The 225,876-nt window shown below is 42.2% G+C and overlaps 14 protein-coding genes and 2 long non-coding RNA genes across 21 annotated transcripts; 11 read left to right on the forward strand and 5 right to left on the reverse strand.

Annotated features, from left to right (window-relative positions):
• Window positions 1-5,397: 5,397 nt before the first annotated feature.
• Window positions 5,398-20,941, reverse strand: LOC306838535 (uncharacterized protein; the record flags this gene model as incomplete). The annotated part of the gene is made up of 4 exons (XM_079366745.1): window positions 20,654-20,941; window positions 10,318-11,367; window positions 5,930-6,093; window positions 5,398-5,586 (listed from the first exon to the last, which is right to left on the reverse strand). The coding sequence occupies exons 2-4, from the start codon at window positions 11,330-11,332 to the stop codon at window positions 5,398-5,400; spliced, it is 1,368 nt and encodes a 455-aa protein (XP_079222871.1). The 5' UTR covers window positions 11,333-11,367; window positions 20,654-20,941.
• Window positions 20,942-41,376: 20,435 nt separating this feature from the next.
• On the forward strand, window positions 41,377-63,212 carry htr1e (5-hydroxytryptamine receptor 1E). The gene is made up of 2 exons (XM_079360315.1): window positions 41,377-41,616; window positions 61,879-63,212. The coding sequence occupies exon 2, from the start codon at window positions 61,954-61,956 to the stop codon at window positions 63,085-63,087; it is 1,134 nt and encodes a 377-aa protein (XP_079216441.1). The 5' UTR covers window positions 41,377-41,616; window positions 61,879-61,953; the 3' UTR covers window positions 63,088-63,212.
• Window positions 63,213-67,931: 4,719 nt separating this feature from the next.
• On the forward strand, window positions 67,932-83,955 carry znf292b (zinc finger protein 292b). Its single transcript, XM_079346457.1, has 8 exons — window positions 67,932-68,155; window positions 73,828-73,982; window positions 74,150-74,228; window positions 74,394-74,529; window positions 74,757-74,959; window positions 75,656-75,792; window positions 76,151-76,292; window positions 77,151-83,955. The coding sequence occupies exons 1-8, from the start codon at window positions 67,991-67,993 to the stop codon at window positions 83,583-83,585; spliced, it is 7,452 nt and encodes a 2,483-aa protein (XP_079202583.1). The 5' UTR covers window positions 67,932-67,990; the 3' UTR covers window positions 83,586-83,955.
• Window positions 83,956-86,370: 2,415 nt separating this feature from the next.
• Window positions 86,371-87,571, reverse strand: gjb7 (gap junction protein beta 7). The gene has a single exon (XM_079356174.1). It carries the CDS (start codon window positions 87,465-87,467, stop codon window positions 86,679-86,681), a length of 789 nt encoding a protein of 262 aa, XP_079212300.1. The 5' UTR covers window positions 87,468-87,571; the 3' UTR covers window positions 86,371-86,678.
• A 2,863-nt stretch (window positions 87,572-90,434) lies between these two features.
• smim8 (small integral membrane protein 8) lies at window positions 90,435-91,943 on the forward strand. The gene is made up of 3 exons (XM_079355297.1): window positions 90,435-90,742; window positions 91,299-91,652; window positions 91,735-91,943. The coding sequence occupies exons 1-2, from the start codon at window positions 90,614-90,616 to the stop codon at window positions 91,455-91,457; spliced, it is 288 nt and encodes a 95-aa protein (XP_079211423.1). The 5' UTR covers window positions 90,435-90,613; the 3' UTR covers window positions 91,458-91,652; window positions 91,735-91,943.
• On the reverse strand, window positions 91,816-99,536 carry ddx51 (DEAD (Asp-Glu-Ala-Asp) box polypeptide 51). Of its 2 annotated transcripts, XM_079355273.1 has the most exons (17): window positions 99,290-99,536; window positions 97,916-98,262; window positions 97,725-97,780; window positions 97,536-97,634; window positions 97,297-97,447; window positions 96,116-96,261; window positions 95,966-96,037; window positions 95,767-95,873; window positions 95,452-95,560; window positions 95,046-95,191; window positions 94,069-94,258; window positions 93,845-93,960; window positions 93,636-93,752; window positions 92,793-92,894; window positions 92,650-92,713; window positions 92,427-92,561; window positions 91,816-91,897 (listed from the first exon to the last, which is right to left on the reverse strand). In XM_079355273.1, exons 1-17 carry the CDS (start codon window positions 99,310-99,312, stop codon window positions 91,880-91,882), a joined length of 1,998 nt encoding a protein of 665 aa, XP_079211399.1. In that variant the 5' UTR covers window positions 99,313-99,536; the 3' UTR covers window positions 91,816-91,879. The 2 variants fall into 2 exon arrangements, with proteins under 2 accessions (XP_079211399.1, XP_079211398.1); XM_079355272.1 differs by having other exon boundaries at window positions 97,536-97,780.
• A 208-nt stretch (window positions 99,537-99,744) lies between these two features.
• cenpe (centromere protein E) lies at window positions 99,745-120,043 on the forward strand. Its single transcript, XM_079366755.1, has 54 exons — window positions 99,745-99,958; window positions 100,615-100,727; window positions 100,824-100,913; window positions 100,998-101,116; window positions 101,429-101,548; window positions 101,761-101,842; window positions 102,128-102,195; window positions 102,281-102,355; window positions 102,458-102,509; window positions 102,625-102,712; window positions 102,878-103,007; window positions 103,438-103,557; window positions 103,666-103,818; window positions 103,908-104,058; window positions 104,146-104,239; window positions 104,329-104,599; window positions 104,684-104,740; window positions 105,102-105,269; window positions 105,555-105,629; window positions 106,264-106,332; window positions 106,656-106,787; window positions 107,166-107,343; window positions 107,466-107,620; window positions 107,701-107,961; window positions 108,139-108,285; window positions 108,430-108,588; window positions 108,715-108,822; window positions 108,920-109,054; window positions 109,152-109,304; window positions 109,633-109,848; window positions 109,932-110,024; window positions 110,442-110,564; window positions 110,703-110,819; window positions 111,035-111,256; window positions 111,562-111,645; window positions 111,770-111,931; window positions 112,048-112,281; window positions 112,533-112,766; window positions 113,253-113,336; window positions 113,547-113,663; window positions 113,751-113,993; window positions 114,071-114,130; window positions 114,299-114,454; window positions 114,524-114,679; window positions 114,771-114,980; window positions 115,707-115,919; window positions 116,022-116,225; window positions 116,474-116,650; window positions 117,061-117,161; window positions 117,301-117,398; window positions 117,976-118,111; window positions 118,194-118,570; window positions 118,660-118,698; window positions 119,878-120,043. Exons 1-54 carry the CDS (start codon window positions 99,903-99,905, stop codon window positions 119,955-119,957), a joined length of 7,515 nt encoding a protein of 2,504 aa, XP_079222881.1. The 5' UTR covers window positions 99,745-99,902; the 3' UTR covers window positions 119,958-120,043.
• Window positions 120,044-120,852: 809 nt separating this feature from the next.
• On the forward strand, window positions 120,853-128,135 carry rad51 (RAD51 recombinase). Of its 3 annotated transcripts, none has more exons than XM_079340084.1 (10): window positions 120,853-120,959; window positions 122,276-122,370; window positions 123,453-123,590; window positions 124,441-124,558; window positions 124,671-124,762; window positions 125,088-125,182; window positions 125,267-125,380; window positions 125,929-126,058; window positions 126,152-126,273; window positions 126,897-128,135. In XM_079340084.1, the coding sequence occupies exons 2-10, from the start codon at window positions 122,287-122,289 to the stop codon at window positions 127,018-127,020; spliced, it is 1,017 nt and encodes a 338-aa protein (XP_079196210.1). In that variant the 5' UTR covers window positions 120,853-120,959; window positions 122,276-122,286; the 3' UTR covers window positions 127,021-128,135. The 3 variants fall into 3 exon arrangements, with proteins under 3 accessions (XP_079196210.1, XP_079196211.1, XP_079196212.1); XM_079340085.1 differs by having other exon boundaries at window positions 120,959-121,033; XM_079340086.1 differs by lacking the exon at window positions 120,853-120,959 and adding an exon at window positions 121,990-122,039.
• Window positions 128,136-129,640: 1,505 nt separating this feature from the next.
• rmdn3 (regulator of microtubule dynamics 3) lies at window positions 129,641-135,473 on the reverse strand. Its single transcript, XM_079350368.1, has 12 exons — window positions 134,875-135,473; window positions 134,014-134,203; window positions 133,601-133,744; window positions 133,082-133,418; window positions 132,849-132,951; window positions 132,587-132,647; window positions 132,430-132,505; window positions 132,266-132,343; window positions 131,915-132,013; window positions 131,386-131,439; window positions 130,357-130,437; window positions 129,641-129,899 (listed from the first exon to the last, which is right to left on the reverse strand). The coding sequence occupies exons 1-12, from the start codon at window positions 135,152-135,154 to the stop codon at window positions 129,840-129,842; spliced, it is 1,563 nt and encodes a 520-aa protein (XP_079206494.1). The 5' UTR covers window positions 135,155-135,473; the 3' UTR covers window positions 129,641-129,839.
• A 4,609-nt stretch (window positions 135,474-140,082) lies between these two features.
• On the forward strand, window positions 140,083-152,667 carry LOC306833498 (uncharacterized protein KIAA1755-like; the record flags this gene model as incomplete). The annotated part of the gene is made up of 11 exons (XM_079358777.1): window positions 140,083-140,340; window positions 140,656-140,742; window positions 141,583-141,706; window positions 142,392-142,494; window positions 146,523-146,636; window positions 146,958-147,074; window positions 150,024-150,184; window positions 151,065-151,211; window positions 151,604-151,706; window positions 152,132-152,260; window positions 152,437-152,667. Exons 1-11 carry the CDS (start codon window positions 140,247-140,249, stop codon window positions 152,665-152,667), a joined length of 1,410 nt encoding a protein of 469 aa, XP_079214903.1. The 5' UTR covers window positions 140,083-140,246.
• Window positions 152,668-153,481: 814 nt separating this feature from the next.
• Window positions 153,482-163,852, forward strand: LOC306838034 (uncharacterized protein). The gene is made up of 12 exons (XM_079365970.1): window positions 153,482-153,727; window positions 153,976-154,839; window positions 155,356-155,452; window positions 155,571-155,699; window positions 156,698-157,999; window positions 158,319-158,441; window positions 158,526-158,654; window positions 159,083-159,275; window positions 159,434-159,558; window positions 159,667-159,857; window positions 161,069-161,202; window positions 161,967-163,852. The coding sequence occupies exons 1-12, from the start codon at window positions 153,717-153,719 to the stop codon at window positions 162,197-162,199; spliced, it is 3,531 nt and encodes a 1,176-aa protein (XP_079222096.1). The 5' UTR covers window positions 153,482-153,716; the 3' UTR covers window positions 162,200-163,852.
• A 324-nt stretch (window positions 163,853-164,176) lies between these two features.
• Window positions 164,177-173,580, forward strand: cfap206 (cilia and flagella associated protein 206). Of its 2 annotated transcripts, none has more exons than XM_079339943.1 (12): window positions 164,177-164,398; window positions 164,622-164,705; window positions 165,729-165,819; window positions 166,495-166,683; window positions 168,045-168,212; window positions 168,575-168,789; window positions 169,795-169,914; window positions 171,473-171,671; window positions 171,770-171,910; window positions 172,624-172,817; window positions 173,003-173,146; window positions 173,299-173,580. In XM_079339943.1, exons 1-12 carry the CDS (start codon window positions 164,291-164,293, stop codon window positions 173,521-173,523), a joined length of 1,878 nt encoding a protein of 625 aa, XP_079196069.1. In that variant the 5' UTR covers window positions 164,177-164,290; the 3' UTR covers window positions 173,524-173,580. The 2 variants fall into 2 exon arrangements, with proteins under 2 accessions (XP_079196069.1, XP_079196070.1); XM_079339944.1 differs by having other exon boundaries at window positions 164,178-164,398; window positions 168,045-168,203.
• A 699-nt stretch (window positions 173,581-174,279) lies between these two features.
• On the forward strand, window positions 174,280-178,122 carry LOC306821554 (peptidase M20 domain-containing protein 2-like). The gene is made up of 7 exons (XM_079340065.1): window positions 174,280-174,815; window positions 175,737-175,885; window positions 176,476-176,618; window positions 176,683-176,837; window positions 176,918-177,053; window positions 177,342-177,449; window positions 177,809-178,122. Exons 1-7 carry the CDS (start codon window positions 174,408-174,410, stop codon window positions 177,967-177,969), a joined length of 1,260 nt encoding a protein of 419 aa, XP_079196191.1. The 5' UTR covers window positions 174,280-174,407; the 3' UTR covers window positions 177,970-178,122.
• Window positions 178,123-186,937: 8,815 nt separating this feature from the next.
• LOC306841769 (gamma-aminobutyric acid receptor subunit rho-1-like) lies at window positions 186,938-206,567 on the reverse strand. 2 transcript variants are annotated; one of them, XM_079371732.1, is made up of 10 exons: window positions 206,384-206,567; window positions 199,104-199,154; window positions 197,488-197,594; window positions 195,902-195,969; window positions 195,593-195,816; window positions 191,084-191,166; window positions 190,743-190,883; window positions 190,509-190,661; window positions 189,053-189,249; window positions 186,938-187,979 (listed from the first exon to the last, which is right to left on the reverse strand). In XM_079371732.1, exons 1-10 carry the CDS (start codon window positions 206,485-206,487, stop codon window positions 187,692-187,694), a joined length of 1,416 nt encoding a protein of 471 aa, XP_079227858.1. In that variant the 5' UTR covers window positions 206,488-206,567; the 3' UTR covers window positions 186,938-187,691. The 2 variants fall into 2 exon arrangements, with proteins under 2 accessions (XP_079227858.1, XP_079227857.1); XM_079371731.1 differs by having other exon boundaries at window positions 190,509-190,883.
• Window positions 187,946-189,033, forward strand: LOC306841778. Its single transcript, XR_013781584.1, has 3 exons — window positions 187,946-188,413; window positions 188,514-188,758; window positions 188,947-189,033. It is a non-coding gene; the product is annotated as an uncharacterized lncRNA (long non-coding RNA).
• On the forward strand, window positions 190,550-192,851 carry LOC306841782. The gene is made up of 3 exons (XR_013781585.1): window positions 190,550-190,636; window positions 191,729-191,803; window positions 192,031-192,851. It is a non-coding gene; the product is annotated as an uncharacterized lncRNA (long non-coding RNA).
• Window positions 206,568-225,876: the final 19,309 nt, after the last annotated feature.

Raw genomic sequence — 225,876 nt, forward strand, 5'->3', positions numbered from 1 at the left:
ACAGCGTCCTCCTCTCAGTGGTTGATGCTTATTTTCATAAAACATTGTAATCAATATTCAAACTCTGCTCAGGTTGATATAAAACACATTAAATCAAGCAGAGAGGCTCGGCTTACACAAAAACATATTTAACATAAGAAAAACCTACATGTTCAAGTGTCGTTGTCGTCAGTAACAGGATGCCTCTTGATCTAATTGGACAGCGATGATTAAGTCCTGAATATGATTATGTTAATATGACACTTCATGGTATGACTGCGTTGGCAGAGATTCTACAGAAATATTAATCATTTCATCTGACATTCACCAGCGCTGATCCAATTTTGACAAATTGACAAAACAATCTCAACTTAATAAATGATGGGCCTTACATTTGAAACTTAAAACCATGAACAGCAGAGGGATGAACGCTACAAGCCAGTAAAGTCAACTGCTTATTTATATCCATCAGCTGCTCCTCTGCCATGGTTCCTGTTGACAAAGAAACTAACAATATAATGATAATAAATCAGACTGCCAACTAGCATTTTAGAGCTACGCAGACATACAAGTTGATGCTGAAGAATGTTCAAGTGAATGCAGAGGATGACAGAGGATGCTACAGCTGCGCCCATTGAGTGGAGTTCTTAAAGCTACGTACAGTATTAGTGTGAGGGGGGTCTGTAACACAGTGGGTGGTGTGTTTCCTGTAAGTCTGACCACTCAGAGAAAAGCTCAGTCTGTACAGGCAACAACCAAATTACAAACTTAACACATTGTTAGTAAATGTCACGTTTTGTAATATTTGTAGACCTCATGAATGCCTTCAGGGGTACGATACCAACTCTTAACACTATTTTTCTATTCTGAAGTACCATTAAAGCCATTACATAGTGTCAGCTTTCTGAGTTTGTTGAATAATAATTAGTTAAGTGTCGGTAAAAAGAGTGAGCTCCTTGATCCTCTTTCTGTTGAAGAAACCAGAAAACACTTGATTGACAAGCAGCTAATGTGTTACTTGATCTACACACATTCTGTTTCAAATTGTGAACTATAATTATATGAAGAGTATAATGTGAATGATGGCTTAGTAGTCTGCTTCTGCTTCCTCTGATTTTATGAAATTCAATCTGTTTCAATCTCAGAGGAACCTCGGAGGGGACAGTCATAATTACAGAGAGCTGGATGTGAACTGTTAAACCTCAGAGACTCAACACCTGCAGAGAGATGAGAACTTCTCGGCAAGAATAAATTGAGATGAACGCTAATTTTCTCTGCCGAGTCGCTGATACAGACCAGAAGGACGATGTATCTGAAAACAGCTTTTTCATTTCAGCAGAAGTTTGAAGTAGCTGAGCAGAGGTCCATGAATCCTCAAACGGTTGATTTAGACAAAACATGTCTCCCTATTTCAGCCATAAACGTACAATATGTAGCTACACCTTGATTTGAATGCTTACACTAAAATACCTCACTTTATTAAAAACTCACCTATGTTACTTTTTTGTGTACTTTCATGACTTAAAAAATTATTTTGTAGTCGTAAACTTAGGTGTCTTGTCATGGTGGCTGCCATGACAAAGCTACATGAATTGTTTATTGTTGCCATGGAAACACCAGACTAAATAAAGACCACTACATAAGGAAGAGGGAACTGGTAGTACGGTTACTGTATGTGCTTTTTTCATTTTAAACACATTCTCTTCATCAGGGTTTATGTGAGTGTGTGTGTGTGTGTGTGTGTGTGTTTTGATTGAGAGCCCCATGTGGCAGCGAAAATGTAAATACTTTAAGAACTACCATGAAGTTCTTACTGTTGCGAGGATGCGTCCAGGAAAAATTCTACTGACACTTTGAAAGATCAGTGTGCTCATTAACACCTCAGAGAAGATGGGTGTGGGTGTGGTCGCACAGAGCTGATGTGTTGTCATCATGTTGTCAGATTAGTTCTCAGGTCTGTGGTGTGAAGCAGCAGTTTATAAGAGTTTAAAACAACCCAGAAAGTCAAGGACACACAGTTAGCTGTGGACCTTTTGGTTTAATCCCCAAAGGTAAGACGATTAGAAAAGCACTTTGAAAAGGTCATTTTGACCAAAGTTTCTGCTGAGTGAGACTTCATCTGCATGAAGCTAAAAATAGAAAACTCATGCAGAGAGTGGAGAGGCAGCTGGGCTCTCTGAGGACAAGTTACTCCAGTGGACAGAGAAATGACAAGGTAATGTATTTTTCATTTCATAAGGGGGACACACAATGGCTGAATTTATAAAATATTGGGCTGACTTGTTTAAGACGCAGAACAAAAACTCACGATTTATTGTGTGAAAATGGGACGAAGCATTTACATTTGTCAATACTTACACAGACTGATGTTTCAGCCAAATCTATGTGTAATGGAGCTCGGTGTAAGTTTAGACAGGAAGACTGGTGTTCTTTCATTTATTCACCTTCCCATTCATTCTCAAACCACACCCCCTACAGCTACATCTATCTCTCTTTCTGGTGTTCAGCTGATCATGGGTGTGGATCATCCCGGATTTAACCAACCAGACTCTGCCACGAAATTTCTCAACCAATCAATCGCCTGCTGTCAAACACTAAAAACTCTCTTCCACAGTCATTCTGTTGCTTCAGGCTCACGCTGCAACCCTCCTCCGCCCCAGTCACCTCCATCCAGCTCAGCAGAGTCCAGAAACACTCCTCATCACAGCCTCCATTCCTCTTCACCACCACCAGTGTCTAGACTCCAAGGTGACATCCTATCCTGCGTCGGCTTCATTACCCCTCAGAGTACTTGAAGTCATCATGATGGAGTTTGTTCATTATCAATGAAGTCTCTCCTGATTTAATTTTAAGTTATGTCTCTCCAGAGGAGGGACTCCCTCCTACTATCATAGCCCGACATAACGTACCATCTTCGATCTTAGCAAGCACACCTCTTCCTCGCTCCAGTCAAGGAGGGTGGTCTGGTGAGAGACCTCTCTGAACTGGGATTAATTTCTTAACCTAAAGTTCTCTTTCAACATCAGCTTCTCACTTTGGGATAATGACACTCGCTTACAGGCTTACCTGAGAAGCAGCTGGAATGGGGATGTCATGTCCCTCTTCTGGGTAGCCCCTCCTTCTCCTATTGTGGGTTGTCTGTCTTTCCCTGTCTGTCTAATCCTCATGTTTCTCTTCCTGGTTGTGAGTGTGGTGGGTGTGGTTTTTTCTCCTCAGGAGGCACCAGGTGTCTCTCATCAGCAATCAACCCGGGCTGTACAAGACCAGCAGTTTTCTCTTTGACTCATCGCCAGATCGTTCCGACGACCACGTGTAGGAATTCATCCTCGACCCATGAAGTAACTTTTTGTCTTTTTGAATTAGCTTGTGGAGCTAACGTTTGTATTTTTTCTACCAGTCTCAGATTGTTTACTAATCTCTCACTGGAGCGCCACGTCACGTCTTAGACACTTCATAACCCACACTCACAGGATTACATACTTTTGTGAAAATGTGCCAGACAAGCCTGAAAAGCTTTCACCCTTTCCACAGACAGACGTGCATAAAGTGTGGCTGAAATGAATGTCATGTTTTGAATTGGGGTCAAAACACTCTCTTCCCGGTGGCGCCGATAGCGCAGCGCGCACCATGTTGCGAGGCTTTGCTCCTCGCGCGGGCGGCCCGGGTTCGCGTCCGGCCTGTGGCCACTTTCCCTCATGTCTCTCCCCACTCTCTCCCTGTTTCCGACTCTATCCGCTGTCCTATCAATAAAGGCATAAAGGCCAAAAATAAACCTTTAAAAAAAAAACACTCTCTTCCCGGTTTATTGTAAAACCCAGAGTTGCCAGATGTGATGTGAGCAGCCCAATCTGATCTTGGGAGACTGAACCGCCACAAGCCAGTCGTCTATGTATGTAGGTGCATTCCCTTTTTCCTCAGGGGTGCAATGGCTGCCTCTGTACAATTTATAAATACCTGCGGGCCCAGAAACCGTACAAACGAGAGTACCTGAAATCTGTAAGTGAAGCCAGTCATTCAGTGCATGCAGATCTAATATCGGCCGAAGACCTCCTCCCTTTTTTGGAACCAGAAAATACCTAGAATAGACACCAGGTATTTTTGCTGTTTGAACAGTTCTGACACTGTTTAACCAGAACTTTCTAAATAGCCCTCTTGTTTATCAGAGAGGCAATTTCCTCCTGCAGAACACAAGTGCAATATCCCTTCAATATTCCTTTAAAACGGAGTGGGTGTGAAAACTGTATTATTTGGTGATACTTTTTCACACCCAGTCCGTCCACCCAGTCCCAGCTGAGCTTGGTGAGCAAGTAGACCAAGGTTGTAACTAGTCTGGTCCGTTAAAAACAGGACTTCATGCTTCTTACTGATGTCCACAGACAACAAACGTAAACGCTCTTTCACAAGTCGCAGTAGCCATGTAACACTGTGAAAACGTGCGCCTGTTCGACCAGCGGTAGAATGTCATCGCAGGGAATCCTTGGGTCTTTTTACTTCTGACCCTTTTTCCGTCTGTTCCACGTACGTCTCTCCCGTCTTTTCTCCTGCTGTTCGTCACACGCACTTCCGCTTTTGGTCATGGTCACTTCCGTTACTGATTGCGTGACTCAAAGTTTGTGTGTCTATTTCTCTTAGGAAGATAAGCTCCCAATATAAAATAAACTAGGGGTGGGACTTCAACGCGTTGATTACGAGAGAACTCGGCTAAAGGATTAGGGTGCATTGCAGAAAGCTGAATTCGTGGCTCTCATAGGACCTCCGTTAGTAATTGAAATTATGTCAGTGTCACTGCGCACCTTGCTGATGTCTTAGATGGGACATGGCATCTGCAGTCTTTTGCCCTGACTGTGCAGAAGATAAAAACCAGACACTACAGTGAAAACTGCACTGAACAGTTTCTCTCCGTGGCACATCTTACAGAAAACCATCACTGTTAGCCTCGCTGAAAGTGGATTTAGTGAGAGCTTAGCAACATAAACTTACATGTCTTGTCATGGTGGCTGCCATGTTAAGTTAATGTTAAGTTAATTTTGATTAATAGTTTTAAAGCCCAGAGTTAATTGTATTAATTGTTTAAATCAAGTCCCACCCCTAAAATAAATTTAGCCCCAAACGAGCGTGCAATTATCAATCTGATCAAATATAAAAAGGCAAAATATCTCATATTTCCTGTTGTCATGGCTACAAATACACAATACGTGCTAGCGTCAGCTACATAGAGGTAGCCCAGCTGTCTTACCAGGCTGACCAGGCATGGTGGGCTGCACTTCCACAGTGCTTATGGTGCCCACAGGAGCAGTCAGGCTAGCTGCACCACCAGTAAGGTTATGCTTGCCCTCTTAGGGTGCTGTGTGAGTCTGCCAAGCTTTGCTGCTGCGCTCTTGCTGGCTTCGTGTAGGTACAGTATATGCTGAGGAAACTTTAGGGGGCCGCTGCACGCACCACCCTCAGCCGCTGGCTTTCTAGCCGATGAGGTGATTCCACATAGTCCTCATTGTCTTCGTCAGAACCGAGGCGCTTCTCTGGAGTCAGAGTCAACTTCCTTAACGTCACCTTGCTCTGCCCTCTGGCTTGCTTTGAGATCATTGAGGTCGTCTTGCCTCGCCCCGACTAGCAGTAGTGCCCAGACGTATGGCATTACCCTGGGAGCTTTCTAAAATCTCCTGATGTGGCCACATGGTTACCCCCAGCAATCCTTTGGCGTGCAACTCTGCGTCTGTGAGTTGTCAGAAAAGTGGCAGAATGTTCACAAGTAGCCTGGGGTGCCAGTGCGTCCTGAGCGTGATGCAGCCTGAGGCCATCTACACATGCAGAGTAGAAGAAGGAGACCATTGTGACCACCATTGTATTTTTATTAAAAATGAAAGTCGTCATTTTTTCAGTCTCATTTTGTACAAAAAAAATTGTGAACTTAAGTACTTGAGTGGATCTGAATACTTCTGACAGAAGTTACAGCCAGCAGAAATGCTGCCTTGAAGGAGAGCCATATGAGGTTCACATCCTCAAGGGGGTCAAAAGGGGGGTGCCGCAGAGCACTGAGGACTAGATCCAGGTCCCAAAGCGGAACTGAGGGTCCCGTCTTTTGGATTGTAAGACTCTGGGCACCCCTGAGGAAACCTAAAATTAAGAAACAGCCGTCTATAGTAAGCGCATATTCACCAAGTCAAACTGGCTTAATTGCAGCCATCATGTCGTGCAGTGGATGCTACTTGCACACTCTCTTTCTCTGTCCTTTTCTTTTTCATAATCTTCTTTTTTATGTGAGCCACTGGTACCACCATGTGGCTCCTGTCCCGGTTGTACTTGGGTTGTGCGTGAGAGACATTCCCTGTACATACAAGCTTTAGCCCATGTGTCTTAGCACAGCTCGTCTGCAACATTGCTCAAGCTCTGCCAGATAATCATCCCAAGGTGCTTGGTTGCTTCTTTTTAAAGCTTGTGATTGTTTCATTCGGCAGATTTCCAACTATTGTCATCTCAACTTAAGAAAGTTTTGACTCTGTCCGTAGTGTTTTGATGTCCAGTTGTGGGTTGTCTACAATCTTGTTGAATTGTTTGTGGGAGACACCAACTAGTTTCATAAGCAAAGTAACAAGTTAGGTATTTTCTCAGCAACTTGCCACAGAGAGCTCTCCTAAATGAGTGTCTCTTCATAGCTGACAGTCTGTGTTGTGAAACAGAAGGGTGTTTGTGATACTAGAAGGGACTCTTTCCTACTTCCTTCTGCGCAGGGCTGTAGCCATAAGGACACAGAGGTCATGTCCTCTGCATTTTTTTCCTTCAGTTTTATTTCATTGAAACCATTCATGAAAACTAATAAACACGGTCACGATGTGACCGGTCATGTATAATTATACTCTCTCTCTCTCTCTCTCTCTCTCTCTCACTCACTCACTCTCAATCACCATATCTTCAAATATGGTATGGTCATATAGCCCAAACACTTAATGTATACAGTTACTGTTAGAGCCATTTTGTATTATGTTCAGGTCATTTCCCGATTGCCACAGTAGGTGGCGTATTGGACAGCAGTAACATGGAAAGGGGATAAATAGAAGATTTGAAGTTTGAAAGAAGAGGTAATTGTTCCTCAGGTGTGTTGCTTACCGGGGAGAAGCACACAGTTTTTGACTGCCGTTTAGAGGCAAATAATTGAACCTTTTCTTTTGTTCGTTTCCTTTCATTAATAGCCAAAAGTGCGTGTAAACCGTGTCTTTATTAAGGTGGTAAATAAATACATCTAAAACAAGTCCGCAGATGTGTGATTTACAACGTGAAGCAGCCGAAGGACGACGTGTCAATTACGAATTTCCCGGTAGCAGCCCCTCACTGTGGCTTAGGTTTCTTTTCTTTTTAGTTTCAGTGAAATCAAGTCACTATACAAGTCAAAAACTGCGCTTCAGCTAGTTCGATTAGTTTGCTATCGTTCATGGAGGAAGACGCGACGCTGGATTTCCTGTTTTTGCTGTAGCTCGGAGGATGTTTACAACCGTTGCCTGGCGACGCAACGATCATCAGCTGATTCATTCATCCGGATTGCGACATGTTGGGAATTTTCAGGAGCGAATACCTGACCAACGGTTATGTTGGGTTTTATGACGTAAAATTTGATTGTCAAAATAAATTAATAATTAAGTTTATTTAATTATTAATCTAAATCAATAATTGTTATTAAACTGCGTTTAATAAACCTCGGGGCACCACCCTGTAAACAGGGAACAACCAAAATATTACCAATATCAGTCTCAAATTATTTAATTAAATACCAATATCATTAATAATTAATAATCTGTATTTAATTGAAGGTGTGAAATCCGAACACAAAGCCCTTTCACCCAGCCTAAGTCACAAAGCAAATTCACAGTGATCACAAACAACGACTTTGTAAAATATAATAGAATTTATTTAACAAAGCAACATCAAGTTAATCAATGAAACTCAATCAAACAAACAACCATTATAAACCAAACTACAAGTAACAAACAGAACAAACAAGCGTGGCACATGTGTGTGTGTGTGTGTGTGTGTGAGAGAGTGAGAGGGGGAGGGACAGACAGAGACAGACAGACAGCGATCAAAAATGGCGGCGACCACGCGTGGTCACGTGATGGCGGACACAGAACGTGATCTACGTTTCAGCAGCGTCTGGAAAGCCACAGGTCTATGTGTGTGTGTTTACCGAAAGCTGTGTGTGTAAAGGCGAGAGAGCGAGAGAAAACAACGCACCTCGACAGCTCAATCTCGGACTGGAGCTCACCACAACTCAGAGCACAGTTTACGTCGCGTACCAGAAGCTAGTGGCCGGATTTGTATCAGACGGCGTTCACACTAGTCTTTCTGATAGTGAGTCTATTACCCGGTTATGACGTGGGAGCTCACAGATAAACACCCGGGACACAGCGGCACAAATAAGGAGAACAAAAGAGATTTTACTCTGATAAAATCTAAGACACAGTGGTCAAACACCAAGCAAATATTATCACCGTTTCCCAATAATAACTCAGTTATTAAACACACTCTCTATATCTAACTGCCCAGACCTAGTTAAGCCTCACTTGTAACCGTTTGTCCATGGTTGATGAAAGGAAGAAAAGAGGTTCTGGAGCGGCCTTTCTGCAGTTGTAAGGTGATGGCGGTGCGTGTCCAGTGGGGTTGAGCAGGGCCGTCGTGTCCTCCGTCGAGCGAGGTGATCTCCGTGGGTGTCCTTTCTTTAAAGGACGGAACGAGACGTAATCCTTACAGTCTCTCTCAATACCGTTTCGATACGGGAGAAATAGAACGCTATACTTCTGAGATGCGTTCAAGTGGATGATCTAGGCTCGGAAATTAGGACGTCGGTGTGCTTCAAGGCCTTGGATCAGCTGCGCGCCAAAACCTTTAAACAAAGAGCAGCGTGCTGGAAACAGGAACAGAGTTGGGTATCCTCGGACGTCGCCAGACGACGTTTGAAAGAGAGTGAACAATGGGGCATGGCCGGCTTTATACCTCCCAGACTTCACACCTATGTGTTAGGTGTGGCAAGGCATTCTGGGAGTACCTGCAAGGCATGCTGGGATAAAGAGTCTTTTGTCGTAGTTCTCCAAACATACACAGCCTGAACTTTGCCATCCTGGCTGGACCCAACATCCCCCCTGGCCTGAAGAGCGGGATGCAGGTTATGGTCTTCAGGGCACTATGGGCCACCAGTCCACGTGCTTTGGAGATACTTGTACAAAAGTTAATTTGGCAAACAGTCCATAAATTCAAGAGGCATTTGGTCTGGGCAGGCATTGAGGCAAAGTCTGGGCAGGCTGTCTAACTATGTCTAACGCTAAACATCAAAACATAATCAGACATTAGCGAAGCTTTGCTGCTCAAGGTGCATTCTTGGACAAAACACATGAAACAAACAAACAAGAGGAAGAGAGAAAGAGAACAGTTTCATGTGTAGATGTGTGGGCTAACTCCTTGACTGGGCAGGAGAAAGCCTGTGTGTGTTTGTGGCATGTCAGTGTGTAATGTAAATGTACATGTAGGGTCTCACTACGGGTGTGAGGCCACAAAACAAAACAAAAACAACAACAACAAAAGCGTGAGTAGAGCTACTGGATTTTGAAATGGGAGCTACTCCCGCCTCCCCAATGTGGAGTCAGAACCTGGTTCTTTGTAAGGGCTGGAGGCCTGACACTGTCTTACCCCATCTATCACCCCCCTCGGAATTGTGCTAGTCATTTCACTGCCGAGACCTGCTTCCTTATGAAGCTCTTGGGAACTCTGGTTATACCTACCCTTCTGACTTAGGCTTCGGCCATCCCGAGAGTTCCTCTTGGGAACTCTGGTTATACCTACCCTTCTGTCTTAGGCTTCGGTCATCCCGAGAGTTCTGTTCAGGTCTGTCAGTGATTGACTCCTCAGGCTGGAACCTACCCTACGGCTGGCTCAACCCTTCAGCCCCCTGGCTCTGTCGTCTTCTCTGCCGGTGACGTGGTCTCTTGGACTGCTTCATAGCACGAGGCAATTCGTTGCCTTCAAGTGCTACGTCACCTTTGTGACGCTCAGGGTGTATGTGTGGGAACCTGCAGGTAGTAGGAGAGGGCCTGCTGTAATCTCTGCCTGAGGGGGCTGAGATGTCACCCCCCTTCCCATGGGGTGATTCAAACCTGTGAAGGTGTGAAAAGGTGTGACAGCTGTCAGTGTACTGGAGCGTTTTGTCAAAGGGAGGGGCTCTACAGTCAAAATCTTTCTGTTCAGGATTGACAGGGGGAACACGACTTTGTTTAGTCATTAGACTATCCTGGCTGCTCGGTTTTCTACTGAGCTTTTTCAGCAGGGGCGTTTGATTTTTTAAGGGGCTTGTTGCACGATCAGAGTCGTATCCTGACGACGTGGCTCCCTGAATTAATTCAAACGTGTCTAACACCTTCTGCTTGGCAGTTTGTCGGTGCTGACAAAGAGATTTGTTCTCTTTCGGCAGGGATTGGACCTCTGGCTGGAGTGTCTCCACTGAGGCGCTGACACTCTGTCTGGTCCGTAAACCATGAGTAACAGCCTGGTGGGAGTTGCCCGAGTCGTCTGAAGACTCATAAGTCCTCTGGTCGTCCAACATGTCTGTCTCCTTCCTCCAGGGATCTGGTTCAGTATCCCATCCCTTGTGTAGGGCTTCCTCAGCTGGCGTGGGGGCTGCGGTGCGTACCTGCTCCTCCTGAATTCCGGGTACCATGACACTTTCTTTCATTCGTCTGGCTAACCTGCAGCTTTCTTGCAGTATTTTATTCTCCTCCTGCAGGGCCTTGCATTCGACTTGCAAGGTCTTAAGTCGGTCCTGCATCCTTTTGAAGCCGTCCTTTAGGATCTGGTTATCTTCTTGCACCTGGGCGAGCTGTGCCTGGTGTCTCTTTTGCTGCAAATATGATTTGCGCTGAAAAGGGAGGAGAAGTTGGCCGAGAACATTCGAAGATGTGTACTGTGGTTTCCCTGTTAGATGAGTCATATACTCAACCGACTCATTTAATTTATCTTCGCCTGTGCTGAGGGTGGAGGTGTTCAGACTGTTGACCTTTAAAGGGACGTGGTTCAAACCTGCAACTCCAACCTGAGGGGGTGGATCGTCTGATCCACAGGGGGCCTTGGTCCCTGGCTGCTGAATGTCTTTCGCAGACATTCTGTCTTTGTTGGGGGTGATCTTGGCTCGGGGGTTGGCCTGGTCACCTACCTTTCTCAAGGTGTTCTTACAAATGTTAATGAAATAGCTGTTCAGGTTGGCAATCCCCTCTAAGGAGAGCTGCGTCAGACCAGCAACAGTTTCTTTTGGTGATGTGTGGTGGTCTGATCCAAAAGGAGTCTTAGCTCCTGGCTCACAAGAAGTCTTGGTACCCATGTTAATGTTAATGTTGATGTGGTAAAACAGAATACCTTAGTGGATTACTGTTTGTGAAGCTGCAAGATAAAAAGTGAGCAGGAGGCAATTCTGACCAACGGTTCTAAACCGGATCAGTGCAGTCTGTCCTGGCAGCTAGGTGCGAGCATTCACACCTCAAGTCCTTTTGAGGATTGGGGGAAGACACACCTCTCAGGCAGCTGGCTCTGTAACAATTTTAAAGTTACACTCCTGACTGAACAAATGGCTAACTTGTTGTCTCCAACAACAATAAGCACAAAAAAAATTATTAAACTACTCACTCATCAACACGCAACAGCACAACTAACACACAACTTGATGTTTGCTTTGCTTTAAAAATAACAAAAAGTAATCTCCCAAAGAAAAGAGAATTTCCCTTACAAGAATCACTTTAGGATTAAAAGTTTGGATCACTGTGAACAAACAATGTAACAAAGCTGGTTTATTAAGGACCTCACACGGGCTGCATCATTATGTTGGGAATTTTCAGGAGCGAATACCTGACCAACAGTTATGTTGGGTTTTGTGAAGTAAAATTTGATTGTCAAAATAAATTAATAATTAAGTTTATTTAATTATTAATCTAAATCAATAATTGTTATTAAACTGCGTTTAATAAACCTCGGGGCACCACCCTGTAAACAGGGAACAATCAAAATATTACCAATATCAGTCTCAAATTATTTAATTAAATACCAATATCATTAATAATTAATAATCCGTATTTAATTGAAGGTGTGAAATCCGAACACAAAGCCCTTTCACCCAGCCTAAGTCACAAAGCAAATTCACAGTGATCACAAACAACGACTTTTTAAGATATAATAGAATTTATTTAACAAAGCAACATCAAGTAAATCAATGAAACCCAATCAAACAAATAACCATCATAAGCCAAACTACAAGTAACAAACAAAACAAACAAGCGTGGCACATGTGTGTGTGTGTGTGTGTGTGTGTGTGTGCGTGTGAGAGAGAGAAAGAGAGAGGGGGAGGGACAGACAGACAGAGACAGATCAAAATGGCGACGACCATGAGCGGTCACGTGATGGCGGACACAGAACGTGATCTACGTTTCTGCAGCGTCTGGAAAGCCACAGATCTATGTGTGTGTGTCTACCGAAAGGTGTGTGTGTAAAGGCGAGAGAGCGAGAGAAAACAACGCACCTCGACAGCTCAATCTCGGACTGGAGCTCACCACAACTCAGAGCACAGTTTACGTCGCGTACCAGAAGCTAGTGGCCAGATTTGTATCAGACGGCGTTCACACTAGTCTTTCTGATAGTGAGTCTATTACCCGGTTATGACGTGGGAGCTCACAGATAAACACACGAGACACAGCGGCACAAATAAGGAGAACAAAAGAGATTTTACTCTGGTAAAATCTAAGACACAGTGGTCAAACACCAAGCAAATATTATCACCGTTTCCCAATAATAACTCAGTTATTAAACACACTCTCTATATCTAACTGCCCAGACCTAGTTAAGCCTCACTTGTAACCGTTTGTCCATGGTTGATGAAAGGAAGAAAAGAGGTTCTGGAGCGGCCTTTCTGCAGTTGTAAGGTGATGGCGGTGCGTGTCCAGTGGGGTTGAGCAGGGCCGTCGTGTCCTCCGTCGAGCGAGGTGATCTCCGTGGGTGTCCTTTCTTTAAAGGACGGAACGAGACGTAATCCTTACAGTCTCTCTCAATACCGTTTTGATACGGGAGAAATAGAACGCTATACTTCTGAGATGCGTTCAAGTGGATGATCTAGGCTCGGAAATTAGGACGTCGGTGTGCTTCAAGGCCTTGGATCAGCTGCGCGCCAAAACTTAAACAAAGAGCAGCGTGCTGGAAACAGGAACAGAGTTGGGTATCCTCGGACGTCGCCAGACGACGTTTGAAAGAGGCAGAACAATGAGACATGGCCGGCTTTATACCTCCCAGACTTCACACCTCTGTGTTAGGTGTGGCAAAGCATTCTGGGAGTACCTGCAAGGCATGCTGGGATAAAGAGTCTTTTGTTGTAGTTCTCCAAACATACACAGCCTGAACTTTGCCATCCTGGCTGGACCCAACAGACATCACGGCGCCCACCGTTTGTAAGGTAAAAGGTAGCGCTACCAACTGTATGGCCATACTAAATGTGTGCACACAACTTTGCGAGTGTAAATCCAATGCATTGGTCGCTAAAATAACACTGGTAAACTGAACTGTAACTTGTTGCTTTCATCTCGGAGGTGCGTTGCGGTGTGAATTAAAGACATTAAAGACATTATGGACGGTAAAACAGACGCGGCTGCTGCGCAGCCAGTGGCTGATGCAGCCTCTGTGGATGAGAGAGATGTTAATGAGATAGTAACTGTAAAAAGTAAACGGTCTATTACATTGACACACAAAGCTCTTGTTGCAAAGGTGGAAAAGTTACAAAATGTAAGAAAAGATAAATTAAGTAAGGCTAAAACCCTACGAAATGTAACTCAAGAGCTTATGCAGAGTGGTAATACAAATGAGATAAAACACATACTGGAAAAAATTGGGCTTTTGTGTGGGGAAGCTAAAGATGCTCATGTGGCTCTGTTGCCTTTAATGTCCATTGAAGAAAGGGACAAACAAGACACTTGGTTTGCTGCAAAAATGATTGTTGAAAGTGGTTTCATTTCTGAGGTTAAAAAATGGTTGGTACATGATCATGGTGGTGAAGATGATGATGTTAACCCTGATGACAGCATATCAAATGTTGCCAGTAGACATTCTCATTGGAAAAGCATAGGTAGTGGTAAAGAAAGTAACAAAAGTGGCAAATCTACAGCTTCATCCCGCCTTAAAGTGGAAGCAGAAAGGGCTGCACTTCTCGCTAGAGCTGCAGTTTTAAAGGGAAAGCATGCTCTAGAGCAGGGTTTCTTAACCATAGGGCCGCGGCCCTTCGAAGGGGCCGTGATCGTTGGCCTGCAGTATACTCTCCGACCACCAGAGGCAGTATCATCAGTTAGAAGTAGTGGAACTTTACAACGCGACACGCGCGACACTCAGCAGTATAACCACTTCCTCCACAACATCCTGTTTAGCGGCTAGTTCTCCCAGGTCTTACCTAAACGCTGCGTATGGTCGCCCTGTGCTCGGGTAAAGGTTGAACTATTTGCCGCAAGTATTCGTTGCTCTTTTGGCGGCGACATACACAATGTATCATATCAAGGTTCTGTTTTAAAAGACGATACAACGCGAATAGCTGCTGAAGCACATAGCCGCCGCCATTGTTGTTGTCGACTACTGCGCATGTCCAAATGTTTCGTCTTGCTGTCACAGCGTCTCCGTGTAAACGGGGCCTGAATCTGAATGGAAACGTAATGGAGAGGTTCTTAAAACGAAAAAATAATGACAGCAACGGGGGCAGCGCTACACAAAACAGAATGCTCTTTTTAATTTCAACAAATCTACCTAACTTCATTGAGCACCTAATTTTATTGCTTTTGTTGCTAAGTTTATATTGTGTTACTTATTTGACAAACATGCACTTAAACATGGTTTTATATGAGCAAAATTAATTAAATGATCTTAACTTGTGCAAGGTTTTATGCATAATTAGCCTATGTATAGGTTATATATTGATTAAAAAACATACAAATGAAGAACAGGATTCATTATTACAACATAGTGACACAAATAGCTATTAAATAAAAATGACCGCAAAAGTTAAATCAGAACCATTCACTCGATTGGGCCCCAGACTACCTTGCCCTGAAAATGTTGGGCCCCAAGGTCAAAAAGGTTAAGAAACCCTGCTCTAGAGGCCCAGGAAGAGCAACTGAGAAGACAAAGAGAGCAGCTCAAGATTGATGCTGAAATAGCTGCATCCACTGCAAAGTTAGCAGTTTTTCAAGCTGCCACAGAATGTTCCTGTAAATCACAAGCACCTTCTGATGGAAGGAATTCTTACTTGCAAAGGAATAAAGAACAAAACCCAAATTCAAAAGGATTTAATCCTGCAGCGAACTCATTTAAACCACACACATGGAATGCAATGCCAATGGACAGCTTCACAGTAGCCCAAAAGGATTCAAGTGGACGTAACACACACTCTGCAGAGGGAAACCCACAGCAAACCCTTGGATCCAAATATGAAACAAAATGGAAACCGGAAACATTTGGAATGAAGCAGTATGGAAACACACAACAAAGCCCCTCTCTGCCAGTCAACAATATACAGCCTGCTGTTGGGAATTTTCAGGAGCGAATACCTGACCAACTGTTATGTTGGGTTTTATGAAGTAAAATTTGATTGTCAAAATAAATTAATAATTAAGTTTATTTAATTATTAATCTAAATCAATAATTGTTATTAAACTGTGTTTAATAAACCTCGGGGCACCACCCTGTAAACAGGGAACAACCAAAATATTACCAATATCAGTCTCAAATTATTTAATTAAATACCCATATTAATAATTAATAATCTGTATTTAATTGAAGGTGTGAAATCCGAACACAAAGCCCTTTCACCCAGCCTAAGTCACAAAGCAAATTCACAGTGATCACAAACAATGACTTTGTAAAATATAATAGAATTTATTTAACAAAGCAACATCAAGTTAATCAATGAAACTCAATCAAACAAACAACCATCATAAGCCAAACTACAAGTAACAAACAGAACAAACAAGCGTGGCACATGTGTGTATGTGTGTGTGTGTGTGTGTGTGTGTGTGTGTGAGAGTGAGAGGGGGAGGGACAGACAGAGACAGACAGCGATCAAAAATGGCGGCGACCACGCGTGGTCACGTGATGGCGGACACAGAACGTGATCTACGTTTCAGCAGCGTCTGGAAAGCCACAGATCTATGTGTGTGTGTCTACCGAAAGGTGTGTGTGTAAAGGCGAGAGAGCGAGAGAAAACAACGCACCTCGACAGCTCAATCTCGGACTGGAGCTCACCACAACTCAGAGCATAGTAACTTTCACTTATCAGAAGCCAGCGGCTGGATTTGTATCAGACAGCGTTCACACTAGTCTTTCTGATAATGAGTCTATTGCCCGGTTATGACGCGGGAGCTCACAGATAAACACAGGGGGCACAGCGACACAAATAAAGGAAACAAAAAGAGATTTTACTCTAGTAAAATCTAAGACACATCGGTCAAACACCAAGCAAAATATTATCACCGTTTCACCATAATAACTCAGTTATTAAACACACTCTCTATATCTAACTGCCCAGACCTAGCTAAGCCTCACTTGTCACCGTTTCGTCTACGGTTGATGAAAGGAAGAAAAGAGGTCCTGGAGCGGCCTTCCTGCAGTTGTTAGCTGATGGCGGCGTGTGTGTCCAAAGGGGTTGAGCAGGGCCGTCGTGTCCTCCGTCGAGCGAGGTGATCTCCGTGGGTGTCCTTTCTTTAAAGGACGGAACGAGACGTAATCCTTACAATCTCTCTCTATACCGTTTTAACACGGGAGAAATAAACGATCTGCTTGGGAGATGCGTTCAAGTGGATGATCTAAGCTCGGAATTTCGGACGTCGGTGTGCTTCAAGGCCTTTGGATTAGCTGCGCGCCAAACTTAAACAAAGAGCAGCGTGCTGGAAACAGGAACAAAGTTGGGTATCTTCGGACATCGGCAGGCGACGTTTGAAAGAGGCAGAACAATGAAGCATGGCTGGCTTTATACCTCCCAGACTTCACACCTATGTGTTAGGTGTGGCAAGGCATTCTGGGAGTACCTGCAAGGCATGCTGGGATAAAGAGTCTTTTGTTGTAGTTCTCCAAACGACACAGCCTGAACTTTGTCATTTTGGCTGGACCCCAACATCCCCCCTGGCCTGAAGAGCGGGATGCAGGTCATGGTCTTCAGGGCACTATGGGCCACCAGTCCACGTGCTTTGGAGATACTTGTACAAAAGTTAATTTGGCAAACAGTCCATAAATTCAAGAGGCATTTGGTCTGGGCAGACATTGAGGCAAAGTCTGGGCAGACTGTCTAACTATGTCTAGCGCTAAACATCAAAACATAATCAGACATTAGCGAAGCATTGCTGCTCAAGGTGCATTCTTTGACAAAACACATGAAACAAACAAACAAGAGGAAGAGAGAAAGAGAACAGTTTCATGTGTAGATGTGTGGGCTAACTCCTTGACTGGGCAGGAGAAAGCCTGTGTGTGTTTGTGGCATGTCAGTGCGTAATGTACATGTACATGTAGAGTCTCACTATGGGTGTGAGGCCACAAAACAAAACAAAACAACAACAACGAAAGCGTGAGTAGAGTTACTGGATTTTGAAATGGGAGCTACTCACGCCTCCCCAATGTGGAGTCAGAACCTGGTTCTTTGTAAGGGCTGGAGGCCTGCCACTGTCTTACCCCATCTATCACCCCCCTCGGAATTGTGCTAGTCATTTCACTGCCGAGACCTGCTTCCTTATGAAGCTCTTGGGAACTCTGGTTATACCTACCCTTCTGACTTAGGCTTCGGTCATCCCGAGAGTTCCTCTTGGGAACTCTGGTTATACCTACCCTTCTGTCTTAGGCTTCGGTCATCCCGAGAGTTCTGTTCAGGTCTGTCAGTGATTGACTCCTCAGGCTGGAACCTACCCTATGGCTGGCTCAACCCTTCACCCCCCTGGCTCTGTCGTCTTCTCTGCCGGTGACGTGGTCTCTTGGACTTCTTCATAGCACGAGGCAATTTGTTGCCTTCAAGTGCTACGCCACCTCTGTGACTTTCAGGCTCAGGGCGTATGCGTGTCTCCCACACTGCCTGTGCTAACTCCTTGACCTCTTGCATACTCGGCTGATGAGTTCGGTAGTGCAGCTCAACAGTTGGCCGCACACTGCTATGCAGGTTGTACACGAAGATGGACTTGAGAGTTCCATCCTCGTCCATACCTGGAGCCCTATGTCCCTGAAAGTATGCTGACCTTAGGCGCTGGTAGTACTTTCTGGGGGCTTCATGTTCCTGGTGGAGGACTTTGAAAGCACCAACAAGTTTCTCTGCAGGGTAAACGAAGGTGGAGTATTCCTCGCACAAAACATTGCAGAGTGCAGAGTACTTTTCTCTAATCCTGGGCCGGAGGGTACTGATGAAGTCATGAACACTGTTGGAAGTTGTCTTCCAGATCAGCCTGAGTTTTTCACAGGTGGATGCATCAGGGATTTCACGGAGGAGCAGGTTGATCTCTCTAAGATAATCGACTATTTTAAAGTCTGTATTATCTGGATCAAAGCGGGTCGCATCATCCACCAGAGAATCAATGAGCTTTGTGCGCATTATTGGATATCTGGGTGAATAGGAGCCATCCGAGTCATCAGACGTGTCATAACTGCTCAGCTGTGTATCCTGTGGTGGGAACCTGCAGGTGGCAGCAGAGGGCCTGATGTACTCTCTGCCTGTGGGGGCTGAGAAGTCACCCCCCTTCCCATAGGAGCCATCCGACGTGCCATAACTGCCCAGCTGTGTATCCTGTGGTGGGAACCTGCAGGTGGCAGCAGAGGGCCTGATGTACTCTCTGCCTGTGGGGGCTGAGAAGTCACCCCCCTTCCCATAGGAGCCATCCGATGTGCCATAACTGCCCAGCTGTGTATCCTGTGGTGGGAACCTGCAGGTGGCAGCAGAGGGCCTGATGTACTCTCTGCCTGTGGGGGCTGAGAAGTCACCCCCCTTCCCATAGGAGCCATCCGAGTCATCAGACCTGTCATAACTGCTCAGCTGTGTATCCTGTGGTGGGAACCTGCAGGTGGCAGCAGAGGGCCTGATGTACTCTCTGCCTGTGGGGGCTGAGAAGTCACCCCCCTTCCCATAGGGGCCATCCGACATGCCATAACTGCCCAGCTGTGTATCCTGTGGTGGGAACCTGCAGGTGGCAGCAGAAGGCCTGATGTACTCTCTGCCTGTGGGGGCTGAGAAGTCACCCCCCTTCCCATAGGAGCCATCCGAGTCATCAGACGTGCCATAACTGCTCAGCTGTGTATCCTGTGGTGGGAACCTGCAGGTGGCAGCAGAGGGCCTGATGTACTCTCTGCCTGTGGGGGCTGAGAAGTCACCCCCCTTCCCATGGGGTGATTCAAACCTGTCAAGGTGTGAAAAAGTGTGACAACTGTCAGTGTACCGGAGCGTTTTCTCAAAGGGAGGGGCTCTACAGTCAAAGTCTTTCTGTTCAGGATTAACAGGGGGAACAAGACTTTGTTCAGTCATTAGACTATCCTGGCTGCTCGGTTTTCTACTGAGCTTTTTCAGCAGGGGCGTTTGATCTTCTAAGGGGCTTGGTGCACGATCAGAGTCATATCCTGACGACGTGGCTTGCTCTATGCTTACCTGTGCTCCCTTAATTAATTCAAAGGCGTCTAACACCTTCTGCTTGGCAGTTCGTAGGTGCTGACGAAGAGATTTGTTCTCTTCCTGCAGGGATTGGACCTCTGGCTGGAGTGTCTCCATTGAAGCACTGACACTCTGTCTGGTCCATAGACCATGAGTTACAGTCTGGTGGGAGTTGCCCGAGTCGTCTGAAGACTCATAAGTCCTCTGGTCGTCCAACATGTCTGTCTCCTTCCTCCAGGGATCTGGTTCAGTATCCCATCCCTTGTGTAGGGCTTCCTCAGCTGGCGTGGGGGCTGCGGTGCGTACCTGCTCCTCCTGAATTCCGGGTACCATGACACTTTCTTTCATTCGTCTGGCTAACCTGCAGCTTTCTTGCAGTATTTTATTCTCCTCCTGCAGGGCCTTGCATTCGACTTGCAAGGTCTTAAGTCGGTCCTGCATCCTTTTGAAGCCGTCCTTTAGGATCTGGTTATCTTCTTGCACCTGGGCGAGCTGTGCCTGGTGTCTATTTTGCTGCAAATATGATTTGCGCTGGAAAAGGAGGAGAAGTTGGCCGAGAACATTCGAAGATGTGTACTGTGGTTTCCCCGTTAGATGAGTCATATACTCAACCAATTCATTTAATTTGTCTTCGCCTGTGCTGAGGGTGGAGGAGTTCAGACTGTTGACCTTTAAAGGGACATGGTTTAAACCTGCAACTCCAACCTGAGGGGGTGGATTGTGTGATCCACAGGGGGCCTTGGTCCCTGGCTGCTGAAGGTCTTTCGCAGACATTCTGTCTTTGTTGGGGGTGATCTTGGCTCGGGGGTTGGCCTGGTCACCTACCTTTCTCAAGGTGTTCTTACAAATGCTAATTAAATAGCTGTTCAGGTTTGAAATCTCCTCTAAGGAGCGGTGTGTCAGACCAGCAACAGTTTCTTGTGGTGATGTGTGGTGGTCTGATCCAAAAGGAGTCTTAGCTCCTGGCTCACAAGAAGTCTTGGTGCCCATGTTAATGTGGTAAAAACAGAATACCTTAGTGGATTTCTGTTTGTGAAGCTGCAAGATAAAAGTCAGCAGGAGGCAATTCTGACCTACGGTTCTAAACCGGATCAGTGCAGTCTGTCCTGGCAGCTAGGTGCGAACATTCACACCTCAAGTCCTTTTGAGGATTGGGGGAAGACACGCCTCTCAGGCAGCTGGCTCTGTAACAATTTTAAAGTTACACTCCTGACTGAACAAATGGCTAACTTGTTGTCTCCAACAACAATAAGCACACAAAAATTATTAAACTACTCACTCATCAACACGCAACAGCACAACTAACACACAACTTGATGTTTACTCTGCTTAAAAAAAAACAACAACAAAAAGTAATCTCCCAAAGAAAAGAATTTCTTTTAGAAGAATCACTTTAGGATTAAAAGTTTGGATCACTGTGAACAAACAATGTAACAAAGCTGGTTTATTAAGGGCCTCACACGGGGCACCATTATGTTGGGAATTTTCAGGAGCGAATACCTGACCAACTGTTATGTTGGGTTTTATGAAGTAAAATTTGATTGTCAAAATAAATTAATAATTAAGTTTATTTAATTATTAATCTAAATCAATAATTGTTATTAAACTGTGTTTAATAAACCTCGGGGCACCACCCTGTAAACAGGGAACAACCAAAATATTACCAATATCAGTCTCAAATTATTTAATTAAATACCCATATTAATAATTAATAATCTGTATTTAATTGAAGGTGTGAAATCCGAACACAAAGCCCTTTCACCCAGCCTAAGTCACAAAGCAAATTCACAGTGATCACAAACAATGACTTTGTAAAATATAATAGAATTTATTTAACAAAGCAACATCAAGTTAATCAATGAAACTCAATCAAACAAACAACCATCATAAGCCAAACTACAAGTAACAAACAGAACAAACAAGCGTGGCACATGTGTGTATGTGTGTGTGTGTGTGTGTGTGTGTGTGTGTGAGAGTGAGAGGGGGAGGGACAGACAGAGACAGACAGCGATCAAAAATGGCGGCGACCACGCGTGGTCACGTGATGGCGGACACAGAACGTGATCTACGTTTCAGCAGCGTCTGGAAAGCCACAGATCTATGTGTGTGTGTCTACCGAAAGGTGTGTGTGTAAAGGCGAGAGAGCGAGAGAAAACAACGCACCTCGACAGCTCAATCTCGGACTGGAGCTCACCACAACTCAGAGCATAGTAACTTTCACTTATCAGAAGCCAGCGGCTGGATTTGTATCAGACAGCGTTCACACTAGTCTTTCTGATAATGAGTCTATTGCCCGGTTATGACGCGGGAGCTCACAGATAAACACAGGGGGCACAGCGACACAAATAAAGGAAACAAAAAGAGATTTTACTCTAGTAAAATCTAAGACACATCGGTCAAACACCAAGCAAAATATTATCACCGTTTCACCATAATAACTCAGTTATTAAACACACTCTCTATATCTAACTGCCCAGACCTAGCTAAGCCTCACTTGTCACCGTTTCGTCTACGGTTGATGAAAGGAAGAAAAGAGGTCCTGGAGCGGCCTTCCTGCAGTTGTTAGCTGATGGCGGCGTGTGTGTCCAAAGGGGTTGAGCAGGGCCGTCGTGTCCTCCGTCGAGCGAGGTGATCTCCGTGGGTGTCCTTTCTTTAAAGGACGGAACGAGACGTAATCCTTACAATCTCTCTCTATACCGTTTTAACACGGGAGAAATAAACGATCTGCTTGGGAGATGCGTTCAAGTGGATGATCTAAGCTCGGAATTTCGGACGTCGGTGTGCTTCAAGGCCTTTGGATTAGCTGCGCGCCAAACTTAAACAAAGAGCAGCGTGCTGGAAACAGGAACAAAGTTGGGTATCTTCGGACATCGGCAGGCGACGTTTGAAAGAGGCAGAACAATGAAGCATGGCTGGCTTTATACCTCCCAGACTTCACACCTATGTGTTAGGTGTGGCAAGGCATTCTGGGAGTACCTGCAAGGCATGCTGGGATAAAGAGTCTTTTGTTGTAGTTCTCCAAACGACACAGCCTGAACTTTGTCATTTTGGCTGGACCCCAACACTGCATCAGTGGAACAACAGCATCTATATTCTGTACCAGTACAAGGAGACCTGTGCACCATAATGCACCGACAAAATGAAATCACAGCGGCTCTGGTTCAACAACAGAACCTAATGTCCTTGCCTTCTCGGGACATTACAGCATTCGATGGTGATCCTCTTCAGTATAAAACCTTCATCAGAGCCTTTGAACATAGTGTGGAATCAAAGGCTAGCAAAGCTGACTGCCTTTATTTTTTAGAACAATTTACAAGAGGGCAGCCCAGAGAATTGGTCAGGAGTTGTCAGCACATGAGTCCTGACAGAGGTTACCAACAGGCTACTGTTGGTAACCTGCTCCACTACCACATCAAGTACTACCACTCTGAGCAGAAGCTGGACGAGCGAGGCGGAGAGCAGGAGCTGCTCAGGAGGAGGAAGTCCTTGTCTAAAGGGGGCGACATGATGCTAGACAGGGGGACTGAGGACCAGGACAGTATCTGTCACCATGACGACGGGGAGCACAGCACCATGGGAACAGAAGTGAAGAAGGAAGGAGGGAGGGAGCTGGACAGGAAGAACTTCCTGAGAGTCAAAACTCAAGAAGAAGATGAAGGGGAGGAGAGACACGGCTTTGTTATGTCAGCAGCGAGCACGGCTACCAGAAGCCACAAGCAATCATGGATGAGATAAAAGTGACCTAAAAAATATAAAAATACATAAACAAAAACGGGTTATGTTTACAAATGGTTGAGGGTTTTTTTTATTTTATTATTATTTATGGTTTGGTTCACTCTATGTGCATGTGACTTAAGTTATGGCTCTATTTGTTTACACATGAAAGTAATTGTAATGTCTGTGGTCATTCAATTAGGGGCCGGTGTGTTAGAGCCATTTTGTATTATGTTCAGGTCATTTCCCGATTGCCACAGTAGGTGGCGTATTGGACAGCAGTAACATGGAAAGGGGATAAATAGAAGATTTGAAGTTTGAAAGAAGAGGTAATTGTTCCTCAGGTGTGCTGCTTACCGGGGAGAAGCACACAGTTTTTGACTGGGAACAACCAAAATATTAGTCTCAAATTATTTAATTAAATACCAATATCATTAATAATTAATAATCTGTATTTAATTGAAGGTGTGAAATCCGAACACAAAGGTAGTGGTAAATAAATACATCTAAAACAAGTCCGCAGATGTGTGATTTACAACGTGAAGCAGCCGAAGGACGACGTGTCAATTACGAATTTCCCGGTAGCAGCCCCTCACTGTGGCTTAGGTTTCTTTTCTTTTTAGTTTCAGTGAAATCAAGTCACTATACAAGTCAAAAACTGCGCTTCAGCTAGTTCGATTAGTTTGCTATCGTTCATGGAGGAAGACGCGACGCTGGATTTCCTGTTTTTGCTGTAGCTCGGAGGATGTTTACAACCGTTGCCTGGCGACGCAACGATCATCAGCTGATTCATTCATCCGGATTGCGACATGTTGGGAATTTTCAGGAGCGAATACCTGACCAACGGTTATGTTGGGTTTTATGACGTAAAATTTGATTGTCAAAATAAATTAATAATTAAGTTTATTTAATTATTAATCTAAATCAATAATTGTTATTAAACTGCGTTTAATAAACCTCGGGGCACCACCCTGTAAACAGGGAACAACCAAAATATTAGTCTCAAATTATTTAATTAAATACCAATATCATTAATAATTAATAATCTGTATTTAATTGAAGGTGTGAAATCCGAACACAAAGGTAGTGGTAAATAAATACATCTAAAACAAGTCCGCAGATGTGTGATTTACAACGTGAAGCAGCCGAAGGACGACGTGTCAATTACGAATTTCCCGGTAGCAGCCCCTCACTGTGGCTTAGGTTTCTTTTCTTTTTAGTTTCAGTGAAATCAAGTCACTATAGTTACAGATCATCTTAGTTGTAGTTTTTTGTGAGGTAGCAACACCCCCCCCCCCCCACACACACACACACACACACACACACACACACACACACACACAAACACACACACATACTCAAATACCGTTATATTCAGTAACAATTTTATTTTTATTTACTTAACGATTACAAAGACGCACACTGAACAGTTTTGCCTGAAATAAATGTTGATGATGAGGTCAATGATGTTGACCTCAGTATTTAAAAAACCCTGGCTACGGCTTTGCATCTGCGTTTTCATTCTTGGGGAACAAATAGAATTATCTGATGTCAACTTGAACCTTAACCTCTGACAAGCTCCGCTACGCAACGTTAATCATCTGCACTAATTTTTTTTCTGCAGGTTTATGCTCCCGTGTCAATTCTGCCTCACTAGAAGTGCTAGGTGGTGTGGAAGCTCTGCAAAATCTGTCCATCTCTTTGTGTGTTTTTATCAACACCCTGTGTCTTTTCAGTGTTTTTCTCCATGATCGTCTGAACTTGCTTTGCTCCCTGGCTGATAAATCGTTGATACTTTTGAACAATCCTTCTTCCCTTCTTTTCTTATTTCTCTTTCCTTCTTTAAATAAAAATGAGTGTTTAACAGGGTCACTGTTTTTCTGTATTCTCAACATATCTTCTCCAATTTTTTTTTAATTTGGTTTGGGCATGTTGGTGTCTTGATTATTTCTTCCTGAACTCTACAATTACAGATAGAAACCAGCAGAAACCATGCTTATTTGCTTTAAATCAATGATTGAAACTATAATTCTGAAAGACAATCACTTATATTAAGACTTTGGTGAACACATTTATTTAAAAATTAAACTTCTTGCCATTCCATTTTGTCACTACCAAAACTTTATTGGTTTTTGGCAGTGAACGTTTCACTAGTGACAAAATAATGCTAAGCAAGCACATGGCTAGCAAAGACATCTTTGAAGAGTTTTTCACACAAAAAAAAAAAAGAAGAAGAGAATATGTGTTAAGTAGTCACAATTTTTAAAAATTCACGCTGATTTTCAAACTTTGGAACACATAATTAAAAAGAAATATGGTTTTAAGCTACTTACCATGCAGCCATGAGGGAGAGGGATGTAATGCCACTTCCTGGTCAAAAATGCAGGGGTGTGACTTAAGTTGCGGCTCAGCCAATTAAGCCTCTAAAACTCTTTTTTTCAGGGACAAAAAATAGGGACATGATTTTGTAAGTATTTCAACTTCTGAGATCTTTTAAATTACATCACTGAAAAAAATCTAAAAATGTTTTAAGTGGTATTTACATGAATTTAAATTTAGAGGTAAGAATTGGAGACAGCTGCTTCTCAATAAAGTACCCTATAAATGATTATTTTGTATTTATTTAGCCTATCAAATTCTCAGTTGTTTCCCTGGGTTTAAACAGATGATAATATAATCTCAGTAAAATCCATATCTGAAAAATAAATTGTTTTGTTACTTTTTTTCAGTAATGGGACTTCACTATGAACTAATTTGGTAGAATGCCTCATTACAACATGTGTTATTGTTGAGTACTTACATCATCTCAAATATTGCAGATATCAAAGCCTTTGATTTAATAGTTGTAAAGGACAGAGAAAAACATCAGGGGAATGCACTAGGATAGATCATCAGAAAACATCTTCTCTTTCTTAGGTCGGTTTCGCCCCTTCGTATTGACAGTGGTCAACTTGGAGTTTGTTTTCAGCGGAGGTGGAGAGGCGAGGGGAGTAGCAGAGCGAATCACTCGTGATTTCCCGCGAGACTCATCTTTCGTTAATGTTTTCATTGAGACCTGATTTACTGAGATCCCAAAGAGTACTAAATTGCGTGTTCACTCCAAAAGATTGCACGTTTGGTTTGTGAGCGTTTTGCGGGTAATCTACCAAGGAAATTTGTGTGAATGATAACAGGTGCAAACCTTGTGGAGGTGGTTGTGTTTCATTCAGGCTTTTGTGTGTTCTACTGGTTTACGTCACAGAGAGTTTGGATGGAAAGCAGGACGACTGCAATCGCAAAATGGGTATCAGCAAGAGAGGCAAATGAACAAACAGTATTTTCGAGTTATAGCAGATAAATCTGAATTTAACAAAAATAACATTTGGGTTATCAGAAAACTACGGCATTAAAAAGGGTCTCTCTTTTCTTCCCTTCATTTTTTTTAAATGAATTGTCATACATTGCACAGGAGGTGCAAGCTGTGGCGCTCAGGTGCACCGATTGGACTATTGTGCACCAGCGCTGTGATCGGACATAAATGTCTTTGCAAAAGGAGAGCACTAGAGAGACGTGCAACCTGAGAAAAAGGAAATGACCAGTTTAAATGTAATGTTGGTGAAAAGAGGGAAATAGGACGACATAAGTGTCAATGTTGCAATTCTATAGAACGCAGAGGCTGTGAATGTTCAGTCATAGTTAATCATGGTATTTCTTTTGTTTCACTGTTATTGAAGAAACACTTAAACGTGTCTGAGGGGAATAAACGTGATCTTTACACTTCTTTTATTGTGCTTATGTCTCCTCCTCAGTTCAGTCTGCAGTGCGTAACCCTGAGCTCCTTTCAAAGTTGTTAAATTCAGACACCGTCACAATCACCGCAATGTTTGCCTGGCTTGGTAAATCACATTGTGTGTACCAACTTAACTTCTTTGTATTTGCTCCTTCCAGTATTTTGCAAGCTGTGGCGCTCAGGCCACAGCTGGGGCAGAAACGCATCATGTTGCAGAATTCATTAAGGCACACGTACTCAATGGACAGTACGTGTTGTTTTGCTCATATGAAAGACGCAATCCTCACTGCACACTGTTAGCAGATCAGATTACGTGTTTTTCGTTGGTGGTATCAAGTTTGCACACGCAAACGTTTAGTTAATCAGGCCCTGTGTGTTTTCGGAATGAACTGTATTCATGAGTTTTTCTGAAGAAAGATAGTTTTTGTATACAGCTGAACCAGCAGGAAGAAACCCTGAGGTGAAGACAGTTATGAGCCATAGAAATAAAAAGTGAAATCCAAAGTGCATCCGTCAGCTGCTCTGGTTTCTAACTTTTCTCACCTTGATCTGTTACCTGAAGAGCCGAGGACTGGAGGTAATGACTTGATGATCAGGGAGCAGTTGTGAAGCCCGGGGAGACAACGAATGAAATCTTTATCAAGGACGTTCAGTGTGAGAGACCGCCGGGCGCTAATTAACCACAGTTCTCTGGTGCAGGAGGAACGCAGAGAGGAAAAAGGCTCACGGATGAATAAATCATACGAGGCAAATGTGAGGTTCAGAGAGGTTCAGAAGGAGCTCGTTTGAAAATCACGGGTGATCTGTGCTGCTCTCTTTGAAGGAACCTGGAGGGCAGGGCTGCCCTTCACCAGGTGGAGCTGATTAAGGATGCATATGAAAGCTCGGTGGCACGCAGCATCTTAATGGAGGTGTGTAAATAAAAGCACAGCTCTGAGAGACAGAATCTAGTGGCAGAACATTGAAAAAGAAAGCAAGTGTTACAGCAGGCATTATTCAATCTCAACACACATGCACGTTCCAATATTTCTATAGTTACAAATACTCAATAAGTAATTCTGTCTAGTTTGAAACAGACTCTCAAATCCTTGAAGTGAGGTGTTTGAAATATTGTGCCATAGCCTGTTTTGCCTTACTAGATAATCTGGCAAATCATGCTCTCCACAGATTGTTTTAACAGAGCACACTGATCTGTTTGGTCCGGCTTGTTCTGTTGGGAGAGCGTCGCAGCTTGATTAATAATCCCAGAAAGAGAGAGACAGAGCTCTGTTCCAGATGACTCTAAAAATCGTTTGTTTTTGCGCTGAGCTCTAAATGTTAAAAGGTTTTCTCTTCTGATCAACAGAATTTACAACGTTTGTAACACTCTCCCGTGCAACATGTTTAATTTGTGAGTAACTTCCCCGAGAAGTAAACAAACAATTTATTTGGTTCACTTGATGCAAGAGTTATTGACATTGTTTTCAACTCTTTTTTTTAATCGTCTTTTCTTGGTCATTATTCTGGAGTTGTTAATATATTCAACTGGTTCATAAAGGTGTTGGTGTTACAACATGTGGTCCATACGTTGGTTTTTTTTGTGTATAAGCCAATTCTTTATTGTATTCTTTTGAATTAAAGTGCTGATATTTTTATACTCAATACATCCTGAGCTTTAAAAGTGATTCATGAGCATTTCGACATTATCAAGCAAGGGAGGATAAATGTTTAAGTCTTTATTTTAATTGGCAGAAAATACCTTCAGATAAAAATGTGGGATGAGTACCTCCTGTGACTATGAAAAGTGAATGAGGATGTTTTTAAGACGATACAGTGAGGAAAGGAATACAAATTCTCGTTCTTTGAGAGTGTTCATGAAAAGCACAAGTTGACGGCTTTCAACAGCTCTTGGTTATGATGATAATGACATAGAATTACTTCGCCAGCTGTTAAAATGAGACAGTGATCTCTATTTAATCTGTGCATGCACATTACAGCTGTGGCGTTTTGAAAAAGTGAGGGTAATAATTTGACCCAGAATCCATGGCTGCTGAGGGCAGGCTGTGATTGTTTTCTGCACGGATGTGAAACAGGTTTGAGTCTCCATGGAAACGTGTCTGACAGCAGCAGGAGGCTGATAATGAGGGTCAGTTTGCTGAACACACACGGAGGGTTGATTCAGAAATCCACTGTTGTATATTTGTGTTTAAAGGACACATCAACATTTTAAAAACAGCAGCTAGTTTATTTGTGTCTGTTGTTCATAATAAAGAAATAGACTCTCCGTATTGGAGCTATTTTAAATTGAACCATGATATTTAAAAAAATATCCAGCCATTATTCACAGATCACCTTCAGACACTTTCACCTCATTAGTTTTCCACCACCTGTTTTTTTATTAAGGGCCCAGGGCCTGAGCACGTCTATCTCTCATATGTCCGTCATCGCGTCATATCATTGGACAGCAGTCATCAGAGTTCTTGTTGGTTTTATCCAGCTGACTCTGAATATTTTGAATTTCTATACAAAACACATATAATCTTTATATATATATATATATATATATATATATATATATATATACTGGAGAATAACATCACACCCACACTGGACTCCAGTATATCTCTAAAATGTTAAACTGTTAGATGTTGCACTCTCCATCATCTTGAACATTTCTGCACAGCTAGACAGCGTTGCAACATTTTTGTTTTTAGCATTTTATTGTTTTCGGTTTTATTCAAGCTCTGTGTAGACACAATTCTTGCACCTTTTTTTTTAATGTTCTGCATCACTTCAATCATTTAGATTTGGCAATTGACTTGACAGATATGGTGAGTAACTGTACCAGATTTTACACATTTTGTGTGACACAGCAGTTTTCAAATAAGGCTAGACGAGAAATGCACAGATTCTTGACAATGGCCAAAAAAAAATTAAAAATTCTACTTAAGTCGTAATTTTTTTTATGATTTTCCAGTTTTGGAATAATGAGAGATTACAATATAATGATTAAAGTGTGGATGAGCCCTGAACAATTGGACTCTTCACTAATTTACAACCGGAGCATCCACCTGGAGACAGAGCTTGACCACACACTAATGAGAAGGGGTGGAATGATCCATCCTCCATCATGCACACATTCTACAGAGGCACCATTGAGAGCATCATGTCCAGCTGCATCACCGTGTGGTACGGCGCCTGCACCGTGGCCTGCCGTAAGTCTCTGCAGCGCATCGTGAGAGTAGCTGAGAAGATCATTGGTGTCTCTCTTCCCCCCCTTCTGGACATCTACAACACACGTCTCACCCGCAAAGCCACCAGGATTGCAGGTGACCCCACCCACCCGTCTCACAGCCTCCTCAGCCTGCTGCCATCTGGGAGGAGACTGCAGAGTCTCCGTGCCCGTACCAGCAGGCTCAAGAACAGTCTTTTCCACCAGGCTGTCAGGAGACTTAACTCCCTCCCTGCTCTCCCCCCCATTCTCCCCCCCATTTGTCCCCTCAGCCCTCCTCCCACCCTCTGCCTCTCCCCCCCCCTGCACCCTGCCACAGTCAGCCCCTACTGCATCGGTCATCACCCCCCCTCCACCCCCCCGCGTGCTCCACTAATTCACGCACCCTAAAAAATTTTTTTTTTAAAAACTCTGCACAGCCATTTACTGTTTGTTTATGCTATTTGCACCTTTCAACGCACTACCTCACTTTTTAGCTTAATCTGCACTCTGTTTATATTGTTAATATTTTAATTTATCTACATACATACTACCTCATGGTGAAATACTCACAAGTGCCCTTGTCTGTCGATTGTCTGTCGTTCGTTATTTGTTGTCCAAATGTCTTTAGTTAAGTTATCTGTTTTATAGTATTGTTTTTTTTATTGCTAGTTTTTAGTGCTCTTCTTTTGCACTGCAGGTTTGCACTGGGGTTGGGGGGGATTGCAATTTCATCTGTGCTGTATGTTTAACATGGAGCATATTTGACAATAAACAACCTTGAACCTTGAACCTTGAACCTTGAATGAAAGGATAACATGCATTATGGAAAGTCACCTGGTCTGCCTTTTTTTTTTTTTTTTTCTCAAAAGAAAAATCACCTATGATAACATACCAAGGTACAGGTCCTCGATTTTACAGTTACAATTTTATTCAATTTTCATTTTTCCCCACCCCCCACGCATATCAGGATAGACCAACAAAACACACCTACAATAAAATACAAATAATAAGAATTAAAAAAAACACAGATAAAATAATAAGAATAAATAAAGATAACATATACACATATATATGCAGCACGAATGTAGACAAAGTAATGATGTAAATAAGAATAAAAGGAGAGCATGGATACAGATCTTGATCCAAGGCTAGATCTGCAAGGTCATACCAGAAAGTATAGGGCACCAAAATTCTTTGAAAAGATGACCTCGGTTGTGTTTTTCCAATGTCAATTTTTCTAATGGCAAGAATGAAGACAGCTGTTCGAGGAAGGTCTTGAAAGATGGAGGAGAATCATTCTTCCAAAATAACAGTATACATTTTTTTTGCTAAATATGTGACCAGAAAGAGTATCCTGCATTTTCTTTGATTTAACTCTAAATTATAAGTGTTGTTTAATAAGTACAGACTGCTGCTCAAATCATATTGCATGTCCAAAACTGACAGCGTAAAAGAATGGATTGAGCTCCGGTAGCTTTTTAGAAGGTTACAATCCCAAAACATATGTAAGAAAGTCCAATCCATGCATTTACATCTCTTGCAAGCTGCTGAGATGTGTTTTGATATTTTGTGCATTTTTAAAGGAGTTGAGTAAGTTTTATCGATGAATTTAAAGTTAGCTTCTTTAATTTCATTACTTGTAAATGGGAAATGGATTCTGTTGCAGATATTTAGCCATTCAACGTCTTTAAAAGTTCTGCCTATTTCCTTCTCCCATACTTTCTTTAATGGTTGGAAAGAGGAGCTGTCTGCCTGTGTCAGAATATCGTATAATGTAGAGATCTTTCCTTTTATTGAATCTGAGGACAACAAAATATTCTCCAATTCAGACAGACAAAGCCTTATTTTTTTCTCCTTAATAAGAGCATTTGTTACACTCTGGATTTGTAGGTATTTAAAGAATTGTTTATTACATGTCATATTCTAATCTTAAATCAATGAATGATTTTAGCTGCAAGTCCTGGTTCAACAGATCTTTAAAATGTCTTATACCTGAGTTTGGCCATTGACATGTATTGACCGAAGTAATTAGGTTTGGGTTTGGAAGATCGGAGAATGTGTGGAGGTTTCCTACAATCTTTCCAAGTTTGTAAAGTATTGAATAAAGAGAAATGTTTATCATAACACATTAAAGACACAATCCAGAAATAGTACTGGAGGTTGGGTAAGCCCAGACCTCCTAAAGGTTCGGGCTTCATAAGAGTCAGCAAACTGATACGGGGTTTTTTATTCCTCCAAATGAATCTCGAGAGACAGCTATTGATTGAAATATAAAATCTACCAATAAAAAACATGGAAGCATCTGGAACAGAAAAATAAATCTTGGGAGGATATTCATTTTAATTACGATCATCCTACCCAGGAGGGATAATGGTAAGGAAGCCCATTTTGCAAATTCTGATTTCACCTTAAGTGAGAGGGGAGTGTAATTTTCTTTAACTAAATAATCTAAATCTGAGGTAATAAATATACCCAAATATTTAAAGCCTTTCGGTGTCGGATTAAACCCAATAGACAACAGCATTTCTTAAGTTGGTGTTGTGTGCAGCAAACCAGCATTAGATTTGTGGAGGTTTATTTTGTATCCTGAATAGCTTCCAAATTCTTTAATTGTATTTAGAAGGTGAGGAATAGAGTTGTTGGGATCAGTGATGTCCAAAAGAATGTCGTCAGCGTATAAGGATAGTTTGTGTTCGAAGGCCTCAGCCTTAAAAACTTGAATGTTGATATTATCTCTGATGAGCGATGCCAATGGCAAAAAGTAAGGGAGACAGGGGTAATCCCTGTCTGGTCCCTCTAGTTAAGGCGAAGGGTTTTGAGCAGCAACCATTGGATAAAACTGCCGCTTTAGGGCTGTTACAAATTCTTGCACTTTTAACTCCAGAGCCGGCTGCTTATCAAAGAGGAAAATGGTGAATTAACAAATGCAGTCTTGTTGGGATTCATTACGCCCTCAGGTGGGTTTCTAATATGGAAGCATAAAAATACATTTACAAGTTTTCCAAAGAGGATTAACAATCAGAAACCTGGATTTAAAGCTTTGAGCCGTCTGTGTTTCTGTTCCTCTGAGCTCGGTCCGTCTGTGTGCTGCAGCCTCAGCCGTGTGATCGATACAGAAATAAGAGAATAATAGAGGAGGTTATTGATGTGTGGATTACCTCCGGTCTGCAGTGGGATATGTTGGAATTGATAAGCATTATTACCTATAAGCTGCCTCTCAATATAAACTCTTGTTAGTAATTTATTTATAATCTTGTGTCTGTATATGATCTTTTTTTTAACCTGAGACCTTCCACGGCCGCTTTTCTTCAGGTCTTATATGTTATTCATCAGAGTAAAGAAACCGTTACGCAGGCTTTTCCTTTAACAATGACCCGTCTGTGGGCGGCTGATGGATTATTGATTAGCAGCTTTGAGCCCTTATTGCTTCTCCACAGGGCGGCCTCATGAACCTTCCCAGAGTGCTTCAACTCTGGACTCTCACTCTCTTTCCTCTACAGCCTCTCACTTTAAAACATGTATATATCACCATGGCAACTTACACAAATGTGTGAGTGTATGTTCAGGAAGTGCTCAAACAATAGGATCGTCATTAAACGAGCTCCTGGTGGTAAAATAAAAAGAACAGAAATGTCCCTCAGTCATGATCATGATTTAAGAATTGTAAAATTTCCACATCCGGCTTTAACACTATGCTGTAAGTGATCAATACCATATTTATGTGGACACTAAAGGGCATTTTAGTGGCTAAAGAAGTTCAAAAGCCTGTCTCTAAAGTACCAATTCACCCTTTGACTCGTGATATTTTCTGGAAAATGTCAGACAGGCTGCTCCTGAAATCTCCTGACTTACCTGTTAGCACATGCACCTCACAGCGAGAGACAGAAGAGCCACAAATGCCTCTAAATTACAGTTTTGTGCTTAAACAATGTTTCTAGTAGTTTGATGTACACACAGTACCAACAAATGAAAAAAGAACCCACAGACATAAAGAGAGGCATCATGCCTATCATCCCGACGTATCAACACTAAATTCTCCTGAATACTTCCTGCTGCATTCACATGCCAGCGCTCTCCAACGAAATGTGGCCACATTACTATAGGAGACCAAAGGCCTGTTTGTCTTTCTTACTCATCAGTATGTATAGTATATTCAGTTGAAAATCTAACTGATCATGTTTTTTTTCTTTACTTTGTGCGGCACAGCAGCACGTGACACAAGGTTTCTGTTTACAATCTAACTTTATTTTACATCATGGCGGCATCAGTAAAAGTGGGGACGGAGTCTGATTTGGCATTACTTTGAATATGACCTTATATTAGGCAATAAACAACTATGTGGAGTGTATCTGAAGGGGAAAAACACAGTAATATATATATATTTTTTAAGAATCCTACACAAACCTAGCTTACCTCCCCAAGGTCAGAATGGACGCCCAGCGCCATTCCCCTGAGACAGGAACCAATCCCAGGCCACACAGTATCATACACCCACAGAATTGCAGGACACATTACTGCGACGCTTTCAACAGAGATAGCTTGTGGTTGGTAAACTCACAGGAACACCATACGTGGTCAGTATTTTTTTAATACATTATTTAAATGATGTAATGTTTGGAGTTGTTTATTACACATTTCTCTGTCTGGCCTTTTTGGGTATAAACCCTTAACCCATATCACGTAAAAAACTGAGACTAATAATTTTCACCAAATAAAAAATAAACAAAACAGCATTAAAAACTAATAAAAACACAACACAGGTTTCTGCTGTTTTTTTTAAACACCACTGATAGCCCAAACTGTTGTTTCTTTTCAAAGCTGATTTTCTGATTTCTCTCCAATGTCCTTTAAACTATCACTCAGGAAAGTGGTACACTGTACCCAAGTTTACTTCCGGTAAGAGTGACCTTGCGCTCAGATCAGCAAAGATACTCTCTAATGCAGCACAACATGTGGACAATGAGTGGGTTTGAGTTTTGTGTCAGTTGTTTCTGTTTCTCCTCCACGTCTCCTGATGTACTGGCCTGTCTCCTGGTAGCGCCTCCATGCTCTGGACACTACGCTGACAGACACAGCAAACTTTCCTGCCACAGCTCACATTGATGAGCCATCCTGGATGAGCTGCTCTACCTGAGCCACTTGTGTCGGCTGTAGACTCCGTCTCATGCTACCACGAGAGTGAAAGCACCGCTAGCATTCAAAAGTGACCAAAACATCAGCCAGAAAGCATCAGAACTGGGGCCACCACCTGCAGAACCACTCCTTTATTGGTGTCTTGCTAATTGCCTATAATTTCCACCTGTTGTCTATTCCATTTGCACAACAGCATGTGAAAATGATGGTCAATCAGTGTTGTTTCCTAAGTGGACTAAGTGGTCTGATTTCACATAAGTGTGATTGACTTAGAATTAAATTGTTTAAGTGTTTTTGAGCAGTGTGTGTTTGTGTATATATATATATATATATATATATATATATATATATATATATATATATATATATAAAACTTATATATATATAACTTGCACACAAAAATAAGACAGCACTGTTGCTGCACATTTGAAGAACTGACTGAAAATCATCTGAATTTTAGAGAAAAAAACAGAAACACTGACACAGTGTTAAGCTCATGTTGCTCTTTAGCTTGAGGACCCCTCTGTGAAATCAGATTTCTGGAAATTATTCACAGACTTACATCCACAGGCTCTCGATGAGGACGATATTCTCCTGCAGCGCTGCTCTGAGGCCTGGCAGCAGAAAGTGATGCTGTTTTAGATTTCTCAGTTTAAAGGTCTTTGTGTGAAAAATAGAGGAGCATCTTTTATCCCACGCTTCCCACTTGCACAGTCCGTGTTATTCCGCCGCCACATGCTGCAGATCGCTTCAGTTCTCCTCTCTGTAAAGGTCACATCTGCTTTTTATTATTTCAAAGATATACTCAGCTTTTCATGACCTGCAGCGCTCTCATGGGAGAAGAAGAGTCCACTCACTGTTAGTAACATGTCAAACATTTAATTTTGATTTCTGGGATATATTTGCTTTGAGATTTTTCATTTATTAAAAGTCTGTTTCCCAGTTTTCTTGTCTATTCAGTAGAACAGTGAGTTCATTGGTCCATGTGTCTGATCTTCGATCTTCTCATCTTCTTTGGTCGATGTTTACACCGCACTTTATTCATTTTTTTTTTTTTTTAATTTTCAGCACGTTTTCATTCACTTTGTCTTTCTGTGCCTTTGTTTTCTTGTTTGTGTTCTTAGTGTCTCTCTAATGTGTTATGAGCTTTTTATTGCTATGTAGTGTACACTTGTGTTTGTAAGAGTGTGTTTGGGACCCACTTGAAAACAAGGTGACACACCTCGAGGTGTTTATCCTGTTTTAATAAATTAAAGATTAAAAACTACAGTGGCCAAGAGGTGCAAGCACTCAGCAAAGACTAATACGACTTAACATAACAAAAAATATGCAGCTAATTCAGAAACTCAGAAAATTCAAAATGGCTGCAACTGCATCATCATCAAAAGCTTTATGAAAACATAATTGAAACGAAGTCAGAAACACACATTCAGAAAATGGAATGGACAAACGCTGAAAACCTTTTCAATAAAGGTCCTCCAGGGCTGTAGGAGGCGCTCTTTGGGAGAGTTTATTATCATCTAGAGAGAGTGAGGGCCAGTGTCGCCAGATGTATGATAACTATCATATGTGTCATAATATTGTCCTTTGTATGACGTATACGAGCAATGACTGCCGAAAATGCTGAATGTACGATAATTTTAACATTTCAATGTCACCTCAACGAAACAATGTTTGGGATATAAGAGCATCTTATCACATCAGCAGTAACACGCCCTCCGCTCTGCTGCCAGGCACTAGCTGCCAATCAAATCAAACCTGATGCCCTGTAACAGCCCCGGCCCGTTTCGCCAGACCGACTGTAGGAAGTCACAACACCTTGCTACTAACTTTGCTACACACATAGTTAAATCATATAGACTCTAATAGTGTGTGCCTTGGTTCCTTCATTTATTTCATCAATATGGTGTGCAAGGCAATGTTTTTTGTGGAATTTAAAACCTTTTTCCATATGTACGATAGTTTAGGGTAAAATGCGATCATTTTAAATTTGCAGGAGGGGGGCGCTGGTGGCACAGTGGTCAGCGTGCGAGTCCACAGGCTACAGTCCTAAATGCGGGCGGCCCGGGCTCAAACCCAGCCTGTGGCTCCCCACGTCAATCCCCACTCTCACTCCCTGATTTCCATCTCTGTCCACTTTCCTATCTCTCCAATAAAAACCCAAAAATAAATCTTTTAAAAAAAATAAATGTGCAGGACAATATTGTTGTATTTTCCATCTGACAACACTTGTGAGGGAGACCAGGCACTGAAATGTTTCTAGATTGTTGCTACGCTGCATTTTTGAACAACAGACAATAATTGTCAATAATACAACAAATATAAGAAGTACAGTATGGATTTTGACTCCGGAGGTCAGATAGCTGAGCGGGGTTTCTCTTTCAGCCCCGAGGTGCCTTGACCAATAGTGCTTTCTGTGGGAGATCTGTCTCTGCATTGTTCATGGATTTCATGTCAATCCAGTTGTTTCTGCTTTTTCGCAGCACTTTTAAGCCACTCTATTTTGAACCTACGTTTGAACCTGTTGGCCTCTGCGTAGCTGTAGCTACAGTATATCTATATCTGTTAAGGAGGGCTCTTAATTAAGAAAGTGTCTGCGCCTCTCTGACACACATACTTCCTCACGTTCATAGCTCCTCTCTTAATGCAAAGCTTCCTCGTTTCACAGTTTCATACTGAAAAGATTAGATGTGTCAACAGCTGCACAGCTTTATATCCTGATAAAATGCCTGTAAATCTTTCCTTAGAGTTCGATTAGGATGTGAACAGAGGCAAGGCAGGTTTATTTATATAGTGCTGTTCAGACACAAGGCATTTCACAGTGCTTTACAGACATCAAAACAGGAATACATTCAAACAAAGCTTAAGGAAAGAATGTAACAGAAATAAAAAAAATAACAGAGCAAAAGAAAGATTGTACGACATTACATCAACAGAGGCAAGAAATCAAAATTCATCCACCTAGTCAGAAGTTTTGTTGGGCGTCATCAAAGATCCTTTTCAACGATATTTGTGAGAATCAACAGAGAGCAGCTGAAGTACAACAAATATTCGTGACAACATTTTGTTTTCTATTTTAATAACCGAGTTGGCTTTGAATGCGTATGAGACGTGTGTGTAACATTTGTTGGAATCAGTGGAAACAGATCGGCGGCTCTCGGAGCTGCTCGGCGTCCTGCTGGGATCCTGCTCTGAGGGTGTTGATGAGTTTCTGCAGCCTCCTCCGACTTTACACACAACACGCTCATTAAAGATCATCAGACCCATTCAAATTAGACACACATTAAACCTGATCATGTGTCTGCTGTTCATATTACAGAGAAACTAAAAATAACGTCATCTTCTCGGTTCAGTGCAGTCGAACAGACAATGTGAAAACTTTAAAAAAGCTTCTGATGGAAACTGTGTTCAACAGGAAAAGGGCTGTATCAGGGATTTCTAATCTATTTATTGATTTGATATATTTAATAAAATACATGAGTCATTAACATTAACGTTTTATGGACTTATCAGTTAAGTAAATGTGTTTTTTTGTTTGTTTGTTTTTTCACTAAAAATCAAACAAATACACCTGGAAAGATTTGAGTTTTTGTATAGTGAAATACTCCAATATGGATGACTGTTCTGTCTCTAAATAAAGGCACAAAAAGCCCCCCAAAAAAACGCAGCTAAATGCGTTTTAGCTGCATGTCAACAGGCAAGCTGGCAACTGCTTGGTGCCGCAGGCCGGCAGGGATCTCTGAGGCTGACAAACTTTAAAACACCTCAGTGGCTCAAACTGTACACATTTTGCAATGACCTTAGGAAACCTACCTAAGGGGGCCCCATCTGACAACATTCAATGTGCTGTGCTACTGTTGAATGTGAATGAATATAAGAGAAAGAAAGACAGCAGGGCATTGGTTAGAGGCGCAGACAAGGATGATAATAATAATTAAATACATTTCTTTTTTATCGTGGTTTTTTGGTCTTACAGTTTTTAATCTTCTGGTTTTTAATTTGAAAATTGAACTAATTTGAACTTTGAAAAAAAAAGGTTTATATCATTTTTTTGTTGGGGATAATTTATAAAAACTGAAAAACATGCCTAAATGGTTTCTGGATCAAAATAAATAAATAAATAAAATAGGTACAGAAGCGAAATAAGATTTACACAACTGAAGTTTTAAAACATATTTCTGCTGTCAGAGTGAACTACGGTTACAAACCAAGGCGTGAAGTATGAAGACGGGACAACTGGGGGGATCAGCTGCTGACTGCTGTGTTTAGGGTTAATTGTAGTGAGGGGGTTTAAGGATGATTGTTACAGAAACCTAAACAGGAGAACATATGTGTATGAATGTTTGCAATGTTTCTGAACTGCAGGAAGCAGGTCTGTCAAAGCTTTGTTACGGCGGTCAAGGCTCGCGCTTTGGTGAAAAATGATTCTGAGATTCTTGGCGGTAGGTTTGATACTTCATTGATGACCAATAAACTGATCAGCTTCTGTGGAGAAGGTGTCTGGTCCAATAAACATGTTTTAGTGTTTTCAAAGAGGGAGGACATCTATGGACATCCACTGTCTCCTCTCCCTGTTTCTCTGAGCTTGGTCGTTATTATTCTTCAGAGAAATTTACTGTGACTGTCTGAAACGAGACAGTCGAACAGAGATGATAAGTAGCTGCTGAAAAGGAAGCAGGGACATTAAGTAAGATCAAGTGATCATTACATGTGCATATACAAATGCATTGGATAAACAAGATGAATGAAGCAGAAAGTTCAACCAGCACATTAATCTAGAATAAAGATGTACTGACTGAAGTTTGCAGCTTTATCTCTGGAGCCAAAGAAGCACTCTGAGAACAAACACAGAGAGATTTAAAACACACCAGACCTTTTGTTTGCACAGACAATTCATTCTGGAGTCTGACATGTTTCACTTTTGCCTCTTTGTTTGTTGAATGTATTTTGTTGATGCTGCATCTCTGATCTTGGAGTTTAACAGGAACAGGACAAAAACTTCACATCAGAAGTTTAAGAGTGATTACTGTCAATTTCAGCTGGTCCCATTTTTATTATATAGGTGTGGAGGACTGGTTCAAACACAATTTTAATTGCTAAATCTCTTTAGCCTGTGGCATTAAAACAGGCTGAAATGGCTCTGAATAATCCCTGTGGAAAAACGTCTTTCATGAAAGTATGTCTACAGAAAGTTCTGTTTTTTACCTGTGACAGTCCGGTCCTGGCGTCTCTTGGCTGTTTATCAAGTGGCAACTACACTGTTGAAAATTGAGGTCAATGTTCACTCCTAGTCCAACAACCCTACCAATAAGAATCAGTCTCACACTCTTTTAGTGGCTGTGATCAGCTCGGGCAGAACGACGCTTGAGACGGTTACCCCACCCTAAGTCTCACTCTGCCCTGCAGTCAGTTCATTCTTCCAGACCAGCCAACCGACAACATCCTCCTCCATCATAATCATGACTTTAGCATATATTCATCTGTCTGATCATGCATACGACCTATGATTAAATATCTATAACGTATGGTTATGGGGTGGTCCTTGCTAGTGAATGCATGTTTAAGTCCATTCACTATTTACCATAACAATGACAATGTAACCATCCAAGAAGCACATGAATGCAGCATCAGTCCCCCCCCCCCCCCCCCCCCCCCCCCCCCCCCCCAACACCCCTGGGTGCCCTGGTAACCTTAATGAAGTGTTCTCAAAACTGTATAAACTGCCTCCTGTTGGCTCTGCCAAGACAAAAAATATGTAACTGCAATCACGACTATATTATTTAATCAACTAACTCATCACATGAGAGAGAGTCGTGTTTTTAAATCAAAATGTCATCGCAGGCTGTCTACGCTGTGCGAACGAGTCATCATTGGAACATTTCCGGCAGCGCTTGAACGCAGCAAAGTACAGACAGTGCGTGCAGGAGGAGGAGAGACGATCAGAGGAGACACGGACTGAGCAGGAAACGTGAAGTTCTCATGTTTGTCTCAGAAACAAGCTGCGGAATGAAGGAAGATGGATTAACGCACGCGGAGAGGTGATGAGTCTGTGCGTCACGTGAAGAAAAAACGCTGCACATTTGCGCATCAGGAGCGACAGAGACAAAACATTTAGTTCAGATGTTTATCATGAACAGGATGGATGGAGCAGAAATAAAAGCATGAAGGGTGAGTGAACTCAACTTGTAGCTGTGGGTTTGTCTGTTTTAGTGTGATGTGCGTGTGTTTCCACAGGTGCTCTCTCCTCTTCAGTTTGTCAGCATTCATCCTGATGCTACTCCAACTGTAATTCATTAAAACAGTCTGATACTATCAATCCATGCTGCAGCTGCATCCTCAACATCAGGTGATGTTCGGCTGTCGGAGGATAAAAACAGAAGATATAGTTGTGTATTCTTAATGAACAGCAGAGGCGGATAACATGTGACAAAGTGTTTCATAGTAGCTGCTTTTTATGAATGATTTCATTCAAAATGTTTATGACAAATCACAGAAACGATCATGTTTGAAAAGCTTGGGAGAAAATGTTAGCAATGGTGAATTCACTTGTTTAGTTCACTTGTTTAGGAATTTAAATAAAAAGGTTAATCAAACATTAATGAAGGTCAGGAACAAAAAAAGATGAATGAAATGAATGATCAGTCAAGGAACATGCCTTTCTGTATCAAACATTATTTAACAGCTAAGAATTCAAATGGTTATCACAGCATCAACATTTTAACCAACATTTTGAGAAAAATAAATTATGTTGATCCCTGCAAACAGAATTAGAAGTATTAAGTACCTCAAATTGAGTAATTTTTGCTCTCAATTATCAAAAGTTGCAGGAAACCTCCTACATACGCTCTAAATTGCACAAAATCATTGGCAGTGCTGTTTTCATGCAATTTGGGCAGTGTGTAGGAGTTTGCCTGCAATTTTGATGGATTGGTTCCTCTCCCACGCACCTGTCCAATGAAACATGTTTTGATGCTTTTTAATTCTAGATTGTTTCATTTTAAAACATGCGGTAATAAACAAGTAAAACTCAAGTGACAACCTTAAACAAAATAGAAGTCCGAACGACAGAAAAGGGTAATTTCTAGTTTTTAATCGTCATACCAATATCATAAAAATCTCCTGCACACTGTCTTAATTGCACAACTAAATTGTCAACCTTTTAAGTGCAACACTGTTTGCTCTCAATCTTGAAGTCAGTTTTCGGTTTCATATCCAACTATCTTTTCTTTTTGCGCTTCTGCACTTTCAGATACTTTCGATCATTGAAATATTAGAGATGGTTTCATTTGAACATGTGTATGGAATAGAAGTATAAATCTTTTATTAACATTTGGGTTTGAGATTGTTGCTTGGACAAAAGAAGAGAATCAAAGTTATAACTCTTTAACAATAATTTATTCTACTTCTCTTTCCCTGTGTTGGAATTAATACACGTATATATAAAGTATTTATTTTTCTTGTATGAACACCATTTCAAAGAGCTTTGAAGAATCTATTAAAAATACATTTTGATATTTAAGACTCAACTGACAGCATCAAACAGGAGCTCAGAGACAAAAGAGGGATTCTGGTACCCATCGCTGTCAGAGTTTGAAAAAGATCTTGAAATGATTGGAGGCTCTACGATACCTGGCTGCCTACTCGTGTGCATCCTGTACTCACTGCTGAAGAGCGGGTTTATTTCTTAACATCGACCGATATTAGCGTATCCATCTGTATCATCTAATAACTGCAGACATGTGCTGATATCTTAGATTTATTCACCAGTAAAACAGCATTTCATTTCAGTATCATTGTATTACACCAGCAGTTCTCTTCTGGCTGTCACCAGCAGAGTGTGCTGTAAGGATTACAACAAGCATTATCACTCTGCAGGGTGTCGAGCGGTGATCTTCCTACACCTGCAGTTACTGTGTAGTTGACCATCTTGTTTATTTCATATAGCTTCCACACGTGTTTGATCACTGCCTTTGAGGAACCAACACAATAAATATGTATATCTATATCTGCTGATATCCGTCAGGCTCCAGTCCTGCAGTGAAATCTCATTAAATCTCTTATCATCAAATGAGACTTTAGGAAACAAACATGGACGACAACGGGAAGGAAGACCGTGCAGTAGTTTTAGAAATATGAAAAAAAAAGTCCAATAAATAAATGAAAAACCTCTGGATGGAGTCGTGGCGATGGCGTGAAGATAGGTCATACATGTTACAGAGCGTGACTTTGCCCAAGATTGTGGGAAGGGAAGGATCTTGCTTGATTTTCTTGTTGTGTGTACCTAACTCAAGCAAAGTCCTGATTATTTCACAGCTCTTAAGATGCTCTTGTCAGATGTTCCTGCAGTGTGAAGTGTGTTAAGAGAGATCTTAATCTACTCAGAAGAATGAAATCAAATTGGATATCCTGTGGGTTTAAAGGGAACCTTGAGGACATTGATGAAACGCACTCTGTGGATACCACTTCAATGAAACAAGGGCAGATTGTGAAGTAAGCTGACTGACATGTAAAGCTTCATGACTTCATTAAAATACAATCAATGCCCTTTCTTCCTGTCACGTTCTTTTATCATGAAGTCCCTTTCAACTGCAACAGCAGTGGCGTGTTTAGAGTCAGGACTGTGTTTGTTGCTGAATGAATCTGTACATGTGTGATGTGCTTTTTTGGTCTTTTTCGTTTCTCTCCACACAATATAGGAACAAAACTGTTTGGTTGTTCCATCTTTCTGCAGCTGAACACAGCAGCTCCTTTACAAGAAAATCTGTTGGACTTGAAAGTATGGAGGACTATTTTCTGTCGAGTGATTCACCAAGAGTGATGTGTCGGTTTTATTCTGAGGAAGGTGAAGCTGTGATGAGCTGACTCAGTCCTGTCTGTCTGTGTTTCATGTCAGACTGAAGTCCAGGAGGTGAGAAGTGAAGCTGAATGGTCATCCTCTGAATGTGCTGCGAGAAGCGGCTCAAGTGGAGAGTGGGTGCACTGACTCATTGTGTGTGTGTGTGTGTGTGTGTGTGTGTGTGTGAGTGTGTGTGTGTGCAGGAGATAGAAAAGTAGAGCCTTGATAGTTAGATGAGGCTTCTTAGGTTTGTTTGATTCTTTATTTACTAATTATCTTTGCTTATTTAACCCTTCAAGTCAGGCATCAGTGGATCTGTTTCCCTCGGAGACCGTCCTCTCAGATTTCCGACTGTCTTTGACAAAACTCCAAAAGTCTTTTTTCTCTATTTGAAATTTGCGGAGGAGGTGGATGCATGGGTAGAAAACATTTGAGACTGTGGTTTATCACGATCTTCATCTGTTTTTGACTCTGACGTCTTTAAACCGTTTTTCAATATCATTCCATAACTTTACCAAATCAGCAACTTTATTACCCCAAGCCGTGAGGTTTCTTCAGCCTTAAAGGGGAGTTCCTAACATCTTTGAAGCTGGGCTTGCTTTATGATGTGATGAACCTCTACATAGGGATTGTTCCTTGCAGAACGGTCGTGTCTCGTTCAATCAGTAAGTTCAGGTCCCCTTATGCTGGCTGCACACTGTGATATCCAAATAGTGCGAGGCCAAAGACTTCTTCACCTGATGTTTAACTTTATAAATTCTCTGAATACACGCACTACTGGACTATTCAGCCAGACTGCAAGACACCTGTTGTTTCTAATTTCACACAGACAAGATCTCACAGAAACTTGGGTAATCATGCAAGACTTCAGAAGAGAAACAAATATATTGAGGACGATTGACTTCATCAGGAGGCATGTCCTTATGAGACATTATACAGCCACTCTTGTTGTGACACAAGCTACATTTCTTTTTCAATATTTCACTTTACTCGGGGCAAAGTTGTGTTCATGTCTGTTGGCTGATAACATCCGGTTGGTGATGCTTCCTTTTGGGTACTCCATCGATGGCAGCCTGATATGGAATCAATACAAGCCTTAAGTGACTTGCATCATTGGTTTTTCTTCACCTGCTCCCTGCTGATCTAACTATTTTTTGTTTTTGTTATGATGGACATTTTGATCATACAACTTCACACCAGTTTCCCTTTTTGGCCATCTTGGTTTTCAAATGTCTTCCTGAATGTTGCCACTTCGTCTAATTATTATTATTATTATTATTATTATTATTATTATTATTATTATTATTATTATTATTATTCAACTTCTTCATCTTCTCCTTACTGTTTGACAGAACACATTTTTGAGAACCCAGGTGCAGAACACATGGACTGAGAAATTGGTGCATTGAAGAACACGTATATTGAATTAAGCCATGAGCAAAGCACAGCAGGTGATTTGGAAGCCAGGTCACAAAAGCTGAAGCTAGAGAGAAAGAGAGAGCACCATCTAAACTGCACAAATACCAGTGGCATGGTGTGGGGTTAATTTTTAAGGAAGCCAAGTGTGACAACGCCTCTATTCTACATGCACTTTTCAGGGGGTCCACAATAAGATGTTGCTGCTTTAGAAGGAAATGTTTTGCAACCAAACATCATAAAAACACTGTAGTATACAAACCATACAGCATAAGAACACTGTAGTATACAAACCATACATCATAAGAACACTGTAGTATACATGCTAGGCCAGTAGTTGGCGATGTGACTTTGTTACACACAATTATAGTTTTACACACCCTAGCGTTGGGGAGTTTGGTGCCTTGTTAAAGGGAACCATGGCAGTACTTAGAAAGTGGCCTGGTACCTCTCCAGCTACCAAACCAACTTCCATATTTTGGTTCCCCAACACAGGTTCCTACAGACTGACACCGCTACTTTACACGGCCCATTGTTGTGTAAACATACCTCACTTCACGACAATTGTAGTACCATCACACGTCGTCCTCAGAGCATGGAGAAGGGCAGAACATTATAAATAGTAGCAACAGCACAGAAGAATCAACTAAGCTGTTTTATAAAGTGTTTTATTGAAACGATAGCATCAGCCTGAGGAACTTGAGAAGTCTTTATCTTGGCTTCTGGGAGAAAACACCACTGACAAATACTTTGGCAACGATTTGTTAAAAATCATTGCCAAAGTGTTCGTCCAATGTAGACAGTGTGCAGGAGCTTGCCTGCATTTTTTGGTTATCAAAAACAAGCAATGGCCCCAAATCAGGATTTTGATTTTGTTTTCTTGGTATTGAACCAGGAAACAGTATATTCCATTTTTTCTAGATTAGTGTCAATGTTTAACATCCTGGTATCGTGACAACTCTACTTTCTGCCACCACTAAAGTATGAGGACTGCAGCAGTCTTCTCCATGAAATAAACTGACTCTTTACCTGATTTTAGCACCATACGTCCTCTTTGTGGACAATAAAAGCAAGTCTGTCTTGCCGTGTTGCAAGGACCTGTTCGAGGTGTTAGGGTTGAAAGAACAAAGAAGATGTGGGACAGGGAGAGACAGGACAGACAGGGGACAAAGACGAGGCAGGTGAAAATGACTCCTGCTCAGATAAGCTGAGTGAGTCTTTCTATAAATGGATGTAAAGTCACACACATTCAGCCTCCATTATACTTGCAGGTTTCACATCTCTGTAGCAGCCTGCGATCTGATCATATGAACTCCCTTTTCATTTACAGAACTGTGAATTCTTCATACATGACATGACATGACAGCGTGTGAATTTTGTCCCGTCAAAGATTTAGGCGCTCCATCCTCTCTGTCCTTGCCTTTGTTCCTCCAGGGCTTACAGAACAGCAGATATTATGGAAATGTGACGGGGAGACTGGAATATAAATCAGATAATGTGATAATCAGTCTTGATCCCCTCAGACTCTCACATTATTCATTTCAAAACATTTATTCAGCTCTTCAAGAGACGTCGTTATGTCATTAATGGGCCATCTAACAAAGAGTGTCATGGAGACTGTCTGAAAAGAGAGTTTGGTTCTAAATACTCAATAAAGACAACGGTTAAGCTTTGTATGCTGACAGTTTACTTTTGTACCCCTGCCTCAGTGTCCCCACACTACTCCTTTCAGCCATTTGGAGTAATACATTATCGAGGACAAACATGTAACGCCACAATTACATGGGGGGGGGAGAAGTCAATTCATGTATTCTAGGGGCATTTTGTCTTTCTTAGATGTTGGGAATTAAGAGCTTGACACGGGGACAGAGAAACTTTTTAGTCAGGAAATCTGAGACGATGTTTCAATGTGCTCGCTAATCTCACAGAACTTCAAAAAACATCTTTGTGAAGGATATTTTTTGTTCGGGTGGTTTTCTCAGAGATATTTTAAACTAGTCAGAGAAGGTGTGAGAGACAGGAAAAATGCAAGAAACCTGCTCAAGAGCCTTGAGACTGGCCAGGGTCACAACACACACGTTAACATGGAAAGATTTGGAGGTCCGTCTTGCAAAGGGGCTAACAATTGATAAACAAGAGATGACGCTAGCTGAGGCAGAGAGAAACAGGTGGCGTGATGTTCTGACAAGATTAGTTGTGATTATCCAGTCTTTAGCTGAAAGAAACATGGCTTTAAGGGGTAGCACAGAAACTTTAAACAAGCCAGACAATGGACATTTTTTGAAAGAGGTTGAACTCATGGCAAAGTTTGACCCTGCGTGCTGCAAAAACATTACAAAAGATAGTGGAGGACATAAAAACATCAAAGTGTTTCTCCATTATTTTGGATTGCACCCCTGAACTGAGTCATAAAGAACAGCTCTCTGTTATTTTGAGGACTGTGTCCCTTGAAAACATCCCAGAAGTGAAAGAACATTTCTTGGGGTTTCTTGTAGCAGAGGAATCCCCAGGGGAAAGTTTGTAAAAACTCATCCTTGAGAGACTGGAGGAACTAAACTTTTTAAGGCCTGCAGAGGACAGTCTTATGACAACGGTGCCAACATGAAGGGAAAAAACAAAGTTCAGTTCAGTGTTCAGGCCAGGTTCCTTCAACAGAATTCAACAGCCTTTTATGTTCCCTGTGGTGCCCACACTTTACATCTCGTATTAGCCAATGCTGCTGAGAGCTTAACAGATGCCATTGGCTATTTTGGACACCTAACCAAACTATTCAAACTCTTCGCAGCGTCATCTCATAGATGGGACATTCTCATGAGACACGTTAAAACCACTCTCAAGTCTTGGTCAGAGACTAGGTGGGAAAGCCGTATCAAAAGTGTCGAGGCAGTAAGATACCAGGCTGCTCAAATCAGAGAGGCACTGCTTGAGGTGAGAGAAAGTGCATCAGATCCTGTGGTGAACGTTGAGGTGCAGTCTTTGGCTGAAGAGATTTCCTCATACCGCTTTTCGATCTGCACTGTCATATGGTATGACATTCTCGACACAGTCCAGCATGTGAGCAAGCTAATGCAGTCACTCTCCATGCAGCTAGATGTGGCTGTCGACTTGCTGAAGAAAACAAAAGGTACTCTGACTAAGTACAGAATCACTGGATTTTCTGATGCCAAAACAGCTGCAAAAGAGATCTGTGAGGAGATGAATGTGGAGGCCATGCTCAAACAAAAGCAGCTCAGAAACACAAAGAAGCACTTTGCATATGAATCTCTAGATGAGCCTATCAATGATGCCCATAAAAAAAATGAAAACCACATTTTGTATGTGTCTCTCTTCTCTTGAGGAGAGATTTCAGAACTTGGGAAACACTGAGCATCGCCCTAACCTAAGACTAACAACCTGAGATTGATGGCAAAGAACTGGCTGTGGAAATGCAACATTTTCCAAATTTACCATCAAAACAGATGACAACCATGGACCTCTTCTCTTGACCTTCCTGCATGAGAAGCAGCTGACTGAAATACCCACATTTATGGGTGGCTCTGAGAATCTCTGCCACACTTCCTGTGACAGTGCCTGCTGCTGAAAGGAGTTTCTCAAAACTAAATCTCTACCAGAGATTAACTATGGCACAAGAACATCTGACCGGACTTTCTGTCATTAGTGTCAATGTTATTGTCTCCCAACAGCTGACTTGTGCTGATATCATCAATGACTTTGCTGCAAGAAATGCAAGAAGAGTAAGATTTTAGAAAGGGTAAGCCTTACAGTTTAAGGCTGTAGGACAGTGTTACATTAGTTAGGCAATAAAGTTCATAATATAATTCAGGTTTAGTGCGCAATAATCCAATTTTTTTTTTTTTGTGTGTGTGGGGTGTTACACATGTCAATTATATTTCTGTGTGCAGGACATGTAGGTTTTTGTAAAAAAAAAAAAAAAAAATAGCTAGATTTCTGTATTTTTTTTTCTTCCAATTTTTGATTTTTGTACATCATTGTAGTTTGGTTGTGAAAGTATAATATGTGACATTTTGTGACATGTATTTATTTAATCGTAATTTAGTCTATGATAAATATAAGTGTTATAGTTTTTTTAATGTTTACAGGCATTCTTTAATTTTGGAATTGTGTTGTAAATGTAAAGCTGTATTTCAGTTTTCTTTAAGTGTGTAAAAAATGCTATTTGTGGCGTAATTGGCTCCAATACATGGGGCACCAGATGAAATTGTCCGGCTCTGCAAAAAGGCAATGTCTAACACACCAAAAACATGCAGGAAGTTAAATGCGCAGCTCACTGTGCTGAAAAGCAAACAGTGTCTCGCTGTGCCAATCCACACACAGTTAGAGGGGGCCAAAACAACATCTGCTTAGAGTTGGTAGTAACTGCGCCAAATAAAAAATATATATATTTAATGGGGATTTTTTAGTCTTTGTAGGATAGGACATTTATAAGAGATGTCACACAAACTTGAGACGATCTGGAGACATTTCACACAAGGACACACAAGTTGCATTTGCTTACTCGATTCAGGGATGAAGTTTAGTGTAGCATTTCATTTTATTTTATATTTTTCAAGTTTTTAATTTATTTCTTAATTTATTTGAAAGCTTCCTCCCTAAACAGAGCAAGCAGGGACAACTTCAAAATACACCTCCTCCATGTTAATAGTACTGTCCAAGTAATCTTTACAGACCATTAAACAGATACTTCTTATGAAGTCTTACAGAGGGGGAATTGTTTTTCTGATTCCTGGAAAGTTTGAGCGTGATGCCTCTTATAAACACTGCAGCGCAGTTACCACCAACTCTCAGCAGACGTACATGAGTTCATTCTAACTGTTAGCATTGGTGTTTCTGAATTAGAAGCTTTTTGCAATTAGGTTGATTTGCATAGCAAAGGTGCAGTGAGTTCAGAGACGCTGTTTGCTCTACATCGTAGTTAGAAGAACATTTTACCCCCTGCATTTGTTTTTGGAATAAGACGCTGTCCTTTTGAGTCTTTTGCACAGGTTTAGCTAGCAGAAAAGCTATTGGGAATCAGGCCTGGAAATAACCTGCTTCTGAAATGTTCTTGATGTGGTTGTTCACATATGCACTGCACAAAGGAATTATTTCCCTTTCAGACTTTCTCCTTAGGCAAGATGTGACGTTAAAATAATCCAATGCTTGGGAAGCTCTGAGATCGTATCCTTTACGTGCAGAAAGTCTATGCATCATGTAACAGTCCCAGGAGATAAACATCACCCTCCCGCTCACTTGAGGTGAATTCTCTGCTGCGTTTTCATATCAGCTCGCTGCGAGAAAAAAAAAAAGATTCAGTCAGGAGCCGCTCTGGGAAAAGTCAATGTAAAAAATGCGGCTGTTTGCATTCACACATGCAACTTTGCACCAAATGTAATCAGGACTTTCTCAGTTTTTTTCTGTAATAGTGAGAGCCCTATATATTTACTGGCTGTTCAGCTTTAATCTCTCTGTGTATAAACAGAAGCACAGTGTTCCTGGGTTGCAGTGAGTAATGTTTTGTTACCTACAGACTTTTTTATTTCTGTCTTTGCAATCAAGGACAACAAATCAATAGCGTACTCAATCTTTGCAGGGCAGTACCAAACACAGAGATGTAAACAGACAAAAGATAGCTATAGCAATTTAATTTAGATCTGGTGCCCCATATTGCAGATAAACTCAATGTTTTTTACATTGAGATTAAAAACAAAATCAAAACACAGCACACAAAAACATCATTAATCTTATTAATGACTGTTTCCACAGTCATTAATAAGATACAGAGATCTAATCAATGAAGTCATACACACCAGAAAGCACACATCAGTTTCCACAAAAGCATACATACACACACACACAAACACACACACACACACACACACACACACACACATACACATACACACACACACGTAAAAAAAATAGCTATTAATGCAGCCCTGATGGCCTTGCATGCTGCCTGCCATCCTGAAAAACAGCAAAACAACCCTTTGGTTCCTCCCCTGATTCACTCTGTTTACTGAACTCCCCGTTTCCTGTGCTTCTCTAATGATGTCAAAACAGCAGACACACAGACTCAGCAGTTAACAAATCAACAAAGTGGATTAAGCAGCAGGTACACTGTTTTGTGTCGAGGTTCGTGGTCCACAGTAATCTCATTATAGAATCGACAAGGTTGATTACGATCTGCAGCTCCGGGAGTGCAAGGAACAAATCAGACTTCAAGTGCTTTTTCACGAGTTTTCATCTAATTTGAGATTAATTTTCTTACCAAATGATTATATTTTTATTAGTTGATTCATGTAACAACTTGCAAGACTAATTATTTGAAGAGTAAAGATTAGATTTCTTTTGAGGGATGCAGCAATCAACTCAACTCGTGAAACGCATCCTGAGTTTCTACAGTTTTCTCAGTTCTATTAAAAAGAAATTTAACTCAATTCATCAATAAATGATTTTTATATTTCAGCTCTTTGACAATGAAAATAAAAAATATCCTTTTCGACATGACGATTTTTGCATCACATGAAGAAAACTTTCAAGCAAAGAAAAACATTTTTTTCTCGTCTCAGGGCAAAATGAGGGTTGGATTCACGACCATTCAACACTACTACCATGTTTCTAATGATACACAGCTTCATGTAAATGGGTGAAGTATCCCATTAAAGCTACAAACACAGAACACAGCCTGTTCTGATCAGGGCTGAAATAGAGGGGTTTGTAGACATGATCACATACAGGATCAGATTGAAGAAACTTAAACATGTTTTGGCAAGCTCTGAGTCTGATGGGTTGAATAATATAACTGTCCCTAAAGCTGAATCTATCAACAGACTGGAAAATACTAATGCAGCATAATCACGGCCGTGGTTCTATTCTGACAGATACACCGAGACGCTGTGCAGGCTGAGAAAATAGACGTTTATTGATTGGAGGTAGAGCCCTTATATACAGTACAACAGATGCCACAAATTCCTTCCCACTTTAGATACTTCTGTACATGGCATGCAGAAACACATGACCTTTACTCTTTGAATGTCATTCCTATATTTGAGGAACACTTCATCTTATACTGTCACTGAGGCAGAATATTATACTTTCATGATACCTCGTGTGTCTCTCCCAATATGGTCATGTCTTCTCTAAATAGATCATGGTCTGCTCACAGCAAAGTTTTCTCTACAAGATATATCCAAACTGAACGTATCAACAGAAATTCGTACTATCAGAGTCTTATTTAAAATTGTTGAAAAGGAGGATAATATTTGACCTTTAATGTTATTGGTGTTCTCAGCTTCTCGACCTTTAACATGCTGCATCATGATCACTGTAATATTTTGATACCTATTTTTATCTGTTTTCTGCTCAACTCACGTCTACTCTCCAGCTTTGAAACTGGTCGTTTTCTAAACTACAAAATCTTTATCTACACTCTTCTGTACAAGTAATGTTCAAGTAATAAAAGACAGAATGTAAAAGACTAAATAAGATAATAGTGCAGTGGTAAGTAGTGCAATAGGATGAGGAAGTAAACATGAGGTAGTTATCTTTTACAGTATTTTCATTATAGTGTGTGTAGATGATCATTTAAATTAGATAATATATGTACACTCACTTTGACAGTTGAGTTCAGAGTTATTTCACAGCAGCAGGTCTGACACTCTGTGACTGTTCAGTGTTCATCAGAGAGACAGCCTGAAGAAGAAACTGTTCTTATGACGGGATGTTTGATGTACACATCTGAAACGCCTGACGGAGGGGAGGAGCTTAAACAGTTTGTGTCCGAGGTGTGAGGGGTCTGCAGTGATGCTACCTGCCCGCTTCCTGACCCTGGACCGGTGTAAGTCCTGGATGGGGGGAAGGTCGACACCGATGATCTTTCCTGCAGTCCTGATCGTTTGTTGCAGTTTGGTTGCAGATCCAATCCAGACAGTGATGGAGGTGCACAGAACAGACTGAATGATGGAAGTTTGAAACATGATCAGCCGCTCCTGGTCATGTTTTACACCGCCATTTAGTCTGTTCTTCAGCTACCTCCTCTGCTGGTTAGTAAAAAACGTGTTGTCTCATCGACTTCGTTAACACCCTTTCTAGATTCATTTATTCTAATCACTAACAAGAGTATGTGTCTATCAGTGTTGGGCTGTACAAGCAACTGAAATGATTCAGAGCTTGAGAGCATGATTGAAGTGCAGAGAAAAAAAATCACTACGTGCAGCCTTCTATATTGTTATGTAACCATGACAGCAGCTGTGTAGAATGACTTCATGTTGTCATGAAGAATGAGACCTCATGCATCAATAAGATTACCTGTGGTCACAAAGGTTGAATGAAACACAATAGTTCATGCTGGGACACACAAGTAACAGGATGCTGCAGGATATTTGTCTGGAGACATTGTACTGTCATGGTTTTCAATTTGCAGAAATAATTAGTTGGGTCTCTGTCTGAAATCCTCCTACACTTTATTGTTTTATTATCATGGACGAGGCGGTTTAGCTGCAGCCTGTTCTTTGGATGAACTCGGTCATTGTTATCTCGGCACACAATGTGTGTATAATATTAAATTATAATATTAAAGTTTTATTCAGAGGAACTTCTGTTATTTATTTATATATTTTTTCATTGTACCATCTCAGAGTCTGTAAAAATGAGACACAGTTTAATGATACATATGACTGAATTTTTGTTATTCAATCTGCTTCTGGATAAGGAGAAGTGTTCCACTTTCAATAAGCCCTTATCCTGATTTTGATAAATCTGCTTTCACTACATGGACAACACACGTCTGCATCTTAACCAGTTTGTTTAAGATAGCAGGCAGAGCCTCAGACAGCGACAAGAACGTCTTACTTCTGGAGCGATGAAGGAAGAGAGTTTTGTCTTTTAGTAATGAAATAATTAGATACAGGTGAAAGTTTAGATGTAAGACAGAATAAAACAATAAGTCACAGTGGGATATAAATAACCAGGTTTCTCTGTGTGCATGTAAACATCATATCCAATATGATCAAAACAGGATAAGGCTCATAACAGGGATAACCCAGTCAACCTAAACACACTCAGAGGGAGTCGGACCTCACTTTCAAAAAGGCATTACTCACTGATATGTTTAGTTAGGATTTATTTGATAGCTGCTGTATTAATGATTGAATTGCCATATATAGACTTTATCAATATTTTGCGTAAATCCATGTATCTGTTAATCAAGCACACTGATTGATGTTCATTATGGATTTTTCAGTTTGACATTTAAGCAGGAGCTGAAGCAGAATGAAACGGTAACAGTGAACGAGCAAAACAGAGCTGTTGATTCTCTAAATGCAGAATCAACGATGCAGCTTGTGTTGTGTCTGCATCTCGACTAATTTAGAGGAGCAACAGTCGAGATCAGCAGGAGGCCGAGATTTATGCTTCTGAGTAATAAAACCTTTTACTGCTGGCTCACACATGCAGCTTCCTGCTCGGTGTCATGTCTTCCTCTAAACAGCTGTGAGGGAGGGTGCAGATGTTCCAGCGCTCTGAGGGGTGTGTTGTTGTTTGATTCAAGATGAGGCGAGACAGCAGGGAGCAACACCACATTCACAAGTTCTTATCATGAAGACAACATGAATATGAAAGAAATGAAAGCATCTTCTGCACTTACTTCATGACAAAGAAAGCGAGAGTAAGACAACCTGGAAAATGTTGGATCTAATTAACCTGTTACAGTATGACACTTTCTTCAAAATGTAAAGACGCGGATATTTCGAGAACTTCATTGTTTTAGCAATTTAAGATATTTTTTTCAGAAAAGCACTGGCCGTGTGCTCGGGAGTGTTTGCATGAAGCATTTTCTCGCTAAAGAACAGCGCTGCACATCTCTATGATAACAGTCTGTTGACAACAGATGCTGTAGGACCGACACTGCTCAGTTCATTTTTACTGCTTGATTTATATTTGAGATCATTTTTTTACCCGATCAGACATGGAGCCAAAAAAGATGCGGGTACAAGACACTATCCGTAGGCAGCAAAAATAATTCATACATTTTGAAAAGAGCACTAGTGTTGTCAAGATTTTCAGCTAGAGCGCTTGAAAGGGGCAAAAAAGGCAGAGCGCTCGGAAGAAAATAGGCTGGCAGTCAGAACAGCTTCAGGATGTCTGGAGCTGGAACGCTAGCTCTGGGCCTAATGAGCTCCAACTCACCTCTCTTCACCTGGATCACAGCCTGACACATTGTGCTTTCGCCAGCACCCCGCCACGGTCCTCCCAGGAGTCAAATGGAACGCACCCCGTTTTAAACCACACTGTAAGACTACACTCGTATTAACCAAGCAAGAATAAACTGAAAATATTTCTGTTTTATACGCTGATTCTCCAAACATCAGAAACGATGAAAGCCAAAGAGAGACGTGTATATTTACGCACATTTAATGTCTCCATTAATTAATTTTTAAAATCTCACACATGGGATTGGACAGATCTTTTATTGACTGTTGTTCCATGCAGATTTATGTATCCAAGATGGCACACATGATGCATACATGAGCACATTATGGTGGATAGACATGGTCACAAATCTGCTTTGTTCTCGGTCACACTTTCAGATAAGCATTGAAAGTTGCGCAGCTGAAGCATTCCCTCTTTGAAAGGTGTTAAAGATAGTATGTGGTGTGCGCTGCACATATCTAAGGGAGGGGCGCAGTGCAGGGGGGGGAAGTGGGCAAATCAACTGGAGCTGAAGAGTCTCCTTATATAGGCTGTATAATAACTGCTTTATATACACTAGGCTGATTGTGTGATGAAATGAAACTTATCATCATACGATCGTTTAATCTGTTTGAATCTGTCGCTGTCTTTTTCCCTATTCTGTATGTCATTTCATCTCTCCATCACTCTCCGTGTTTCATATGAAGTGACAGACTTAATAATCCCCCTTTACTTTCTCATCAGCCTTCATTTATCCTCGTTCTTTCAATAAAACATTTATCGTGGTCACTTCAGGGCAGAGCTGTGAATTCAGACGTTACTGAATATCAGAGATGGAATCTGGCTTCTTAAAGGTCAGCGTCGTCCGTCTGCGTTGGGCCGAATCGTGCCCCGATGCTTGAATCGCAGGCGTGTCTGAATGTCGACACTTTTATGATGATGCAAAATCTCCCCAGCAATCTCCGCTCTGAAAGGTCGTCCGTTCTCCAGGTGAGCTGACAGCTGAGTAATGGCCCTCACTGGCAGGCTGGTCGGGCGTGAGCAGACGCTCTGAGAATGATTTAGAGCTGAGGTCCCCGAAGTATCGCTCTGAATTTACCGTCGCTGTAAAAGCCGGTGTGTTATCAGAGCCTGAATAACAACATCTGCTGCTCTGTCACCTGAAGCCATTACTTCATTTTACTTCACGAGAAGCTTTGAGTTTAAACAACTGTGGAGGTATTTCAAGAATGAATAGATCTTTCACTGAGAAAATATGAAATATAGTCTGTGTTCTTGGAGAAATCTATGAAGCAACATCAAGTTAAACTGCTGATGATCTCAGTCTAAAAGGATTTAATCAAACCTCAGGACTTGGTAAATTTACACTGTCAGAGCTGATTAGCTGTTTGACAGCTGTGACTTATTCAGGGATTGATTGGAGTGACATGTTTCTATTTTTGTATACCTAACAGGCAGGGAAGTAGAAAAAAATAACTGCCTGATTGACCATCATGTTCGCTGCAGATTAACACTGCCAATGTGCCCAGTTCTTGGCCCAAACTGTCTGTTGGCCAAGTACCTCAACTGTCTCAGATAGTTCTCTGTCTCAAAATCCTTCTCTGTGTTTCTTACAGAAAGTTTCTCTCTCATCGTGTCTGGCTGGATTGAACCACATTTAGGATTTAAACTTGAACATTTAATTCCAGAAGGTCTCATGATGAAAAGAAGAAATTTATTGTAGAAAGTCATTGGTTTGTGTCCTAGTAGGAGCAGAGGGGGATCATGGGAAATCCTTTGGGATCCTGTTTGAGTGTCCTTGAAGGCATCATGAGACTCCACTGTCACTGCCTTTAAATACGTGAGTCTCACCCTCATTTTTCATGAGTGCGTCTCCAAGAGAAGAGTTACTCACCCTGATCGAGGTCGGCCCTGTGGTGATATTTATGTTCAAAGGACTTGTTGCCTTTGAACTAAAAATGCCAACTTTTTGTCCCAATACAGAAAACACAAGTTTACAGATACATTTTCAGATGGGACCTTGATATATTTTGTGAGAAAGAGTGAATTTAGTGTGACTTTTTAGTGTGTCTTTTCTTCACCCTGCAGCAGGGGAACAATTCCTGCTACTGCCAGCATCATATTGGATATGCTTCCTTTCTTTAATGAAATGTCTTTGCTAACTGTGTTGCACTTTGTTGTGTCATTATTTTTTCTTTAGAGAATCTTGAAAACTTTGTATTGCTCCTCGTGGCCCACCATGATGCTCTTCTCTCAAACTTGTGACCTAGCCTGCTGCAGCACGAATAACATACATTTCTGAAACAGCAGTAGCCTTATAAGCCCCGTTTCCTCACAGCAGTCAGGTACGGATTGGTACAGTTTGTTACGCTTTGGTTAAGCCCGATCTCGTTTGTGTTTCCACAGCCACCTGTGCCCTATTTGGTTGGTAGTGTGTAAGCCAGATGACGATAGCCGCTACGTAAATAGCATCACGATAGCAGCTAACCGCTAACTAATAAATTCAACAAAGGAGAAAAACGCTGCACAAATGAAACCAACGCTGAAAGACATCCAGCAGTTTATCTCCTCTATCACTGACATGTGACTCTTTATTACAAGAACTCAATCCAGCTTTGTTTCAGAGAAGACTGTGTGCCGCGAGGAGAAATACAGACGGAAACAATCAGCTGTGTTACAGTCAATGGTTTAAACACGGCGGAGTTTTGTTCTTTCAACCAATCAACGAACTGCAGTGTTTAGCTCCACCTTTTCGGGTCGGCTTCACATTCTTGGGACGGTACAGACGGTTATTTGGGAATCTTTCCCCGGATTAGTCTATGGAAACGCCGCAAAATGCGCGCCGTACCGAGACGAACCGAGCCGGACCGGTCGGTGGAAACGGAGCTATAGATAAATGTCAGAAACGTACAACAGGTCCTTGATACCCAACCTGAAGTGTGTTACAAAAATAATGGTACTTCAGCTTCCTCCCACAGTGCAAAGACAAACTGGTTCGGTATACATTGCTGGTGCTAAATTGACCATAGGTGGGACTGTGAGCGTGGATGGTTGTATGTTTTGTGTCAAAACCTAAGATAGAGGACGATCAGTGAGAGCTGTCACTCTCGCCCAGTGACAGCTGGAGTCACCTTCAGTCACATGCAGCCCTGAACGTGATAAGTGGTTTAGTTCTCAGAAGGATGGATGGACAAAAAACATTGTGTTAGATCTGAAAAAACCATTTTAAATCACACATAAATCTGACAATGGATGCACTTTCATTTGAGTGGATTATACTGCATCTGTCAAAGCTGTCAGATATATGTCTGTGAAAGCTAATAGGAAACCTTTTTTAGTCACTTAGATTCCAAAACATGTCAAAGTATGACTCGGGTGTAGAAATACAGGAATTTACCTTTGACTTATGTTTAAACTAATTGCAAAGATAGCCAGAAGCTCTGTAGTAATGTTACAGGACTTGTAATGATATTATTTGCTTTAAAAAGATATTTTTAATAATAGTTTGTCGTGAAGAGTAAATGTTTCTAGTTTCTCCGAGGTGGGGGATTCAGACTCAGGCCTTCTCGTCTTTCCCTCAGGATGTGAAGAATCTGTAGCTCAAGTTGTCACAGTGTATCAGCTGTGTCTGTGTCAGGACAGAGGTCATCACCCCGCCTCCGGAGGAATGGTCCCTCCACTGATTCGACATCAATCATGATTCACTCGAGGTTTAAGTCAGAGCATTGCAAAGAATTATTATTTAATCTCTCTGATGAGGCTGAGAGGACACAGGGAGAAGTGTCACATAAATTTCATTTTCAGAGTTCATTCAGTTTTTACTGTTTATCATGCATCATTTAAGTGCACAATTAGTCATCTAAATGGTTAAACGTCATCAGCCTCACTAATTGGCACCAGAATTACAAGTCAGTACAACTAGTCATCAAAATCGTTATTAATGTAGGCTTTCAATGTCAAATGTTGTGTCTAAGCTGTAACACAACTGCCAGCCACAGTGAGAAAATAACATAGCTAATAATGGCAGTAACTGCACAAGATATGCTTCCACTGAACTCCAAATAACTAGTTTCATTGACAAACATTTATAGAAAGGAGACAAACACAAATATCCAATGTCAAGACAGCTCCTCGTGAACCTGAAAGAAAGAGGCTCACGTTTCTAAAAGTCAGTATTGGTGTTTGGAAAAATAACAAGCTATTTTTAGCAGGATTCAACCGTGACTTTAACTTAACCGCAAAAGAAGAAGAAGGAACTCATGATGGATCGAAGAGTCCTCCGTGTATGTGTGTGTGTGTGTGTGTTTGTATTTCTATATTTATTGCAAATACGTCAATGCACTACTTTTAATGTTCAGCACTTTGTACTACATTTCACATGTATGAAAAGTGCTATATAAATAAATAAAGTTGATTAAGAACCACTGCTGTACACATTGTTAAATGTTCCTAATTTCTTCCCACAGGTATTTCAATATACAGGTTTGTCTTCAAGGATGCATGAAGCCGAGGAGCAGGGGCGAGTCTAGACTTTTGTCACTGTAGTGGCCCGACTGTGGGACTTATAGAGTGGCCTGAAATGTGCATGCAAACGTTTTGGTCCTGATCTGTGCACTTTAAGGTGAAGCCAAGTAATCTCGTTGTACAATTTGTATAATGACAAAAAAGGCGGAAAATGGGGAAAGCAGACTGTGATGTCATGGCGTTCGATGAGCCCTGCGTTGATGTGTGCTGTACTTTGGTCGGCTTTACAATATTTCTGTGTGCACAAAATTACTCTTATTAAAATCAAGTTTGCTAAAGTCTTGTATGGATCCTTCATAATTCCTGACCTGAACATCACACACACTTCACATCACCGGATTTCTCCATTAATACGGCCACAAGAGGCGTCCACATGAATACTTTCTTTTCTTTTTTTTGTCTGTTTCAGTTTTCTCGCCTGTAGTTGTGCTTTAACGTCGACAGTCCCTTCAGTTAATAACGGTCATACATGAACACAGCACACTTGTGATATAAAGTAACAAAAAAATTTCTCAAGGCATCAGATGAACGCAGCCATCAGCCTTCAGCCTCCTCCGCTCAGAGGAACAACAGAGGAGGAGGAGGAGGAGGGGAGAGCTTTGAGACTCAGCCTGTGTCTATAATGACACAAATCTTGCAACGAACTGACAACAGACTCCTCCACATAACTGTCCTGTTGATTTGTTCTCTGAAAGATAAATCACTGATGACACTTGTTGGAGAGAAATTTAATTTTCTTACACAAGCAACAAAACCTCCATTATTAAAAGAGAGGAAAGTTTACTGTTCATTCAATGATTTAGACTTCAGTTAAACATCCAGATTATTAGAGGTTGGCTTGTTGCAGTCAGTGAGTGGGACAGAGACAGAGTGCCTGTACGTCAAACTTAGCGAGCTAGTTATCTGATTTGTATGGAGGTTGTTTACTGAGAGCAGCAGCATGTACAAGTCCAACAGCAGACAAGAACTTTTGGAGACTGGATCTCTCACTCGATTCAGTTAACCCTCTTTGTCCTCTTTGTCGGGTTTTGAGTGAGCTCCCCTTCTAAACCAGAATACCCGGGGGTTTCCTTCATTTCAGGGTATCAAGGTTTGAACTATACCTGCTTTCTGAAATAGGCTTCTAGAGTCCAATGTAATGGAACAACATTTCAATTTTAAATCTAAGATTTTATTATTTGTTTTTCTTCATTTTGCGTCTTTGGAAAAAGGTTCAACCAATTATTGGTTTTAGCTTATTCATAAACTCCATGAATATTAATATTTAATATTTATTTTAATCTGACTTTTATCTTAGAGATACGTTTGGTTTGGAACCGTTAACATCACTGTTATAGCAAAACCATCTAAACAAACCATCGTACATTTTAGTAGGCTGAATATAGAAACTCCCCCGTACTCACTGGCTGCACCTTGGACTAATCACTCTTTCTCTAATGTTTTATTTTCTGTTTTGTTTTTTTCAGACTGACCTTTGACCCTTGAGAGAAAGCCATCATCCTGGCACTGACTCCAGGGAGGGAGGGGCCAGCCCAGGTCACATGATGGACACGGACTCAGAGGGAATCACCTCCGGGCCGAACATCACAAACTGCTCTGGTCCCCCTGCTGACACCCTGCAGGCCGAGCGGTTTACAGATGGGATGGCAGCGGTGGTCTTTGTTCTCTGCCTCCTCACCTTCCTCACTGCGCTCATCAACGGCGCCGTTATCCTTGCCATCTGCACCACCAAGAAGCTCCACCTTCCCGCCAACTACCTCATCTGCTCGCTGGCCGTCACCGACTTCCTGGTGGCGCTCCTGGTGATGCCCATCAGCATCCTTTACATCAGCATGGAGAAGTGGTCGCTGGGTCAGGTGGTGTGTGACATGTGGTTGAGTTTGGACATGACATGCTGCACCTGCTCCATCCTGCACCTGTGTGTCATCGCCCTGGATCGATATTGGGCCATCACTAAAGCCATCGAGTACGCTCGCAAGAGGTCGGCCCGCCGCGCCGCAGTCATGGTGGGAACCGTCTGGATCATCTCCATCTTCATCTCCATCCCTCCTCTATTCTGGAGGCAGAGGCCAAACACGGGCCGCATCCAGCAGTGCATCATCGAGCACGACCATCTGGGGTACACCATCTACTCCACCTTAGGGGCGTTTTACATCCCCATGATCGTCATTCTCATCCTCTACTACAGGATTTACAATGCTGCCAAAACTCTGTACCAGAAACGCGGCTCCTCTCGGCACTTGAGCAGCCGCAGCATGGGCAGCCAGAACTCTGTGAACCACTTCAGGGTCTCACACACGTTTTGCGTGTCAGATCTGTCCAACTCAGACCCCACAATCGCTTCTGAAAAACTCAACTCCAACATCCGCGTCCCGTCCTTTGAGACGGACGTAGAAGGGCAGGAGGAGAAGAACCAGATCTGCACAACGCGAGAGAGAAAAGCAGCTCGGATCTTGGGCCTCATCCTCGGGGCCTTCATCGTCTGCTGGCTGCCGTTCTTCTTGAAGGAGCTGATGGTGGGTCTGAAGGTGTTGGAGCCATCTCCGCGTCTCTCAGACATCCTCACTTGGCTCGGTTACATCAACTCACTCGTCAACCCGCTGCTATACACCAGCTTCAACGACGACTTCAAGCTGGCCTTTAAAAAGCTGCTCAGAAGGAAAGAGCAGGCATAGTGCTCAAACATCACTGGGACTGTATTCATGTTTGACTGACTGTATCCTAGCAGTGCACACTCATTTCTTTACTACTGAAAAAGTGACATCTCAGAAAACAATGTATTCCCTGTTTTTATCAATAAAGGAATTATTTATAACAACCGCTCATCGGCATATGGATTAATTCATCTGTTTCCTCTTGTTCTGTGTGTGATAATGAATCAGTAAAGGCTGTCTTCCAGGGGCGAGTTCAGACTGTTCACACTGAAGGCCTGCTTGGAGTGGCCTGAAGTACAGACAAAGTAGTTAAAATAAATTACTCACAGTTTCTGTGTCCTCTATTCCCTACTGCTACTACTATCTACTGTTACTACAAACATTTAAACAGTGTCAGTAACAGATTTTACATTTCTGAACTTATTTTGTGGTTTAACCCTTTAAAGCATGACATAGAAACGGATTTGTTTATGTTAACAATTTTTAATATACATAACTTTGAGGTTGTTACAAAAGTGCCCAATAGTGGACTTCATGCAATGCAACACATAAATATAGTTTGTTTCATGTCCACTGCGATGGAGGGATTTAGAGTTCTTGGTTTGAGTTAAAAAGTTTTACTTTCTTTCAGTTTTGAAGTCTCTGTATTTTTTACAGGAAAAAAAAACTTTCTGATCTGGATCTTCTCAGCAAAAAGACCTATAGCTCATTCAGCTTCCAAACAACTCGTCATTTGGTGCCATTTTGCCTTCCTTAAATATAACAATGTTTTGTGCCCAAGAGTGAAATGTGTGCTAAAATTAGAAACCTAAATGGTCGTAAACCTGGATGTGAACTGCAACTGAAAGGGTTGAAAAAAGGAAAACAGCTCTAAAACGGGAAACACCCAGAACAGATCACGACCGACATATCTCTACAGAAGTTACAGTATCTCAAGAAGCCAAATCTGACAATGGTATTATATTGGTGTCAAATTGACAAAGGATTCTTATCAAACTATCCACCAACAGGGGTTTTGTAAAGGATCCCTCCAGAGATCAACTTTACAGAGGAAGATGTTTTTCGAACAGCTTTTGAGTCACTTTCTACAAAGACACCAGACAACATTTACAAAACCAGTGATTTCATTTTCAGAACATGGGAGCTGCTGACGAACGGATTCTTCATCTGTAAGTTATTTATGTTATACGCACATTAACAACACTAGTCACACAAAACCAAAGTATTCTCACCTACAGGTTGTTAAACTAGGCAGCAAGATAGGAAGAAAATGTGCAGCTCTAAACTGACAACCCAGAACACTCTTAATTTAGACAACATATTACTGCTCAATAACCTCGGTTCACGAGTTTAGCACTCTGCACTTCATTTAACTTGCTACAGAAATCCCTTATTTAAATCACGTGTTGCTTTCATGTGTTTTTATGTGCAGTCCTGTATGCTGTGTTTTTATGTTGTCGGTACAAGACAAATTCCTCTAAATAAAGGTTTCATTCATTCATTGTTCACGCTCTATTTTCTGTCACCCAATAGGCTAAATAACAAAGAGTTCACTTGGACATTCAACATCACTAATTATGAGGTGGACTGAAACAACACAAAAAAGGCACATGTGCTCTGAATGAATGTGTTACATTATGTCTGCATACATGTTTTAGCCCGTGAGATGAAGAGTTCAGCTTGTTCTGCTGCCCCCAAGTGGCCGAAAAAATAAAATAAACACTACTTCAGGGAGAAACATTAGATCAATTTGCTATCTGTTGGATTTGTTTTGTTTCTGTGGAACTGAAAGTAATTGATCAAAGACAAAAATACATTACAAAACATTATGTGAATATAGTCCATTAAAACTATAATGTTGAGCATGAAATATTTTAATGCTAAGAAGTTATTCCATGGTTCATGTTTTAGGTGTAACCTGTTAAGTGCTGAAGATCATCGACATTGATAGGTGATATAGGAATCAGCTTTATTGATCAAGTATGCTCACCCCAAAAGAATAGGACTTGAACTGTGCAAAAGTAAAAAAAAAAAAAAATTGATAATGACACACTTAATACACAAAGACTAATGTGTACAAGACTAAAAACAAGATGAGGCCTAATGAAGAGGAAGATTACACTTCATGGATTTTATTCAGACAGACTCACCTTTAATTTATCAAGTAATGTTTCTGTTCAACAAAAAGAAAGTATGACATGCATGTTTGCTTGGTTAATAACAAAATTGCTGTGCTTTCACCCTCTTTATGGACGTCTTTTTTGGGGTGAGGGGATTCACCTGCGACTGATTGGTGCAGCCAGCACAAGTGTGCATGTAGCGCCTCCTTGAGCTCAGGAAGTCAAGGCAGACATAAATAATCTCAACAGTCCAAAAGAGGAAAAATGATAGCTATTAATAAATTATGAATATAATATAAATTGTAAAAAAATAGATTACCTGCTGTGTATTGTACTGTTCACAACATTATCAGCCACCATCCATATCAGACTTTTGATTGAAGTCTGAGAATAAACTCACCAGCTCCGGAATCTCGCTATCTCGCCTCCTTCTTTCGACTTCCACAGTTTGCTTATTTCTTAAGAATAAGTCATACAAAAAAAACCCGTTTTGTTTGTTTGCTTGCTTGCTGAGTGCATGTACATTCCAACTCTATTATATTCTTATAGATAAAGTATTATGGGGAGTGAGGCCCAATGCATTAAGTTTAACGTCAGACTTTTATCTTAAGCGTTATGATTTATATCATATAAGAGCTTTAAAATTTAATACATAAAACATGAAAAGTCTAGATTAGATTAAAGATTTATGGTCATTTGTTTAGGCAAAGGATGGTACAGAAATGTTTGTGCATTTCTCCTTAAAAAAGTTAAAGTATAAACAGAAGAACAACATGAGAGAGTAGAAACAATGAAAATAAATAAACTGTAAATACAACTAAGAACAAAATAAACTATAAACTTTAAAATAAATAATAAATAATAAATAAAGGGAGACATGATAAAGTTGTATACATGTTTAGATTCTGAAGTCCTGCATCTGAGATGAGCATAGTTTGTATCTGTGTGCACCAGAGACTGTAAATAAAAAAAATCAATAAGCTTCCCTCCAATAGAGAGCCTGTCCTGTCCACTCTTAGATAGTGGATATACTTCTTAATCTTGTTTCAGATTATTATATACTGTATGTTAGGAAGGGGGGACAGTGGTTGTTTATTGTTCACTGTAACAAATGTCTTGTGTCCTGCATGTCTTGTATACTGCTACTGGATGCCTTGAATTTCCCTCGGGATCAATAAAGTATCTATACAGTCTAGTGTGCACAGTTTTACAGTTAAAACGAACACATATTACAAATATACTGTGTAAAGATATAAGCAGATATACAAAAAGGAACACAAATGATGAACAATGAGAAACAGACTTATGTCAATTATAATATAAAACAAAGTTAAGCAGGGGCAACATAACAATAGAGGTGCATTCATTAGTTTACACTTAAAACATAAAATACAAATTTGGTGTTTTACTATTGGCTACTGTAGTTTCTCAAGTCCTTGACGATGATGTGTAGATGATGAAGAAATATCTGCTGACACTGACTTGCTTGTAATGTAAGAAATGTATTTACAAAGTCAAGAAACAGCATCAATCCAGGTCAGCCATGGTACCTGGGAGAGTCACCAGCCAATTGTGATCCCTCTCGAACAAAGAAAGACACTAGTATTTATACAGCATTGGTCAAAGCAACAGCATGTACGTCCTTATTTGGACTTAAGTCAACAAATGTTATCCTCCTTGTGTTTACTCCTGTTTTAGACCCAAATGTTATCCTACTCAGTCTTAAGTAATGACCCCTAATAAACCACTTCATTGTCTTTGTTCATAATTGTTCATATTACATTGTGTTGCATGTATAATACACTTCATATTACATGTATAATACACTTCACTACTTTTTGTTTTGGCTAGAGTATCTTTTTAATGTAGTCTATTTGGTCCATCAGGACCAAAACCTCTCACCACAAGACCAGTTTCTTCCCCTCAGCTGGCAGCCTCATGGACAATGTCCCTGCCCTCCCCCCACCTAACACACACCCTATCAGCCCCACAGTCAGGAAACCTCAGTCATGTGAAGGCTCAAACTGTTTCTTTATGTGTTACATTAACACTCACTGGACTTTAAATTTATTTTCTCTCATGCACCCTTTATACATGTTGTGTTGTTTATAACATTTTGTGTTTTTTTATTATTCTTTATATTTTACATTTTTACATTATATTTTATATATTGTTAATTACTTCTCACATATTTTTTTAAGTAGGCTACTTGCTGTTTTTGCACCAATACACCGAGACAAATTCCTCGTATATGTAAATGTAGTCAAAATATACGCAGGCATGGACAGGCCATCGGGCGTACCGGGCAGTGCCCGGTGGGCCGATGTACATTTTGGGCCGGATGGGGCTGTCATGGTTAAATTATAACAGTATATTATTATTTATCGACCGTGAAACACGGCCCATTGGTTGTTTGTCTTGAGGGACATTGGTCTAGTCCAATGGAATCTCTCAGCCCTCTTCGGCCCCGCCTCCGGGAAAGGTTATCAAAGTTTGCCATGAAGTTATCTGACCGGAGTTGGCGTGAAGTAGGTGGGAGTGAATGTGAATTGAAACGGAGGATCAACAACAAACGTGCAAGGGGGGCGCAGAGAAGCTAAGACAAAAAAAGGCTTCAAGTGGACGCAGCAAAATGTGCCCAAATCAGTCATATATTTGCATTTTAGTTATACTACACGGAAAGTTCTGGGCTTTTAAATTTCCAGCAGCCCCGATGGGACAGTTGTAACATCACTACGTAAACATCGCTTTGCGCTACATACGTCATCACGCAGTAGTTGTACGCGCCGGAGCAGGGTGTGAAGATGGCGGACGAGGAGGCCGAGCAGGACCGCAGTCCTGAGAACCGAATCACTGAAACCATCAGGGAATTGAGACAAAGGTTACAAGAACTGCAGGAAGTGGTCGTCCGGGAAGGTACCGACTCCCCGGTCCAGTCCTCCTCTGAGTTCTGCCAGGAGTTCTGCAGGGTGAGTGATTTTATCCACACAGTCAACCGAGCTAACATTAGCCTGCTAGTCTGTAATCATAACGGTTCGTTGTGTCTCCTGGGTAATCCGGGAAATAAATTATTACAAACCCGAGCTGTACTTCTGTGGGGTAGGTGTTTGCATTTACTGACTGGCCCCTTTGCAGAATACGAGCAAAAGTCAGGAGTTTAACTTTAGAAAACCAGTGAAAACAACCCATAAAAGCTAGTGTTACCATGGTTAGCTCATGAAGCGTTAGCAGTCTGACCGTCTCTCAGCTGTCGTCATAAAATCAATTAGCACGTTGTTCTCTTTTGTATCATAGATTAAATGCACTTTAAACAAAACGGGGCTGTTATAATTCACGTGATAGTTATGCTCAGTATCGTAGTTACATGTAAAAACAAGAGTAGCTGCAGTTAGCTTGACGTTAGCTTTTAGTCCTGTCTGTTTGGCTGCACGCGCGTGCACGTGAGAGGAAATTTCGCTGATTGTCTCGCGGGGCTCACTTAGACCTCAGGTGAAACAAAAGGATCAGTCTCTGCCATTAAAAGCACGGTTACTTCAGAGGGTAGGGTCATGTTTGTCAATGTGTTTTATACGTGTCGATACCACGTGCGTGTTTACTCGTACAGGTTCGTGCTGAGCGATTAATTGCGATAAATTGTCCCTGTAATATGAGCTTTCTCATTAAATACTGTTCAGAGTGCAAAGGACCTGAGGGGCAATACAAAACCTTTTATTCTCCCCCCCCCCCCCCCCCCCCAAGCTACATCACAAACCTGTGATTGGCTCCGAGCACAGGGTCCAAGATGTTCGATTAAACAGGAACACTTTACTGTGGCAACAATGACTGTCATTTGCAAGTTTCCCCCCCTCCTGTTTATAATTGATTTATATTTTATTGAGGGCCAGAGTTGGCCCCTGGGCTGCCAGCGGAGTAGGCCTGATGTAAGATATTGACAGAACTGAATAATATCTTTTGACATGAAGGAAACATGCAAAGTTTTAGTGCTGGCCTCTGTGACAACAACACAGCAGATAGTTTTGATTCCCAACCAGAGTGGTCTGTATTTGTTTTGTCCGAATGTGAGCCCAGTCATCACTGCAAACCAGTGAGTGCTGAAGAGATGGAAGTGGGCAAGAAAACTTGTTTAGATTTAACTGATTCTACCCAACCTCTTTGTTTCGAAAAGCAACACAGAGCTGGCTAAACGCTGAAGCTTCCACGTCAGTGACATGGTTTAGCTGGGTGCGCTTCATCTCTAGGGAGGAGACGGCTCTCTCCAGTATTTGTTTTCATCGTACTTTTCGGTTGTGTAAGGCTGATGTTTAATTACCACAAGCAAGTAAGACAGTGCTCCTTTGTGTTTGAGCGGTAGACAGAAGAACATAGAAGCAGCTAAATGGTATCAATTACACTTCTGACATTCTTTATAGTTAAAGTTTGATTGCCACAGCTAATAGGTGTATATTAAGATGTACAACTACTAAAATAAACAATAGCTACTGTGATCGAGGGCCATACACTATTGAGCTCCCGATGAGCAACCTTCGGACGGGAACAGAGTGCAGACCTTTCTCTTTGTTTTCTGCAGTTCATATTTTTTTTCCCGCCTGTACTTGTTTGCAGTTTGTTTGAATGTGTGGACAGCACACTACTCTTTATCTCCTTTTAAAGCTCCTGTGAACAAAACAGTGACATATTTTATTGTTCTGTCATTTGTTGACATTCAGAGTTCTTCCCCATTTTTGCTCCTCTGAAACACCACACAGAGGTTTTCAACTATCATCTCATTTTCCCATTCCTTACAACCGTACAGAAACATCCTCATTGTTTATATTTAGATAGCGCAGTTAGTTTGAGGAGCATCCTGATGATAAGTTAAAAGATATCAGATAGTTGATTTGTTAAACATTCAAATCTTGTTTATTTCCATCCACTGAAGCTTTCTTTCACATGTTTTCAGGTTGTAGTCTTCGATGAGATTAGGCCGATTTACATTAAGATGTCAACACTTGGAGTGAGTGTAAAGCAGTTTCCCTCTGACAATAAAAAGTCTTAAACACAAGGAAATTGGCTGCAGAGTAACATGTAGCAGACTCTACATTTCAAACAGACGTGGGAATTAAATAATAAAAGGCTTCACAGTCAGTGTCTCGAGTGTTACAAAGAGGAGAGCCTGTGAGGCACGTTGACTGAGCCTGTAGGAGCTCGAGGTTTAAGTTCCCTTCACTGTTTATGGTTGAAGAGGTTTCATAGAGTGAGCTGTGTTGTGTAATTAAGTTAAACACCTATTAAAGCATGGAAAATGTAAGATGTTTTTTTTTCTTAATTGACGATAACAAGACTTCTCTTTAACTTTTGTCTTGTTAGGTTTTTTTGTGCTTTGTGAGTTTTTGGGCCCATTTATAACCCTAAGCCTTTTTTTCTTAGGAGACATCGACTTCTGTCAGGCAGCTCACAAAAAGGGTGTGTGTAGCAGTGTTTATTTGACATTCAGTTAATAATTCAGACATATTGGGTTGTTGATGCTGTATGATAAATCTGTCAATTTGGAGTTAAAATGGCCGAAGTATAAGACAGCAAGTATACAACAGCTTTCGTTGCTCTACCTGATCAACGTTGTTAAAACGGTTTTGTTTTAGAGCCTGTCTTAAAAACAACTTTAACCACACTTGCTTCAGCCTTCTGCTCCTGACACCTAAAAGAACAATGCCAAAGTTTTCTATTTAATCTACAGATAGACTTGTGTCTCACAGTTTTTATAGCAGCAGGCATCGACTTTATTATTACATTAAATCGATGTGACAAAAGACTGTGGTCTGTTTAGGTTTGTAATGCTTAGTTTGAAGAGAAAGATTGTTCTAGACAGAGACAAATGAGGATCAGAGGAACAAGAAAGGGACAACGGTTAGGAAATGTGGACATAAGCGATGGTTTGACTGAAGCTGCCTCACTGGATCTTCTGTATCCACTGACAAACATTACTGAGAGTAAAACCACTGTCATCTGGTTAAACATCATCACCCTCTCTAGTCGGAACCTGAATGGCTGATGGGTTTACCAACTATCTCTTTTTTGGTCAAATGTTGTGCTAAACTGTACTGCAGGCACCCACCACTAGCTGGCGCTGTGGCTCCATTTAGTGGTCCTAATCTCCTCGCTCTACAACCCGGATGTAAACGAGCACAGTTTACATATAGCATGTTGTAGAAGATCTATTAAGGCATATCGACTGCAGCAATGAGTAGCTACATTGAGCATGTGGATGTGAATCTGTAGGACTGAATTACACCGTTCACCTACAGACAGTTTTGAATAGCTTGTGCTCAATAATGTCTCCTGAGATTAGACGTGAAGCACAACGTTGAAGTGGGGGATGAAGTAACAGAATAGGAAGCTGTCCCATGCAGACAGACCTACAGGGAATAATCTTCAACACCACGTGCCGATAGATTGAGGTTAATTCTCCTGATTATTTCCTGCTACGTTTTCACATCAGCTCGTCCAGACTTTTTGTGAAAGAAAAAAAAATCCCAGGGGGGCTAAAGGAGATACTCCGTGTGAAGTTGGAGTGAAAAATGTGGCTGTATGCGTTCACACATGCAGCTTCCTCCTGCGAGTATCAGGAGGTTTTCATGAGTTTTGTGAGAGTTGTTCTGAAAGTCTTTCATTCAAAGTATTGTGTCCTCTCAGGATTTCCACGTAGATGGATTTTGGACAATCTGCACAGTTTGGATATAGTTTGAATTTAAACTAGTATTATATCAAAGTAAAAAATAATCTATTGTGACAACCGCAGTCTTATCCCAAAGAATAAACTGCGAGTGCCTCGATGTTAGAAATATTTTTAAATAACTGCTGTATGTTGCAGCAGCTTTGCGAAAGTTTAAACGTACACTAGTTTGAACGTAAGTTCTAGCCTACGACGGGGTTTACGCTGTATCTTAAATGTAGGTGTTGCACCAGCTGACATAGTTCCAACGTACGTCTAAGTTAGAACTTAAATCTTATACCTAGTAGATGTAAAGTCCGCCGTAAAATCTGGTAGTCATGGCGCATCGTTTTGAGAGGTGGGATAATTTAGAGGATGAGGAAGATCAGAGGGTTTTAAAGAGAACTACGCGACACTTTGTGTTCACTAACGTTTGTTTAAGAAGATTTTCTAACAAGTGATTAAAATGTCAGTTTAAAAATGTCTGCATTTTTTACTGTGTGTAATGTGGTTACAGTTTGCTTATTGATTACTAATATCTGAGTTTGGTGTGTTGCAGTTAATGGGTTTGCCACTCGATGTCACTGTTGTTATATTAAACTAGCTTTAGATAGGCTAATGGTTATGTGCTTCATTAATCAACATGATGATGTTTCACGTTTTGTTGCTGTTTCCACAGCAACGAAAACGTTGATTGGCTGCAGGAAGTAAAAACTTCATATCTGCAACAATGTTTTGGTTAGTTTGGACGTCACGCTCTAACTAGCTAAGATGTACCATACATCTCCGCGGTGCAACCAAACAATGACAGAACTGAAGTTAGAACGCGTCTAGTTTGAACTCAGAGTTTAGTGGGGACTTTACACCACAACTTACGCACAGCTGGTGCAACGGGCCACTGGATTACAAAACCATGGTTTACTAACACATCCTTTTTACAGAGATGCTTCATCTGTGTTTCTTCCTGAGTGTTTACGAGTATTAAACAGTTGAGGGAGTAGCTGTGTTGGAAGATTATGAGGATAAAATGTAGACGACTCAGAGCAGAGTGAGTTTTCTGTCCCTCCTTCATGTACTGCAGCCTGAAATCAAACATGACGACAAGGATATTATCAGTTATTGATTTTTATTTTACAGTAAAAGCAAATTCAGATGAAATAACAGCATGGACTGGGTATACATCATGGGCGTGGCCTCTGTGATGCGACTGATGGTTATCTCAACTTAGTTTCCTAACTTTAAGACTGTTGACGATGGATGGTGCTGCAGAGCGTTGGAGAAGTTCAGTCTCTATATTCATTTTTATAGATCCTCATTTTTCACATAAACTGCTTTATTAACTTTTGTTTCTGTTTTCATTACCCTCGTGGTTAGTGAAATTGATTGTTCATCGATGCATCGTGATGCAAACGTGAACGATTGTTGCATCTATGGAGGGACAGGACGCTGAGCATCAAGTGAGCTCAACCTGTCGCCCACAAACCAAATTAAGTTAAGAGGGTAAGCAAAAGTGATGGAGGCTTTCACAGGGATTTGTGACGGGAAACAGCGTGAATTGAACCCCAGTCCTGTGCTTGCTGACTTTATGAGCTGGCTGGGGCTTGTAGTTGAAGTTGCGGCTGTAAACAGTCGATTTCCAACAGCGTCATCAAGAATGACCTCAAAGTGGAGCTCCTCTAAAGCTGCGTTCGTTCAATGACACTCATTCGGTTCCCGATGTGTTTGTCACAATAAAAGTGTAGTTCTACTGCTTTTAATGTGAAACATTCATTTCAGGAGGCTCACCGTTTTCAGTCGTAGTATGTGCAGTAATATATCAGATGGAATGGTGAGACCAGTGAAGATGCACAGCTCTACTTCCTGTCCTTACTGGTGTTTTGAATAATCTCATCTACACAAGGACATTCCTGTGACCTTTATGCTCATCCTGTTCGACTGCCTCTCTTTCCGTAGACGCTGTTAGAGTACGCAGGCCGATGGAGGACAGAAGAAGAGCCTTTACCGCTGGTGGAAGTGTACATAGTCGCCCTCCAGAGTTACGCGCAGGCCTCGCAGCATCTTTCCCTGCAGTGTGAAAGTGTTCCTCTTGTGGTGGAGAGACTCTCGCTGTAAGTATGACAACACAAACCAGTGATGGGCTGAAGACTAGAATTAGCCCCTGTAATACACAATCATTCAATCCTCCTGAACAATCACATGTACAGCCTCCTGTCTTCCGGTACGGACACAGATCAGTGTGTTGTTTTCGCTGATTGTCTTTTTTTCCTTTCTGCAGGAGTTTTGTGGAGCTGTTGCTCTCACTAAAGGAGGATGTTCCCGATGTTTTATGGACGGAGTTTAAATCCTGTGTGCAGGTACAGCACAAGTTTCTTAATTCTTTTAAAGATATTTATTATCATGAAACTTCAGAACAAGCAGCCCCCCCCCCCCCCCCCCCCCCCCCGAAATTGGTTTAAAGCAGCTTTAGTCTCGTGACTCTTACATTGCATCTCTGAGCGACGGTGTTTTCCTGTTTGCAGTTTTCTTCCAGTAAGCTGCAGGAGAATGGGATCACTCAGCTCTCCCTGCTGTCTGCTCTCGGCCAGTATGATGGAGTTTGGACTAACAGAGTCTTGCAAGGCCTCCTGTCCAATGAGAAGCTGTCAACAGAACAAGGTGAGTTCCTTCTGTGAACATTTTTTTCATCATTAGTAAGGATGCTATTCACTGAAGTGAAGAGTTATTTGATCCAGATCCAGGATTTTTATTAAGTGACAGTGATATGACGGTCTCCTCTGAGAGAGGACATTCACAAAGACGAGTGTCTTTGGTCTTAAGGCTATTGCCTACACAAAGCTCTTTACTCGGCACATAAAAACAGTGTTGTTTTGAATGTTCTTCAGTTGAGGAGTTCCTGATGCAGGAGGGAGTGATGCTGTCGGAGATGAGAGTGAAACAGCTGATGAAGGGAAACCAGTCGGAGAAAGCTGCACTATTGGCCAAGACGTGCTCGGAGTGTGCTGCCTTCCAGGGGAGCGGCTCTTTCAAGCAGATGTACCTCGTCTGCCTCTGTGCTACCTCAGATCAGGATCGCCTGATGGAAGTGGTGAGTGCAGCTCCACGCCACAGCCGAGATCAGCTTCAAGAAGAATCTGTCGCCAACAAAAGAAAACCTTTGTCAGAGGTTCACAAAGAAGGGAATATAACCTACCTGAGTTTGCATTATATTTTTTAAAACTTGCAAGCATCTCAAATGTGAGACCGTTTAATGTTTATTGATTTTTTTTTCTTTTCTTTTCTTTTTTTTAATCTTTTGAAGTGGCCTTTTTTATCCTGTCAAAAGCAGAACATTTTTCTTTGCATTACGGACGTTCGATGATTTGTCTGCGTAAAACAAACAGGTTTGCTAGGATCTCCCAAAAGAGGACTCAGGCTTACTACAGCAGCATCAAGCTAAATAAAGAGATGGTGCTTTGATTTCATTGAAATAAATAGGTTTAATTGATGCCCAAAAACAAACATTATGCTGCAGATTGGTTTGGAATCTCAATTCATGCTTTGATGGGTCCTTCTGAAAAAGCTTGTTTTTCTCAAATCCACTGAGTCCTTTCTGTCCTGTAGTAAGTTGCTCAACCACAAGATGGCATACTATTCCTTCAATAAACTTGCCAGTATAAAGGGCCTTCATAGTGTCTCTTAATGCTTTGAGATGATAGCATCTGAAAGCTGATGAGTGTGTCCTTTGCACTTGTTGATATCCTTTCATAGTGAAACATGTTCTTACTGAGCTTTACTCCTGCAGCTTTCAAAGGAGGACTGTCGTGACGCATTAGAGATGATCTGCAACCTGGAGTCAGAAGGAGACGAGACGGCCGCTTTCAGTTTATGTTCAGCCTTCCTGACTCGACAGCTACTGCAAGCAGATACATACTGTGCCTGGTAAGGAAACAAAACGGCCTTCCTTTCATTGTTGTGTAGAAGGAAACGAGTAATGTTGTCCAATGCTATGTACATCTGAGAGCAAGTACAACACAAGCAAAGGTCCAGAAAAGAGGAAAGTGTTTCTCACAATGAATCACTAAAATAGTAACATTAGGGCCCCCACGCTGAAATGTTTGAGAACCTCTGTATTGGTCTAAATAAACCAACAGCATTTAAAAAACATGAAAAGAAACTTTTTGTTGATTCACACTACTACTGGATAGTGCGTATAGCGTTGAGTAGTGACTAGTTGATGTGAGCTAGAATAGGGGAATCTTTGTCCACTGATCGTATTGGATTTCTTCACATGAAACAGGGAGCTCACTCTGTTCTGGAGCAAGCTGCTGAAGCGGTTGGAACCATCAGAGCAGGCCTTCCTCGACAAATGCCGCCGGATGTCCTTACTGTCCAAGACCGTGTACCACATCCTGTTCCTCATCAAGGTCATCCAATCAGAGGTCAGTAAATGGTCAGCTGCTCAGGTATTGAATCAGGGCCATTTAAAAATAAAAGGCAGCAAATATGTTTTTTAAATTTCTCAATTTCCTGATCTCATCAAATTATTAAATCTGTGATAGATTCAACAGAACGTAATGCTTCCTCAGTTAAATGGACTGTATACACTATTTGTCATTTTGACCGGTGAATCTTTTCATCTACCCGCCACCTTGGCCGGCGAGTCAAAAAGTCAATTTCGGACCCTGTATTGAATACATGTGGTAGAAGAGAACTTACAATCCCTTTTTAAACCCTCGACTTTCATTATATTACACACAACGTTTTTAAAGGTTTTTAAGTGTAAAATCGCAAAACTTAAATGTTTAAAGCATGGAGGCCGTGTATTAAGAAATTGAATGATTCTGAACGTGTGCCCACTCAGCTCCCTACCTTTGCTGATGACTGCAGAGAAACACATTTGTTTATTTTTTTTACCTAAAACTGAAATAATAAATGATTTTGACCTTTTTAATCAGAAACTTACCCCTGCAGTTTAAACCTTCTTAGTTTAAACTTGAAACACTGAGGATTCATTCTGACTCTCTGTAAAGTTTACAGCCTGCCTTGCTGCCTTCCATTATCCTCCTGTACAATCGAGAGTTGAACCACCAAAGTGCAAACTGTGGGCTAATAAAATACAGGATGAGATCTTTGACCTTTAGGGGCAACCTTGCATGTTTCGGTGACTTTGTTTTTCAAACAGTGGATACATTTTGATTATTTAGTTTAACATTCAACTAAGAAGATAGTTCTCACTCTCACTGAGTAGTTTGTTGTGTGTTTAACAGCTAAATTATTCTGCTTTATTTCTTTTATAGATGGACAGCATAGGACTGCCAGTCTGCATAGAAATGTGCATTAGGGCTCTGCGGATGGCCTCAGATGACGGAAGCCCCAAGGCCACTGTGTGTAAAACTATTTCCTGTTTGCTACCCACTGACCTGGAGGTGAAGCGTGCCTGCCAGCTGACAGAGTTCCTCTTGGAGCCCACAGTGGACTCGTACTACGCTGTGGAGACTCTTTACAATGAACCAGATCAAAAACTAGAGGAGGAGAACATGCCCGTCTCCAACTCTCTACGCTGCGAGCTCTTGTTGGTTTTTAAAACCCAGTGGCCTTTTGACCCTGAGTTCTGGGACTGGAAAACACTGAAGCGTAATTGTTTGGCACTGATGGGTGAAGAAGCTTCCATAGTGTCGTCCATTGATTTACTAAATGATACTGAGGATCCAGAAGAAGAAGAGGAAGACTTCTTCAATCAGGAGGGGTTCAATAATCTTCCCGACCACTTACTAAGTGGCACCTATGACCTTGGGGATACGACAGACAGGAAACAAAAAAATAGAGAGATGAAGAAACTGAGAGACAAAGGATTTGTATCTGCACGGTTTAGGAACTGGCAGGCATACATGCAGTACTGTGTGCTGTGTGACAAAGAGTTTCTGGGCCACCGGATTGTCCGCCATGCACAGACTCATTTTAGCGAAGGAGTGTACAGCTGCCCGATATGTGCTGAAACCTTTACCTCAAAAGACACGATGGTTCCTCATGTGGCGTCACACGTGAAGCAGTCGTGTAACGAAAGGTTGAGTTCAATTAAAACGAACAAAAGAGTGGCCGATCCTAGAACTGTCACGGCAGGGTTTAATGCAAAGAGAGAAAACGGACTTAATGCAAAAGCTGATTCTCAAAGAAAAAATGGCGGTTTGCTGCATAAAGTCAAGATGTGTGAGGCTCAGTCTAACAGGGAAAGCAGTGATGACAATGTGTGCCCCGTTGGAGACTGCAGAAGAAGCTACAAATTTTTCAAAAACCTTGTTGCTCATGTGAAAGGCCACGGAGACAACGAGGAGGCAAAGATTTTTCTCGAGATGCAGAGTAAAAAGGTTATTTGCCAGTACTGCCGCCGCTACTTTATCAATGTCACCCATTTAAATGATCATTTGCAGGTTCACTGTGGTGTGAAGCCTTACATCTGTATACAGCTGAACTGCAAGGCCAGCTTCGTGTCCAACACTGAACTCATGGTACACAAGAAAACACACAGTACTTTTAGGGTTAGATGCATATTTCCAAATTGTGGTAAGATTTTCAATGAGCCCTTTAAACTCTACGACCATGAGGCACAGCATTATAAAACATTTACTTGTAGAGTTGCGGATTGTGGAAAGGTTTTTCACACACAGCAGCAGCTGGATGCACACAAGGAAGGGCACGCTCCTAAAAAAGAGGAATGTCCATCTCCTGAACACATGCCTCAGAAGAAAAAGCCATGCACTTCTCTCATTGAACAAATGCTCGCTAATCATACTCCCATTACCCAAGGAAACTGGAACACTGAAAGGGCTGTTCCTGAACATGAGGGGCCATTGTCTTTGGAGAGTTTGCTGAAATCTTCAGCGCCTGTGGAAACATCAGGCCAATACAACGTTAACCATGAACAACAGAGTCCACCTTTCCCAACCAATCATGCTCAGAGTTTACATCATTCTGTCATTCAGCCCGTGCTTCACAACCCGTCCAATACTATTGAAAATGGAGAAAGTTCTGGTGGTCCTTCTTTGGATTGTATGAGACCAGCTCCACAGAATCATCCAGAACCTCCATTTAAAGCCAATAGAGGTAACCTGTCCCATAACTTGAAGGCAGATGTCTTACAAGGCAAGCCACAAATTTTCCACAACACTGTAAATTCTGCACCAGTGAGTTACAACTCCAGCAGCATCTTAGCAACAACAGGGCAGCAGGGGCTGATGTGTGCTAACAACCTATCAACGGCGCCCCAGCTCCAGAACTCTGCTATGCCAGTGATGTCCCGACCACTCCCACCGACAGTCGTCCCGCAGCCCCTTACTGGAAACAGGCCAGAGACCTCGGTGACCTCCTCCACCAGCACAGGTACACCTCCAGGACTGAAGGAGCGATTCCACTGTGCATTCGAAACCTGCACCAGGCACTACAGCTCTCAGAGAAGTGTTGGTAAGCACATGAAAGCGCTTCACCCAGATTTCTATGAACAGTGGAAAGTCAATCGAACAAAAATCAAGACAACCTTCGCTCCAGTCAAACATATCAGGCCAGTCGTCTCACCGCAGAACCAGCAGTTGAACCAAGGCCAAGTCCCTTCAGTTCAGAGGCAAAATGTTATCCAATCACTTCCTTTCTCAAATGTAGGTACAAGCATGAAGTACCCACCTTTACATTCCCTTCCATCATCTGCCCACAACCAGAATGCTTCCCTACTGATGCAGAATGTTTTAAATCCAATAGTTCTTTCTCAGCTTGGACATGAAACTAATCCAATACCTGCACAGCCCCAAGTGCCAAGTAGTCAAAACTGGCCTTCAGCTCCTGGAAGGGGACAAATTCAAAACTGTGGCTCTTCCCAAGTCTATCCATCCAATATGCAAGTGATGCCACAAGTCATTTCTTCAAGTGCCACTTTGCCACTCAGTGTACCATCTTGCTCTGTGACAACTCACCAACCAGGAAAGCCTTTGCAGCCGCCGGCTGCGGAAAATGGGAGCCAGTCAGTTATGCCCTTATACACAGACAGTGCAAACCAAGTGTCACAACAACCGTTGCAATCATCAATGATGCAAAGCAGCATAGTTTCCAGTTCCAGGGCACCAGATAAGTCAAAGTGCAAAGATAAATCCGTGCAAAGCCAGCAGTCTCATTTTGCTTCTCTGGCCAGTGCAAGCCAAAATGCCAGTAACAATCAACCTCAGAATGGCCCAGATGTGGCTCAGAAAACCCCTGAAAACCCAAAGAAAGTCAAAAGAAGTGCACGAACAAAATGGCCAGCTATTCTTAAGGATGGCAAGTTTGTTTGTTGCAGGTGTTTTAGAGGATTTGATAACCCCAAGTCCCTTGGAGGCCATTTGTCAAGGGGTACCAGCTGTAAACCATACCAAGAGTCGGAGTTAAACTCTGAGCTACCAGCATCATTTCTTGGCCTTCTCAATTCAGAGCAAACAGTTGATAATACACAGCCACAGCTGCCTTATAATTCTGGCCCTGCTTTACAAGAGAAGCCCCATCAAGCAGTTGCCAATGGATCAACAGTCCCAAACAATTACCCCACTCCAAATTATGCACAGGATAATTTGCCCCCATATGGTAATGAGGAGTCAAACGATGACCTTCTGAAGCAAATTATGACCAATTCCAACATGTCCGAACTTTGTGTGCCCACACCTGCTACAATTCCTTTGCTCCAAAACCCTTATGGAGTGTCTGAACGTTTACCAGGAAGTTCAGTCATACAGCATACAGAAAATATCCAGCCGAAGCGATTGGATAACTCGTACAGTTCAGCCCCTTATCCTCAGGCAAGTGATGCATTTGCCAGGAGTGAATTCCCTGACCCGCTTCTTTCTCAAATTCTCACAGAAAGTCCGGGAAGTCTTCCAACAAACCGCAACGAAGGCTTTAACTCTGGGACTTGCACTCAGACACCAAATAGAAATTTAAACCCAGTGATGCAACCACCAGCTAGCCAGCTTAGCCCAGCAACAACAAGTGGCACACAGGCAGAAACGCAAAGAAAGAAAACAGAGCAAGACATTAAAAAGAGACTGAGGGAGCAGATTTTGGCAGGCGACCTTCAGCGTAGGAACAGTATTTTTCATTCAAGCATCCCTGACCCTAATGCCAATTCAAAGTCTTTTGTACCCATGTTTAGCCCCTCTAGTAATTCTGGTCTTTATTCCCATGCTGCAAAGAGTGACTGGTCAGTTATTCAAGAAAACTCCAAAATCACCCAAGGGACCTCTGGCACAATTGAACAACTGCTGAAGACACAGAGCTTTACTGGTTTCAGAGAGTCCTGCAGCATGAAGCAGGAGGTAGTGTCCCCCACCAGGGTCACGGTCAGTGACGCAGATCTCGAGCCCACACTATTGTCTGTCTGCCAGCAGCAGCTGATGGCAGAAATTCAAAGTGCATTTGAAAGGCTTAACTTAGTCAGAGAAATGTCTGATCAAATGTCAGCTTCAACAAAACCACTTAGCAACAATACAAACAGCCAGACATCACCTGTGAAGGTAGAAATCCCTTGCCCAACGTCACCAAACATTGTTAAGCCTTTTGCTTGTGAGAACTGCCAATTTAGTACACTGTCAGGTGAAGCTCTTTGGAAACACCTCTCGAAAGTTCATGGCTACACACTTGAGATGGTGAATGTTGTCAAAAAAAGGTATGGTGAATATGCTCCCTACAAGTGTGAAAAATGTAGCAAAAGATTCACTCGTAACTCAAACCTTCGCACTCACTACCACTCAATACACAAACTATCAGGCAAGGAGATTGAAGAATTGGATTTGAAGCGCAGAGAGGCCAGGACTGCTGCTCTTAATAACTGGCGTCTCAGTAAAAACCAAGCTGGAACAACTCAATCCCTGCATGCTCCATCCACACAAGTGGCACAGTCTATACATCCCGCTCAATCCATGAATGCTGCTCAGTCAATGAAGGCTCCTCCACCATTACCGGAAATCAAAACACCCGTGCATTCACTCCAAGTGGCAGAAAAAAGAAACTGCCCATCACAGCCCTCGACCAGCATCAAGCAGTCGATGGTTAAACCAGTCCTAGATGTTCCCAAGAAGAAGAAAAAGAAGCCAAAGTCTGGCGACGCAAAGAGTCCGTACAGACCTTACCGTTGTGTCCATCAGGGCTGTGTGGCGGCCTTCACCATCCAGCAAAATCTGATCCTCCACTACAGGGCTGTTCACCAGTCTGCTCTTTCCGCGTTGGAGGTCAACAAGGACCTGGACCAGAGTGAGGAACTGGATGAAAACATGGACCAGGACGAGGACGAGCTCCAGCCAGCGATCCCCCGAATCTCCGAATTGAGATGCCACGTCAAAGACTGCTCCCGTGTGTTCCAAGAAGTCCCCAGCCTTTTGCAGCACTACTTTCAGCTGCATGAATTCAGTGTGGAAAGAGTCAGCAACATCTTGTCTGGCGTGAAGCTTGGCCGATTTGCGTGTGGTCACCAAGGATGCCCAGTATCCTTCACTTCTTTCTGGCGGTACATAGGGCACGTCAAAGACCACCATAAAGATATGAAGCTAACCAAACCAGAACAATTAAATAATATGTTCAAGTGTGAAATCGAAGGTTGTGACCTCGCATATGCCACAAAGTCAAACATGCTCAGGCATCTCATGAAAAAGCACAACGACTTTTACCAGCATAAACTGAAGAATCAACACATGAAGGAAGACAGGATGAAACCCAAGACCAAGACGCTGCTTTACCAAATCACAAAGACGAGTAATGGAAAGGAAAACATTGAGACTAATAAAAAGATCCTACAGAGGGCACGGGATGCCAAGAAATTGCCCAAATCAAAAAGCAGTCACTGGACTAAATATGGGAAACCGTCCTTGAAATCTAAAATTGAGGCATCTGCAATGTGCACCAAGAAATTCCCCTTACAGTACCCCTGTATGATCAAAGGTTGTGATGCGGTCTTGAAATCGGAGCGAAACATTATCAAACATTACATGGGACACGGACTGTCAGAAAAGTATCTGGAACTGCAAAGAAGTCATTTTATATTCTGCAAGAAGTTCGCAAAGCACAAGTATCACCCCATCAGGAGTGACGACTCCAAATCTGACAACACCTCTGAAGTGTCTGACAACGAAGTGACCGCAGACGCCCAGGAACTGGGAGAAAATGGATACGCAAAGCCCATCCTACGACGAAGGGCCCCGGCAGGAATCCCAACTGTGTTTGACAACAAAATCTGCAACGAGGAAAGCTCGGACGGCTCTTTGGTGGTCAAACGTAAACGTGGGCGCCCTCGAAAACTGGTCGGGAAAATAGTCAAGCGCAAGAAAATCCCACGTATGAAAAAGGTTGCCGTGATGTACAGCAGGGATGATGAGTCGGACTCGTCCTCCCCTGCAGTCGCACAGGAGGAGACAGCTGAGCGGAGTGGCTCACTGTCCACTTTTAAACCCATGGGATTTGAAATGTCCTTCTTACATTTCCTCAGTCAGTCAAAAAAATGTGAAGTTCCTTTGACCCGGGCAGTTGTCGATCCAGAAACGTGCACAAGGATTCTAAGTCCAAGCAGCAAAGATACTTGTGTGAAGTTCAGCAACCGTGCTAAAATTAAATCACTGAATAGGGTTAAGATAGTGATTAACAAGGCCTTTAAAAGCATCTCTGAACGCATGTTGAAACAGCTGCAGGACATGCAGCCCAAAGTCATGTTGAAAAACATCAATGACTAGTTTGTTTTTTTGGATGGACACTGCAAACACTCGGTTCCCTTCATAATGGTTTTTACACATCCATTGATCACAAAAGAATACTGTAATATAGCCTGTACATTTTTTTATAGAACAGTGTATATAGCATGTTTTTATTTATGGGATCCGAAGTTGTGAAGTTTTTGGGGGGTTTTTTCTGAAAATTGAAACGTGACATCAGTCCTGGTATCTTAATCATCCCTGTGGGAAAAAGGACTTTGAAACAGATATATTGTTGGATGTAGTTTGTGATCTGAAGATGTCAATTGTAGTGCATTTGTGTGTACATAGTTTGAAATCCCCCACTGCCACCAGCAGTCTTACTATTAAACGATCCGCTTTTCTACAACCACTTTGACTCGTGATTTGTGGCTTCTTTGGATTACACCGACGTGTTGAGAAATAATTTTAAGGGATTGAACTTGGAACTGAGAAGAAGTGAGCTGAGAAGTTTTGTTTTTGTAATTAAAAGCAAATTGTATGAAATTATTTTCTTTGCCTTTAAAAGTCTTACAGGCTGAGATGCTAATTTAGCAAATCATAGAAATCCAAAAAAAGCCTTTTCCCAGAGAGCACCAAAGAGTTTGAATGGCTTCCGTCGTCAAATCAGCACCTCTATGAGTAAGCAGCTTAAACTAAAGGATTGTAATTGTTTGCTTTAAAGATATGAAAACAAATAATTGTAGCTCTGTGTTCTTGTTCAATTTCGCCCACAAACCACCACTGACATAAGATCACTAAGTAAGTTTTCTCATATTTTCTTCTTCATAGAAAAAGCTATAGTTTGGTTTTCTTTACACCCCAGGTGAGGGAAGAGGAACAAAGAGTTTTATTGTGCCTCACAGCAAAAGTCAACGTGGACACTGAAACTACAGTGCTCAAACATAAAGGGAACACTAAAATAACACATCCTAGATCTGAACGAGGGAAGTACCCATATTAAATACTTTGTTCTTTACATAGTTGAATGTGCTGAAAACAAAATCACACAAAAATGATCAATGGAAATCAAATGTATTAACCAATAGAGGTCTGGATTTGAAGTAACACTTAAAATTAAAGTGAAAAACACTACAGGCAGATCCAACTTTGTAATGTCCTTAAAACAAAATGAGGGTCATGATTGTATCACATATTAACACTTCTTGTATAAAACAAGAAATTTAATTTCTAATAAGTCCAATAGTTATTTTAATCAAAGACAAATTAAAATGGAATGACTATAAAAATACTTTAATGGAAGTTTGCATAATGAAAGCAGCTATGTGGGTTTCTGCTGCTCTGTACACACGTGTGTGTTGGTCTAAGTTTTGTGTCCACTCACTGCCTCGTGTTCTGCTTATAGTCTGTCATACTGGTAGTTTCTGAATAAAATCACTGGAGGAGTTGTAGGTTGTTGTGTTCTGTAGTGTTGGTGCATTGTGTTGCCAGTGTTAGGATAGGCCTGTTCGTGCAGCTTGTTATATGCCTTTAACCACCTCCACGAGACAGCGGGGGTCCCCGGTCTCTGCAGCCTTGTTTTGGGTATGCGAGCGAAAAGATTTGACTTTCAAATGGACGGCCATCTGTCTCAACTGCTCTGGAGAAGGGTTGATAAAAGGAGATCTTGCTGGGTTCTTTTAGAGAATTTTCCTTCAATGAAACATCTAAGTTTTAATGCTCTTAAAAGTACTGACGGTGTCCTCCTCCTGAACCCTGACTGGTAGATGAGTCCAAAGGAGAGGGTCCTGTAAACTGAAGACTCTAGCTCCCATTAGTACAGTGACTGCAGGAACCCAGAGCAGGCCTGCATTGTGGAGCGTAATGTTCTAGAGGATTACAGCACTTACAGCTCTTTTAGATAAGATGGTGCCTGACCATGAAGAGCTTTGTTTGAGAAGAAAGATTTAAAGATTTCATCGGGCGTCACCTCGTGTTTCTTTTCATGGTGCCAGAGTCTTTCTTCATTGTTTTCGATAAGGAAAGCAAACTGCATCTTGAAGATTAAAACCTTAACACCCAGCATCTTTTTTTTTTTTTTTTATGAGGCAGGTCCGAGCGCTCCATGATGACAATTCTTCTAATTTTCCAAAAGGTGTTCTTTCAAGCTATAGAGTATAACCCTTTTTTTCTGCCTCCTTCGAAACAAGTCTCGTACCCACATCCTTTTAGCTCCATGTCTCAAATAAAACTCATGCAGTAAAAATCCAACGGAGCATTGCCGGTCTTACAAAAGCTTCATATAGAGCCTGATATAGGAAGGATGCTGTTTCTCTTCCTAGAGATCTGACTAAAGGTCCTGTACTACTTTTAAAGACTTAAGATACAACAAGCAGCCAAGTACTGAAGTTTAGAATAAAGAGCAGATTTAGTTCAAGTGTTATTAAACCAATAATTTATTATATATTTGGGTTTTTTAAAAGAAAAAAAAATGTATACAATAGCTTTGGGAACAGTATAAATCATATATCATACACACTTTCACAATTCTAAACTAAATATTTCAATGGTTATTGGGGATACACGTTAAAAAATAGACGTCTTCTTTACATGCATACACATACTAAAAAGTGACAGTGTCACTTTCCCACTCAAAGAAACCAATCAGGGCGACCAAATGTCTGGGAGGAAAATCCTTTATATCCTTTTCAATGATGAGATGTAATAAGCTAAGAGTCACGTTTGTAACTCATTGTTGTGCCTTTCCCCTGGGCTGCTGTTACAGTTGGTCAAATGTAGTCCTGAAAAGCTGCCCTTTAAAAACAAAGGGCCTTAAACTCGTAACATTTTGCTCTGAGAAAAATAGTTACAGGAAATAAAGTTTTATTTTTTATGTTTTGTTTAATTAAAAGAGATGTCAGAAAAAGCTGTCAAATGAAGCTTTTTCCACACCTCTACTAGTGTTAGTAAACTATTTAGAAAACACAGCCCTAGTCTGCTTACTGTAAAAAATATACATATAAAAATATACATGCAGCGGACGATTTCTTAAGCACAGGTTTTGAATAGAGACAGTTTAGAGTATCGTCCATGTTGTATTTTTAGATAATCAAAGCGCTCTCTGTGGTTTCACTCTGAGGTGGAAACACGAGCTCTTCAGGACTGGACTGTCTGGTTTTCAGCCGTGTGCGTCTGCTGTGTGATGCTGTCCTCTGTGTTTACCGTGGTTTCAGCAGACACAAACTTGTTGACAATGGAAACAGGTGGCCGGCTGTAAAGTGACGCTTTCTCCTCCACGGGGACGTATCTCCTGGTGAAACATTTCCACGCCCGCTTCCACGCAATATACATGAGCTCCACGAAGTTCAGCACGATGCACAGGATGGAGGTGCAGCCCATGATGTAGAGGAAGATCTTCTTCTCTGTAGCTTTGGCGATGAAGCAGTCCACCGTGTTGGGGCAGGGATCCTCGCTGCACTGGAGCATGATGGGAACCTCAAAGCCGTTGTACAGGAAGTAGAAGGCGAGCAGAGATCCCACCTCGAAGGCCGTCTTGAAGAACAGGCTGAGGATGTAGGTGAGGAACAAGCCTCCATCCATGCTCCCTTTGTCTTTGTACAGCTTCTTTTTGTATTTGGCCTCCCGGTGCTCTCTGTAGGCCACGTGCAGCGCCACCAGCAGGGACGGCGTGGACACCATGATGAGCTGCAGGGCCCACAGACGAATCTGAGAGATGGGGAAGAAGTGGTCGAAGCAGGCGTTGTCACAGCCGGGCTGACGGGTGTTACACAAAAAATCCTTCTGCTCATCCTTCCACACCTGCTCAGCCGCCGCCACGTACACCAGGATCCTGAAGAGGAAGACCACCGAGAGCCAGATCCGACCAATCACAGTCGAGTATTTGTTGACCCCGCTGAGGACGTTCTCCAGGAAACCCCAGTTCATCTTCCTCTCGGTCTCCTGTCAGGTCACAAACACAGTCAGGTGTTACATTTTCAGGACCAATGACATCCTTTATACACGTCAACAAACTCAAAACCCCTCTAACCACTGACTTCCACTCACTGCATTTCTTTAGACAAAGTTACTTTTAGGTACTTGATACTTTTTGAATAGTTCTTAAGTTATCATAACTACGTAGATGATACAGATCTATATTATAGTCGACCATGGCCCCGTACACGCACGGGGTGAATGCATCAAACAAATCAGTGAGAGGATGTGTCAACATTTTTTCAAGTTGAACAAAGACAAAAATGAGGTTGTTTGTTTTTGCAGACTAAGAGTCATCACGCAGCTTTAGTCAGTCAAAATTAAAAAACCACAGACCAGACATGAGCTCTGGGTGTAGTGATGGACTCAGATCTTAATTTTATAAACCACAATTAAGACAATTACAAAGTCAGCCTCCTGTCACCTGAAGAACATATCAAGAACAGATAAGTTATTTCCCCGCAGGACCTGGAAAAACTTGTTCATGCATTTCTCTTTAGTCGACTTGATTACTGTAACAGTGTCTTCACAGGTCTGACTAAAACATGAGTCAGACTGCAGCTGATCCAGAACGCTGCTGCTAGAGTCCTCACCAAAACCAAGAACCTGGATCACACCAGTCCAGTTCTGAGGTCTTTACACTGGCTGCCAGTCAGTCAGAGGATAGATTTTAAAATCCTGCTGCTGGTTTATAAAGTGCTGAATGGTTTAGTGCCAAAATACATTGATGACCTTATTAGGTCTAAGACATCTGGTTTAGACACAGGTCACCTGGTACAGGTCTGCTGTCTGTTCCAAGAGTCAGAACCAAACATGGGGAATCAGCGTTCAGCTTCTATGCTTCGTATATCTGGAACAAACTCCCAGAAAACTGCAGGTCTGCTGAAACTGTCTCTTTGAATCAAGGTTAAAGACTCATCATTAAATGACTGAACAACATTTATTTTAATATGATTTTAGATTTTAACTCAGCACAGTAACTTTTACTCTTCTTTTTACTTTTAATTATTTTCAAATGTTTTCTTTTTATAGTTTAATTTATTGGATTGCACAGCTAAAGAGTGTGCAGCAAAATCGCTTGGCCATCTGCGCTCCCTTACATGTCCTCTTTTAATGTGTTCTCTCTGCTCTTTGTCATGATGCTTTTGATGCATTGTGTGAAGACAACCACATTGTTTTAAATCGAAAAATATGAGAGCAGCATTTTACATCATTATCCAGTTTTACTCCATGAACTGAAATGCACGTTTGTTGTACAGTCTATGATCGTCCTCATTAGATCTGAAAACACAAACAACCTCCGTACACAGAGGAGAACCTCTGAGCAATAACTGAAGCGAACACGAAACACGAAGAGAAGCACAACCCAAACTGTCCTCTGCTTTGTTCAAATCACCAAAACATTTACACAACCTTTCTTTTCTCTAACATGGCAAATGTGAAACATTTTACATCATGTCCCCATCATGTCCCCAGTGTCTTCTGTCGTGTAACTTTTGTGACTATAATCAAAGTGTTGCAGTGTTACAAACACTGTTCATCTGACGGTCACTTCATTGTTAAGTCAAATGTAAAGGCAGAGCTCATCTCTACAGGAGCCTGTGGGACCAAAGTTATGATGTGTGCTTTTATCTAACATCATCAAATCTCTCCTCATCAAGCCTAAAATTGATCTGAAGATTACAGTTTATTTCTTTAGTGAGATAGAAACTGACCTTCAATGCCTCCGAGATGTGTCCTCTGTGCAGGCTGACAGCAGGTGGAGCCGGGCAGTGCTGTGTGTGTCTGCCTGTGTGTGCTCTGCTTTCTACACCTGCGGGCTGGCAGCCACACCTTACAGTACCACACTCATAACAAGCATCTCTTCTTTGTGCGATGAACCGGCTCCAGCAAACTTTCTGTTTTGTTTTCAAAAATGTTACTGTCATTTATCAGAAGTCGCATGGAATGGAAACTTCCCCCAGATCACCTGTTAAACATGCATGAAGGGAGCTGTGTGTGTGTGTGTGTGTGTGTGTGTGTGTGTGTGTGTGTGTGTGTGTGTGTGTGTAGTCGATGTTTACACACAGACAACATCACCATGGAGCTGTCTAATGCAAATAAAACGTGCAGCCGGTCCTGTTTGAGGCTCAGTGTGGGGGAGGAGGACAAAGTGATTGTTTTAGTTCCTGCTTCTCCCCCCTGGACTGAACTCACACAGGTAGCTGTGATGAGAGTCAGGTAACATTACTCTGACCATGATAAATAATAAAGGAAGTAACCTCGGGCCTCTGTCTCCTGTTCGTCACACCTTTGAGAACATTCTTTACACCAAATACACCTATAGTACCTGCTGAGTCCTCACTGTATTCCCTTTATTATTTGATTCAAACAACATCGCTTTGCGCTGCAAGAAAAGGAAACTTCATGTTATTTTGTAGTGAAAGTTAATTTATAAAAAAAAATAGAAACTCTTCACACAGATCAGTGCACCTTGAAATGAGCTCACATTATCATAGACACACTTATGATTGGTATCTGAATGTTGTGTCCAACAAACACTCACTTTATAGCCAAATAAAAAAACCCACTTTGTCAATTGACTGTTATACGCCTATATCCTCCAGCTATAAGATGTGTGATTCTTAAAAACACTGGGAGACAAAATCACATGAGAAATAGTTTGAATACAGCCAATAAGACTTTACTTTTAATAACCACTGAATACTCATGTGCCCATTTAAAAAAAGACTGATTTATGACATAGATACCATAGAAAAAACATTCTGGTGCCTCACATGTATATGAGAAGTTATATTAGTACATTTATTTCATTATATTTATTATTAAGGGATGGGCTCCTATTAGAAATGATCAGCTCTCCTCATGTCAAACCTGCTCTTCTTCTGATCTCTAATAGTGGGGTTTCCCGCTCATGACCACATGGGGCGCTGTTACGTTTCAAATCGTTTCTTGCTCTTCTTCTGCTGTCGTTGTACCCGTCTTTGACTTTGAAATATGGCTGCCTCTACAGATACAGCGTAACATTAGCACACACGTCTTGAATGTTTATGTTTTGAATTCTTATCTCATATTCTTCTGAAAAGACCGACCGAGACATGTCAGAAAAAGAGGCCGTCAACGGGAAGGAGGCTCCCGGAGAGAAAGGCTTCAGGACCCCCGGGCTGAGAGGCGCTAATACAACCACAATGTTCAGAGCTGTGAATCCTGAACTCTTCATTAAACCTGTACGACACACACACGGTGACCATTATTTAACGTAGCAGCATGGATGACGTTTCAGGCGGTCTGGTGTTACGGTTAAAAGTGTATCTGTGTTACTTGGTGGCATTCAGTCCATGGTTGTCATAGTTACAGGAGACAGATGACGGAAAGTGTCCTAACAAACACCGTTTATTTTACTTTTCTACTAATGTCTAACGTATTCATCTGATCAATGATTAATGTAAATCTAACACGTAACATCCACACATTCTCCTTGTGGTCACCAGTTATCATGAACCCTGTGTACTGTACTGTAACATGTATAGTTAATTAAGTTAACTATAAGTTAACTTAATTAACTTATAACTAGCTTATAAGTTAGTTTAAGTGTCAACGTAGCCTCAATGTTTTTATGCTGCCACGTGTCTGGAGAGCCTGCAGCAAAGTGTGACCTGTGGTGGACAATAACAAATATTCAACTTCAGGCTTCTTTAGGATGGGTGAACTTTTACAGCGCTTTGAAAAGTACCAAACATCAGGATAACAGATGAATATTTTCACTGTGTGATTGTCCTGCAGAATAAACCGGTGATGGTGTTTGGACTGGTGTCAATCACGCTGTGTGTGGGATACCTGGGCTACATGCACGCCATGAAGGAGAATGACCAGCAGCTGTACGAGGCCGTGGACAGCGAAGGAGAGAAATACATGAGGAGGAAGACTTCTAAATGGGACTAAGGATATAAGACACTGAGCTGTGTGTGTGTGAGTGTGAGAGAGAGAGAGAGTGTGTGTGTGTGTGAGAGAGTGAGTGAGTGTGTATTAAAATGAAATGAAACCTGACTGGATTAAATCAAGGACCCCTGTGGATCTGTCTTTTCATACTTTCTTTGTCCTGTTGAGGGATATACTGTAGCTGCTGGGTTTGTTCTAGTCTTTACAGTTATCCGCATGTTATCACAACAGTTGTGTATAATTGTGCAAATTGTGAAAAGCCGACCATGAAACCTAACAGATGCCGAATGCAGTGATTTTAGCTTCTTATCACATGTTGAAAACTTGTGCTTTGGACTCCACACTCACCACACTCAGACATTTATGTTTTTATTAGACAACATAAAAAATACATCAGCTCACAGGAGAGTGTCCGAGTCGCTCTGTTATTTGGCTTTCTCGTCCTGCAGAAAGAAACAAAAAGTGAAAAATTAAAGTGGCTTCACACTTTTCAAGAGTTTTTTCTTTCAGCTGCTTGAAATACAGTATTTATTGAAGCTAATTTCTATCAGTCATAGATATAAAGATCCTGAAGTGAGTTAGAGTCCAAATAAAGCCTTTTAGGTTACGTCCAACCCAGCGTACTCTGTCAGACTGAAGCGTTTACAACAGGAAACAATGATTTGTGTGCCCTGTACAGCGTGATTGTGAGGCTGACAGCAAACACTTTACTAGTTTGATCAGTAGGGCATTAAAGTCCTATAAGTAAAGTTACTTCAATCAGTTTGTTGCCCTGAATTATCTCATGGCGTGTGTGACAGCGTAGGATGCAGCTCTGATGTATACAAACAACGCCATGAAACCAATACAAATGAAAATATTTTAAACCCTCTGATTCTATTCTAATAAAAGACATGCAGACATGTGCATCACCCTTTAAACTGAGGGTGTTCAGTGTATTTTAACCATGACTAAATGGTAACTTAAACCTACCTTGATAACATCAGCGAGTTCCTGCAGTGTTTGTTCATATCGGGCTTCCATACTCTTCAGGCTCTGTGGTTTCACAATCTGCTTCTGAGTCCCAGGACTTCCTGCTTCCTGGACCATCTGAAGGAAGTTTTTCTCCTGAGCAGGAAAATAAAAAAACACCTTGTTAGAAACCTGCTGTTAAAATGTCTGTCCTGCATTTAAAAACACAAGAGACGTGTTTCACCTGAACTCCGAGCAGGAAGGTGAAGGCTAGGCCGACTTTTCCAGCTCGAGCTGTTCTCCCGATCCTGCACAATGACACAAACCATGTCTGAATCACTGAGCATGGAGAATGACCTTTAATAACACCTTGGCTGATGGGCTCACCTGTGAATGTAGGTCCTGATGTACTGAGGTGCGTCGTAGTTCACCACACATTTCACCCCGTTGATGTCGATGCCTCTGGCGGCTGCGTCTGTGCTGATCAACCTGTAGGAGACGCTTGGTCATTTACAGATTTCAACTTGGCCTCAACAATATCCAAGGTGTGAATATAGATCATAAAGGAAACTGAATCAATAATTGAAAGTTTAAATCTTTAAAAATTTAAAAAAAAAGAAATTCCAGGGAGCCTTTTATAAAATCTGGCCAGTGACTTTTGGCTAACTCTGGTTTATTTACAGAAATGTTTTTATCCCTGTAAAATAAAAAAATGAATCAAATAACTCAGTATTCCAGTGGGTGTGTGTTTATGGTTATGTGTTTGCTACCATTTCCTGAGTCTGCTCCTCCCTCCCCCCCCGTGTCACAGGGGGATGGATTTAAGGATTTTGTACGTGGCCTTGAGCTACTTGAAGTACACGATTCTAGACTGTGAAAAAAACCATCTCTGACAGAGTTGTAAAATTTTATGAAACCACCACAGACAACATTAGGGAAATTATACGTGGAGAAAAAAATGGCTACCTGTAATATTGGAGTGCCCTCTATTGTGCAAAATGTGTAACATGTAGGTATTGGAAACTGTCAGTATACACAAATTAAATAATAAGATTACATTTGAGCATACAAATGTGCATGTACCATCCAAAATGACAAATTAGAAAGAATGACATTCAATTGGGATTGTCAATGAAGATTGTACAGTCCTTATTTCAAACTACTCGCTGTGATCACAGACAGAGAGGTGAGCATTTGTGGATCTTCTCATAAGTTAGTGGACACACTCACAGTTGGATCTTTCCTTGTTCAAACTCCTTCAGCGTCTTCTTCCTCTCACCAGGAGACAGTCTGGAGGAAAACTCCGCAGCCTGAACTCCCCCAAAGAGCTGCACCAGCAGGAAGAGTCTGAGGAGAAGAAAAAAAAAAACAGCAGTGAAAGAAACCAAATCTAAAAAATGACCCGGACATGGTCTTCCTGGTTGTTTGCGTTCTCCGACCTGTGTGCGGTCTCTCTGGAGTTGGTGAAGCAGAGGATGGGGCTCAGCTTCATGCGCAGGATGAAGTGGAGGATGAGGAGAGGCTTTTTGCTTAATGTACAGGGAACATAATACTCCTGCAGGCACAGAGGAAACGAGCGTTAGAGCAGTGACTCAAGTCTTCCGCTGTCTGCACCTCCATGTGCGGCTGCACGCTGCTCACGAGGATAAAGGCGGTCTCTTACCGTCAGACCCTGGGGGAAGTCGAAGCGGTCTTGTTTCTGGTTGGGGGCGGTCGGTGTGGACGGGGTCCGGCTGTGAATGGAGCTGAAGAGTCGGGGCTGATGGAGGCCGAGCTGCTGCAGCTTCTCTGGGTTCTGTGTGAGCGTGGCTGAAAACAGCAGCTTCTGCAGCGGCATCTGAGGCGGAGACAGACTGAGAGGACAAACAGAGGAGAAGAAAAAAAACCTCACTAGATCTGATTCTACAGTTTGAGGGTTGCTGCTCTGCAACAGAGTTTTAGTAATCAGACCTTCTCTCATATCCAGAACGTGGGTATAATGACTATTACGTCACAAAAGTTTTGGGATTGCTCGAATAAAATGCAGCTGTAAAGGCTGCAGCTAAGTTCTTCAAATCAGACTGGGCTGATTAATACTCAGGAGATTTTGTTTATGACAGCAGAGTTCAAACTTTGAAACGATACCAGTAAAAATATCAAACTGTACTGATACCACGGTGCTAGGCACACAGTATTGTTCTTGTTTTGATTACATGGACTTGTAAGCACGCTGACTGAATAAACATCTGGTGCCAAAATGTTGACAATGTAATTGCACATATTAGTGCAATTAAGACACAGCTCTCTTATTATTATTCCCTTGCTGCGATGATCTGACGTTTTCTAAAAGCTTTGATAGTTTGAAGTAACATCATCAAAATAAAAGACTGTATCTTTTAAAACAGGATGTTACCTCTCAGTCGATCCTGAGAGGTGGGTTTAAATGCTGACTGACTGGTAATACTCATTCTTATTCCTCTATCATTCAACCACATCTGGTTGAATGAGGTAAAAAGAGTGTAATGAACACGAAGTGGTCTGAAAAAAACCCAAAAAAAAACACATGAAAAAGTGCTCTCTCTCGCTCTCTCTCTCTCTTGCTCGCTCTCGCTCTCTCTCTCTCTCTCTCTCTCTAGTCTCCATGTGGAAACACAGACTCACCTGGCTGCTGTCACATGTGCCGGCTCGGTCCGTCTGAAGATGGACGAGGCTTCTGCTCCACTTCCTGATCTGAACACCGCCTTAGCCACCTGACTGAGCCACGACTGGTGCATGCTGTCAATCATCCTGTCGGCCTCATCGATGATCTACAGCAAGAGAGAGAGACAAAACTGACTTTAAATTCATGTGACTGCAGCCTGCTGCTTTTTGCCAATGTATTCACCTTGATATAACGCATTATTTTAGCCTTCAAAAACGATCTATTTAATTGGACAGTTGCTCAGATCTATTTAATTGGACAGTTGCTCAAGAAAGGATTTAAACAATCAAACAATTCAGGAAAAAGAAATCCTGCACACACTGTCCAAATTGCACAAATATGTTGTCAATGTTCTGATGAGCTCACCAGAAATCTGAGGTGTTCCAGGTTGAATCCTGAATTCTTGTTGATGTGATCGACCAGTCGACCTGGAGTGGCCACGACGATGTCGGCTAAACTGCGTCTTGTGCCGCTTCTGAAAGGAAATCACACACACACACACACACACAAACAAATATTCAGGTGTAAAACCTCAAAAAGACTACAAGAAAACAGAAAAGTAATTTCCAAATTGGACCTAATAAGGATTCCTCAAGTGAAAACTGAGGGACGGTAGTTTTTGACACTTCTGCACTGGCTTCATTTAGCAGCACTGGAGGGCGACGCCTGCTCTGAACTCACCGGAGCTCTGAGAGCGACGCCTGCTCTGCAGCAAACGTCTTCTGACCGGCCAACATCACCACCTTCAGGCTGGTTCCCTCAGCGTACGACGTGAACACTTTACAAACCTGCACAGAAAAATCAGAAGCATCTTCACTCTGCAGAGTCAAAAGATTACCGGAAGATGCCATTCAGTCTTTTATTTTGGAAATGTTCTGACCTGCTGAGCCAACTCTTTGGTCGGCAACACAGCCAGAGCCCGGACTTCACGCACCACCCGCTCCATCAGCACCTGAAAACACCTTGATTTAATCTGTGTCACTTTACACTCACACACACACATGCAGTGTGTTCATTATTCACGACTCACCTGTATGACAGGTATGACAAACGCCAAAGTCTTGCCACTTCCTGTTGGTGCAGAAACACAAAGATCTCTGGGTTTGTAGCCTCCTCGTCCAATCAGAAACCCCGTCTGTGCGCTCTCCAAGATGGCTGGGATAACTTCTGCTTGCACTGTGAGACGATCAAAGGATTTAAAATGTTTATGTCATTATCACAAATACACTCCATCTCCACACATGCAACTTCTTCTAATAATGAAGGGCTCATAATAGATGTTACATGTAATATTTCAACAAAGTTGTTATGCAAATTTATAATAGGAACTCAGGATGGGACAAAATATCAATGTCTCAATATTGTCAACCTAACTCGTGTGATCATGGTGCCAAAATATCGTTATTTCAAGGGGACATATCATCTCCCTTTTTTCACCTTTTCAAACAGTCCCGCTGTGCTCTAAATGAAGCATTTGTGCTGTGCTTTGGTCCAAATATAACATGAATCAAGCAGCAGAGGAGGTTTGAGACGCTGTAGAAACCAGCTCTCACAGAACGTTCTGTTTTGGTGTGTGTGTCTCTTTAAATGTAGGGAACCTCCCCTAAGTTTTCTCTTTAGACATCACTCCTTTGTAGAGACAATAAAAATGGCGGACCTGCACAAAAGTTTTGCTCTTGGCTGCAGGTGGAGTCCATAGGTGGAGAATACAGGGAGGGGATTTCCTTTCCAGAATCCAACTTGTGATGTCACAAACTGAGAACATTTGAAACAGAGCATTTTTCTCTGTGTTGTAAGACCACAAAAAACATGACTGGATGGATTGTTTTCAAATTCTGTGGGTCGATGTACCCAAATAAATGTTCAAGAACACTGTAAAAGGGGATTTTTTAATAATACGTCCCCTTTAAAAGGCAAATATTCTCATTATACTGCTTATAGTGGACTCTGTTGATTCTTCCACGTGGTTCTTTTTACATCATGTCTTACCACTAGCCCCCTCCTGTCTGACTGGGACAATATCCCGCTGTGAGATGAATTTATGAACAACAACCAGATCAGAAGGGTGACCTCTGAAAAATCTAGATATTTTCAAAAGTGAATGTGTGAAATTTACTTTTTCGTATTGTGAGTTACTCTGTGTTTCCCACCCAAAGAGGAAGTTAATTAACCTGCTCTTTAATACACATAGTAGTCAGCCTGGGTCATTACCCGGGAAAAGTTGCTGAATTCCATTCGTTTGCATTTTCTTCAGCAGCTGAGCAGAAAGTCCTGGGACGTCAGAGATGGAGACCAGGTTACTTTTAATGTCTCTGTGAATGTAGTCAGGCTGAGCGAGCCACTGAGGGAGGACTCTGTGCACCTGGGAACACAAACACACAAACATTACACACAGTCTGAGGATCAACTTTAATACTGCGTCCTTCAGCACCATCAGCAGATCACTGTACCTTCTGAACAGGTTTGTTCTCAAATCCTCCCAAAACTTTGAACGCACTCGCAGCAGTTTCTTTTTGTGTCTCTGCTTCCTCTTTTTCTCCTGCAGTCACCTCCGGCTCATCTTTTTCTCCTGCAGTCACCTCCGGCTCATCTTTTTCTCCTGCAGTCACCTCCGGCTCATCTTTTTCTGCTGCAGTCACCTCCGGCTCATCTTTTTCTGCTGCAGTCACGTCCACTACACCTTCGACAGAACCACCTAAAACCCAAAGACAGACACACTGAATCATCTCAGATATATTTATCATGTGGGTAATATACGGGTTATGGAACAGAGCATAACAATATGACAAACTGTATATTGTTTTTGACTTTTTTAAGGACGCGCACACACCTGACTCTTCCTTCTTTTTCTCCTGTTTTTCTTTTGCATCTTTCTTCTTCTTTTTCTTCTTTCGTTTTTCTTCGACAGGCTCATCCTGCTTATCAGACTTTGAGGCAAACACAGTCACTTCTTCTGATGTCCTCTTTCTTTTCTTCTGTTCAGGCTCTTGGTTGCTCTCCCTGTCAGCTTTTCTTTTCTTTCTGACGTCTGTGTGTTGTGTCTGTTCTTCAGGTTCACTCCTCTGTTTTGTGAAACTTTGTCTCTGCTTCTCTTTAGCCTTCTGCTTCAGTTTAGCCAGCAGCGCCTCGGACCGAGACTCCTTCGAAACGCTCCCATCATCCTCCTCTCCTAGATACCTGCAGGCCACCCGGCAGAAAAACAAGACACCTTAAAGACCCTGCAGTCGTCTTCTCCCATTCAAATCCCAGCAGCTTTTAAATATTCTATCGTTCACTTTCACAGAGGGCTGAGTGATGCGGATCAAAAGTCCTCTGTCGAAATGTTGTAACTAAACGGCGATACCAGATATATAGATACATGTTTCGATATTTCTTCTGTGAAGAGTGAACAAAAATTAACTTATTTCATTGGTTTTCCAAACAATAGGAAACAAACATTCAGCCTGACTTCAACTTGACAACATTTGGCAACTCTGACTTGAAAAACAGGCTCCTAATGCAGGCATGGTTACAGCTAAGAAATTAATATTACTTAACTGGAAGTCGAAAACAACATGTTTTAAAAGGAGGCTCAATGAAATGCTTCCCATTGCTATCATATGCATTTTGACTGATTCCCACCCATATGTCTGTTTTTTGTTTTGTTGTTTGCTTTCTACCCAGGGCTGTTTTTAAAAGAGGGACACTCTCTTTTTGCTTTCGCTTTAGACATTGTGTTGCTGTGTGCCCCTCGCCTCTCTTTCTTTCTGTCCTTTTGTTTATTACTGTGGGCTGTTCTTGTCAATCTTGTGTCTGTGTGCGTGTGTGTGTGTGTGTGTATTGTATAAAAAGTTATGAATAAAGTATTTAATAGGCATTAAGATGGAAAGTTAAGACAAACTCAACAACAGTTTTAGTTTTAAAATGATCGACACCGAGACCTCTGAGTTCACAAAAGAGAGGTTTAAATCTTTTATCTTTAAGCTTTATTCTTAAAGATAAAAGTTTTCTCCCCTCTCCATGTAAACCCCCTGTAACTCTCTTGTTGTATAACCCTCCACTCTTTAGTTTCTTAAAGTTAAATGACTTTCTAATCCTGTTTTTTAAAAGGTGCTACATAAACACATTTCTATTGAATCTATTTCGTGGGTCATGCAGTCATGTAACAATGTGACAAAACTGAAATAAGTGAACAACGACAGGAGAAAGTTAAAAAGCATCCTACCTGTTCACAACAAACAGAGACATTTCCTCTTGGTTAATCTTCCTAGTTAATGTTTTAAATGATCCTCTGTGAACATGAGATCTGATTAACACTGTCTAGCTTTGTCAGCAGCTGTTTATTCTACATAACACTGCGATCATAAGACTCTACTTATAATTCACAACAAATATCTTCTCAGTCTCATATGTTTTCCACATTGTATATTCAGCGCGGGTTGATGACGTAACTGAATCCGGTCGCGGTCAAGGCGTCACAATTTTGGCGCAACCAGGCTATCTTTTTTTTTTTCTTGTCGACGTTAGCTGCGAAACAATTATCGAAGGAATAACGTGGAGTTAACGTTTTGTTCACTACATGTTTCAAATTACCAAAAAAGCTATATTAAAAATAAAATGTACTGCTGGAGTACTCAGCTCGCCCCACCCGATTAGCTCCGTCCTTCCGGTGAAGTCGACCAATCAGAATACAAAGGTCACATTTGAAAAGTTTGGCGCAGGTCATTCGTCGTACGGTCGCCGCTTTAGACCGTTTTTAAGCTGTGTTTGATACGGATGGAAATGTGTGAAAGAGCTTTTCAACTTTATATTTAGGGGTTAAGAAATAAAAAAATAAAATGACGGAGGAGTCGGCGGTGAAGGTTTGTGTTCGAGTCCGTCCACTAATAGAGAGGTAAGTCGACCTTTTTGTTTCTCCTGACGTCTGTTCCCTTGGTTACCTCTTTTAGTGCATTAATGTTAATTAGGAATTTTCTAGTTAATTAAATACACTTTCATCTTTTAAAATGTCGAGTATGTGTGTTCAGTAATTTGGTTTTATTATTGAGTTACCAATAAGAATGGTATGGCAATAGTCTCTCTGTTTTTCTTTTCTAACTAGCAAAGATAAAGCTTTAACGTCAAATATTTCATTTTTGATCACCTATAAATACAATAATCAGATTTTTTTTTTATTAAAATGAATAAAGTGTATTATCGTTATTAAAAACCGAAAGGGCGACACATATAGTCTTCAGTTAAAGGCTGTTAACAGGCTTGTGCAGTTTAGCGCCTTTTTATGAATTATTTTTTACTAAAGCTTCTTAATAATTCAGTACAGAGAGATTTTAGATAAAGACACGTAAATTCTGTCAGAAAAAACATTGCATTTTGTAGGTCAATGCATGAGTTGTATTGAGGTCGGGCAATGCAGCCACTGACACCTCATTTTCCATAGGTTGATCTTTTACTGGGATTTGATTATTGAGCTACGCTACCTCACCCCTAAATGGTGTTTAAAAAAGCCCTTAAAGTATAATAACATGATGCGTGTGCGTGTCTTTGTTTCAGGGAAGAAAATGCGGCTTCAGAGAGCACAGAGCCCCTCCAGCTGTTTTGGAAAGCCGACAAGAAATCTATTCAGCAAATTGATGATGGGAATTCAACAAAGAGCTTCATTTTTGGTACTTATTTTTGCACCTTGATGTGTTTGATTTATTTTGTTGATTTTTCTCTGTCGATCAAAGTCCCAGTAAAAGACTGTCCTCCTCTGTTCACAGATCGAGTGTTTACTGCTGATGAAACAACCAATCAGCTCTACCATAACATTGCAAAGCCTCTGGTTGTTTCCACTGTTAACGGATACAATGGTGAGTCATGTATACGGGGAGTAATTTACATGTTCTTCCTCTTACTGTAGCTGCATGGTGTTCATGTATTCTCTGTGACTTCAGGAACCATATTTGCTTACGGGCAGACGTCTTCAGGGAAGACTTTCACCATGATGGGGAGTAAGGGCACTCCTGGTGTGATCCCTCTGGCTGTGGAAGACGTCTTTCAAACCATTAAAAATGTAAGAATCACATGCTAAAACTTTTTTTAGATACAATACATTCCCAGGAAAAGAAATCTAACGCTGTTAATCCACTTAAATGCCACAGCAGCCAAAATCGAACATGTAGATGTCTTAGGCACCCAGACTCGAAGTCTCATAAGTATTTGTGTTATTAAGCAAGTGCTATCGATGGTTTTTGTTTAAAATATGGCTTTTGAAAGTTTCTGAACTTCCTGGTACGATCACTCATTCAAATAAGAGACCCTTGGTATGAAAAAACAACTTTGGTGATGTTAATTTTAACAGAGCACTTTTCTCTTTTCCCCAAAGTGTCCAAAGCAGGAGTTCCTGCTGCGAGTTTCTTACATGGAGATCTACAACGAAACGGTGTCAGATCTGCTGGTGGACAGCTGGAAGAGGAAACCTCTGGAAGTCAGAGAGACGCTGAACGTACGTCAAAGTGCAGCATGTTTTGGCTGATCCAAGTCAGTCCATTGTATAATGCAAGATGCATAGAACCAATCATTTGTCACACTTTTCAAATAAAGCTATCACATATAAAGTAAAAACACTTGAAGTCTAGCTCTCCTAAACAGATTTACTTCCTTTTTCATATATGTGAATAAATATATGTATATTATTTTTTTGCCTTCACTCTGCAGAAAAACATCTATGTGGCCGATCTGACTGAAGAACTGGTGACATCTCCTGCACAAGCTCTGGCCTGGATCAGGAAAGGAGAAAGTAAGATTAGAGTTTATTGTAAACACAACAGCACCCACACGGTATGTTTACATGCAGTCAGAAAAAGTAGATTTAATCAGTAAGTCTGACTGAAACAGAACACTAGAGGCTGAACGATGCTTTGACAGAAAAGCAAATTATTCAATGTGACTCTTTAGGTTTCACAGACTGAACACAAGCAGTACATTGAATTTTTAGAAAGTCCACAAAGAGAAGCTAAGATATGGCTCATCCAGACAACGCACATAGAATTCAGCTCATTTTGTGCCTGCTTTCCCTCTGCAGAGAACCGTCACTACGGAAAGACGAAGATGAACCAGCGCAGCAGCCGCTCCCACACCATTTTCAGGATGGTAAGTAACTCCACATTACTCAGGAACTTGAAGGATTCTGGGAAAATCTAGATCTCTGCTTATTTACTGATTGATTTATTTTTAGATCCTGGAAAGCCGAGAAAGGAGCGACCCTGTGTCTGGGGAAAACGCGGATGGGGCCATTATTGTGTCTCATTTGGTGAGCTCGATGCGTAATTTAGATTTTTCTCTTCATCTTTGGATGCCTGTTGTTTTTGCTGAAGTTATTCATTCGGCGTCTGTGTGCTGCTTCATCTCGTAGAATTTAGTAGATCTGGCTGGATCTGAACGAGCGAGTCAAACAGGAGCTGAAGGTAAGCTGGTACAAAGTCACAGATAGTTTAGAGAGTCTCGAGCTCAGACCGTGACAGACATCGACTGGATGGGGTGTATACAGAGTTTTAGTGATCATCTTTTCTGACGTCTTAGGCACTCGCTTTAAAGAGGGCTGCAACATCAACCGCAGTCTGTTCACACTCGGCCAGGTGATCAAGAAGCTGACTGATGAAAGCCAGAAGTGAGTGAAGAGCAAAGAATGTAAAAATGTTCACATTTGTTTTTTGGAAGTCTGGATGTTTGTTTCTTTGTCTGGGTCTTATTTTCTCTATATTTTGAGCTCAAAGTAAATAATTGGCACATTAAACATGACTTTCGGGTGCTCAATGCTGTTCTCTTTCTTCAGAGGATTCACTAACTACAGAGACAGTAAGCTGACCCGCATCCTGCAGAACTCGTTGGGTGGAAACGCCAAAACGGTCATCATCTGCACCATAACTCCTGTCACTCTGGATGAGACTCTCAGCACGCTGCAGGTGGGAGAAACCTTCGTTCAACCCCACACCAACACTTTAATAAGCTAATATCATGTTTGGATGTACATTTCTAATTGTTTCTCCTTTTGCCAGTTCTTGTTTTCACAAAATAAACCCAAAGCAATCTAGAAGTTAACTTAAGACAGACGGACCTGCATAAACATCAATGTAGTGTATTTATGGGAAGACAAGAGGGCTTGACTAGTGTCAGTATTTGTGAATGCTTGGGTGTTTTTTGTTCAAGTTGATCATCATTACAGAGACTGTCGTTTTAAAACGCACATCAAAACCAAAGTGTGCAAAACTTTGACAACCTTGTCTATAATTCCTCTGTGGAGAGTCTGCGGAGGCCGAGGGGAGTCGTGTACTTGTTTAGTTCTCTGAGCGCGATCTGACGGGAAGTTGGTAACGGGTGCTTCATTTGTACCAGTTTGCCAGCACTGCAAAGAAGATGAAGAATGACCCTCATGTGACGGAGGTGTCCGATGACGGCGCTCTGCTCAAAAGGTACCGCAACGAAATCGTAGACCTGAAGCGCCGACTCAACGAGGCAAGTCCGATCCTTCAGTTGTTTTATTTATTTATTTTTGCTCATTTCTTGTGTCGTCACTCTACGAGGCAGGCTGCTAACTTGTGCATGACACCTCCTTGTCTGCAGGTTTCTTCGGTCACACAGACCACAGCCACAGAGAGGGAGGTTCTCTCCCAGCTGCTCCAAGAGAAAGATCAGCTGCAGAGAGAACAAGAGGACCGGATCAGGAACCTGACCCAGCTGCTCGTCACCAGCACCAATCAGATCTCTGCTCCAAAGGTAAATGTGACAAAGAGCAAGCTGGGGTTATCTCATATCTTTGTCTTCATCAGCATGTTATGAGGACTTTTTTTTCGTTTCTTTTCTAGTTGCCTAAACGCAGAGTTACGTGGGGAGGGAAGATGCTCCGGCTCGCTCATCCGTCTCAGTCTGAAGGAGGCATGTCTGAGCTCAGCTTTGCAGAACCTTTTTCCAGGAAGAGGAAAGCAGACCGCTCCTACATGAGCGATTTGACCGGAGGTACGGAAGAGCTCACCCAATTTGAATACATGACTTGGCTGCGCTGTTAGGTGGCTAATGGAATGAACACGTGTGACCTCTTCACAGACGATGATGATTTTCATTGGGAGATTCCTGAAGAGCTTTCAGAAGACATGGAGATAAATCAGAGCTCTGTGACTGTTCGGAGCTTTGGAGACAGGTGAATGCCTCTCTTACAAGTTTTCATTTTGTTCTGTATGCCAACACATCATTAATCCTGTGTATTGGATCTTCTTCTTTTTTTTCCAGTCCCAAAGACTTGGTTTCTCCGGACCGGATGCGGGAGCTTTCGGGCAAAGTGTCTGACCTGGAGCTGCAGCTGGAGATGGAGATTCAGCAGAAAGAGGAAGCCATGACGAAGGCGGAGACATCTGACGGCAGAGTGTCTGCGCTGGAGCTGCAGCTGCAGAGCGAGAGGCAGGAGGCTCGGGAGAAGGTGGACATGCTGGATTCGAGAGTGGCGGAGCTGGAGAGGCAGCTGGAGGAGCAGAGCCTCAGTCCGAGTGACTCAAACGATCAGGTGAGCCGAGTTTGCCACAGACCTTTTAGACGCGCGTCACTGTTTTAGTTGTTTGCCGTTTCAAGCTCAAACCGTGTTTTCCAGATGAGACGAGAGTTCGCAGACACCGTCCAGCTGTGTGAACAACTGGTGACAGAGAAGGTAATCCTTTTTAAAGGAGTGATGTGACTCTGGCTTATATCACAACACTGAGGATACTGGGAAAGAAGGCTGCAAAAATAATCCCAGTTTTATTGTTATTGCAATATGAGCGTTCTCAGTAATTTATTCTTTGTTCTGCATTTATTCCGTAAGACTTACATCACTTATTTTCCGTAAAAAAAAAAAAAAGTAATGTGAACAGTTTAACCTGTGGGTTTATCCACCATGCTGTCTGTTGTTTTAATGCAATCAGATGAAGTTTAAAAAAGCCGTCAGCTCCCCTTACATTAAAACCCTGTTGATGTAAAAACCCTTATTGTCTCCATGACTTCATGTGAAGCTTGTAGCTGTTTGTCTGCAGGACGTGATGGCTGCAGAGCTGGAGTACCTGAAGCAGGAGCTGGGGATGTTCATCGAGCAGACTGAGAGTCTGGAGGCTGAGAAAGCTGCGATGTGGAAGGAGCTGGAGGAGAGAAGAGAGACTGACGAGTTCAAGAGTCTGGAGGAGGAGTTCAGGAAGGAGCAGGAGGTGAGTTTGAGGAGCTGTTTGAAGCGGCAAACAGTCGGATTCGTTGCTTCGACTCCTGCCGAAGTTTCTCCTGCCGAACCCCGAGTATATTAATCTGTCTCCGGAGAAGTTCTCCTGAAATGATGTGGATGTTTTCAGGAGTGTACAGTATATGTCAAAAAAACGGCTTTTAGATTCCACCTCGCTGATACGACACAAATCCATTGAACAGATGAGCTTTCTTTTTATGAAACTATTCCTTTGATTAAAATGTTCCTGGTCTTTGTCTTGTTTGTGCTCTTACAGAACGAGCAGCAGAATGAAATCTCCATCTTAAAGGAGGCGCTCCAAACCTCTGAACTGCAGTGTCAGGAGCTGCAGGTGAGGTGACACGCCGACACAAAGTACAATCAAATCTGTTTGGAACGCAGCCCTCTCCTCCTTTACTCCACAACATCTGTTTTTATTTGACTTAACAAAAAAATCTGACTTCAGAGAGAGGACTCATCAATAACAAGAGTAAAACTCCCCTCTTCACCCACCAGGTGACGTGTAGCTACAAGAATTATAAGGTCATCGTGTCGGGGAGAGTTTATCACCACTATATGAAAAACACCGTTTTTATATGTACTGTATATTTTCTTCTTATCTCACTTTACTTCTTGATTGTCCTTTTAGTGTTCAAAATATTAGTGTGAAGGTACCGAGCATTTATTTGTGTTGTAAAAATGAATGAATAATCCAGCAGCCCTACGAGGTCACACGTAGTCGTCCTGACACAAGTCCATCCATGAAAACGGCCTCAAACTCGACGAGGCTGGACAGTCTCACCATGAGACGCGTGAACGCAGTCAGAACCGTCTCGCCTTCAAATGAACTTCAACTCGTTTTAACATCTTCAGTAGAGACAAAACCCCTCTGCCATTTCATCGTATTGATTTAAAGATGTTCATTTTCCCTGTGACGGATGTGAAAAGCTTGTTGGCAAAACATTTACGCGTGTCTGCTGTCCTAGAACAAACTGGACCTTTTGTCTGAGGAGCTGAAGAAGAAAAGTGATTTCGCAGAGGAGCTCCAAAGTATGGTACGTAAGATTTCTTTCCCCTGGGACATTTTAACGCCCGCTGTCCACTGAGTCTGTTTTTTAGCTCTGCCAGCGTCAGTGGACACAAGACGTTAATCTGCCAATAAACTGAGAGCTGTATCGGAAAGAGGCAGATTGTGTTTACACTTACAACAAGGTCCAACGTGATGAAGAGCTGAGGCTTTGATCCAACTGTTGCTCACAGCAAAGATCTGATGTCTTTTTTTACTCTTCTGCACGATTACATCGATCATAGTCATAACTGCTGTTGTGTTGCTTTGAAACAACCACAGTATTGAACATTTTGAACGCTTTCCTTGCAGAGCGGGAAGGATTTGGTGCAGGAGGTGGCGAAACTTAGGCGCTCTCTGGACGACGCCGAGGGTCTCAGCAGAGACACGAAGAAGGAGTGGGCTCACCTGCGCAGCGAGAACATCGCTCTGGAGGAATCCAACGTGAGTGAAATCCCGTTTTTCATTTGAGTCTTCACACAGATGGATTTCATCACCTTTTATTTTGAAATTTGATTGCATTGCAATATTTATTTGTGGGACAATTTGTGCAATAGCATTCCATCCTTATGTGCACTGTGTGCATGATGGTGTTCATACTGTTTAGTCAACTCTTCCTTTTTTTTTTTTTCCCTTTTTTTTTGCACTTTGTGATTTCCTTCTGCTTTGCTGCTGTATCACTGTAAATTTCTCCGCTTGCGAGATGAATAAAGGATGATCTCATCTTGTTTAAGTTCTGTCCGGCGTTCTTCGTTTATTCCACGAAAGAGACGATTGTTTGTATCTTTTGTTTATTGCATCTTTTCCTGCACTCCCCTCCAGGTGACTCTGACCACAAATCACCGGAGGATGGAGGCTGAGCTGAACAGCCTGCGCTTTCAGCTTGAGGCGGAGAAGTCCCGCTTCAAACAGATGCAGAGCGATCTGCAGAAAGAGCTGAACGTGGTGTTTGACGAGAACACAAAGCTGACCACGCTGCTGGATGGAAAAGTCCCAAAGAGTGAGTCTGGAGTTGATGCACGCAAGAAATGCAGGTGTCTGGTTCTCAGAGGCCTTTCTGGAGGTTTGGTTAAAGGAGTCGTCGGAGTGCACATTCAGATGTGGGATGTTGTCTGTCCGTAGATCTGATCGACAGCGTGGAGCTGGAGAGAAGCGTGGCCGGTCTGAACAAAGAGCTGGCAGCGTCTCATGAGGCGGAGGAAGCCCTGCGAGCTCAGCTGGACGAGCTCGCTTCATCACCGACTCTTCAAGACAAAGTGGACAGTCTGATGCAGCAGGTCAGCCCTGCGAACATCCTTTTTTTTATGTGCAGATCTTCTCACAGCAATGAGATCCACTCATGGGGTGTGTTCATCAGGTGTGTGAGCTGACGGAGGAGCTGTGCGCCGCTCACACTCACAGGGACGCTCTGATCTCGGCTCAGGCTCAGAGCCAGGAGGAGGCTGTGCAGCTCAGAGCCGCCCTGCAGATGAGCCAGGAGGAGATCCTGAACGTCCGAGCGGAGCTGAGTGAAGCAGCGCTGAGAGAGGAGCAGGCGGAGTCACTGCGTCAAACCCTGGAGAACTCCGAGGCCGAGAGGAGTCGGCTCAGTTCTGCCGTCCAGGAGGAAGTCTCCAAGGTGAGCTGTGGAGAACTCAACACGAGTCCTTCATTTTTTTTAATCTGTGGTAATGTTGATCCAGACAGAACAAAGAAATGTCACATTAAAACAAACGAACCAGCACCTGAACGTGACGTATGTTCGGTTGCTACTTGTTAATAACGGACAGTATTCATGGTTCTATTTCTTTTGTAGCTGACGGAAAGTGAAGCGCAGAGAGAGTCGCTGACGGAGAAACTGAAGCAGATGCAGCAGCAGGTGAAAGATGTGGAGGAGATGCTCGCTGACAGTGAAGTTTCCAGAACGACAGAGGAGGAGATCAGCAAAGAACTCCAAGAACAAGTACCGTCATCTCTTTCTATCTGCGTTTCTTTGACGCCTCGTACGATGTCTTTTTTTAAAAAAAATTTCCGTATGTTAAAAAATGATTGTGTGAATGGCTTGAATAGTTGGTGTGAACTCGTTTGTTTATTTGGACTGTTGCAGCTGAATCAGCTGACTGAAGAGCTGAAAGTTGTCCGAGCAGAGAGAGACGTCTTCCTGAGTGCCGGCGCTCAGCCTTCAGCAGAGACGGAGAACACGCTCGTCACTGTGGCTGCAGAAAGAGAGCAGCTCAGGGCCGACCTGCAGAAACATGAGGAGATGGTGAGACGCTGCTTCCCATCCAATTACAAGATAGATTTAAAAAAAAAAAAAAAAAAAAAACATGTTAATTTACAATGTCTTTAACTTTAAGCAGCGTTCCTACTCAAAGTGTTCCCTCGATTTCAGGCTGCAGAGACGCAAGTTCTTCTTCAGTCTCTTCAAAACGAGCTCCAGGAGCAGAGGTCACATCTGGAGGAACTGTACAAACAGAAGGAGTCCGACCTGAGGGAGCAGGTGAGTTGAATACATGTGAAGCAGTTTTCGTATCCACGACTCGTGACTCCTTTCCCCCCGCTCAGTGAAACTGCTCGACTGAAAATCTTCTCAACAGATGCAGAGTCTGTCAGAGGAGCTGGAGCACGTGCGAGCGGAGGAAGAGGAGACGGAGAAGCTGCAGTCGGCCGTGTCCTCGCTCACTGCTGAGAGAGATCAGCTCAGGTTGGACCTGCAGGAGAACGTGGACATGGTGAGTTGATATCTCGCTGCTCAGTCAGCGTTTTGAAATGCTTTAACTTCCCTGCACGTCATGTTGGCAAAATGAAAATCCTTTGGTCTCTAAACAGATGATCGAGAATCAGGAGGAGCTGAGGACGGCTCTGGAGAGAAACGACGTGCAGAAGGAGATGATTAAGCAGCTGGAGTCTGCACGAGCGTCCAATCAGGACGCTCCTGCTCCCTCTGACACCGGTGCACAGCTGGAGGAGCTGCAAACACAAGTAAGACATGTCATGGGGCAGCTGTGCTCAGTGGGTAGAGTCAACCCTCAACCGGAAGGTCGAGGGTTCGATCCCCAGCCCCTCCGAGCAACTCTGTCAGGGTGTATGCGGGTCGCTGCTCCTGTGGTTGACTGCTTGGTGCGCTAATTGTCCCACGAGGATAAACAGTTTTAAAAAAAAAACTAAAAGATGATATCACAATTTATTAACTTTGATGCAATTGTAGTAAAACATCAAACTATATCAATATCTGTCTGGATATGAGGGTGTGAAGTTTGGCAGCCCAAAATTAAAAGATGTCTTCATAGAAGTGTTTGTGTTTGCACAGATCATGACACTATCGGAGCAGCTGCAGAGTGTTGAGACGGAGAGAGACGCTCTGCTGCGTGAGAGGACGGCCGGCGCTCAGACTGAGGAGGTGGAGGGGCTGCAGCGCAGGGTGACGTCTCTCAGCGAGGACAGAGATCAGCTGCAGGAGAGTCTGGAGGCTCTGAGGCAGGAGAAGCAGCAGCTCAGGGAGGAGATGGAGGAAAGACTGGAGATGGTACTATAACACGGCTTCTTCTACATCTGTCATGTTTCTCTGCATTGAAAGAAACGAGTCCAAAACAGTGTCTCTTTTCACAGGTGGTCTTAGCTCATAGCGAGGTAACGCAGCCACAGACGCTGAGCTCAGACCTGCAGACACACGATGAGAGAGTGACACAACTTCAGCAAGAGGTAGGAAACGTTCAACCAGTGTGACACAATCAACATCACATGAGTGCACACATGATGACCTTCTTTTCAGGTGGGTTATTTTTAGGCCTTTATTGGAGAGAGAGTTAAGGAATGGAGCCACAGGTCTGGCTTGAATCTGCCTTTGTACTGAGGCCAACTGAGCCCCATGATGACGTTTTTGAGGATCAACCAAAACAGTCTTGGACCCTTTATGGCAATGGGGTCCAAACTTTTTTTCTTGCCGGCCAAAATTGTTGCGTTAGAATCGCTCACTGGCCACAGGTTTTTTGTTGTTTTATTTATTTATTTTTTTGTCATTCTTTACTCTCTTTTTCCTCATAAGGGTTTTGTAGTTTGGAGACAGTTCTTGATCATTCACACACATTGTGCATATCTAAAAAAAAAAAAAAAAGAGAGCATGAGTTGTCAAATTTAATTGCTCATCTCTCCACCCAGGCTGAACAACTTCAGGCTGCGCTTCAGACCGTCGGCGAGCAGAAGAATCTTCTGGAAGAAGAGCTGCGGAGAAATGTAGAGACGGTGAGAGAAGTTTGGTTTTTAAAGTGGCTCACCAACTTCTATGTATTCAACCTCTCATATCCATAAATAACTTCTAGATCAGGGGATAATCTGCAACCTTTTTTTTTTTTTTTTTTTTTTTTTTGTCTGAACTTTCAGGCTGCAGAGACACAGAGTCTTTTAGATTCTCTGAAACAGCAGCTTCAGGAGCAGAGTCAAACCATCAACCACCTGGAAAGTTCGAGCCATGAGACACGAGCTCAAGTGGAACAACAGGTCCGTTTCTCATCACATGTTCACATTTTCATATTTTGCTGAACTTATTGTACAGCACTTCAGTCCACCTTGGCTGTGATTAATCAGCGACATAAATAATGTTGACTTGACATGTCTCACAGATGTTTAATTAAGTTTTGTTTTTTTTTGTTTTTTTTAACTGGTCCTTCATTACAAACATCTGGTGTGTGCTGTTTGAAATCTTTCACCCACAGATGAAGAGCCTGTCGGAGCAGCTCACCGTCGCTCAGGCAGAGCGGGACGCCGTGCTGTCAGAGAAGGAGACGAGCTGTCTGAGCTCCTCGGAGGAGATAGAGGCGCTGCAGCGCAGAGTGACGTCTCTCAGCGAGGACAGAGATCAGCTGCAGGAGAGTCTGGAGGCTCTGAGGCAGGAGAAGCAGCAGCTCAGGGAGGAGAGCGAGGAAAGACTGGAGATGGTACTTTACAAGTCTTTCCAAACACTGCACATTTAACACATATCACACCAGAGGAGATACAGAGGTTTCATTTGTTTGTGTGTGTGTGTTTAGCTGCAGAGTGAGTTCCAGCAGCAGCTCAGCTCTGAGCCTCGCTCGCTGAGAGAAGAACAGGAGGCTCAACAACGCCTGCAGGTCAGATCACGTCTTCTCTTCTAATGACTCTGCACCTCTTACTTCTCAACTTCACCATTCAGGACATGGGTTATATTGTCTCTGTTTTTGTTTCCTGTGAGAGACTGAAACTGTCTGTGCCTGTGATTCAGATCCAGCAGCTGGAGGAACATCTGTTGAAGGCTGAGCAGGAGGTGAGCCAGCTGAAGTCTGACCTCCAGGAAAATGTAGAACTGGTGAGTCGATGATATTTTCAATTACTCCCTGTTTGCTTAAAATTCACTTTTATAGATGAGTGAATGGACTGTTTGTTTTTGAAGCTCTTTAAAAAAACAAAACATTTTGGGTGATGTCTTTCAGATGATCGAGAACCAGGAGGAGCTGAGGGTTTCCCAGGAGAAGATCAGAGTCTTGCAGGAGGAGATCAGCGTGACGAGGAGGGAGAAAGCCGAGCTGGAGGACAAACAGAGCAACAGGAAGGATGAAGAGGCTACGCTGCAGATACAGCAGCTCCAACACCAGGTTTGACAAACTTTAATAAACCAGTGCTCACAGGTCAAACAAAACAAAAACCTGCTGCTGCGTCCTGGATAGATCGTGTGTCTCACAGTATTCACAATGACCTTTCTCTCCTTCAGGTTCAGACTGTAAGTGAGCAGCTGCAGAGTGTTGAGACGGAGAGAGACGCTCTGCTGCTCGAGAGGACGGCCGGCGCTCAGACTCGCAGTGAGGAGATAGAGGCGCTGCAGCGCAGAGTGACGTCTCTGAGCGAGCACAGAGATCAGCTGCAGGAGAGTCTGGAGGCTCTGAGGCAGGAGAAGCAGCAGCTCAGGGAGGAGAGCGAGGGCAGGATGGAGAGCCTGCAGGAGGAGGTTTGTGACAACAATCCCTCTGCCTGAGTGTTTTATCCCAACAGCAGAGTCCACTAGAACTTTTACTATCGTTTAGCATTTGAACTTGTTTTTAAATGAGCATGAACATTTCTTTGTGATGTATTTTGCTGAACTTATTGTACAGCACTTCAGTCCACCTTGGCTGTCATTAACTTTTTTTTCTTTCTTTTTTTAACTGGTCCTTCATTACAAACATCTGGTGTGTGCTGTTTGAAATCTTTCACCCACAGATGAAGAGCCTGTTGGAGCAGCTCACCGTCGCTCAGGCAGAGCGGGACGCCGTGCTGTCAGAGAAGGAGACGAGCTGTCTGAGCTCCTCGGAGGAGATAGAGGCGCTGCAGGGCAGGGTGACGTCTCTCAGCGAGGACAGAGATCAGCTGCAGGAGAGTCTGGAGGCTCTGAGGCAGGAGAAACAGCATCTCAGGGAGGAGAGCGAGGGCAGGATGGAGAGCCTGCAGGAGGAGGTTTGTGACAACAATCCCTCTGCCTGTCATTCCCCCTTAGATTAACAATATTTTAAAACTCAACTCGATTTGTGAAAGAAATCATCAAAGTGCTCTGACAGGCAAAAATAGAAAGATACAATGTTCCTAAAAACAAGACAGCAACTGCATCACAGCTCTTATTTAAAAGTCAAGAGGAAGGGTTGTATTCATTTTGTCATGTACTTGTTATGTTCCCATGCATGAGGATCTTTTCAAACTGTGAGGGCAAAGGAAGTGTACATTCTTAGGCATGGAGCACTGACACTGGTCAAACTGGAGTTTGGGGTTAAAATGTGCTGAGGCACATTACAGGTTTCCTTGTCTGAGTACGCCCTGAGTTGCAGCGTATGATATCGGTGTCCCAGTGTGCGGTTTCCACTTTGCAGGTGCATGTTGTCTGTTTGGACTGTTTTCCAAGTGATTTGATGAGAGAGAGTCATAATGAGTCCATATCCTCCTCCACAGGTCGCCCAGCTGAACATGACTCTGCTGACTCTGATGGAGCAGAAGAAACGGCTGGAAGACGATCTGCAGCAGAACATCAGCACGGTGCGGAAAAACTCCTCATCATCACCAATCTGAGCTGAAACCTAAAACTTTGACAAACTACCACTTTCAATTAGTTTAGATTCTTATCATGTTTAGTGATGCATACACTCCTCATCTAAATGTTCCGTACTTGTCGTCTTTTCCTACTTTTTGTGCTCCCGGTGAATGTTTGCGTTTTTACCTGACGAAAGTTGATATTTCACTTTTTAGGCTTCCAGAGCACAAGAGCTTCTAGAATCAGTCCAAGAGAAGCTGCAGGAACAAAAACGAGTCAACGCTGACCTGGAGGGAGAGATTCAGGAGAGAGATGACGCTTTACATCAACAGGTGGGCGTGGCTTTGTTTTCTTTATAAAAAAAAAGCTTTTTTGGAGAAGGAGCGAGTTTTTTCCTCTGACTGATCCTTTCTCCACAGATAAAGACACTGAGAGAGGAGCTGCAGAGTGTTTCAGCAGACCGAGACCAGCAGATGAAGAGCCTGTCGGAGCAGCTTACCGTCGCTCAGGCAGAGCGGGACGCCGTGCTGTCAGAGAAGGAAGAGCTGCAGCGCAGAGTGACGTCTCTCAGCGAGGACAGAGATCAGCTGCAGGAGAGTCTGGAGGCTCTGAGGCAGGAGAAGCAGCAGCTCAGGGAGGAGATGGAGGAAAGACTGGAGATGGTACTTTTTCTAGATCCGGTCTGCTTTTGGGCGTAACTTTGTTTCCACGTTACTAATCGTCTTTTTCCTTTTTTCAGATCTCATCCCTGCAGGAGCAGCTGAGCAGGGAGGAGAGAGAGGCCGAGCTGCGACAGAAGGTACGTTTGAATCATAATATCAGTTAGACGGTAAAAGTCACAATGTCAGAAGATCGTTTTTCTCCATTTGTCAGCTGTCATCACTCTTGAACTTGCGGCCTCCCTCCTCACTTTTTTCAGAAGATTTATTGATGTTGGTTTTGCTCGCTTCTCTTTCAACTGTTAAAGGAAGCTGACGAAACCATCTCCGCCCTCAAAGAGCAGCTGTGCGGTTTGGATCCGAGCAGCGGAGGAGTTAAAAAGTCTGCAGTGTTGCAGCTGCAGGACTCTGCTGATGAAATTCAGGTAACTTTACATTATCTTTTTTTGGGGGGGGGGGGGGGGGTCAACAGCTGAGAGGCAAACGTTACAGTTCAACACAACTCTGATCTTGTTGAACTCGTGTCTCTGCAGGAAGGCTTTACAAAGATCCAGGACTTCATCAACGCGTGCTCGAGCCATCACTCCTACACCGAGGTTATCGGCAGACGGCCAGACCACGGCATAGAGGCCTTCAAAGTCTACGCTGAGTTGGACCTGCAGGCGAAGCTGAATCTGAGAAAGATCATTGTAAATATCAACATTTATTTCAATTTGAAATGTATTTAAACTCAGTCAGGATCAGGTGATAACCTCGACACCTTCCTGTCTGCCCGCTCAGGATCAGGTGCGGGAGACGGCGCAGAGCTACTGCACTCTGTTTGAGGAGCTGCTGAGGAAAGATCTGGATGTTTACGAGGAGAGACGCCTGCAGGATGTGTTGCTGTGCAGAGCGGAGGCCTCCAGCTACTCTGTGAAAGACCAGGACTTTAACTCGCTGTGGGAACAGAGACTGGGCGAGCTGCTGGACAAGAGGAACCTATACATGCAGGTGAGCCGTTAAGCATCGTCTTCATGGTCAATAACGGCATGTCCACACCTGTGTCCTCCCTTTACCTATTCTGGGCTCTACTCATAAGTCCCTTTTTAAAAAATGTAAAAACTTTAATGATTGTGCTTCATGATATCCTTAAAAAAATGTTTTTCAACAACAGCAAGTTAAAGGCTGTGAAGTGAATCACCACATCATGTTTGTGTTTGATTGAGCTAAACCTGTTTTAAAGGTGAGGCTATCAGCTGACTGCACAGAAAACAACCTGAACAGATTCCCATTAGCGCCTTGTTTCTTGCGTCTTCATGATGTTTGATGTTGCTTCAATCTAACTGCATAACAAAGACGTCGTTTCCTGAATCCTGTTGGAATCATCAGCTGAATTGTAGTTCACTAAAGAAAAAGAAAAAACCGAGTGTCCTCAATGAAAACAACTTTCAGACTTTGAGGAGGGCCGGGGGCAGCCACCACAAATTTCCTCCCTGCAGACAACACATCAGTGATGAATACAACACTTTCCAAGACTTTTTAATAGCATGATGGCAGGTAAATGAAATAATAGAAAAGACCACAGGACGTTTGAGTCTTTGAGGGAAAGCAGTCTGTGGAGCCGCTGGTTTAGTCCGATCTTTACCCGCTCACATCCGGAGAAACCAAAGTGTCATTTCCATTTCATATGCTTTTGTTTCTAATGTTGAAGCTCACGCCCGTCTGATGTCTGTGCAGAAAATGGGTTGCGTTTGGGAGAAGCTGTTGTGGAGCTGGAAGATGTACACGAGCGAGGTTTTAGCCGACGGGGAAGAGCATAAGCGGTTCCAGGAGCAGCTGCAGGATGTGGTCTCAAAGAAACCATACAGCGACAGCGAGCTGAACGCCTTACTGAGCCGAGAGCAGGACGTTAGGTCGGCTCAGGCCCGCAGCAGGGAGACCACTCTGAAGGTAGGGACTTTTTTATTTTTTTTACCCTTTTCACCCGTCTTTATCAAATAGATGAAGTGCTGTGTTTGTACGTATGAATGTGACATCGCCTCTTTCCTGCAGGTCGTCATCGACGAACACAACGGCCTGCTCGAGGAGTTGAAGCTGCTGCAGGCTCAGACTGACGCTCGACTCCAAGAGGAGAGGAGCCGAAGGTCGATGCTGCTGCAGCCAGTGGAGGGCGCTCTTTCGAATACTGAACTGGGTCTGCTGAAAGACAACCAGCAGCTGCTTCTTGAGCTCCATGAAAAGGAGGGAAGATTCAAAGTATGTGTGCCATATCTGATTCAGATCATGAGTGTGTACAGAACGTGCTGTAGACACATTTTTCACACTTTCTTTATTGATAAGCATCGTTGATGCACAATTTAACACAAAAATACAGACACACACAGACACACACACACACGTACGTTGTGCCTATACATACACATATATCTGTCTACACTCACACAAACGTAGCTGGGGAAGCGCGAGTCTTCTTGTTGGTGACGGATACGTCTCTGTGTTCTCAGGCTCTGTGTGCGCACAAAGAGCAGCTGGAGGAGGCTCAAATCAAAGCCAACAACCGGGTGTCCAACCACAAAGAGGCCACACAGCTCCTGCAGACGGAGCTGCAGGACAGCCGCGCGCTGGAGAAGGAGAAGGAGAACATGATCCAAACTCTGAGGAGCAAACTGAGAGAGTCTGAGGTCCGTCTGAAGCAGCTTCTGTTACACTGTGGATCAGATCTTTGCATTACACATGAGCAACTTTATCTTTAGTTTGTCATGATATTTGAGTTTTAAACTTTGATACGATTCTAGTGGATGTCTTACCATATCGATACCATGGCAACAAAAACGTCTTCTGCGCCTGATATTTGGTAGTCTTTGCTTTACAGGCACGCTGCCTAAATGTTTCCAGTGTTTTTGTGTGGAGGAGACGTTGCTCTCCCTCTTCCACTCGCAGCATCTTCTGGTTAAACAGCTGAAGGATTTGATGCTTTTCATCACTATCGATCATTAAAGCAGCTGATGTCACGTTGAGAATAACGTCACTTTATTCTGGTTTTTGTTCTTTAACTAACTTTTCAGGCTGATATTTGTGTCTGTGCTTTTAGAAAAATGCCAACCCCAGTGCTGCTGAGCTGGAAGAACTGCGGACTAAATTAATCCAAATGGAGGTGGAGTCGAGTTCAGCGTCTGATAAGCACCAACTAGAGTAAGAGCGTTTTGTTTTGTTTCAAACTTATTGTGCTTCATCTGATTTCTTTTTTTTTTTAAAGTGTTCAGCAAGCCTGTTCCTTTTTAAAGCAGCGGTCTGGGTTTATTTGTCTTCTTTGACTGTCTGTTGTCGTCAGGATCCAGAGGATGACCATGCTGCTGAAGGACAAAGAAGAGTCTCTGAGGAAGCTGAAGGAGACACTGAGGAAATCCCAGCAGCAGGGAGAGGACTCATGTGAGTCGGCAGTGTGTCTGTGTTTCCGTTCTGTGTTTTTTTTTTTTTTTGTCTTGAGCTTGCGGCCTACCTCCTCACAGTCCGGTCTTTTAAATGTAGACAATCAGCAGAACATAAAACGGAGCCGCGTCTTCTGTTTAGCAGGCGTACCGTGCATAACTCAGGTTTCGCAAATTTAGCAGCTCAAAAGTTGTCAAACTAACAAACGAGTGAGGTGGAGTTATGAAGCCTATGTTGAGATCAGGTTCTCAATGCAGCAGGCAACTAAACAAGAGTGGAGCCAGACGAGAAAACATCATGTCACAGGGCGTTATAGCAGAAGATAAAGAGCCAAAAAGACCGACAGCGTCGTCTGCTCTCTTTCATGTTTTACAGACCTGTCTTCTAAATACACGTTTTTGTTTGTTGACATAAATTCAGATTTTCTCAAACCTGACACTGTTGTACTTGCAGCTACTAATGAAGCGTCATAAAACAGTATTTAAGTGAGAGGAGGACAAGTGGCACGGCTGTGAAATGAATCCATTATTTTCACTAAAAGACGAGACTGATCCTAATGTAGTCTTGTTGAATTCAGTCCTGGAGGGGAAGGACCTCCATGCCAGACTCACAAACCCCCGAGGAGTCGTCCTCAACACCAGCACCCTGCAGGAGAAGGCCAAACTGGAGGAGGAGGTCAAGCAGTTGCAGATGAAAATAACAGAACTGGAGAGGTGAGGCGCAGCCGTCTGAGGGTGAAACGGTTCAGGCCGGTGGTGTCATTTGTTTAATCTCACATCTTTATCGGTCCGTCAGCCTGGTGTCCGCCCAGCGGGCCGAGATCAGCAAGTGGAAGAGCAGAGCCTTCAAACTGAAGGCCACGAACAGAGGCGACGCAGACAAGCCCTCAACCCCCTGCACCCCCACCAAAAGAGGTCTCCCCCTCGACTCCTCCGTCAAGAGCTCACCCCAGAAGTTTCTGATCACTCCCAGGAAGGCCCTGGACTCTCCCAGGAAGGCCCTGGACTCTCCCAGGAAGGCCCTGGACTCTCCCAGGAAGGCCCTGGAGTCTCCCAGGAAGGCCCTGGACTCTCCTAAAAGCCGATTCTTTGACGTGGGTGGCGGCACGGAGCTGCTGTCCAGGGCCTGCCCCAAACAGTTCTTTGATAACTCCAACCTGGGAACAAGTACAGGTAAGCTCCCCCCCTGAAATCCCCTTGCTGAATGTTTGTGGGCCTGATAATCCTGACGCTATAAAGACCTGAGCTGTTTGTTTTACCAGAGGTGTCCGATGTTCCTGCTTCATCAGCTGAAGAGAAGGGTAACTGTTGTAACTTCTGTTTCACTGAGGGTGTGCTAACAGAAGCATAGGGTGATGGGACTCAACCAGTCTGACACTGAGCCTTAAAACCTGAATCAGAACGAGGGTTTTCATAATACCATACTTTTACATGTACATTTAATACCAGTAGAAATAAAAAAAAGAAACTATCCATGGTTGATTTAATACATGAAAACAAAAATAGATGTTCTTATGACCTACATCAGTATCCTTTTTTTTTTATTACAGCAAATTAATTTCTGCGCCGTCTTAATTGGACAAATGAGTTGGCAATGTTTCTGTACCCAAATCCTGCCAGTATTATTTGTGCAATTTCAACAGTGTGCCCTCTTTTACTCACAGCAGGTCTTAGTAAACAACTGTACTGAAGATCTTAAAGGTCACTCCTCCTTTTAAAACGAGTTTAAATGTTTAAGATATCAAAGCTCCCAGAAACGTGTCTGTGAAGCTTCTTCACTTTGATCACGTCTATAAACCCCTCTATTTCAGCCCTGCTCTGAACAGGCTGTTTCTATCACTTTAAATATGTAAATGAGCTGTCTGACCACGCACCTCTGGTTTGTGCTTCGGGCTTTTCGCTCCATGTCCTGTTTACGATAAGAAGGAAGACTCCTGAACTGTGGGAGTGTCACCCCACCTGGGGGGGGGGGGGGGGGGGGGAGTTTACTTTTTTTAAAGATTTATTTTTGGCCTTTATTATAGAGAGAGGATGGTGGATAGAGGCGGAAATCAGGGAGAGACATTCGCGAAAGGAGCCACAGGCCGGACGCGAACCCGGGCGAGGACTACAGCCTCCCTACGCCACCAGCGCCCCGGAGATTTTACTTTTAAGACAGTTCTTTGATAAGAAGAACTTTGAAGAACTTTGATAAGAAGACAGTCTACAGTCCATCCACTGTAGACAGGTTAGGGACATACTAGTGTTAGGAAAACATGGTTAAGTGTACTTTTCAAAATATGTGACCCTAAACATTTTTTTAAGCTTTTAAACTTTTTGATACTTACTATTTTTAAAATGGTATTAATGTCATGTTCAAAAACATGTGGTGTCAAAGTAAATGTCCCTGACTGTAGATTCAGAACAATTCTTACGGTTCAGTTTGATCCTTTAGTTTCTGGCTGTTTTTCTCTGATCAGATTTTGTGTGATGTGTTTCAGGTGCAGGACCGTCTGCAGACAAACAGAACGAGTGGTGGCCTCAGTCTCCAAAGCAGGAGGAGATGTGCAAGGCCCAGTGAAAAGATCCACACGTGCAATATTTTAAATGTATCTCTAATGTTTCGAACTTTTGTTTATTAATAAAGAACTATATTCAGTTGATAAACTCTGAACTCTTATTTCATCACATCTATCTATCCAAACTCAGTAACCAGGTTGCAATGCTGCTATGAATTATGGAAGATAATTACATACTCCTCACCCAAAAGATTTAGAATTAATATCAAGACCACAACACACAAAGACAAAATATGACCAGTTTGTTTCAATTTTGTTGGTGGTCATTTAATGTAAAGGTCCTTAAACTGGCTTTTCTGTGACTATTTGTCAGAAGAATTTAAATCAAACTTCCCCTGTTGAACCACGAGGACGTCATGTATGCAGGTCTTATATTAGTAAGTCCTATAGTCATGCAAAGGTTGTGTTTTATTTTTGAAGGCTAATTTTCCGGAAGTAAAGAAACAAATCTTGGCTCCTGCTTCTTCATGTGCACTTGTCAAAAAACAAGACACAGGTCCTCTACCTGTATACAGAACAACCCATAACTTCAGGTTTCTAATCAAAATAAATCAAATGTATGGAATTATCAACCGCTTAATTATTTGTGTAAATATATTCACTGTTATAAGTGGAGAATTCTTGGGATGAATTTTATGTGACTTTGAACTGATTTTTAGTTGTTTAATCTCTTAAGAAAATTAACTTATACCAGGACTGAAAGGATTCACAGACACAATGTATAAGCATGCTAAGCATTGTGTAGCCCTAAAAGCATGCTAAGCATTGTGTAGCCCTAAAATCTTGTCAGGTTAATCATATTGGGATATTTATTATTAATGCGAAAAATAAAGCACATGCTTTTACTTTGAAGGATTAAGTGCAAGGATCTGGAATGTGACCTATCGGAAAGCTCGTAAGAGGCTGCGTCACTACGTTGCACCTTGCGTCTTTGCGTCAAATGCGGCGGGAGCTTTGGTTACCGAACAGCACAAAAAATTAAGAGGGAAACTAGAATAAAGCAGGTAGGTGAAACATATACAGCTGATTATGTGACCATTTCTCTCCTTTTATTCATTGGAAACGTCTTACCGAAGAGGTAACACACGTCTTAACTTATATTTAGATGTTTATGTTCTTGTGTTGGACTTTAGACACGTTAGAGGAAAAAAAGAGCTAATGCTAAAACTACAGAGCTATTTTATCTCCGTTTCAACAGCAGAGTTTATTTGTTTTATAGTTTTAATGATTAAATTAGAGTTTGTTTATATCATAGTCTCAATGATTGAATTAGAGTTCACGTTTTCCACTTTTAGTCTGTGAACAACATGAATCCTGAAACACGTTCCTCTCCGTGAGATCCGGTAAAACAAACATCAAGTCTGGACTAATCAAAGTTAAATAAACTGTGATCTTCATCAATCAGTTTGATAACCTTCACAGAGAGCGGTGTTACTGTTTAAAAGTGAACAAAACTTAGTTGTGACATTTTCCCGTCTTCATTTATCTTGTTTATTTTAATTCAATGTTTTCTGATCTTTGTGGCCCTTCAGGTGATTTTTGACTTTAATCAAAGAATCAGAAGAATTCAACCCGACGCCTCATTCAGATCATTTATTTCTTTTTCTTTTTCATGTTAGCAAGGGCTAAAAGATATCCATAAAATAGAAAATTTTCAGTACGTGTTTTTTTTCCTCTTTCTTTTTTTTAAACAGCTTTGACTATTTTACAAACAAGCTGATGGTTGTTTAACCATTTAACCTGAGGTAAATACAGAAAGTTTTTATAAACAAATAACAACATTACAGGCTTGATACTGAGAAAAACAAATAAAAAAACAGATAAAGAACGGACAAAATCAAAGTATTTAATTTCCATATATATATATATATATATGTGTGTGTGTGTGTGTGTGTGTGTATCTTAGAACAAAATAGTTTGTCACTGTAATTAGTCATTGTGTTTTTAAGTTAATTTTTTTAGAGGTCAAAATACAAAAAGTTACTTACATTATTATTTTAAAAACAAAACCTGTGGCCTCGTGAAAAACACCACTGCACTAAACAAAGAGGCCCTTTGTTACGACACTTTCCGTCTCATAATTGGTAACTATGACAACCTATGACGCATTAAGGCTTGAAAGTCGCCAATTAACATGGTCACCATTTAATGTGTAACACCGGTATACTTTAGTTTATCAAGCTTTGTTGGCCTGAATGTTACGAAGCGTGGTGGCCAAAGACTCCTGTTAATTAAAAAGTGAAAACAAATAATAATAAGTACGGCTCTGTCTCTCGTACTTTGATCACACTCACTGACCTTCTCCTCTGTTTTTGAGCAGATTGACTCATCATGGCGATGAGGAGCGAGGCCCGGGTGGAAGCAGAGGTGGAGGAGGAAGAGAACTTCGGGCCACAGCCTCTGTGTAAACTGGAGGTGTGTGTTCACATTAGCTGTCTGTTACAGTTAGACCGTGGGTACGATTGTTATCGAGACTGTCGATGGACTCAGCCTTCTTATGAAAGAGATGTGATCCTATTTATTCCGAGCTTCGTTTTAAAAACACACAGTTTTAAAAATTATCTCATAATGAGACCACCTCACTGGTCGGTCTCATGTCTAGATGCTGTTATTTATTCAAATCTGGACTTTAATTACAACACGTAGAGCCGTGTAAGTGTCTGTTCCTGAATTTGCCTTTTATAAACAAGAACAACAAATATACAAGACACAGAAAACAGACCTGACAGCGGTTTGTGATTATTTGTTATTTTACATAAAGAAGACGAACAACCGTCTTGTCTCTTTGAGGTTAAATGTTTTTATCAACGACCATCACTGCTTTAGAGACGCACGTTCAAAACGTCTGTCTGTGTCTCCACCCTTTGCTGTTCACTCGTCTGTGTTTCCACCGTCCAAATAACAGATCTGTACTGTCCTACTTCAAATCACTGTCGAGCCGCGACTGATCCGACCCCAGAGGGTGGAGCTAGAAACACTGCAGGCTGTTGATTGGTTGAATCAATCGTCACGTCCACGTGTGAACGCGGTTATGAAGGACCAACGTGTCGTGTTCAAATGTCCGGCGGACTCTTTGTGTTGGTGTTAGACAACAAAACAAAGGTTCTCCTGGAGGCGTCCATGTTGCTTTTCAGACTTGTTACTAACTCGCACCTGGATGCATTTAACTGGGGAGTGTCATCGTTCCCATACATCCCATGGATAAGTAGAGCGCACCATTGCAGCACGCTTACACACTAAGGCTTAGAATAACTATCTGTCCTCGTCAGTGGGGAAAAACAAGAACTCTGGAGCTGATGTTCCAGATAGGATCGGCAGCATCAGTGACGGCTGAAGCTTCTGCTACAATCAGGAGATGATCTGAAACCTTTTCTTGATACAGACCTGGAGGGTTATAAACCACAGGAAACCAGGTTTAAATCTACCTTTGATAACAACAGTCAGTTTTCTCTCTCCTGGTGAATTTACGTCTCCTGTTTCGACGTCTTCTCCTGCAGCAATGTGGAATCAGCGCCAGCGACATCAAGAAGCTGGAGGACGCCGGCTTTCACACCATCGAGGCCGTGGCCTACGCTCCCAAGAAGGAGCTGCTCAACATCAAGGGCATCAGTGAAGCCAAAGCTGACAAAATCCTGGTAAGAAGCATCTTCTCTCTCTGCGTGTATAAAACACTCCCTCAAACACAAGAGAGTCGGAGGGGAAAAGTCCGGAAGTTTCCATCGTCTCCAGATCGTTTCTGATTCATGTCAACAAAAGATAGATAGATAGATACTTTATTGATCCCGAGGGAAATTCAGGAAAAGACGCACTTCTCCTCCAGAAAAAACACGAGGAACATTTAGAAATGTTTGTCTGTAAAATAAAAAGCAAAGGAATCATTGTAAAACACAAAAAAACTTTAACGTGTTGATTACAATTAATTATTACAAGAAAGAAGAAATAAGGCATTTAATCACAGTTTGCCTCATAAACTGCGCAGAACTGTTTGTCATTGCTAACTCTGCGCTAGCTTTTAGCTAGCTTCTCCACAAGTACAAACAAGAAGAGTTTGCAGCCTAAAATTGACCAAATGACTGACGACTGTCTTCAGGACCAAAATTAATAATTCAACGTCTGATGAAGTTACAAATTCACTCGCTAAATTGATTTCCCCGGACTGTAGACCACTATTAATGGTAGAAGATAAAGGGGTTAGAAAATGTGCTAAAGCGTGTGATCCAACTTTCCAGCTGCAGTGCAGAAAAACCATTTCAAACAAGATCCAACAGCTTTATGAAACTGAGAAGTTTGATGCATTCATCCACCAAAATCCATTCAGATTGAGAAGTGTTGCTTTTTAGGGCAAATACTGTGATGCAATTCATTTGGATTAATTTAACTTGATTAATGAATTTTTTAATCAAGTCCCACCCCTACAAAATGTATTTGTAACATTGTTGGCCCGCCCTGCTCGGAGCTCTCCTTTAATGTCTTCCTCCCTCTCAGACTGAAGCAGCCAAACTGGTGCCGATGGGTTTCACTACGGCCACAGAGTTCCACCAGAGGAGAGCTGAGATCATCCAGGTCTCGACGGGCTCCAAGGAGCTGGACAAGCTGCTGCAGGGTTCGTACATCACACGTTCAGCGCGCTCTTCCTCTGTCAGAGGTGACGGGACACGGTCCGACAGAAACCCAGATGTGAGGAAAACGTCCTCTTTTGTTTTTTTTCCCTGCAGGAGGGATCGAGACCGGCTCCATCACGGAGATGTTCGGAGAGTTTCGGACGGGGAAAACCCAGCTGTGTCACACACTCGCCGTCACCTGTCAGGTAGAGTTTCCACACGATGAAGCAGAGAGTGAGACCGAGGAGGGAGGGATTCAAGTATCAGACTTTTAAATGTCCAAAACTCCTTTTGAAATCGACGTGTTCGTCTCTGGTGACATTCGTTCTCAGCCCTCTTCACCTGCACAAACAAACCCCTGATACTGGTGTCAGAAGTGTATTTTTTCTGTTTAGTTTAACATGAACTGGAGCTCCGACCTTGTTTTTTAAAGTCTTCAGTCACACATGTTGAAGTTGTACAAACTCCAGTCATGTATTCAAATGCTGGTGACAAACTGACAGTTGTGTGCTTGTTTTCGCGTGTCCTCAGCTGCCCATCGATCAGGGAGGAGGAGAAGGAAAAGCCATGTACATCGACACAGAGGGAACGTTCAGACCAGAGAGACTCCTCGCCGTCGCTGAGAGGTCGGTCGACTACTCCTTATTCGATGGAACCGTGTCTTTGTGAGCTTGACGATGCAGATCATGTGACCCCCTCTGTGCTGTCAGGTACGGGCTGGTGGGCAGTGACGTTCTGGACAACGTGGCGTACGCTCGGGCCTTTAACACGGACCATCAGACGCAGCTGCTGTACCAGGCGTCCGCCATGATGGCAGAGTCCAGGTCTGTGTGTTTCCCAGTTCACCGTTTCAGCTGGAGCTGAACGATGTCGGGAGTTTTCTTCCTGCGATAAACCCTGAAAATCCAAAAGTGGTTTCTCCTCAGTCGAAACAAAAAGCCTCTTTGAATGTCGACTGCAGGAGAATTTAACCCCTTCATGTCAAGAACCTAGAGTACTTGGTGGAGGTATGATCCAGACCCTACTGGTGTCCCGTTCCTCATGAACGACGGCCTCCACTTCACTAATCCTGGCTTCGTGTGACTTCTTCTAGAAACTGGTGATGTCGGTCAGAGAAGGTCAAAAAGGGTTGAATTTAGATAAAAACCACGTGTTATGTTAGTGGTGTTTGATTTCTTTTTTTTTCTTTTTTTAATTTCATGTGTCAACGCATGAATCCAACAAGTCGACCCACAGTTCAACAAAGAGCATGAAAAGGACGCCTGGATAATCTTCCACAAGCTTTCAGACGGGCTGCCGACATCTCGTCTGTGTGGCTAAATAAATGAAGATGAGCTGGTGAACATAACGTGTGTGTGTGTGTGTCTGTCAGGTATGCCCTGCTGATCGTGGACAGCGCCACAGCTCTCTACAGAACAGATTACTCGGGGAGAGGAGAGCTGTCGGCCAGACAGGGACACCTGGGACGTTTCCTCCGCATGCTGCTCAGACTGGCAGACGAGGTAACGCTCTGATCATTTCTGTTCAGCGCCGAACGTCACTGAACCTCCCACACACCGTCTTCTTTTCTTTGCCTCGCTCTCACATGACAACAGTTTGGTGTTGCCGTGGTGATAACCAACCAGGTGGTTGCACAGGTGGACGGAGCGGCCATGTTTTCGGCGGATCCTAAGAAACCCATCGGAGGCAACATCATGGCTCACGCCTCGACCACACGGTGAGCGTCCGTTACATTTCCTCTCGCCGTTCCTCCTCCGCTCTGATAATAAACACCGAGCTGATCACAGAGCCGTCAATCATGCTGTCATAGCCCCGTTAACGACCAAATAATCCAGAATATAAGAAGCAGTGACAGGTGTGAAGCACCGACCCTCGTCCTCCTCAGCTGCTCGCTCAGTTTGTCGACTGTTTCGACAAACCAGCGCTGCTTATTTCACTTAACTCTACACCGCCGTTTTCTAATAAGATGGTTAAAAGTGGCACGCCATGTTTCCCAGCACAATGAGTGAAAGTGAAGTGACATCACCTGTGTGATGTGGAGGGATGACGTGTGATGCCTTCGAGATGAAATAAAGTCCAAAGTTCATCTTATGAATCAGATTTTAGAGGAGTCACTTTAAACATCTTAAACACTCGGATATCATTCGGCGTGATGAGAACGTATTTAATGACAGACTCCATGTTTTTAGGAAACATGATTTCACGTTTACTTGGAGTTTAAAGTCGAACCATGTCTCATCTGTTAACATGGAGGGGGCGGAGCTTACAGCCAGCAGCCTCCACAGCGACAGGACTTTGTTTCCATTAATCAAAGAGTCTGCACGTTGTTCTTGTCTCCAGTCTGTACCTGAGGAAAGGCCGAGGAGAAACGAGGATCTGTAAGATCTACGACTCGCCCTGTCTGCCAGAGGCTGAAGCCATGTTCGCCATCAACGCTGACGGCGTGGGGGACGCCAAAGACTGAGGGACAGGAAGCAGCTGGGGGTCTCAGTGGACTTGTGTTTTTGTGTTTGAAATCCTCCCCTGTACTTCCACCTTCACACGAAGCCTCAGACTGATGGGACGGGGGCGAGGTGGTCCAGATCTGATCTTTGGAGCTCAGAAGAAGAAGGAACGTTTAGTTTTCAGCAGAGACGACAAACTGCACTCGACTAAAGCAACAGAGAAATACTTCAGCGACCGAGCGTCTCATCATAACAATATTTACTTCCATCAGTGTTTGTGGAACTACTTTGTTTAGATTAGAAATAATCGGACCTCTCAGAGAATAAACAAAGACCTCATAGTGATGACTAACAACACAATTTCAGAGCGTACTTTACTTTTTCTCCGTTGAATGCAGTTTGTCGTGGTCGTTTTTCAAAGGGGGGGGAGGGTATTTGTAAACTATTTAAAATTGTGAATTTTTTCTGTTTGTTATATTTCTGTTGTCCTCGTTTATTATTTTGATCTCTTGTGCAGTGAAGTGTTGACTGGAAACTGAGGAGAGGAGAAAGTCTCTCCTGGTCTAACAAAGACCAGGTTTAGAGTCACTGATCTACGGTGTCCCTGATGTTCAATTGCAAATGTGTTTCATTTTATGAAATTTATCAGTATGTTAAAAAAAATTTGCGTCAAGTAAAACTTTTTTTTTGTCTTCAGTGAAATGTATTTGCCGTCAACCTTCAGGGCCACCGTAGCCTTTGTTTCCTCCTTTAATCTGACAAAGTGGTGAAGGTGAATTAAAAAATATATAGTTTGTATTTTTCACATACTCTTCAGAAAGTGATAATGTGAACCAGGATCATTGTTGGGTTTTGTTGAGTGCTGCATGGTGGCCTCTTGTGGATGAAATTACACCAACACACTTAAGAAAAACTTTTTTTCACCTATTATTTTTGATGTAACAAGAAAAAAAACATTTGATTGAACTTGTATAAAGAAAGACCAGGATGTAGCTTCTTCACGTACGTCTCCAGGGTTTTATTCTCTCAGTTAAATCAGCACATTAAGGCAGGATCTGTTGGTTTGTTCTCTGTTTCTGTATGAAAACCTGTGTATATAAACTTCTGATAGCTAAAATAAATTTCTTTTATTTGATTGGCTTTTCTTCTTTGTCTGCTTCTTATCAGACAGGGAGTTTCTCTTAACCGATTTGCAATTTCAAACCGGAAAAGTTGACTTCCACGACTTAACGGTTACATAATTACTTTTTTCAACCAGTTTAAATAAGTCTCAGATCTCCACAGAACAAGTGTGTGAAGTACCTAAGTTCTAAATCCACTCCTGTATTTGATCATGTCTATAAACCCCTTTATTTCAGCCCTGCTCAGAACAGGCTGTTTGTGTGTCTGTAGTGGAGTGTGCATGACCTGTGGGCGCTGTAATGTGGGAGGTCAGGGTCATTTTCTCCGTGTTCCTTGTCCACTTGTTTGATTGTTCTAACAGTTTCCACGTTCATACATTACAGCACATATGAAGAGTTTGTGAACACATCACTCGAGAGTCGTAAAAATAAAACCAATCTTTTTATTCACAGTTCTCCACATGTCAGTTATTTGGACTTTGACCTCTCAGATGGGTTTGAAGAGATTTAATGTTAGCTCACAGACAAAGTAATCTCAACAAGAATCAACAAACGGAAGAGTAAAAAAAAAAGTGCAAGATCACAAATAAAAAGAAGTTCACTTCACCAAAATAACAAAATGAAAAATAGAATCACTCAAAATTCAAAGGCAGTAAAAACCTTCAGGGATGCGTCACCAGGGATCGAACATGGATCTCTTTCCACTGAATCATCGGGGTTTTAGTGCTGCATTCAGTCTGCATGTCAAACAGCTGCGTTGTTAAGGGGGATCGTTACGTGAATTAAAGTCAGAGCACTTAGTCAAAATAAATTAAGAGTAGAACACCACAGTCTCAATACGTCTCCACAATACACGCACACACACAAATACTAAACGTAAGGTGGACCCAGAAAAAAAAAAAAATTTAATTCACAGAATACACAAAGAGTGAAGTTCATTAGATTCATTTAAACTCAACGGTTTCCTTTAAAGCTTTATAAAGTCCCTTCAAATCCGACTCCAGGCTCCTTTAGTATGTCACACACCCCCCCCCCCCCCAAAAAAAAAAAAAAAAAAAATCATCCCTGATCAAACTGGACCACATTTCCAGATTTGTAAAGTTTACACATTTGTAAATGTGAACTCACAAGTGCACTGTTTTAACGGAGCCCGCCCACAACATTAAAGTTACTCTGGATCGTAAAGTGTGTGAACGGATTCTGACCTGAGCTTCTCTTCAGAGCCTTTCAATAAACTCCCCTCATGCTGGATGACTCTCCTCCCCTTTTTTTAGTCAACAAGTCATTTCTCTTTGTAGCATCCTGACTTCATGCTAACTCTTTTAGTTCTTCTGCAGTACCGCTCTCCTCTGAGGCTCCAACTAATCCACACTAAGAGAAAATAAAAACTCTGTAATCCATCGATGCAGATTCATGAATTAGTCATGTGAACGTCTCCTTTAACTCCACTAATCTGAGGTGATCGGGCTTCAACTTAGTCAGTTAAAAAAAGGCAAACAAGTCGTTCAAGAACATGAAATAATAGAATATATACCATTTCATTACAATATATATTAATCTGTGAAAGGGATTCAATTAAACTTCAACTCCACACGGTTTCACAGTGACTCACATCCACCGGTGACAAAAATAAACAAGCTGCGTGCGTCTGATTGGACGAGCAGCATTCTGACGAGCCAATCGGTAACGTGTGCTGGATCTCGTAGGAAAGACTTAGTTCAGAGTTTTGTGTTGGTTAAGACCCGGAGCTGAGCCTCCAGCTTGGACGTTTCTTCATCCTGAAAATGAAGTTGAAAGAAAAAAAGTTAAATACGAGCGTTTTATACTTCTTGAGCTCTGTTTGTGCTTTCTGCTTCAGGGAGAGTAGAATTAAAAATCCAAAATCTTAAACTTTCACTCTGAGCGAAAGAGCGAACGTTTCGATGAGAGAGCGAGTGTCCATCACAACTGAACGTGACGTTCATCAGATTAACTTTATAGTTTTGTTCCTGATAGTTCAGTTAGCACCAATGTTTGCCTCTGGGAGGAGTTCAATTCTTTGTTTTGTTTCAGAGCTTTAACACAGAAGAGCTCAGACTGATGTGTCGCACAGATTCAGTTCTCAAGCTGTGTTGGATTAAATCTAATAAATCAAACGGTGTCAAATTGAATGAGCGAATCGTTCAGTGTTTTTAAATTGTCCCAGGGTGGCTGCAGAGAGTCGAATCGGATCAAAGCGTGTGGCTCAGTTCTTACGTCGTCAGTGCGGGCGTTCATCTTCAGAGCGAGCTCGGTCCAGTTTGCGGCCTCAGAGACGTTTCCCAGCTCGTGATGACACTGCAAGTCAAACGACATCCGTTACAGGTCACAACATCAACATCCAACACACAAGCTCAAGTGTTTGTGTTTTATTGTCACTTCAGATACTTCCCGAGTATCATCATGGGTACACTCTGTATTTACAACAGCTCTGTTTAGATTTGATAACACGTTACGTTAGCCAGTAAGGAGCTTAGCTGACATGATTGACAGGTGTGTCAGCTCTCATCTTTATTCTGACTGAAAGTTCGGCTGAGACGGAACTCTGCTGAAACAGAACAGTGACGTCGTTTAAGCCCCATTTCCACCGAGCGGTTCGGTTCGTCTCGGTACCGCGCGCATTTAGCGGCGTTTCCACAGACTAATCCCGGGAAAGATTCCCAAATAACCAACTCGTACCGTCCTACTTTTTGGTATCCTTCTGTTGGGTACAAATATCGATCCAACCCTAAAAATGGTGGAGCTTAACACTGCAGTCCGTTGATTGGTCGAAAGAATCGTCACTTCCCGTGTGACAACGGTAAACACAACCCACCGTGTTTAAATACACAGTCGATTGTTTACATCTATTTATTTCTCCAGCACACAGTCTTCTCTCAAACAAAGCTGGATTGAGTTTTGTAATAAAGAGTCACACGTCAGTGACAGAGGAGATGAACTGCTGGATGTCTTCCATTGTTTTGTTTGTGTCGCGTTTTTCTCCTTTGTTAGATTTATTAGCGGGTTAGCTGGGAGCGATTAGCTGCTATCATGTGACGCTATTACGCAGCTGACGCAGCTATCGGCATCCGGCCTACACGCCGCCTACCAAATAAGGCAACGCAAACAGGATCAGGCTTTACTGAACCAAACCGTACTGATCCATACCGGACCGCTGTGTGGAAACGAGGCTTCAGTCAGTGTTGTTGTGTTTGTATCAATGATTGCTTTCATTCATGTTCAACACAACAGATGTTGTTCGTTCACCTTTGCGATGTAAAGTCTCACAGTCTTGGAGAAACCTGGACTCAGCTCTTCTGCCTACAAGTTCACAGAACAAAGAAGACGTTTACCAAACCTGGAATTCAAAACGGAAAGTGTTCAAACATTTAATAGGTAAAGGATCCGTGAAAACGTGTTTCTAAAGGCATTGTGGGTAAAGGCTGCCCAAGCCAGGAAGTAGTTTATGTGTAAAACGTCGCACATTAGTCCTTTAAAAGGAAAAGTGACGTTCAAAGATGCAGCAGTGTCGCTCTTTTCCATCACTGTGACAACATGAGCCAAGACGTGTCTGAAGGCACAAACAGCACGCATGCAAAAAACAAACAAACAAACAAACAATGGTATTCACAAGTGAATGCTGACAGTCTTAATAAATATATAACAATAATAAACTTGAACTATGTTCTTCAGTTACTCGTTTCTATATTTTTGAGGTGATGAACTGTTAAAAAAACATTTGCTGGAGTGAAGCTTGATTAAACTGTCACGTGAGGCGTCATCAGCAGCGAGGTACCTTGAGGAAGTTCTCGAGGGCGTCGTGCAGCGTGGAGGTCGGGGGGCGCTGGTAGAGAGCCGCTGCTGCCTTCTTCTCCAACCAATCCAGAGTGGCTACCTGCTCACACACAAACACACACACACACACACACACACAAACACACACAAACACACACACACACACACACACACACGCAGCAGTTTCACCAGTGAGTGCGTTTACACGGCCTTGAGTGCGCCCGGTATTGATCGGGTTTTTGAAGTAGCTCTTATTACTGCGGCCGTGTCCAATAATATGCATGACGTGCGCGCGCACCAATAAGATGCACTCATCAAAAAGCAGGATTCTACTCAAACACTCTGGTCCCACCTCGTAGCACCAGCGTCCGAGCAGGTAGAAACACGTGGGGTCGTCATCTCTGAGGGCGATGGCTCGGTCCAGATGCTCCTGAGTGAAGAGAAACAAACACGGTCACGTGACGCCAACAGCTGTGAGGCTTCAAAATACCGACTCCATCTGAAACACGCCGTCACCTTTAAAACGTGCCCGCTCTTCAGCTTACTGTGCATGCTCTCGTGTTGGGAGGTCAGCCCTGACAGCACGGCCAGCCTGCGCACACAAACACAGTGATGAATGTGGAAGCGAGGGAAGTCTGGGAAGTCGAGCTGGTTTTTGTTTCCACCGTCTTACCATTTGTGACACTCGGCGTTCAGGCCGTTCTTCTTCAGAGCTAACTCCGCCTCCTGACGACCTGCAACAGCAGCTCTCAGCTCAATGACACAAACTACGCAACACGACAACACAGTGCTCTTCTTTATCCGCTTTTACAAACAAGTCAAATAACTCAGACTGATGCACAGCTGCTTGTATGACCTCTTTGCTCATGTACATTGGAAATCACTGTAAGTTCTGCTTCTCAGTGCACAACAGCTGTTATCTCCTCTGAATTCACCTCGCTGCGCGTAGCTCTTCTTCTCTTGTTTGTCGTCAGTGGACTCGTACATGTCGCTGTAAGCTCGAGCCAAACGCCACAGAAACTCCCTGCTGTCTCCGTACTGCGGCACACAGTCAGACACAAACAAAAAGTTCAGTTTGCGCGTTCCCTTTAAGTTGATGAAGACACATTCAGAGAGCACGCCGCTCGGTGACATCATCACACGTGCGTTTGTATTCGCCGTCCCTCACCTCAGCTCTGTTCTCCAGCAGCAGCTGAAAACCTTCCGCCTTCAGACGTGCGTCTCCCGTGTGGAGGATGTCGCTCTGGGCCAGCAGAAGAGCCAGCTCTCCGCTGGGGGCGTCCGTCACCAGCTGCAGCCCCCTCTCCTCTCCTTCACCTTCCTCCTCCTCCTCCTCCTCCTCCAGCCCCCTCTCCTCCACCTCCTCCTGGGAGTCTTCCTGGCGGAGGGTGAGGACGGTGGCACAGCTCTTGTCCTCCTCTTCCTCAGACTCCTGTTCAGGGTCGGGCTCCTCTTTGTCTGTGTCCCGATCGGTGTAGTCGGACTCAGCGTAAGCCGTCGAGTATCTGAGACACACACGGAGAATGATTAACTAACCCTGCGCCGAAACAAAAGTAAAATAATCACTTATAGTAAATCTTCATATTCCAAAATATTCATACGTCCATTTAAGGGTGAACGCTGAACCGTTTCCTTATTGTTTTTAAAGTGACACTACTTTTTACACAAACACGAGTCCCTCACTCACCCTCCCTCGCTGGTCTCCTCGTGGTTGCTGGCGGCGCCCTGGCTGGCGGTGAAGTAGATGGAGCTGGAGCTGGTGGAGTCCGTGCGGTCCCTGTGGACATAATGGCGTCGTCGTCGCACGCGCTGGCTGTCCTCGACTCCTTTTCTGTTCAAGGAAACAAAGAGCGTCGGTCAGATAACTTCCATATCTAACTTGGGAGCTTCACACCAGCGTTACGGCGTCCTGAATGTTGACAAAACGTGCAGATTTTACAGCCAAGTCCTCATTCTGTGATTGTAGGTCAAAGACTTATTAATAAACTTTTATCTTTTATCAGTATCTTCAGTTTTGAACAGACAGATTGAGCGTGACTTGGAGGGGGAAGTTTGATCGGGGTTCATTACAACGTGTATCAGGGCTTATTTCTGACTTACTTGACATCCTGGATGATCTGCACAGCGATGTCCTGCAGGCCACCCCTCAGATCGGCCACCTCTGAGCGCAGCGAGGCCACGCAGTTCAGCACCTGGTCCAGCTGGTTCCTCAACTCCATCTGCTGCTCCGGGGACAAACCCTGCACCACCGCCTCCACCGCTGCCAGAGCCTGCTGCTGGGCCTCCGCCTCTGCAGGCCGAGACAAGGAGACACATTCAAACGTGGATATGCTCTTATTATTATTATTAACGCTGAATGTGTCCCTCGAAACTAAACCATGTCAACCTTCCTAATCAATCTTACATTCACCTGTCATCCAGTCAAAAACAGGGGATTTAATTACTGCTGGTTTAACTGCTATGCAACGACCCTGTGTGTTACAGGACATGTGATGCTGAACACAATGCTGAGAGCGATTAACTCTTCCTCTCAGCACAACGTGCAGCGTAACAAGCTCTACATCAGAGCTGCACAATAACTAGTTCACAATGAATAATACATGAAATCAGGCTGTCAAACAGTTAGCTTATTTAATGCAATTAATTGTAGTTTTTCAGTAGTTAATTCATATTTTTAATCACGTTTGAAATTACGTTATTTTGCATTCAAAGTAGTTTTGTAAGGCTTTTTTTTGGCGTTTTAGGACAGAGTGCTTCCTGTTTCACATCCAGTTAAAAAAAACTCATCACAGGAGATTTAAATGAAAAAAGGTCCATTTTGGTAAAAGTTTTATTTTATAAACTACCACACCAAAAAAGGATTCATCATCGCACTGCCAATGAAATATCTACTTCAGAAAAAAAGTCTGTGTATCTTTTATTATATATCATTTAGGAAACATTTGACAACAGTCCACCCACCCTGAGCATCCAGCGCCCCCCGCAGGAGAGCAGCTCCATCCATCCCCTCCTCCAGCAGCAGCAGCCGGGGAGCAGGCCGGGCCTCCAGCAGCAGGCTCTGGGCTTTCCTCCGGCTCATCTCCCGGTAGATTAAAAAGGCAATCAGCCCCAGACCTGCTGAAGCTCCGACAGCGAGTCCGATCAGCCCGTTCCTCCCGAGCGGCGTGTTCATCCCTCCACACTCCGATAAAACAATAAAACACTCCGATAGAAAAATAATAAACGTTCCTTTAAATGTCATTCATCATGACATGCTGATTTACGTTTTTCACGTTTATCGATCAAACATACGCTGCTAGCACATTAGCATTCAGGGGCTAACAACACTGTGACGACTTTTCATTTAAAAACGAAAGTGTTTTCTGTTTCTTCCGGACCGTTAAAGACAGTTTTCAACGTCACGTGCTCAAGATGAACGGTTATTTTTTTAACGCCTTTTTAAAATGATATGATCGTGTTTAGGGTAAAGACGATGATGATGTTGCTACAGGAAAAACAACATCAGCACCACGAGCACGAGCCAACTCCTGACAGCTACACGAGCATGCGACAAACGTTTCCGGTCCCACCTTTCAAAATAAAGGGACCGACATACGGACTTCCACTTTAAAAGCCAATTTCCGCCAGAGGAAAAAAAAAGCAGAAGAAAACTAACTTTCTTTTATGAATAATTTTAATCCAGTTCTTATTTGTAGAACTAACGATGGCCTGTATTGATATTCAGAAAAGCGTCTCGACCCAGAGATATTAGCCTTATTTTATACAACAGTAAAAATAAAAAAAGAACAATGATTATTTTTTAGCTTCACCAACTCAGCTAGTTCAACAGACAAAAAATATATTTTTTGCAAATTGACTCCATGCTGACTCACTCAAGAAATGTATCCTACATACTGTATCTCTATAGAAGCAGCATGGTTTTTAAATTTAAAACACAAGATGGCGCCATCGTTTTCATGATATGGTTTCCAAGGTAGGGGTCTCAATATTACAAGTAATAAGAATAAGTAAGGTCCTTTAGCTGCTTTTTGTAAAGTGTCTCAAGATAACGCCTGTTATGAATTGACGCTATATAAATAAAGATTGATTGATTGATTGATTGATTACGTCCAAAAATATTTACAATAATTTCTTTCAAATGCAATTTTTAAACTCTCATTTCATGAACTTAAACTCACATTCAAAACGTTCTCACCTTCACATCTATTCCTGCAGATCTACTTCAAAAAGGTTCCTCCTCTACAGTTGTTTTATAATAATTTAACCAAAAGAAATCAAAATCTTATCTTTAATTAGAAAATGAATTATTCTCAATTTCACCAAACTCACAAAACAAACAAACTCTATCTTCCTCTGGAGCGGTGTTAAACCTGCCTGTGTCTAAAGCTAAAGTTTCTGAACATAACTTTGTATTTTGTCCAACAAAATAAGAGTTTTTCTTCATTGATGTTTCTCTAGATAAGAATGAAAAGGTCTAACGTAAAATTAAGATTGAGGATTAACAGTAAAACATAATCACTTTTAATAAAGTATCTTTGTTGGATTCCCTCTGCCATAATTCAAATTCAAACACATAGCTTAACCTTAAAAAGCTGCTATTTAAAAAGATCCTTTAACAAACAACATCTGAGCCTCCTGCCAGATGATTTCATTGGAAAACGGCATTAAATGTGGTGTGTGTTACTGTAAATCAGTTGCCACTAAGCACAACTGAAGTAAGTCCTCAAAGCAAAGATTATGGAAAATAAGAAAACACTTTAATCATCAGGGCTGTGCTAAAAAAATGTTGTCAATATGTTGTCATGTGCTGCAAATTCAAGAATCTACTGTAGATGATACAGATTGCTGTATCATCAATTCAAGTAAGGACGATACAAATCCATTTGCAGAAAATATATGACAGCCTCAAAGCTGTGATGACAGTGGGTTAACAATAACACCACAGCCATATCTCAGGGATTCAAATATTTTGATGTATTTCTGGATCTCTGCGGACCTGGACTGAGGTGTTTAAAGTTGTAGGATACTAATGCCCCTGTTCTTATTCTCAACAATACAGAACAACTGTTTTAATGTTCTGAGTAAGACGTGCTCATTATCCAAAATCAATGTGTATCATGGTATGTATTGTATTGTGGCCTATGTATCATGATACATATCGTATTGTATGGTCATGGGAAATACCCAGCACTATCACCAGTGTGTCTTTGTTAAATAGGTTATATCTAAATCTCTCTGAATAATAAAAATCCTGAGCTTATTCCTCTTCACCTTACTTTACTCTCTCCACTTCTAGTTTGTTTCACTCCCTCTGTTATTCCTATGTTTTCTCACAGATATGAGAGAAACATGCTTTGAGACAGGATGTCCCTGAATGCCTAAGGATTGTCTTTGGAAACGTCTGCTAAGCCTTGTTTCCTGCGTGTGTGAAGATGACCCAGATATGTGAGAAAAGAGACACAATGGATGACACTGTTTGCTTCTTTATGCTAAACCTGAAACGTGCCAAGAATCTGACTGATAAAGAAATGTTTCACAAAAGTGAAAACGTGACAGAAACCTGCTGGGGGGAAGTACAGAAGGTTCAACAAGTCAAGAAATGATTCACAGTGAGCTTTGTTGACTGAAGACAATTAGTGAGAATAAATACGCAGACGTCACTGTGACCAGAGAAGACTTAGTTTATTTAAATGACATATTTCTGTTGTCTGAATAGTTGGGCAGTTGTCTTAAATGTTAAATAAAGCCAAATAAAATAATAATTATAGGCTGAAGACAAAGATATGGAGTTTATCTTTAACGAAGTAGAACATGGTTAGAGTCACAGCCAATAAGATAAATGAACTGAGAAATTAAAAAAGTAAACATCTGGAAAGACATCTGGAGAGTAACCTGCTTTAAAATATATTCAATATGTTAAGTTGGGGCAAGAATCACCAGAGGCCCCACGATACGATATTGGCACGATACTTGAGTCACGATAAGATTTTATTGCAATTGTAAACATTTTGCGATATGCTTAGAATTTCAATACAATATATTGCAAATATTAAAAAAAACTGCATATTATATCCACAAAATTAAACTAACTCAAGAACGTTTCATAAAATCAGAACAAAATTCTCAGTCTATTTATTCCTATGAAATGGGAGTCAAGCCCCCAGAAGGACCAACCCTGATGACAGTAAAACCCTGTAAAATATTACAGCGCCCCAGAGAAGCCAAATCTTTTAGATGTACATTTTATGACAGATTAAGATGGAAATTTCCACATGCTTTTTATCACACCTGCAATTGAGCGATTCTCACACGTTTGTGTATTATAAAAGAAGAAGGTGCACATTACTTAAACGTGCATGGAATTTAAAAAAAAGGTGCATGAAGTACAAATAAAACGTGTGCAAATTACTAAATAGGACACCTGTTCCAGAAATCACACTTTCAGTAATTTTGTAATTTACATGAACTTTTTGAACACCTCTCTCATCTATTGATACATTATTTTGCTATTTTATTTGCATCTAAAATACTCATCAGATCTATTTCTCAGCACATTAAAGTGTTTCACATTGACACACCTGCTCTTTAGTTTGTCCTGATTTAGCTCTTTGGCACTAACACACAGCAGATTTTCCCTCAGGTGAGAGTTAATGACTTCAGAGAAACAAAGGATCTGTGAGAATGACATTCCCAGCAGGTATGCGGTCAGACCACTCCACCTATTAACACAAATGTAGGACTGTTTAAACAGGAAGTGCCTGCAGGTGTGAACGACCCGAGTCAACCACAGCTCCTCACAAAAGAAGGAAATAGTTGCTTCATCTTTGTTTCATGTTTTGATCACTTTAACCTCATAACATTTATTAAATGACATTCACTGATACAGGTAGTACTTGTAGGCATGTTAGGATACTAACTGATCTTTAAAGGTGGCACACAGTCTCAGTAGATTTTGAAGAGTTTTTTAATATAGAGCAGAAAACTTAAGAGCTTCAAAGATCAGACCTTGTTTTTAATAGCTGATCTTAAATATTTCAGAGAGTTAACTTCAGATTCCTGTTTGGAGTTTATTGGAGCTTGAACAATGATTTATTAAAATTCTTCTGATAATGTAAACAACATCTGATTGACATCTAAAAGTAATTTAAAATAATTGAAATGGATATGGTTTACAAGTTTGAACACATGTTTCAGTGTCTATATGCTATTATTTTGACCTGTTACGTAATTAAAGGTGGCAGCTGTAGTCTGTGGGGATTTGGGTTGGGAGCTGGAGTTTTAAGTTCAAAGTCTTGGTGCAAACCAAGTCTGGAAATGAGTCTGGTAGGAGAGGTGCCACTTCACTTCCTGAGAACTGCAAAGACGCCTTCGAGCATGCGTCCTATGTGTCCTGATTACTGTGCAGTATTGTAGCTCTATCTTAAAGTATCTCTTTGTGTGCCTGTTGGCTTGTCCCTCACCTGCAGGGAGGATGACAGGTGAAAATAATCCATGATGCTAAACTGGCACATTACGGAGATATTATGAAAATGCATTGTTTCTGTAATTTGACAAGAAGGATTAATAATCCGGCCATGCTTAAATCAAAATTTAGAGCAGCATGAAAAGAAATACACAGAGAAACTTTGGAAACTTTGGAAATGTTTTTATCTCAACATTTTAACGAGAATCTCATGTTTCAGAATTTAATTTATATTTCAGAATTATTACTTTATTTCAGGTTTTGACATTTCACCTTTTTACTTTTATAACTCATACAATTCCCTTTAATCCTATCATTTCATTATTCTCACCAGATCATGTTTTAGTTAGTATTGTGCAATTTTGACTTTATTAGCTTTTGTCATAATGATCTGATGTCTTAAATATGCCATTTAATCTAAAATGTTATCTTCTTTTCACAATATGACATTTCATCTCATAATTATGACTCTTTTATTTAAAAAATCAAATCTTTTTAATTCTACGTGAATTCTGCATTTCATGATGATTCATTCAGCCTAATTCAGAAGATTTTATATATATTTTTTATATATATAAAATTAACGATGCTTTGTTTCTTTTCTTTCCTCAAACCTTTCGTCGGTTAATTGGAGAGCCTGGGTCTTTGCAGACACGCGGTGACCCGGTTCGGGTTTCGGTCCCGGCTGCTGTCCGTCCTCCCGCGCGCTGTCTCCGCCCTCTTTGCTTTATAAATGAACCGAGCTCCATCCTGCAGCGGGGTTTGCGCTGCTCGCGAGCTGCTGAATGGACGCAACATGGCGGAGAGAGGTAGCTGACTTCAGCCGCCGTCCTCCCGGTTCAGTTCTCCAGCCCAGCAGTAGAACCGGTTCATGTTAGCTCAGGTGGTGGTTTGTCTGGACACAGCGAGAGGAAGACTTTGTGGTAATGCGCGCGAGGACTTAAAGATGATCCGAAATGCAACAGGTAGGAGAAACAAGTGCACGCGAGCAGTCACACTGACCAGTGCACGTGCACGTCAGCTGTGTTTATTTGTGCAGGTTAATTGTGTTTGTTTGTGCGGGTAGGCGATGTTTCCCCTCACGTATCAAATAAGAATAAATGTAGGCCACAGTTTGGTGACTTTCCAGGCTGCAGCTCAACTTTTTCAGAGCTGCTGGAGGAGGAATTTGTTGGACCGGTTTCTCCTGAGCTCTAACAGAACGGAGGAAATTCTTGTCGGGCGTGTTTTCAATCCAAATAATCATATTTCTCCCCCCTCCCTAAAAAAAACCCTTCCAGACATGCAGGAGTCTGCAGAGGAGTGTGCCCCCTCCCCACCGCTGCCTGCGGATCATGTGTTCAACTCCGGAGCTGTGCTGTTCCCTGGTAGGCTCCACTGCACTCTGTTCTTCATTGTTTTACCTGTAGTTATGTATTCAGGTGGAGAGACAGGGCCTGTAGCAACACCTTACAAAGATTCTCCTGGACCAGAATTTATAAAAGGGGAAACTCTTTCTGGATTAAATAGTTGCACAATTTCTCCTATATCTGCCTTAAACTCTTTTGCTTTGGAAAATGGAGTGACATAAAGATATCCCAGTAGTTTTAAACTTGGGACTTGGGATTTTTTGGGTTTAAAATTAGGATTTACTCCAGTGAAACAGGATGTAATGGCATCAACATATTACAAAATGTATCTACTACATGTCACTGAAAGGCTCAGATTGTTGTTCTAAGTGTCTGACAACATTACAGGAAGAATCCCTGCAGAGATCATCTCTTTTGTTAATGAGTAAGAGGTTTTTAAACCCAGAAACGGCTCTTAAAATGTTCCCTGTTAGACACCAGACTAACGGGGAGAACAGAACCCTGCAGAACACGTCTGCTGCTTCCTTGATTTGCTGATATATTGTAATGCATCAACATGTCTTATGATGGGATGATTTTAAAGGCTGACTCTGGTTGGCAAACATCCAACTCTTTCCCAACGTAACAGGAAAACTTTGTAGTTTGACGCGTGAATAACAGCTTGAGCCTGTCAGTGGCCTAAAATAAGACTTTTCTGTGGCTGTATTCTCTGAAGAGCTGCATCTATTCTCGTTCATGATTTTCCCCATCATTACTGCTCGTCTATTGAAAATAATAAATGATGAAACTTTTTGTAGTCTTTACCTCAACATTCCATGGCACATGTGAGATGATGATGTGTGTTACCTGTCCACACAGGTGCTTTTGATCAGCATGGCTGCCCTTTGGTCATGTTCCCGGTGGACGCACAGGACAGGCTCTCCTCAGACCTCAGCAAAGCCGAAGTGGTGGACTTCATAAATTACTTTCTGTGTATGCACAAGTAGGTGGAGTCACACTATTTATCACTAGTGTTTGTGAGGAGAACATGAAGTCCTGAAGTTGTCTAAATCTTTGGTGCACAATAAAATAATACAATCTGTTGACCATGGTGACGCGGTAGATGAATTGTGAAGTTGGTGCTGTAAGATGGAACTCTGACACGGAGGCAACGACAGTTTTTTTTTATTTTTTTTTTTTATAAATGTTTAATGTTTTTGTCAATGTCTGACTCCGCCCTCTTTCCAAAACGCCATCACCTCAGTCTCTGATTGCCTCATCTTACACAGCGAGCAATGTTACAGAGCAGAACATTGTCACCTTTTGGCCTGAATGATATAAGAGAACATGATCTGCAATAATATTGTGATAGATTAATTAAATATGATAAATTAACTTTTATTGGAAAATAGATATTGGCATTTCCAAAAGGACTCTTTTTTTTTTTTTTTTTTTTTTTTTTGTGTACTTACTAATTTGGCACAATTTCTGATTGTAGCTTATGGCAACATGCACAACATCTGACAGCATAAAACAATACACTGGCTTGAACAGGTTACATGTACACACGCTGAGATATATGGTAATTTCCAACAAAGTTCCCAATGTTGGATGCATAAATTCATATTTAATTTCTTGTTGTAATGAGCCCATGAGTTACTGATGGGTGTCTTGTTCTCACTCCGCAGTAAGAAGCAGGAGAAGGATGGTTTGGTTTCGCTGGTGGCCGATCTGCGACAGGCCTCGCTCCAGACGACGAGGTTCATCGCTGAGACTCTCCTTCTGCTTGAGGTATCGTCATCGTCGAGTTCAGGAGCTCGTTTCCACACATCGTTTTACATCTGAATAGCTATTGCATTGTGATCGTGAAGCCTCGAGTCCCAACATGTGGTCAGTCTGGATACTGGACTTAGAGCGTTCCTCTTCATTTGAAATGGAAGTCACCAAATGTTTTTAGCATCTTTTCAGCCTTCAGAGAGACGAAGTCTGAAAAAAAGATTTATAATTGAACTTGTTTGCATGTGGAGGGGTCCAAGATAGGGACGAGCAACAGAATCTGATGACACTATGATGATGGATGATTTGCCTTGGTATCACTCTAGACTGGATTTGCTGTATACAATCACAGGTTACAAAGTGTGTAGATGAAGGTACACAAACATAATGAAACAGCCTTTTATATGCACAACAATCACACCAGTTGTGTGCTGGTCACAGGATTTAAACGTCATCACCCTTCCCCACTCGCTTGCAGTGAATTTTCCAGACTATTACCTGCTGTGTTCGTCCTGGGACATGTTCATTTTTGTGTGAGTAGGGCTTTAGAGACTGTCTATATCGGTCTGTGGGGGGGAAAACGTGGTTTGAAGATAAGTCAGCATGCAGAGTCTCGTCATTCTGAGGTAGCTCTGATCGTCTTGAAACCAAACTCACTCTACCATCTTACAATCGAACCTGCCTGGTTGTAGCAGCAGCAGACCGCAGTGCGCTTGTCCACTTCCATCGCTGCATCACCTGTTGCTGTGCAAACTGAGCGGTGTCTGAAAAACCATTTCTCTGCACAACATGTACACACTGTTTTGGACGGGAATTGAAACTCATGTTTCAGGACATACTGGCTGCTGCGCTGGAGTCAGACAAGCCCCCCTCCATGTCTGATGATAGAGTAGGGCCATGTTGGGATTGAAGTCAGTGGATGTCTTTCTGTCCAGAGTCTCTATAACCCTCCAGGTTAACCTCAAACAGTAACCTCCAGGCTCGCATGTGTCCGCCAGCTCAATCTTTGCAGACAGAGAAGATTAGAGAGGAGAAATCCATGTCAGTGTACATCAGACCCTCCTGACAATAGGAAGGTGTGGGACCTCTGTTGGCACTGTGGTTTGTACAGACTAACTGGTACTTTAAGGTGCTTTTTAGGTCAAGTATTAATCCTACTGAACTGCTCACTGACTCAAAGGTGAAGCCTGTATAATACCTGCTGGGTTCGCCATGTAGAAAAATCTGTAAAAATATGTCAGTATTTTCCAAGCAGGATAATGACCACTGAGAGAGTGGGAAGCTGCTGGAAGTGTTTTCAAACAACCGTAAAGCTTCCAGTCTTGAGGCTACCCTTAGCTTGCAGTCTGCTGACAATCTCATGTCTCAGATGTTGGCGAAGAGCAGGCAATGTGTATTAACTTGCAAGAACTTCAACACAATCAAGTTAGGTTTCATGTCGAGCTCTTCATCTTTGAGATTGGCGAGAAAAATATCTGAAGTGTGGGACGCAACCTTATTCTAAATTCCTTTCGGTCTTAGATTGTGGCTGCTGTGTAAACAAGGTGACGCGTTTCTATTTTCTGTAACACAGCGCCTTACCAAAGCATGGTCATGAACCAGGTGATCGTGTTTATCTTTCTTCTGCTCGCTCAGCATGCTGATGTGACGTCCTACTCGTACAGACTCTGACTCAGGACTGTGTCACTGATCGTCAGTTCATCGATGCAGCCGTTTAAACGCCACATTAAAGTCAAAGACGTGACTTTAAACGAGCGGGGCTTTCTCACGCTGCGTGTATACTTTTACTGGTTGACTTGAGGCTCGGGTACAATGACCATTTCATCTCATTCTGCTGAACCCAACGGTGATCAAAAAGAATAGTGAGAAATGTATATATATTTATTTGACTAGTGTAGGACATGTTGCAAACTCAAATGTTAAACACTTGACAGAACAGACCATTTTGAAAGAATTCATTTTTCTGATCATTTAAAGGCTTCTGAATATATTTCCATTATTAGAGGCCTGGCTCTTTTTGTCTGGTTCATTGTTTGTACGTAATTGTCAGGAGCCTTCAGACCCAGCTCAGCTTCAGCTTGTTTTTCTGCTGGAAGAAGTCTTAACAACGCCTTTTTCACAAACCAATGGGTGATCATTGACTACTTCTATGCTTCATACAGTATATGGTTTTGTGCAGCCTTGTTGTCTCTCTCCCTGGTTCTCCATCTGCTGCACACCTGAGCGCTCGTAGAGAAGGGGGATATGGAGGACAGCGTGAGTAGATCAAAGAGGAGCGGCCGACCACATATTTTTCTCGTGTTGTGCAGGATTAATCTAAACTGTCCTGACTTCAGGAGTGCACGTCGACGCCTTTAAGAAAGGGCTCTGTGCATTGTTCCCTTGCATGCTGGCAGCCTAAAAGCATCAAAAGGCAGCTCATCTGATTTACCAACAAGAACGACCCTGCTGGATGAAGCTCAACTGTTCAGGTCTTTATCATTTCCTTTTTGGCAAAGAGTAGTCCGACGAAAGACGGACTGCCTCTCTGCTGCACAACTTCTATGTGTTAATCGTATACACATTTTACAGTTGTTGTACGTGTTCAGTTTGGGGAGTTGTAGGATCTGTAAAGCAGCAGCTTCAGGTTTGTTCAGTGTGGAAAATGCATGAGCAGATCTCAGAGTACGCAGAACAGAGACGCCTGAACCTGCACTCGCCCTCTTCACTATCAGATCTGGTTTTCTTGCAGGATGAAGTTATGCAACATTTGCTTCATGAATTCAGAGAAAAGAAGTCTTCTTTTCAAAATCAAACCCCTAAGTGCGTCATCTCTGGTTATCGTGGAATTCCTCTGTGTGTGAGAGGAGGGGGGGCGGGGGGGTCACATGCATAGCTGGTCACATGCTTGGTTATTTAATAGAAAAGCCTCGGTGAAATTACAAGGAACGAGCACTGCTGTGTAGGGGGATGCTGCATTTCCCCTCAGGAAGGTTTGTTAAGTATCTGTGGTTCAGTCTTGAGTTTCTGGCCTGCATACCGACACATTTCTACGTTTTATTCACTTAGCTGCCTGTGGTCCTGTAATGATTTATGTCTGTGGTGGATTATCTGAACTGGAGACGATACTGGTATTTAGTTTTTCAGAGCCTGATGGATTTAATTTGAAAGATGAATTCATGGTTAAACAATTGGCGTTTACACACATCCTTGCAAAAAAAGTCCAGTCATTTTCAGGATGACTTGTGTGAATACAAACGTCCACAGTTTTCACCCTGACAGTGTCCTCTTAAAGTTTCTGTGTGAAGTCAGAATGAGTCCATGTTTGAACGCGGCAGAAAATGTTCAGGAAAAGTTACGTGAGGAAGTGGAAGGAGGCGAAGACGCCGACATTTTCACATCTTTTTAACTATTATAATATCATTTATGTCGCCCATGTTATCAACACAACCCAGACGTCTCCCGCTGAATCAAAAAATACAACATTGGGAAAAATCAGTGTTTGAAGCTTTACAAGTATCGTGGACTTTCTTCTGATTCAGCAGCATTCACCATTTGTAAAGGGCCTTTCAGATGGGATGCGGCGCGTGCTGCACGCTGCCGTCAAGCCCGTTTATTGTCTGTGTTGCTCTTTGCTCTGCGCTTTGTGATAGAAGGGAAGATGAGATCACAACAGAAGATGTCCCTCTTCCCTCAGCTCTACTTTAAAGACCTAGAGGGACTTTGGAAAGAAATCTCTGGTTTGAAAAGAATCGTTCAACAGTTTGGGTGTAAAGTCCTTAAATTCCTGTCGTGTCCTGATGATTTCATGAACACACCCTCTCCTTCTTTCACCTCCTCCTCAGCTGTTTAAAGATCAGACCTTTCTGCTGAATAGTGGACAGACAATTAAAACCAAAAAGCAGCTATTTTCCCCAATTATTGTTTCTGTGTGCTCTGCGTCCTACTCGGCGGTGAGTGCAGCGCAGACCTCATCCTATCTGAAAGTCCCTAAAGTCAGTCCACCATGATTTTTTTTTTAAAGTGTTTCATGCCAAGTCTTTTATGTCTCTCTCTCTTTTCAGCTGCACAAGCGCACGGTGCACAGCGTGTACATGATTCAACCCAAAAGAAAGGACACCCTGAAGCTGCTGCTGAAACTTCTGTCTCCATCTAAGTCTTACAACAGCTCGTTCAAGGTGAATGCTAACATCGAATGAGCTAGTGTTGTTAATAATAATTAGTATAGGGGCTGAAAGGTGTCTTTGCTTTGAGCTGAAAACATCAGACACAGCCGAGGCGCGCCTTTTTAAATCAGTTTACACTTCTGCCTTGCAGGACCTGTTAATGTGTGTGTGTTGCGGGGGGTTTGTTGGCCCTGGGTTTAGGCTCACAGGCTCACCTCCTGGTCACATCATTTCCTGTGTACACATTGTATCGGTCTATAGCATTTGTGCCTCTATCTGCAAATAGTTGTGCAACAATAACGGCTCCATAACACGGATCGAATCTTTTTGCAGAAAGTCCTCCTGAAGGAAATCTCCGAGCTCTCGAACTACATCGACAGGAGCCAGCTCACGGCACCTCTGGGCGGTTATCTCGTTTACTGTCACCACAGCTGGGTCGCATTTATTAAGGTAATTACTTTTATTGATGATGATTACAGTCTGCCAAAAGCTCTACCTTTGACTTCCTCCAAGGAAACCACACAATTCCTATTTGTCAGAGGTGTATAGTAGCATACTGTGGTTTTTTGAATGCTGGATTTGTATTGATATGAACTGAGGTTGAACATGACTCTGAACATTTTAACCAGTGATTTTTGTAAAGTAAGGAGTTTAATTGGCTACTAATTTGTAGTCAATAGAAGAACTACTTTACCTGAGGGGTAAATACTTTTTCCCACTCTGTTGAGACATGCTGAACACACACTCCACAAACGCACCAACACAATCGAAGGACCACGCAGATTTTCTCATCGAGATAATCCAGTCAACTTTTCTGGAAAAAAAACCAAATCTAATCTAATACATTGACCAGAAAAACATGCTGAATGTAGAAACGAGAAGAAAACATTTGAGTTGAACACTCCTGAAGTTTTCTCGCTCCGACCTCCCGACAGTCTAAAACCGAAGAAGCCTGTGAGAGAAGTGAAACGTTTAGCCTGACCTGACGTAGAGGTGCAGGATGAGTTTCAATCTACAAGGTCAAATCAGTTCAAATGTTCAACTTAATCATTCAAAAACAGAAGAGATGTGACGTCTGAGTTAAGTGATTGAATATAGCCTTCATCAATCAAACGTTTGGGGCTGTTTCTGTTTGTGTAACAGTCTTTATCTGAGTAAATCAAAGCTAAAGCCATGATGCTGTCTTATGATCAGTCAGAGGGTCTGAACACAAGCTAACATTGTCCTTTAACATTGCACACACACACTGTTCATGTCTGAAGGAGTCCAGGAATAAAGCCTCTTTATTAGACATTGAGAAGTGCATCCAGAGTATTTATTCCCTCCTCTCTGTGACGGAGAGCGTGCTGGACTCACTCGGTCAGGAGACGTTCATTTGTAAATCCATTCATGAGATCGGTCCGAGCCGGCCTCGTCTATTGTTTGTTACCTTGGTGAAGCTTCAGCGAATGCCTCGCCTAATCAGCTGACCTTATTAGCAAGTGAAAGGAGCTCCTCTCTTCGTCACATTATATATTCAGTCATGCTGGACGGGATGACAGTGTTCATTAACCGTGGCTGCTCGCTCTTCTATAGAGGACCTATTTAGGATGCTACTACACAATCTCCACATGACCTAGTTTGGGTTTTTTTTTTTTTAGAAAGGAGCACAAATCAGTGAAGCCTTACAGTAAGAAGCACAAGTTTATTTAAAAACACTTCTCAGAAAGTCCTGAAACACAACAGCCATTCAGAGAATTTTAAACCTGAGCCCTTATCTTTGAAGACATCGGATGTATGGATGTGCAGAGATATGTGATACTTAATCTGTATTTACAGTTTCGACATAAAGATGAGCCAGAGGGAAGCAGTTTTATATTCTGCTGTTGATCTGAGACTCGACTCCTCTGTGATGCTGGGCACCAAAAAATAAACACAGACAAAGATGGCTGGTCTGGATGTTGTGTAACACTGACTGCTGGCCTCACAGACACTACTGAGAAGTTCACATCAGAGGGGGGGGGGGGGTTGGGTGTGTGTGTGATATGTATGTATACATGCATATACCTGTTTAATTGTGACTGTTGGCTAATTTTACACATATATGCACCGGTAAATGTGTCACCCAGTCAAATAGAGTTTCATCGTGCATTTCTCTTTCTGGCTGTCACCAGCAGAGTGCGACTACAACAAGCTTCATCCCTCTGACCAACTCGTCTGTATTACATGTTTTTTCAACAAGTATTTGACGACTGCATTAATGCAATGCCTGCAAATATCTATATACTGCATATTTGCAGATTTCAAAGAAGGATATTGGCCAATATATCGGCGTCGCCCCCAAAATTCACACATGGGTCGGTCCCTGACGTATATCATCTATCAAACAATGAGAGAAGAACGGTGACACGGTGGCGTTTCAGCAGCAGGTTATAACAAAAACAGAGTAATAGTAAAAAAGAGATTGTTACTTGAACTGATTGCTTTAGTCTTCAGCAGTGAAACAGGCTGTCATGGCCACAACATAATCCTTGGGGGGCGGATAACTGTTGTAGTGTTTTAAATAAGGATTGCTGCAGATAAGTTTCTTTTTTTGTTTAAGTAGAAAAAGTTGTGGCGTCACTCTTTCCAAAAACCACCGAACTCCATTGACAGAAACCTCCTGCCTCCTTAAATCCTACACAATGTGAGCTCACCATGCAATCACAATCTCACAACACTATTACACAATGAGGCGTGCAGGGACCGATACTGACAACGATCCGAGTCAGTCAGGGGGGAAACAAGAATTCTTAACGGACATTGGACTTGAAGGATTTCCCACATAGTAAGAAATCACAGCATGTGACTCTGCTGCAGGCCGTATAGTAAACTACTGGAGTAAAGCAAAAACATTTTGTTTCTGTCTGTATGTTAGACATGGCAGAATAGCAGTAATATCATGTAATAGACCTACACCTGAAGCAAACAGGAGGTGAGGGACACGCATCGATACGTTAATATATCCTCGTCCTGACTACCTTTTTCCAATATTTTAAGTTACTAAATACAGCATGGAGGGGCTCATGCCAAAAATGAGGGAAAAAGGAAGTGATGTTAATTTGCCAGAGAAGAAGCTGACAGTGAGGTGACAGAAGAGAAGGATAATGTCATACAGCCCGCAGAAAATATTAAAGGACGCCTAATTGAATGAATACCCGAATGCATAAACCCTCTTCCTGCTCATTTTATGTTCTACAGATAATCAGATATAATAATTGATCATTGTATGATGGTCTTGTAATGTATCAAGAATTGCAGTATTGTGACGTTGTTTCTGTGTCGTGTCAGAAGTGACCCTTCAATCGGCCCCTGAGGAGCCTCTTTGCGCTCATTGTTTGAACGATATCTTTGAAGTCGTGGCTCTTCTCTGCCCCGCAGGAGATCGACGCGTTCGTGCAGGAGTTCCTCTCCGTGGTCCAGCGGCTGCCCTCGTGCATCTCCACCCTGCAGGCTCTGTCCAGGCTGCCGCTCCCCTCCACCCTCGGCGAGCTCCAGAACTTCTGCTCCACCAACGAAGCCAAGTTCCAGCAGCTCAGGAGGTCAGCGTGTCAGCTGTTGCTCTGCTCCAATTCACTACCCAGGCTTTATTTTGTGCACTTTATCAATGTTTTAAATGAAATATCAGGGACTGATATTAAGAAATCTCACCAAGTAAGCTCAAACCATTAAAAACAAACTGGACTGATCTCCACGGCGCAGATGGCCTAGCGGTCAGGTTGTACACCATGTACGGAGGCTTTAGTCCTCCAAGCAGGTGCCCCAGGTTCAAGTCTGATCTGTTTCTCCTTCAATTCCAAAACTGCAGCTGCTTTTGCTTGTCATTCCTCTTTCTGCCATTTATGTCTTGAATCATGTTTTTTCTGGACTTAAATCAGGTGAATGTGGAGTACTTAAGGGACATTTTTTGTTGACAAAAAAGAAAAAGTGAAGAGTTTTAGCACATTGATCTTCATGAAAGAATTGAGAGAAACAAATGAGCCGGTCTTTACCTTCAGCTTTGTGGCGACTGTGTTCACGTTCAAACCCTGAGAGAACAGTGAGGACTTGAATAACCTCGTGTTGCAAAACAAAAACACGAGTTAGTTCAAAGGCAGCGCAGCATTACGTTACACTGATTTCAGCTGACGCTTTAATCCAGAGACTCACAAGGAGTGTGTTCAGCCCGTGGATACAACCCTAAGAAAGCAACGATCATTCCAGCTGATCATCCTCATCAAACCGTTTGAAGCTCTGATTTAAAATAACAATAACATCTGCAGGTTTAGAAGGAAGTGCTTGTACTGAGTCCTCTGTGGCTGCAGGAATATATTGATCATAAACTGAAGTTTTCTCCTGGGTCTCCATCAGTGTCGGTTACAGAAGCAAACAAACACTTAGCCCTCCTCAGACTCCCCTGAATTTGTATTTGTTGCCGTGCAGGGATTTGGGGCTCGACGATCTGCTGACTCACTGTGAGAAAATTCTGGAGAATCTGCGTTACCCCGAGAAGGAGGCGTATTACCAGGAAATGGCCGGCACGGCGCTCTTCACTAACACGGCCTTCGACATGCTGCAGAACCACAGCAGGTACAGAGGACTGCTGCTCTCTGAGGTCTTTATCTTAATCCTGTGTAATAACATCGAGCACGCATAACTCTCCACAGTGTTGCAATGATCTGGGTTACACAACAGCAGCACAAGGCTGTGAACAGGGAACTTTCTGTTAAAAAGAAACAATGTTTGTATTCACTCTGTCATAACTGTTTTTGAGTTATATAACTCAGAAGAAATTAATAAATCGTATGATTTAATTAACTGATCAGAATCCGATCTTCACAGAACGAGTGAGGGGGGAGTTTTGTTTATGGCTTACAAAAAGCCAGAGTCTTGATTTCCTTACTATGTATTCAGCTAACTTAACCCTGATTGAGTGGAAGTGCCAGCTGCTAGTTGAAGAGGTTTCCTTTCATGTTTTTTAGGATAACTGCTGCGGTGGAGAAAGTGGAGCTTCTGTGGCAGCAGGCTTTTTGTCAGGCGCGTCTGCAGCTGCAGCTGTGTCAGCTGAGAGGCGACTCTCTGCAGGTGAGTCAGAGGACGACTGTCTGCCGTCACATCCAGTCTCATGAACAACCTGTAAGACATGTTTACATCAAACAACGGACCACTTTTGAAGTCTGCAAATGCACGCCACATAGTGGAACCCATGATGTGTTTGTGGTTTGAAGTTACATTAACAAACAGAAGAATAGCATGATGGCACATTTCTGATCAAAGCATGGATGGAAAATGATACCTTACATTAAATTAGGGGGATAGAATCGGTCGTGCTCTTTGTTCCATTGGCCCTGACTCTGGAAACAAGACTCTTCAGGACGTTATTATGACTCGTGCCTACCTTTTTGTTTCTGCAGCCTTGGTTGAAAATCGCTTTCCGTTCCATGTAATTATTTAACAGTTGCAAGTGAGATGAGTTTCTTTAAACTGAGCGTGTTTTCTTCCGCCTGCAGGTCACTGAGCAGATTAAAACTCTGTTTGAAGACAAACTTCATCCTTACAAAATCGAGGTTGCTCAGGATGCAGTGAAGGCAGCGAGGCTGGTGTCTGAGTTTGAGGCGTCCATTCACACTCCTGCCATGGTGATTATTGACTTTGATTCTTTACTTTGTGGAAACTTCTTTCATGTTTTTAAACTTTACTCCTGAAGGTTTCCTGATGAGCTCATAGTTTCATTAAATGTGCACTCTCGTAGCGTAGTAATACTACTTGTTCTCTCAGGTGTTTCTAAGAACAGCTGTCCTCCTGTCACCCACAGGCTCTGGTCCGCTGTGCTGAAGATGTGATCCACACGCTCTCAGAGGTCCTGTTGTGTGACGGGCTGCCTGCAGAACACTGGGCTCTGAATCTGGAGAGGCTGAAGGACAAACTTCACTCTGCTGTGGTCTTCATCCTGCAGACGCTCAGAGCGGTGTCCAGCTTTCATCATTACTACGACAAGGCACGCTCTCGCTGTCCTTTACAGAGAGAACTGTGTCTTTGTGTTTGATGTCTATTTATTGTGTGGTTGACGTTTGTTGCTTTTTGAAATAGTTCCCCCTGTCCTGTCTTTCTCTGATTCTTCCGTCTGCCTCCCATGTTCTGTGGTGGATAAAAGGGCGAGGACACAGCACTGAAGTTTGAAGTTCTGAAGACTTGATTTGATTTAGCCGTTATGAAGTTTTTTTCTTCCAAACTTTTGAACTCTTCATGTTTTCATAAATATTCACGTCCCTATAACAAACCTTTTTGATCTTGAATCAAGCGTCCCTGCATGACGGACGCATGTTCTGGCTCTAACAACCTTAAGCGCCTTTTTATACCTAACTGTTTGGATAAATAAGTAACTCAAGTCTGTTTGTGGGTGGGGTTCGTTTGCACTGCTGTAAAAGCTGCTAAGCTGGTAAGGACCAAACAAACGTACCAGCAGCACTGCAGGTGGCTCTCTGTTTGCTTTGATCCCGTGTAGTTTGTTAGTAGATTCACTCAGAGCAGCCACAGCCCGGCAGGAGTCGACTAGTCTTTGTTTCTCCACCTAAATAAATTCCAACAAATGAGAGAACATTTTCCTCACCCATCAAAAAAGTCCCTGTGTGAACACAGACCAAGCTTGATGTCATTATGCTCCAATGTGACAAACAGGTCTGTGATTCAGATCACAGCATTAAAGTGTAGGTGTGAAAACAAGACATGTGGTCTATAATGAAGTCATTCAGTGTGCGTCCGTCTGTAGAGTAAGTCTAACGTTAAGAGTACATCTTACAGTTCTTTATTTTGTGTTTGAACTGCAAATCCTGATCCAGTGCTGTCGTCTCACAGGCCACAGGTTGGTACCGTCTGGTCCTCTGTGAGAACTTCCTGCAGGAGCTGCTGTCTGGGCTTAACGGAGGAGGAGGAGACACGGCGCAGAGGAGGAACAGAGGGACGACTCCTGCATGGAGACGCAAACTATCCTCCTTCCTGAAGAAGAATCCTTCTCCTGATCTGGAGGAGCTGGTTCACCTGGCTCACCTGTCCTCCGTCATCCCGGATGAGGAGGCGCAGCAGTCGGGAAGGCAGATGTCTCAGAGGTAAGAAGGGGTCTGTGTTTGTCTTAATGCTGTGGTTTTATACATGTTATAAAAGAGCTATTTAATAACCAATCAGAGCAGTGGAATCATATTTATAGATTGTTGCAGGATCCTAACCCAAACAATCAGAATGTACTGTTTCTGTTTGGGGGGGAAAGTGTTAATATATTCTCATCTGTGCAACATTTGTGATTGTTTGCCTTCATGTCTGTTTTTAGTTTTTAAGTGCTCCTGTGTTTGTCCATCAGGTGTATGACTCTGAGGAAGCTGTTGCTGTTGTCGGGCCCGGTGGCCGTGGGTCAGTTGCAGCAGGCCTTACAGTGGCAGTACGAGCTGTTGCGGAGCGGCCATCATTCCTCTGCTGACGGTGACGCAAAAAGAACAAATCAGGACGTTCCCGATCTGAATAAATGTGTCAGTGTCAAAGACGCTGCACATGTTCTCACGGCGTCTCCCGCAGCTGCTGGGTTAGTGCCGGCGGAGGGTAAAGCAGCCTCCCTCAGCTCCTTCGACTCGGGCTTCGATGGAGCTGGCTGCAGTCCGCTGGAGATCAGAGACTGCGCGAGACCTGCTCTGATCCGGCCTCAGACCCACAGAGAGAACCTCTGCAGCGTCTCAGACTGCGAGGACCTCCGAGACGAGTTTGACTTCGGCTCCGTGGGAAACTCCTCGAGGGCGAGCATCCAGATCATCCCCAAAGTCTGCGTGGAGTCTCTAAACTTTGAGATCAAAGTGAAGCGCTCGGCCGCTCTGCCCTCTAATCCCTGGCTCAGCCTTCCCGTGGACGATCTGGAGAACTCGTATACTGTTACCATTACCCAGAATGCAACACCACAGAAAAGAGACCTGCAGCCTCCCCCCTCGGAGCCCTGCTCCCAGTCTAACCGCTCTCTGAGGGACCAGCCCACACAGACCGAGGTGTCGAACAGCTCTCAGCCTCAGATCAGAGAGTGGATTCTTAACTCACAGAGCGCTCTGGACGATCCTGGGCTCAGTCCAATCAGAAACCTCCTCTCCAGCACCATCACACAGTCCGTCTGCACAGAGGGGGTGCCCACTCTCCTCTGGGACTCTTATGACCTCCACAACCAGGAGCAGGACTCTGAAGACCGGTAAAGCATCTGTCAGAAATGTATATTGTGTTGTGACTTTATTGAATCTTTAAACTAAGGCCTGAGATCTCTGTGTGCGTCGTTGTTTAAATACTTGACTATATGTGGTGCATGTTACTGCAGGATACTTCTTAAAGGCCTGGTTCCCGAGTACAAAACGACTCTCGGACCATTTATGATCTTTTCCTGTTCAAATAAAAATACTAATGCAAAAATTCACTGATCCTCAATCTTATAGCAAACGTTGTATGGGTCCAAATACAGGAGCTCTTAGTCGGCTTGACTTCTCCTGAATCATGTCTGCCCCCTTCAGAGCCGACTTCCAGTATTTTAAAAACCATGGCCTGCTTGACTCCTGCAGCAGACCAACACTTTCTGATCTTATTTTTTTTTAAGAGTTCAACAGAATCATTGTGGAAAATCTTACTTAGTTAAAAACATCTATTTCAAGAGATTGTTTTTGATTTGTTGAAACAGAAACCAAATGTTATTTTTCTTGTGTATTTTTTTTCCCAGTTTGACTGATCTGTCCCTGAAGGACTGGGATGTAAAGGAGCAGGAGGGTTTGATGGAGGTGGAGAAGATCCTGGACAGAGCTGATCAAATACTGGAGGTGAGACAGAGACGTTTTTAGTAACTGCACCTAATGAGGACGTTTAGTCTGTGAAATATTAAATGTCTGTTGAAGTCACCGGAGGAGAATTGACCTTTTCTTGATCTCGTCTCTGCAGAAAGAGGAGAAAGTCCTGGCTCAGGAGGCTGTGCTGGACGCCCTGCTGAGGTCAGAGGTCAGGCCCGATCAGTGGCCTCTGTGGGACAGTGAAGGGCAGCCTGCTGTGGAAACCACTGTGAAACACGCAGTATGTAAATTCTGCTCTCAATCGAAACGATAAATGAAGTCGAGGCTGGCGGTGAATCAAATGTAAATGTGTAAAACAGATACTGGCTGTGTTATCATGGCCCGCACACCTCAATAACTAAACTATAAATGAACATGTTTTATAAACACAAATAGAACATTTTCTCCATTCATTCGAGCAGACGTCTCTGCCTCACTTTTCACTGACTCGTTTTCTTGCTACTTCATGTGAAACTTTCACCAGGGTTTTAGAAATAGTCGTCCATAAATGAGTTACTTTTCTGTTCTGAGAGTCTGAAGTCGAACGAGAGATGAGGCAGATGACATGATTGATCACTGAATAAAAAAACTCAGGAGGAAGGTTAGATCACAACGTTAGCTTGATGCATCTATCTTTCTCTCATCACAAGAAAGTCCAGCCTGATTTTTCTCTTCTCTCCTTTTATTTTCAAAAACAGGTTTTCTTCTTTTGTCTTGTCTGCTAATGTTGCTTATGTCAACTATATGAGATATTCTACCAGACACTTGCACAAATTGTATTTTTGGAAATGAACTTTTCACCATTTAGTTTGAGGAGAGCTGATGACTAGCTCGAGCTGTACTGTATCAAAGTGCTGTGTGTCCGTCCAACAGGTGAAAGGTTCGATGCAGAGTGAGAACTTTTTAAATGTTATATTTAGGGAAGAATTCAAACCTTAGTGATGTATTTACTGCCAGTGCTCATGTTGCGATGATGATAGTGATTTATTGTGCAGCCTTCGTTGTTTATTTTACATAATCACTCCCTGCAGAGGTCTGCTGTCCACACTGCGCACTTTGTAGCTTTGTTTTGTTGACGTTACTCATGTTGTTAAAATCACTGATTGCAGGACAGTCACAGAGAGACAGACACGCAAACAGAAACAAGTTATTGTTTTCACTCCTCTGTGACTCGGACAGAAATGTCCACCTTTTATTAAAACAACAAGTACAGACTCATTGTGTGTTTTATTTTTAAAGATGTCGTCCAGTGAGCTGGCTGAAGCTGGCGTTCTCGGCCTGGACGATTACATCGAGCCTGCAGGATCAGCTGGGACTAAAGCTCCTGAGGATGACGCAGATGCAGGAACGTTTCACAGCAGGTCGGACCTGCTGACGGAGCTCAGACAAGTCCAGGTCCTGGACGAGCTCATCATGGAGGAAAACCTCAAGATTCAAGAGCTCAGACGCTACGAAGAAAAGCCCCATGAGGAGAGCGGCCCTTTAGAGTCAAAGGGGCCCCTGAATGCGAGTAAAGAGAGGGAGGCTTTCCGCTTGCAGGTGGAGAGCGAGAAGAGGGAGGTGGAGAAGCTCGAGAAGAGTCTGGACAGAGAGCGGAACGTAAAGAAACGCCGAGCGACAAGGGTCATAAAATGTTCAATAATGGAGAAGGCGAGAAGTGAGAGCACGGAGGACCGGGCGCTGTGCGATGACATTTTATCAGCCAACAGATCACAGAGGACAGCTTCGGTCCGCGCTGACTCTCAGGCTCAGGGTGACGTTAGAACTGAAGCTGATTACAGCCCTGATGTTGCCAAAGATGCTTCACAAGACTGGGTTCAACTTCCAGATTCCCAACATCAGGATCATCCCTCTGAATCTGAGCCGACAGGATCTCATAAAACCTTCTCTCTAAGTAGCTCTGATTTGAAGGAGCCTCCTGAAGAAGGAATAACCCGATCAGGTGAGGAGCTTAGTCTAGGCAAACCAGAGGCATCTTTAACGCCTGAAACGAGGCCCGACGATGGAGCGTTTGACCCCGGTGGAGATTCCCACCTTCCTCCTGTTCCCAAACCAAGAAAGGCGTCTCTTCCTGTGAACCTCACGGACACTCCTCCGTCCACAGAGCTGCAGAGTCCGGCTCCGTCTTCAGCTTCAGGTCGCGTTGTGACACAGATCGATCGACGAGATGAAGAAGTAGACGCACTCCCAGAGGGGCTAACTCTAGAAGTCAATGTGGTTCTTAATCCTAATGAGAAGGAGCACAGCAGCAGCAACAACAACAACAACAACAACCACCATGCAAACCCCGAGGTTTCATCACCCGAGGAGGAGTCTCTGTTTGGACCTGCGTGTTTGCCGCACACAGAGGAGACGGAGGCTTCGTCTCCTGCAGACGTGCTCCCACTTCAGCCTGACCGTTCTCTGCTGGAGGTCAACCACAGAAGAAGAGACGAGCAGAGTGAAGACGGGACGGACGATGTTCAGACATCAGACGCCATGAGGACATCGGGTCCTGTGACATATGGGATTCAGGCCCAGCTGGACATCAGCACGAGAGAGGTTTGTATGGACTGTTTAGAGACCCCAGTTCCACTTCTTTAAGGTCTTTCTGCTCTCCCTTGTCTTCATTATCTCTGCCTTCATCTTCATCATGTGCTCTCTTATTTCTCTTCCTCTTTTTATTGCCTTGTCTTCTGAGCCTCATTGCTAGTCTGTGTTTAATACAGAGCGGGTGTCTGGATGTAGCTAGCTTAGCAAAAAGAGCAAGAAGTAGGTAGAGGCTGCTTGTTAACATTAGCACCATTAACAATCAAGTTGTTTTTAAAGGAGTGCAGGCCAGCAGTGCTTATTGGATTCATTTCTCTCAATGTGTTTGCAGATGACAGACTTTAAGACCCCCATCGTTCTGGATACAGGGTCTGGTTTGATGAAAGCAGGTTTCGCAGATCAAGACCTTCCAAGTATTATCTTTCCAACAATTATAGGCAGGCCAAAATACGAGGTAAAGTATCTCTCTGATACATATTCAGTTTGTTCCCATGCAGCCTTTTCGGATCTCTCTAAGTTCAGATTTGTGTGTCTGCAGGAGATAATGAACGGTAACCTTGAAAGGGATACCTACATCGGCCATGAGGCTCAGCACATGAGGGGGGTCCTGGCTCTGAAACATCCCATAAAGAACGGGATCATTCAGAACTGGGACGACATGGAGAAGGTGAGGAGGAGTTCATCTTATGTGTTTCTGTTCCTCAGCTTGAAGCCGCATGTTAGTCGAAGAAAATGGGTAAAACGGAGCGCCGATTGCGTGGCGGTGATGATGCACTGAGGCTACAGCTGCTGTGGGTTTGAATCCAACCTCTGCCCTCTGCTGCATGCCATCCCCCTCGCTCTCCTTCTAAAATCCTTCAGGGCAAACGCCGGATCAAAGTACATCCTCTCAAAGTTTGTCCCGGCTCAGATTATTCAAAGCCTCTTTACACTTGGTATCAGCACGTTGTGTCAGTGTTTGTTCACTCAGAAAAATAAAAATTAACTGCAAAACCACATTTCTAATTATTAATGATGATTGGGGGGGGGGGGGGGACAGAGTAGTACAAATGTTTACACTTTTTCAGTGACTTAGAAAGGTTTCTGTTTTTCTAGATTTGGCATCACACGTTCCAGCAGCTGGGTGTGGAACCAGACGATCATCCTGTTCTGCTCACTGAGGCCGCCATGAACCCGTTACAGAACCGCCAGCGGATGGTGGAGATCATGTTTGAGTGTTTCTGCGTTCCCTTCACCTACGTGGCCATGCAGGCGGTGCTGGCACTCTACGCAGCCGGGAGATCCACCGGTAATAAAATCCATTTATTGATGCTTTTAATTCATGGATATGATTTTATTTATTTATTTATGATTAAGTTTGAACTCTGTCTGTTTGAACAGGCCTTTTTTAACCGTACTTTCTTCCTGAATTCTATGCTTAGATTTTTTTACTGTCATTCTGTGTAGGTGTTGTGTTTGACTCTGGAGACGGCGTGAGCCACAGCGTGCCTGTGTTCGAGGGTTACTCTCTCCCTCACGCTGTGCAGCGCTTCCCTCTAGCTGGTGTCGACGTTACAATGCATCTTAAAAAGGTACTAACACGCCTTTAGTTTGATGGTCCCGTGGTAAAGAGAATCATTTTATTTGAATCAGTCTGAGGTCCTGCTTTGCTGAATCATTTCTTGTTGCTGTGCTTGAAGCTGCTGCAGGAACAAGGCGTGTGCATGCGCACCACTGCAGAGACGGAGATCGTGCGGGAGATGAAGGAGAAGTGCTGCTTTGTGGCTTTGAACTACGAGTCCGAGCTGAGCCGGGGGAGCTCGTCCTGCAGAGAGATGCATTACACCATGCCAGACGGACAGATAGTCACACTCGGCACAGAGAGGTTCAGGTAACAGTCTGAACGTCTCGTCCTCTTTAGACAGACACTCAATCTACTCAGTGGGGTTCTGCAGGAGAGCGCTATAAAAGAATAATACATGTAATGTTCTGGCTTTGTTCAAGATGAACTGAAATGACTTTTTACTTTGACATTCTTTACAATCCTACAGATGAGTTATGTTGCCCGACTAGAGGAACCTAATTGCAATAAGATGCATGAGTCAAATTCAGAGCAGCAGTTAACTTAACTTCAGTGTTGAGCTGTGTCTAAAACGACAAACACAAGACACCAACTCAAATCCCTCATCTAAAATGAAAGTTTATGCAAATAACATTTCTCTGTCCTGAGCGCCGAAACACACAAACACAAGAAAAGGCTTCTCACTACGACACCGCTGCTCAGTGTGAAGTCTTTTCTACGATCTTGTTTGTTTCTTTAAGGTATTATGACATGCAGCAAAGACTGACGCCTCTGTATGTGAGGTGTACTACATAACCACCAGGCTGTGCAGCGCCCCTACCATGATCTGAGTGTTAGTCTGTAACTCAAACGGTCTATGTAGATTTTTAACGCGCAGTCTGAATTAACATGGAGCATATTTGACAATAAACAACCTTGAACCTTGAATTATCAGTGCACAGTTCACACAGATTACAGGAATACACTGAGCTGTTTGTGGGTTTTGTTGGCTGGAGAAGGGCAGAGCAGACCGCAGCTGAGATTTAAAGACCGTGATGTCGCCCTTCATCTACAGTAATGCGTCCGCACCTGATGGACACAGTCCAGACACAGTGACATTGTAGCTGAAACACAGCCACACACTGCAGGCGAGGAGAGAGAGCTGCACAGAACACAATAAACATGATCAATACACAAACAGGAGCCAGAGTCGTAACATGATTTAGGTAAACTTGACACATTTAGGAACAGTACGTCCATCCAGTATCTCTCGACCTGTGAGTTTCACCCTCCTCTTCCCCTGACCTGTCTCGCCTACGATGAAAAACAGAGGCTTTCATCAGCAGAAATTCACTTGTCTTAACACTTGGGTCCAAACAGCTGCTTTCGACTCTCAAATCTGCTTTTTTTTTATTAATAAGATGATTGAAACCGAAGCGACCGGCTGTAACACCTGTGCAGCACCTGCAGAAAGTAAAACTGCCTTTTCTTATTATTGAACTATAAATCTATCCTCTATCGGCCCCTCTCTGTTCATGCAGGGCCCCTGAGATTCTCTTTAAACCCGAGCTCATTGGACGGGACCATTACGGGATACACGAGAGCGTCTTCAAGTCAATCCTCAGCTCAGACATCGACCTGCGGCGCTGCTTCCTGGGGAACATCGTGCTGTCAGGTAACAGCTGATGTTTGTTACGGTGTTACACAACAGTCTAAAGGTGCACTCCAGCTGTGGCCCGAGTCGTGCCTTGACTTAGATCTTCTTTGGTCCAGATCTTAAAGTGGGGAAATAAAACAAGTGCAAGTACTCTCCTTCAACCACAGTGTGGAATGAGTTCATTGAACTTTAAAAAGTCAAATGTAGACTCGGTCATCACTTCTGGGCCTTCACACATGTGTGCTGGTGACTGTCTGCAGAAACCCAGTCATCTTACTGCATTATGATGTTTTGTTTGAGTGACTGGGGAGCTGGTGTGCTTCCCCTCGTCAAAGACGGCACCAATGAGTTTGGAAGTTATAAACAGGTCAGTGATTGGACGCCATTATGACTGGCGGAAAAGCTCAAACAGAAACAGACTTTGTCAGCCTTAATGTACATTACCTCTAACAGTCACTTTACATAGCAGCCATCCATCAGTGTGTGAATGTGTAGGTTTGACCTGCTGTGGTGTTAAAGCGCTTTCAGTAAACAGAAGACTAGAAAAGTCATATCCATGATTTGGATATGACTTTTCTAGAACATTTGTTAGAGGAAAGCAGGAAGGGTAGAATGACCCTTTAGCTTCAGTAATCGGGAAGAATCTAAAGAAATGTGCAAAAAAAAAGCCCCTGTACACCAAAACACAAACATTAAAAACTGTATGATGTAGTTGTGAGCACTGGCCCTGTTGTAGCACTGCTTTGGTCCTGTTTAGAGTTTCCTTCTATCTCCCCCTGCAGGAGGGAACACCCTGCTGGACGGCCTGCCTGAGCGGCTCCAGGCTGAAATTAAAGGACTGGTTCCCCCCGACACGGGGGACAGCGTTCGTGTCACCAGCCCGAAGGACAGAGACTTCTCTGTGTGGAGCGGAGGAGCAGTGCTTGCCAACCTGCCCACCTTCAACTCCGCATGGATCAGTCAGGAAGAATACGAGGAGTACGGGCCGCCCATCATCTTCAGGAAATGCTTCTGAGATGACCTCTGTGTAATGTACATATTAACTTTTTACTACACAAAGTGCAATATACTAAAAGCCCGAAAACAGTGCCATGGACCGGTCCTCCTCCTAATATTTATCTGTCTTTGTATGTATTTACGGCTTTAAACTGGGGGTCGGTGTGGATCCTGACGAGCGTCCTCTTGTCACCTGCTACTGACCCGCTGCACGCTCTACACTTTTTGCTGTTGTTCTTTACGCTCTCTGCCTTTCATTTTTCGTTCTGTCCTCTTTGCTCAGATCCACAAACATGGCAAGTATGAAATTAACGTCCTTAAAATCTTGTCTTAAACTGTGTCTAAACTTTCCCAAGTCGGGTTCTATTTTTGTGTCCCACAATTATTAAACAGAAGTTTAAAGTATATAAATGTTCGGGGTTAAGAGACAAGTATTGAAGCTGGCCTTTGATTTGATGTCTACCAAATATTTTTTCCAAGATAAGCAATTGAGGGACAAATATAACTCACTCAACATGCTTGACTGTATTATCAAATATATATTTATACAAAAATGTAAACACAGGTTGGTGTAACAGTTAAAACTTAATGTTTGCATCATGGTGAGAGTTGCAATGATTTTGAGAGATTTGAATCTGTGCAGTGTTCACAAATAGAAGCAGCATTAAATGATCTTTCTGATGGATTATGAAGACCACTTTTCTCGAGCTTTTATGGGGAGATTTATGTTTTTCATCCCCCTTAAATATCAAGAAAACGTTTGCTTGTAATGTTGTCTTTTTTTCACTAATCATAACATTACAGCTTTTGAAGACATTGGCACATTTTCTTTTCTATTTTTTATTTTTTATTTCTCCAGATGAGATAAAGTGGTTGCCTCTGTTGGTTAAAGATCATTGTTCATTAAAGTTTGCTGTTTCTGCAGGAGCATGAACCGGAGGGGGGAGACGTGTGGATTTGTGGGAGATGAAGTTTGTTTTGTTGTAAACGTGTAGCTGAGTCATTGCATATTAATGGTTATTTTCCTGCTAAAGGGCCCTTTGGTCAGCATGTCATTTGGTGTGTTCATGGTGTAAGATGTGAAGTGCTGTATTTGAGTGCTATTACCTCCCTTGTCGGTATAATAAGCAGAAGATGTTGATGCTACTGCTGCTGTTTGTTTGATGTGTCATATTTTATATTTGAGTCTTCTGAGTGATTTCCTGAGTTTTTCTTTAAAATTGTTAATAGCTGCATGTCTTTTTAAAATCTCTTGCACAGTAGTTTTCATTCATTTTTGAAGGGTGTTGCCAAATCGGCTGTATTTCTCTTTACCATGAAACCTTTATGAACCCCTAAGCCAACATGTACATAAATATGTTTACTTTGTGTATTTTTGCATTGAATTATTGTTTGCATGTATTCCTTTTGTGTCCTTGCTTGTCTCTGTATTTAGCTTTTTTAAAAGGCAAACAGGGTTGTCATGTGACCTAAAGCTCAGCTCTAAAGTGGAAATCACCATTAAATGTGACTGAACTGTTTCCAGTCGGAGCCTCGTGTAAAGGCCAAAAAGAACAGCTCAGTCTACCTTGTTTACTGGCTTCATTTGAAACAAACAGTCTTCTTTGTCCCCTAAATTGTACTGCAACAGTTTGGACTGAGTCTTGCAACTTTTCAACCGAACCATGTTCTGTATCTGATGTCTGTTTTTTTAATAAATATTTTAATCCTCACTCTTGTGCTGTCACTCATTCCTGAAAGACATCAGTGTGGTTAATAGAGTTATTTCCTCAGTCCATGTGATGTGAAAGGTTAATATGTCACTGTAGGTCATTTTTGCTCTATTGAATTAAAGTATTTGCCAACATTATTTTGTTGCTGTCACATTAATCCAAATAAAACTTTGTAAAATGAAAAGAAAAAAAGAAAAATAAACCTTTTTACGTCAACAACAACGGAAGCGAACAGCTTCATTATAACGCCCCCTGGAGGAGAGACTGGTGTAATGCATCCGAGACCGGCACTGTAACTATGGCAACACTTAATCAACAGGTTGCTCCAGACGTTGCTGGCTGTTTTTAGAATGTAAATCTTGACCACAGTCTGTGTGATTACAATCATTGTCGGCAACATGTCTCGAGTTCACGCAGAAAGCCTGATTAAAACCATTATTGGTGACGTAGTGCGGGAGTGTGCGGTGAGAGGACATGCGGTGTCTGAAACTCTGGTGGCTTTCATGGTCAGTAACCTGCTCACTATCTAACCTGCTCGTTTACTGTGTACCTAGAACTAGTTCAACAAGTGTCATTTTATTACATTTAAACTTAAATGTCTCCCCTTCTGCTTTTCAGTCTGCCACCAGGACTGTAAACTATTTCAAAACTGTTTATATTTATCATATATTTTAATAATGTTCTGTTTATAAATGCATGTATTGTGTTGTCCTGTTTGCATATGTTCAGGTGAAAGCTGTAGTTCTGGATCCTATAAATGGCTTTAATGTGGACCGGATACTGACCCAACAAGATGTGCAGAAACTTGAAGAGGTGCGTAAACTCCAGGGTTAGATTATTTCTCCTTATTACACTTTTTGCATTAAAGAAAAAAAAAACATATTTCTGTCTATGTTTATTCGTAAATTCATTTTGATGTGATTAGACTTATCTAGAAATGTCCATATGCAAATATATTTCTTAAAGTTAATGCATTTCTGTGGCGATGGTGGCCTGGTGCAGGTATTCCCAACTTTTCAGCCTACTACCACCAAAAGAAATGATTTTCCAATTCTTTTAAAACTGACAATAAAGATGACTATGACTTTAATTAGGCTACCAGAGCGGTGACCCCTGACCCTGGAGTTGGTTATAAAGCATGTAACGAAACACACAGCCGAGCACATCCAGACACTGGTAACACAACAGCCTGAAAATATTTTATACATATTATTTTATACATATTATTGATATGTTAATTGGTTGTATGAAAGGCTATATGCTTTTCATGGCATGTAGACTTTAGCACTGAGTGGACACACAATACTTACATGTACATATACATGTGTGTTTATCTTTAAAGAGCAGCAGACACCTGTGCTGTGATGTGCAGACTTACTGTACATCTTCAGTATTTTTATTAATTACTTTTATTTTAATTTCTCTGAATGATCTATAATTTTTTTTTAAATATTAAGTTAAAATAAACCATATAAACTTGTACAAAGGCTACAGTCCTCAAAGCGGTCAGCCCAGGTTTGAATCCCCCACATGTCATTCCCTATTCTCAGACATTACATTTCATTTGGAGAAACCCATTGGCGGATTTGTTTCATCTTTTACAAGCGAGCTCTGCCTCATTTGTTCTTTGTAATATCTTGAAATAAAATGTATATTTGGACTAGTCTAGTAATTTTGCCTTGAGATTTGTATATTGGTATTTTACAACCAGAAATTACAAACACAATCACTTGTTTAGAGTTATTGCCAGATTTTTCAATATGTCAAGCACTACGTTTATATGTTAAATTGACATCAATTGAGTAAAAATCTTGTGAAATGATTTGCTCTTCACAGCTGTGTCTGGATAAACTGATGGAGAAGTGCAGCCCGTCCCTCGACACGCTGAAGATGCAGGTGTATTTTGATTTGAATTACACCTCCAGACGTAAGTATCTCTGTTTGTACACCAGTCTCCTGTGTGTCTTGTCTGACCTGTGTCTTAGGATGCATCATATCAGATCTTTGCATTATCTGTTTGATCATCCAGTCATCTGTTTATATTATAACACGTGATTAAACAGTTAAACATAAACTCTCAGTTTGATATCAACATTACAAACTCAATGTTCACTTCCAGTTCATAGTAGTTCAGTCTGTAAGGACTTCAGAGCAGTAAGTATGGAAGTTGGTCTTGTTGTTGGAGAGGTGCCAATTACTTTTCGAGTACTCTTCCCCCCCCCCCCCCCATCAGCCCTGGTTTGTGTGCAGCAGCTCCACATGCGTGTGTGTAATTCTGGCCTGTGTGTGTGAGAAGCATGCCTCACTAAATAATGGAGTGTAAAAGCAGAATTTCACCTTGAGGACAAAGAATGTAAAAAAAAAACAAAAAAACAAAAAACAACTCCTCTCACTGGAGAAACGAAAACGAGGTGACCATGCAGATGTAGAGGAACATTTTGAGCTAGTTCAGATGTAGAAAAGTCTACAGACAGATTTTATAATAATTCAGAAGCAAGTCAGACATGTTTCTGACTAAAAAGCTGTTTGTGGTCTTTTTAAGCTTTCCATACGAGTGTTGTAAGTCATGCATCTTAACAGACACCTGTATGCGTTTGTGCAGGTGAGTTCCTGCAGGATATCCACCGGGTGATGGAGTCGAAGCTGAGCTCAGTGAGCAGAGAGATCACAGACAGCAGGGTGAAAACACGTGAAGAGTTAGAAGCTTTGTACCGCAAAGTCGCCACGTACATCCTGCTGCGCTCTGGCATGGGCTCCCCCGCAGACATCAACACTTTGAACGAGACTACAGGTTCAGACTAACACAGTGTTACTGTTTGTACACCGACTGCATTTACTTTATGATGTGCAAATTACATTTTTTGAAATGTTTTGACAGAGGTTTTATTGTAAATGTGAGCACCTTGTAACTCGTAACTCTGACATAATTATCTCATTGATTCAGACAAGCAGAGCAGATTTGTGTCATTTATGCTTCTGTGTTTGTCACTCTCTTTATTCATTACAAATCTCTTTTTTTTATTTGTTGTGAAACCAGAAGTAACTTATCAACAGGCGTTAACGGATAAAAACCAACTTATCCAACAGAATCCCCTGCAGTTATTTGAAGGGACAAAGACAACATGGAGAAAACAGGAATAAAAGCTCAAATCTCGTAGCTGCAGGGAAAAAGTAAAAGTATTGACTAAACTGTCTGAAGAAGTAACCTTTAAATGCTTCCACTAAGTACTTCAAGTCTTTAAGTAACTCTCAAAACAACCTGACTGCGTGCTTTTTAGAAACACGTCCTCGTCCACAACAACAAATGTTGACATGTTCCGGACAAGTAAGATTCTGACCAATCAGCAGTATCTAAGTCTGTAGGGACTTGGGTTGGGAACTGGATGGTCGCTGGTTCAAGTCCCGGCACAGATAAAGTCCAGAAACTAACCTGGAAGTTAGCACACTTCCTGAGCACTGCTGAGGTGTCCTTGAGCAAGACACCAAACCCCAAAATTGCAAAAGACCCCTTACTCTGAGACCTTGCCATTAATGCATGTCCATAAGAGCCTGTTTGTGCAAGAGTGTGTATTTTGACCTTCGTGTGTGTTCATTAAACAGAGTGTAAACTGAAGTAACGTCCCTTCATCAAAAGTCTCAGTAAAACAGATACAGACACAATCTGACAATCCGTGACCCGGCCCTGGATAAGCGGCAGAATGTGAAAAAGAAAATAAAAATGGTTTCAGTCCAGAATGATTTGGATCATATTCATGATCAGGCAGAACGAGTTGCTGTACTCGATCACATGTGAACTTCATAAACCTCTGTATCTGGTTAGACTACAAATGGTCTTTATTTTAACTGGTGCTTCCTCCTCTCTCACGCATTTCAAGTTCTCGCACCGAAGCTGTGGAATGCGCTTCCTCTAAATTTGAGATCGGTAGACTCCTGTGAAATTTTTATGAGGCAGTTAAAAACACCTTTATTCAGACAGGCTTTTGATTGACCTTTTGCTGTTTTATTCTACTCTTTTATCTATTTTACATATTATATGTTTGTTTTTGCTGTTTCTGTTTTTAACTGTTAATCGCCTTTTATTGTTGTAAAGCACTTTGTGATCCTTATCTGTGAAAGGTGCTCTATAAATAAACCTTACTTACTTACTTACAGCTGCTCTGCAGAGCGTCTTCCCTTACACTGAGCTGGGAGCCTTCATGGTCCTCCTAAAGAGAGACAAAGAGCAGCAGCTCAAAGAGCTCACCATGACTGTCACAGGGATCCGACTCTTCAACAAGGCCGGAAAGGAAGGAGAGCAGGAAACTGACCTCAGTGGACTAAGTACACACACTGATATGAAAGCACATGTTTGGAAATCTGTCTTATGAATATTCACGTGTGCTAAACTTGGCCAAAAACTATGATGTGACTTTTTTAAATGATAAGACAGACAAGCAGACTTGGCCGGTACTCTTTAGGAAATGTCTTTAAGGGGAGTTGTGTTGCTTTTTTAACAATGGCTCAACTTTTTTTTGATCTGGTCATTGCCTCGTCTTTGTCATGAAAAAAAAAAAAGATCCTTGAGGAACATTTGTTGAGACTGTTTTTGTAAACAAATCTAACACTGATCTATACAAGAGAGATGTTTTTCAAATGTCAGCTTCTGAAAAACACGTCACTGTCTTTCAACGTTCTCTCTGCAGTGCCTGCAGCTCTGACTGAAGCTCTGCCAGCCATCAGGACCAGCTTAGACAACGAGCTGAAAGCTTCACAGAGTTTGGCCTGGAGATACACGGCTGTGCTGGAGAAGCTGACGGACCCCGACAGTCGATCTGCAGAGCGTGATGTTCCCATCGTGTTACTTAAACAGGCGCTCTACAACATCAGGCAGCACGAAGGTTTCCTCAGGATGTTACTGGTGAGGACACAGCAGCTGGTAGTGATGATCCTGTAAATACTGAAGCTTCATCATCACTGTGTTTAATGAGTTTGATGCCTTGATCCTCAAAAGTTGTCTGCTGCACACAATGAACAGAAAGCTTCTTAGTATAGCTACATTTGATTTAATGATAATGAAACTAATAAAACTGACGATAATGATATGAACCTTTATTTATAGAGCTGTTTTTAAAATCGAGTTACAAAGCGCTTTACTAAGACAGCTATTATAAAACAAACTATAAATATGACTAGTTGCTTTTTTGTTTTTTATGTAGTTGATTGTGTCCGTGTTTGATGATGTTTTTATTCTACTGTAAGGTGACCATGAGTGTCATGAAGGACGCACATAAATCAAATCTTATAATTATTATATATAGACATTTGATTCATTTATAGATGTTGAAAAAAATATAAGATTCAAGTAGAAACGTCAGGAAAGGCTCGCTGCTGAAAGTGTGTCATAAGAAGGGATTGAAAAGAGGTTACTAACTCAGCTGAGGTCGTCGCAGGTTTGGATGCTCTCAGTTTTCAGTGTTTGGAACGACCAGAAGACTTCTGCCCGAGGAGCCCAATGTACAAGTCTGCTCGCATGGTACTAAGAGGTCAGAGATGTAGCAGGGAGAGAGGCCATGCAGAGTTTTAAAAGTAATCAGTAAAATCCTAAAAGCCATACTAAAACACACAGGACAGTGTGAAGACCCTTAAACAGGAGTGATGTGGTCATGTTTCCTGGTACTGCTTAAAAGGCTGACAGCCGAGATCTGCTCCTTCTGGAGTCCAACTTTACATTTCTTGTTCAGGCAGGTAAAGAGGCTGTCACAGTAATCGAGGCCTGATGACATAAAAGCATCTAAATTCTCTATTTTAAAGATGTAGTTTAAGGAGTAATCCTGAGATGATAATCACAGGACAAGCTTTGTCGTATGCTGCTCAAAATTGAAGTCATTGCGTAGTAAATGTGAGTTTTCCATTGCTCCCCCAGGCTGATGCTTGTTTATGTGCCAAACACGTGGAGATCCTGCAGGCCGAGTTCTCCTCAAACATGAAGCTGCTGAAAGAAACTGTGAAGTCAAAGGCAGCTGTACCCACTGCAACAGTCTTTGTAAGTGTCACTGCAATGTGTTGCTTTTCTCATTTCTTATCTCTCACAGAGGACGTACAATCATTTAATACAAATCATTTTAATAGCTTGAATTTATAATGCGCATTTTAAGAAGATAAATAATTGCCCGGGATGACCGGGAGTCCATAGGCTGAGCTGAACAGGGGGTCTTTTGGAAATGTCTACAGATGTAGCATTGAGGGTATCTCCAGGGAGAGAGTTGAGGAGAGTAGGGTCTGCCACACTGAAGGCTCTGCTCAATGGTGTGGGGAGTGGAGAGCAGAGCCGTGTCTGAAGACTGGAGGTTCTGAGGATTGGAGGTTCTGAGGACTGGAGGTTCTGGGTCAGACTGGAGGAGGTCTGACAGTTACTGTGCCAATGCTGTGCAGAGGCGTTGTACTAAGTTAAAGGGGACATATTATAAAAAATCAATTTATTTGGGAACCATGAGTGTCTATCAACCCACAAAATTTGAAATAAATCCATCCAGTCATGTTTTTTGTGGTCTGCACAAGTCTTACAACACAGAGAAAAATGCTTTGTTTCAAATTTTCTCAGTTTGTGACATCACAAGTTGGATTCTGGTAAGAAAATCCTCTCTCCTAGTATCGCCACCCATGGACTCCACCTCCAGCCTACAGTTACACTTTTGTGCAGGTCCTCCATTTATATTGTCTCTACAAAGGAGTGATGTCTACTGGGAAAAGTCAGGGGGCTCATTACATTTAAAGAGACACACACACCAAAACAGAGCGTTCTGAGAGAGCTGGTTTCTACAGGGTGACAAACCTCCTCTGCTGCTTGATTCATGTTACATTTGGACCAAAGCTCAGGTGTTTTATTTAGACCACAGGGGGATAATATGTCTTCTAAGTTCATTTGGTACAGGAGTGCATCTATAGCAAAGTGCTTTACAAAACATCACCATAACAGTGAAAAGAGAAGCACTAAGTGAGAGTATATGCTATTTACAAAGTGCAGGGAATTGGAAAGATATAAACAAGCTTTCCAAATATAAATATACATAACGTGCTGTTTTCAGAGTAGATATTGCACAGTGTTTGTAAAAGGATAAATATGAACAAAATATCAACAAATTGTTGACCAGTTTGCAGACAGATTTCACGGTTGCCAGGTTAAATAAATCCAGGTTAATAATCCAGATTAAATCCAAGAAACTTCAGACTAACTGTGTCTAACTGTCAAACAAAGTGATAAAGTCAGATGGAAACAGGCAGGAATGACCTCCTGTGACCTTCTGACCTTCTGTGCATCATACACTCATATATGAGTAGGCTTAAGTGCTGTCCTGGATTGTCAAAAAAGGGTCAGGAGAGAAGCTGGAATATTGATGATTGAAACGAAAAGGAATAATCTCGATCGTCTTCTCATCAGTTGAAGGGGAAATTGAAGAGCGTGTATTTATAAAAATGTTTACCATTACAAAATGTTGCACTGTTTGATCTTTTTTTTCACTACACATTTTACAGCATCTTCGATCAAAGGTTTCATGATTATAAAACTTGAAGTGCTGCAGATGCTCATTCTGGTCTTTCAGCCGCTGTTTAGGGCTCTGTCTAAGCTGTGGTGGGGACTCCAGGACGAGGCCGAGCTGCTGAACATCCTCAATAACATCAGCATCAACCTGCAGTCCTTCATCACCTCGCAGGCCAAGCTCTTCTCTGAAGCTCATTTAGCCGGCCTGTTAGAGTCCTCCGAGGTGAAGACAGATGAGCAGAGGATGATCGAGTCCTCGGGTACGACTTACTTTGAAATCCAACAGTGAAGTCCATATTCCACAAGACTTCAAGAACTGAACTGTGTCTGAACCTAACTGATTTGTAATCCTATGTAGGTGAGCGGATTGATCCAGGTGAGATGAAGTCACACGATTGGCTCCTTCCTGAAACTACTGTCAGCTTTAATCAGCTGCCGCTGCAGTATAACGGAGTGTGTGGATACACCGTGGTGACCAGGGACGGACTTCTACTACCAGGTACTGACTGTATGAAACACCAGGAAGTCAGGCACACTTCTGTCTTTAAAGCTTGATTATTGGACCTTTTGTCTTTATTTAAGAGACAACATAGAGACAGAGGATTGAGTCAGAAATTGAGGAGAATTGAGTGAGGCCACACTAACTAATCACTCAGCCACTGGTTGTGGGGTGATCTTATAACTGTTGTATCTAGTAAATGCTGAGGCCTTTAGAAAGGCAATATTTCTGATCATTTAAATGTTTTTATATGTGTACTGCATAAAATGTTCTCCTTACTTTGGTCTGTTATTCAATATACAAGGTGTCTACATGATGAGCATCTTTAATCTAGCCTGTCCTACCTAAAAACCAATCCGTTTCAAATATGTTGAAATGGCAATTTTCGTAATGAGTGTTTAAAAATGTCACTCAAATGCGAGGAGCTTGTTTCTGACGCGTGTCCACTTCAATAAGTCAGTACTCACAGCTTCAGCATTTTGTTTTCCAATTTATTCACATACAAATTTCCATCATTTCCGGATGAAGCATCCAAACGTAATTTTCAAAAATCCAAGCAGCATTACCAATGATACAAGTTTTTCTATTTCAAATCAGATACTTTCCATAAATAAATTACATTCTTACTCTCCATGTGTGTAAACAATTAACTCAATTCTGATTTGTCCTTGAAAACTGCTTCGTTTGAAATGTGTTTGTCCTTTATTTCACAGGTAATCCTCACATCGGAGTCCTCAAACACAAAGACAAGCTCTATGTTTTCAGCTCCAAAGATGCTGCGGTAAAATTCGCCTCCAGTCCAGATGAGTTCATTGAAGAGGTGGCGGAGAAAGCAAAGCGCTCACCTGAACTTATTCAGCTGCTCAAACTGCACCAACAGTTCTCCCGTGTCAGTCCGAACCCTGAGGTCAGCAGCGTCACTCAAAGACTTACACCTCGTCTTATACGACCTGGAATAATCCTAAAGATTGGACAGAGCATACACTCAGACATGGTTTTATTTACACAGGACTTATTGTTTGTAGAGGATCCAGTCTTTCTTCTCTGACTTTTTTTAATCAGAGTTTGAATGTTTGCTTCATGGCTTTGCAGATGCAGCCAGGTGAGACTTTATTTGTGAAGCCGGTTACCAAATGTGAGAGCGGCACACAGACTGACATCCACCCACTGGAGACGAACATGGACAAGTCGTCTGAGTGGAACGAGTGGGAGCTGCGAAGAAAAGCCATCAAACTGGTGAGACTTAATGATTCATTAACACATTTTAAGTAATGAAGCATTGTCAACATGCACATTATGACACCATGTTAGGGGCAATAGTAATATCTATCCAGTGAGGTTCATTTGATATGGATGAATGCATCTCTTTTTGTATTTAATATTTCCAGGCTGATCTGTTGAGCAAGGTGACCCACTCGACACAGACCGACCTGAGCCACATGAGACGGGAAAACACGTCTCAGACGTGGCTGCCAAAGAACGCTGCCTGCCAGAGTAAGAGAGACGGTGAGAGCAGCGTGCCCAAACCTCAGACCTACCTGGCAGGACTGAGAGGACAGAGAGACGGACACGTGGTCAAAACCAACCTGACCCGACCTGTAGAAGATCAATAGAGGTGTCCTGAAGTAACTTCAGGTTGTTGTGTAAAATAAAAGTCAAAGTTAGCCGTTCTTTTATGGTACTAATTTTCTTGTGGTTTCTGAGGAATCTGCATTAAATTTTATGAACGGTAAAAAAAAAGGCTGAATGAGGTTTAAAGTTTATCTCACTTAAATCAACTTTAATTGGAATAGTGTGAGTGTGCTGCTGCCTACATTTTTTTTTTTTTTTTTTACTAATTGGCAATAATGACAAGTGCAGGCAGTGACAACAATGAATCAACATGATGTGACTCTTTTCTCTGCTTGCACACTAAAGTTTATGTCTTTAATGGGTTTTTTTTATTGTTTGGATAAACCAGTCTGCCACATACTGACCCATATTATTGTGATTAATGTTCCAGACATCTTTTGTGTTAAGGAAGAGACTGTAAAATCAGATGAAGGGGGGAACTGTGGGCTGGTTCAAATCTGACCGCTCTCTATCCTCTCTTTTGTACCACAAATACAAATAATTGCAAATAATAACAACGTTTTAGCTCATATGCCAAAATCTGCAAAATGTTTGTAAACGCTAACAAAGTTTTACAGTCTATGGTCAAATATGAAACATAGAAATAGCCTATAAACATATTGACTATGGCTTTACCATAGACGGATCTTTACTTAAAAAAACAAACACTTTACGTCTTCAGCATCTGCTGTTACTATGACTACCACAGACCTTAGGTAACCTGTAGCAGTTAACATTAGTTTGTATTTAACTTGACACTGAACAAGCTCAATAAAGTTTGTGCAAATAAAAAAAACGTAGTCACGTGACATGTCAGTATACGTCCTCTGCGTGTTGTCGTCAGGCATTAGTCCGTGAACTCTTCAGCACTTTAAAGTGAAGGAAGATGTCTTTAAGTGCAGGTGAGCTGCAGGATGTGAAACAGAGACTCAGCTGCTGTCTCGAGGACTCTTCTGAGAAGCTCCGCAGACTCAGTGAAGACATCTGGAGCTGCCCAGAGCTCGCCTATCAGGAGCACAGGTCTCATGACAGGCTGCTGGACTTCTTCAGTCAGGAAACAGGCTGGAAGCTGGACGCTCACTTCAAGCTTCCCACCGCCTTCAGAGCTGCCTGGACATCTGCAGGTAGCACGCAGGGTCACGTGGTGAACGTGGGTTTCCTGTGTGAGTACGACGCCCTGCCGGGGATCGGACACGCGTGTGGACACAACCTCATAGCTGAAGTCGGAGCTGCTGCAGCTGTGGGGCTCAAAGACGTGCTGGAGGACATCCGGGACCTCCCAGTACAAGTCCAGGTACGTATCAGACAGAGGAGCAGGTACCTGCTTTCTGACTAATAACCAGCAGGGGGCGACTCCTCTGGTTGATGGTTCAGATGTCTGATAAAATGGTCCTCGATACCTTGATTTATTCTCCTTTTTTGTTGCACAATTACATTTTAATCACGATTGGGCCTTCCCACCAAAGAAACATGATTGACAGATTATTAACATTGTAAATACATTAAACCACCATGTGGTCATTCATGGAAATATTCAGATTAATGAAACAATCACAAACATTTAAAAGTTCATCACTCCAGCTCTTTTGAATTGATGAGCAGTAGTAATTAGTAGTAAATACAGTAGTAAAACTTCATTTCGGTCCATGACTAAAAAGCATAAAACATACATGAACAATAAAAGGTGTAGGATGAAGCCGAGGCTTATTATGCCTACCTTTGAACATATCATTTATACAGCAAATCAAAACAAGAACATCTGCAGAAAAGAAACAAACACAATAACCTGATTGCAGAAAACAGTTATCAGTTAACCAAATCAAAACAATAAAAGGAAAAGCCTCTATAAATGATTCATTATAATCAGACTATAGTTATTGACATTGTCATCATGATGTTTTCTTTTTATTACCCTGAATGTGAAGTATAATATCAAAGTATAATATCCTCATGACATCAAACATTTAACCCTTGCCTTTAGATAGATAGATAGATACTTTATTGATCCCGAGGGAAATTCAAGTGTTTATTAGTATTCATTTAGTTTTTGATCTGTAATGATCCGTGGTTAATTTGATGTCATAACCTTTTATCTATTAGAAAGTCACTTCTTTATTTCAAAATAAAACCAGGGCTGAATTTCAAACTGCAGGTTCTCTCAGCCTCCTGGTCTGTTGTATACATATAATGTATATTTTAATGTTTACGTCCACAGGTGACAGTTCTGGGGACTCCAGCTGAGGAGGATGGCGGAGGGAAAATAGACCTGTTAAATGAGGGGGCTTTTGATGACATGGACGTGGTGTTCATGGCTCACCCCCTGCAGGATGACGCTCCCTACCTCCCCCTAGTGGCTGAACATGAGTAAGTACATTTGTTTGATTGGCGCTCATTTCTAAATGCATGATGCTTTTGCCTGAGATTTGATCCACACTTAGAATATTAAGATATACTTCCTAAACCTGTGAGGGGGAATTAACATTTTACTGTCTGTTGTTGAACATGAACACACATACAGGCTGATGTACACACATGCACTTTTGGAAAGATGTGAGTGAGGGGGCTGCAAATACTCCTGAGCTGGGAGGAGGAGGAGGAGGAGGGGGAGGAGAGGGGGTCGATGCCTGACTGAAGCACACCTGAAGTCCTCATGAAGTGGACTGACACTTCCTGCTAACGCACCATTTTCCAGACTTTGGTCTACACAGAGACCTTCTGGTTCCCAGACCAAGTCCCTACAGATTGAGCTCCTGCCGTCCCATGTTTCACACGTGGAATACAAACAGATAAAGTCTTAATTATTTCATCTTGTGTGAACATGTGGTATTAAAAAAGTCTCGGTTCATTATTCTCACGCCCATGATGCACTGCTCTTGAGTCTTTGTTTTGATGCTCTTTCAGTCTCATGATTAAAATAGAGAAGCTAACGGATTGAGTGGATGTTTTTCCTGCAGTGTGACTATAAAGTACCACGGGAAGGCGTCTCACGCCTCGGCCTACCCCTGGGAGGGAGTGAATGCGCTGGACGCGGCGGTGCTGTGCTACAACAACCTGTCTGTGCTCCGACAGCAGATGAAGCCGGACTGGAGAGTTCACGGTGAGCACGTGATGAAGAGTCTGTGTTTCACTGAGCTCTGCTTTAATCACACTGTGTGGTTCAGGTATCATTAAGCACGGAGGAGAGAAGCCAAACATCATCCCTGCCTTCACTCAGCTGGAGTACTATCTGAGGACTCCATCACGGGCCGAGCTTCTTCTGCTCAAATCCAAAGCTGAGGGGTGTTTCAGATCTGCTGCTGAGGCCACTGGATGTCGGGTATAAAACGGTTAAAAACATGGAGTGAGATCTGGAGTTTGTGCAGATGTTTTAAACTCTTTTTTTTTTGTCGTCCTCAGGTTGAAGTGGAGTACTCGAGAAATGCTTTTGACAACATATTGAGGAACAGAGCTCTGGAGGATTTGTACGAGAGCAATGGAAAGGCTCTGGGCATGGAGTTCACCACGGATGAAGAAGTCCTGAACAATGCTTCTGGTGAGGCCATAATTCAAAACTCTTTCATAAACAAAATGAACCACTGCCTTTTAAGATGCGGCATGATAAACTATGATGCAAAATGATGCTGTCCTGTGCGTTAATGGTCAATAACAGTATACCTGGGCTTAAGTTTTACATCCCTCACAGCACGTGAGCCTGAAATATCCTGCCGCTGGACATTAGTGGATTTATAACAAGGAACTTCACAGACATGTGTTGGGGAGCTCTGAGTATTTAAACTGGTTGAAAAGGAGGAGAATATGTGACTGCCTCTGTTGTCTTCAGGCTCCACAGACTTTGGAAACGTGACCTTTGTTGTTCCTGGGATCCATCCGTACTTCTACATCGGCTCTAAGGCTCTGAACCACACAGAGGAGTACACCGTGGCCTCCGGTGAGACCAGCACACCATCCTGGTTCTGCTTTCATCTCCTTGTTTATATATGAGTAAAACTGTAATGCTCAGTCTGCTGGCTGCAGTTGTATTTGTCTCATTACTGGTTAAAACAAAGGGATTATGAGGCCTGAATTGTTGTAAAATATCCAGGCAGATATTTTCTCTCAGATGATCTCCATCGTTGCTGTCTTTGTTGAGTGAATGGTTTGCTTAATAACTTGTCAGGCTTCTTCCAGATCCCATGAATCAAAATGTGATCAATAAAATCCCCTTAAAAACAAACGTGTGAACTCTGCGGGAGCTCCCGTCCCACAGTCCTCCTCCTCACTCGGCTGTATCTGCTGCGTTTGTTTCAGGCCACGACAGAGCTCAGTTCTTCACCCTGCGGGTGGCGAAGGCTCTGGCCATGACGGCTCTGGATGTGCTGCTGCGTCCCGAGCTGCTGCAGAGGGTGAAGCAGGAGTTCAGTGAGGCCAAAGTGAAGGAGGAGAGGACGCTGAGAGGAGAGCAGACATGAGGAGGAGGAAGAGCCGCTCCATCAACAGGAATGCAGGAAAACCAATTCTTACTTGAAAAGACAGAAATTGAAGACGATTCAAAGACTGTCAAAGATCTCCAAACATATGTGATTATGACTGTGAAAGCAAGTAGATTATTCTTCACTCTAAATGAAACTTCTTCATGAACAGTGAATTTGTAATGTGTTCTTTCTGAGAGCTCGGTCTGAAGAAGAAGGTTCAGAGAGTGAAGGCCCATCATGTGGTTGGCTCGTCACTTTACCATTTTTTGTTGTTTGGTCGTATCTCCAGTCCTTTTTTTGTTCATTTGATTTAGATGACTGTTTTTCTCAAAGGGTGGGGGGGGGGTGGGGGGGGGGCTCAGCGGGTTTCTGAAATCTTGAACCTTGTGTGGTGTCCTTCGTTTATGTTTTGGTCTCCTCTCCCACGAGTTATGTTTGGTAAATCCAAATGTAAATTAAGCAGGTACACGTCCACACATTTGTCATACATGTGTGCGAACACACTCATGCATATCACACACACACACACACACACACACACACACACACACTGAATCATACAAACACACATGAATCATACAAACACACACATGAATCATACATGTACACAAACACACTTCATCATATACACACATGCATCATACACACAAACATACACACATGCATCACACACAAACACACTCATGAATCATATACACGAACACATGCAGCATACACCGAGTCACTCACACGCATGCATCATATCAAATCAAATCAAATCAAACTTTATTTATAAAGCGCTTTTCATACTTTTTAAAAGTAGCACAAAGTGCTTTACATGTTAACATCACATTAAAATCACATTAAAATCATTCCCACCCTCCCCCCACCCCCCACGCATACAAACAGTATCACACTCATACTCACAGTCACCCCACGCTCCAACACACACGCGCAGACCTAAACACACACACACACATGCACACACACCAGCATCAATAATATGGACAGAAGGCTGAGTACGGATGAACCAGGTAAGTAAACGCCAAAGAGGAGCCGTCTGCATCGAGAGCGGCAGATCGGCCGCGGCCATCAGGGGCACCATCACAGGGTGCCCAGGGGAGGCGGGGCCGAGACCCTTGACCTCCACCCAGACACCGCAGGATGGCGCCCAGGCAGCCACAGCCCTCCACCGCTCCCGACACAGAGGGCTCCCTCGGAGGAAACACTGGCAAGAAACGTAAAATACATAAAACTTTTAAAATGAGGCCAAACAATAAGCTGAATAAAGCTAAAACCAATAGAATGATGGTAAGATATAAGTAAACATAAAATGCTAAAATCATAACAGATAAAATGAATAAATATTATTTAAAAGCTAGACTAAAAAGGTGGGTCTTGAGCCTGCTCTTAAAAATATGAGCGTTCTCTGCGGCCCTGAGGTCCTCCGGCAGGCTGTTCCAGAGGCGAGGGCCGTAAAAACTGAAAGACGCCTCGCCGTGGGTGTGTGTCCTGACTTTTGGGATGACTAAAAGACCTCTGCCGGAGGAGCGCAGGGACCGCGAGGGCTCGTATGGTAAAAGCAATTCTGATAGATAAGAAGGCCCAAGACCATTAATACACTTAAAAACCATTAAAAGAACCTTAAAATCGATCCTGAAAGACACGGGGAGCCAATGCAGTGATTCTAAAACCAGAGTAATGTGAGCCCGCCCTCTGGTCTTCGTCAGGACACGAGCTGCTGAATTTTGTAGGAGTTGTAGGCATGAAATATTCTTTTTAGGAAGACCAGAGAGCAGGGCGTTACAGTAGTCGATACGACTGGTGATAAAAGCATGCATTAGCGTCTCCGTGTTGGCCCGAGAGAGAATGGGGCGGACTCTGGCTATGTTCTTTAAATGATAAAAACCTATTTTGGTGATGTTCTTGATGTGTGGAATAAAAGTCAGCTCAGAGTCTAAAATCACGCCCAGGTTTTTCACCTGTGTGGATGGATTAAAAGATAGTGCCTGTAATTTGGGTAAAAGTTTCTCTCTCTGAGCCTCAGGACCGAGGACTAAAACTTCAGTTTTGTCCTGGTTAAGCTGGAGAAAGTTATCTGCCATCCAGGATTTGATGTCTAAAATGCAGTTAAAAAGTGCATCCATTGGCCTTGTGTCATCAGGAGACATGGAGATGTACAACTGTGTATCATCTGCGTAGCTGTGAAAGCTGACTCCATGTCTCCTGATGACACTGCCTAGAGGGAGCATATACAAGTTAAAAAGCACTGGGCCTAAAATCGAACCCTGGGGCACACCACATGTGACATCATGGACCTTAGAGGAGCAAGTATCTAGACTTACCATGAATGTCCTGTCTGTGAGATATGAGGTAAACCATTTGTGAACAGCACCGGACAGGCCGATGTGCTGCAAACGGGTTAAAAGGACAGTGTGATCTACTGTGTCGAAGGCGGCGCTCAGATCCAGTAGGATCAACACTGTCGGCTTCTGTGAATCATAATTTAATCTAAAATCATTTAAAATCTTTAAAAGGGCCGTCTCGGTGCTGTGGTTTACCCTAAAACCAGACTGAAATTTCTCCAGGACATTATGTGAGTTAATAAAATCATTCAACTGAATAAGAACAAGTTTTTCTAAAATTTTGCTTAAAAATGGTAAGTTAGATACTGGTCTAAAATTATTAAAATCATTAAAATCTAAATTGCTCTTCTTCAGCAGGGGCCTCACCACTGCCCTTCTAAAGGCAGCAGGAAAGACCACCGTCTGAAGAGAGCAATTCATCATGTTTAAAAGCTCTTCTCTGAAGGATCCATAGAATAATTTAAAAAATGAGGTTGGGATTGGATCTAAAAGACATGTGGTGGGCCTCACTGAGGAGAAAACTTTATCAAGAGTCTCAGCATTAACCAGGACAAAACTGTTCAGTGTTTCCTCCGGTGAAGACAGACACCCAGATGTGTTTAAAACCATATTACTTTGGGAGGATAAAATGTTACATCTGATAGTGTCTATCTTCCCCATGAAGTGGTCTGCAAACAAAATGAGGTTTGTTAAAATCTGGATTGAGTAGATTGTCTATTGTTGAGAAGAGAATTTTGGTGTTATTTTTATGGTTATTGATGAGGTTTGAAAAATAATTATTGCGTGAGTTTCTTATTGCTTTATTGTATATTTTTTGCTGTTCGGCATACATTTGATGGTTTATTGTAATTTTGTTTTTTCTCCATCTTCTCTCTGCGACCCTACAGTTACGTTTCAGTTTCTTAAGTTCTTCATTTCTCCAGGGAGGTATTGGTTTATTACTGATGATTTTTGTTTGAAGTGGGGCAACTGTGTTGATGGCTGACCGTAGTCTGCTGTTAAAATCATCAATAATAAGATCGCAGGGGGCAGGTAAAACAGTAGGTGGACATTTTTCTAAAACCTCTTTAAAATTTGCAGCCACTTCAGGGGTTAGATGACGTTTCGTTATAGTTCTCACAGAGGTCTCCCGCTGAATAAAATACATTCACACACGGACACATACACTGCATAATACACACTCATCATACAACTAGAGCAGCAAATATATCACAGTACGAAATGTAAACTATTGCAGAAGTATAGAATAAAATGTAAACCACAGCCGTAAATATAAATATAGCACAGTATGAAGTAGACTATAGCAGATAATACATAAACTGTGGCCTATTTAAAGGAAAAGCAACCAGGAAAGTTACAGTTTTGCAGATGTCTCATGTGGCATTTTATCTTCAAACTGTTTTCCAGGGACCAATTTTCCCTCTGAGGACAGTTTGTGTGTAGAGTTATGAACATTTACCACATAATCTGTGAATGTATCTAAAACTAGTGCACCTTTACAGTCAACCATAGACAAAAAAAAAAAAAACAACAACATAAAATGGACTTGAACACCTTAAAAGGATGAAAATATTGATACATATTAAAACAACATGAGAGCAGACATTTAAAAAAAATATTGGGGTCATTTTCTAAACTATTTAGAAGTGAGAGATCTGTAAAACAAAAGATCAGCAAAATAAATCTAGAAATGATTGATTAAATGTTGCTCTGCCAGAATCACACCTGAATCATACAGACACACACACACACACACCTTTACTAGCGTGACTTTGGACATTAGGAGGAAGCCGGATTGAACCCACACCTGCACGGTGCAAACATAAACTCCATCTAGACAGGCCCTGACCCCTGGAACTCCAGGTCCCAGAGTTCTTAGCGCTGTCCACGTGATTGATGGGACAGCGCCGATCGGCTGCGAACGTTCCGTCGCGTTCCTGGACTTTGATGCCTTCCTGTCTCTTTGATACATCATGAATCATGTCAAACCGAGGTTATAAGTAGAGGTGGTTTGTGCCAGTTAAGTCATTGTGTCACTATCTCATGAAGAAGTGAGTCAGTGCTCTGTGACCCAGGACTCCGGTCCTCGGTGGAGGCAGGAACACCCCTCCGGTGCAGGTTTTTAAACCTGTACCAACCTGCTCAGTGCCCGACAGTGTGAGCATGGCCATCCACTCTAGGGGGGACAGGTCTAAGACCTCGCTGGCAGGACAAGTCTCCCTGTCGCCAATGAAGGGAGCCACAGACACTAAAGACTACACTGGATAGTGACTTAGTTAGTTGTTTAGTTAGTTAGTTCACTCACACACATGTGGAGCATCGACAATACAGGCACACAGAGTGAGTCAAAGCTGCAGCGTCTGGACGATGAGAGAAGCTTTGTGAAGAGGACGGTACCCCGGCTTCAGGCTGTGCTGCACGATGTCAACATTTGTTTGTGTTGACAATTGTTTGCATCATAAGCTAGACATCTTTTTCTTACTCTCTTGTTATGATTGCAATGATTTAGAAATTGTTATTGTTCTGAACTGGTTGTAACAATTAGTTATTGTGTTCATTGTCCACTGATTTTTAGTTTTGTCTTCTTGTATTTGCATAATAACAAAAAACAAAAAAAAGAGCTAATAAATAGACTGAAGGGGGGTGGGACGACATCACATCACAAGTAGAATGAGGATAAAAGAAGAGAGTTGAACGTTAAAAGGAGTAGGGATTATAAAATACCAAGTGCAGTAAGACAAGAAGGGAGGAATTGAAAGACTAAAAACAAATAATGGATAAAAAGCAATTAAATGAGTGAGGAATGGAGATATTTGTAGAAATCTTAAAAGAAAAGATCACATCAAAGCAATTCTATAAAAGAAGTGATTTAAAAGATGCCACTGACTCTGCCCGCCTTATCTCCTCAGGCAGGTCGTTCCAAAGTCGAGGGGCCCTGATCTCAAAGGCTCAGTCTCCTTTAGATTAGAGCCTCGACTTTGGAACAACCAGAAGGGAGCTGCCTGAGGATCTAAGATCTCGGGGTGGTTGATAGGGGGTGAAGGTGAGGTCTGAATCAAAAATGACTCCTACATTTCTTGCAGTGGGTGTGATATTGGCAGAGAATGGACCAAGGGTACTTACAATCTGGCCGATGATTGAGTATGATTTCTGACTTTGATTCATTTAATTGTAAAAAAAACTTTGAGCCATCCAACATTTGATATCCCTGAGACAATTAAAAACAGCAGCTCGGCTTGGTCATCAGGTCTCAGCAGAAGGTATATCTGTGTGTCGTCTGCGTAACAATGAAAAGAAAGGTTATGGCGCTGGATAATTTTGCCGAATGGGAGCATACAAATAGAAAATAAAAGAGGACCTAAAATTGAACCTTGTGGTGCACCACAAGTGAAAAGAGAGGTGGAGGAATTGAGCAATTTAGTCGGTATGGTGCAAAAATACTGGAGTGCAACAGTGCATCACAAAAGTGACAGATCAATTTTTAGCAATAATTTTATCAATTATAGTTATTTATTATTAAAACCCTGCTTTTCTTTCTTTATATGCTGCTGGACCTGGATGTGGGTTTGGAAGTTCTGATTTGAAGTGCTGGTAGAAATGGCAGAAAGACAAAAAACCTCATCCATGATAGAGCCATTCAAAATGTGAAAAACACTGTTTGTATAATTATTATACATACAAGCATTTGCATGACTTGAAGCATATGTGATGATCTTTCTAACATCTTCTAAATATATATTATTAGATAACGTTAATCCATGAAAATACACAAGAGGTTAAATGTGTCCTTTATTAGATGATGCTGAGCTCCTCTTTAGAAAGATGGAATAAAGTTTGAAGTCAGTATGCTGTTTGAGTCAGTTGTGCAACATAGTAACATTAGTGTTTATAGCAACATGAGGGCAACACTTCTGACCTGCGAGAAAGTTTACACAGACAAGTAGCAACCGGAGCTAACATAACAATATGCTGTTTGAATTATCACGCCACGGGCAAAACTTCCGCTGACATGGACCTTTTGACCGACAAACAACCACCAACAAGTAACTGTTAATGAGTTTTATGAACACAAAAGACAAAACAGAGTTCACTCACTGAAGCGTCATCATTGATGTTCTGAGCTTTGAGCTTTTTGAAAACGTTGAATGTTTTTACACTGAATTTTTTCGACTTTTTTTACAATTAATTTTTTTTATTATTGGAAAAAAAATCTGAGCTAGAAATTCAATGGCTTTTAAAATTCAAAGTCTGATTTCGGGGGAAAAGAAATCAGAGCTAAAAATTCTAATTCAAAATCTGATGGCACAGATTTACTTCCATATAATTATAGTGTAATTACAGGCCTCTTCATTCAGCTTTACAAACAGTCTCTGGGTGGCAGTATTTCATAACGACAGTATATTCCTGTGAGTGGAAAAGTTGAAGAGAAGGACAAACTGTCTTAAATCACTCAACCGATCAGGAAAACAGTAAGAGTACCTTGTTAGGGACAAGCAGAGCCCATTGGTCAAATAAATAAAAATATCCCTCTCCTGCAGACCAGCTAAAAGAATATATCTTGACCTTAACTCGCACATTTATCAAGGATTTTAAGCCGCTTTCACGGACAGTATTCACTCCTGAGCGTTCAGTCAGATTGAGAGAGAAACAGAGACCTTCTTTCATCTTCTGATCACACAGATTTAACACCAACACACCAAACTATCTGAAGCTCAGTAACAGAATATGATTTCCCAAAGCATGACATGTTTTTGGTTTTCAAACATCAAGAAATATTCACACTGAAACATCCGAGTCCTCACATGTTTTAATTTGTGGAGGTGAAGATGAGAAGAGTGACAACAGATGGACATGTGGAAAAGTAGAAAAAGCTCCAACTTCATAAAGAGAAGTATGTGAAAGTTCATGCATGCAATTAAACATTTTCATCCAATCAGAAGATGACACCCTGAAGATGAGACTCAAATACATAAAATGTTACAGACAGCACCTGTTTTAATGCATGATGATCATTAATTCAATGTTAGTTAATAATCAACAAAGATTTTCTGAAAGAGAAAAATAAACCAAAATAAGAAAAAAAACATTTAGTTTTTACGTTTGATTTAAAATTTTCAGATTACCTTCTGCACACATCACATGATGTATGTGATAACAATCTCTAGCTGATGCTTTCTTTAGTCCTGGTCTCTACGTGACTTTTTTAAAAAGGATCCTAAATTGTCCAAAAGTCTAAAACCCTTCGATTTTGCAATCCCTTTAATGTCCAGCAGAGGGAAACTGCATTATTGCAACAAAGCCTTAAACCCGTTTACATGACAGTGAACTTGGGGACTAGGTTCTGTCTGCTGCCTTCAGAGTTGGTTCAACTTCTAACGAGTTTGCTTTTTTATGGCCAAAGACTGCAAAACAGCCCCATCATTACGTCACTGAATACGCCGCTGATTTCCCAGCAGCACTTGTGTGTAATTTGTTGTACTAATCAGGATTGCTTTGGACGGTGATTACCTTTAAGAAAACATGGTGGTCACAGCAAGGTTTTGCGTGATTTATTTTAGTCATGATAACCCGGCCACTAGCACCTGACACGAGCACTTCTTTCTTTATGATCAGCATGCAGTAGGAGCTACTGGGACTGTTTTTTGTGTTTGGTACACAAAGAACTGGTTCTCGATGAGGCACTGGCTCCGAAACAGCCCTGGAACCGACTTGGTGGAAAACAGGTGAGACTTCTTCTCAGTCAATCTATTCATTTTCCTAATGTTCCTAATGTTTGCTAATGTTCTCCCTCTCCAGTTTCAAGCCTTCACACATACAGCATGATGATCATGTATTAAATTAAGGTCCCATTAGTATTCAAAGAGACCAGAATGAGGGGTGGAGTCAGGGCGGGGCTATCACAACTTCCTTTAATATGTCTTTGGTTTCAGTTGTGATTAAGGAAACTTTTAGAAGTGGCCTTGTTTGCATTTTTTATCCCATTTGAAATGACAAATAGCATCCCAATTCAAATCCCTGAGAACAACGAATGCACCTTGCTAATGTCACATCTGCTAACCCTTTACTTTTCTCCAGCTCCACCCTTTTCTGGCTCCAGGAATCATGGCAACAGAATTCTCTGCACCACCAAACATGAGCTATAGAAGAGGGTCTTTTTTAAAACCGTCGTCCTGCGTCACTGTGAGTGACTCTTGGAGCTGAAGAACTTTCTAGTAAGGATAACTGTTAAATGTCACTGCTGCTGGCTTTGTTATGCTGGTTGCTGCTACACTCAATGCATTAAAATATTTCTACACATGCAGGAGGGGAATAAACTCTTAGAGTGTTTCCTGAGTCCAGCCACGTAATGAACTGCTGTTTGTAGAGAAAAAAAACAAAACACGCCCCGTTCTGTGTGAGACCGTTTTTACCAGAACACTTACATGCTCAATGTACGGTGGCCTTGAAGGTCAACTGCTATTTCATGAACGCAAAAAACACGTCACCTATAGTGCAAACATATTTAATGAGACTCATATACATTTAAAAATAAATGTAAAAATATTTCATAAAACATCAAAAACACTCACCTTCTTATGAAAAAAAAGCACAACTTCTGTGAAAAATATTTAAACTTTGTTTTGCAGTATCATAAATAAAATGTGTGTGTGTTTTATAAAATACGTTTTTATGCAGTAAAATGTTTTTGGGGTCTGGTGAAATGTTTTTGCAACCATGAAATATTGTGCAGTTGACCTTCAGGGCCACCGTAGCACCGTCAGTACATGCTCACATAGAGATCAGATCAGTTTCATTATAAAAACCTGGTTTAAAGTAACAAAACTTATAACCTTCAAAAAAAAGCCCTGGGAGTTTAAAGATGCAACAACACCAACATCATGTAATCCAAGCTCTGCCTATAATCTGTTACAAGCCCTTAGATACAGTTTATCAAGCCCCGATCCCTAAAAAAACAAGCGGCAGATTACAAACTGTTAAGTCCAAACGTTTCCAGGTGTAGCTGCTTCCTGGCAAACATTTGACATCCTTTAAGTTCATCACAAGGTACAAAAATGGCTCCATGGTAAAGCCACGAAGGGTAACTTGTTTACTGTGGACTAAAGCTAGTCGAGTTTTTGTTCTCAGCTGGTCGTCACTGGAATAATGCCAAAGACCTGATTGGAGGCTGTTTGTGTTACAGGTATACATGTTTTTGTTTCTTAAGGTGCACTCTACCTGAAGACTACCTCCAGTCTGAGCATCCTCCAGAACAACTTGAAGTCTATTGCACACGTCTCCGCTCCGTTATCACTGCCTCTGGTTTCCACTTTGACGAGTCTGGAGGCTGAATTCAACACTCGCAGTGTTCACAGGTCACTGAGCTGCAGGTCTGTGTTAGCAGTAGATGGACCAGTAGATGACGTTGAAGAGGATGTAAGATGCAGGAAAAAGGACTCTGGAGTATTTGTCTATGACGTGCGTGTCGATCCACACGTTGCTGTACGCGCTGGTGCCCACGTGCCCGGTGATCTGGTCGCTCTCCATCGCCAGCTGCACCAGCATCCTCTCCCGCTTGACGCCATTCTCCCCCGGCATGCCGTAGTTTCCTGAATTGTTCGCGTCCACCTCGCTGTAGCTGGCGGACATCATGTCAGGATGAGCTAAACCACACGTACATGGCAGCTGTGGGGAGACAACATTTGGTTATAGGCGCTCCAAGAACACGACAAGTCTTTTCACCCAAGAAACGTATAAGTCAGATTTTAGTACTATCTAGTTTTAAGAGGAAAAAAACCTCAGATAATAAGACAATGAAACCTCTGCATACGGCCTGCAAACATCAACACACCGTCCTCATGTTTGGAGTTGAAAGGGATCAGGACAGATCAATATACATGTCTGCAAGTCCTCCAACGTGTTTATTACTGCAACCTGGGGTACGGTCAAATAGTCCATTTTTGTTTGAAAGGGTCTTTCTGTACATGATAAGGAAAGGAGCTTCACTGCTTCCTTCATTATCTCCTTTAGTGAAGGATACATTGGACCATTCTTTACAAAAGGACAAAAGAAAATATGACTAACGCGTGACCTCTGACCACGAGGCAGAAAGACCTCCGGTAAGACCTCTGATAATTTAATTAAATTACCATTTGCGAATAATTCTGAAAATATTTCAGGGTGTTAATAAAAATATAACTCTGTGTTATTCCCGGTCAGTCCTCTTCCTCGCACCGCAAAACAATCAAGAAAGTTATCCAAAAGGCAACCTGCTCAGGAACGGGCAAAGTGTTCAGTTACCATGGTGATCTATTCAAGTCAGACATGAGTGGCTTCATGGTCTCCTGAGTTACCGTGACGTTAATCTCAGTAACAGTAAGCTTTATGCCTTAAAGGATGCAAGTGTTTATTAGGAGCCTCTGACTTCCCACGTTGAGTTCAAAGATGATTTTTTTGGACTTGAGGTGCTCCGCAGCTTGTAGTTCTGTCTGTTTGAAATAATCTCTCTTCACATCATGCTGCGTGGGACGTCTTTGTTTTTGTTCTTTTTCGCATGCGGCTCAGTTCAGGACCAGGATCAATTCACACAAGAGTCTTATAGAGGTTTTACAAAGTAAAGTGAACAGCACAACCATAACTGACTGAAACACAGCCTTATTAATGTCTCCATCCTCAGAACCATGACAGTAGTCTGGTTTAAACTGACATGGTGCTTTTAAGTAACCGCTCAGATAATAAACCAGCTGACTCGTACTTACCCTCTCTCTTTGCTTCCTCTCCTTGCGTTCCTGCAGGGTGGACAAGTAGTTGACAGCGGCGTACTCTATCACAGACAGGAAGACAAAGACGAAGCTGACCCACAGGTAAATGTCCACAGCTTTGATGTAGGACACCCGTGGCATGGAGGCGTTCACTCCCGTGATGATGGTGGACATGGTGAGCACCGTGGTTATGCCTGAAACATGACAAGTTCAGATCAGTCTTTATTTGATATCTCTGAAAACACAACACGAGCTAACCCGTCAGATACGGTTCGATATGACGTGACTTCAGCTGGTCCCTGTGATGTGAGGGAAAGTCAATTAATGTTCCAGCACACGAGTTTATTGTGAGTCATCAGAACAATTTAATATGGATGTACACGAAGAGGAAAGAAAAATAAACATCAAAATATTTTTGAGAAGACTTCTTGCCTTAATTAAGAATTTGGCCTTAATTATATTTTGAATTAAACAAAATAATAAGACAATCATATCCACATTGGAATTTGTGCCTGTTAACGGAGTAACACGTCAGTCTGACACCTAGCGCTAAAAGGGTACTGCAGTCTGTATTCAACACACTGGCCCCTTCCTCGCCCCTTCCTCCCGAGAGTCGATGCTCATGCTGAAGCTTCAGTGTTTAGACTCCTCTGCTCGCCTCGTCTTGAAACAGTCCTTCACAGAAGCATCTCCAATTTTTATCTTAGTTTTACCACGTGGAGGTAATTATAAAAAAAATGACAAGGCTTTTTTGGTCAGGTAAAATCAGTTCTATCTGAACCAGTTTGCTTCTACGCTTCGCATATTTATCAACCCTATTTGCTGGCAAACCAAGGAACTTTCAAAAGGAAGTGCTTGAGCATGGATTGGACACTCACTCTAGTCAAACAAAGGGGGTGTAGTGTGCTAAGGCATACAGATTCCCTAAGTGTGAGCACCCTCCCTTTAGATTCTGGTCCTGAATGTTTTGTTTTTATTTTGACTAGAGAAGGTAGGCGGTCTAAAGGCACAGCCATCCAGCCGTGTTGTGCCTGGAGCCTCAATTTGAAAGATAAACAGCAAACCAACAGGTATTGCTGCGATGGGAGTGAGCAAGAACTGATTCAGATAGAAGTGATTGTTCCCGAAAAAGCCTGCTTCTAATAATCTCCACGAGCAGGAGAGAGGTTAGAACTGGCTGATGCAGAACTGGCTAAACACTGAAGCTTCAGTTTTTGCAATATGGTAACTTGCACGAGCATTAGATGTAGGTAGGGAGGGGTGAGGGAGCTTCAGTGTTTGAATAAAGACCACAGTGCCCTTTTTAAATCCTCCTGGTCACAGTTACATATTGCTCCTTCACTTATGTTAAATTGTGTTTATTTTGACAAAAACTCTCGTGTTCTTGTTTTCTTGTGTATGCAGTATCTTCCCGTCATCTTATCGTCACAATTGTAAAGTTAAGCAACCTCACCTAGCGGCACCCTGGCAGGGACGGCCCTGCGGTCGATCCAGAAGGACACCCAGGACAACATGACCATCAGCGTGGCGGGGAAGTAGGTCTGCAGCAGGAAGAAGAAGATGTGACGCCGCAGAGTGAAGGTGATGTACAGACGGTTGTACCAGCCTGGAGACAAAGACATAAAGCTGTTAGATGACCTGTAAGATGAGCTCCCTGAATAGACGGGTATTCGGTACCTGTCAGTACCTGTGCTGCTGTAGAAGGCCAGCTTGGTTGTGGTGTGAAACTCCTGGATGAGAAACTGGGAGAGAGAAATCCTCTCGTCTGTGTTTAATGACCTGTTCCCGTCCTTCCAGTACAGCATCAGGTCATCATCTGTGTACGCATCTGGAGAGACAAAGACATGCAACTGAGTATCTGCAGAACACATCATATTTATCAACGTCATTACCTTAATCCAGCAAACACACAGTCATGAAAAACAGAAGGAATTCTCCACTGCTTTTTTAATGAGCACAACACTTCCTTCACTTTACAGGGATAGAGGAATAATCAGAAAATAGTTGGCCGAACATGTGTACACTTACAGCTCTCTATCTCCAAAGAACACGTCTGCGTATCGAGAGGAAAGCGACTCAGGTCCATGCTGCACATGGATGTGACCGTCACCCTGAAAAACAATGAAGGGAGATGGTTATCAAGGAAAAAAAGAAAAGCCTGCACATTTACTCAGTGCTACAAAATGTTTAATTATCACAACGTTTAGATCCAGTTGTTTTTGTAAGGTGACAGGTACAACTCAAACATACATACAGTATATGGACATGTGCAAACATTAATATGATGGATGGCAGGTAAAGCAAAATGAAAGAAAAAAAGAAATTCAAAAACCACCACAGCAAATTTGTAAAAATGCCAAGAAAAGTGCGATCATACGATTATTAAAACATAGTGGAGGTGATTGTGAAATGTCCCTCCTCAGCCACCATAGCTCCTGGTTTGTGGCAGCACCTCCTACTTCAGTAATCTTGGTTTAGTTATTTTACTATATTAGCAGTTTAGAGTTTATAAACATGAGGCTGCTTCATCTGCCTTTTGTTCCCCGAGTCATGAACCTTTTCTGCATGGAGTTTGAGTTCCTCAGGTGTCTAGTCTGCCGTCTTTAAGTACTCTGAGCTAACTGCACTGAATAAGTAATAGTTGAACCGATCATTGTGTTTGTCCTGCCTCAGGTCTCAGTTCAGGACAGGTTTGTGTTAACACTCGAAAGGGGCCAGTGATCGTGTGCAGGACTCTGCACTCCTCAGGTAAATAAACCTCTTCAACAACTTTGCAGCCATTAGTCTATCTTACTGCTGTGGGATGAAGCAATCTATGGGAGTAAATCTTTGACCTTTTATCTTTATTGGAGCCCCGTAGATGTAAAACACGGCCTGTAATTAAAAACTACAAACAAAGATGTCTGTAGTTTTGATTTAGTGATTGACATTATAAATCAATATCCATTATTTCCTCATGCATGTGCAACCTCCAGCAGGGCATGACCCCTCCTTGCTAAAAGGCAGAGATGATGTGGGTGGAGGTCTTCTGCAGAGAGATGATAAATGAAAACAGATAATCCAGCTCACAGGAGCAGAGACGACCACGCGGTATGCAGTATGCTCAACAAACTGTCAACCTCAATCTGCCTGGTTCTGGAAAACCTCCAACGAGCGCCAACAGCCAGATTAACCGGGGTCATGCAATGAGGATGCATGATCATATCTGCTTCTGTATTTGCAATCACATAAACACCATATACTCCCAGAAGCGCACACCCATAGTCCACATAAAGACCAAACTTACAACAAAGTCCCAAAAAGATGACTAACTTCACATGTGAAAAGTGTATTCAATTCAAAATCTATAGGCTGCTCCATCACCACCCTCACAAATAAAATCCAGATATTTCACTCTTTGAATGTTGCTGAATGCAGATTGATGGATGTTGTCTTCGTGTCCGTCCGTCATGAAGGCATCGCTGTGCCCCCGGGGTCTGAAGAGGAGGCAGATGGCCAGCTGTTAATCTCTGCCAGACTCTGTAACGTGGATTACTGAATCAACTCTCTTGGCTCCGAGCCTCCTATCGCTCACCAGAATTACAAGTTCCTGCTCGGGGGTATTAGCGCTCGTAATTGGCAGAACTTCATCCCCTTTAATTCAAGTCTTGTACTGTGGCAGCTGGAGCCACTTTGTCTTGGTGGGACGGCTGAACGTAATTACATCCCTGAACACCCACTAACATCATAACCTGCCCCACTGACTAAGTACAACATGGACTTCATGTGTCTTGTACTAAAGAACGTTACAGATAATTCAAAGCTGTGTTCCCTCTACCAATTTTAGGGGTTTGAGGGTCAACAACCCAACAGGACCGCCCACAATTAAAAAACATATATTACTATCATTATTATTTATGGAATTAATTTATGTGCACTTGTTTTATTCCATCAGAGCATGGATGTCTTTTCACTGTCTTGTTCATCCAATAGGGAAATACATTTCCACAATACCAGTGTTATGCTGATAAATGCATCCCCACTGAAAATTGCACGCACCTCCCAATTTAAAATATCCCAGAAAGAATTTTGCATCCACCATTTCATAGTTTCTACAGGCACTTTTTCCGCAGGCTGATGAAAATCTTCTACCGGGTCATCAGAATAAAACACATTAGTGCTGATTTGATGACTTCCAAGTTGAATGCTTAAGGTTCAGTGTTCAGAAAAAAAGAAATTCGCTAAGCTCAGTATTTGCAGCATCAAGATGCTAGTGTAAAAAAAGATAAGCATGACTTCAGAAGGCAGATGATGACATCTCCATTTGACCTGGACCGTCATGATTTCAAGCTCCGTTTTCTGGCCATGCTTGCAAAACTCTTCTCGTCTCTATATGGGTCAATCAATGTTGTTGCCATGGTCGTCGCTGTTTTAACCAGTAGAGAAACATCCCTAATGCACTGTGAGTCAAAGTTCAATACTGATCCGTCTGTTGAGTGTCAATCAACCATTAAGCCCTAACGAAATTTCACAACTCTGTAGGCTAGCTGTGAAACTAAAAAGGAAGTCTGCATTTTCAAAGAGACAGTGAATATGTTGTTTTTGGCACACACTGAAAGTGTCCAGTTTTAGAAATGTCCACATACATTCATTAAAACACGCACACACACATGGCAGATACAGGGAAGTAGCACTGTGGCGACCTACTTCAGTGAGACAAACACTGGTGACAACCATCTTAACAAGCTTCTTGTCTTGAGTGACTACTGCAGGACACCGATATGTGGACTGATACAACACAATACAATACCATTATGGACTCTCAACAGGAAACTTGTCGCCACAGCTTGCACAGTTGTTACATGGATACACATATATAAACATGGGTTAACACGTTACACAACGACAAACACATTAACAGGACCACATAACAACTATAGCAGCCAATACAGAAGTCAATGTGGGAGTCTGTGAAGTGCTTCAATAGCCGAGGGGACAACACTCTTTGACCTGATTGGTTTGGGTCCTGGGCTATGCTAAGTGCTCTGTGTGCCAGGACGTTGTGGGTTTTTCGGTAAAATGAAGATGTTCCAATTTGGAGGTTTGAAAATTTCAGTCAGCCTAACTAAACGTTCATGAAGTATAAACTTCATAAACTTTGTCATCACAGATCTGACCCTAGAAATCGTGCTACACGTTACAAACAGACAACACCGTTTTCCTTAAGTGTCCTGGGAGTTGTCAAGGAGACGGATTGATTGCGTTGCTAAAGCTCCTCTGTGGTGGGTTCCCTTCACCCCCCATTCTCGGTACAGTCATATCGAAGCAGAGACGTGACAGTGATGTAATTATGGAGCTTTAAACCGGCAGCCTGAAGGGGGCTTAACCGTCATTTCTCATAAGGAACAAAATCTCGTTCATATATTTTTTGATTAACTTTCTGTGAATGCGTCTCTGAATAATATTAACTTCATATTCAGTCCCCTCGTGTTCACAGTGGCTATTCTAGAGTATGTTGGGGCCCTTTGCAAAATCAACTAGGGGGTCCTCCAACCGGTGTTCATCCCCATCATGTCTGCCAGTGTCCCAACGCTTACTGTGCTTTCCAGCTTCTTTGATTCTCTCCTAAAGGTGGATCATTCTCCTTCATTTTTCTTTGTTGACTTTTATTGACACACTTTGTTTTTTACAGCAATAACACATGCAACGCTCAGCAGGGCAACAAGAGTGAGTGCTGTCCGATGGGTCTCCTTTAACAGGTCTCCCACTTCCGTGACAAGTTTGTACATATTGGCCCACTGCTTTGGTTTAAGTTTGTCAGCCCTCGGGGTTGCAGCAGTTGGCTGTCTTACTTGTTGACAAGCAGCATCTCTGCATGTTTACAGCATGAGGGGACATGCTGATGTGTTTTATTGATCGGTATCTAATAAATGTTATGATGTGACTTTTAGCTTTATAAAGTTACACAACAGGGGAAACCTTAAAATCTCCTTATCATAATTGTTTCCCCACCTTTTTTGACTTCACAATACTCTGGAGACTTTTTGCTCAGATTCATTTGTCTTCAATCATACATTTTCTACTGTGTTGCAAGTAAACATTAGTTTTAGACCACATTTAGACCTTTTGGTGTTTATAACTGTGGACAAAAGAAGAAACGCTGGGAGGATTTTTCAGCACAATGGATGAAAGACAGACTCTGCTAGTTTCTTGTTTTGGCATTGGCCCACAGTAGTCTGTGTTTAATGTATAATATACTACACATATATAATTTTTAGATAAATGAATTACACTTTTAAATGATTCCTTTTGAATTCCAAGTGAACCCGCGCGGTGTTGTGACCCTATGGTCGGGAACAGCTGGTTTAAAGTCTCAATCAAAACAATAACAAAGGATGACGTTGTGGCTGGCGGGAAATGATGAGTGACTGTCTTTGCTCCTTCATTAGTATCATGTATACACTGTTTACAACGTTGCATGTTGCTACTGATATAATGCACAAAATGAAAGAAAACTAACTGAAGTGTCCTCTGGCAGTGAATCAACGTTTGGCTCACCTGAGGCTGTAGAGGACTTTTCCATCGGGGTAAACCCGCAGCATTACGTTTTCTGTGGTGGTGTCATGTGTGAAGGACTTCTTGGAGTGGACAAAAAACATGTCGGGGACCCAGATTTTCTTCACCAGTCGGCTGTCAAAGGTCATGCTCTGGTTCTTGTTGCTCCTGAAGGAGAGGCGTGAGTCTTTCCAGTAATGCCTGAGGTACAGCGTCATGGTGAAGTCCTTCAACAAGGAAATACACATCTGTTACAGCCCTATAAACACGAACAACATCTTTCATTTACGAAACAATTCAGACAGGGCTTACCATATCCACCTCTGAAATAGCATCCAAACTTTCAACCTGAACATCCACTCCGACTGGGACAGCAGGTCCTGGAAAAAAATACACAGGAACTTTTTATTTAACGCGTGTTGACGACAGTGTAAGATAACTAAAAAGCAAAGGATGGTCAGAGTGCAGATGTAGAAACTAACTGGATTATCTGCATTTATTTAAAGGTTGTGACTCCTCTTATTGCCCATCATCTTTTATTCAAACCATTTAATCTGCTCTTAAGGGCAGGCTGTTTGTGATTTGTCTCTAATTTCTATAAACACAGCATCATCATCATCATCATCATCATCATCTTCAGGATTACGTATCTTTGTGTCCGGTATCTTTGACTCTAAATGAGACCATCCTGTACTTAATGGACCTCATGCTGTGTTGAAGAAGACTTGAAACTAGAGCTTGAGACCATCAACTTGTTTGGAAAATATTTACTGAAGGGAAATAATCTACAGACAAGGAGGAACATTTTCTTTAACAAAACTCAGTTCTCAAAACTTAAGGGGAAGGATATAATAGGTGTGAACTTCATCCTTCTCTTCAAACATGAACTGTTTGTTGTGTGATGAAAATGTTCACTAAAAGTGTTGTTTTGGTTCACTTTAGCGTCACCCTTTTTATAGATCTAATTCAATAATAATAATAAAAAAACTTTAAAAAAGAAAGAAAGAAAGAAAAAGCCCCAGGTGATTTCTGTGATCTGATTGGTCGCAGTCTGTCTTTGCGTGTGCATCCTGACATGAGGTGATTGCTGACTGAGTGTGCTGTGTCACAGGATGTTTTTATTAATGAGCACACACAGGTTACCAGTTCTGTGTTTAGTGTCCAAAAAGTGTGAGGCTCAAAATGTGTATATCGTATGTAAAAATCTGGGCTGATGATTTTCTCCTTGTATGTTGTGTGTGATTTTTTATTTGAGTGGGGCAGAAAATTTAAAAACCTTTTTCTATAAATCATGTCCAAAGTTTGAGTTAACATGTTGATGATGGCTTCATTACTTTGTATATTTAATTGAACAATAATGCCTCCAAAAAACCCAACAACAACACAAGTCAACCATTTCATTTCAAATCATTTCACTTTATATCTGGTAGATTTTTCAACAGCATCTTTTTCCTTTTAACTCTCTGCTGGGCAGCTATCCTTCACAGGGTTCAAGCAGATACAGACACTGACAGCTGTCAGCAGAATACAGACTTTCAAACATAAAGAGGGGGAATTTAAAAATCTCACAGATTCAGGCTCTGAGCGGTGCTTCCGTGGCAGATTTAGATGGAAGTTATTGAAACCTAAAGCTACAGACTGCTGCAGCTCGGTCATAATTAATCACAGCAGCGTGGATCAGACTTAATCCCACCCTGTTATGTCATCTCTACCGACCAGAGCTGGACTCGCCCTCCGCCCACGTCCACTTGAGTGTATAGATCGGATGGAGAGGGTGGATGGGGTGAAGTCTAAACCGACAGATGTGGCTAATGACTCGTCTGGAGGTTGACTTTAAGCTGAAGTATCTTGGAGCAGAGGTCTAATGGCACTCCGTTCAGATTAATAAACCTTCTCACCTCCGAACCCCGGCCTCATGGTGAAGTCTTGGTCGTCTATGCTCAGCAGCTGCTCAGACTTTGTTCCCCAGGCCTTAGTGATGTCTGGACTCCTTTTCAGCATGGAGCTGATGACAAAGAAAACAACATCCATCAAATTTAAGGGGGGCTTGGCCTTCATTCTAGAGATAGGCTTAGTGGATAAAGTCAGAACTCAGGGAGAGAGAGAGAGCGAGAGTGGAGGGTGACATGCGGGACAGGAGCCACAGGTCGGATTCAAACCTGGGCTGCCCACTTAGAGGACTACAGTCTCCGCACATGGGGCGGTCCCACTAACCACACGGCTGGTAATTCATAGCACGTCTTATCCTGGTTGGACTTTGTTTAATATTTACAGTAGTACTTATACACTATCAGGGACCAGATTATTTTTGTATAACACACACTTCTGGTTTTGTTGTTGAAGAAGCAAAAGTACTATATCGCACTTATTCAGTTTGGACGTAAGGTAAAGCTTTATTTTCTGTGCATCCTGCACAATTTCAGACCAATTTAGACCCGTTTTGAGTCGCATGAACTTCATCCTGATCCTGCATTGTTCATTGAACCACGATCACCAATCACGGCCCGATCAGCTGCTCCCAACCAGTCTGGGGATTTTTTCGCATGTTCGATATTTTGGTTGAACTCGTGATAAGTTTATTACATATTCTATGCAAGGTAGTACAAAGAATTATCTACAGTTTGAACTATTTTAGTCATATGTGTCTAATAATAGTTCAATGACAGATTTTCAACATGCATACAAACATAAACAGCTACGGCCTTGAACCAATGGAGATCAAACAGAGGAACACTGAAGGAGTTGTTGTGGATTTAGAATTATTTAATTGACCTGCAACAAATATTGTTCTTTAAAGGAAGTGAATCAGATTAAACGTAGTAATGAGCACCACAAGGAAGTTGTCTTGGGCCACTGCGAGAGCAAAGCCTTGACTGCAGGCTCACAGTTCATATGAACATGGCTTGATATATAAAATGCAAAGTGGATGATAGATACAGGTTTCTCTCTGTGGCAAATGTGTAAACCATGTCCCTGACTTTTAGAATTAAAACAGAAATACATTTACCCCAACATGGATTTTATAGCTTGATTTTTCATAAATTTGCTAAATCATGAGGAGCAAACGAATCTGTCTTCAGAGCCACATCGCCTAACGTCTGTGCCTGCATTCATACAACCGCCCTCAACATCAAATTATTCCCTTCAAGTCTTCTAAACAATAACGTGACCAAGAAGGTGGTTAAATGATGACATTAGCTGTTGCTTAATGGTACATTTTACATTATTTTTTTTACTGAAAATGTGATTCAACAGCTTTCTTCTGGACGTCGGAGAAAGAAATCAGCAGAGGGGAATCACTTAATAAAATGGCCACATAATTAAAGTCTTTTTTTTGTTTTCAAACAAACATGAAAATAGTTCTACCCGTGTAGGCAGTGGCCAACACGGGTAGAACTATTTTCGTGCTATAATCCCACTGAGTGAAGCTGCGTTATTCTGCTCCTGGAGATTCTGCTGGTTAGCCCCTGTCATTGCTCTAATTACACACAAAACACACCCACTATAACGTTACCTGCCAATCCTGCGGCTGGATCCTTCCATCAGAGGCATTTCTCTTTTTGACCTGAACAAAGGAAAACACGTGTTAGATGGACTTGTTCTCAACATGGCTGAACTGAGAAACAGCCCATTGTCTCCACATGACGCCGGTTCAGGAACTCTAAATGCAAATCTTCTCTCTCTACAGTAATGTATGTGACATAGAACAGTGAGATCATGTTGCTTCACTTCTTTCATCATAAGATCTATGTTTCTCAATGATTTGTCAGAAATTTATTTAGCGGTCCTCCGAACATTTGAATAATTGACAGAGCGAATACGAGGTTTTTTAATTGAGTCCGCCTAAAAAATGTTTGTCCCCAATCACCACTGAAAAAAACTGAGAATAGGAAGTCCCCCCTCCAATCAGGCAAATAGCCAAACATAGTATCTAATGACGGAGTGGAGCTCAGGGTGACCAATCATGGGAGGGCTAGACAACACCTGGTCAGGCCCTGCTCGGTTTGAGAACAACTTTTTATAGAGATCTGGGGATCCTTTCTGTATTGTTGTCAAACACTTTGAATAACAATTTGAGCCTGTTAGAGACAAAAACATCAAGAGGTGAACACACTTTAAGACATCAAGACCCCAAAACATAAAATAGGATTGTTCTGATCTGTAATGATCCCAGAGATGACATGAGGATGTCATGTGAAACAACCAAATAGAGATTTTTGAAGTGACATGGTGCTTTCTGTCATTCGTTACATAACAGACTCAAAACCTCCTGAACGAAGGAGGGAAACTAAAGATCCCAGCAGGTATGAGGCCGCTCTGATCACCTCATGTAGGACTGAGAGAGGAAGGCAGGACAGTTGTGTTCTTTAAATAAGCCTCAGGAAACAAGTTCATCTGAACTCTCTCTGCAGAGGACGATGTGAGATTAGATGGTGCATAATAAAAATGTATGATTGCATAATAAGCACTGTCAGAATCGAATGGAAATGACGGCTGGGTTTACGTTTTCACTCAGCTTCCTCTGTACAACCTGCATGGCAGGAGACTGGAGGAACAGAGAGACAAATCCTGCACATTGTTTCATGAAAGTTTAACATCAAGCGTCCTAAATACACCAGAGAAAAACTGTCTCTGCTGTCTCGCTTCTATACCCTGCTGTCCTGGATATGTGGTACGTTCCAATTATAGGACCTTGGATCTCAGAGTGGGAAGTCACATCGGAGTCAACCGCATTCTAGTTTTTCAGAAAAGTAAATTGGAAGCCTTCGAGCGTACCATTGTTTCGATTCTGAGAGTGAAGTCCCGCCCACTGATCTGTGATAGGTCTGTAGCTTCAGTGGTCAAAAACATGAGGAACTATGAAGTTTCACGTCTACCTAAAACAGCATGCCGATGATGCAGGCTTCTTTTCAGAAAGGAAATAAGGAGCTTTCCCATCTCAGCGGAAAATGAGGGCGGGATGCAAGACCATTAAAAAAAAATGCTACCAGGTTTCTAACTCTGTTATTGTGGAGACATGCTTCTCACACCGAAGGCCTGAATCACACACGCGCACAAGCAGGACCTGTGGACATGCATTAATGGAGAGATGTTTGAGTGCTGCTGCAGCCCACTCTGGAAGCGCCCCTTAAGAAGACCTCCATATTTTAGGTCTGCATTGGGATTTGAACAGGCAAACCTCCAGTTTCCAATCCAAGTCCCTACAGACTGAGCTACTGCTGCCCAAATACAAAGCTCAATGCTAAAGGGTGAAATATTCCTTTAACCGAAGCCTTTGTGTCAAACAGTACAACAGGTGAACTGGCTGTGATGTGAACTATAAGGTCTTATACACTTCTAACTAGAGAACCTCAGCCCTCTGATCAAACTTAGATTGTACTAGAAGCAGGTGACCTGTGGACGTGGGCAGGACACAATGTGCCTCTTGAAAGTTGCTGCACGACTTCATGAACTTTAAAACGACTTTCGTAAGATGGAAAAGTTACAGATAGTTGATTTAGAAACTCAATAAAAATAGTCAATAGTTTTCATTCAGTCTGGTTTTGTAGGTCATAAAGAGGCATCAGGGTTAATGTACGGCTGTTTCATAACCACATAAACACTCCTAATGGGAGCTTCGATGCATTGCATCTCACCTCAACTGACCAACAGCAAAGCACTTACATAATGTCAAACATGAACAACAACAGCACTGAAACGGGGCCGCTGTCTCTCTAGTGATCACACCCTCTGACAGATGTGACGGGGTGGTTGACCTCGTTCGAACTATACACTGTGTTCTTATACTTAATACTTGTGTGCTCCCCCTTAACTAACAGCTTGGAGTGAAACTGAGAAATGATTAAGGAGCATTAACAAGAGGTCAAAGAGCTGATGAGCTTTGAAACCAAGTCTGCTTACTCTGTGGCCAAGTATTTTTTCAGCCTGAAGTCTGACTGAGCTGATGAGCAATCACAGCAGGATACGATCAGGAGAATTCACCATGTGCGAGTGGGAGGGGTGCTGGTGTTTATTAACTGTCACCCACTGCACATTAAGGGTGCGATCTCCGTGCAAGAAAGAACTGCATGTTTCCTGTTGTCCTGTATGTTCTTCTCTACTCTTTTGTTTATATTATGATTCTGTTGAACTACACACAGCACTGACATAAAGGCAAATATTCTCCTTATAGTGTTTTGGGGACCAATGTGTTACCCTTTATTATTTGCAGTGTAACTAGTAATGTATCCAGTTACAGTCCAGATTTCATAACGTTGTTACTGGCGTTAAAAAGACTCGTTACTCGTCTCTTTAAACTGTCAAACAGCTGAGAATAAGCGTTTAATGACGGCACAGTGGGCGATCATTCAGACGTGAGCTTTCTCTCTCAGAATTACCAACATTATTCCTCCAACCAGAGCAGGAAGGAGACTCTCCAAACAAACAGCTCCACGATCAGTAAGCTGGGCTGTTTTGTATTACCAAGCAGTGAACACGGAGACTCGTCAGTAAACGGCTCGCTGTGAGAGGAGAACAAGTTTATTCTGCCGTGTTGGCAAAAACATTTCAAACGCGGATGTGGATATTATCAATGCATCATTATCTCCTCTTTGTAAGATGAGCTCTCAAGCTCTGTTGAGTGAGAGAAGTGAGTGTCAGTGCATTGTAGAGCCCCGTCCGTCCCCTGATTTTGACGTTGATGTTCGCTCGCATCGCGTGCTGTTAGGACACGGTGTAACTAGTCGCTAGTTACTGTAACGTGCCCAACACTGCCTTTGCGGACTTTATTGCCTCGTCTGCCACTTCTGAGTCGTTAAAAAGCAGAAAATGGTAAGTTACCGTTGAATCATCAAAACGTTGTGTTTGTGCAGACAGAGACATAATCAGACCAGTTTAGTTTACACAGATTGTAAACAGGTTAATTTCTGCTGTAAAAACAGACTTTTTTGAATGTGCTGTGTCTGCAGCCACAGCTCCCATGTAGGCATGACAGCTCAGGTAAATCGAAAGGTGAGAGAAGCCTTTCACAGACTTGGAGAACTTGAAAGAAACAGAATAAATTATCACAGCATCAGAACTCAGACCTCCAAAATAAAACCGAGAGCCGCAGCATTAGAGCCACATTGATAGAAAAAAATTATCAAACTTTTATTAAGAACGTTATTATTAAATTAAAGGCGTAAATATACAAGTTTTGAGTCATTCATTTACACTATTTCTTTGTCAATCAATTTAAATCAGGTTAAAATTATTATTCTGAGAGATTGTATCACAAAAGTCAAACTGTCTGCATGAAAATGATGAAAGGGAAACCCGTAAAGCATTATCCTATGTCATAAAAGAGACAATGTCCTCCAAGTCACCTCCAATTTCCACATAGTCTGTTTCTTGTCCACTTTATTTTATTGATTTATTAATTTTATCTCAAAATCTGAATTTTTCTGCCCTTATAGCGTGGTCCTAACAACAAAATGTTTATCAGTGAGTGTAAAGATTATGTTGACAGCACAGTTGAATTATGTATTAATTGAATGTTCCTGCGACCTGAGGACGGAGGCAGGCTGTTCGTGAGATACCCTGTTGGTCATTTTTATTTAACTTTATGTTGGGTCTTTTTTCTTCAAATCATCAAGGAGAACTGAGTTGTGGATTTGAACTGAATGTTGGTGTGTGAAGAAAGTTTTCAGAACTTAAAATCCCTCACAGATCTGTTTTAGGTTTGCATAGCAGAAAGACGACATCGCATGTGAAACGTTCGTGCTTCACTAAAACACACCGTGAACTTGTGGACTTGGTTTCCGCCTGGCTGAGTTCTGTTAAAGCCACAACAATAGCAATAATTCAGAGAGCACATGAACACCGTTAGATTAGCGGTTATGTAATCTCAGTAAGTGATTTTTCTAAACAGGAGCATGTTTCACCTTTCCCTGCTGTCAGCTCTGATCACAGTCCTGTCGTTCAGGCAGAGTCCAAAAACACAACACTGGGTATGCTGGTGTCTTGGCTCTGTGACTGGGAGTTGGTGGTTTATCTCTCATGTGACAATTAAAAATGCATAAACATGTTTTGATCCACATCACAGCACTCTTTACTTAAACATTCGTTTAATTCTTTTATTTAATTATAATCACCATGGAAACTATTTCCCACTGAATGGATCGTGACAATATGCATCCTAAATCCTAAATAACAAAAAACAAAAATTAAAGACACACTTTCTGTTACACACCTGGTCCATTTAAAGGGACAGTGTGCTACTTTTGAAGTGGGGTTGTATGAAGCCCCCTGCAATCTTATAATTATCTATATTTATTAATCCACGGCACTTTTAATACAATGTGAAGTTAAACTCCTACATACTGTTCACAAATATGTTAGCACTGTTTCTGAACTGAAATTAATTTGCCTTAAAGGGATGCTTCACCCGTTGAAACATGAATCTGTATTGACTTTGGGTCAAATGTCGTAGAAAAGCGAAATCAATGTTGAAGTTGGTGTCTTCTTGACTGAGAAAAGCCAGAAAGTATCTTTTTGGCTCATGTGGGTGAAAAACAACAACTCCCAGAATGCACAGCAATGCAGGACACCACTGAAGCTACGTTGCTCTATTTGCAGTTTACTAATTCTGAGATTTCAGAAGGTATTGGCATCTTAGAAACTCCTGGCAGTAAGCGGACTCTCTGTCTGTGTCCATAGGCAAACAGGGAGAGTACCGACAACACCAGTCCAGCCCAGCTCGAGCCGGCCCGGGCTCCTCGTCCTAACCAGCAGCATCCTGTTCCCCCTTCAGTCTCTACTGTTTGTCGCTATACTGCAGTTTGTAGAGACAGACACGAACATCCGATTCAAGCACTTTTAAGCCCCGTTTCCACACAGCAGTCCGGTACGGATCGGTACAGTTTGGTATGGTTTGGTTTGATTAAGCCCGATCCCGTTTGTGTTTCCACAGCCACCCGTGCCCCATTGGGTAGGCGGCGTGTAAGCTGGATGATGATAGCCGCTGCGTAAATAGTGTCATATGATAGCAGCTAACCGCTAACAGCTATCCGCTAACTAATAAATTATAAACAAAGGAGAAAAACGCGACACAAACAAAACCAACGCTGAAAGACATCCAGCAGTTCATCTCCTCTGTCACTGTCATGTGACTCTTTATTACAAGAACTCAATCCAGCTTTGTTTCAGAGAAGACTGTGTGCTGCGAGGAGAAATACAGACGTAAACAATCAGCTGTGTTACAGTCAATGGTTTAAACACGGCGGAGTTTTGTTTGCCAACGTAACACAGGAAGTGATGATTCTTTCAACCAATCAGCGGACTGCAGTGTTTAGCTCCACCTTTTCAGGTCGGCTCCACATTCTTGGCACCCCAACGGAAGGGTCCTAAAAAGTGGGACGGTACGGATCGGTTATTTGGGAATCTTTCCCGGGATTAGTCTATGGAAACGCCACAAAATGCGCGCCTTACCAAGACGAACTGATATATTTTTCATTTATTTTGTTTCAATCTGCCACCTTGAACTGTGACAGAGGATAAACCCTTAGGCTTTCTTGTTTATTTTAATCCTCGACCATTTTACTTTTCTCCTATGGAGTCTAAGACCTTCAAAACCCTCTTCATCCATATCAAACATATGTTTTTCACCATTGTCAGTTCTTAGCTTTTTCCACATATCCTGTTTGCATAGCTTCCAAGCAAGATGGTAATAAAGTCCCACCCACTAATCTGTAATAGATCTGTAGCTTCAGTAGTCGATAACATGACAAACAAGTGATGTAGTTTCACCCCCTCTAACTTCAATAGCCCCAGATGATGCAAAATCAGGATGTTTGCCTCACCGGAGGCTCCTTTTCAGAAAAGCAATAAAGAGCTTTTCCGTCTCAGGGGAAAATGAGGGCGGGATACATGACCTTTCAAAAATACTACCAGGTGTCTATGATGCAAAGCTTAATGCAAATGGATGAAGTATCCCTCTCAGTGATTCCTGTGCTCCTTAACTTTCTTTGAATCCTGTCTGAGAGAAGTCCACTGAATTGTAATGTTTAAGTCTGAAGTCATTGTTTGTTTTCACACCAAACCAAATTTGTTCTTGTGTCTTTAATAAAAAGCTTTTAATGGGTCATTTGTGTTATGGAGTTATAATGATATCTATATCGGTTGCCTGAGGCTGTGATGGAGGGCCTACTGGGATGTCGCCCTGTTAAAGAATCCTTAGATCATGTAAATTAATAACAATTAAATAAATGAGATACTGTGTTGGATTTTTTTTTAGATGTTCCTAACTTGCACCAATAATTCAATTGATGCAATCTGTTCTCATAATTCATAATAACGTGGCATCATCATGGGAGAACAGAAGCCATAACAGACGAGGGAAAATACTTTTTACTCCTGCCAACATCAGCAGCATGTGCTTATTACACAAACAGACAGATTTGGCTCACTTAAGTTTTCAACAATAGTACATCAACAAGTTATAGATAAGTCAGAGGAAATAAGCAGAATTACATTTTAAAATGGAGCAAACTCAGACTGCAGAGGATGAACATCTGATGCTCTCTAAAGTTATTTATGTAGTTTGTACTCAAGGCAGAGCTTTGATTGTTGAATGAACTTCAAACAGAGTTTTCAAAACCAAGCGAAGAAATTACATATTGTGCTGACTCAGTTGAAAAGCTCTTAGAAACATGACAGGATATCCACCTCTTCAAAATAAAACATTTTAAAGTCGGTTTAATTAACTCAAAATGATTAAATTGCTCGGCTTGGCGCGTATTTACGCACGGCGCTTTATGAGTGTTGTGATGGACTGACCTGACGAGCCTGTACGGCTGCAGGGTTGTTCCTCTCTGTCGCCGATGTCCGGACACACCAACCATCCAAACCAGCAAGCTGAACAGCACCACGTCTGTGTGCATGGTGCCCAGCGTCTCCACACCTCTCCAATGGTCTCAAAGCTGCAGGTTACTCCCGCACCTGTTCCTGCACAGGACGCGCATTCCGCACTCACCGCTTCGTGCTGTACACATAGCTAGAATCTATAGGCTGCATGGATATCACGGTTTTTAATCTCACAGAGGAGGGGGCAAAGCATTTTATCCTAAACCTACAAATCCTTTGCGTCAGATGGCTCTCGGATTTGCTCGCCGCAGCCTGAACGGGCGGCACGTTTTCTCCCCCCCCCCCTTTAGAGCGGAAACTTTCAGCTCATCATGCAAAGGTAGAGGCTGACAGATGTGCAGCTCATGGGAGTGCAGGCTCTGCTCTGCTCTGCATGCACACTTTTGAATGCACAACATAACAAATAGTGAATTATCGGAGGAGGAAGAACGTCGCGTATTTCTCAGTTTGAAGCTTAGTGATCATATGGTGGCGCACTCTGCTACTCAGGTTCAATGTGGTAAGTCATCATAAAAAGACTAGGGTTTGCTTTATACACGTGACGTGTACGATATCTGAAACACACAGTAGTATAATTATTTAAAGTGCATTGCCAATTACCGATATGTAAGAGGAGTTATGTAACTGTGCCTTAATCCATGCGACTGTTACTGTATGAAATGTGGCTGGGTGACAGAGTGTGACATCAACAGGTCATTCAGGTTATTTCCTCTTAAGGGAGTTCTGCCGCCTGCTTTGGCCCATAGACTTTTAATAAAATAAATAATCTTTTTATTCTTGAGATTGTGAATCAATGATGATGATGAAGAATTTGTTGGACTCTCTCTTTGACACTGACACAAAAAAGTACAGCACAGACTTTTATTTACAAATGTAAAGAACCTGCCTAAAAGAAGAAGAAAGGAAATCAAAAAATATTAAAACAAACTTTTATCAAAGTCTTATAAGATCATTTCTCTTTTGATGCCTGTTCACCTGTGAGTCTGGTTTTGCTTGAACTTTCTGACTGTTGGTTGCATTATATGATAACAGACAGGGGCATCTCCAGGATTTCTGGGCACCATGAAAATGTGTTGCATGGGGTGTTGAAAAAAAAAAAAAATTCACATTACATAATTTACATAAACAAAACTACATTTCTGTTGGGCAGTGGGCCCATCAGAGAATAAACCTTCATAGAGGCAAATAAGGTGGTGAACAAACACATCTGGAATGACCTCCACCACAGTCCCAGCCAAGTGTATCGCTATAATCACACCTCCATCACACTAACAACGAATATCAGAAGCTTAAAATTAAGGTCTTCAAAAGTGGCGCCCTTTAATACTCTTCAATAACACATGTTCGAGGGCTTGATGCTAAGGACCGAGCCTTTCATGCAACTTCTGCTACTGCTAACAGGAGGAGGGAGGAGAAGACTCAGATTGATTCAGCACTGCAAGAACTATGAACTATTTTAATACTAATACCCCATATAGATGAGCCATTTGAACTCTTGCCTCAGAGTATTCAGCGTGGTGATGTGAATGCATTTTAAAAATAAAAAAAAGTCCCCATGGTGTTTAGTTCTCAGAGAACTCAAATGTGAATAGTTCCTCCTCCAAAAGTCCCCAGAACTATTTGGAAAACATTTAAGGTTCTCAAGACATTTTTAAAAATGTCCAGCTTTAACACACATCGGTGAGAGAAATGAGCTCCAGCTAAACTTGCTAAGATATTTAATCTGAGATGTATTTGTCCTTGATTGATTTACTGCTGTTTCCTGATTGTTCTGACTTGATTGTCCTTACTTCCCCTTTTGTATTATTATTCCTTGATGTACCATTTTTAAACTGATCTCTTAAGGCTGGTTCACACGGCAGGATTTTAAAATTGTCGGCCGATTTCCCAAACTTTAGAGACCACACGGCGATAAATAATCGGAGGTTTTACAGTTTTGTTCGTACAGTGTGTGGTGTGCGGCCACACGGCGACATCAACACATCACACAAGAACCGATTTCACTCGCGCACGTCCCCCGATCAGACGGGAAATCTTTCAAAACCTCTCGAGATCAAACGTGTTTCCAGAGTCAACAAACGGGCGAAGAGGATGTAATAGGGATCATTTGTGCTGTTTTTATCTGAAAAACACGTTTTTAAAAGAGGCGTCAGTTAAAGGAGTGGAGACAACGGGAGCATGAACTGTACTTGCTACATGATGATATGGAGGTGAGTTGTTGTTTTGCTACCGGTGTTTTCGCTACTACGTCACCTCGCTTTCTGATTGGCTACGCGTCACAGTCAACAGGCTCGTGCTCGGTTCCCCTCGGGGGGAAAACACCACACATGATAATAACTCAGGGCCATAACAATCCGACATGTTGAATATCCCCGATTTGAGATCGGAGCGGTCCTGACATTCTTAGGACTAGACGAGAACGGTCTTAACACACCACACACGGCAGGATGATCTTATAAGATTATCTTATGATGATCGGAGCGTCCTTAAGATTATCGGAAGGGGAGAATCGGGGCCAAAATCTGCATAATTATCCTGCTGTTTGAACCAGGCTTTAGTAACACTATGTACAGTAAGACTGAACGATTTTAGGAAAAGATTGAATTGTGATTTTTCTGGCAGAAATTGCGATTTCGATTTTTATCATGATGTTCTTCAAATCAAGCTTGTGCAATGTTCTCAATGTACAGTAACATTTACAAACATGACAGGAAATTACATCATACCAGTTAAAACTTTAAATGCCAGAACTCTAAATTAATAGAATGAAAACTAAAGTTAAGAATTGATTTCAGATTTATTTATTAAGAAGAAACACACAAGGTGTGATGTTCTTGGTTTTAGTGTCAGTTGGACAGAAATCTGGTCGTAAGTGTTAATATATTTTGTGCCTTTGGGGTTGCCGTAGGTGACTTAGTTCACAGAAGTTATACAACAAGAGAAGCCAACAATGTCTCCATATTTTCTTCTAGCCATACGGCTGAAACATTTGCCTGTGAGCGTTTCATGTTCAGATCTGCCATTGTTTCTTTTGAGTATGTTTCACAAGGTTACAATGTGAGATAACAATTGACACATTCGCGATGCTAACCGCTAGCGTTCCTATTCAAATTCTCATAGACGTTAGCATCAAGCTAGTGGACTTTTCGGTTGTTTAGCATATTATGAGATGAATAACTTATGTTTTGGTGTCTGTTTAGTTTTACATTGCTTCCTTTATTAAAGACTGGACAAAGAAACTTCAGCTTCTTTATTGGAGGAAAACTGTTAACAATCTGTCGAGCTGTGTATCAGGCTAAAGAAGTCACACACACGCAGGGGCAGAATCGACAGTGTAAATTAGTTGACAACAGCTCCTTGGTCAGTAGGGAGAAGCACTGCCAAAAACCGCGGCTTTGGCGATCACGTGATCGCGTTTTTTGAAATCGCGATTTCGATCAGAAAACGATAAATCGTTCAGCCTTACAAAGCAGCGACACGTGCAAGAGTCTCCACAATCTTTACACCTGTCCAATCACCTGCAAAACACAGCAAGCAAAAGGGCAATTTGTGGATCTGACCACGCACTTCATTTCTCTTTGTGTGGACTCTCAGAGTCTGTCAGGTCACAACAGGTGACATGACATCCGTCAAACAAAAACAAAACATCAAATACATTCAATCTGTGTGTGTGTGTGTGTGTGTGCGAGTGTGTGCGTGTGTCAATGAAGTTTCCTTTGTAAGCTCTAAAAGACGGAGGTACAAGTCCTTATATTTCAGCCACCAGGGTCGGGTGATGTCTAATGTTAATGCTGAGGGCGACCATGTTGAATGAACCAGCACTGATTTAAATGTTATGTTATGTTGTCATGGTGATAGAATGTCTGGGAAAAATAAAGGGATCAAAACTTCTTCTGGAACTTGTGAATTCAAAGCCATTTAGAATCTTATGAATACCAGCTCTGACCAGAAGCCTCTTCAGTTCACGGATCAAGCCTGAGACGAGCAGTTCACACAGTCATTCAGAGACAAACAGTTCACACAGTCATTCAGAGACGAACAGTTCACACAGTCATTCAGAGACAAACAGTTCACACAGTCATTCAGAGACGAACAGTTCACACAGTCATTCAGAGACAAACAGTTCACACAGTCATTCAGAGACGAACAGTTCACACACTCATTCAGAGACAAACAGTTCACACAGTCATTCAGAGACAAACAGTTCACACAGTCATTCAGAGACGAACAGTTCACACAGTCATTCAGAGACAAACAGTTCACACAGTCATTCAGAGACGAACAGTTCACACACTCATTCAGAGACAAACAGTTCACACAGTCATTCAGAGACAAACAGTTCACACACTCATTCAGAGACAAACAGTTCACACACTCATTCAGAGACAAACAGTTCACACACTCATTCAGAGACGAACAGTTCACACAGTCATTCAGAGACGAACAGTTCACAGAGTCATTCAGAGACGAACAGCTCACAGAGTCATTCTGAGAAACAACATTATCGAATAGACTCGTCATCAACTACACAAAGAGTAGTACATCCAAGACCCTGTTTCACCTACAAACAGTCATGCAGCACTACAGATCCCAGCGCAGGGAAGCTCAAACTTCCCGTCAAAGGAGGGAAGAAGAGAACTGGGAAAACGAGGGTGATCCCCATCCCCCATCAATTCTGGGAAAGCCAATGGACTCACAGATGGTTGCAGACCTGAGGATCGAATTGAATCGGGTGGAAACCAACCTGAAAAAGGAGAAGTCACGACGGCTTGAGTGTGAAAAACAGAACAGGACGCTGAGAGACCAAATGAAGCACCTGAAGCTGGAGGAGAAAGACTCAAGTGGCCCAAAGCTGCAAGAATCCTTCGGCAGCGGCATCAAGACCTCCACGCAAACTCTGACCTTAAACAACCAGCTGGAGGAAATGACCAGCAGGTGTCAGGAGCTGTCCTCCAAACTGGCAGCACAAGAGGCAACCAATGAGAACCTGCAGAAGGAGGTGAGGGACCTCTAGGTACAACAGGACACCCAGTGGTGGAGGGCTGAGATCCTCCAAATAGAACTGGAGGAGATCAGGCTTCAGCATGAGGAGAGTCTTGAGCGGTCCTCCAAACAAACAGACTGGCAGACGATCGCAGACCTGAAGATCGAACTGAATCGGATGGAAATCCATCTGAAAAGGGAGAAGGATCTGAACAGAGCCGGGTCAGGAAGAAACCTCCAGATCATCAAAGAGTTGGAGGAAAAGTTGAAGGTAGAAAAAGGTAACAGGCTGGAGTGCCAAAAAGAGAACAAGACTCTGAAAGATGAAATCGAGCACCTCAAGTTCGAAATAGACTTGCGTGATTACTTCGCTAAACCCAAGAAGGAGTCAAGTCGGGCGCTGCAGAAAAAGGCGGAAGAAAGGGAGGCCCAGTGGTTGAGGATTGAGAGCTTCCAGAAAGAACTGGAGGAGATCAAGCTTCAAGCTGAGAGTCTCGAGCTGTCTTCCAAACCGGCAGCAGAGGAGGACTCCCTGGTGCAGGAGACGGAGGGGATGAAGGAAGAGGTCCTGAGGGATGAGGTGTTGGAGAGCAGCTGCCTTGACCTGACCAGAACACAGGAGGAGACAAGTCAGGCGCTGCAGAAGAAGGTAGAAGACCTACCAAAACAAGAGGAGGCCCAACTGTTGAGGGCTGAGAGCCTCCAGAAGCAAGTGGAGGAGCTCAGTCTTCAACCTGAGGAGAGTCTGGAGCTGTGCGCTAAACCTGCAGCAGAGGAGAAAAAACAGTGTGAGCAGGAGAAGATCTCTACTTGGAGGAAGATCAAGAAGGCCTTCACTCCAAGTGCTCGCCGCCAATACAAGCATCAGAAAAAAACAGATGCTGCTCCGTATGTGACCACCTCAGCCTCTTCATCATCTCCCCAACCTCCAGCTGCCCCGACACACTGGCTGTAACAGGCCAAGCAGGCACAGTGGGGACATGTAGAGTCCTGACAGTCTGAAGCCGGCTGCTTTCTGCTTGCAGGACTTGACCTGTTCACTCTGGGTCTGCGTGGGTTTTTTTCTAATAAATCGGACTTAATTAAAGATTTTGCACAAATTTCAATACAAGTTTGATTAATATTTTTTGAAAAAAAGTGAAATAAGCATTCTTTCTATATTTTAACAGAGAAAGGTCTCTCAATGCATTTTGAATAAAACAAAGTACACAATGTGAACCACAAGGTTTTTATACTTCAGAAAACATCTTTGGAGGCTGAGCTTTGTTCAAATACTTCAAAAAAAACTGTGTGTGGATGGAGACATGAGCTAATCACACCTATTCAGTCCCATCGCAATATTTCACGCAAATTCAACCAATCCCCGTGATTTCTGGGCGACCTTGCAATTTTGTCCAATCACCTCAACTTTTCTGCAAATTTTAACAATCAAATATAATTTTCACCTATCAGATTAATCCCCCACGAAAACAGCTGACACTGCTCCGTCACTTTTTACTGCACGTTTAATATTTGAGATAATATTTTTAACCCAGCAGACACGGAGCGTGTGTGTGTGTGTGTGTGTGTGTGTGTGTGTGTGTGTGTGTGAGAGGGAGACGTCACTGAGTGAGGCAGATGAATATGCTTCACAAAGTAAATCGCTCTGCTCAGGTTAAAATATCACTCAATCACATCAAAGTGTGTTCAAGAAAATGATTGACATGAAAAAAAAAACGCAACTATTTTGCAATTTTTGCTTCCTGCCGCAATTTAATTGCAAAAACAGCTAAAAACATGGCAACATGCATTGCAATTTTTGGGAAGAGCTGCCACGAAATCAGCTATTTTAGGCCGCAACAATCCCCCAAAAAGTCCACGAAATCCTGAAGGGACTGATTGGTTAACTACATGAACTCATCTCCATTTAAGTCGAGTCTGCATTACCAATATGACGGCTGCCGTTGTTGAGATTCATAAATGCCTCTTGGGAAACATGAAGGAAATGGATGCAAAGTATTGAAAAGTAAAAGAAAATGAAAGTATTCTGTTTTATAAACGCTGTCCTGCTGAACTTTTGTGGAAGTAAACGATGAAACAGTTTCAGGTTGACTCTCTCAGGAGAACAACTGATAAACAGTGTGAATACAGGCACCATCTATTAATATAGACATTTCAGTCACACACTCACACACAGATAGTGTGACGTGTCCATTTATCTCTGTTCACTTCCACGAATCGTTTCATTTCCCAGCAGTGAGATGGGACGCCTAAACGCAGCACACACACACCTGAAACTCATCATGCAAACAGGTTGACATGGTGTGACACACACACACACACACACACACACACACACACACACACACACACACAAACACACACACACGTGTTTGTCAGTGAGGTGGTTGTGTGGTCTTTAGAGGGATGTATATACGGCAGGTCACCTCCACACCTGTTCAAACACCAAAGTGAACCTGCGTGACATCACTAGCAACATGCAACACTTAACACCTCAAATAGCACCAAATGAAGTGATTAACAGGAGAAGGCGTGTGTGTGTGTGTGTGTGTGTGTGCGTGTGTGTGTGTGTGTGTGAAAACAGGTGTTTGATGAGAGCATTATTAAAGGCTTTCACAAAGTGCAAAACTTTCACTAAATATTTCTGCTACAGAAACCGTTTGAGTTTTTCAAGCTAATTTTCTCATCTCACTCCTGTTTGTATTATATGAAGGCTTCAAGTCATGTAGAGCTAGGGGGCGTGGCCTCTTTGAGTGACAGGTGGGAGCTGCTAGGTGTCCCCTCAGCTAGTTCAGTCCCTGACCTTTGACCTCTGGGTGGTGTTTGTGCTGTTAGAGCCTTTTGGAGATAAGTTCCTGTAAATCTCAGACTAATAATAATCTGTCTGTGTGTGAGCTTTACTGGACTAACAGACCGTCCAACGAGCCGCAGCTCCAACCACACCTGGACCGTGAGCTCGCTCTCTGCTCGCTCTCTGCTCGCTGCTCGCTCTCTGCTTGTCATAGGTCGATTTGCATGGAGACAGGATTTGACAAGAAGTTATTAATTAATGAAGGAGACAAAAACAGACAATGATACAATAGATTCTGATAGTGTGTGTGTGTGTGTATGCGCGCGCGCCAACTTCAACAGAAGACAGACAGATGTTCTGTGCGTGGGTGTGTTCACGTGTGTTTATTAACATAGAAGCAGAGTGTGATTTTATACGTCTGTTTCAGCTCATTTACATCAACGCTGCAGTACACCAGACACACACACACACACACACACACACACACCTGCTAATAAAAGAGTTTCTCTTCATTTTTACTGTTTACTGTTTTAACAATAGAAATCGAACATGTCATTTATTTTTTCAATATATTTTAGATTTTCTTTAGAAATGAATGCACACAAAGTTATCGACTTCGTTATTTCTATTTCTACAGGAAACATATTTCAGCCTTTGGATGAAAACGTGCGTTTCAAACATCAACAACCGAGGAACTTCAGCTCATCTTGTCATCATTGAGTAAAACATGGGAGCTTAAGGATCCCACGAATATGATCGGCAGCACTCGAGGCCAGAGGGCTAAAGTCTATCAAGCTCGCCACACAGAGAGCTGAAGAGTCTTTAAGGCGGCTGTGGGGGTGCAGCTGTGATGGATCCTACGTGCACCAACGTACAAAGGCTTCAGTTCTCAAAGTTTAACTTCCTGTTTTGGAAATCTGAGTGGGGGCTCCATTCCCCACTCTCTCTCTTTTTCCTGATTTGTGACTCCTTCCACCTTCCAATTTCTTTTAAAAGACATAGAAAGGCCATAATGACACCTTGAAATGGGGGGAGGGGCTAATTTAAACGCTCCGTCACGCAAAGCAGTATGTGTGTATAAAATTCTTCCTTCCTTCAGTAAGCCTGTGATACTGTGGTCAGTATTAATGCATGCAGCGGCAGAGGTTGATGAGCTCTGTCCTCCGATATATGGTCTGTAGGATTATCTGAAGGGGACACAAGCTTTCATTTGACTCTGCTTTCGAAGATTAAGTTTGATCCTTTTATATTGTTTCCGTAGATTATAAGACCACCACAACACTAAAAGCATGACACCATTGGCCTCCTCCGTGTCTGCAGAGTAGCGGTCTCTGCACAGAGATCACAGGGTCTTTATAAACTTTTCAAAACCTGCATTAAAAACAATCACGATGGTTAAATTATACTGCAAATCTAAAACTGTATGAAAACTTGACATGCTACATAAACACACCATGAAAACCCCTTAGACCTAGTCATCACAACAAAAGAGACCGGACCTGAGTGGATCGGCTTCATCCCTGAAAGATGAGAAAAATAAAAAAACACTTTTTAGATTGCAATTCTGCAACATTACGTTTCACTATGCCTTCGTACTTACATACTGGATTGATGTTGGTGTCTTCGTTTGTGGGTTTAGTTTTACATTACATTTTACAGAAACATGAGCGGCAGGTAAACACACAGCAGGAGCCTCACATGGCTCCTACACCCAAAAGCCAAAGTCTAAAAACGTTTCCTCAATTGCCCACTTGAGGCTGGAAACAAAAGTGGAATAACTATTCAGCCAAAGTCTTGGACTTCCGATTCAAGGCGAAATATTTACGTCACTGCGACCTCCATCCATTCACTTATTTATTTCCACTTACCCAAGGTCGGGTTGGTTGGCAACTGGTAAAGTACCCAGACTATATCATTCTGGGTCTACCCTGGAGTCTCCTCCCAGTTGGGCGTTCCTGGAGGAAGTGTCCACTATGGGCATAAAAAGATGCCTGTACTGCCTCCAATTGTGAGCAGACCCGAGGATAGACCCAGAATGTGCTAGAGCAGCACTCTAACAACATGTTCCCAAAACACAACAAAATATGAATAATAATAATAAATTTAATTTGCAACTGTTATAAGTAAAAACAAAAAAAACATTATTCCAACACAAATGCAAGGATATGATCAGAAATTCTTATATGAATTTCATTTCATTTGAAAAAGCAAATAATAACAACAAACTGCACATGTGAAAAAAACTGCTAAACAGTCTATAGGTCCCACTTAATGTCATTCTAAAGAGACAATAGTTTAAAACAAAGGTGGTGGGTATATAGGAAGTCTATGTTTGTAATTATGGTAACGATAAAATGCTGAAAAAGAAAATGTTCCCCTTAATGTCCAATATCACTGAATTGGCTGGGATTCTACACATGAATCAAAAACTAGTACGTTACAAAATGAATAGCTCTGTGGCTTTTATATTTTGAGCTTTCCATCAAAGACTCAATGTGAATGTTAATGAGACGAGTGGTGCTGTTTATCACACATCAGTTTCTGAATGTCTGGCTCCAAAGAGGAGAGTTTCAGTCTCACACTAAGCTCACTGTTACATGTAGTTAAGAAGGGCAGACTCTGCAAGCTTTGGATGTTCAGGAGGGAGATGAGCCCAGCAGTCTGTTAAGGGCTCTTGTTTGAATGACATTTTGAGACCTCCATCTGATGCAATGTCCACAAGACTGTTGCCTTCTTGTATTGAGAGCCTGGTACAAGGCTCAATGATGTCGCCAAACAGAGTTCTGATCCACTCAAAGTCCACATCTAGCTCTGGAGTGTATTTCCCCGCTGCATGTGAAGGCCTTGTAGATGTTCCTTCATGGCTGTGACGGTGTCGTCACCCAGGGTCTCTTCAGTTTTGAGATGAAAGTCTGCCAGAGGGGGGAAACAGTCAATGTCATGGCGATCAATATGTGCACACCAGAGCTGTAATTTGGTGCGGGCCCCTTTCATTTTGTCCTGTACTGTGAAAACTGTGACCGCTTTTCCTTGCAGTGCTAAGTTGAGCGTATTGAGCGTGCTGAAATATCTGCAAGATAGGCTAATTTGGAGAGCCACATGAAGTCGACTATACAGTTCATCAGTTTGGTGCAGAAATAATTTGACTTCATTGCACAGTTTAAAGACACGGGACAGGACTTTGCCACTGGATAAACAGCGCTCTTCAGTGTGGAACAGAAGTTTAGTGTGCTCACTCCCCATTTCTTCACACAGGACTTTAAAAAGACACGAGTTGAGGGTCTTGCTTTTGATTGAGTTGACTCTTTTAACTGGATCGTCCAAAACAGTTTTAAGGCAACTTGGGATTTTATTTTCACTGCGAACTATTCTCTGTGAACGCAGCACACGCGTTACCAGGCCCTTGTGTTTGGCTGTCATCGCAGTTGCACCTTCAGCGCAAACTCCAGCACAACATTTCCAGTCAATGTTATTATGCACAATGAAGGCATTTAGTGCATCAAAGATTGCTTCTCCTGTGGTGTTCGTTGGAAGGGATTTACAGAAGAGAAAATCCTCGTGGATTTGAGCGCGCATGGATGTATCTCACTAAACACAGAAGATTTGTCAGTGGACTCGTCCAGCTGAAGAGAAAAGAAGGGACTCTGGTGTAATCGTGTGATCATTGAAGTTATGCATCGCTGGACAGTGTCATTGGACAGAGGTACTGTGTGCATGTCATCACTGGCTTTCTTCCCTAGAAATACGTTTGCCCTAACTTCTGCAGCAGGCTTAACTAGAGTCTCTCCAATTGAATTTCCCAATTGGTTTTCCCATTTTTGCAATGACAAGAGACACTTTGTATGAGGCCTCAGTAGCCATTGCATTTTCAGCGGGCGTAACAAACTGTGAGGTGTTTTTACTCATGTGTCGCTCAAGCTCCTCACATTTTCTCTCAAAAACTGAAACTCTGTATAGTCTTTGTGCTTTCACTCAAAGTGATGTTTGTGGTGCTGTCGTTTCATTGCTTCATTTGCTAATATTTCATGACACAAAACACAGTGAGGTCTTGGACCCTCAAGATCCCCAGTCCAAGAAAATCCAAACTTCATGTACTCATTGTATTATTTTCGCTTGACTTTCTCACATGGTTTTCCACAGTGCGCTTGCTCCGTGGTCTGCGGGAGTGTAGTGACCAGTGTCCGTGACGCGGCGTCTTCGGTGCCGGCTTCAGTGGGCCTTTGCGGTGCTGTCGTTTCATTGCTTTCAGGTGACGCTTGATCTTTTCTTTTGACTCCTCGTTGGTTTAGCCAACGATCCATTGCTACGTTAATAAAACAGAATGGCAAGAACTGTTATCGCTTGATGCTATTACTTAACTTATCGGTCAATGGCGGTATACACAAAATGTCGCATTTACGGAGTGCCAGACACAAAAACACCCTTAATGGGGGGGAGGGGGGGTCCTGCCTTTAATTGTTAATACAGTTTCACAAATGCTTTAAAATTCTACTCAGACACGTGCTGATTTTATAAACGCTTGCCTAGTGTAAGTCATCTTTTCGCGAACCACTAGGAGGCGATGGCGGACCACACTTTAAGAATTACTGTGCTTGAGGGATTATCCCGTCTGGCCTGGGAGTTCAAAGGAGGCTGGAAAACGATGCCAGGAAGTGGGAATGCTGGTTGACTTTCAGTACTTGGCCTGTTGCCACCCGACCTCGGATCAGTTATAGAAAATGAATGGATGGAAGTAAAAGCACAGATGCTATGATTGGATCGTTTTAAGACTTATTAGAGCCGTGCACTGTTATTGGATCATAACGTGTGTAACCATCAGGTGTGAACCTGAGGAAGGACCTGCTGAGTCCCAGAAGATGAAAGCGAGTTAAATAATGATCTTATATTTTCTACTGTAAGCTGCTCTGCCTTTCTCCTACACATCTGTCAACAGATGACTGACTTTAAATCTCCAAAGTTTTACTTTTTATCTCCATTCTTTACTTACACTGTATTTTCCTGTTGTTGTTGTTGTTGTTGTTGTTGTTGTTGTTGTTGTTGTTGTTGTTTTTGAGCTGACTGGAAAAATACAAATTCAAATTTTCTTTAGTTTTTTTTTTATTTTCATAATGAATAGTTATTTAAAGATGAATGAATCAATAAAACCTGACCTTGCTGGAATCGTTTTAACTGAACAAGTCTGTCACTTTTTGCACACATCACTATAAACCACTAGATGGCAGCAAAGGCTAAACCCTGTGCAGAAGATACTGTTGGATCGGTGACGCTGAGGGTGACGGACACAAAACATTTGAAATCCACCTGATAGGTGAGCACTTCAAACTGCTTTCTAATATTCTCAATAAAGGTATATTATATATATTTTTTTTACATTTGTACCGATGTCTGTAGAATTATTTAGTGAGCAGTAAATAAACAGCAGCGACTGAGTAATAGTTATCATAAAGTGTTAGCAACTGACACACACACATTCTCATACACACACTCAGTCACACTCATCTCTCTCTCTCATACAAATGCACACGCATGAATACATGCTGATACACACGCTAAGTCACACACACACGCACACACACACACGCTCACAGAAACACGCACACACACACACACACACACACACAAACACAAACACACACACAGGAGCAGAATTAATCTGGATTTGGTGGGTGGAAGATTGCTGCTGTTGATGGAGAGCCAACCTCATGACGTTACATAAAGCTTTCTCCCCCTCTCTCTCTTCATTAGAGGTTAATCTACACTCACATACACACAGACACACACACACGCACACACACACACACACAAACATGCTCCTGTTGGCTGAGCATATGGCCTAGACGTGTTCAAATCAAACCCTTCACTCTTCAGACTCTACACTCTCTTATTTTTATTTCATTTTCTCTTCTATGTTTAAAGACCTAACTGAGTTATTGTTTAAATACTGGCGTTACCAAGGCAACAACATTATGTCCAAACTTGAACCTGCCACCTCAGCTTTGGGCTCTGCTGAGAGCCCAAAGGCTGCTGCGTTCTGACCCGTTATCACAGACTAACAGACAGTTCGAGTTTCTCTTCACACTTTTAAAAGTTTGACAGAAAAGTAAAGTGAGCTGGCAGAACTTCACAGAGAGTCGTCTCATCTGTAAACGCAGTGCATCAAACTGAAGGACGAGCCAAAAAAACAAGTCAGATTAACATTAATAACACAGCTGTTCCCTTCAATTAATAACTGTTTGCTTCATTGCTTCAACTGCAGCAACTTGCTGAAAATCAACATGTACTTTTATATGTTCTAAAATTGATCTAGAACGCTTCCATGACCATCTTCTCAGATGACCTTCATGTTTAAATGAATGCTAGTAGCTGCAACAAAGGGGGAGATCGTTCTTCCATGGTCACAGTATTAGCATGCAGCAGTGAAACAGACTGACATGGCTCTGATGTGCAAACATCTGAACCACTGAAAGATTTCAAAACAGGGTTTCTCAACTGGTGGGTCATGGAGCGTTTACAGTGGAAACACTATAAAGCAAAAAACTATTTGTTCATTCTCTTTGTACTACCTGAGGTTCAAAACTGCACCCTTTTTTTTTTAGATTTTTATTTTTGTTCTTTTGTGCCTTTATTAGATAGAGATAGGTGAGGGGACAGAGTTGGAAATCAGGGAGAGAGAGAGGAGCGACGTGCGGGAAGGAGGCCACAGGCCAGACTCGAACCAGGGCCGCCCGTGTTGAGGACTATAGCCTCCATACATGGGTATGTGCGCGCTAACCAACCCAACTGCACACATTTTCATGAAAAAAAAATCTCATTGGTTTTAAAGAAGATCATAAATTCTGGCTGTGATACTCATGAAGGAGTTAGGGTTGGGTCAGGAGTCTAGGCCAGTTGAGAATCGGTAGATTAGAAGTTAGACACTTACATTTCAGCAACAAAATCAGCTGGATTTACTGTCTGTGAGTGACTCAGTGCAAAGCAGTGCAGATTTAACTCACCCTGTTTCTATTTCTCTCTGTCACCCTGCTTTCTTCATAGGACCATAGAAAACAGCAGCTGCTTTTTATTTTCACAGTTGGTTCTTCAGTTGTTTCTTTTTGGACGACCACTTCACCTTGGACTGCCAGTTGGTTCAGTTTTGAATACAATACAGTGGGAACGCTTTTTTTCATGGTATGAATTGTTGGTTCCAATCAAACACATTGTAACACACCAAAACAAACATGAAACTACTAACTGAGCTAATTATAGACAGCTAATTATAAAGACTTGTGGATCTGAATAAAATGACCAAGAGTCTTTTTCTGTCTAAAACTAATCAACTTCCTCTTTAACAAAAAGATCCGTCTTTAAGTATCCTTTCTGTAATGTCATCAGACTCGATAGCTCTGGTCTCTAACAGGCTCAATAAAAAACCAAACGGGACAAAAGCAACAACTTTTAGTTGTTATGTTTGAGTACATTTCCATCGAGGATCAGGCCGCAGCCATTACTGCCTATAGTGCTGCTGGCCAAAGCAATCTACGGGAGACAATCGATTTCTGCAACCCTTCCATCCCAAACATGTGGGTCTCTCTACTTTCTGATGCAGCCAAAACAATCATATGAAGGGAGAGACGCATTCTTGTCTTGATTTGTCTCAGTTGATTGTTTTTCTCGTGTGCACTTTTCTGCTCGAGCTCTCTCTGAAATTCAATTCTTGAACAGCCTGCCACCAACTCTCTCTCTCTCTTTTTTCCTCCTGACTCTAATTATTTTGTTCACAGCACCAATGAGATACGTGAATTCCTTTGGGTTATGTGTATGTGTGAACATGCCCGCTTGTCTGCCCTCCTTCACACATTAAACACAGAGCTAACACAGGGCCGTGCACGGCTGACGGGCAGGTTTCCAGTTGTTTCCAGCTATTTCACAGATATCTGTCCCTTCGTTCCTTTCAGCTCCAAACAGCCAAAGTAATAAAGAGATAAAGAAAACGGCTGATTGGGTGACGCCCTCGCAGGATTTGACACTTTACTGGTTTATGTTTTGATTCGTCTGCTATAATTTGACATTAATTTGGCGTGAAATGATGCTCAGACATGGTGACACACCGGATCAGAGGATAATTCCGGCTCGGAGCTCAGGACGCTGATGTGTCAGAGACGTTCAGTCATGTTATTTGACGGATTCAGAGAGAGTGAGCAGTGTAAAGTCAAAGCACTAAACTGCATGCTGTTTTGATATGAGATGATTCATTTACCTCTGCTGCAGGTCTTCACAGATGACGAGAGCGTTTAAAACTGGAGGTCATGTTCTGCCTTGATGACAGATCCTTCAGCTAGACGTCTCTGCTTGCATGCATTATCTTTTTATACACCATTATCATATTCCTTCAGAGCTTTCTATTAAACCTCCTGGTTGTCATCAGCAGATCGACACACTCCGGTCTCATTCTGAGGTGAGTTCATCACCTGAGGTGTCTCACGACAGATGAGCAAATCTGACAGTGAGGAGTGGACAAACAAGTCAACAAATGGAAGATTAGATAGAGGTACATAAAGCTGCAGGCCCGTCATATACTCCGGACAGTGGTGGACAAAGTACACATCTTCATGGCTTGAGTCAAAGTGTGAATCCTTCTTGCCAAATATGACTTCTATTTGAAAGTCTAATAGTACGTTTTGTTAAAGTTCTGCAGTACTTGCTTTTTAAAACTATGTAAAGTACTTTAAACAAAAAGATGCCGGCACATTGTTTGTTTGTTGACAATGCACGAGTGCAGTCAAGATACAAAGGTGTACATTCTGCTTCATAGTGTTTAAACTCTCATGATGCACATCGACAACCACAAAATCTCTGATGAGAAGGGAAAATGTCCGTCAGGTTTTACACAAAGAGAACACATTTACATTGTTTTAAACTGATGTTCGGTCAGTGAAGGCCTCTTGAATTGTAACATTGCACCATATTTTTTATTCCTGCTGCTGCTAAAGCTCCTTTTGCTTTACTTCTCTGCTGCACTGTTAGCACCCAGCAGAAAGATTTCAAAAGAAAAAGCCCCCTATCACAACCTTTCTATTCCACTCAATGAACTTCATGATTGCTCTACCTTTAACCAAGGAGATGTGTGATTTGTGTGAGGATTTCAACACCACTGGGACAAACCACATACAGAGCGAAACAACAACTTGTAGTTGACCTACTCCGATCAGGAACATGTTATTGAAAGGATTGATTGCAGCCATCACAGGCTGTTTCACTGCTGCTGGCTGAAACTCTTTATACATCGAGTGATTTAACAGAAGAGAAACCCAGATGTGTAACACAGCTGGATTTAATCTGTGTCACAAAAAATTTATGACTGCAGAAGAAACAAAGTTCCTCCTCTGTCTCCATCCTCAGCTGAATGGATGTTCGTCCTTCAGCAAACACACAGTAAAGGGGATAAAGGGAAAGTGTGGCCTGTATGACATGTTCATGACTCATGTGTGTTTTTAACGCCAAAGGCAGCACACGGGCTCACATGCAGAAGAAGTGCATCACTCTTGATGTGGTGGGACATGAGTCAGTGGCCGAGCTTCCTTGTGTTGCTTCTGGAAATGATCTGCAGATCTGATGTTGATTGTGTACAGTGGTTGGTTTGAAATGATGATGTAGGTTAATATTGTGTAACAGCGATATGCCGCTTGTTGAATACAATAAGATGTAACCGCAGATGATGAATGAACCTCTGCGCCAAGGGAAGGTTTCCTTTACTGTCGTCCTCATACACAAGCAGACTGTTCTTTTTTTAAATGTAGATTCCTTAAACATTCAGATGAAACAAAGAGGGAATCATGGGGTGTTGCGTCTCTTCACCTGCTGCTCGTCTTTGTACAACACAGATTTGGATGCACCTTTGGACTGCTTGAACCTAAACGTGGACAGGATGATTACAACAAACGGAAATCTATTTGAATATTTAAAGAAAGTAAATAAATTCCCCTTGAAAGGACTCAGTATCATACATCTAGTCCCATTGGTTGTTGTTCTTGACAATGTTTATTACTACTCCATACTGATTCTAGTTACTAACAACATATTTGAAACCTCACAGCTCATTATTTAGCTGTGATGTATTAATACTCTTGCACGGACTTGCTCCTCCTCCTTTGAGGGACTTTATAAAGCTGAAGTCTTCCAGTGGGATCGGCACCAGGGCCACAGCCCGAGGAGACTGTGAGGTCCCACGGAGACGCACGACCTTCGGACAAACTGGTCTGTCAGTCACAGGAACTAAATATTGTAAAATTCTCCCACTTACAATAAGAGACTCACAAACATCAAACAACCTTCAAAACACACCTTAAACAGAAGATAAAATAAAACCAAGTCTGTGACCACTTTTAACCTTTCCCCTCTATTGTTGTCTTGTGCCTTTGTGTTGTATTTGTAATGTGTCTTTCTCTGTTACCTGCCTAGAGACAACGGATAATATGGCTGTAATTGTTCCAGCTGTTCATTAATATGCATTGTCCCTAACAAATAAATAAATAAATAAAAGGCACATAAAGACTGGAGTCCAACTGTTACTGTCAGAGTTTCTGAAACTAAATGAAGTCTGTGAGCATTGACTGTGTTTCCTCTTATAATTATTATATCTTGTTCTTGGACTTTTCCCCTTGCATAGCTTCATAATGTCTGTATTAATAGAATATCATTGTCTCTGCATTTCTTTCAGTCTAATGTTTCTGTTTTGATTCTGAAAGTCAAGTCAGAGCCTGCGGTCTTAAATTCAACTATACATGCATGGCATCTATGAATGTTAATTTCCTGTGTTATATAAATGAATAAAAGTAGTGCAGAAAGCCTGGCGGTCGGGTCACGCACCATGTGTGGGGGCTTTGATCCTCCGGGGGTGGGGGCATCCTGGGTTCAGGTCTGGCCTGCGGCTCCTTTCCCCTCTCTCTCATCCTGCTCTGTCGTGTGTTTTGTCAAATAGGGACAAAAAGCCTGTCGTGAATAAATAAATAAAGGCACAAAATGAATAAAAAACTGGATATTGTTATTTTGTTGAAGGAAGATAAGTTTGATATGGTTTGTGTTATTCTTAAACATGTACATATTAATTAATGACTTCATTCACACAATAGATCCAAATACAACTAAAACGCTGTTGGACCATGTAACACTGAAGCAGCAAAGTGCAGAATTCTGCAGTTCGTCGAGTGTCTGCTGGTGTCTGGCTCCAGAAACACCAGAAGTGTCAAACACACAACTGGCAAAAAAAGCATTTTTACAGCATGAATTAACATTTTTGAAGTCTGTTACAAAAAACAAAAACTGGTCTTATTAATTATTGTTATCACTGGCACACACTGTACTGTGTGTGTGTGTGTGTGTGTGTGTGTGTGTGTGTGTGTGTGTGTGTGTGAGGGATGTCTTTTTTCAAACAGCTCTGTTTTGATTTTGAGAACAATACTTTTTATCCATAATCAGGTGCGTAGCTGACATGACTGACAGGTGAACACAATGTAATGGTTTGTCAAGAAGCTTAAAACTCAGGTTTGGCTTTAAGCTTGACTGAAACTAGACTGAGACAGGATTTCCAGCATGGATTAGTTTTCACAAAATGTGAAAAAAAATAATAAATAAATAAATACCAAAAACACAT

Source organism: Symphodus melops, assembly GCF_947650265.1.
Source record: "Symphodus melops genome assembly, chromosome: 1".
NCBI lineage: Eukaryota > Metazoa > Chordata > Actinopteri > Labriformes > Labridae > Symphodus > Symphodus melops.

What these genes read in the sequence shown, in the direction of transcription:
- htr1e (XM_079360315.1), top strand. Translation starts at nt 61,954, where the DNA reads ATGATGGACACGGACTCAGAGGGAATCACCTCCGGGCCGAACATCACA.
- znf292b (XM_079346457.1), top strand. Translation starts at nt 67,991, where the DNA reads ATGGCGGACGAGGAGGCCGAGCAGGACCGCAGTCCTGAGAACCGAATC. An exon ending in TCTGCCAGGAGTTCTGCAGG is followed by an intron (nt 68,156 to 73,827) that starts GTGAGTGATTTT and finishes CTCTTTCCGTAG; the next exon opens with ACGCTGTTAGAGTACGCAGG. An exon ending in AGTTTAAATCCTGTGTGCAG is followed by an intron (nt 74,229 to 74,393) that starts GTACAGCACAAG and finishes TCCTGTTTGCAG; the next exon opens with TTTTCTTCCAGTAAGCTGCA.
- gjb7 (XM_079356174.1), bottom strand. Translation starts at nt 87,467, where the DNA reads ATGAACTGGGGTTTCCTGGAGAACGTCCTCAGCGGGGTCAACAAATAC.
- smim8 (XM_079355297.1), top strand. Translation starts at nt 90,614, where the DNA reads ATGTCAGAAAAAGAGGCCGTCAACGGGAAGGAGGCTCCCGGAGAGAAA. An exon ending in CTGAACTCTTCATTAAACCT is followed by an intron (nt 90,743 to 91,298) that starts GTACGACACACA and finishes ATTGTCCTGCAG; the next exon opens with AATAAACCGGTGATGGTGTT.
- ddx51 (XM_079355272.1), bottom strand. Translation starts at nt 99,312, where the DNA reads ATGTCTCTGTTTGTTGTGAACAG. An exon ending in TCTCTGTTTGTTGTGAACAG is followed by an intron (nt 98,263 to 99,289) that starts GTAGGATGCTTT and finishes GGTGGCCTGCAG; the next exon opens with GTATCTAGGAGAGGAGGATG. An exon ending in GCGTCGCTCTCAGAGCTCCG is followed by an intron (nt 95,561 to 95,766) that starts GTGAGTTCAGAG and finishes ATTTCCTTTCAG; the next exon opens with AAGCGGCACAAGACGCAGTT.
- cenpe (XM_079366755.1), top strand. Translation starts at nt 99,903, where the DNA reads ATGACGGAGGAGTCGGCGGTGAAGGTTTGTGTTCGAGTCCGTCCACTA. An exon ending in TCCAGGAGGAAGTCTCCAAG is followed by an intron (nt 107,962 to 108,138) that starts GTGAGCTGTGGA and finishes TTTCTTTTGTAG; the next exon opens with CTGACGGAAAGTGAAGCGCA. An exon ending in TGAATCTGAGAAAGATCATT is followed by an intron (nt 114,680 to 114,770) that starts GTAAATATCAAC and finishes CTGCCCGCTCAG; the next exon opens with GATCAGGTGCGGGAGACGGC.
- rad51 (XM_079340084.1), top strand. Translation starts at nt 122,287, where the DNA reads ATGGCGATGAGGAGCGAGGCCCGGGTGGAAGCAGAGGTGGAGGAGGAA. An exon ending in AGCCTCTGTGTAAACTGGAG is followed by an intron (nt 122,371 to 123,452) that starts GTGTGTGTTCAC and finishes CTTCTCCTGCAG; the next exon opens with CAATGTGGAATCAGCGCCAG. An exon ending in TGCTCAGACTGGCAGACGAG is followed by an intron (nt 126,059 to 126,151) that starts GTAACGCTCTGA and finishes ACATGACAACAG; the next exon opens with TTTGGTGTTGCCGTGGTGAT.
- rmdn3 (XM_079350368.1), bottom strand. Translation starts at nt 135,154, where the DNA reads ATGACATTTAAAGGAACGTTTATTATTTTTCTATCGGAGTGTTTTATT. An exon ending in TCGGACGCTGGTGCTACGAG is followed by an intron (nt 132,014 to 132,265) that starts GTGGGACCAGAG and finishes GTGTGTGAGCAG; the next exon opens with GTAGCCACTCTGGATTGGTT. An exon ending in TGAACGCCCGCACTGACGAC is followed by an intron (nt 129,900 to 130,356) that starts GTAAGAACTGAG and finishes CTTCATTTTCAG; the next exon opens with GATGAAGAAACGTCCAAGCT.
- LOC306838034 (XM_079365970.1), top strand. An exon ending in AAACCACTGTGAAACACGCA is followed by an intron (nt 155,700 to 156,697) that starts GTATGTAAATTC and finishes TTATTTTTAAAG; the next exon opens with ATGTCGTCCAGTGAGCTGGC. An exon ending in TGGACATCAGCACGAGAGAG is followed by an intron (nt 158,000 to 158,318) that starts GTTTGTATGGAC and finishes ATGTGTTTGCAG; the next exon opens with ATGACAGACTTTAAGACCCC.
- cfap206 (XM_079339943.1), top strand. Translation starts at nt 164,291, where the DNA reads ATGTCTCGAGTTCACGCAGAAAGCCTGATTAAAACCATTATTGGTGAC. An exon ending in TTTGAATTACACCTCCAGAC is followed by an intron (nt 165,820 to 166,494) that starts GTAAGTATCTCT and finishes GCGTTTGTGCAG; the next exon opens with GTGAGTTCCTGCAGGATATC. An exon ending in GTGTCAGTCCGAACCCTGAG is followed by an intron (nt 172,818 to 173,002) that starts GTCAGCAGCGTC and finishes ATGGCTTTGCAG; the next exon opens with ATGCAGCCAGGTGAGACTTT.
- LOC306821554 (XM_079340065.1), top strand. Translation starts at nt 174,408, where the DNA reads ATGTCTTTAAGTGCAGGTGAGCTGCAGGATGTGAAACAGAGACTCAGC. An exon ending in GCCGGACTGGAGAGTTCACG is followed by an intron (nt 176,619 to 176,682) that starts GTGAGCACGTGA and finishes TGTGTGGTTCAG; the next exon opens with GTATCATTAAGCACGGAGGA. An exon ending in AGTCCTGAACAATGCTTCTG is followed by an intron (nt 177,054 to 177,341) that starts GTGAGGCCATAA and finishes TGTTGTCTTCAG; the next exon opens with GCTCCACAGACTTTGGAAAC.
- LOC306841769 (XM_079371731.1), bottom strand. Translation starts at nt 206,487, where the DNA reads ATGCACACAGACGTGGTGCTGTTCAGCTTGCTGGTTTGGATGGTTGGT. An exon ending in CAGCCGTACAGGCTCGTCAG is followed by an intron (nt 199,155 to 206,383) that starts GTCAGTCCATCA and finishes TCCTTTGTTCAG; the next exon opens with GTCAAAAAGAGAAATGCCTC. An exon ending in AAAGTCCTCTACAGCCTCAG is followed by an intron (nt 191,167 to 195,592) that starts GTGAGCCAAACG and finishes ATTGTTTTTCAG; the next exon opens with GGTGACGGTCACATCCATGT.